At 42.5% G+C, this 288,297-nt stretch overlaps 2 protein-coding genes and 1 long non-coding RNA gene across 13 annotated transcripts in view; 1 reads left to right on the top strand and 2 right to left on the bottom strand.

Moving 5' to 3' along the window:
- The window catches only part of DMRT1 (doublesex and mab-3 related transcription factor 1), an 88,491-nt gene extending 297 nt beyond the window's left edge, over positions 1-88,194 (bottom strand). Inside the window, exons 1-6 of one of the 5 annotated variants that reach the window (XM_048851248.2) lie at positions 87,576-88,191; positions 82,034-82,220; positions 56,235-56,518; positions 43,337-43,499; positions 23,238-23,286; positions 811-891 (exon numbers count right to left, since the gene is read on the bottom strand). In XM_048851248.2, the coding sequence (XP_048707205.1) occupies positions 23,273-23,286; positions 43,337-43,499; positions 56,235-56,518; positions 82,034-82,220; positions 87,576-87,899 (972 nt within the window). In that variant the 5' untranslated portion in view covers positions 87,900-88,191 and the 3' untranslated portion in view covers positions 811-891; positions 23,238-23,272. Of the gene's footprint in view, positions 892-6,068; positions 6,676-23,237; positions 23,287-39,595; positions 40,268-41,816; positions 42,801-43,336; positions 43,500-56,234; positions 56,519-82,033; positions 82,221-87,575 lie in introns of those variants that run through there. The other 4 variants (XM_048851247.2, XM_075128753.1, XM_075128754.1 and 1 more) reach the window with 4 other exon arrangements.
- A 23,984-nt stretch (positions 88,195-112,178) lies between these two features.
- KANK1 (KN motif and ankyrin repeat domains 1) lies at positions 112,179-280,088 on the bottom strand. 7 transcript variants are annotated; one of them, XM_048850877.2, is made up of 14 exons: positions 279,936-280,088; positions 238,564-238,698; positions 218,528-218,653; positions 173,650-173,766; positions 136,105-138,753; positions 129,314-129,532; positions 128,282-128,390; positions 126,212-126,439; positions 123,442-123,529; positions 120,942-121,161; positions 118,079-118,221; positions 117,341-117,541; positions 114,120-114,218; positions 112,179-113,210 (listed from the first exon to the last, which is right to left on the bottom strand). In XM_048850877.2, the coding sequence occupies exons 4-14, from the start codon at positions 173,684-173,686 to the stop codon at positions 113,148-113,150; spliced, it is 4,056 nt and encodes a 1,351-aa protein (XP_048706834.1). In that variant the 5' UTR covers positions 173,687-173,766; positions 218,528-218,653; positions 238,564-238,698; positions 279,936-280,088; the 3' UTR covers positions 112,179-113,147. The 7 variants fall into 7 exon arrangements, with proteins under 7 accessions (XP_048706834.1, XP_048706832.1, XP_074984853.1 ...); XM_048850875.2 differs by having other exon boundaries at positions 218,547-218,653; XM_075128752.1 differs by having other exon boundaries at positions 218,547-218,653; positions 279,881-280,075.
- Positions 193,830-195,163, top strand: LOC125636950 (uncharacterized). Its single transcript, XR_007356782.2, has 3 exons — positions 193,830-193,989; positions 194,145-194,397; positions 195,035-195,163. It is a non-coding gene; the product is annotated as an uncharacterized LOC125636950 (long non-coding RNA).
- Positions 280,089-288,297: the final 8,209 nt, after the last annotated feature.

Below are 288,297 nucleotides of genomic sequence, written 5' to 3'. Positions count from 1 at the left end.
TCATAAAGATTATTTTTTAAAAATATGATTTATCAGTCATCCTCTCTTGCTACTTGTAAAAAACAAACAAACAAACAAAAACACCCAGAAAAAGTGGTAGTTCTCTTAAGAAACCGACAATCACTTCTCTTTAGGACTCTTTATTTTGAATCGGTTCTGGAATTGACAGTCCATGAAGGCAAACAGTGTTTTTTTCAGGGGGCGGAAGGGTGCTACAAAGTAAAGTTACAAAATATTTTGTATCTTAGCAAATTAATTTCTACCCAAAAAAAAAAAAAAGAAGAAGAAGAGAGCTGTGTCTATTCATCTTGTTTTCAGTCACTGGTTAGGGATTTAGCTGACCTGTTTTACATTATAGCATTCTTGTGTATGCAAACTGGAACCAAAACCCGCAAGGGTTCTAACATTTCATCTTAACTTTGATTATATTTTATTCATGCCACAATCCAGGACTTTAGTAAAGAATAGTTTACTGAGTGTGTACATTTAATAAAGAGAATTACTGCATTAACACAGAGTGCAAAATACCTAACCTGCACTGCAGTCTGTGAAGCTATAGTCCCTAAATTGTTATAGGAATGTAAGTCTTTGGTCATTATAATACGAGTCTGAAAAGAATAAACCAAACTTTTTTTCAATGGTTATTTCAGCATCAGTCAATGCAAAACAGGCAAACAAACAACATTATAACAGAATGCACTTGCTCTCCTGAATAAAGTAGAGATGTGGGGCTGAATTTTGCTTATTCGCCATCTTCTATGACAGAATTAACAGTGAAGGTGCCAGACTCAGACTCACACTCCAGTACTCCTTTGGTGCTTTCAGTGCTGATAGGAGAGCTGCTGGAAAGGGAAATTAAGCCAGAATCTTGACTGCTGGGTGGTGAAAATACTGGAGAGGAAATAGAAGAGTGGGATATTAACAGATTAATTGGAACACCTGAGAGGATGGGGCCCTAGGGAGGCACCCCTCCTTGCACACAACTACAGGCCCAACAAACAGCATTAATAGTAATTTAGACACAATGGTAGATTTGGTTTCAATAAGCAAAGCTTTGGGGTCCTGTGTACTCCCCCTGCCGTGCTGGATGGGCCCAAATAACTCTTTTCCCCCACCCTCTGTCCTGGGCTAACAAATATATTTGGCAAACAGCCAAATGAGCACCTCTGCAACCTTTTGTTACAGCTTTCTGCAGTATTGACATTTGTTGGGGATGCCAGCGTATTGACAATCATCCCTCTACAACACTGAGCCAAGAGAGAACCTACTGCTAGAGAATGGGAAAGAGATAAGGAACAAGGGTCTTGGGACATCTGCTGGTTTATGGCACTGTACCGCCTCTTCCTACTCCACCAGGGAGAAGACCCTGCCCTCCAATGGAAAGATGAGGTCCAGAGATAAGGGCTGGAGACTCCAAGAAGTCTACTTGGGATGCTGCCATGCTAATTTAGTTAGCAAGGGAGGCCCTCAGACACAACTGTATGGTGAGGGGTGCCACTAGAAACTCCTGAGCTGGAAGTAAATTTACTTTTCCCTGTCTCCTATGTTGGATTTTCCTGCATGGCGAGAACACAACCTATTGTATAGCTATGGAAGTCAAGGAGTGTGAACAGAGTCACATCTAAAACCAAGAGGCATGAGGGAAAAATAATGAGAGGGACTAATATAGTATTAAGCCATAAAATAAGAATTTAAGGAGCATGGGAATTAAAGCTGTAACTAAAACAGACATCCAGTCTCAAGAGCTAAGGCTGCAACACACTTGAATTAAATATTAAGAATTTCAGAATATAGGGCTGGATTGGAAATATTTGCAACATTACAATTCACAGTAGATACAAAAACCAAGTAAAAGGGTCTCTGACCTTCTTAACCTTAGATGAGTTGAGATCCACCCACAGTACTCCCTTCCTGCCTAGCGAGAAGGTAATTAAGGGGAAGCTGCAGTGGTAATTTCTCTCCTCATTAACTTCCTGATTGGTTTCAAGCTCAGAATTCCATCGGGCTGCAGTTTGTCACCAATTCCAAATAGCCAATCGTTAATACTAATGTTTGTGTAACTAACTGCCAGCATCTGCCACGGCTTCTTGTACAACAATAATGGTGAAAGGGTAACATTAGTGCTCCTGTGTTAATTCAGATTCTGTTAATCAATAGGGAAATCTATGATGTCATTAGCAAAATGCATTGGTAGTTGAGTGTTAAGAGTCATTTTTAGAAAACTAAAACACAGCAGAAGCTGAATGGCCCCCTGACATGTTAACCATCAATACTTATTGTGTTCTGAATTTTTAGGATTTAGGGGAGAATGTTCCCAGGCTGAGCTCTTTTAAAAAGAGAATACAGTCTACAATCATTGTTTTTTAGAAGCTATGATTAATCGAGAACAACCACACAAGAACAAGGAATGCAGTGTTAAAGTTTAAACTCCATCCTTAAACCACCCTGCTATGCCTAGGTAAGCAGTACCTGCCGGGTCGCTGAATGTTTGCAGACTTCTGAAATGTCTAGTAACTATGGAAGCTGAATTAAAGAGAATGGGCTGGATTTTGCCATCACATACAGGAATGAAAATCCAGAGAAACTCCAATGAGTTTAGTGAAGGTAATCTGAAATACACTAGCGTGATTTGGAGCAGAATGTGGTCCCCTGTCTTTAGATACCGCTGAATTTTCCAGCTTCTGTGGGTTAATAGATATCTGATCACAGGGTTTCTTTTGCAGTTCAATTTCTTGTGTTTTGTTTTTATAGGATCATAATCATTAGAGAAGAAAAATATGCTATGGGCTTGGTCCTCTTTTCCTTTACACTTGTTATACAGCAGTGTTAACGCCATTAAGCCAAACTCTATGACAGTGTAAAACTGCCACCTCCGTTGACTTCTGCCCATTTATGCCATTAGAGAATTTAACACACTGAGTTACTCCCAATTTACTCTGGTGTACGTAAGAGGCAAGTTAGACTTTAGTTCTTTTGAGTTCATTATCCTGCAAGGACAGGATATAGAATCAGATTTTCTTCACGTTTGTCTTGTCCCATTACTCAGGGTCAGCAGTTCTTATTCCAAGTGTTCCTGTCAAGTACTCCTTTCACATTCTGTTTCAGGATCTTGAACAACTTTCTTCTGGGTCCTCCTTGTGGTCTTTGTCCTGTTACTGCTAGATCTTGTACTCTCCGGCCAACATATACCACATCTCAATGTGATCCAACCATCTCAGTCAATAGTCTCTGAACAATTGCATGATGGGGTTTACCTGCATCATGATTCGTACTGACTTTAATTGCATAGCCTATTTGTCTCGTCTTACCCAGCATCCACCTGAGCATTCTCATTTCAGCAGGGTGATATAATTGTTTGTCTTCTTCCTCATTACCCAGCTTCTGACCTGTATGCCATAGCTGGCCTAATCATGGTCTTATACACTTTGCTCTTTGGTTTACTTAGCATAGTTTTATTAGAGAATTCACATCAACTTTCCCCAGCCATTCTTCATTCAATTCCTAACCTCCACAGTACCATCACAGCTGAATCTAGTTTTCTGAATTATTGCACAGATTTTAACTCTATACCATCCAGTTTTACTGGCTTCTCCTTATTCCTTTCAACAAAGTATCACATGTATTCTGTCTTTTGTTGGACATTTATGATGCAGGATATAGAACCAGATATTACACTGATCTAGTGTACAGAATAGTATGTATTATCACAGAATGAACCACATGTTAAATTAATCCTATATGTGATTAATTAGATTTTAAACTGAGACTACATTCTTTTCTTCACCTTGTGGCTGAGATCAAGCGTATTTAATATTAGTGGGAATACTAAAATAGGCAAAGGATGGCGTTGGAGGCATTTAGGCATCCTATGAATGCATATTAAAATTAGCATAGTGACATACAGATAAAAAGAATGTCTAACACTAGATCTGGTGCTGGTGACTGGTGCATCCTGATTCACAAAAATGCACTCCCCTCCTTGCTGGCCAACCTTTCACTTAGTCTGGTGCACAGATTTTCACAGTTCAGCTTTGTTTATCTGAAATGTTTTGAAGTGGGGTGTTTTTGTCACTTGGCTCGTGCCTAATACCAATTGGAGTTTGAATGAAATGAATCTTACAATACAAAATTATTTTGAAATTATTCTATTCGAATTTTCGGAAGCTATTTTATACATTCGGTCTTCTGTGTCCCCTTAAAGCGGGTGAATTCGGCAGATTGCGTTCACAGTACCAAGGCTAGCATCGAATGTTGGAGCGGTGCACTGTGGGTAGCTATCCCACAGTCCCTGCTGCCCATTGGAATCTGGGTTAAGCTCCCAGTGCATGATGGGGCTAAAACATTCTTGCAGGTGTTTCTGGGTGTGTGTCATCGGAAAGCTATGGCAGACCATCATTTCGAGCCTTTTTGGTGTGCAGACGCCATCCTGTTTTCAGCAGACGGTGCACCGCTGCACTCCTGCTACTATGAATCCACCTCTCCAACTCAACTCTGCTCAGCCATCGTGAACCGAGCAGCACAGCTTCCGCCACCAACTCTGCTCTCCTGCCATTGCCACGCTGCCGAGCTTCTCCATGTTCTCTGTCCTGGGCTCCCACCTCCGTGAAAGCCACAGAAGACAACCATTTTCCGCCGCTTTTCGGCTACCGTGAACCAAACAGCACAGCTTCTGCTGCCACTCTGCTCTCCTACGTTTCGCGCCCTTTTTCCAGGATTACCCGTGCAGGCGCCATAGCCATGGAACCCGATCAGGTCTCCGGCTGCAGTTTTGATCATTGTAAATACCTCGCGCATTATCTAGCAGTAAGTGCAGTACCTGTAAAACCAGGCAAGGAAGCGACGACAGCGCGATTACTATAGTGATGAGGACATGGACACAGACAGCATGTGGCGATTGGGAGATCATGGTGCTGCTGGGCCAGGTTCATGCTGTGGAACGCCAATTCTGGGCCCAGGAAACAAGCACAGACTGGTGGGACCACATAGTGTTGCAGGTATGGGATGATTCCCAGTGGCTGAGAAACTTTCATATGCGTAGGGCCACTTTCATGGAACTTTGTGACTTGCTGTCCCCTGCCCTGAAGTGCAGACACCAAAATGAGAGCAGCCCTCACAGTTGAGAAGCGAGTGGCCATAGCCCAGTGGAAGCTTGCAAGGCCCGACAGCTACCCGTCAGTTGGGAATCAGTTTGGAGTGGGGAAATCTACTGTGGGGGCTGCTGTGCTGCAAGTAGCCAACGCAATCATTGACCAGCTGCTATCAAGGGTAGTGACTTTGGGAAATGTGCAGACCATTGTGGATGGCTTTAATGCGCTGGGGTTCCCTAACTGCGGCGGGGCGATAGACGGAACGCATATCCCTATCTTGGCCCCAGAACACCGGGGCGGTCAGTACATAAGCCACAAGGGGTACTTTTCCATGGTGCTGCAAGCACTGGTGGATCACAAGGGCCGTTTCACCGACATCAACGTGGGATGGCCAGGAAAGGTGCATGACGTTCACAACTTCAGGAACTCTGGTCTGTTTGAACAGCTGCAGGAAGGAACTTACTTCCCAGACCAGAAAATTACTGTTGGGGATGTTGAAATGCCTACAGTTATCCTCGGGGACCAAGAACCCCCCCTTAATGCCAGGGCTCATGAAGCCGTACACAGGCACCCTGGGCAGTAGTAAAGAGCAGTTCAACTATAGGCTGAGCAAGTGCAGAATGGTGGTAGAATGTGCATTTGGATGTTTGAAAGCGCACTGGCGCAGTTTACTGACTCGGTTAGATCTCAGCACAACCAATATTCCAATTGTAATTGCTGCTTGTTGTGTGCTCCACAATATCTGTGAGAGTAAGGGGGAGACGTTTATGGTGGGGTGGGAGGTTGAGGCAACTCACTTGGCAGCCAGTTTCACACAGCCAGACAACAGGGTGATTAGAAGAGTGCAGCAGGGCGTGCTGCACATCAGAGAAGCTTTGAAAGCCAGTTTCATGACTGGCCAGGGTATGGTGTGAGAGTTGTGTTTGTTTCTCTTAAAGTTACCTGCCCCCTATATATAAATGAAAGGGCATAAAGTCACAATTGTTTAAAAACCGTTCTTTATTATTTGTTGCACAAAACATTGAGAGAAATCAGAAGTTAGACGGGGGAGGGGGAGTATTGTGTTAGGGAGGTGGCGGAGGAGGGAAGGACAAGTCCAGAAACCAAATAAAAATTTAGGATATACCAGCTTTCTGCTGCTTGTGCAATCCTCTGGGGTTGACTGTGTGGGTCCCCGTAGCCTCCCCTCCTCCCCCCCTTCCCCCGTTCTTGGGCATCTGAGTGAGGAGGCTATGGAACTTGGGGAGGAGGGAGGGCGGTTATTCAGGGGCTGCAGCGGCAGTCTAGGGTCTTGCTGCCTTTCCTGCATTAGATCCACCAAACAGCGGCGCATGTCAGTTTGCTCCCCCATGAGCTTGACCATCGCAACCTGCCTGCTCTCATCGCCTCCCTCCTCTCTTCGTATTCATGTAATGCTCTAGGCGACTCCGCAATTGTTTGCCTCCTCGCATTCAACTGGGCCCTATAAGTGCGGGAGGACTGCATGAGCTCGGCAAACATGTTGTCCCGAGTTCGTTTTTTTTGCCTTCTAATCTGGACCAGCCTCTGGGACGGAGCAGATGGGGCCGTGTTGAAACATTTGCACCTGCTGTAGGAGGAGAAAAAGGGAGGGTAGTATTTTAAAAGATACATTTTAGAGAACAAAGGGGACACTCCTTCTCAGTGAATCAGGCAATTCATAGTACACAGCACATGTTCTTTCTGTACAAGGTCGCATTGTGCCTCTTACACTGAAGTGCCTGCCACTTTGGTGTGAGTAAGCCATCACATGCAGCCAGGCAACAGAATTCAGCTTGCAGGCAGCCTGCGGGCTCTCTGGGATGATCGCTTCACACAACACCCCCCCACACACACACACTCACCCACTGCGGGGCTCCGATGAGGCTCTGAGCAGGGATAAGCTCTTTACATTAAATGCAAACAGCCCAGTATGGCTGGGTTTCCTCCCACCCCCCACCACGTGGCTCTGATCAAGGTCTCACTCACCAGAAGTGCCTTCTCCAGGGTCATGGTCCGGGAGCATGCTTTGGAAGTAGGGGGATGCTATTGGCTCCAGCTTTAAGAATAGTTCCTGGCTAGGGGGGAAAACAGATTCCCCCCTTGCCGCCTATGCACTGTCCTCCTCGTCCTCGAAAAACTCATCCTCCTCGCTCTGTGCTACTCCCCCCTTGCAGGTGTCCACAGACAGTGGTGGGGTAGTGGTGTTGTCACTCCCCATAATTGCATGCAGCTCACAGTAGAAGTGGCATGTATGGAGCTGTGACCCAGAGCGCCCGTTCGCCTCCCTGGCTTTTTGGTACGCTTGCCTGAGCTCCTTGATTTTTGTACGACACCGTTCTGTGTCCCTGGAGTAGCCTCTTTCCGTCACGGCCCTGGAGACTTTAGCGTACGTATTTGCATTCCTTTTTTTGGAACGTAGTTCTGCCATAACAGATTCATCTCCCCAACATGCAATGAGATTCAGTACCTCCCGTTCGGACCATGCTGGAGCTTGGCTGCGAATCCGGGATTGCGTGGTCTCTTGAGATGGTGGACTATGCATGGTTGCCTGTGATGGTGGACTGTGCTGATGGTCACCTGTGCTGATGGTGACCAAACAGGAAATTCAAAAGTTCCTGAGGATTTTACTGCCTACCTGGCTAGTGCATCAGAGTTCAGAGTGTTGTCCAGAGTGGTCACAAGGGAGCATTCTGGGATAGCTCCCGGAGGCCAATATCGTCAAGTTGCATCCACAATACCTGTAACCCGGAACTGCGATCTCGATTCTAGCACTACTCCACTTGCTGAGGTGGAGTATAGCAATCGTAGTAAAGAGCCCTTTAAATTGAAAAAACTGGTTTGGTCATGTGGACGGAACCAGTTTTATTTCGAGGTAACTCAGCTAATTCAGAAATAACCGCGTACTGTAGACCAGGCCTTAGCCAGCTAGCCTTCAAACATGTATGCTAGAGGAAGCAACTGGAGGAACTGGCAGAGGTTATTTCAGCTCCCTTGTTGGAGAGATTTCAGAGTAACAGCCGTGTTAGTCTGTATTCGCAAAAAGAAAAGGAGTACTTGTGGCAGCTTAGAGACTAACCAATTTATTTGTGCATAAGCTTTCGTGAGCTACAGCTCACTTTGTCGGATGCATACTGTGGAAAATACAAAAGATGTTTTTATACACACAGACCATGAAAAAATGGGTGTTTATCACTACAAAAGGTTTTGTCTCCCCCCACCCCACTCTCCTGCTGGTAATAGCTTATCTAAAGTGATCACTCTCCTTACAATGTGTATGATAATCAAGGTGGGCCATTTCCAGCACAAATCCAGGGTTTAACAAGAACATCTGAGGAACGGGGGGGCGGGGGGGAAGGAATAAACAAGGGGAAATAGGTTACTTTTTATAATGAATCAACCATTCCCAGTCTCTATTCAAGCTTAAGTTAATTGTATCCAATTTGCAAATTAATTCCAATTCAGCAATCTCTCTTTGGAGTCTGTTTCCGAAGTTTTTCTGTTGTAATATCGCAACTTTCATGTCTGTAATCGCGTGACCAGGGAGATTGAAGTGTCCTCCGACTGGTTTATGAATGTTATAATTCTTGACATCTCATTTGTGTCCAATCTCCTTGGTCATGCGATTACAGACATGAAAGTTGCGATATTACAACAGAAAAACTTCGGAAACAGACTCCAAAGAGAGATTGCTGAAGTGGAATTAATTTGCAAATTGGATACAATTAACTTAGGCTTGAATAGAGACTGGGAATGGTTGATTCATTATAAAAAGTAACCTATTTCCCCTTGTTTATTCCTTCGCCCCCCCTCCCCCCCGTTCCTCAGATGTTCTTGTTAAACCCTGGATTTGTGCTGGAAATGGCCCACCTTGATTATCATACACATTGTAAGGAGAGTGATCACTTTAGATAAGCTATTACCAGCAGGAGAGTGGGGTGGGGGGAGACAAAACCTTTTGTAGTGATAAACACCCATTTTTTCATGGTCTGTGTGTATAAAAACATCTTCTGTATTTTCCACAGTATGCATCCGATGAAGTGAGCTCTAGCTCACAAAAGCTTATGCTCAAATAAATTGGTTAGTCTCTAAGCTGCCAAAAGTACTCATTTTCTTCTTGTTGGAGAGAGTAAGCTTACTTTTAGTGACACAGGTTCACAACCTGGTTATTCTGTTGGATGCTCAGCTAGTTCTGGATGACCAGGTCCTAACAGCCATGACTGCTTTCTATCACTTATACTCATCCAGAAAGCTGAACCCTTTTCTTTAGGATGAAAAACTTGTTACAAATGATCCTTGCCTTTGTTACCTTGAAATGGTATTACTGCAATGCCCAGTAGATGGATCTACACCTGAAAACCAATGGCAACTTCAACTGGTGTGGAATGTAGCGGCTTGCTCATTTAGAGATGTTTTTTGCAAGGGGCACAACATATAATCATAGAATATTAGGGTTGGAAGAGACCTCAGGAGGTCATCTAGTCCAAGCCCCTGCTCAAAGCAGGATCAACACCAACTAAATCATCCCAGCCAGGGCTTTGTCAAGCCGGGCCTTAAAAACCTCTAAGGTTTTTTTGCACCGGTGCGCCAGGAACTACACTAGCTTCCAATTTGTAGTTGAGTGCCATATAAGGTCTCGATTTTGACCCAGGGTTTGGTAAAATCTGACTACTTGTGAAAATGCTTCTCTCCTCACAGGATACCTGGCAGATGATGTAAGTTGAGATGCTCCTCCGGTTTAAACAGGGATGATTGGCCAGGGATCAGCCCTTGATTTTAAAACTTGGTTGCCTCCCTCCTTGTTCCAGAAGAGCCCAGGACATGTTGTAAGGAACATCTATTTTCCCAGACTCTGGAGAAGCACATGAGTTATGAAGGGAGTAACTAAGTTAAGGGGGATACATTTTTGTTTATTCCTGAATAGCTGAATGGGTGAGATGTTTATTTGATAGGATTTGTAAATAGTTTTAGTGGTCATGTGCCCAGAATGATGGAGAGGCCCCATTTTTAAATACTGAAATTCATAAATTTCAATGACAAACTTTCAGAAAGTTTCCAAAAAAATCTCATCCTACCCCTGTTGTGGTAAATGTTAAAAAAACAGTAGGTATTAAAGCTCTATCTATGTTTTATTGCATATTGACCCATATTTGCAAACACCTGGAATTCTAAAGAAACTGAGACTAAAATTTTTCAGACATGGGTCCCTAAAGCTAGGCATTGAAAACCGTATCTAAACACTACATAAACGTGGTCTGATTTTGAGTGAGATCAGCGGTGCAAATGCTCAGTACTTTTCGAAATCAGGCTGTTTATGTTGATGCCTAAATGTGGTTTAGGTGTCTAACTTTAGTCATAGAGGTTTGACAGATGTTGGTCTTAGCAGCACATAGTTACTGTCCTTGGCATATGACAAAGCTTCCAGAGGCCCAGTCCTGTATTCCTTTTCTCAGGCAAATGCCCCCTGAAGTCAGTGAAGTCGATGAGATATTTTGCCCAAGCAAGGAGGGCAGGACAAGTGCACTGATGTTAATGGGAAACGCAGACAAGGTCTGTGAGCTGTACACAGCCTTAAGATTAAGAGTCAGCAAAATAGAAACCTACATTTCACTGCTGTTCTATTAAAGATCCAATAGCAGAAATGTCTAAGTCCACCGTGTTCAAAGAAGCAGACCTATGGTGTCTTCCATCAAAGCTTTAATTTTAAGATGTGGCTGATTTCACAATCCTCAAACACCTGAGTATTCCTTACTCACGACATGTGAAAGGATTACTTGTGTGACTAAGGGTTGCAGATAGGGCCCTGACTTGTTGGGTATTTTTAGAGCATTCCTATATCTAACCACCTTTATTCCTAGGAGATAACCCATATATTTTATACCAGCTAAACATGAGGATTCAGCGAAGACCACATTAAAAAAAAAAAAAGGTGTGTGTCGCGGGGGGAACCCAACCTCAAAAACAAAACCTTAGATTTTCTAACACTGTAAAGAGCACTGACTTGACTTGAGTGATCCCCTGGAACTCAATGGACTGGAAAGAATAATACACTTCCACTGATGTGAGAAACCAGAAAAACATTCATGCTTGAAAAGTAAATTTTCCCTGCGTTTACATTTTAAAAACCATTAAACTCTCAATAAGAAGCCATTTTTAAGATTTAAACTTGAGCGACACAAGCCATTTATGAACTCTTTCACCCTCTTGTTCAGGGAGGAGGCAAATCAGAAGACCAGCCTCACTTGCTATCAAGGTGCAAGAGCTTTTTTCACCGGGCAAATAAATGCACAAGGACCAGCTGCAAGGCTGGTGAGCATAGAAAGGGGAAGAGCCAGTCTGATGCTGGGTCCCTCTCAGCATCTAGGCACGAACACAGCATGCTTGGGGCTGTCTGAGGGTGCAGGTGTGGAAGCAGACTGCAGTGGCTCTATATGCCCTGTTCTTCTCTGAACCCAGCAGATTCTCTTCTTGTAAATACTATGGAAGTTAACGCTGCTTGAGGAAGCATTAAGTTCCGCTCTGTGAGCCCCACAAGAAGGATCACGAAGTGCAGATATAACCAAGAAACCAATGGCAGTACTGGTACCATACCAGCCAGGTACCTCAGGAACTGGGGAGCTGGAGCCAACTTTCTCCAGATTATTAATTATTATTATTTATTAATTATTTGTATTACCAGAGTCCTAAGAGTCCCAGTCGCGGATCAAGACCGCATTGTGCTAGGCACTGTACAAAGAACAAAAAGGCCGCAAAGAATTTATAATGAACACAATAGACAGATGGGGGAGTACAACACTGGTCAGCATGAGAAGTTGCAGTCTCCACACACAAGCAGTCTACCCACTGTCAAGTTTTTTGTAGGCATCAAATCACAGGAGAGTTTTAATGAGGATTCTGAAGGAGGAGAATGTGTTAGTTTTGCGGCTGTTCACAGGGAGCGTCTCCCAAAGGTGTGGGGCAGCGGAGGAGAAAGCACAGAGGTGCTTGTTTGAAAATGTAACTAGTGAGCAATCAAGGCTGGCATCGTGGGAAATCAGAGGTGATCATCAACAGTGTGTTAGCAAATGAGAAATGGTAGGTAAAGCAGGGATAGGCTGAGAAGGGCCTTGAAAGTGAAGCCAAGCAGCTTATGTTTGATGCAATAGAGAAGGGGGAGTCAGGGGAGGGGTGGCAGGGTCAAAGCAATGGGCCAGGACAATGTTCTTTGCAGCTGTGATGCTGGCAGACCAGGTGCCAGTCCATGCCAAGGCCCCTAGGTCTCACATGATCACTGACAAATACACAGCTGGAACCAGTCCCGCTTGCCTGCGTGTTAGTTTTGTTAAAATAGGTACTAGAATTACAAGAATGTGGTTAGTATTTAGACTTTGATGCATGCAGCAACTTACAAGTATATCATAATCTCACTTATAACATCTGTATCCCATGTTATAAGGTAAATATTTAAATGTTTCTGCTGTAACTCTAGGTCACTAGACAGGGGAAAGCACTCCCAAGTGTGAAATAATACTAGTCTCCAACAGGTGTTATCTCCTGCCCCACAAAGAAGGCCCAGCAACTCCAGATAAATTATTGTAGAACATCGGAGGACAAGACACTGTTAATTGCTAACTTCCACACACACCGTCACTCACCCAGCCAGTGAAGAGGAGACATGAAAGTGAGTGATCTCCCATCAGCTGAACAGACAGCTCAGAGAATGAGAATGGGACAAAAACCCCTAACAGGAAAAAACCTCTCTCTCTTATGTTGCTTGGACTTTCAAGGGGAAGGTTTTCTAGGCATAAGCAAACGATCCTGTGTTTAGCCTGGGTTAGCCCTAAGGGACATACAGAGCTTGCTTATTATAGACGCTTCTATTACCTTTTGAAACTTAACAGACAGCAACTCATTTGTGTGAGTTATGTTCACCTGATTTAACCTTGTAAATAACTCTTATTTCCTTTTCCTAATTAATAAATCTTTAGATAGTTTATTATAGGATTGGCTACAAGTGTTGTCTTTGGTGTGAGATCTAAGGTGCAACTGACTTGGGGTAAGTGACTGGTCCTTTGGACCTGGAAGTAATCTGAATATTATTGTGATTTTTGGTGTAAGGGATCATCTGTCACAAAGGCAAGCTTACCTGGGTGGCAAGATAGGGGGGCTGTCTATGACTCCATGTTAAGGCTGTTATAGTGCTTGAGGAGTTAACAATTGAAAATTGGTTGGGGAAATCTACGTATAGAACTCACAGCCAATTTAGGGAGTGTGCCCTGCTTCTTCAAAGTCTGCCCTGAGGTTGGTACTCACGCTCCTGAGCAGCTGTAGACAGTCACAGCAGCAGCATCCTGAATGGGTATGAGTGGGGCAAGACTGTACTTGTTAAAGCCAGGTATTGCAGTAATTGAGATGCAAGATGACAGCCTGGCTGAGAGTTTTAGCTCCGTGGATGGATCAGAAAGGCTATACCTTAGAGATTTTACGCAGACTGGACCTGCAAGACTTAGATGTAACCTGGATGTGAGGACCTAGAGAGAGGTCCAGGTCAAAGTTGACACCCGGGTTACAGGCTTGAGTGACAGGCAGAATGATGGTGTTGTCAAGAGTGACTGAGAAAGGAGGTAGTGGGGAGGGTTTGACATGGCAGAGGATTTAGAGCTTGTCCACAAAGGGAAAGTTGTTCAGGAAAATTATTCAGAATTAGGTGTGATTTTTGAAGTGGATTAGTTAAACCACATTAAAACCCCATGCGAATGCCCTCATTCGAAATTAAAATGGCCCATTTTAATTCTGAAAAACAATGTCCACGTAAGGATTTAATGCAGTTCCACTAATCTTCAAATTCACACCTTTAGTTAATTCTGAATAACTTTCCTGGATATCCCAGTGTAGACAAGCTCTTACCAATGTTCTAGCCATGTTAAGCTTGAGTCGATGGCTAGAGATTCACAAAGATGTCAGAAAGGCAGGCCAAGATTTTAGTTTGGGCAGAAGGAAACAGGTATGAAATAGAGACATAGATCTGTAAGTCATCAGCATAGAAGTGGTACCTGAAGTTGTGTTTGCAGGTAAGATTACCCAGAGATAAAGTACAGAGAGAGAAGAAGTGGAGCAAGCAAGGACAGAGCCTGTGGAAACAGTACAGGAAGTTGGAGGGCAGATGAGGAAGATCCTCAGAAGGACTGAGCAGAGAGACAGGAGGAGAACCAGGAGAGGACAGAGTCATGGAAGCTAAGGGAGGACACGATTTTGTGAGGAGGAGCACGGTTGCCTGTGACAGACCATGGCTGATGAGTCAAGGAGGATGAGGATGGCATACTGGCTCTGAGCTTTAGCTATGAAAAGGTGATTAGAGACTTTGGTGAGTGGTTTCAGTGGAGTGAAAGGGGAGGAAGCTGGATTGGAGTTAGTCTAGGATGGAATTGGAGGAAAGGAAATCCAGATAGCGATTGTACAAGGCACATTCAATGAGTTTACCTGGCTAGGTAAGACACCACAGGTAAAACCTTTAAAAGCATATTAGATGCTTATGGTCAAGTCTAAGGTCCTTGGGGAAACCGAAGGTTGATCACAACCAGCTAACCCATTTTAAAAGGTTTTACACTGTGCCTACACTTGGGGTAAGTTTTACCTACCACATTTTCAAACATGAGCTCTTTTGTCACGTAGATAGCACCTCATTTACTCCACCTGTAAAATGAAGGGCTTGCTTGCCTCCTAAGTTAGGGGTAAAGGCCTTGTTCAGTAATAATGGCTGTGAAATGCACAGACTTAATCCCAGTTTGTGGAAGAGCTGAGCGTTATGGTCTCCTCATGGCTCCCAACCCAGCACTCCTTCCCACAGGATCAAAGGAGCAGCTGCTGCTCCTGAAGTATCCTGCCTGGAGGTCAAGCTCTGTAGGGTCAGGACCATGCGTACTGTTGCAGATGGAAGGACTGTGAGCCTGGGAGCATGTTCAGTGCAGATGAAATATACTGAGGGTTGTTTTTTTTTTTTTAGAGGCTTGCTGTTAAAATCGATTGAATATATGCCTATGGTGATTTTCAGAGGCTGCTAACTCAGCCAACTCTTAACTAATTTTTATGGGAAGAGCAAAAGGCATTTTCCCCTGCTGAATTTCTCATTTCTGCTCCGAACTATGGAAATGCTAGAGATCTTCAGAAAAATGGATGGAATTAAAAAAAAAAATTAGCAAAGCTACCTATTTTTCCCAAACTTCTTTCTTAGAGCATGGAACCATTTTTGCTGAAGCTTTCAAAAATACTCATCCTGACACAGACAGGAAGTATGAACATTTTTAGTCCAACTGGCCAAAAATACTCACGACTCATTAGTAATAAGTATAAAATGTGTATGCATCTTTAGCACCTACATTTCCATCTGCCTCCTGCTGCAGGAGTGAAGCCCAGTTGCTTGAACTATAAGTAATCTGTGATCTTTAGGGAAAATGTTCATTGGTTACATATTTTCACAGCTCCCTTTGAAAGGAAAAGAACAGGAAACTTAATTTTTAAAAGAACTGAGGTTCTTCTCCTTTGTATTTCTGGCTCTCCCATATGAGAGGCTCTGAAAGTACATGCTCACTTGTTCACATTATTCCGCACTGCCTTCCCCGAACTAACCCATTAGGCTACTACACCCTCCTCCTTCAAATCTCTGCTGTTAAAGATGGCTCAAGGGGTAGACGGGGTTAGTGGGCACTTACATATATATACTGTATCCCTATCCTCCCATCCTTCACATCTCACTTGTTGTCACCTTAGACCCTAATCCTGCAATGAGTTCCACACAGCCACATTGTTGCACCAACAATGCCTCCCTGAACTCAAGAGAGTCCACTTGCAAGGAGCTCATTGCCAGGTCAGGGTCTCAGATTGTACGTTCTCCGGAGGAGTCATTTTGACTTCCTACGTGTTTGTACAACCTCTAGCACAGTGGGCCCTGAGCCGAACAGACCACTGGATGTTAATATCCTATAACTATTAAATAATGACAATAATCCAAAACTCTGATAGGGTCCTGCCACTGGAACACATTAGACTCATTCCCATTACTTACTCTTAAAACTTTTCCTGATCAGTCCACTTCAATATCTGTTTTATGTTGACTCAATACTGAAATGTTTAAAGTTAAAATAAAAATGGAGGAAGAAAAGCAAATTGTGACACTTTCCTTTTCATCTATATCTTAATACAACATAATGTAGCGTTAAAGATTTGCACAGATACACATTACAGCTGATGAAAATTTCATAAACAATACCTATGGCTCATCTCCCGTATAATGACAGGCCTCAACATTTGGAAACAAAATCATGTCCAGTGCATGACACGTAACACACATCCACTATTTCACAATAGAATCCTTTTCCGCTATCAAACTCCTGCCTTTCTCACTAACATGTAAAGTAATTAGGATTATTTTAGATGCCCAGTTTGGCAAGCTCATTGTGTACTTTCCAACAGCATTAATTCTTGGCATTCAGAACAAGGGATAAAAGGTGAAGATATGAATGGATCTTTATTCAACCTGATCTATCATGGATTATCTCATTCTTTTCTAGTTCATGCTTGTACTCTCAGTGAAATGGAAGGCGGGGCTATAACTGCGGAAATCAGAAACCAAGGGAAAGATCTTCACTTGTTAAACTCTCCACATCCCCTGACTTTCAAAGATTATTTTTAAGGGAATTTAAACAATTAAACAAGGCTTCCCTTCCTCACACTTACAGGTAGGGAAGAGAGAAGAACTTCCAGATTATGCCTTCTTTGCAAATCCCACTCAAAACAAACTCTAGATACTAATTCCCAAGCAGGAATATAGCATCTTTAAGGTGCCAGGTGATTGCTCTGCGTATTGCAGAGATGATTTAAGTGTCACTTTTAAAAACAGTGTTCTACCCTATCTGAAACAGACAAACTAAAATTTGAAGTTTAACCTGTGGCAGCTAAGCCACAGCCCAGTGCTGGAAACAGTGTGGAACTGCCCCATCCCAGTCAAAGCTCCAGGAAGCACAAGAGTGTCCTTGCTCTAAATTATCTAGGGACATAGCAAGGAACATGGGGCTGGATCCTCAGATGGTATAAACTGGCAAGCCCCACTGAAGTCAACCAATATACACCAACCGAGGATATGACCCGTAGTATGAAAAGTGGATGGCTACTCAGCCGATTGTATAAAATATTTGCCAGCCTCTGCAATTCTGCAAGGGCCAGATTCTCAGCAGGTATACAATGGCATAGTTCCATTGAAGTCCCCTGTTTTATATCAGCTGAAAATCTGGCCGCTAATGCTTTCTGCAAATAGATACACTTTGCAACTGAGTTCTCATTTCAGACAGGTTCCACCCTTTTTGCAAGTTACAAAGCAAGATTCACTCCAAACTGAAATTTGAACCTTTTGACAGAGTGGGCATTTATCTTCATCATCACCATCCATCAGACTTTGCATTTCCATAACACCTTCCCATCTGATGATCTCCAAGCAGAGACAATTCAGTGTCACAAAACTGTTATGAACTCGGTTTGGTGTTAGCATGGTTCTCAACTTTACAGAAAGGAAACAAAAGACTCAGAAAAGACTTAAGAGACTCGCTTTAGGTCACACAGAAAGAGTCTGCAGATATGGAAAGTGAATCCAGGTCTCTTGATTCCCAGGCCTATGCCTCAACCAGTTAGCGTATACACATAGTATATTGAAACTCAGAAAGTCCAGGGCTAACTCCCAAGAGGAGTAGTGTCCTGGGTCACTGATTTTCAAAAGATGAGCAGGAAACAGTGCCAGTACCAAAGAATTTGTGCACTGAATCAGTTTTTGGAATGGTTTTCTTATTTTTGGTAACTAAGGGCTACATTTAAGTAAATAAATAAGCCTAAAATATGAGTGTCTGCACACACAGGTCATTTCTTATGCAAAAAGTGTAACTATCCAGGGAGCTTTGAGCTCATAGCTAAGTACTGCTGGCTTGCCGGACTAATGTCAAGGTTGAGGCCTCACAGAGTGTTACTCGCGCCGCATCTCTGGAGTGCTGATCTGCTATCAGGCACAAGTTTCTCTGACTGAGGCGCTGGACGGATATCAGGGTTCAGACTTCTCTGACGGCACCAGCTCAGCTGCATTAGCAAGCTGGTCTGATGGTAAATCACAGGCCTGTGTCCCAGCCCCTCTGGACGGCTGTGATGATACGTGGGCAGCCATCCAGAGAAGCTACTGGCTCAACACCTCATTTTCAGGGCTTAAATCAAGCTATAAGCTTTTCTGAGAACACTGGCTAGGGGATTCTAGCCTGCTGGGATCAGGGTGACCAGATGCCCAATTTTATAGGGACAGTCCCGATATTTGAGGATTTTTCTTATATAGGTGCCTATTACCCCCACACTCTGTCGTGATTTTTCATACTTGCTATCTGGTCACCCTAGCTGGGATGGAATCACAGGACGGACCTTCATGATGTCATTGGCTCAGCAGCTCTAGTCTGGCGGTCTGGGCTGGCAGAGTAAGACTGCTGCACTCTCTGCACAGTCAGTCGGAGACCTGGTGCAGGCAGCATAGGAAACAGAGGGCTCCTTGTCTAAGGAAGCCTTTTCAGGCCCAAAATTCGTAAGAAGAGAGCCAAGGCACCATCCAGGCAGCTGCAGGCTGCCTGTTGGGCTTCTGATCCCCTGTGAGGCAGGAATGAAACTGAGAAACCTGAGCAGGAACGTCCTAGAGGGTGCAGAAATTCTACAACTTGGTTGGCTGTCGATCCTGGCTGTCTGGGCAAGGAGGGAAGAAACCAGGGCGCAGCAGCAGACTCAGTCACAGACTTGTGAATTGATGCTACCCTTTTAAATCTATAAAGCAAAAGTAAAAGAGCTTATTGTATGCAAAGAGTAATCAAACAGCTCAGCTCTTTCATGCTTAACTAAGTAGCTAATTTCAGAAAATACCAGCTCAATGCAAAGTGCCATCTTACACAGCTTATAGATTTCTGTACATGATTTGCAAGCTTTTGGAAATCATAAGGATACCTATCAACTAAATAAAATCCCAGATACAATTAAAATGATCTGTTAAGATAGAAACAATAGATTTTTACTTGCAGGAATAGATTTATTCTTTTTTAAATGTTGTTATAATATAGACTTCTATGCTGAGAAGAGACAGACCCAGGACCTGATCCCGCACTCCTGCAGGCAAAGGGAGTTTTGTGGGTCTTTGTGTGATATCACCAATGACTGTGGTCAGAATTTAAAGCTGGGGGGAAAAAAGAATAACCCTGATCAGTTATCAATTAAAACAGGAATGACTTTATAGTTTAAAATCACCAAAGACTCTAAAATGACTTAATATTACTAGAGTACTTCTATACTTTAAATATTAACTTCAATTTGGAAGCAAGTCAAGCAGCTTTGTAGTATAGCAGTTCAATAAGTATTGATCAAGCTATACAGCAAAAATGTACAGTACATTTTAAAAAGTGTTTTAAAAGGGTAAGAATGTTGCTGTTTATGAAACTCATACCCTCAGATGTTTAGGAATCCCTTCAGTGACGTCATTAAAATAAGGACAAAAACTGAACTAAAAAGATCTTTGATTTAGTCAAATAAATAACACGAAGTTTTATACAGCAATAGTCATATGACAGACCCACTGTGTTATATTTATATTTATTTCTGCTGACACAATCATAGCATTAGAGAGAGAAATGCTGATGTGCACTGAAGACTTTTTCCACTTAAAGATTAACTGCCAAGCTTTTGCTGAAGACATGCAAAAAACTCTGTTTAAAAGCTCAAATTAGTACAGAATATAGGTGATGCTTCAGGCCCAATTCTGACACCGTTACTCCCATTGAGTGGTATCCTACTACACAAGCAGTCACACCAATTTCAACAGGATTACTCCTGGAACAAAATGTTCCTCAGCCTCCTAAAGCATGGGCTTTTGACAATTTTCCTGGTTCAGACTAAGTCCCATTTTCAAAAGCAACTGAGGGCATGGCTACACTTGCAGATGTAGAGCACTATGAATTAAACCAGCCTTCGCAGAGCACAGTAGGGAAAGCACTGCAGCATGTCCACACTGACAGCTACAAGCACACTGACGCGGCCACATTTGCAGCACTTGCAGCGGCATTGGGAGCGGTGCATTATGGGCAGCTATCCCAGCATGCAAGTGACTGCAACGTGCTTTTCAAATGGGGTGGGGTGGAGTGTGACAGGGAGGGTGTTGTGTGTATGTGGGTGGAGAGAGAGTGGGTTTTTGGCAGGCTGAGAGCATGTCAGTATGCTGTCCTGTAAGTTCAGACAGCAGCAGACTCCCCTCCCTCTCCCCCGCCTCTCTCACACACACAGCATTCCACACTAATGGCTGCTTTGTCTCGGAGCAGATAAGCAGCTGGCTGTCAGAAACAGAGCTTTCAAAGGGTGTATCCGCATTCCTACAGTGATTCATAAACAATGACAAGAGTGACCACTTGACTTAAGGGGATTAGGGGTCGTTTCCGGAGGCTGATCAGAGAGCAGTAATACAACCCCTCGTCCACACTAGCGGGGGTGCAGCAAACGTTATTCCACTGGCCGAGGTAGAGTACCAGCAGCGCTGTAGCCGCGGAGTCAGAGCGCTCTACGTGCCTTGCCAGTGTGGACGGGTAGTGAGCTAGTGCGCCTGGGGCTCCTTTATTGCTCTGTAACTCGCAAGTGTAGCCAAGCCCTGAGATACCTTGTATACTTTGGCACCTAAATCCAACATTTAGATGCCAGTGAGATCCTCCAAATCTCCACTCAGCCACCACCTATGTTTAGTCACATCTAAGTTGATGCTGGTAGAGTCCTCATGATGCCTACATTTTTGCAAAACTACTAAAATCCTGATCATGCAAGCTGCTCTGTGGTAGTGGTTCTTATACCCAATGAGCCAAGCAGTTAGGAGGTAGGAGACCTAGGTTTGAATCCCTGCTCTGCATGCCCCTCTTCCTAGCCCCCCATTTTGTCACGAGAAAGGACTGATCTGTCCTGGATGCCTAACTCCAGGAGAGGGTTCACAGTTGTGAATGCTGAGTGGAGGGAGGCACCTTCATTTGGCTCTGAGAGGGGTGGGTTTTAGGCCTGCACCTTTCCTTTACATTCCTACTGGCTAGGTTAGTTGGCTCCCCAACTAGCTTGCTGACTTCTGTGAATCCCATTCTTCGGCAGCTAACTTTCTCCTTGCATTATATAGGGAGCCTGCATGCCTAATTCAGGATTCCACTGACAGAAAAGTGCCTAAAAGTTTGGTATTTTAAGCTGAGCACTGTAGTACTTAAGTCCCTTTGTGAATCTAGCCTTTAGGCTCTGATCCTCAAGTATATTTATGAACTCTTTGGATATAACAACACTGCAAACAATTAGGAACCTAAGTCACTTAAGGACCTGACTAGGAATATTAGGGGATCTAAATTTGACTCAAAATTGAACTGTTATTGAAACATGCTTTTATGCAATCAATAGTCAATAGAAATGTTATCACACTTAAACAAAATCCAGTAAAAACCGTTGTTCTGGGGGGAAAAAACACCTCTTCCTGCAGTGACTGAAAACAAAACCTCAAAGTACTGAGAAAACTTGAAGGGGAAACTGGTTTATAAACTAAAGGGAAAGGGAAACCATTTATTTTTCTCTGTCCAAGATGAGAAGAAGAAAAAGTAAAAAAGCAAAACTAGCGATGAACTGGACTGAAAATATTTTTTCCCTTTTAACAATCTAAGATGTTATTAATGCTATATTCTAGGTAAATATATGTATTTGGCTACTGCATATTGGACCTGCCTCAAGGCAGCATTACACTATAATGCCACTGGCTTTCTAGGTACTCATGATTTTATGCTGGTATGACAGCCACACCAGGCACCTGGTTTAGCTCAGTGGTTTGAGCATTGGCCTGCTAAACCCAGGGTTGTGAGTTCAATCCCTGAAAGGGCCATTTAGGGGTCTGGGCCAAAAATTGGGGCTTGATCCTGCTTTGAGCAGGGGGTTGGACTAGATGACTTCCTGAGGTCCCTTCCAACCCTGATATTCTATTATGAAAAATGTTTGGCTTTTAAGGAGAAAATAACTAAGAACTGAAATTAAAAATAACACCTGGTTTTAAAGCTAACAGTATCCCTTGGAGAGAGATATGAAGTAAATTCAAGGATGTCAATTGTTTTTGTTTTGATTTTTTTTGTGGTAAATCCCAATGTTTATCCAGATTTTTCCTCTTTTTGACGAGGATTTTCATATGAACCTACATGCCCAATTCCCAAAGCACTTTGAAAACAAAACTTCTTTTGTAATAAAAAAACATAACATTGCAAAGAACATTTTGTGATTTATTCCTTTTTTGGTTAATGATTCCCCCTCCCCCCCAAAAAACATTCTTACTGGTTTTCAAACAGCCCCAATCTCCATTTATGCTGCGTGCTTTTCGCATGACCCTTCCATATCCAGACACAAAAGGGGAGAACTAGCAACAGAGTAAGAGCCTTCACCCAGATTTTTAACCCCCTTTTCAGTTTGGTATGGAGGTTTTTGAACAATAAACTACAATTGACCTAACAGAGCTATGACGGCGTACAGTGTCGCTAGATGTCATGGAGCTGTTAGCGCGCACATCTTCACAGTGATGCCAGGTTACAGGTACGTGCACAGTGAGTGATACATACAGAATGCGCAATATGGAGCCACTGCAGCTACACTATGCAAAGTCTCATTGAAATCCATGGGTATTAGTACACATGCTGTAGCCACTATTTTAACTGAAATAACTGAGCTATGTCAAGTCCTCTCCTTTTAAATGCTCTTGATATTTTAAGTATAAAGGAAAGACGCACTTTTTGCGGATACAGACTAACACGGCTGCTTCTCTGAAACCAACAATTAGAATGGAATTACACAATTTTAATTAGAACTGAGAATGATGTCAGTGTAATACACTGTTATTACGCATATCAAGCATCAATATACTTTTGTCTGATAATCTCATTTACTTGAAGAAAACGAGTGTGCTAAAAGCAAATTGTTCTACAGCATGTAAAATTAGTTATTTGGCTTTATATCAGCCTGCTGAGTTAGTTGTAAAGGTCTGAAGTTTACAATCTTAAAGTGAAAAACTTCATTGTCTAAGTAGTAGTGTGAGCTCTTGGTATGGTAGGCAAACAAAAAATTACTTACAAGCAAAAAGCAGCTTTGACATTTGCATGTCTGATCTACTTCAACAGGTCTAGGGGAAAAGAAATATAATTTATTACAGCCCATTTAGCTCTGCAACAATTGCTCTTCAAAACCAAAAGAGAATAATATAATGGAACATATGTGTTCTGTTTATGGCAGAAACCTCAAACAGCCTGAGGCAAGAGCTAATACAGATGTAGTACAAGGCATTACATGAGTGCCGGGTGCTGTAGCTAGCAATTATCCTGGTATTTAACCAAATCTATTGCTCATCAGGAAAGCATTTAGTGCAGTAGTCGGAGCGAGACAGGCTGACATGGAGCACAGCTACTTAACTGTCCCCTCTAGCCATTACACTTTCTCAACTCGAGAGTCATGTCAAATTACACAACTACACATTGACTTTTCACTTCTCTAAACATTAAGGTGTGATTGACAACTCCTGGATGCTATAAGCCAGTCATTAGACTCAGCCAACGTATTGCTAGCTTATTTGTGATGCAGTTCTCCCTCCCCCCCCCCCTCCGATCCCCCATTCTGAGCTATTTCCTCACGTGCTGTTTTTACAATCCTCGATAGACAATTTTACCTTGCCTCTCTGGAGGGTCTTAATAAGCAAATGACACTTCACTTCTGAGGGGTGAAAGTGATGCAGAGTAAAGTGACTTCACTTGACATGCAAGTTATCATCTTTTCTTTAAAATCAAATTCAATACCTACACATTTTTAATCTAATTTTGAAATTTCCGGACAGCAACATTTCCAACAGACATTAGCACTTCAAAATGTACACCATCAACATTAGCTGTAACGTTTCATCTCTTTGGAATATTTTCCCAAATTTCAGCCATGTATGTTGGGAGCCTACACAATGCTGTGACATTTTAAATCAACTTACGGTCAGCACCAGGATGGGAACAGGCACATGTATAGATGGGAAATTAAACTGAAAGCCAGATATAGCACTGGGAATGTCTAATATGGATTTCAACTCTCCCATCAATGTTAGAACATCACTATATCAAGCCACTATTTATTGTATGCCTGAATCCTGTGGGTTAGCAAAGTTATTAGTTTGAAAGAGTGCACAAAGCAGGTCAAGAGATGAAAGACATGTTCCTTTGGTTCGATATGCAGCCACCTGAGACCCGCACACTTCAAATGACAGGCTTCACTCCCCACGCCCCTAATACAAGCCACAAGATTAATGTAAAAGATGATTTCCAGATTTGCTTCTCCTCCTCCCACAGCAAACCAAACAAACCAGAAAGATGCAATTCCTCAGTAATAATGGTCCCAAAGAAAATGAAAAAGAAACTTAATAGGGTTTCTTTAAAATTTTACAGTTTTTCTGCTAAAGAACCATGCAGCATTAACACACTATCATCTTACTGATTCTGACACAGATTCTCAGTATAAGAAAGTCTAGAAATCTATTAGCACATGTAAGGCATACATATGATTAACCCACTCCCTACCCACAAAAGTCTACACTTATATTGTGAAATGTAAATTGCATGTATGTAAGACTTTTATTGAATGAACCTATGAAATTCAATAACTACTAAACACATATTCGAGGAAAGTGCACTGATTTGGAAAAAAGTGATGTGATTGACAAAAATCACAGAGTATCTGTTTTCACTCTGGGTACTAATTTAAAATAGTTTGAGGACAAATAATGTATTATTTTTGTTCATCAATGTAGTTGTGTTGGCTATTTACAATAGTGTAAAATAAGCTACAGCTATGGTAAACGTATGAAGATGAGAGACCTAAAAGTAAAGATGATACTTTTATTTATTTTACACCTCCCCGCTGGCTGAAAAAGTTAACAGCTAAAAACTCACAAAACCCAAATATTTAAATGAAACATACTAGATATTTTATGTGGTAGTATCCAAAATGTGCTACCTACGGGCATTCTAAATACAAAGGAAAACACAGTCCCTACACTGAGGAGCATAGACTCTCAAACTACTTCCATCAACTTCAGCTTATTTGGAATGAAACAGAATCACAGAATCATAGGACTGTTTTTTCTGCGCTCATGGAAGAAATAAAACTATGATAGCTTGGTAAAGATTTTAACACAATCTCCATTGTTGCCCTTCGTTTTTCACTGGCTAGCTGCCATGACAGCATCTAGCTTCAAGACGACAGCAGGACAGTTACTGCACCTGTTGTGTATGCTGACCAAGAGTGGGTGCTGTATGGTCCACGAAGCTATCATCCCTTAGCCCCCGATATCTTTCAGACTAAAGCATCCCTGATGCAATACTGTACATCGATCTGTCAGTTCATGTAACAACCCAGTGGTATGCCTATTTTATATGGATTTCGTACATTTTTAATTGAACATAAACACCTCCTATTTTATCTTAGACGCTTACCTTCAATGAGGTCATATATAACAATATGGGTCCAATGGAAATAAACTCTCTGGTACACCAGTGATACAGTAAATTCTGTAGTTTCCATATTTTTGAAGATTTTGGATAAAGTCGAACAACCCTGCTTCTCAGAGCAGCATTTTTCAAGCTGCCAGAGACATGTATTGAAAAAAGCACTTGAACTTTGGTACCCACTGAAAAATTAACAAACAAGTAGAACTTGTAAATCTCAGAAGTGAAGAACATAGGTCAAATGTCCTGTCCCCAGCTACACTCCGCAACACCACTGGATTCAGCTAGGATCAGGAGTATAACTTAATACAGACGGTGACTGCTGCTTCTTCCACCCCCCCACCCCCCACAAAAATGACATGCAACTGACTTTAATTAGACACTGGGTTTCTTCCTTAAAATCAGTATTAAAATTATGTGTTACCATCCTACAAAACAACTTGAGCCAATTCCCCTTTGAACTTTGTAAGCAGGGATTATAATTCTGTGGACCTCGAATAACTGTATTTTCAACAGGTTTCAGAGTAACAGCCGTGTTAGTCTGTATTCGCAAAAAGAAAAGGAGGACTTGTGGCACCTTAGAGACTAACCAATTTATTTGAGCATAAGCTTTCGCGAGCTACAGCTCACTTCATTGATGAAGTGAGCTGTAGCTCACGAAAGCTTATGCTCAAATAAATTGGTTCGTCTCTAAGGTGCCACAAATACTCCTTTTCTTTTTGTATTTTCAACAGCACTTTTTTGAAAAAAATTAAAGATAAAATTTATTTATGTACTAAATAGTTAATATTAAAATATGGTGATTGACAAAAAGTGAAAATACCTTAGTCTGTATTAAGAAATGACTTACATAGACATATATTTATGCTATATAAAGATGTACATGTAGTGTATATATCTGTTTGTGTGTGTATATACCTATATAAATGTATTTATCTATAGATACACATATGTATATATTTCTATATAGATGTATGCATCCACACCCATAAGTGTATGTATGTGTAGATATATATATAATATAAAGCTAACTTTCAGGCCTCAGAAAACAAAAGCTATCCCCATATAACAGCCAAATTCCTACATAACTCAATTTGGACATCTCATCTGGTGTGAACTGCACTCATTCCTAGTGTAAACCCCAGCGAGCGCTGCAATGATATACTGTAATGTCACATCGCAATCTGGATTTACTATAAAGGGCTGCTGACGAGTTTCAGAGCAGTAAACATTGCTGCGAGGTGTATTTCACACTGAGCTGGTTTTTATGAAGAACACTTCACCGCCCAGCCACGGTACCTAGATGATGAATGGTGAAAGATGCATGACAAGCTTCATCATTGTTTGTAAATCTTAACTGTTCCTGCTCACTAACTCTGCAGGCAATTTTCAAAGACAGCGGCCGACAGAAGGACAGCACAGCTTTCCTGAAGGTTATTCAACTTGTACTTGGCCTAAGCTATGCCTGTGAGGAACCATGCATTGAAAATAAACTCACCGCTTACCCTGAACCTTAGAATTAAAAACCCTGGTTCGCTGGCATGTTAATGGGAACTAAATGAAGAAATCCCAACTACAAGCTTTGATATTCACCTTTCACCCCTTGCCCTGAATGGTGATATACATCATGTACATGCAACATACACTGGTGTTATTTATGCATGGAGTATAAATACACTTATGTATAAAGTATGCCTTTGTGAATGATGGATCCTGCTGATCCAACATTACCTCTCTCTAGTGCAGCTGCAGAGAGCGTGCCATTGTCCCCTACTACCTCACCCACTGGGCGTGACAAGTTACTCACACTCTCTTCTCTTGGAACTTTTCCTTCCTATTTTGGTGTCTTAGCAGTAAACAGCCAGGCATAATCCAACTCATTGCCACATGCAATCACTTATATACTAATATGCTAATTGCATAGGCTGGATCACCTCCTTCCAGGGAACTCCACGAGAGTGTGGGGTGTATAAGTAGGGGCATTGCCAGCAGATCGAGGGACGTGATCGTTCCCCTCTATTCAACATTAGTGAGGCCTCATCTGGAGTACTGTGTCCAGTTTTGGGCCCCACACTACAAGAATGATGTGGAGAAATTGGAGAGAGTCCAGCGGAGGGCAACAAAAATGATTAGGGGACTGGAACACATGAGTTATGAGAAGAGGCTGAGAGAACTGGGATTGTTTAGTCTACGGAAGAGAAAAATGAGGGGGGATTTGATAGCTGCTTTTAACTACCTGAAAGGTGGATCCAAAGAGGATGGATCTAGACTATTCTCAGTGATAGCCGATGACAGGACAAGGAGTAATGGTCTCAAGTTGCAGTGGGGGAGGTTTAGGTTAGATATTAGGAAAAACTTTTTCACTAGGAGGGTGGTGAAACACTGGAATGCGTTACCTAGGGAGGTGGTGGAATCCCCTTCCTTAGAAGTTTTTAAGGTAAGGCTTGACAAAGCCCTGGCTGGGATGATTTAGCTGGGAGTGGTCCTGCTCTGGGCAGGGGGTTGGACTAGATGGACTCCAGAGGTCCCTTCCAACTCTGTTATTCTATGATTCTATGATATCCTTCACCGTTTTCCTTGGATTGTTCCTTTACGGGGACAACAGTGGGGTTTGCCCTAATCCCTCACCGCACAATTACTCTCACAATTGCCCTCACAACCAGCAGATCAACAGGGAGCCATAAGTGGCCATGGTTCCAGGACTCCTCATCTTACTTCTGAATAAGACAGGTTTGTTGGAACTCTGTAGCCAAGGTCTATCTGCCATCCCTTAGCTCCTCCCTCACCCTTTTAAGGAAGGGATTCCCTGGAGCACTGCAGAAGAATTAACTCAGCCAGAAGCAGCAAGTATCTCTGTTGTTTTTTTCCAAAGGACAGGGCCGTCCCTAGCTATTTTGGTGCCCTTCGCAGCGCCCCCCATAGGGGGGCTCTGTGGGGCCCAAGGCCTCCACGGGGTGGGGTGGGGGTGCTGGCCAGGGGGGGCCAGGCTTGGGGGGAGTGGGGAACCACCCCCAGCACTTGCCCGGTGGTGTTGCTTGGAGCCAGGGGAGCGGAGCAGGCTGGAGCCAGGTCGGTCTACTTACCGGTGAGGGCAGGCCTGACCCCTGCAGCAGTCCTCAGGGGAGTGGGGATGGAGCTGGGGCAGAGCAGGGGCGGGGACTTTGGGGAAGCGGTGGAGTGGGGGCAGGGCAGGGGCGGGAAGAGGCGGGGCAGGGGTGGAGCAGGGGCAGGGGCTTTGGGGAAGGGGAGGGAAGAGGCGGGGCTGGGGCTGGAGCAGCCTGCAGCTGCGCAGGGCACCAGGAGATGTGGTGCTCCAAATTTCCTGGTGCCCTATGCAACTGTGTGCTTTGCGTATGGGTAAGGACGGCCCTGCCAAAGGACTTGTGAATTGTGTAGTGGGGTGATTCATGTACAATATCCACAGAGTCTCCAAGTCAGGCAGGCTCAAGTTGTTATGGAGGCAGCTGACTACCACCTGCATGAAGGAATGGGGAATCAGTGTAGAGGGGACCAAGTATCAGGGGGTAGCTGTGTTAGTCTGTATCCACAAGATCAACAAGGAGTCCGGTGGCACCTTAAAGACTAACAGATTTAATTGACCAAATAAATCTGTTCGTCTTTAAGGTGCCACCGGACTCCTTATTGTTTTTGTAGAGGGGACCCTTTTCCCTCTTAATATTGGCCAGACAATCAGGTCCAGATGGCAAGGTCAGGAAAAAATACATCAATGTGCCAATACACTAGCCTGTCATGGTAAGCACACTGTTATCACTACTGCTCAATAGAACTCCTCCATTCTCTCTACTGTTTTGAGTCAGACAATAAAATTGCCATTGTTCCTTGCTTGTATCAGGAAATTTTCATATTCAGAGGGTAAGACAATCAGTGGGCCAGATCCTTAACAAGGTATCTTCATTGACTTGGATTTCTATAAAAGGGTATTCTGGATCCTGTAAAGTAGGAGGAGGGCTTTGGATGGTAACTATTGAAATATTTAGCATCTTGGGTAGCACCCTCTGTCCTTGAAGAAAAGAGTGGCTAGAAAAAGGAACAAACTGGGTTCAGGGTTACATAAGGATCTAAACCAGCAACCCTCAGCTTGTGGCTCCTCTCACTCTGTGAAGTAAGGAGAAACCACCTTGTCCTCCCAGCAACCAATAGCCAGGAGAAGAAAGAAGAGATTGTAGCAGACTGAGCCACTGGAAGACACTAATAATCACACAACTGCGTATTGACATTGCCTTGCGTAAACACTGTATTGCAATGATGCAATGCCATGAGGTGAGCACTGCCACGTTCTATCATGATGACACTACTCCTCAGTGGCCTGTTGCTCTCTGCTGACCTATTCAGTGATGAAGGGGTTCCCCCAATCAGCCAGGATCATCGGTCTGAACTACTGACAGTGGCCCAACTGTGTACTTTGATTTGCCTTTTCCTCAACTAGGCAACAAAACTTTCTCATGGGACCCCCTTTTCTCTAGCAGAATGTGAATGGCAAGTGGTGCCTCCTAACAAAGCCTGCGGGCCTCAATTTAATAAATGTTTGTAACCCACATTTTTATTCACACAAAATGTTATCGCCCAGCTAAACACATGCCCTCATAAAATCCTGTCTTGTTATGCCAACCAATGCTGGGAAAACCACACAACTGATCAGACTGATACTTGCTGATTTATTTTAAAAGCACCTATGAGTGGGTGAGGGTTTACACATGTACGTGTGTCGACATGCCACAGGTGAGGTAGCTGGGGCTGCCTGCTATTTCTGTACCACTCCAGGGTGGCCGCATCAAATGGCAGCACTCACACCAAGTTAACAGGATGCCTGGCATCCTTCAAACCTCCCTGTATCTCACCTTGTCAGATTTCTTTTTGTGATATATAAAAAAAAATGGGTAAGAAAAAAATCTCATTCAGCAATGTGAGCTCTACTTTTTTAGGTTTATCAGAATTAATTTCAGGTTTCCTTTGTAAGGACTCTGCAAAACACACACCTTTCTAATTGTGCAAGGACTAGTTATTTTGTGTATGTACGATTTTCTTCCTTTATGTTTTAGAGTCTATGCAGCATACAGAATATATTAGAATAGAAAACAAACAGACTCTGAATCAGGAAAGAACTTAAGCACAATGGGACTTAAGCACATGCTTAAGTTAAGCATGTGTTTAAGTGAAGCACTGTGTGAATAACTGACTTCTGGGTTAAGTGGATGAACTGAAAAATAATAATTGGAAAAAAAAATGGTTCAGGGCAACCTGAAATGAAAATGTTTTGATTTTTCTGGCAAAATGAAATCGCTGAAAAATATTGTTTTAGCTCAAATGAAATGTTTCATTCAATCCAGAATACATTTTGTTCAGCTCAAAGCAAAACTTTTCATTTTCCATATATTTTTCTAATCTTTTTAAAATTTATTTTTTAAATAAAATGGAATTAAATTGCAAAACAAAATGTCTAAATGCTTCATTTCAGAAATGCCAAATCAAACTGTTTTGACTTTTCCAAAAAGTTTTTATTGGACTAAAACAATTTGCTGAAATCTACTTGAATTTATGAATTGTTTTAGTCAACCCAAATCCGCATTTTTCAGTAAAAAACTGAGTCACTGGATTATTTTCACCCAGTTCTATTTAATTGCTTTCCTGAATAGGGGTGCCTTCCTCTATTGGGGCTTTAAAGATTGATTCTAGATTCTTTACTAAACCAGTTTCACTCAAAATATGCACAGGTATGAAATTATTCACCAAAACAGTTATTTTAAAACACATATGAAAATAATTTGCCATGTTTTGTTATAAAATGCCCACCAAGGTCAACTGAAGTTTTGATAACTGCTGTTACAGCTAAAGAAACAATAATAATAGTAATAAATAATTATGTCACAAATCAAAGTTAATTACATGCTTACTTAAAAAGAAAAAAAAATACATTCTGGGCCAGCCAATTTTGATGCTTTCTTCTCCTTTTTCCTTTAAACATTCTGTTTAAAAAAAATCTATCTAAAAAGAAGCCCTGTTGAAATGTTCGCTAGTTTGCTAGGACTTTATCCAACTTCTATTGTAATTGATAGAAAGATTCCCATTGACTTCAAAGGGAGTTTGCCTAGGCCCCACAAAACACACCAACACAAATCCATTGTGCTTCATGCCTCTGCAATCCTGGTCATGTGTGGATATGTCACAGTGCAGCCATGCTCTCCACCTTTTAGTTAACTGGTGCGCACGTGTGTACACATCACCTGATCCTCCATTCTGCTCTAATTTTTTCTGAGCATACGCAAGGCACTGAAATTTACCAGGATTCTGCTCAAAGCAAATTCCATACCCGATGATGAGAATGTAGCAGTCAAGAAGAGTGAAAGATGGTTTGATTTGTGTGCTTGTGTACCAGCGATGCAAACCAAGCTGGAATAGGAGTTCTAATTTTAGGCCTGCTAGCTCTCCTGGCATTCTTGTAATTCACGTTTGAGGGAGGTTGTATGTGGCACATGCATCTGGGACTGACCAATAAGAACCTGTTTAAAAATAATAGTAGCCAAAAATAAATACAATTATGCAGGAACCATGTAAACGACAAAATATGCAGATGAAATGACAGCATTTTGTGAATCTGCATGCATTTTTTGTAAATCACCAAACAATGTTACCAGATCATTCCTACTAGTTTCAGTAAAGACTAACAGCTGTCTGTTTTTTAATTGAAGTTTCTTCTGAAAACATTATTTAAGAAATAGTGGAAAAGAGTCTCCACTTTCAGCTTTCATAGCAAGAGTTGGCATATTCGAAAACATAGCTGCTGGAACTCTCATTTTTAGCAGCTAGTTTTAAAAAGCAAAACATGAGGTAAGGGGGTACCCCAGCCAACACTAGCCATTGATTCCAGCTACTGGGAGAAGACAACAGGGATTGTATTCCAACATCAGGTCATTTTTATCCTTATGGATGTGGGAGCTGCAATTTGCATTGTCCTGCACCAACAGGGAACAGCTGTGCCCCTTGAGAAAAGAACCGGGTGATGGCAACATCACCACCATGTTCCCCTCAGAGGTTTTGCTTGTGTTGAACAGCTCTAAAATCCAGCCAGGTCTCTGTGGGTAGAGGCTAGCTGGGAAAGGTGCAGAAACAGCATCTCTCAGGTGCCCCAGCCCTGTCCCTTCGAGGGATAGCCAGGCCCACTTTGGGAGCTATGGCAGCTGGCTCCTCCTCCCTGGCAGAGATGGGTATGGAGCAGCTTGTGGTGTTGTGTTCCAGTGCTCAAGGAGATTTATCAGCAAAACCCAGGGAGTGAATCTGGTCCACTGGCTGTAAATAAAGTACAGCCAGATTCAGTCTCTTTCTCCATTGCTGGGCATCAGGGCCGGATTAAGAACTTTAGAGGCCCTAAGCACCGAAAAGATTATGGTGCCCCCCCATATGTAATTCAAAATAAAAACAATACTATACCGTAAAATAAAATTTTATTTTTCAAAATGACACAAAACTTACATGTATGCTGAAATTAAAATAGCTTCTTTCTAGATTTTCGGATTGCAAAATTCTGGATAAGTTCATCGAAGCTGACTCGACGAAACATGTCCACTTTCATACACAATAGGGAAAGTGAATCAAGTCTGTCTGACACATTGTTGTTCTCTGAGGATTTTTCATTATTTTCAGCTGAGAAAAAGAGCGTTCTGCGCAGCAGTTAGTAATCATCAATGTTAGAAAATACATAGTGCGAGCTCTACATTTGGAAATACACATTGCATTCCATCTTTCAATATTGTGTCATGAAGATCAATGTGACTGAATCTCATTTTTCCTGTTTCATTAAACTTTGCACGCAGATAACAGTGGAACTGCCATACTTCTCCACAGAGATTCATGTTCAAGTCAACAGGGTATGAGTCAACTAGCTTTTGGAAACCTTGTGAATATTGTTTGTCAGAGAAGTCCATATTGTTTAGAAAAGAAAATCTACTTGATACTTCTTTGTACAGTTCACCTCTCCTCTTCATATGAGCTTCAAGTGTATCAATTATAGTGTAGTAAGTAGATACGCAAAATTTGTCTCTAGGATTCAATGCTGTTTCTGTTGCACTGCTATCATTTGCTTGTTTTTTCCTGATTCGCTTGCGGGACTGGGCTTCTTTGTAGTATCAGGCAAGATATCTTTTGATATGTCTTCAAATCTTTTGAAATCATTCCGCAAAGTGTGTAAGTTATCTGCTAATGATTGACAGAGGTCTGCACATGTTTTCAAATCCAATTCTTTTTCATGGAGAGTTTGACTTGTGTGGTCAAAGTGTTGTAAAATTTCATTCCACATGGTCAACATCAATACAAACTCTAGTTCTTGCATTTTGTTTGCAATGTTTTCTGCCTCTCATATAGTTTCTCCCTTTTGTGATTGGTCTTCAGCTATAATTTCTAATGCATCCACAATCTTTGAGTAGGACTCCAGAATTGCATTTGTTGCCACTGCATGTGCCTCCCAGCGAGTATTAGAAAGGGATTTCAACACACGATCATTGCTCAAATATGTTTTAAGAACTGCCCATCGGTGTGTTGAGGCAGAGAAAAATGTATAAAGTAACTGGGCTATTGAGAAAAAACTTACTGCCACTGGACAACAATCAACAGCACTGCGGCCAACTAGAATGAGAGTGTTGGTGAGAACATGGCATATTTGTTCTGTTCTAAAAGCTTCTTCTGCATTCCTTGATAACTCCCTGACATGTTGGCAGTGTTGTCATAAGATTGACCTCTGCACTTTGAGAAATCTATTTTGCAAACTTGGCACAGATAATGCAGTACTTGATTTGCCATTTCTTCACCAGTGTGGCTTTTCAAATTAAGGAATGTTATAAATCGTTCAACTGGTTTTTCATCTGTGGGAGACACATATCTTAGTACAATACTCAATTGATCAAGATGTGAAAGATCAGATGTAGAGTCGACAGATAAACTGAAGTACCCAGCAGTACTTATTTCATCCACAATAGCTGAACGAACTTTGTCACTCATTAGAGCAATGAGTTAATCACATATTGTCTTGGATAAGTATGATGGATTACCTTTGCGAGCATTCCCATATTTTGAGATATGGCCTGCTAAAAGAAATCTCATTTATTTTGGTGCCCCCTGCTTTGCTGGTGCCCTAAGCACGTGTTTAGTCTGCCTATTGGGTAATCCAGCCCTGCTGGGCATTGCTTCTGAACTACAGTGTTAAACAGCAGCAACGTTTTCCTTTCTGCAGCAATGTTGTCGGGCAGCTTGGACAGACAATGGTGTGAAACAGCCACAAGTTCCAGAAAGTGGTCTCACAGGTCTACACGCCAATACTTTGTGACAGGCATATGTCTGATTCTGCATTCAGGCACGATCTGTGACACTAAAATATTCTTTAAATCTTGTTTGGCATCCAAGGGCATAGATTCATTTGAAAATGTTGTACTTGAGATGCATCAAAAAGATGCACAGCTTTCAAACGCTGCAGGGCAGACTGAGAAAAATGTCATAATCCAGACTCTCTTTTACATTCTTTCGGTGTGTAGTATTTCTGCTATTCCAGCCCTCCTTTCACTGAAATGATTCTGAAGGTGTTTTTTGTCATGAGACATGGGATTCTGTTTCTTACATGCCTTTGACTGTGACACCGGTGCAAGAGATCCATCCCACAGTTGCTTTTATAATGGTAGAATCCAGAGCATGTTTCAAATTCCTCATTGGGCTTCATCAATGGATCAGCATGTTTTACAATAAAGCATTAGAAAAATTATGAAGCAATGGTACTAGCTCCACAGTTAAGAGTCTGAGATAGCTTCCACTACATGCCTCATTTTGACTCCCATATAATTATCTGGAAAAAGAACCTCCTTTCCTGCTTGAAATTCCTCATGTTTATTCCTAGGCCAAAGGGGGGGGAGGGGTTGGTAGTTTTGAGGTGAATTGGACAAGCCGTTCTTAAGTAAGAAGACTGAAAACTTGGTTCATTTCCACATTTTAAATGTCAAACTTTTCTTTTCTTTTTTTGGGCTAAAGCTTAACTCAGAAAATAGCATGGACTAAACACAGTCACAGTGCGTACTAGTGCAACTGGAACAGTCTTAAAAAATTAAGGTTGAGTGGACATTTTGTAGATTATTAGATGGAAATTAGGTGTATGAGGGCATATCACAATACAGTGGCTTTGTGTGTGTGTGTGGTGTTGCACTCCAGTGGCTTGTCCAGAGAAAGGCTAGAGGAACTGATACTAGTACTAGCAAAGGAAAACCTCCTTTAGCCTAACTGGCAAGGACCATGTTTGTGGCGCTGAAGGAGAAAGTTTCTAGTGCCAGTTGCCTGGGGTATCTGTGTGTGGTACATCTAGTAACTGTGGCTGTTGTCAGCAGCACAAGGGTTTATTACAATATAACTGTCAAAAGACTATGTCTGAATATAATCTAGACTCACATAACAGGCAGAACACTAAAAATTGCTTCACTGTGCCTTTAGGTTAATTTTTTAAGCAGTGCTGCTTAATTAATTATTTACACAATACGATTTTTTTTGCATAGTACATAATTAGACTGTGGAACTCATTGCCACGGGAAGTAATTTGAGACCAAGAATGTCGCAAAATTCAAAGAGATTCAACATTTATAAGATAACAAGAATATCCAGTTATAATAGGTAATGCCAACAATAAATTTGGAAGGGGTAATAAACTGCATGCTTCAGGCCTTAAGCCAATCTAAAACTAGGTATTAACCTAATTTCTTATAATGTGGGGACACATTTACCTATATATGCCTACTGCAGGATTTCTCTTCCTCTGAAGCATCTAGCGCTAGTCACTGACAAAGACAAGGCACATAGACAGAGCTTGGTCTGATGCAGTCAGGCAATTGCTATGTCCTTATGCACTGAGCGGCAAAGTTTGTAATCACTTTAATTCTTCCACTTTACATGTAAACAATTTTGGAGTACTTTTGGGATCTGTTTATTTAACAGGAACTAACATTTCCTAACAGAAATATCTGCAGCTCCCCAATAAGTTTAAATTAAAAAGCTGTTTAAAAAAGTAGGCCTGACTCTCATTTACACTTCCAGAGAGGTTTAAAGGAGCCATAGTGTAAATGAGAATCAGACTCTCTATTCACCAGGCTTTTTATGTCCTCAGTGCGGAGTTAGCCATCTCCCATTACACAAAAGCTACCTCTGCCACTCCCATTTCCCCCTTCCTGTAACTTCAAACCACTAGATCTATAGCGTCACAGTATGAAATGAACAAAGGTCTGTTTGAATCAGATACAAACTGCTTTTAGAACACCAGAGCAAAGCTCTCCTTGAGGGCCCAGTTGCCTAAGGGTATGTGTACATGGAAGCTAAAAAGTGTAAATTTCACCTTGAAGAGACAAACCCCCACTAGCTTGATCAGAGCTAGCATGCTAAAAACAGAAGCATACCTGTGGTGGCAGGAGCAGCAGAAGTAACTAGCCATCTTGAATACGCACCTATCGTCTCGGACAGGGACAGCTAGTCCTTCTTGTGTCTCATGCCATTGCAGCTATTTTTAGCATGCTAGGTCAATCAATATGTCCACCTTCTAGCTCCACTGCAGACATACCCCATGTGTATCTTGACTGTCGTTATATTTTCTGTGTGGTGTGCCGTGTTTGGCTACTCACAGATCTTGTAGGATTTTTTTGACTTTGAATACAAGAGAAGATCTTTTAGTTTCACAGATTCAGCTGCTGCAACAATTTCACGCTGGGAAGGCAGAAAAGATGGTGGCCGGGGCAGTACCATTGGCTATCACATGCTGTTGTCATGCCTGACAATTCAGTGTCAGGCTGTGTATGACTCCAGGACTAACATTTTAAAGGGACAAGTACATGACAATATTTCTATCATTCAGCTGATTTAAAAAAGCAAACACTTTTTTGCAAACAAAATGCAAAAAACAAAAAATGTGGCAAAAGCAGAGGATGACAAACTATCGGCGGGGTTACACAACCTAAGCAATTCCATATGCACAAATGATCACCTGTGGGTAGCTAATGTTAAAGGTGACAGGCTCAGTCTGAGCGAGGAGGTGTGGTTTGCCCGCCTGTGTACACATGCTTGCTTTAGCACCCATCGAGCTAGCATGAGTATAAATAGCAGCGTAGCTGCAGTAGCCCAAGTTTCGGCGGTGCCGGCAGAGCTGGGCCATGCTGAGTACATCCCCACCGGTTTCAGGCGGGTTTGTAGTCAGCACAGCTCAGCTGTGTCTGCACTGCTGCTGCCCCGGCTCCTGAGGCTACAGTGAGACTTATATTAGCACTAGTTCAATGAGAGCTAACGCAAGTATGTGTACGCAAGCAGGGAACTAACATCCTCAGCTCATAAGGTAGACATGGCCGTAGTGTGAAATGTTTGGGTATGCTCTTTTTGTCTTCATGTATATTTTTGCAAAACAATCACATCAAATAAGAGTGCTCATTAAAGACCATACTAAGCGTTTATACATAATTTAATTAGAGCTAGTCTGGAAAATGAAATGCCCCTCCCAGGGGAAATTCCAACATTCTGAAAAGTCAAAATTTTGAGATTTAGTGCAGAACAAAAAATCCAAAGTCTTTTGTTTTGGAAACATTGAAATGGCCCTATCAAAATGTTTCGTTTTGATAATGGTAAAACATTCTAATATAATATATTTTATATATGTGTGTGTAGATAAAATTTGATTTTTGTTTACTATATGGATTTTTTAAATTTAAGTCTAAACAAAATGAGTCAAAATGAAATGAAACAGGAATATACTCAATTTCAGATCAAATCGTTTAAAAAAATTTCCACTAAAAATGCCATCAAAATCAACACGTTCCGGCAAAAACGTTTCAATTTTGATGAAATAGCATTTTCTGACGGAAAGCTGGTCTGCTGAAACTTTTTCAACCAATGCTACATTTAATATTTTCAAAGCACTTTACAAGCAGTAATTCATCGGGTTAGGAAGTGTCCTAGGATGTATGTACCCCCTGCGAGCCCAGCAACCAAAGGCACTGCAGGCCACTGCTGATTGGCAGTTTCTCGGCAGCTGGGAGGATAAAAGGGCTGGGAAGCAGAAGGGCAGGGCAGCTGCCAGAGGAGTAAGCAGGCTGGAGAAAGGAGCTCCTGCCAACAAACTACTAAAGTGCTGCCCAGAAGGGGACGAACTGACCAACAGGCTGGAGAGCCTGCAGAGATCCAGGGGAAGGTAGGAAGGAGCTCAGGACACTGTCAGAGTTGAAAGAAAAGGAGTACTTGTGGCACCTTAGAGACTAACCAATTTATTTGAGCATGAGCTTTCGTGAGCTACAGCTCACTTCATCAGATGCATACCGTGGAAACTGCAGCAGACTTTATATACAGAGTTGAAGAACCCTGATCCTACTCACCTAGCTCGAGGGCCCGGAGCTGGAACCTGCGGGAGTGAACAGGCCTGGCTTCCCCTACTAAACCCTTGACAGACTTGGGAGTGAAGAAAGTGTTTTCAGATTCTGGACACCAGGAATAGACTGATAGCCCCGCTAGGTTATGCGAGCTCAGGTGCTGCGCCATGCTTGGCCAGAAGGAGTGCTGTTGCACTGACACACCACCTCACAGGAAGAAAAGTATTATCCCCATTTTACAGATGTGAAAACTGAGACAGAGCAATCAAATAACTTGCCCAAGGCCACTACAGGAAACAGTGTCAGTGATAGGATTAGAACTCAGTTGTTCTAGGCTCCCAGTTTTGCGGTAAAAACACAGACAATGACCCCTGATAGCTCATAATTTGTATTGCCAACATTCCAGGGATTTCCACAGGAAAACAAAAAATTCAAATGTTCACAGAGCCTAGGCCTTAAATCAAGTAAAAATCAAGTAACCTCCTTAGCCATGTAACCTCAAGTAAATCAAGTATCTTAAAAATCAAGTAACCTCCTTAGCCATGGACAAAGGAATACACAAAACAAATATGAAGCAGTAGGGCCATGAAGTGGGGGCTTATTTTGTGCATTTCTTGGAACAAGATGGTCTTCATTTAAAAATTGAGGGGGAGGTATATGTGTGTGTGTGCAAGAAAGCGTAATCATTCTCTTTAATTTCCTTCTCTGTAGATGTTAACTCTTTCCTGTATGTATTACCTGTCCACACAGACCAGACTCCCAGGTTCCACTTCAGGAAAACATGCCTAGTCATGCAGGGCACTTAAGCACACGTGTAACTTTCAGTCAATGGGCTGTAAGGATATGCTTAAAATTAAGTATAAGCACTACCCTGAAAGGGATGGATTTAAGCATGTCTTTCCTGAATCGAGGTATCACTGAGGTACTTAAGCACTTGCTTAACTTTAAGCACACAGGGTTTGTTCTAAAGCCCACTGAAGACAAGAGAAAGACTACAACTGATTTCAACGAACATCGGATTGGGCCTGTAAGAATTCCCACTGAAGTTTCGGACTGACTACCTTCCTCAGGGGGACCCAGGTTAATTGATTCCTATCGTGGTGACTGTGCTATAAACATTCCTACAGTTTCTCCTCTACTTTCACCATGATCTCTCAAGCTTGATTCCAAAACAAATGTGCTTTACATGCAATGGACTTCATAGTCTCCTCTCCCATGTCTTTCTTTACCATTGCTCTTGATTCTGAAATGTAAACAAAATGGGAATTAAAAGCTAAGGGAGGGAAAAGGAAAAAGCTTTCTGAAGTAAAGCAAAGGCTACGTCTGTCCCAGGAGCGGGGCATGATTCCCAGCTCATACAGACACGTTCACACGAGCTCAGGATTGAGCTAGCTTGCTAGAAATGGTAGTGCCCTTGCACTAGCATGGGCAGTAGCAAGCAGCGGCACAGGCTAGCTGCCCCAAGTACAGATCCAGGGGGTCCAGGCAGGTTTGCACTTGGGACAGGTAGCACATGCCATCTCACTCCTGCCTATGCTACTGTGGCGATTCTGCTACTTTTAGAGAGCTAGCACAAGTGTGTCTACTCAAGCTGGGAATCAACCCCCCTCCCCCCCGGCTTCAACTGTAAACTTAGCCTAAGAGTCCAAAACCTTTCCATTCTGCCTATTTTAAGTTCATCTGAAACTTGGCAGGACTGGAGAGTCTGTGGCAAACTTTATAGCCTATTCTTTCACCATTTAGATCTAATTTACCTTATTTTTTCCCCCACTAATAAAGCTATAGTTGGAAGGGCCCCAGCCCTGCCAGCTGGAAGCAGTTGTATTTAGAACCGCTTAAAATTGCAAGGAGCTGAAGTGATGGTGTTTTGTCATTTAGAAAATGTCATCCCATTACAAAATGCAACATACTGTAACATGGCATGACCTCATGTGGGAATGTCAGAAGCTTTCTGCAAACTTCTGCTTTCTGCTCACCATTCATAAAACAAAAGTGAACATAAATCAGAGGTCAGCTTATCTGTCCTCCCTTTCAACAGCTCCAGGCTAATTGGGCAGTTAACTTAGTGGAACAAAATTAATGAAATGGTTTGACTGAAATACTAACTGTGCTAAAACCTGAACTGGCAAAGTCTGTATAAAGTTAAAGTTACAACTGAAAAGTCTGGTGTGGTTACAGACACTATGTATTATAAGACTACCTCAGGTTACTAGCCCTTTGACCAGAAATATTACCATTTAATAGCCAGTGCTGCAGGATAATAGGGCTGCTAACTCTGAAATTTTTGTTCTAACTTGTATTTCTTTTTCTGTTTAGTCCCATTGAACTTCTATCACTGCACAGTTACGTTTCTGTGAAGTTTATGGACTTCTGATACACAGATCTTCCAATAAATCTGTACAATCTTCAGATAGAAGTTATGGGCTTGATGCAGAAATTATTGCGTGAGGTTGTATGGACTGTGTTACAGAGGACGTTGGCCTAAATAATCAATGATTCCTTCTGCCTTAAAACCTATGAATACGTGTACTTGAAAGAAAAAAGCAGTTTTGTGTTTAATAATAAAAATGCTCCTGGAGCAAAATCAGGAACGGTGTGGTGTGTTTTATTAATAATCTTCCACAAGATGACTAAGGGTCCAGTGTCTTCATGGACTTTGGAACAGGTACACTTCAGCGTTATGAGGTTAGGTGAAGATATATATGATTTCAATTGGAGAAAAGGAAGAAAGGACTGAAAACAGCATATCACATGTTTCATTTAATATATGTGTATAGTCAGTAGGGAAGGAAGAGGGTTATTGTATAAGATTTAAAACAGATCCATCACCTTTACAGTAGTAGCGAACATACTAATGTCAATATAATGGAATTGTCTAAGTTACTAAAGCAGTTTCCTTGGGCTTGCTGATATATGAAGCTGCACTGATGTTATCTTTTAAGATGGGGTATCATTAACTATGGGGAGATAGGTCAGTTGCTGTATTATATACAAAATGCCCAGAGTCCAAACCAGCAAGTACTGGAAATATGAGAAAGCAGCCTGTCCTTTAAATGATCAAACACTTGTAACAGACATAGCCAGTAACTTGCAGAGTAGGCAAGTTTCAAGTATTGAACAGCATTCCATTGTTCACACCATTCTGGCTAAGTAAGTATCCACTGGGAGTGAAGTTATGAAGGAGGAGAGAAAATATTCATAGGAATAAAGAGCAGAAGGAAAATTCCATGGGACTGCAGCCCCTGGTCTAAGAGAGTGGAGATACTCATCGTTGGATGGAGAACTCCCAGCATATGTTCCCAGTGCTTAGTCCTAATTGGGGTGGGGGGAGACGAAACTCTTAAAAGACAGGTGGTGTGTCCATGTGACTTCTCCTCTCCACATCACTGAATCCATCTGATCTGCGTCTTCCCCTCTGTCCAGTCGACCCGGATTTGGCACAGTGGGACGATTCCCTGATCAGCACTTTGATTGCTTTCAGGCTCTGTTCATGCTTCACAGTCCTATTGCTCCATGTCAGAACTGCTAACCCACTACACGTAAACCCAGAGGCCCTTACAAACAAACTAGTATACAGACATTTTAAAAATAAACTTTTTAGTGTTATGGAAAAAACACCAGATGGGAAAAATATGTGTTTCTCTGGAATTCTTTTCAATCAGGCAATGTAGTCTGATGTGCTTGAAACCTAAGAATGGAGGTGGGTGAATTATTTCACACAGAGAACCCAGTCCTTCCTTACCACAGGTTTTGGACGGATGGGCCTGAAGTGTCTTCTGAAACACATGTGGAGACAACAACAGGATTGCAAAGCCATTGGGGCCTGTGAAAGTACTGGCCTGAAAAGAATATTTAGTGAACAGAACCTTTAAAAAATAAAGGGGTTGTCCCTTCTTCGAAAGACAGCTCAGAACTGTCTGGGGTAAATGTTTCCCTGGAGTATCTTATTTGATTGAATATGAATAGGGATTGAATAGGAATAGAATAGGAAATTGCATTATTTTAACCTTTAGTTGCTCTTCCTGCAATCTAGCAAAACGAATGCAGGAGCAGACAAGACCCTGAAATTTGCACCTTCCCTCCCACGCTAATTTATCAGACTTCCAAAAAGTGAACTTCATAATGTCATATGCATCCCAGCACCACACATCATCCAAAAATGGACTGCTCTTTGTAAACTCTGGTTACGATATGTACCTTCAGCACTGCTAAATTCAACCTTGTGCATAATCCTAGTTTTTTATGTCCTCTCAAGGTGAAGTAAAAAAAAAATCTGAGACCCCCATTAGATCTGGGGTGACTGTGCACCTACCGCTTGCTTTAGACTCTGAGTACGAGGGGCTGTCCTCAAAAGTGAAGATCTGCGGAACACATGCAGGTGTGCTAACACTCTGGCCCAGGTAGGAGGCAGGAGGGTAGTACGAGTGCATCCTGTACTGGGAGCTCATGGCATGTCGGCTCTCTGTGCTTTTCATCTGTTCAAAGAAAGAATTAGAACAGCAGTGTATAAAAACTGAATCAGAGGTGGGGAGTGAGATTTATTTGCATCTTGGAAATTTCTCATGGTCCTTCATTTACATATTATTGACTTAGATTTCAAGAAAAAAAACACATTCATTTCCTAGGAATTTTGTTTAGAAAATTATTTATTTCCAACACAGACAGTATCACTGTGAGCTTTCTAATCCCATTCTGTCTATGTGTTCAAACTTGATGAATAGCAGCAGAGATGAACAGCAGATAGTTCAGTCTCAGCAGCCATTCAGTCCTTGGACTCTCCAAAGAGACTAGCAACCATGGGACCAATTGGTGATGGTAGTTACTACAATGAGGACACACACATGTTCTCTAGAAACTGGACAGAGCGTACCAATCTAGAGACTTATATAGATCCCACCAACTGAGTATCTGAGCACCTCACACACATTATTGAATTTATTCTTAAAACCCAGTGAGGTAGAAAAATATCCCTCTTTTACAATGGGAAACTGAGTCAGACAGAAATTAAGTGACTGCCTCAGTCACACAGGAAATCTGTCAGAGCCAGGAATGGAATTTAAGATCTTGTGAGTCTCAGTCCAGACCATCCTTTCTCATTTCAAACAGCCCAAATTGCTTCCAGGTAGTAAAAACCTTGAACCTGGATCAAGGATGAATGAAGACTAAAACTCAGAAATGAAGGATTATCCTATTTCCAATCCCTTGGGCCAACCTAATCTGCACTCTATCCTTGATATCTGTGAAGTACCCAAACAGAATTAACTATATCTTTAAATTTTTAGTTTTACAGAAACTGGCATTATTATTTGTTATAAACTTCTATACCGTAAGGCTGATGTAACAGTTAAAGGTAAGTGAGAAACCTAGAAAGCCATAATTACTAAAAACATTAAAATCCTATGTGTGAAGGTAATACTATATTATCTAGCTTCTGCAATTTGGTTTGCCATTAAATTATTAGTAGATAAAAAGCTTTTGACAAGAGAAAAATTATCACAGTATGTATTAAACCTGTAAATCTATCCATAGGCACACCTGTACAACTATGCCATCTGAAGTTCCTTATCTAAGGTACAGTGTACTCATGTTACATACGGACAGTGGGCCAAATTCTGCCAGCAGTTATACCCAGTGTATTCTGTGGGCTTCACCAGAATTTGGCCCTGTATGTTTATCCAACAAAACATGTCACTGCAATCACACTCGGAAGAAAAACAGGAAATGTTCTACCTGGTACAACAAATGAGAGTGCAGGGGAGCAATAAGACAATGTTAAACAAACTTCAGGAACCAACTCCTTGTCAGGTAGCATTCTGAAAACTTTTTGAAGTCAGAAGGGGCTTAGGCCTTGCTTAAAAGGTCAAACCAATGGCCCTAAGGTCAGATAGTAAGGCACTCCCCAAAACACAGGGAGGCCAGGGCTAAGACGTAAAGCTCAGCACACTTCCCATCTCCAAATCCACAATGCCCTCTGTGACCTAAGAAGGCGAGAACGCAATACAGAAAGCCAGAAACTCAGTATAAGGTACGCAGGCTCCACTCTATTCCTAAGGCTTTGAATGTCAACATCAAAGGCTCCTTCTCAGTCCATGCATCTCTGAAGGCAGTCAGCGCTGAGCATGGTGGAGCAGATGGTAGAAGAACCACCTCTGCCTGCCCTCGGCAATCATGTTGTCATGTTCTGCATTATGAGACAACTGGCCTGGCAGCTCAGTTTTTAGGCCTGCTATCCTTGAAAGTAACTGTTTGTGTGTGTGTGGTGTCTGTGTGCAGGCACTAAAAATATCACCTGCTGGAGATAATATTATTTGAGCAGCAATAAAATGGAAGAACTGCTCAATGGCACTGAATGAATGTCTTGTTTCCTTCCCCTGAAGGATGTGGGCGATGAACTGTTTCCTTCAAGCCGTTTAAAGCTTTCCCCCCCATTCCTTAAAAAACAACTCACCTAAAAATCCCAGGATTCAATGAGTTATTACGACTATTAGTATTAATACGTGGTAGCTGGCGGCAAGAGACATGTTTTATAATCTTATTACCCACACCAAGTCTATGAACCACAGTCCGACCAACAGACAGGTTTGGCTCTGCAAAGAATATGCATTGAATTAACCACTCAAGAAAATCGAAAAGCTTTAGGTTTTGTTTTATTAAACTGTTTAGAATATACGCCACTGTAAATCTGAACCAGAAGGTTTCCTTTTCATAGCGCTTAGCTACCCTATTTTACAGTAACAGTAAAAAACCAACCAAACATAAACATTCTTGACCTTAGCACTGTATTAAAAATGGGGACTTACGAGATCATTACCTTGGTGGGCGGGGGAGTCACTCTGTATTAACCCCTTCAGCTTCGGCTAGGTTGGGAGTTCTTGCACCATTGGTGATAAGTCAGAAGGAAGGTGCTCATGGCATGAACGGGAGTTCAAAGGGGTGCCCAGGGGGACGAAGTGGTACCCTCATTATGGGATACTTGCCATACATATTGGGACACATTTTCTATCAGCAGGATGCTGTGAGGTAGATTGTCAAACTGGGGGGGCAGGCCGCAAAGCAGGGGTAATAGTCATCTCCTGTGCTCTGGCTTGAACACAGACCCCTTTCATTTTGAAAGCAGCATTTAAAATAAACCCATAATATAAGCCTCCCTTCTCGCCCACCCTTTCCTCCGTTGGTTTGTTTGTTACAGCCACCTATTGCAATTTACCTCACACAAAGTGTGCGAGCTCTTTAGGACAGGGAGAGGACAGTTGGGGCCTCTAGATGCTAGTGATAAGAATGTTTAACCTGCACACTTTTTGCTGGGGCATGATTAGCAGGCCTCTTTTCCAAAGAGTTATAGGATACAACCAATCACTCTTTTTTACAATGCAGGAAGGGTGACATCTATTGACCTAGCTGCCCCATCACCTGTAAATATGGTATTGCCCTTGCTCAGCGCTCTTGGGTTTCTCATCTCTAGGCATCTCCTACCAGTTGCATTTCATTATCACTCCTCTTTGCATTTGGGAATCCTTTGGGGCCCATCTCTGCCCTCAGATGCACAGCCAGGCCACAGCTCTCACTGACTTCAATGGGAGCTGCAAGTCATAAGGAGGGGGGGCGCGGGAAAGAGAATTTGGCCAATATTCACGGTTGCTGGTATACTGTGCAAATGCAGTATAGAGTCAAAGGATGTATTGTGTACCGCAGCAGGATAACTGGTGAGACAGACTTGAAAAATGATGCACGAAATAAATATGAGTGAGCCAAGAAACCACGTAAACTGTAACTTTGGAATTCTTTTGTTGCTGTTGTTTGAAAAGACGGTAGAGGACTCTGCATCAACAGGCAGTTGTAGGTTGTTCATATGTGTTTGTGTGTTAAAAACTGCTAAACGAAAGCATTTAGTCATTTAACATAATGACCAGAGCATACACACAGTCTCTAGCTCTCCACTGATGGCTGACAAAGCAACAGAACCGTTGCCTCTATGAATGTTACAGGAGCTCAAACAATAAGACATTCCACAAACTCAGATCATCCCAGGGAATCCCACCAGGGCAACCTCCCCATCACTGCAGAAGAGGTGGGTGAAGCCCAGCCCCATCTTTCCAGACTCCTTGCAGCACCTTCTCTGCCCAGCAGGTACCTTGCAGAGGGCTCTCTACAGAATCAAGAGCCACATATTAGGAACTAGGCAGACCAAACTCAAGCACTGCCAACCCCAAGTGTTCAAAGATCATGAGTCAGGTCCCCAAAATCATGGGAATTTCAACAAACAAGAAATGCATTTTTAAAAAATTAAAGATGAGATTTAAGAAAAAGACCAAATATCATGTGACCTGTGATAAAACTGCAAGTGTGGGAAACACTGAGTCAGAAAAAATATACACCCAGAGAGCGTGGACATCCTCCTTCAGGGCCTGAACCTGCTGCCATCAAAGCCAATGACAAAGACCCTACAGAGTTCAAAGGGCGCTGGGACCAGGTCCTCAGTGAGGTTCCTGGGACAATCAGAGCTAGGGGAAAGGCTTGGTGAAGTAGTTCCCTCAGAGCCACACAGCCCAGGATGGAGCAGTGTCAAGGAAGGAGGGAGTTGTGTTGAGCACCTCCGGTGCAGAGTGTCCTTGCAGATCCCAGGGAATCCATGGCTCCCCGGGGTAGGGGCAGGAGAAACCTCACACACCCGAGAATGATTTGGGGGGAACTCAGAGAAGATCCTTGCAGAATTTCCCTCCTCCATTGCCCTCTCCAGGTGATTTTGCCCTGGGAAGGGATGAGCTGGGCAATAGCTAGTTGTGAAGAAGCTGACTGCCTCTATGTTAAACCCCTTGCAAAATAAACAAAATGAGCTGACCACGTCTTTTTGTAGCTGGCCCAGCCCATTCCCCAGGAGAAAAGCTACAAGGAAGAAGTCACATATCTCTCCTGGAGTGCCTATCTATGGGGGAGACAGATGCTGCAAAGAGCACAGGTCCGGGAGTGTGATCTTGGGCAGGTCCCTTAACATACGAACTCCATGACTCCACTTCCTCAATGGCTCATACATAAACTATCCCCCGCCAAAGCTGCCTTAAAATTCTGGCAAAGTTTTTTTGGCTTCCGTGTATGTATACATAGTACTAGCTGCTAACTGTTTTAACATTAGCTCCTTTCCCTTCCCTAAAAGCTAAGCCATTTTTAGATGAGATAAAATGGCATCTAACATGTATTTATAACTCTCTTTTAAAAACAGCAGAATTCAGATCTCAGTGTTCTGGTGTGAGATGAGAAGATGGTCTTCTGCTTATGACACAGGACTAAGAATTAAGACAACTGGCTTCCGGGCTCTGCTGTGCCACCAGATGGCTGTGTGACCCTTGGGCAAGTCACTTAACAAGTCTATGTCTCAGTTTCCCCATCTCTAAAATGGTGATAATACACCTTCCCTACCTTATAGGGGTGGTGTTAACGAACTAAACCTCCCATTTATGAAGTGCTTTGAGATCCTTAGAGAAAAGTTGCTATAGACATGTTCAGTCTTATTACATTAGTACTGTTCAGAGTATTTTTGTTCACTTCTAAAACCTACTAAGCACATTCTGCAGGATAAAAAAAAAAAAGAAAAGATAATGACACCATGCCTTGAATTACTCTGATTCTAGCATGGAAAATGCAGGAGACATCTATATCTGTCCTTCCTTGATAGACAAACTTAATTAACCTTTGCTATTCTATTCCAACCTACTGTTTGAGACAAAAGCAATGACCCACAAACAATATGTTACCATCAGAATCTCAACTGCTGCGACATCAAGAGATATAGCCCTATCAGCAGTATCGGAAAATAAACCGCTTAGATTAGCTCTCTAAGAATTATGGATTATATCCATGTCACACATGAGCTGTCAGAAACATTAGGATACTTTTAGCATAAATCTGTAATGTGAAGGGTATCTTATGAATACGGTACATAATATATTGCCTACAGGGCACGCTGGGATGCTTTCGGGTTACTTGTGAAATGCATGTATACATTTAGGTACGTTTCACCCTATGGGTAAGATTCTGACTGTGTATTTTTATAAATGGGATTTATAAAAAGATTTATGAAGGAAAAATTATGCCAAAATAATAGGAGAGAGACACTACAAAAGGTGATGGGAACAACATATTTTAGAGACGGTGGCTATTCTTAGAGTTCACACTTAACTGCTTGATCACAGCTCTGCCTTTGAAACCCACAAAAAAAAATTTCTGGATGCCATGTTTTATAACTTCTTAATAAATGAGGTATTTAGGTCAACAGCCTTAATCACACATTTTAGAATTAACAGTATATTTCTTCTCGGTACAGTAAATTAATTTCTCTGTTTGACCTTGCGTGGTGGTTCTTTCAGATTTTCTGCCTACATTGCCACAGGAAGGAATGAAAATGGAGGTTTTTGGACGTGAACATGGTGATCGTACAAGTTGCATTTTAAAAATAAAGCTTCAACATTTCAGTTTTGGATCCAGAAAGTATCTGAAATCCAGAGGCTTTGTAAAAAGCTTTTTAGAGCTTTCTCCCCTCCCTAACTCTTACTGAAAGTACACTGGCCCACCCTCCCGGCATAACAGAAGCCCTCTTCAGAGAAGACCCAGCAGCACTCCCGACCAAAGAAGGAGTCTTCTGAAGGAAAGCTGATTGACTTAGCCAGACTTTTGACGAGCCTGGCAGCAGGGCGTGGAAGGATGTAAAAACCTGCGGGGGCCAGGTTTTTACACGTTCAGAAGCCAGCATTATCCTTCTGCTGTGACTGTTGGCGCAGCATTTATCATGATCCACTGCCTTCTTATAGGAGAGAATTTAAGCCTGACTAGATATAAACTGTGCCAATTTTTGTTCTTTAGGTCAAGAAGACTGAAGCCATCTCAACATTTATCGTTTACCTCCAGCTAAACAGGTGTCAGTGGCACTGGTCCCAGAGACAGCAATTCACCAACTTCCATTAAAACATTAACGTGTGCGGACTTGCAGTGCCAATGCTGTTCAGCTCATTTCACTGGTAATTGGACATAAGGCACGAATTTCTGTTACAATGACCAGAGGGAGGGCCCAGTCGCCAAGTGCAGAAATAGAACAAAATGAGATGGATAGTAACTGTTAAGCCTGTTACATTTCTTCCACCTTCCCGCTCTTGTGCACACGCGAGTACTTTTTTGTTTATTAAATAATATTTAACACTCCACATCAGGTCTTATTTGAACATCTGCCTTAAACTGGCAGGAAAACCTGGCTTTAAGGAACTAAAAACATATCAGATGACGCTGCCAGTGTTGCTCTCCTGAACACTACCATCTTCCTTGTGCTTATCATATTGTGACGGACACAGCTTCCTGAGTAATTATATACAAACAAATGAACCCTCCAGAGAAATACCACAAGTCCAAACTTCCCCCCACAGGAATCCAAGCAAGTACGTGAGCTCCTGCAAAGAACAAAGACTAATGAAATCTGACATTAATCTACATTAAAAATTCAGTGATTCAGTTTATTTGCCAAATCTCAATGATGCATTAATCTTCTTCCCATCCCACGCACACACTCATGTTCCCTCCCCAATCGCTTTTCCCTGCTCCCTAAATTCATTTTTCTAGCCCCAACAGCAAACAGCTGAGCTACTAAAGCCCTGTCTATACACAAAAGTTGTACTGCTTTAACTATCTTGGTACAGTTAAAGTAGCTCAAGCCTTTCCCCTACCCTCAGCATGGAAATAGTTATTCCGGTATATAAATGTGCTTATATCAGCATAGCTGATTCCCATGTGGGAAGAGGAATAAGTAATAGCGGTATAGGGCCTTCTGTACCCTTAAAAGATTTGCCAGTAGAGCTCTCCTGATAAATCCCCTGAGTGGAGACACAACTTGTGTCAGCAAAAAAAGCTTTTCTGCTGGTATAGCTGATGCTGGATTGCTAGTTTAACTACATCTACACTAAGGCTTTTGTCAGCATCATTCTGGCAGCAACATAAATAAATAATAAATCATCCCCCCGACCAACATAGCTATGCCCACAAACCTTTTAAATGTAGACCATGACTAACACACCTTTACACCTAGGTAACTGCGTCCACACTAGGAGTTGTACTGGTACGATTTCAACAAAAAATAAAATCACCCTCCCTCACCAAAATCATGAGACTGCAACAAAAACTGTGTGTAGACTTGATCTATGGAAGTTTCACGGGCATAGCTATGTCATTAGAAGTGTGGAAAAAATCACCCCCTAACTCAGGGGTGGCCAACCTGTGTCTCCAGAGCCACATGCGGCTCTTCAGAAGTTAATATGTGACTCCTCGCATAGGCACCAACTCCGGGGCTGGAGCTACAGACGCCAACTTTCCAATGTGCTGGGGGGTGGGGAGGTGCTCACTGCTCAACCCCTGACTCTGCCACAGGCCCTGCCCCTACTTCACTCCTTCCTGCAGGGCCCCCGCTCCTTCCTGCCTCCTTCCCTGAGCCTGCCATGCCCTCGCTACTCCTTCTCCCCCCAGAGCCTCCTGCACGCCACAGGAGGCATGGGGAAGGATGGGGAGGCGCTGATCAGCAGGGCTGCTGGCAGGCAGGGGGAGCTGATGAGGGGCGGCTGACGTATTACTGTGGCTCTTTGGCAAAGTACATTGGTAAATTCTGGCTCCTTCTTAGGCGCAGGCTGGCCACCCCTGCCCTAACTGATACAGCTCTGCTGGCAAAAGCCCTAGTGTAGATGCAGCTATACTGAACAAAGTCCTTTTGCTGGGGTGACTTATTCCATTTGCGGAACTGGTTTAAGCCACACTGACAAAAGCACTCTTCAGCTAGTATAATTTGCATCTCCACTGGGGGGTTGCCAGTATAACTCTACCAATATATTAAAACCAGCTAATCCTACTACGTGCAGATAAAAACCTTAGTCATCTCCTCTCTTCAGATCTTACTTTAAAAGACTCCTTTAACTTTTTCTTGCAATTGACACTGAAGTTTCACTCACCTTCCTCTTCACCACAATTTCCTATTCTTCCCACACTGGAACTAGTCTGCAGGGAGCTTTCCTTGAATATATGCAATACTGGCCACACATATGCTATACTCAACCACATATTGCAGTGGGAATCTAATTCCCACTTACTTTTAGTCTACTTCAGTGCAAAACACTGCTTTCCCTAATTGCCTGTATGAGAGTCACTGCCCCCCTGTGCTGTAAAGGGTTATCTATCCTATCTCTCATTATAAAGTATTTTATGGTAATTTTCACAATGGCTACTTATAACAGTACGTTTGCACTGTTGTTGCAGGTGTGTTGGTCCCAGGATATTAAAGAGACAATGTGGGCGCAGTAATATCTTTTATTGGATAAACTTCTGTTGGTGAGAGAGACACGCTTTCAAGTTACACAGATGTGAAGAAGAGGTCTTTGTAGCTTGAAAGCTTGTCTCTCTCATCAACAGAAATTGGCCCAATAAAAGTGATTACCTCACCCACCTTGTCTCTCTGTTATAACAGTATGTCAGTCACACGATTCCTAACTCTTCAAACAACACCATTCCTTCCTGCAGCTCCGCCACAGAGACAAGCAGCAGGAAAACAGCTGCAGGACCGCGGCCGTGTTCTTAGTGACGTGCTTTCCACTGTCTGGCAGAAGACCTATGTTCAATTTTGGGGCCATTCTCACTAACTTGCCCATTTGAGCCTAGGACAGCTATGCCTGCAACAGGGAGAAGTTAATGCCTCAAATCTCTTAGCAGTGACTTTTGGCCGGAACAGCACTGATGGATTCCAAAAGGATTCTCAGCCAGTCCTTGTTGGCCAGTAAGATGATGGGCCAGATCCTCAGCTGGTGTAAAGTGGTTTAGCTCCACTGTCTTGAACACAGCTGGACCTATACAGACCAGCGGAGGATTTGGCTCAATTAGTGTATTCTGAGTCTCAAGGCAGTGGTGTTAAAGTGTTAGCAAAAGGGTAATAGTCCTCTATGTATGTTACATTTAATTGTTGTTGTCCGTATCCAACTGCTGTCAATAGCAGAAAAGCGGGCATTTAAAATTTGCAGCTGGCTTAGCTCCGCTAGTAGGAGTTAAAGCTTTTCCAAGACCCAAGGAAATGAAACTGGTGAGGAAACAAAAAATCTTGAGTTTCTAAAACAAGAGCTTAACAAAAAAGATTATTCCCCCCCACAAATATTGTTAAAAACGATGCCATATATTTTAAACATCTAGGGCACCGTAACTCAGACGATAGGTAAATGAGACATGTATAAAAGATCTATAACAATACTTAATATCATAGTGAGCCAAAGCTCACCTCAAGCCACAGATACATAGAATTCATGTGTTTAAAAATAATCTAGATTCAAGTTTACACTACACGTCAGAACACAGTAGCTTAGATACTATCTCCACTATGCAGTGCATAATGTCTTCCATATAGCTCTTCATGCAGCAGCTAGTTCTCATGCAACTCTTCAGACTACACGCATATTCTATGTATTATGTCAACTCATGCACCCCTCACTTTCCATTGTTTTTCTCAGTTAGTGAGGCAATCACAGGAAGGATCACTATTTGGTTGGAGGAGTTGTGAACTGCATGATTGACAGTCCATTTTAATAACATATTGTTCATGATGCAAATATTATGACTTATTATTTTCGTGGCAGTAGCTCTAGGAGCTCCAGCCATGGACTAGGACCCCATTGTGCTAGGGGCTGTACAAACACAGCTTTACACTGAAAGGCAGAACAGATAACATTTTACAAGCTAAATCGTATTGCATCATATCATGGCAACCAAACAAGTAAAACTTGGATTGAACAAAATTAAGAGCAGTAAACCAATGATACTGCACAGTACTGTCATGAGTAAAATCCAGATCCACCTCCCTGTGTGTGACTTGTCTGAGTATTCTTGAATACAACACTAGAACAGCCTCTAACAACCACTTGGGTGAGGGGCAGCACCAGTTTTCATGTGTGTACACCTATAAGTGGAGGGAGGGAGCAAATCACTCTTGTCCGAAGGAAGCTGTCTCACCATTGAGTTCAGGCACAGGGAGGGCCAGCCAGTTCTTTTCTCAGAAAAACAGGAATGATCTCCGGGGTGAAGGACTTTAAGAGGAAAAAACAGAGCCTGTCATGAAGCCATGGCCTTGAACCTACCCCCTTCCTTCAAGAGTTGCCCTTAATCTGAGTTTCCAAAAGGGCCTTTCCATGCGGAGGAAGTGAAAAAAGGATTATGCAGCATTTGGGAAACCTCACTCAAAGAGTATTATAAGTGGGGACAGGAACTATGCTGATGTTTCTAGAACCTCTTGTACTGGAACGCAAAACATTTCTAGTGCTGCCCCATAGCTCAAATGTGAATGGATCAAACCTCTCCCTTCAGGGCGATATCTTTTTGTCCCCTTAAAGAAATGAGGATTTTCTGGCAATTTACCTTTTTTTGGGGGGGAGGGGGGAAGGGAAGGGGTGTCAGAGTGGAGCCCCTGAAGAAGGAACCTTCTCTTCTACATGTGGGAATGTCTACACTTGGAGCTGGGAGGAGGGGGTGATTCCCAGCTCACACAGACATATTCATGCTAGCTCCCATCGAGTTTGTACACTAAAAATAGTAGCGTAGCCAGAGTAATGGCCTGGGCTAGCCGTGCCAAGTATATATCCACAGTGTCCAGACTAACACGGCTAACCCATGCTACCCCAGCGACATTATTACTTTTAGAGTGTTAGCACGAGTATGTCTACGAGAGCTGGAAATCAAACCCTTGGCTGTAAGTGTTACTACTGTGTTGTGCACCCTTGTGCTTTGCAAGAGGGAGGCAAGTAACCCAGGGAAGTTGGGAGCCATAAAGGGTGTGGCGGCATGGGGAGCACTTCCAAAGGAGGGTGAAGAATATGCAGTGTGAGGTGGAGAGTGGCACTGAGTGACTGCATTTCCTACTCTTGATTTCTCTTTCTCTGACCAGACAACCGCTCACTGTCTCAGATTTTCTTCTTCTTTTTTTTTTTTTGGCCAGTCTCTGACCTCAAATAACCCTTTGGTCCTTCTCCAGACTGGGAAATGGAGCTTGAAAAAGGTAAAAAATAAAATTGCTACAGGAATAGCTCATTTGGCTTAGGGGGTTCAAAATACAATGAACCGACTGTTTGTGGGCCAACCTGGAACAGCCTCTTTTCCAACTTCACACTTGCAGTTCCGTAGCTGTGTATGTGTAAATCACGCGAAAATGGATATTCACATTGCTGACTGGAAATTTTTCAACAAAATGTTTGCGATGGAAAATGCTGATTTGCTGAAATCGAAACTTTGGTGGGAAAGGATTGGTTGTGAAGAATTTTCAATTCCAAAATTTCTTAAAAAACAGTTTTGCAACTCATTTTTTAAATGAAAAATTCCACTTTTCCTGTTTGAAATGACTTTTCATTTAGAAATGTAAGCTATTTAATTATTTTAAAAAATGTAAAAACATTAAAAAATGGTTGATTTCCCCTTAAGCCCTGCCTACCTCTTTGAACACTCAGGGGTTATATTATTTCCAGTTAAGGGGGAGAGGTTGGGTTTAATGTTGCATATAATAGTGGTACACACAGCTTAAAAGATTCCTCAGGGCTGGCCTACCAAGCACAAACTGTTACATGGAGGAGCCAAGTCCAATTCCCTTCTTCCTGGCAGAGGTAACATTCACATGAAGAACAGCTTTGTGTCATGCTCAATCAACTCTTGCCAGCCAATCAAAGAGTGGCATGGACTGTTTTAGCAGGCTGGGAGGCGGGGTCACTTCTATGTACGGTCTTTGAAGGGGAATAATAAAAGAGAAATGAAGAGAGATCCTAAAGAACACAGCCTCTCCAGAAAGCCACCCTGAGCTCTCAGGCTGGTAAATTTACTAATTATAATGGTTTTATTTGTGGAAACAAACCCTTACTAAATGAATATTTAGTTATAAAAGGAAAATAAAAAGAAATTGAGCGGAAACCCCTTTCAGTTGCATTGACAGCCTGTCACATGGCTTTCATAATGCCTTCGGATCCCAGGACATTTCTTTCTTTCTTTCTTTCTTTTTAAATACACCCTAACACACATCTAGAGTCTGGTTCCAATCTCACATGGCTGAGAACTACAGCAACTACACTGAAGCAAATGGCGTTCCATCAGGGTAAATGAGATTCGAATCAGGCTCATGGACCCCAGCAGATTTCACACAGAATGCCAACATCATTTCTGTTACACAGTACCTGCCATTGGTTTCCTGACTGGCTTGACATGTATGTGGCTGGGAGGCTTCGCAGGCTGTTTTTCACAGGGGACCCTACTAGTGTGCCCCCCATATCACTAGAGGAGGATTCACTGGCCACTGCCATCTGGTACTGGGAATAGTTGTAAAGGTTGTTGTAGTAAGGATACAGAGATGGCTGGTAAAAACTGCTGTAGTAGGTGGAGTCCACAACCAAGTCAGATGTGCTCTCCAGATGCCCTCTGCTGGTGATGGAAGGAATGTCCTGAATGAGCATCCGTCCCTCTGAAAAGAAAAAAAACCAAACCACAGCTGGTTATGAAACAGGAGGGTCCATAAAGAACGTTATCTTTCACGAAAAAGAAAAGGAGTACTTGTGGCACCTTAGAGACTAACCAATTTATTTGAGCATAAGCTTTCGTGAGCTACAGCTCACTTCATCGGGTGCATACTGTGGAAACTGCAGAAGACATTATATACACAGAGACCAGAGACATTATATACACACCCACGGATGGGAGGAGGTATTGTTTCATGGTCTCTGTGTATATAATGTCTTCTGCGGTTTCCACAGTATGCATCCGATGAAGTGAGCTGTAGCTCACGAAAGCTTATGCTCAAATAAATTGGTTAGTCTCTAAGGTGCCACAAGTACTCCTTTTCTTTTTGCGAATACAGACTAACACGGCTCTTACTCTGAAATCTTTCACTAAGCTGCTTCTCCATCTGCTGGCTCGACAGGGGGTGACAGATCGGAAAAGGTGAAAGCTGACGGGAGGCAGTGCTTGCTGTTCGTTGGAGGGTCAGCAGGCAGATATTCATTCAGAGGCAAGGCTGAGCCTGAAAGACTTCTCCCACTGACTATCTCACCTGAGGCAAAACCGACTAGAAGGTTAGAGATTGGGCCAGAACCTCAGCAGGTGTAAACTCGAATGAAATACATTTACACCATTACATTTTAGAAGCGCATCATAGCTATATGTCAAGTCTGAATTAACTTAAAAGCAGAAAGATTCTGACCTCAGGCTGACACCGGTTCCCTTCATTCACCCCTTTGGACCTGGTTATCTGCAGGTGACAGTTGGGGCACTCTATAAACATGGCTTTAGAATAGGGGGGAGGACGCGTGTACATGCCACACAAGCTGTGATACCCAGGGGACAGCAGATCGAGCCATGGCAATCCAAACTCTGATTTGTTGGGGGTGGCTAAGACTAGTTTCAGCAGGGACACTCAACCCCTTTCCTCTAGAAACACTCAAAATGCAGCCATGTTTTTCTCAGGCAATCACCCACACCCGGATCCCTTGCACCAGTTTCCATGGCAAGGCAGAAAGAGGTGCTGATTATTTTGTTGCTTCACAGGATTCCTGACTGTGCTCTCAATCTCACTCCTGACTGCTTAGATTGTGGGCTGCCAGCACCACATCCCTCCCCTACTGTCTGAAGAAAGAAGGTTCCATCCTCTTTCCTTCCCCTCCTGCTGAGAAGGGAGTCAGGCTCCAACTTCATTCTCAGCTGCTAATGCATGAATGGGTAAGTTCCCATCCCTCTATACTAGCCCAGGGCAGGTTTGGTGTCTTGTGACTCCTCTGAGGGGAGGGGGATTGTCCTTTAATACTTTGCAGTTGCTTAACACCCTTACTCTGTCTCATACACATGCATCAGGTCTGTGCAGTTCTCACACAGTCACATGCATTTAAGGCACTAATATAAGAGTACAGGAAACAACGCTGTAACTTTTCAAGGTATATTATTGATACAGTGGGGAATAGGGCTAAGTACTGAACAAGGGTGTATTTTATCAGAGGCACAAACACTTCAGAACTCCACTACTTGGTTCCGTCATTGAGTCACTGTGGCCCTCTACACTAGGGATGTTTTCCCCCCATTACCAATACCATTTCAGCTTCAGTAGCGTCTGCAACGTTACAATCCTGAATGCAGACAGCTGCTGCTGCTGTTTTTAACACGATGTAGATTAGATCTGTTCTGAGCAGGGTGACATGACAGGGTGCTAACAAGGACAGGGCTGACCTTTCTATTCTAGGCCTTCCAATATTGTAGACACTTTCAGAGCTGAACCAGTGCTAACAATGGTAAGGGAATGTTTATACAAAATCCCTAACGTAGACAGAGCCTGTGTGATCTTGGTCAAGTCACTTAATATTTCTCTGCCCCAGTAACCAACTCTGCGAACTGGACCCAACAGTATTTACCTACCTCACATGAACCCTCAGTTGTAAAGCATTATATCTGAGCTCCATTCCAGCTGCAAATGTTCAATAGTACCATTTATTACAGGTTTCAACCCAACCCTGCCTCCCTTCCTGACTTGAAATTAAGATCCCTCACAATCAACAGTTGTATCACTCCAGGTCTATAGTGCAGTTCCATCCCTGCTGTAACTCCGTTGAGTTCCCTGAGTTTATCTTTGCACATGTCAAAACAAAGCAACTTGCTAATTCAAATACTGTGTGTCTTCTCTCCGTCCTGACTCTCCCAATTCCGAGGCTCTACCTGAATGCAAATCCAGCCATTTGGGCACTTACATTCTGAACATTTCTCAAACCTACACCACAACATTTGTGCAAGTGAGGCGACTAGAGCCCTGCTTAGAGGTATCAGGTCAGGTAAGCAGAGACCTTTCCCATATAGCTCTATTATTGCACCTCCATCCCAGTTTTTGGTGCTGTTGTTATTCCATGCCTGTCTCTCTGCTCAGCAGAGTCTGCCAGTTTTATCTCCAAGTTCATCCCCTCCGGGACTTTGGCGAAATCCGAACTCAGGTGACTGGAACTGAAAAGCTAGTCAATCACACAAATCCCTGGACTACCTTGACCCCAAACTTGGCTTTTGAATAATATCCCAGCCAGGCTGTTCGGCTTCGCATACTACTTGTCAAACAGCCAAATGTAATGTCCTCCATCCTTTCCCCTGCTGGGATACAGATTTTACAGGAGATAGATGGTAAGGCAAGGCAAACTTGGCTGGCTGGGGCACTTTGTGCCTGTGGAGGGACGGAGCAAGCATACGGGGGGGGGAGGGGGGGAAGAGGGGTTACTCACATGCAGCACTTGCTGCACTTTTAGAAAGGGTGCTGTGCTCCCTATAGCCCCAGCAACAGCCTCCTGGTGCTTGCAAAGGTCTTTCATGGTGGGAAGGGCTGGAGCAGGGGTACAGCCGTGGTCATGCCCCAAATCCCTCAAACACACCCCTTCTGGGTGGTCAGTACTGCTGGCAGGCCTAGCGCTCTCCCTTCCCAGAAAAGAGGCACTGGGTGCAGCATTATGGCTGCCTCTTTCAAAGGAGCACAAAGAGAGCTAATAGCTTCATGCATGTTCTTCCCCCTCTACAGCATACCCAGGCTGGGCAGCCATAATTTGGAGTTTACTGAGTTAAGGGGTTGACTTGCCAACACCCTCTTTTTTCCTGATGTGGTTGTGCTGTTATCCCTGGTGGCTTAGTGCTTGGGCCCCATGATGAATCTATTGGTCTGGTCCCTTGTGTCTCTTCTGCCATCTCTTGCTCTCTAATAATCTGTACAATCCTATGAGCTGCTCTTTTAAGACTCATCAGTTCGCCGGTTCACTCACCCAACCACATGCATAAATCCCAAACTGTCAGATGCCTGGGATGTTTTTCTTTCATGAACATGAAATTACAGAACCCACAATTCTTATAACGGGCCTGACAAACATCCCCCATGAGCTACAGCCTCCCCTGGCTGGAGCAACTCCTAGTGACTGCAGTGGGCTTTGGAGCAGACCCAAAAAATGCTCTTGCCACATGAGATAAGGCAGAAGAGTGAGGCCTCAGTGAGGTCTCATGGCGCTACCGTGTTATATTCCAAAAGATGTAGGAAATCGCAATATCATGCAAAGAGCAGCTGAGAACTAGCACAGGCTCCAGTCAACTCCTGCACCCTGGATTTAAAACCTAAGCACTTTTCTTTGCAACCATGCATGGTGACTGGTTACTGCCTTTCCCTGGACTATTCTTGGCTAGATTCAGGGCTGCATGTCCTCAGAGATACAACACAGAAGGCATAGCTTTATGGCATCTTTGCACCACCTGGATTCTGGGCTACTGTTGCGGCCCAAAATGGCCTTTGGTGAAAGTTGGAGCAGCCTCAGGGATTACTCTGATTCACAGCACACTTGTGCTGGTGCTGGCTGCTCTGAGACCTAGGACCACAAGCATCTTCCTGCTCCTGGTATACACCAGACGCTGGGGCTGCAAGGAGACACTTGCTCCTACGATGCTGGTGTTCCCTGGGAATTCTCTCTCAGAATGGTGTGCCCCTGAATGACGCACAGGGGCAAGATTAGGGACCAGAATCAGGCCCTCTACCTTTAAAATACTTAACCACATCTTCTCCCTGTATTTTCCTTCTATTTCCCTGACTGAATTTGTAACCCCTCAAGCAAAGCCGGACACTACACTTCCAAAGGAGAGGATTTTGTGTTTGAAGGAGAGACTTTTAGGCATTTAATCTGCCTGCATCTCTACCAGCTCTTAAACTAAACAGGGTCAGGATGCGAGACTCCCTAATTGGGAGAGCCTCAAGGGAAAGCTAGGTGCTGGTGGGGGTGGTTACTCAGTCGCTGACCCATTCCATTGAGTTCCAGCATAGTGCTGGAAGTGCTGTACTGGTTAGGAACTGTGTTGTACATCAGATTGAAAACCAAGTCCTTGCCCACTCGTTGTCAGTAAAGGACCCCCAGTGCTGAATTTATTAAAGAAGAGTTGTCAGGCAGGTTGCATTCTGCTAATTACAGCCTGCCTAGATCGACTCCGTGGTTTTCATTTAATAAGCTATTTTTCATCTGTTTCCCTCAAATAAAACTCTCGGCACTTGTACAGTGCTGCTGGCAGATTGGCTGCTGCTTTCTCACGCCAGACACGACTGTCTCACGCATTTCTGCGGAGAACAAAGTGATCTCTGCACATGAGGGGTGCATCACGCCAGTGGGAGCTCAATATTAGGCACAATGCTCCAAGGAGAACAACTGATACTACATCTTTTAACCAGCTGCCTCATGTGCTCCCAACTCTGCCCTTCCCTGCACCCTTGGGAAGGTTAGTGGTTGCTGCAGGTGCTAGCCTTATACTGTCCTTGGTTGTCCCTGGTCCCCGTGCTTGGGAACCAGGAGAGGTTCCTTACACCCTCTCCCTAGTCCTGTGCATGCGTGCAGGACCAGGACCAGCCTTGCCCTAAGTCTACAAAGTATTCTGGGAGTTCAGATGAGTTCAGATAGGTATAATCTTCTACCAGCCTTGTTAAGGTACAGTAGTAATTTGTGCAACTGTAGCCAAAATGGGTTCAAGAACACTGGGTTCAACACTAAAGCAAAGCTACAACCCACCAATGCACAAGTACGAGGAGAGAGGAGTTGGAAAAATCTTCCTCAGCCTTCAGGTCACTGAGGAGGGCACACCTTACGGCCCCACACGTGTCCTCCCCGACACCGGTCAGTGATGCTGGCACACCATACAGCACCACCTGCCTCTTTCTGCCCACCAGCGCCCATGCCATGTGGCGCTGCCCACGTCTTTCCCCCGTACTGGTCACTGATGCAGGCACGCAATAGGGTGCCATCTGCCTCCTCCCCTCACTGGTCCCTGATTCATGTACACCACACATGATTCATGTACACCACATCTTCCCCCAGGCCAGTCTCTAATTCGGGCTTGCCATACAGTACCACCCCCCACACCCTCCCTCCCATCTGGCACCCTTGTCAAGATGATGTTATCACTTCCCATTCTAGTCCTCATAAGCTGTACTTGATCACTAAGCTCACTTCTACCTGTTTACTTATCCTTATACAGTATTTCTGCTACTTTTGTGCACTGAAGGATGTGGTGTGAAATATGACCCACTTTGAGATGAAGATCAATATACCTCATGATAAATACTATTATTGATCTTTCAGTGTTGTACACGGCTCTTCAGGTCTATGGCATATTAACAGTAATTAACCAGTAATTCATTTCAGAAGGGTTGAGATTTTTTTTTTTTTAAAAGAGGCAAGATCCTGGGTCAGCCACACCTAAGAGTCCTATATATCCACATCCCTATGACAGACCCAGATCCCATGCCTCTACTTAGCCACATGCTTTAAAATAGTGCACCAGATCAACAGTCAGAATATATCAGCATAGTATCATTCACTTCAACAGAGCTATGCCAACTTTTGGTTAAGAGTGATTGTTTTCATCACAGTAATGGTTCTATTTTACCACAAGCCAACTTCTATCACAGGAAAGAATCAGGCCACAACCATCTGAATAATTATTCATTCTTGAAATACTTGTCTTCAGCCCTCATAAGAGTCTAGGATCTGCACTTGAGAATTTCCCCCCTGTTCAGTTGAATGCATCCTAACTGCCCTATTAACCAGCCTGGCAATGCTGCCCCGGCTGTGTGTTAGTTCAATTCATGGCTGGCTCTGAAGTCGGACAGTAGCCTTGAAAGAGGCTGGTGTGAAATCACTCCCTAAAGTAATAATCAGAAATGCTGGAACAATATGTTTCTCCCACCAGACAGTCATGACAGAGCTATTTCAGATGTCAAACAAAGCTGGCACCATTAACTATTTTCTGCTTAGCCATCAGTGTTCTTTTGACTGGGGGGTGTTGGAACAAAATCAAACCCTCACGTTTGTTCTGCCTTTAAAAATAAACTTAGCCTCTGAAAAGAACATTTCTGTGCTATTTCCCTTGTAAATTAGGGATTTGTTTTTGTTCCAGTGCTGAACTTTTAGCTCACTATAAAGTTAATGTGCTAGACAATGTGCATTCCAGGCAAGGCTGTGGGGCTGTGTATTTTCTGCCACCCCCCAAAATAGGCCATTATCCGTAATTACCCATTACCATGCATAATTATTTCTTCGAGCCTGGTTTCCGACCCCCAGGACTTTATGCCTTTACAGCTCACTGCACTATCTTATCAGATTTGTTAAGGAAGCTTTTCTGACCTTTAGAGCACTTGTCACTGTGCATACAAAAGCGGCAGTAATTTGTTTAAGCATGTAGCATGTGATTTATTATGCATACCCTACAAAGGTATGTAACACATGGAGCAGTCTGAAACATTGCAAATCCCCCTCACCCCCCAAAAATGTTTCTGTAATATTTTTTCTCTCTGTTAATAAAGGGCGGGCAGGAGGGTGGGACAATCCTCTTTAGCCTAAGCTGGGAAGTATAGTAGCAACAAATAGGTATGCCTGAATATTAGATCCTAGAGGTGCCAGCTGGCCTATTCTTCAACTCCACCTCTCCCTGTCTCTCATCCCAGTCCCATGAGCTTGATTCTTTCTTCACTTAGGCCAGTTTTACACCAGTATAATTCTGTTGAGCCTGATTCTCATTTACACTAAGGCCCTTTATACTGTTCTGGCAGCGTAAAGAGGCCCTAATGTGGGTGTAAATTACATTTATGTCTAACTTAAGGCCCCTTTACACTGCCAGAGCAATGCAAAGGGGCCCTAGTGTAAATGAGAGTCAGGCCCAATTGGCTTCAGTGGAGTCACTCCTTATCTATACTAGTGAAAGTGACTGGAACATCAGGACTTCTGTGTTTACCGCCCTCAGACATCTAGCTAAGGGCCAGAGTCTGATACTTACCATATGGCCTGGTCTACTTTTAAAAGCTAGTATGGCACAGCTATAGTGCCAACCTAAACCCTGGTGTGGCTGCACCTAGATCGATGGAAGAATGCTTCTGTCTACCTAGCTACCGTTGCTCAAGGAGATGGAGTTCCTGTAGTGCTGGGAAATCCCCTTCTGTCACTGAAGAGAGTCTCCATTATGACTCTACAGGAGCATTGCTATGGAGCCAGAGCTGTGCCACGGCAGCACCTGCACTGTAGCTGTGGCCTGAGTACGGGTAACATCTTACCCCGTGAGTAGTCCCACTACTCCATGAGTAAGATACTAGTCACTGAGTCAGGGTGGCAGACTCTGATCCTCCATGAGAAGAAGCTGTCTCCAGAAAAAGCTATTTACCCAGAAAAATAAATGAATTAAATAACGGGGGAGGGAGGGGAGGAACTGACTCCCTAAGACATGTTTCTGATTTTTTTAAAATCATTTTACGATGACTCTACAGATATAAATTTTGGAGGCGCTTTCTTTCTAATGCCCAATTTTCAGGTGTTTATAACTTTCTGGAGAAGTTCTCAGGCTTGTTCTTAGCCCAAAGGTGAATTTAAAATAACGAGAACATTAATTTATTGTTAAAGAAATTCCAATAAAAAGCCAGTTGGCCATTTTTAAATTACAGGATGAAAGTGGAGTTTTCCCCCGTTTTAAGAAACTTCTCAGATGCTGTTCCTGCACTCCACTAGCTCAAAAAAATCCCTCACGATGGCCGTGCTTTGCACAAGCACAAATGGCTACACACGCATGGCACGGAACCATGAATCAAGCCCGACAGGTGTGCAATGGTGTAGCTTCGTCGGTGCAACCCTCCCCCCTCTCCCCCCCGCCCCGCCAAAGCCCAATGTATAAAACAAAGTATTCAAGACCCTTAAAAGGATTGCTTAAATTAGGCTCTCTGCAGACATGGAGATCTACCTCGGCCATTTTGCTCCTGCTATGAAGCGAGAGTGACAGAAGCCAATGCGCGACATCTCTGGATTTCTCCCCACGCTCAAGGAAATGACAATCCCATTAGGACTGGTTGATGCAGGTAACTCAAAGCATTCACATTTATAACTGCATGCTAAGTGGCAGAACACACGGACAAGGGACATGAATGGAGCTTGTTTAGCAGCAGAGGAGCTTGCACTTGTTCATTTCGACCTTTACACAGTAGGCCACACTTCTACCCTTGGAAGGAATTATTACTGAGGGCCAGTCACTGACATCCTAGTGCACTGAGAGAGTTAAAGGGCAATTGTACTCTGTCTCTGGGAAAATGACATTGTGGGGTTCCTGGTTCCTTGTCTTTCAATACTCCTGCTCAAATACGCAAAGCTTACAAATGAAAGGGTTTTTTTTTTCTAACTGCCAGCCTTGCAATCTCAGCCAAGCTAGGGTTTTTCCCTTCTTGCCCATCATCACCTGTAACAAAGGTTCTGCAGGCTAACCTGTGCCCTTGGCGATGCCTCTGCAGCCCCAGGGTCTTCAGATGATGCCTTCAGTGACACAGGTCCAAGCCTGTTCCCTTCAATGGATTTGCACAGATGTAACTGATTGGAACCTAATAAATAATTCTATTGTTGATGCACACGCAGGAAAATAATTCAGCTCTCTCGAAGCTGTGCAGGGCAAACAGGAGCAAAATGGAGCAAAAATGTACTATTGTCCAAAAGTTATTAGATATTGCTCTCAATACACACACAGGGAGCTGATCTGTTTGGTAAGAAGGTGCCAGTTTTACACAGCCACTTTTCAAAGTCTTTAAAAAAGGGCACAATGGAAGTATTATAGCCTTTCCAGGCCAGCTGTTATTCCACTTCAGCTCCAATATACAGGGACATACTTAACTGCTGCACCACTTCCTTATCTAACAACGTCTTTTTGAGGCGCATCCCACCTGGCAACTCCTACCTCATCCTTATCTCTTCTCACTCTGATGCTAGCCCTTAAGACAAACAACCACTGATTAAGAATGTCTTCAAGTGATTTTTTTGACAACTCTCGAAAATATCTGGCATGTCCAGCCACACAGTCAGCGAGGGTGAGAAGCAATACTGCTAATTCTGTAAAGATTATCAAAAAGGCACAAGCATCATGTGAAGGCTATCAGGAGAAAGCAGTCTGTGGGCAGGAGCTGGCTTTATCCGTAAAGACGTCAATGCCTAAACTCTTATGTTTCTCAAGGTTTATTCTACTCCCAGAAACAATACTCATTTTATACTGAAGGAATGAATATTATTTTCCCCCTCCTACAATAATGTTGGAGTCATTATCTTGAGTTTACCAGCATAAGCAAATGCTTTCTGATATACAGTTTTTTTCAAGTTTGAGCTAAAATTAAGTTTTAAACCAATGTCAAATAGACTATATTTTTCTTGGCAAGAAAGGTGCAATATAAATTAAGAAATTAATTAAAAAGCAAGACGTTAAAAAGAACACTATTAAGATTGCAAGGTAAAGCACTCAGAAGGAGAACAGGGCAACATTTTTTGGACAAATAGTTTATTTGCCAAAAAATGCAGTTTCAGGTCAACTGAAACTATTGGTGAATTTGTGTTTAGTTTGTCAAATAGTTTCTACCGAACTGAAAAAGTCAAAACAGCTTATTTTGGCCCAATTAATTTCATTCCGATTTTCAGCATTTTGACAGAAGCATAGTAAAGGATTCACAAAATGGCCAGAGGCAGTAGCTTTGGCACCTCCCTTGTACACATTAGCTCAATGGTTAGGGGACCAATGTGGGAGACCCAGATTCAATTCCCCCCTCTGTCTGATGTGGAGAAAGGATCTGAATTTGCATCTCTGCTATTGCAGGAGAGTGCCCTAAGCACTGGACTGTGGGATACTCTGGCATGTGGCTTTCTCCTCTTGAAGCTGTTCTACTATTTATGAATAATTAAATAGTCACTGGAACAGGGATTTGAACTTGGGTCTCCCATATCCTAACTAAGTGCCCTAACTACCAGACTATGCTGACAGAATGGTCCCTAACCTTGTTTTATCCTGTGCAGGTTAGAAGATCCCTGACCCTGTTCTAACCTATGCTGAAAGCTAAACTCACCCCCAGAATCAAGGTGACCCAATTTCTGGAACTTCCTTAGTGTCCCAAGAATTATTGAAAAAGAAATCAACATTAGTGGTTCAGAGAGCTCCTTGGCCATCTCTTTCAAAACTCTTGGATACAAGTTATCTGCACCCGCTAATTTAAAATGTCTAGTTTTAGTAGCTGTTGTTTAACACCCTCCTTAGTTTTTGTTAGAATGGAAAGTATTTCATCTTCATCATATAATGTGATTACATCATCTGGCATTTCCACAGGTTTAGAACAGGAACATTTATTGAAACCTCCTTCATTTTCTGCATTACTATTGACAATTCTACCATTTCCATCAAATAATGGTCCAATATTACTATTAGGATTCCTTTTGTTCTCATCATACTTTAAAAAAGTCACTGTAAGGTCTGTAGTTCACTTTAAACGACAAAAACTATTTTAAAAGGCAAAACAATTTGAGAAAATAACAAGGAGGCAGGAGGGCTGGCCAGTGGGTGGGACACTGTACGTTCGGAGGAAGCGTATGGCATAACCAGCTTCTCAGTTGTGCATATATTTACATCCAACTCCTCCTGAAGTCACTGGAAACACCCCCACTGATTTCAGTGGAAGTGGATTGGGCCCAATTTGTTCATCCTTAAGCGTGCACCTCTCAAAAAAATCTGCTGCATTTGTTCAGTATGCAACATTAAAGTATTCCTAATTTTGTTAAATTATAAAAAGCAATTTCCCCACAAATCAAATAAAGACACCAGTCCTGATAGTTGACATATTATAGTCCTTCTCCAACTTACAAGGTGAGAGAGACAAGGTGGGTGAGGTAATATTTTTTATTGGACCAACTTCTGTTGGTGAAAGAAACAAGCTTTCGAGCTATGGACCAGAAGAAGAGCTCTGTGTAGCTCGAAATCTCATCTCTCTCTGCAACAGAAATTGATCCAATAAAAGTTATTACCTCACCAGTAGTTGATCCAATAAAAATACTACCTCTCATATACTGTCTCTCTCATATACTGGGACCAACATGGCTACAACAACACTACAAACAACTTACAGAGTTGTCAGCAGTTTGTTACATTGCTGAGTAAAAAGGCGTAATTCAAAAATAACTGACATTTTGCTCAAACTTTCACACATAAAAAAATTCACCCTTGGACAGAGAGCAAGCATTCAAAATTTCTGACTAAGGCTCTGATCCTCCAAACCCATGCACACTTGTAACTTAATGCATAGGGATATTTATACTCAATGGGACTGTTCATGTGCATAAAATTACCAACATGTAGGAGTGTTTGCCTGACTGGGGCCCAAAAGGTTAGTGTTTTAGAAAATTATGAGCATGTAAAAATAAGGGGTTATAATGAAATGTAGTTTTCAACCTCACTGCACTTGCTATGAGCATGACGTGTGTGTGTGTGAGTGAGTGAGAGAAAACTACAAATATTTAAATTTACTATAATATAACATATGAGAATGAAATTTTTAATAGGAACATTGGTTAAATAACGCAAGAACTTCTTTTAAAAAAAGGAAGAAATATTATGGAAAAAGAAATTGGGAAAGAAAACTAAAAGCCCAGACAATGATAAAAAAAACATCCTGCAGATTCAGAGGAGCAAACACGAGAGGAGGAGAAACAAAATCAGTATGGATTTAAGTCATTAACAAGATCAAAGAAAACATTACTAGGGAGGCATAGCTTTACAAGTATCTGAGATAGAAGACCTTGGAGGAAATATGACTGGGATAAAATCGTTATAGCTCACACTAAAAATAACAAAGGGAGTAAGCTTATGGTCGGAATGCTAGAGACCACTTGATTAGAAGCAACATGATGACAGAAATCCAAAAGGTTTCTGAAAAACACCATCTAGTAATAATAGGAGGGGTTTTTTTCTTTTTATTATGCAGACACACTCTTGGTAGCGATATGACTAGAAATGGTATAGAACCATCTATATGTATATAGTGGCCTGCATTAGTGAGTGCAAATAACTTGCACACACAATTCTTGCACGTGATTACTAGTGTACGCAAGTGATAGAATTTATACTTGCAAAAACATGTGTCCATGAAAATGCAAACTGACCACAAACGACTTTTGTTCATGCACAATCTATCAGTTACATACAAAAGCAATAATGCACAGCAACCGAGGGCCAGATCTTTGGAGCAGCCAGATCTTTGGATCTTTGGATGTTTTGCAGCAGCTGAGGATCTGGATCTGAGTGTGTAAATGGCCTGTGTATACAGAGAAACCTGGTAGAGGCCTCTCTGAAAATTTAGCCAAAGGTATCAAGGAGAATTAGAAAGGAAGTTAGGGCAAATTTTTCAAACAGGGTGCCTAAACTGAGACACATAAAAACCATATTTAAATATCTAAATAAATCAGCTGATTCAAAGCTCTTGATACCCTGCAGCTCTCAATGGTTCAGAGTCAACAGAAATTAGGCTGTTTATTTAGGTGCATAAGTCTAGATCAGGGTGGCCAACCTGTGGCTCCAGAGCCACATACGGCTCTTCAGAAGTTAATGTGCGACTCCTTGTATAGGCACCGACTCCGGGGCTGGAGTTACAGGCGCCAACTTTCCAACGGCCCAGGGGGTGCTCACTGCTCAAACCCTGGCTCTGCCACAGGCCCTGCCCCCACTCCACCCCTTCCCCACCCCCCGAGACCTGCCGTGCCCTCACTCCTCCCGCCCCCCCCCCGAGCCTCCTGCATGCCACGAAACAGCTGATGGGGAGGAAGGGGGAGGCGCTGATTGGTGTGGCTGCCAGTGGGTGGGAGGTGCTGGGAGAAGGGAGCTGATGGGGGGGCTGCTGACATATTACTGTGGCTCTTTGGCAATGTACATTGGTAAATTCTGACTCCTTCTCAGGCTCAGGTTGGCCACCCCTGGTCTAGATTTATGGGTGCCTATAGCGAGGCACCCAAGTTTGAAAATGTTGTCCTTAATTTTATGCAGCACAGAAGGTATGATTAAATGCAAAAACCCACCTTCCTTTACAAGCTGGGCACCTAAGTAGATATGAGCCTTCAAAAATCTCCTCCTGGATGTATGGTGGAATACCATGTGTGTAGGAATTCCATGAACTGATTGATCCAGTCAAATTTGTAATTTTGACTAATAGGAGAGCAAACACAAGTGAAAACAAGGACAATACACTTCAGAGAGGAAGGACTGTATGGTACTAGGGTCTTTAAGGGTTGAGTTTCCCAGGCAGAGTCTGGGTGGGGTGCTCTTATCACTATTAACAAACAGCTGGAGTCAGACAGCAAATAAAGTAGAGCAAGCATTTTGTGATCATAGACTGAACACCACAGTTAAGACAAGTTTAGGGAAGGGGTGAATGTGAATAAGCATCAGAAAGAAAAAATCTAGAAAGAAAATGTTCAAAGCTAAGCTAGTGGTCACATAGACCATCTAGCAATAAATACACTAAATATGAAATAAGGGCCAATATGATAAATAAGTAGGCTTGGAAGAACTAGGTTTTGATCAGTAAATGTTGGTAAACATTGATTTCACAGTACACTCAAACCGACGCAGAAATATTTCCATTGATAATTCTAGAAATTCGCAGATACGCAAAGCAGGAAAAATGCTGATTGCGACCCTCTTAGAATTTCAAACTTTGTATATTTTTACATGTGATGTTGACCCCCCACAATTATATGCAGCTGTGAAAATTTAAAATCGATAAAAATTGAAAAAAATGCTTAAAAATAAACATCAGTATTATCTGTCAAAATTATAAAACAAATAAAAATCAAATTCTGCCAAGCCTTTAAATAAGTAGGGCCCTACCCAATTCACGGTCCATTCTGGTCAATTTCATGGTCATAGGATTTTAAAAATCATAAATTTCATGATTTCAGCTATTTAAAGCTGAAATTTTATGGTGTTATAATTGTAGGGGTCCTGATCCAAAAAAAAGTTGAGGGGTTGGTCGCAAGGTTATTGTAGGTGGCATGGCAGTGCTGCTACCCTTACTTCTGCCCTGCTGCTGGCGGGGCGCTGCCTTCAGAGCTGGGCACCTGGGCAACAGCCGCTGTTCTCCAGCCACCCAACTCTGAAGGCAGCGTAGAAGTAAGGGTGGCAATACCACGACCCCTGTAAAATAACCCTGTGACCCTCCCTGCAACTCCTTTTTGGATCAGGACCCCCAATTTGACAAATGCTGGTCTCCCCCGTGATATCTGTATAGTATAGGGTAAAAGTACACAAAAGACCAGATTTTTACAGAGGGAGACCAGATTTCACAGTCTGTGAATTTGGTAGGGCCCTATAAATAAGGAAGGACTGTCAAAAAGTAAACAGAAAGAACCAGGATTTGTGAAGTATAAAATATGGGGCAAAGAAACAAATGGGACACTGCCAGGATTTAATTAAGAAAGTGTGCAATAATCTTGTAGTCTCCACTTTTAATCTTGTTTTTTCTAAAAAAACCAACAAACATTAGCAAAACACCACACATTCAGATAAATAATAGGAAAAATTTCAAGGGCACGGGAAGGAACAAGAGGTTAGCCACAGAGAGATTAATAATACAGTGTCCCGGTAAAAAATCATAATGGACCAAAATTCTTTGTCTCAGTGTTTATAACATATGCCAAGAACAGGTAACCCCCCAAATTCGGATGCAAATCTACTACCAATATCAGATTATGGGGGCAATTTTCAGAGGCACAAAGCACAGACAGGCAACCAACTCCCACTGGCTTTCAACGGGAGCCAGACACCTAGGGCAGATCCTTTGCTGGTGTAAATTGTCACCATTGAAGTCAATGGAGCATTATGACAGCTTACCCCAGCTGAGGATCTCTCTCATCTGTGCCTTTGAAAATCTCACTATATGTCAGAAACGCTGATCCAAAAGGTGCTGCAGACTCAGAGAAGCCCAAGTAAAAGAGGATCCACCATAATGTTCTGAAAAAAACAAGGAAATAATTTATCAGCATTTCCCCCCTGTATTAATCAAAGAAAGCCCTAGTAAAAGGAAACTTCTGAAGTACAGCAGGACCCAGGGAAAAGAGCCTCAGCACCAACATGTGCCTTGGGTACTCCAAACACACTTATCCAGCCCCTGGCCAACGACAGCAAGATTTAGAGGCGTAGCAGCAGATGCAGCTCGCTGTTCCCACCAGTGAGAAGTATGGCCCTAGTGCATTCACACTGTGTACAAACCCACTGGCTCCTCCTCCATTTCCATATGGCAATGCAGACAGCTCTCCCCAGCATATGCATCAGGGTGACGAATCCCCTTAACAAGCTCGTCTCTGGAGTTGGCGGGAAAACAGTTTTTAGCGACCTTCCTCCCCACTATCTCCCCCACATTGTTTAACTAGTTTTTCAAAAAGTTTTGAAATTTCATCAGAAATGTTCAAGCAAGTTGAAAACTGGAAAAGAAAGTCATGAACATTTTACCCAAAGATTTCCACTTGGGCAATTTCAGTCTTGCTATAGTTCTGCTGCATTAGTATTTCCAAAATGTTGTCTGGGCCTTAAGCAAGCATATGTGATACTTCAGGATTTAGGGGAGGGAGGGAGGGAGATATATATATGTAAATCTGTATGGAGGCCCGGGTAGGGAAGGATGTGCCTCCCCAAACAGCCTGGCCCCCACTGCCTATCCGCCCCCTCCCACTTCCCACCCCCTGACTGCCCCCCTCAGAACTCCCAACCCATCCAACCCCTCCCCACTCCTTGTCCCCTGACCGCCCCCTTCCAGGGACCCTGACCGCCCCGACAGGCCCCCCTGGGACTCCCACTCCCTGACAGCCCCTCCCCCTATCCAAACCCCCGCCCCCTGACAGGCCCCCCAGGACTCCCACGCTTATCCAACCCCTGTTCCCTCTCCCCTGACTGCCCTCCGGAACCCTCTGCCCCTTATCCAACCCCCTGGCCCAGGCCCCCTTACCGTGCCGCTCAGAGCAGCACGTCTGGCAGTCGCGCCGCCAGGCCAGAGCCGGACACACTGCTGCACTGCCCTGCAGGAACACGCCGCCCAGCCGCCCAGAGCACTGTCCATGCAGCGGTGTGACTGCGGGGGAGGAGGAACAGAGGGGGAAAGGGAACAGCAGGGGTGGGGCCAGGGGTGAGCCTCCCTGGCTGGGAGCTCAAGGGCTGGGCAGGACGGGCCCACGGGCAGGATGTGGTCCGCCGGCCGTAGTTTGCCCACCTCTGTCCTAAACACCTCTTACGATCATGGGCACCAGGTTTGTATAATTTTTGGTGGTGCCCAGAATGGGTCCAAGCAGAGCCGTCCCGACCATAGGACAGACCAGGGCAACTGCCCTGGGCCCGCACTTTGTGGGGGCTGTGCTTCAGGAGGACGCAGGGTCCAGGCCGGCCTGGGAGGGTTAGTGAGGCGCCTGGAGCCGGCAGCAGCGACCGACCCAGCCCCATTCCGCCCCGCTCTGCCCCATCCCACTGGCTCCCAATGTCACTCGGGGACAAAAGCCAGAAAGAGGCAGGGCTGGGCTTTGGCGGAAGGGGTGGAATGGGGGCAAAGCAGGGTCAGGAAGAGGCGGAGCGGGGACTTGGGGGAAGGGGTGCAGTGGGGCAGAAGCGGAGCAGGGACAGAAAGAGGCGGAGCAGGGCAGGGCAGGCTGGGGCCGGGTCGCTCGTGGCTGCCAGCACCAGGCCCCCCAGGCCGCCCTGGACCCAGTGTGCCCCTGAAGCACAGGGCCCCCCAAAGCACGGGGGCCGGGGCGGTTGCCCCGGTCCATCCTATGGACAGGACGGCTCTGAAAATATAAGCCCAAACATTGGTGAAGCTGGGCCCACGTTCCTCAATATTGGTGGAGCACAGGCTATAACTCACGGCCTATGCTTACGATGCTTCACTTACCTCCTTGTCCTTAGGCAGGTCATTCTATTGCCTAACTGCACTTCCAGGTCGGAAAAAAAGTGTCTACTGTCTAATTTAATTTTTTCCTTTTTTTAGTTTCAAGCCATTGCTCCTTGTTATGCGGTCTCAAGTACTGTAAATAATCACTCCTCCTCCTTCATATTATTACTGCTCAGATATTTATAGACTGTAATATCCACCCTTAGTCTCCTTTTCGACAAGCCATACATCATTTCTGCCACCCTTCTCTTGATTCTCTCAGATTTATCTATGCCCTTTTTATAAGGAGATGCTCAGGAGTCTCTGCGGCATTCCTCAATATGGCTATACCAAAGCAACAAAGAGAGAACCAGTAGTACCTCACTTGCTCGACAAGAGGTATCCCCTGTATAGAGAACTCACAGCAAGCAGAAGACTTGCCATTGTTGCAATGGCTGTGCACTCTGAGGTCACATCCATCCCACTGTCCAATACCGCCTACAAATCCAGTACTGAATCATAGACATCAGAAATAGAAAAGAGCTATTATTGGCAGGTTCTTTAGCCCACATGCCTGACAGTGCAGGATTGTCCATTTCCATATTTTTCCATGGGTCTTTGTCCAGCCCAGTTTGAAAATCACCCAAGCAATGGGGCTTTTTCCAGTTCCCTTGGGAGACTATCTCACAATCTAATAGCTCATCAGTAATAACCATTGCCTAAATTTTCCTTTGTTTTAGAGCTAATTGTGACTGGACTGGGTACCCCATACAGGGGCATAAGAACCTTCTCCTCCATACCCCGACACACCCTCTTGTTTAAGCATGAACATAGTGAAAGACTAACAGAAAAGAAGGAAAGGAGGAAATTAAAGGGTAAAGGGGAGATTTTATCCGCATCTGTATCCACAATCCACAAAAATGGTCTGCAGATATCCACAAACACGGATGCTATAAAGAAGATATCCGCGGATCTTCAAGGCTCTACTTGTAAACACTTAAATGCTTCTTTGCCAGTGGACCAATAACCACATAACTACCTAACAATATGTAGATAAACCATGCCAGTCCGCCAACAGTCTCTTAATAAAGGGAGGTCCTACCTAGTGAAATATGAAGAAACACCTTTGTTTCCATCATTCATGATAAATGTATCAAAAGGAAAAATAACAATGAACTAAACCTTCAATTTTTTTAGTCCAGTGACATTAACAAAGTGTCGGTTCTGTATTTCATCTGGACCTTTTCTCCTATATACTGGCAAGATTACAGATTTTGTTAAACCTATGTGTTATCTGAAATGAAATTGGAGTACTTTCAAATATTTATACCCAAGTGGCACCCAGATGCCCCTAATCAGGACTGGGGACCACTGAGCTAGGTGCGCTCGACCCTGGAAATGGATTACTAAGTGCTAATAATGGTACATTTAACTTGATCAGAACCAGTGTCATTATGGAGGCAAAGAAATGATGCCCTGATTAAGGTTGTACGAGACCTAACAGAGAGAAGCAGCCCACAATGTGTAAAGCTGCCTGGTGATAAGTAGGTCGAGCTTTAGTATGCTAAGTCTTGGCGGAGTCTCAGTTGCATCACATGGGGGAGACCCAGAAAGTTGAACTATCCTACAGCATCTTCTGGTCTCCTCAATGTGTATGTCACGCCCATATCTCCCAACTTGCCAAGGCATAACGTGTGACAAAACCGCAAAATGAGGGCACAAATTATTACATTTCTTCCATGAAAATGACGTGAGATTCCTTCCTTTCATGTGAGCAGCTCTCTCTGCAACCTTCATTTCATGGCTCTGCATTTCTGATGTAAACCAAAGAAGTACAGGGATATCACATTTGTGGGGAACGTAGATGACTCTGGGACTAAAAGAAAGGCCATCTGAAAGGTACAATCACATCAGCTCAGTCTCCCCTAAGACTCATCTCCGAATTTTGCCCACTACATTTAATTAACAAAACAAAACACGAGGAACTCACTGTTGCTCTAAATGCTCCTGAATCCTGGCTTTTTACTGAGCATTACAATATCTGTGCACTACAGTTAAACCAGATGATACTTTTTCAGGAAAATTGCTCAGTAACAATGAGATCTGCTTACAGAAGTTCTGTATCTGTCCTGCCAAACTGTTTCATTTGCTCCCATGCTATTCCTGCCGACTATCCTGCAAACTCCCATGTTTCTTTTCTTTCGGATTCTGGAAGATAATAAGCACCTTTCCAACTAAACACTATCGCCAAGACTGAAACGGTACATGGGCAAGCTGCTGTGCTAGTGCCAATACGCCTCATTCTGCCTCTTTCCCAAAAACGGCGCGTCGCAAGAGGTCTGAAAAATTGTCTCTGGTTTCTCAAGGTGTCATAATATTTCCGACCTGCCAATAAAATGGATACAATGAGGAAAGTCCCTCTCTCCCTGGCACCCTATCTGATTTGTGTGACTCTTTCACACACAAACTATGTGCAGTCTGATGAAGTTCAAAAGGAAAACTACTAAGCCTTTAAAGCCAACAGCTTGCATAAGGAATAGAATTAACAACTGTCACTATGACCTCCTGTGTACTATGTACTAATGTTCGACAGAGAGAGATTTGTCCTCACAGGAGTCCTCCTGGGTGTCCACATGGTTCTCCTGCGTGGCAGTGAAAGCAGTCTGCCTCCAGCTTAGGGCATGGTTTGACTCAGTGAGCATTGACTACTACTGTAAATGGTTGTTTTCCAAAGAACTGCACCTACATACAAAAAAGGCCCTGTGAAAGGTCAGGCAGCGTGATCCAGTGGAGAGGACTGCACTCAGCAAACCTGGCTTCTAACCCTATCTCTGACACTGACCTACTGTATGATCTTTCCTTGGGCAAGTCACTTCCCCACGCTGTGTTTCTGTTGCCCCTTCCATCCTTTGTCTGTCTCATCTATATAGGGTGGCCAGGGACTAACTTTTACTATGTGTTTGTATAGAACCTAGCACAGTGGGGCACTAACAGGGCTTTTGTCCTTGGGAAGGGCTGTATGCAGTGGTGTGTTGGGCCATCTCCTCTATCTCCGCTCCCTTCTTTGACCAACCTCTCTCTTCTCCCCACACATTCCTTGGGGAAGGGTCATCCTGCAATCTCTCTCCCTAATGCCAAGGAGATGAAGGGGAGCAGTTCAGAATTCAGAGCTCAGGCTGCCTGCAGACTCAGGCATGCACCGCTCCATCAATTATATTCCATTCATATTTGGAAGGTTATCTTTTCAACTGTCAGAGCTAAGGACTTCATTTTTATTTTCAGTGAAAGTTTAGACTCTGGGGCACAACAACACCACTTCCAAAATAGGGCCCACTCACCAGGCTGCTATGAACCAGCCCTATTCAACCCCTGCAGTTCCTTTTCATGAGAGTGAGGCAGGGCCTGCTATCTTTCTTAGGGTATGTCTACACCACAGCTGGAACGGAGCTTCCCAGTGTGGGTGGACAGACATGTGCTAGCTCTCTGCAAGCTAGTGCACTAAAAATAGCACTGTGGCCGCCCAAGTACATACCAGATTCACCATAAGCCATCATTATGTTTCATTCACATGGCACGTTTGAAGGCTTTGGGTCTTTCATGATATGGTTGGTCACCGAAATCGGATTCCTAGACTCTTTATTTTTAAAAGTGGAGTTTTTCCTTACTGCCGCCGCCTTTGTTTTGCTTTTCCACACCCCCAATGTCCCCTCATTCCATTAATGCGCAATTCACTCATTTCGTCTCCAAATCAGGTGACTTATTAAACTCTCGCTTGAGAGTAACATTAAAAACTGGTTAAACACAAGTGCAGGATACCTGAAAACACCCTGGATTGCAAAGGGGAAGATTCTCTGCAGCTCTCATACTAGGGCTGGCATCATCTTAACTATATAAAGATCCCCTGCAAAGGAAGTTTAATCTATATATGTTAATATAGACACATATACCTGTGCACCTGTGTACTTGTATCTAGGGAGGAAAACGTTCACACACATAAAATAACTAAAGACCAAGTTAGGTGCATAAATCTCAATTTGGGCAGCTAAGAAACTTAATTTCCAAAGGTGCTGAACAGTGACTTCTGTAGAAGTAGCCAGGTGCATGGTGCTGAAAATCAGGCCGCTCGGGCCTCACTCCTGCAAATATTTATGTGCATCCCAGACTGCTACGCTGGGCATCACAAAATGGGGAAGAGATGGACAGCCCTCTGTGGAGATAGAGGTGGTTAGGGACTATTTAGAAAAGCTGGACATGCACAAGTCCATGGGGCCGGACGAGTTGCATCCGAGAGTGCTGAAGGAACTGGCGGCTGTGATTGCAGAGCCATTGGCCATTATCTTTGAAAACTCGTGGCGAACCGGGGAAGTCCCGGATGACTGGAAAAAGGCTAATGTAGTGCCAATCTTTAAAAAAGGGAAGAAGGAGGATCCTGGGAACTACAGGCCAGTCAGCCTCACTTCAGTCCCTGGAAAAATCATGGAGCAGGTCCTCAAAGAATCAATCCTGAAGCACTTGCATGAGAGGAAAGTGATCAGGAACAGTCAGCATGGATTCACCAAGGGAAGGTCATGTCTGACTAATCTAATCGCCTTCTATGATGAGATTACTGGTTCTGTGGATGAAGGGAAAGCAGTGGATGTATTGTTTCTTGACTTTAGCAAAGCTTTTGACACAGTCTCCCACAGTATTCTTGTCAGCAAGTTAAGGAAGTATGGGCTGGATGAATGCACTACAAGGTGGGTAGAAAGCTGGCTAGATTGTCGGGCTCAACGGGTAGTTATCAATGGCTCCATGTCTAGTTGGCAGCCGGTATCAAGTGGAGTGCCCCAAGGGTCGGTCCTGGGGCCGGTTTTGTTCAATATCTTCATAAATGATCTGGAGGATGGTGTGGATTGCACTCTCAGCAAATTTGCGGATGATACTAAACTGGGAGGAGTGGTAGATACGCTGGAGGGGAGGGATAGGATACAGAAGGACCTAGACAAATTGGAGGATTGGGCCAAAAGAAATCTGATGAGGTTCAATAAGGATAAGTGCAGGGTCCTGCACTTAGGACGGAAGAACCCAATGCACAGCTACAGACTAGGGACCGAATGGCTAGGCAGCAGTTCTGCGGAAAAGGACCTAGGGGTGACAGTGGACGAGAAGCTGGATATGAGTCAGCAGTGTGCCCTTGTTGCCAAGAAGGCCAATGGCATTTTGGGATGTATAAGTAGGGGCATAGCGAGCAGATCGAGGGACGTGATCGTTCCCCTCTATTCGACATTGGTGAGGCCTCATCTGGAGTACTGTGTCCAGTTTTGGGCCCCACACTTCAAGAAGGATGTGGATAAATTGGAGAGAGTCCAGCGAAGGGCAACAAAAATGATTAGGGGTCTGGAACACATGAGTTATGAGGAGAGGCTGAGGGAGCTGGGATTGTTTAGCCTGCAGAAGAGAAGAATGAGGGGGGATTTGATAGCTGCTTTCAACTACCTGAAAGGGGGTTCCAAAGAGGATGGCTCTAGACTGTTCTCAATGGTATCAGATGACAGAACGAGGAGTAATGGTCTCAAGCTGCAGTGGGGGAGGTTTAGATTGGATATTAGGAAAAACTTTTTCACTAAGAGGGTGGTGAAACACTGGAATGCGTTACCTAGGGAGGTGGTAGAATCTCCTTCCTTAGAGGTTTTTAAGGTCAGGCTTGACAAAGCCCTGGCTGGGATGATTTAACTGGGAATTGGTCCTGCTTTGAGCAGGGGGTTGGACTAGATGACCTTCTGGGGTCCCTTCCAACCCTTATATTCTATGATTCTATGATTCTATGATCCTTAACTTGAAGGACATGAGTAGTCACATCAAAGTCAATCGTGAAAACAGTACTTCACTGCAGTCAATGGCAGAACTCCCAATTACTTCAACTGGGCCAGGAGTTCACTAATGTGACCATGCATGTGCTTGAAGTTATGGATATGTGTCAGTGTTCAGAGGATCAGGGTCTTATTTAGGTGCTTTGAGTGGTTTGAGCATTGGCCTGCTAAACCCAGGGTTGTGAGTTCAATCCTTGAGGGGGCCATTTGGGATCTGGGGCAAAAATTGGGGATTGGTCCTGCTTTGAGCAGGGGGTTGGACTAGATGACCTCCTGAGGTCCCTTCCAACCCTGATATTCTATGACTCTATTTTTGGGGGGAGTGATAGCTCAGTGGTTTGAGCATTGGCCTGCTAAATCCAGGGTTGTGAGTTCAATCCTTGAGGGGGCCGTTTGGGATCTGGGGCAAAATTAGGGATCGGTCCTGCTTTGAGCAGGGGATTGGACTAGATGACCTCCTGAGGTCCCTTCCAACCCTGATATTCTATGACTCTATTTTTGGGGGGAGTGATAGCTCAGTGGTTTGAGCATTGGCCTGCTAAATCCAGGGTTGTGAGTTCAATCCTTGAGGGGGCCGTTTGGGATCTGGGGCAAAATTAGGGATCAGTCCTGCTTTGAGCAGGGGATTGGACTAGATGACCTCCTGAGGTCCCTTCCAACCCTGGTATTCTATGATTCTATGACATAGGCTCCTATTTTTGAAAATCTCAGCCAAACTTTTCATCCCCACATGCTGTACATGATTTCTGAATTAATTTCTGGCAAAGGAATGCTGACCCCTATTTTGTCTTTTGTTGGAAACGCATCTACTTTTCAAAGGTCTAAGCACAATATTATCAATGCTGCTGCCTACATGGTGCTATTTATTAAAATGCTAAAGAAGAACATGGAGCTATTATGTTGAAGAACGTAATTATCTGTCACACTGACAAAGACACTCCGCTTAAAAAAAGAGTGGCCTGAAAGATGTTTATAATTAATTAGTCCTTTACTGACATCTTTAAAACATTTCTAAAGATTTTTAAATTGGCAATATTTACACTTTACATTTTTCAGTCCAGCATAAAGTTTTCCGAGGATCTTTTTATGGATCTGTGTATTTTTATAATATTACCAAGGGTGCTGAATGCACATTTTTATTGCAGTAAAAACTGAATAGGTTAAATACTCCATTGTATATCCATTGAGGCTGAAGTTCCTGAGTGTTTCACTGATTGCAACGTGATCTCATTTTCTGGATTTATCTGAGTAAGTTTTCCCCCTCTTTTGTCTGAATTAACCTCAATCTCTGGAAGTGATTTCACAAGCTGTTTTAATCCTTAACCAGCCTTCCCCACCACAAACAAAACCCAGTGTTCCAAATATATTTCTTTTTATGAAAAGATCATCTTTGGTTGACCGTGAGTCCGAACAGGATTGTCTGAATGAAAACAAAATCTGACTTGTTAATTCCAACAAGCAATTTTTCTAAACACAACCCAAAACAATACCCTCTTAACACACGCAAATCATGGAAATGCTATTCTGTGTGTACAGGGATTGGACCCAGAGGGGTTGCCTGGTCAACGTGGGATATAGCAATTCCATTTGGCAGGTGCAGGAATTAAGCTCTAAATGTACTGGAGCGGGCAATGGTGCCGGCTAGCTGACACACAGAAGCACCCTGGCCAGAGGTGATTTTTAGTTAATTAGTAGGACAATGTCCATTTCGCAAACATATTTTTAACACATTGCTTTACCTGTATTACTAACATCCCCTTGGTTACTAAACCTAAACGAAAATCCAGTTTCCTTCTCACCGTGTTCGTTTGCTTTTTCATCTCTCTCAGTTGGGACAATGGAAGTCGGTGAAGCTGGTTTCACTTTTGGTTATGACCCATTGTTATTTCTAATTATGTGAGGTTTTGAAAAGACAAAGCATCAGATCATCAGCTGGTGTAAATCAGCATTGCCCCACTGACACCAAGGGAACTATGATGATTTACATCAGCTGTGGATGTGGCCCAAGGGGCTTCATTTTCAGCCACAATGGCGTTGAGAGAACTCTTTTAAATCCCGGATATGAATGGAAATGATTGCATTCAATTTGCAGACTTGTTTCATGCCTACACATATATACAGTAGAAGAGCTGGCTGATGGTTTCTGAAATTTTCCATTTTGATTTCCACATGTTTTTGAAAAAAGAAAAAATATGAAAAATTGCTTGCTGTATCCCCTCCCCCCCCCACCTTTTCTGTCAGATTTTTTTCCGCAGCAGTGTTGCTCTGTGGGAAAGAAAAGAGAAGGAAACACACAGCAGACCTGTCACTGCAGCTATAACAAGCATGGAAAACAAAAACTAGCATCTCTCTGAAACAAGCTTTCTTCATTAGAGTGACCAGAACCCCCCTTTTCTTCCCCCCACTCCCTTACCTGATGGGGTGGTGGATGCTGTAGTTGCTGTGTTTGTTGAATGTGTCGGGCTGCTGTTTTCCAACAATAAACAGGAGCTGCCACCATTGTTTTCCTTCTTAACGAAGAGCTCTGGGGCACTTGGCAGAGGGATGGGATGGCTGATCCCCAGCTCTTCTTCTTGGGCCTGCTGCCTTCTCAATGCAACCTGGAAACAAGAACAACTATTCTGTGTCTAGTCTCTCGTTAGACAATGATCACAATGAACACAAGGGAAATTACCCACTGGTCCCAAACTAAGGGGCATACCACACATTCCAACAACTCATGGCTATTAATATCAGGACATGAAAGGGGGAAATAACATTCTGAGGGGTATAAAGCAAAAAGATGCTATGAAACAACGTGGGTCAAAATTTACCTTCATTTATAGCCATGCAAACTTCAGTTAGGTTACAGGGGTAAGATGAAAGACTCTTGTAAAATGCTACCGCCATAAAAAAATATGTCTTCTGTTTTCAGCAGGGGCACAGGAATTAAATACTTAGTACTGGCTAAAATCACACCATTCTTGTCAAAGATTCTAGCCAGGGTCAGCGTGATACAGTCATGCTCAGGCAAAGCAGGAAGAAGATTTTTCAAAGATATCTGGCTGTTATTTTATTTCTACTTGCTGTGGATCTGGGCAAAGGGACAGATAATCTCCTGTGTTTGTACATAGCCTCAGCGGGGCAGGAAATTCTGAAAGCTCCCACTTGCAAAGTAGCTGTTGCAGCTTTTCATCGGGGGGGGCTCTGGCCCCACAAGAAATGGCAAGTCTGAAGATCTCAGGAGATCCATGAAGGCCAGTGCCGAGAGAAGTAGTGATCTTGGGTTGCCCTGCAGGCTGCTGCCCCAGAATCCCCCTCAGGCAAGTTTTCATAGCACACAGGAGGAAAGCAGGGCAAGAGCAGTCACCAAATCCATAAGAATATGGCTGCGATGAGGACCATGGAACAAGACACACATGCCTCCCACATAAATGAACCCCAGATCCATGGGTTCTGTGGCCTGAACTTCCCCTTCATTCTACAGCAATCCTACCAATACACACAACCAGAGGAAACTCTGAGCTAGCAAACGATACCCTTGTTTTGCTCATGTAGACAACCTGTTGCTGACAACAAATGTCACAACCAGCACCAAAAATAGCTTTTACAAGCATAGGTACAAACAAACCATGTTCCGCACCACTTCAGAAAGAGAGGTCATCCACACATCCCACTACAGCAGTGTCTCTCGACATTTCCAGACTACTGTACCCCTTTCGGGAGTCTGATTTGTCTTGCCTACCTCAAGGTTCACCTCACTTAAAAACTACTTGCTTACAAAATCAGACATAAAAATACAAAAGTGTCACAGCACACTATTCCTGAAAAATAGCTGATTGTCTCATTTTTACCACAGAATTATAAAATAAATCCATGGGAATATAAATATTGTACTTACATTTCAGTGTATAGTATCTAGAGCAGTATAAACAAGTCATTGTCTGTATGAAATTTTAGTTTGTACTGACTTTGCTACAGCTTTTTATGTAGCCTGTTGTAAAAGTAGGTAAATATCTAGACGAGGTGATGTACCCGCTGGCAGACAACCAGGGGTATGTCTATTCCTGGGGGAAAACCATTGTGCTGCAGTTCTCAGCACCATTTCTCCTTGTTTGCAGTGGTAGCTAAACAGCAGTTAGCTGCACCCACGGCTAACACCCCTTGTCACTAACGAGTCATTTGGCTAGCACAGACATGGCATCAGAGTTTATAATCCCCTATGCTGTGATTTCCCATACAGGTGGCAGTTTGGTCCATGTTTGCATTTGAATTGTGGAAATCACCCTCCAACTTACAAGAGGTGACCATGTATTTTTTGGGGCACAGTTTTTGAGATGTCACAGTATAATTTACCTAGACCCTCCCTTTTCCTCAATACTACAGTATATTGAACAGTGTTATTTTTCTTTACTTTTGTAATGATGCTGTACCCCAAAAAAGCAGCATTTTTAATAATTGTTCTTGTAACAAAAACATCTTCCAATACAAACTCTTGGAATTTCATTTGCAAAATCTAGCAGCAACCTATCAGCTGAATGGTGCTAGAAGATTCCACCTGCTGGAAATGGGTCATTCCAAAATATATTGGGAGTGGTAAGTGAAGATTTTAAGGATCTTATCTCCTATACATAAAAAAATTCAACTGAAATGATGTGTGGGAACATTCAGCACTTCCAGGAAGCTCTGGGTTTGGTAAGGACAGCAGTCCCAAATAAGGCACAATGAGGTCTAGGGTCGAGATCAACACAGGTGGTAGGAAGAAACTCAGGAGCTTAAATAACTTTGGGGATCTAGGCCTATGTGCAGAGAGGAGTTAATCATATTATGGAAGCTACCTAGCAGCATGAGAACAATCTGTACAGAATCTGATACTTTTACTGATACTTTTACAATTTCAAATGGTTCTTTTTCACAGGGTGTCACAACAGGATCTCTGTGTATTATGTCCAGTGAGGTAAAAAAGCACCTATAATTTTTCCAAAATAATCACTGTAGTATTCTAAGAAAGACCTCCTAAAACCAACAATATTTGGGGGAAATGGGAGTACATGACCTGGTCCAAGAACAGGGACTGGGATGGGACTTGACCCCAACACTGCAAGGTTTTAAAAAATATGTCAACCAGCCACACACTTCAGTCACAGAGCAAGGGAATTATAGTTAATTTGGATTCTGGAAGTTCTGAGAGACAACCACTTGCAGAATTCAGAGTAACAGCCGTGTTAGTCTGTATTCGCAAAAAGAAAAGGAGTACTTGTGGCACCTTAGAGACTAACCAATTTATTTGAGCATGAGCTTTCGTGAGCTACAGCTCACTTCATCGGATGCATAGGTTTCAGTCCTGCAACATTTACTCACATAAGTAAGCCTAATGACTGCAAATAATTTATTCTAGTAAAACTGCACAAGTACGGAATGCAAAACAGGATGTTGCATCTCAAAGCCACACAATCTTTCTCATCCAAGAAGCCCTTATACACACAGAGTTACTCACATAAGCATGGGTTTGCAGAACTGGATTCATATGGATTCAATCCTGCAAACATTTACATGTATAACTGAGATTTCAATGGGACTACTTACGTGGGTAAAGTTACTCCCATGCAGGACTGGACCAAGCTTGAACTATTAGCTACTATTAGTTTCAGTGGTGCTGGAACAATTTTTATAGTTGGGGTGCTGAGAGCTATTGAACCAAACTGTAAATCCTGTATATAATCGAAACCCCTTCAAGCCAGGGGGGGCAGAGTACCAGCACCAATTATTAGTTTCCAGTTTTAAGTTTAAAACTAGCGCAACTCAAGAGCATAAGACATTGAATGGCCAATATTTTTTAAACAGATAATTCAAGGGAAACATGTTTTTAAAACACCACTACAAATATTTTTTACTCTTAGAAATGAACCACAGTACACCTAAAAACACAGAAAACATCAGAAAAAATAAGCATGTCAAACTGGAAAACTACAACTCAATTCTGCTCCCACCATTCATTGAGTTGATCAGATCCCCAATTATTTTTAAGATAATTAACTTAAATAGTTACCTACAAAAATATGAAAATTAGCTGATCTTACATGAAGAAGGTTTTTCCAAAAAATATCCATGTAGGGTAAGTGAAGTTGTATTTGACAATAGAAAATGCATCACCAAAAATTTTCATTGGAAATCTTGCATCTTGAATGTCTTAATAGAATTTAAAGTTTATAAACATATTTTATTTTTACTCATTTTTGCAATGGAAATACATTCACAAATTATTCAAAATCTGCTATATGAGTTATCCGCTACTTACTAAAACCACTTCTGAATATTGCTGTAAGTAAAGTGTCAAAATGTCATACCAATTTATAAAGAAAAGCATTCACATTCATTTACTCAATACAGGATGCTCTTCAAGACCACATTATCTGGAGATAGCAGCAAAGTAAAGCATTTTTATTCAGATTAAAAAAAATCCAATCATTTTGTTCTTTCCTTTTGCATACTGTAATTCCAAAATTTAAAGAATTTTTTTTCTTGAGGTAAGTGTTTTCCTATTAAGAGAATCATGTGTTACTCTTTGATTCATTACATTGGTTAGAGGATTAAACAAAATATGTATGATAGTATATGTAAAAAACCCAATTAGATTTCATAAAAATACCATATTGGACCAGCTTCTGCAATCAACACAGGTTAAACTCCCAAATCTTGAATCTGTGTCTGTATCAGGAGCGAGTAAAATATGTGGTCCTTTTAGGTCCCTTTAATGCGTTCAGATGCTTCCATCCACTTAGATCAATTTTACAGTTTGAAAATAAGTAACTATTTGCTTACATAAGGTAAATTAAATATACATATCAAACTGGTGAGGAAATATGTGGTCATTTGTTAACAGGAAAAAAACAGTGTGTGACAAGAATCTGCTTTTTAAATGTTTCTGTTTCAGTTTCTTTGCCAATTCTAAAACACAAATGTTTCATGGCTCCAGCGTGACTTCGTTGGGGTGTTTTAACTCAAATAGATCCGCATGCTCTTCAGAAGATTTTTCCTTTTTCTGTTGTAGATTTAGGTTACAAGTTTAGGTTGTTGATTGCAAAAGGGAAAAACAAGCATGCGTTAAACTCTAGTTTTGTAAAACATGATTGAATTCATTTCCATTCATCTAGAAAACCTGGTATGTATCATTATCTTCACATCTGTGAAATGCAGCTATTCAGCTCCATTTACAAACTTAGCAATTCTCGGTCAAACTACAAAGGTAGACTTAAGCAAATATATGTGGGCACTTATTTAATGTCTTTGGAAGTTCATTTTCAAAACATACTCTGAGCAGTTTATAAATACCGAAACCGGTGAAACACACATGAGGACAGATCGCACATACGCTTTTATGGACACTATCCAAAACATCTGAAGGGAATGACATGTTGCCGATAATTTAGATGAATAAAAGGCTTAGCAGGCCTCTAGGTAGGTTTTAAAGGTTTTATGAAATTTATTTGTAAACAAGAATGTATTTTAGTAGTTATGGCAGATGGAAACCATATAATGGCAAATAATCAAAGGCTGGGAGGAGGTGCAGGGTGGATTGAATTCCGCAAGTCTCTGTTTTAACGGACAGTCTGGAGTAATAAGAGATGTGCCATCCGCAAAGCATCAGCCTAGTGGGTCTAGAGGGAAACATGGAGACACTGGAGGAGATTTGAGGGGAAAGAGGGCTTTGGGGAGCAGGGTGTATATTCTTGCGAGAGCTTTTCTAGTGACTGCTGTCGAGCAGAACCTGCATCCGTGGGGGAACTGTTATTGTGCACGTGAGTGACAACCTGAAATAAGAGCTTTTAAACCCCTCTCTCTGCACTGCAGGGAGCTTCGTGTGCCTGTCAAGTATCTGCGTTTCAGACAGGTGCTAGGAAAGGCACATTCCACCACCCTTGGCCCCTTTTTTGATTCAATCGAGGAGGCCTGGTCCCCGTTTATCCCCAGCTCACCTGGGCTGCCATCACCCGCTGTCGCTCTGCGATCAGGCTGCATTTTTTACACTGACAGTCCCTCCACATGCAGAACCTCTTGTGCCCTTTCAGTGGCGAGGAGTAGCCGTGGTTCCTGCACCGGGCACACTTGGGGAGACGGGGAGACTTCTTTCCCGAGGCGGCGGTGGCGGCGGCTTGAGCCAAGACCCCGGCACCCCCTCCACCTCCGGCAGGAGTAGTAGCAGCCATCAGAACGGCGGCTTTCCCGAAGCTGCTCATCTTACCCCCCTGGGCATGATGGTCCGAAGAAGCCGAGGGCTTGTTGAATGAGTCATTGGGCATCGTCCCGGACCGGTTGGTTCGCCCGCACAGTTAGGGACGGGGGAAGGAGCTAATGTTTCAGGGGCTGGGGTGTGGCTGGGAGAAGAGAGGTTCGGCTAACACGTATTAGCCAATTCCTGCTGCAACAGAAGGAGTCGCTGCGATGCGGCCCAAATAAGACAGCTGCCCCCACCTTTTGCCCAGTTGGAAGCTGCGGTTGCCGCAGCAGCAGCGGGAGTAACACTGACCACACCAGCTCCTGCCCCCTGTGTTGGCTGAGTTTTGGCGGGCGGGCTGCTGCAGGTTTGGAACATTCGCTACTTTTTTCAGAACGCTGGATACTTTTTGGAACGTTCCCCGGGAGGAGAGAGAAAGCGAAGCAAACCCCGGCCTCTCCCTCCCAGCTCCTCCCCCTTCTTCCCGCCCGGCCAGCTGCTGCTGCAGGGCCCAGGGCGCTGAGCAGACCAGGTCCATGCCGCCTTGGCTCCAGGGCTGGGAAGAAGTGAGACAATCTAAATAAGATATTACACAAAAATCCAAGAGAAGTTGATTTACAAATCTAGGGTAGCAGGTCCCTTGGGGATGGGGAGAGAGTTGCATTTTAAACTGCATTTCAGCTCTTTTTAAGAGTCCCACAATAAAAATACCATTGGGGTGCCATGTTTATTATGTCTCAGGGACTCCAGCTGGAACCTGCTCATTTGACAAGATTTTACACATACACCAGCTGCCTGACGCACTCATCCTAAAACGCATCCTAAACAAGTGCATCTCCCTGCTAAGGATCCACCTCACTGGCGTTTTGATAAGTTAAGAGGTATGTCCACGATTCACACTGAAAAATAAATAAATAAATAAAATATGCAGGCCCCGATCCAAAGGTACAGTGCACTCCATTTATAAGAATCAACTGCATAGAGTGGTCTGGGACAAAAATAATTCCTATACTAAGACTCCACTTGTAAGACTCCCATCCTCTGAGACAGATGTGATTCTTACCAAAGAAGTGCACTGATTTTAAATGTAAATTAGAAGCCTACATATCTTTATGGATCTGGGGTATAAAATACAGCCTTGCTTCTCCTGTGCTGTAAGCACCCTCCATCTCTTCCTTGAAGTCTCCCCTTAAAGCATATTTCTTTCAATCAGTCTTTCATCACTGGTTGACTGGAATTCTATCCACTTGTAACACAGCTCCTTCTTATCTTTCTGCATTCAAGCCTTCCAAATTAAAGTAAGGTCCTTGGAGTCAGGACATGGCTTAAATTCAGAGATTATTTATAAAGTGGTACCATATAGAATCTCTTGCGCAACGGTCGCGTGCATGTCATAGGGCATGGCTGCCCTGTAGCACCCCCTATTGGCCACGCTGGGTGCTCCAGGCACTCCCTGCCTCGATTTCCCCTTATGGATTTCCCTACATCCTCCCTAACTCACCCATTCCCTCCTAGTGGTCAATTAGTTTCATTGCAGTGTGGCCAATTTAGTCATTTTCCACCTAGATCTAGTTGTTTAAAAAAATTTCTAGTTAGAAAAAAAAAAGTCCATTTAGTTGTTGGTTGGAAATTTGAATTGAAATTGAACCATTAATACACACTTTAAAAGCATATATATGATAAAATACTTTTGCCTGAAAAAGCATAATAAGTTTGAAAAGTATGAACAAAGACTAGCTTCCTCATACAGCTGTGTTTGTTATGACAGTGTCAGCGTATTCATTTTGATGATGTTGACCGACCTAATAATTTCAAATTATGATGTATAAACAGCAGTAAATCATCATAAATTCAAATGATGTTTATTGCTGTTTTATGATGTTTTGGTGTTTTAAAATTTGGGGCTGAAAGTTAGCGCTTTGCCAACAAAAATGTACAAAACTTACTGACAGCAACCAGACAAAGACAGTACGCTTAACTCCTCTTTTTTAATTGAAATTTCATGAAAGTTCATGCATATATAAGAGGAATTAATATAATTTCTCATTCTTGGGACAACTAAATTAGTATGTTTCAGTGACTTTGGATGTTTGGATGTTTGGATCCAGAATGTTGGATTTGCAACTGGGAAACTTATATAAATATAAAAAGAAAGTGAGTACTTGTGGATGCATCCGATGAAGTGAGCTGTAGCTCACGAAAGCTTATGCTCAAATAAATTTGTTAGTCTCTAAAGTGCCACAAGTACTCCTTTTCTTTTTGCAAATACAGACTAACACGGCTGCTACTGTGAAACCTTATATAAATATAAGTTTCCTAGTAGGCCAAGATTTTTAAAATGCAGTATTTGCCAATGTCATTATCTCGTATTGTCACTATCTCGAGATATCGTTATCTTGGGGAGTTTCTGTACTAAACATTTTTAATAATATATTCTAATTACTTTTTCAAAAGTCAATTTAAATTAAATATATTTTAATTTTTCATTAGAAATCTAAAAGAATTATGTATTTTTCGGTTTTTAATATGGTGCCAAACAGCCCACCTTCACCCTCACAGTCTCACCCCTCAGCTCTCATTCCCCTGTAAATTCGAACACCTTCTCTAATTTCAATTCCTGGGGAAAACACTGCCTTAACCAGGTGGAATAGTTTGGGAAGACTCCCAGAGCACAAGTCCAGTGGGGCTGCGTCTACACTGCAAAGCAATAGGACTTGAACCCTGGGTCCTGGTTTGACTCAGTTTCGGACCCTCCACCCCTGTGGGGTCCTGGGACCAGGGGTTCTGGAGCAATTTGTATAATGGGGGTGCTGAGAGCCATTGAACCAATAGGGGATTAGGGGGATTAGTCTTGCTCCTGAATTTGAATGCTGGGCTTACATTGTAGTATAGACATACCCTTAAACTCACCTCTGAATCTGGCCTGTCATAAATATAAAGGGAAGGGTAAACACCTTTAAAATCCCCCCTGGCTAGAGGAAAAACCCTTTCACCTGTAAAGGGTTAAGAAGCTAGGATAACCTCACTGGCACCTGACCAAAATGACCAATGAGGAGACAAGATACTTTCAAAAGCTAGAGGGAGGGAGAAAAAAAACCTCTCTCTCTGTCTGTCTGTGGGATACATTTGCGGGGGACAGAACAGGAATGGAGTCTTAGACCTTTGTAAAAAGAAAAGGACTCACGAAAGCTCATGCTCAAATAAATTGGTTAGTCTCTAAGGTGCCACAAGTACTCCTTTTCTTTTTGCGAATACAGACTAACACGGCTGTTCCTCTGAGACCTTTGTAAGTAATCTAGTTAGATATGCGTTAGATTCTGTTTGTTTAAATGGCTGAGAAAGTAAGCTGTGCTGAATGGAATGTATATTCCTGTTTTTGTGTCTTTTTGTAACTTAAGGTTTTGCCTAGAGGGATTCTCTATGTTTTGAATCTGAGTACCCTGTAAGGTATTTACCATCCTGATTTTACAGAGGTGATTCTTTTACTTTTTCTTCTATTAAAATTCTTCTTTTAAGAACCTGATTGTTTTTTTCATTGTTCTTAAGATTCAAGAGTTTGGGTCTGTGTTCATCTATGTAAATTGGTGAGGATTTTTATCAAGCCTTCCCCAGGAAAGGGGGTGTAGGGTTTGGGGAGGATTTTGGGGGGAAAGACGTTTCCAAGCGGGCTCTTTTCCAGGTATATATCTGTTAGACGCTTGGTGGTGGCAGCAATAAAGTCCAAGGGAAAAAGGAAAATAGTTTGTACCTTGGGGAAGTTTTAACCTAAGCTGGTAAAAATAAGCTTCGGAGGTTTTTATGCAGGTCCCCACATCTGTACCCTAGAGTTCAGAGTGGGGAAGGAACCGTGACATGGCCCTATGTGAATAGAGTGCCATATACATCCAGGAGGCAATATTGCATTATTATTTGCTAAGTACATTGCAACAAATTATTTACCTCAGGATGCAGCTTCAAGATACTTGTGTGGCTTTCCCTCCAACTAGGAATTTCACATTTGAAATCACTGTTACTAAGTGATAGCTCCCGAGTCCCAAATATGTGACAATAACCCCCAAATCAGGTGCCCAACAAAGAAAAGCAGAGGAAACATAGGTTGTCTTGATACAAGAATTATATATTTGATGTGAACGAAAATTTTTTCTAACCTCACTTTAATGGTTCAACATTTTTGATGTCAATACACTTACAGTAATAGTACAGAGGAAAACAAACGTTTGTTTGGGACAGAACTAAATGTGTCTGTTAAATGGATGATGTTCATTTTAGTCAGTGTTTGAAAAAGGTTAATATGGAGTGAGCTGCTCGCTGCTTCCTATTTTGAAGTCTGATCCAACACTCATTGAAGTCAATGAAAAGATTCCAAGGAGCATTGGATCAGTCCTCTGATGTTTTAGTCCATGTACAAGTGAAGCAGCAAAGTGAAACAAACAGGTTCTAGTCTCTGACGTTCTATATGCTTTTGAGACTGGCAATTGTTGATCTCTAGGGGCTTGATACAATTCTCATTGAAGACAATGGAAAACTCCCTCTGACTCTCGGAAAGGGGGAGTTGGGTCAGATCCAAGACGCACATGAAAAAGCGTAGCAGCCAGAAAACAGGTGGGAATAGAGAGGAGGTACAAAGAAAAGAGAAGGGGAGAAAAAATAAAGGAGAAAAGATTAAAAAAAGCCATGGGAATACTGCTACACTCCATTGACATAAATGGGCCGCCACTGTTGAAATAAGTTTTGTAAATACCCCCAGGACTGTGGAAAGCCCGAAGGGAAGGACTTGATACTGGCATGGTTCTGAGCCTACTATGAAACATAGGAAGCATTTGTGGGATGGGGGGAAAGCTACATGAAAGTAGGCATTTTGGAGCTTAAGGGTGATGAACGAGATCTAAGGATGGGTTTATAGTGATTAGCATCACCATCCTGAAGTGCTGGGAAAGGATATAGGTGTTCAGGTTTCTGAGGTCGAGAATCAGTCTCCATCTTCTCCCGCTTGGGAACTAGGGATAGAAGCCTACCAGCTCTTGCCTCCTTTGATCACCTCCAAGATCCATTTGTCTGAGGTAACCTGTTCCCAGGCAGGGAGGAAGTGGAATAGTCAGTCTCCATACAGGGATGGATGGAATCGTGTAGCAGAGGAACCAAGAAAGTAGGTTGCTTACAGTCCTCGACTGAGATGTCAAAACTGTTTCTTAGAGGGAGGTGTAGATGATGTTATTGGGGGTGTGGTCCTGTTTTCTGAAGTCTAGATCTCCTCCTCGGAAAGTTTGAAGGTCTGGGAAAAGTTTGGCATGGATAGGTCCTGTTTTCTGAGGCTCTTTTTGTTGCAAGGATGTAAATTCCCAGAGACCGTAAGGTTGTCCTTGAGTCCTTCTGGGTATGGAGGGAGGAGTATGTGTCAGTACTGAAGAGCTTAGGCCCTTCCAAAGGCAGGTCTTCAATTGAGTTCTGCTTCTCTGTCGGGAGACCAGAAGACTGGAGTCAAGATGCTCTCCATGTAACCACAGCCATGGCTATGGACCTGGAAGCCACAAGTGCAGCATCTAGAGCAGCTTAAAGGGAGGTTTTAACTATCAATTGACCCTCCAAGATGAAGGCCTGAAATTGTTCTCTCTGGTCTGATGGAAGATGTTCAATACAATGTGTGAACTTGGAATACGGGTTAAAGGCATATTTTGCCAATAGAGCTTGGTAGTTTGGTCACCTGAAATTGGAGAGCCACCGAGGAATAGCTCTTTCTACCCAAGAGGTCTAAACATTTGAACTCTATCGTAAGGAGAAGGTTGGGAGCAGGTTTGTCGATTTCTTTCATTAGCCACGTCCACCACTAGGGAATTGGGAGTAGGGTGGGAAAAGAAATGCTCTATTCCTTTGGCTGGAATATGGTACTTTTTTTATCTGCCTGCTTACAGGTGGGCTGGATAGTGGCAGGGGTTTGCAAAGACTGTGCAAATAGGTGATTTTCTGAATGTCCACCACAGACTGGCGACACACTTGAACCTCTTCTAATGGGATCTGTAGGGATGCTGCTAGGAGTTTCATGGTGTCTTGGAAGGCCCAAAAGTTGTTTGTGTAACTAAGAGAGTGGTGGGGGCATTACTGGCTCATCTGGGGATGAAGAGGACTTTGCTGCTGGGTGCAAGTTTCCCCCCATCTGTGGGCCTATTTGAATCCAGCCCATGATAGCAGTGACCAAACATTGCTACTGTCTGATGGCTGTTAGATGGCCTATGTGAAATAAGTTCTTCAGAAATATGTTAATGGCTCCACTGAAATAGCAAAAAATAAAGGAGGCAAAGGATATTTTTGCTCTTGCGTAACAACAATTTCTCTGCAATTGTCCTTTAGCTTTAACATTTGCTTGAGATTTAAAGTATAAAATTTAACCTTGTATAAAAATATCCCTCACACTGTTTACTGAGTATGGAGCCTGTTGGCAGACCACTGAGTATGGCTGAATGCTTTTGCTTCATTGATTGGAGCCACTGTACTGATGGGTGGGTGTCAGTCTAGATCCAGCAGACATGTGTCAAAACATCCAGGTTTGGCACTGATTACTAGTCTTGATGACCAAGAATTAAGGACCCTGTTCTGTGAGATTTGCCCCTCCTGTGAAGTGAGGGGCTATCAGCTCCACAGAATGCAGTGAAGTGAGGTACATTCAGTCCCTTGCTGGACTGAGTCCTGAATTGAGCACTGAGACTTATCCTCTCACCCACTGAAGATGGCCCTTCATGTTGGGAGAGCAGGGGGAGGAAGGTTCCATTGCTCTTGTTTGTGCTGTAGTGGTTCTGTGGAAAAACGGACAACTTTCTACAGCACCAGTCTCTTTCCAAAGACTGTATTATTCTGAAATGTCTAATTTGTTTTGATTTATATTTGGACTCCTTATTAAGGCGGGAGGGATAGCTCAGTGATTTGAGCATTGGCCTGCTAAACCCAGGGCTGTGAGTTCAATCCTTGAGGGGACCATTTAGGCAGTGATGAGCTGCCAAAAGCTGAAGAACCGGTTCCTTCACTTGCTCTGGGTCTTCGGCGGCACTTCGGCACCAGGTCCTTGAGTCGCACCGGGTCTTCAGCGGCACTGAAGGACATGCTGCCGAAGTGCCGCCGAAGTCCGGAGGGAGTGAAGGACGCACCGCCGAAAACCCGGAGCAAGTGAAGGACGCGCCGCCAAAGTGCCGCCGGAGCGCCGCCGGGTGAGTAAAAATTTAAAAGGGATTCTCAGGGGAGCCTCCCCAGCTGAGAGCTCAGGCGGGCCAGACAGGATGGTCCTGCGGGCTGGATGTGGCCCGCAGGCCGGAGTTTGCCCACCCCTTTAACAACCGGTTCTAAACCGGCTTCAAAATTTAACAACGGTTCGCGTGAACCGGTGCAAACCGGCTCCAGCTCACCACTGCATTTAGGGATCTGGGGCAAAAACTGGGGATTGGTCCTGCTTTGAGCAAGGGTTTGGACTAGATGACCTCCTGAGGTCTCTTGCAACCCTGATATTCTATGATTAAATGAAGACTCTTGCTTGTTTCTTTGCCACAGTTAAAAAAAACAGCCTACATCTTGTACGTGTATGAATGTGATTCACTGGTTCTTATCTCCACCTGGGTCAGAGAACATAGCATCCAACATGCTTAGCTACTACACAGGCACTCGCGGTGACCCTTTACCAGCTCCCCATTGAATACAGGGGCAAACCCCAGGTGTTGGTCCCAGTCTTCATAGTGATTCCTGCCTGAGGGACCACCTCACGCTGCATGATTGTAGCTTCCTGCAACAGCTATGGTGCAGTGGGAGGATGGAACTATCAACCTGAGGGGCGAGACTCATGGGTAAAGAAGACAGGGCTTTCACAGCAACTGGGTCTTGCAATGGATGAGATCAGAATGTCCATGAACACCAGCACCTTCAGAACAAAGTGTAAAACAGGGCCCCACCATGTCAGGTTCATGTATGATGTCTAGGGGAGGGAGATGATGCTAGGACCCTCTCCCCACCTGGAACATCACTCACAGGGGATTGACTCTAGTGGGAGTCCTTGTGCTCAGGAAGCACATGGAATATGTTGGTCTGGGCGGCTGTCAATGCTAACCTCTACACAGGGGGTGGGAAGAGATGGTAAAGAAGGCAGAGCCTGCTACACCACATCCTCTTAAATGCTGGTACAAAGCCCACCGTCCCCAAGAGTGCCTGCTAGATGGCACTGCTTCCACTGCTCCAAATTGAAACAGTGATGACATACTCCAATACAGACAGCAATACCCCCACAGCACCCATTTAATTGTCATTATAGTCTATGTACAGAGGGAAACGTTTATGAGACAGACTTATCTGAGATGTTATTGTACCTTCTTATGCTAGAAATTCCAACTCCCCCGCACCCTCCCCAACTAGGATCTTTAGCTACTGCTGACAGCACTGAGCACATCATGATGTGTCAGTTTGGCAGACTCACTTCGACATGCCATCAGCCTCTGCTGCCTTGCTAGACCCAATTAGACCTCCCAGGGGCCCACCTCTGCAACTTGCTATAAGCCCTAAGTATCCTAGCTGCTGCCTGATCATCAAATTAGCAGAATAAAGAGACATATGGCTCCAATTCTATGATCACTTCAGCAAATGTGTATCTTTACTTATGTGAGTAATCTCATCAAAGTCAATGGGCCTACTCACATGAGTCACTTTACTCACACGTGCAAGTGCTTGCAAGATCAGAGTGTCTGACTATACCGCCCAAACCCACTGAAAATATACTTCAGTAAAAATCCAGTAGGTGGCATAAATAGGCCATGCATATTTTTTGCAGTTTTCTTCATCTTTTGTACTGCATCGCTCCCCTCCCCTTTTTATTCATTTGGTTTTGTCTCTGGAGCCTTTATCTGAGCTTTCTTTAATTTATAAGGAAGGTGAAGTCTAGGCAATGGGATCACATTGCATATACGCCAAAACAAAACTCCACAGAGTTGTGTTCCAACCAGAAGGGGTTTTTTGCATCTGCTGGCAGAAGTCACTGGTCCTGAATTCAGTGAACATTCTGGAAGGAGACCCAAAGTTGCCAGCTCTTCTGTACAGGTTTTGGAATATTTCTGTGTGAAATTTTTTGACTCTACAATACAACTCAAGGCCAATTACATTTAAGGTGCAATGACCCCATTATGTTCTCACCAAAGTCAAGAGAGTTGGCCTCAGTAATTCTTTCTAACATGCCCTTCCCTCCAACCTACAGCATGTCAAAGAGCTCCCTTCTTACTATTTTGAAGCGTGGTGCTTCTCTTACAGTTTATCAATTTCCACTTATAATTTATTTGTGCACCCAAGAACTAGTTTTTCCCAATTAGTGGAGAAGGATAAGTATCATGTCTGTGTTTCTGAGGCCATCTATTTATTATAGGCCAGGTTGTGACTGCTCCTTACAGCAAGGGCCAGCAGATGAGGGGCCTATGCTGGGAGTCTTCGCCTCATTCTTTTGTGCCCTATAAAAGAGCCAGTCATAACCTCAATCCCAAGTGGACAGGAGCTGTTCTCTCCATTGCACCTGGGCATGAACATCGTCCCAAAGTGCGGAGGAAAGGTCAGCATGTGGGACTGTGTTCCAACTCATAGTTCAGGCCTGAAGCAGCAAGGGGAGTATGCTGCATCCCTGAATGGACATAGAAGCGGGAAGTGTCAGCTCAAACACAAATGGAATTTGCTTTCAGCGCCATTCCCAGCACTTCAGACAGGGAGCTGAGGCATCAGTAGCTCCAGATGCGTTGCTTGTTAAAGAAACCACTAGAAATATCAGTATGAGTAGACATGTATTGGGTGGGTGGGTAGATGTGGGTTACAGAATCCCAGAAATTAAGGGATTATGTTAAAAAATGTTTTCAAAATAAATCCCAAAGTGCCTACCTGGAAACAGTCCCCTCCAAGGGTATCAACCTACCCAACAATATTAGGCTGTAGCTTTAAACAAAAATGAAATTGGAAACAAAAGTGAGTCTACCAAACTGTGCTGAGTAAAATGCAAAAAGTAAACAATTTGCAAATTTGGCAAAGCAAATTAAATTGAACCATTCATACGTGTTTCAGATGTTAAGAGATGTTAACATTTCAGATGTTAAGAGCTTTAAAAGTCTCAGATGGGATGATTATTATTATAACTAGTAACAGATGGGGGGGGGTGTGAAAAACAACACTTTTATCCCTGTGAAGAACCAAAGTCTGTTTTTTGTTTTTCTCCTTTGTTCCTGAATCATTTCATTCCAGATTTAAAGACCAGGGGAAGGGCATGAGCTATCAGGCTCTTTGGAATTTTTAGCTGTTGTTAATAATTTACTTTGATAGCTATTTCAAAGCATTATTAGGCTTGACTTATAAAATAAAGGTAGATGAGCATGCAGGAGGAAACCAGAGCAGCCTTCACATTCATTTTAGGCACACTCAAAAAATTAATTGGACCAGTGACTTAGAACATTGAGGTCGCTTGCATGACTCATTAAACTGACATTTCTAACATTTGTAATTCACTCTATCAGAATGATAGAATCCTATAAGCAATCTATATGTTTGAGCTCTTTTATCAGAGAACAGTGCTATTGCATTCAGTGCCTTCAGATTTGAATACCAACATCAATTGAGATACAAGACAACCGATGCAAGACAACGAAATTTGATAGATTTCCAGACTGTGGCAAAGTAAACTCCGATCTTTTAAAGCTACACAATTAATTGCTATGTCTTTTATTTATGATCTTTAATCTCTCACTGGATACAGCTGACTTTCCACTTCAGTGAACAAAGCCACTGCATTAGTTCGTATTTAAAGGAATTAATAGATCATTTCAAATTATAAAGCAGTTGCTTTATTATCTGCAATTTTTAAAGTTGCTCAAGTTCCAGGTATTTAAAGTTCTTCATCTGAAATAGGCAAAAACTGATGGTGTTCCAGCCACACTGCGAAAGCCATTTATTTATTGCACAGAGGTTTGTAGTGGGGGGAGGGGAGACTGAGGGCATGTACCAAGAGTTAAAGGGACTGGTTTTGCGGCTTTGATTTATTGGCTGGCAGAGTTAATTCCTTATTTGGATATGCTTATTTTTTGCTGCTGAGCAATTATTTGGGACTGGAAGTCTAATTAATTGTTTGAGCACTCACAGCTTTTTGTAGAAGTTTTTGTTGTTGTCATTTAACTGTAAATAAATAACAAATAATTCTTTAGGGCTGAACTCTGCTTTCAAACACACACACATCTGTTGATGTCAGTCTGATTGACTTTCCATTGAAGTCAGTTGGAACAGCCTGGGTCCAAGAGCAAAATTTTTCCCTGCTTTATTTATTTTATTTTTTTAATTCTGTCCCGTGAGTTCTGTGCGTCTCCCCCCGCCCCCCACCCATTTTCCCCTATTTATTTCCTCTTTCAAATCATCTATGTAGGTGAGATGGGCCAGACTCCACTTTGGATAGAGTTGGACCACCTAGAACATTTTGATGAGGGCTATATTATTGTTATTCAAGTCTTTAGTCAGTCTGCTGGTGTATAAGGTTTTATATGGACATCAAGGTATTGTTGTGTCATGTAAGAGTACTCAGTACATCGAGATAATTGTTTAGCCCTAGTAACAGTTTTCCTCTGTTGTTAGATGTGTGTTTTGCACAATATTGCAGTCCGGCAATGTAAAGGTTAGTACTCCCTAAAAATATACACATATAGGCTAAATTAAAGACCATATGAGCATCTATGTTCCTATTGGTTAGGTGGTGCTGAAGAAGATGATACTTTCTTACAAATTCTCCTAACTGGCAGACTATTGATTTTGATTAGAGGGAGTGTGACTTTTTCTAAACACAGCCGTTTTTATTTCTATCACCCCTTGGAAACCTTCCCTTGCAATTGACAAAAAAGTATTTTGGGTGCAAGTCAGCAACCCCTAGTTACATTGCAGAGCTCATGCAAATAGTCCTATTGCCCAAATAAAGACTAAATAATGAAACCTAGGAGTTTGATGTCCTAGTACATTAAAAACCAATATTCATAGATGCAGGCTCAGAAATCAACCTTTTAAATAAGCAATAACTTTGCAAGGATCCTGCTTTAACACATCATTTTGTCTTCTCTTGTTTTTATATGTAAAGTCATTGAATGCAACCAAGCTATTAGACGCTGAAAAGCAACTTCTGTGCAAGCACGTTAATGACTTCTCAGAAGAATTTTCACCAAGCGCATTGAGGTAAATAGGATACATTTTTTAAATTGTCCAAATACCTATTTACACAATAGACCATAACTCCATGCTGTAGAACTTGCTATGGTCTATCAAGTAAATGATACACATTTTAAAAACTGTCTGGATGTATATTTACCTGATAGACCATCAGACTGCAGTTGTTACGGTCCACTGGGTAAATAATACATGTTTTAAGCAATTTTAAAATAGCTATTTATTCTCATACACTTCAATAAAATTGCTTTTCTCATTTTTTTTAAAACCAAACGTTAACACACAAAGAAAATTAAATACAAAACCCACATCTGGAAAAAATGTATTAATCTCTCTGGGCTTGTGATACCAAAGTTCCCTAACACAGCTATGACTGAGCTCTCATAGAACATGAGAATGTTACCAGTACTATTTTGCAATTACTTTGTGTTTTCATAGGCAAAGAACAAATAATCGTTAGGTGTATCACAGTAGGGTTTCAGAGTTCCACTGTGCTGGGCATTGTACACATTCAGTAATGAGAAAACAGTCCCTGCCTCTGAGAGCTCCCTATCTCAGTGTATTCAATAATTGATCTGCAAAACAGCTTCACGCGAGGATGTATCATTAGCCACGTTTTGTGAGTGCAGAAATTGAGGCTTGGTTACTTACCCCAGGCCACAAGATGGAGTTAGTGTCCCAGGTGCTGTTGAGGCCTTAGCGCTGGTTGCACTTGGAACAAAGATGACTTCTTTCGGTGACCTTGAAGACATTTTCTCAGTAGAAGCTTCGCTGGCTGTTAAATAGAAACCATCAGTTTTGGTGGCATACTAAAAAAATAATTCAGGCATGGAAGGAAAATAACCAATGATGGGAGCAGGAGCAGAGCTCACCCACATGCATGCTCTACAGCATTCAGTGGTGTAAATAACGGAAGAAACAGCAGGGAGAACACATAGTTTCTTGTTTTTATTTTGAAGACTCTGTACAGTCTTGCCTGTACAGACTCTGCTGGCGGAGCTAGAAATATCCAAAACTTCGGGTACGGCATCACTAAACATGCCCGGTAGCCATTTTGAAGCTATATATGAAACTTTGTGGGCAAGCTAACTGGGAGGAGATACCAAAAGTAACCATCTGAACTGAAGACTGAGCCAGTTGAAGTCCCTGAGGAGGAGGCTATAAATAAGGGAAGTTGGAGCCAGCCTAGGAGAACTTAGTAGCTGAATCATGCAGTGATAAGAGATGACCACTGCATGGTCTATATATAAAGACTGTGCCACTCCATTTGGATCCAGACGGTGTACTCCACAACTCAGGGGGAACCAGAGAAGGTAGAGGGCTCACCCCATGAGGACACTGGAGGGAAGTGAATATATATGTGTGGTTACAAGATACATATTTCCTCAATATTTTGTAATAGCAACAAACGTGGCAATTTGGATGAGAAACACCAGAGAAGAGCTATCACATACTAGTTGTTAGCGAAAAATATTCACAACTAAGTCAAACATCGGCTGAAGTTTGTTCATACTTATTACATGTTACTTTCAAAAGAAATTGTGTCACACTCTCAGTCAGAAATGTAACTGTGTCTAATGTCAAATCTTTGTCCTGGAAGGACTGAGCTCTGCCTTGTGCTTCTGTAGAAGAATAGGCTGAAGCACAGGAAAGGGGGGGAGTGATTAAGTGGAATCTCAGCCCCCTGATGAAGTACTCTGAGACGTTCTCATGTATTCTCTTTTCCCAGTGCTGGGCACATACACTCCGAATACCTCACATTCTTGACCGAATTGACTTCACAAGAACAAAAACTACATGTTGGCCAAATTCTTTGCCGTATCAAAGCATTGACTTTTCCTAATGGGAAAATTAGAGGGAGGGGGTCTAATTCCTATTTTCGTAAGGCGCATAGGAGCCTAGGTCTCATAGAAAGTCAATGGAATTTAGGTTGCTAATTGCTTACAGATAATGGTTTCAAGAGATTTAGGAGACTACATTCCACTTTCAAAGGTGATTTAAGGCCCAGATCCTCAAAGGCTTTTGGGCTCCTAACTCCCAGTGGTAGGATTGGAGCCTTGGGCACTTAGGACCACATTTTAAAAGGTATTTAGGTGCCTAAAGATGCACATAGGCACATAGTGGTATTTTCAAAAGTGCCAAGGTAGGGAGTTAGGCACCTAGGTCCTTCTGAAAATTCCACTAGGTGCCTATCTGCATCTTTAGGCACCTAAATACCTTAACAATTCTGGCCCTTAGGAGCCTGAAAGTCAGTGGGACTTAGGCTTCCAAGTGCCTAAGTCACTTTTGAAAATGGGACTCTGGTGCTTTTGCTTTTACTGGAGTGTCTATATATAAAGAAAAATTTTCCTCTTGTGCATGGAGCTTGTGCCTCCTGAGTTGTTGTTTTTCACCCATACTCAGCCCTTCCATACCTTTTTACAGTCCTCCTGGGGTAGTTGGGTGCCCCACGGCTTCCTTCCAGCTGCTGGTCTCTGCCTTTTGCAGAGTATTACTGCACTTTCCAGTAAGATGGAGAAGCAAGGAAGGTACTGGACTCGTAACCCAAAGTGAATTAAGACACATCATCTATCCTTGGAAACGCCCAAGTTTCACATGTATGGTCCCTTAACTTTACACATTGAAAATGGTTTTTAAAACCCAGAAAATGAATGGGACAAGCTCTCAGACTAGAATACTTGTGGGTGACTTGTGAAAAATGCTGTGAATAACCACTCTGTAAAAGGCAAGAATGCATTTTCTGCAAAGCTGTAAATCTTGGTAGTATTTGGCATTTCCTGCCAACAGAGGTCTCCCTTCTCCTTAGAGAAATGTCTAATCATGCATGAAGGAGCTAAGAAAGAAGCTAAGCAGACGTCCCAAGTCTCAAGACTGTTTGTTTTTTTAAAGCTTGTGGCTAAATTTAGCATTAACAAAAGATACTAAAGGCAGGCAGGCTGCAGGCTGGGGCTCTGCAATTTTCCCTATGCAGCCCTACCAGGCATGTGGATCCTTATCTGGAAAACCCTGCTTTCTACTCCCAGTCTGATCTTGAGCAGATACAACACCATTGTGGTTTTGTCATGTGTGTCAATGGTGACACCATAAGACCATGTTCACTTATATTGTGATCCGTGTCTTTCCAAGAACTGGACTCAGTTCTCCAGAGGTAACTTGCCATGTCCCGTTAGTCACAGAGAGCCTCTTATTATTAATTGCAAATAATTACTTCATTGTTCTCTTTTAGTTTCATTTTCTACTTGATGTTTAAACCCTTCAAATATTTATAGTTCTTTCCACATTCCCCACTTTTAGCAGTTGTCTCCTTGCTTTACAGATATTTTTTCCCTTTAACCTTCCTGCATAAATTGACCCCTCCAGCATGCTGATCATTTTGTTGATTTGCCCAGAACTCCTGCCAATTTGTCATTTTCTTTCCAGTAAAAGGCTGGCCAGAAATGAACACAACCTTCCAGATGCAGTTGTATCAGAGCTACCAGTATATAGGGAGGGATGTTTACCTCCCTGCTCCATGACTCATGCATAAGCAGAAAAAATTGCAGAGGTCTTTTTCACTGCCCCAACACCTTGCAAATACCTGCCCGGTTTGCTCTCCGCCCAGCTCTCTTTCAGCATTACTGCTTTCAAGGCTTCTCCTCCCACTGATTAGCTGTGGTTCAGATTCTTTTTCCTGAGCTGTATTTTTATTTTACCAAACTGAATCTCATTTTATTCTCTGCCCATGTTTCTAATCTCTCTCAATCCCTTTGTATTATTCCTCTGCCCTCACTATTGTTTGCAGCTCCTCCCTATTTAGTATTATCTGCAGAAGTTATTAACATGTCGGTTACGCCTTCTTCCAGGGCCGAAGGGTATCGTTAATCACCACAGCAAAGGGCACTGGAGTAGATTTTGTGCCTGAGCTCATGACAAATTTGCAAGACTGGTTTATGATTGTAATTTGGTTGTAATTTCCAAACCTGAAGCCCTTAACTCAGGGCCTGATTGATCCATATGGAACGCCCTCTCTCCTATGGAAAGGAGGTTCAGCCACATCCACAGTAGCCTCTCATCCACCCATGGACTCTAAGGAAGGTGCTCTTCAGGTCTGGGGTTACATTTAGGGGGGTGGTGGCTAAAGTTGAGGAAACAGATATTGCACAGGACTCCAGACAGCCAGAGGCAACAGGAGGCTTTGGAAAGCACTTGGAGAACCTTGAAGGAAAGGCGCTGTACAAGAGCAAAGAATGCATGCAAATGAAGTGAGTAAGTCAAATTCTTCCCTTCATTTATAGAGAAGCCAATGGGGCTTTACCAGGGATGAATCTCTCATTGACTGTTCTGGATACACTCTTTGATTTTTGTGGTTAGCCTGCGCAATGTAGTAGTAACTTAGAATGAGATGCTTCTTCAACTCTGGCCATTGTAATTAAAGAAACAGCAGATAAAAATAATTAGAAGTAAACTAAGTAAACATCCCAAAGGTTTCTCTCTGCTACTTCCATTCAATGGGAGTTCCTCAGCTAAAATTCCTAGCATTGCTTTGAAAACTTACCTCTCATTGTCTATAGAATAAGACAGGGATAGAATGTATTGGCTTTTGGAAGATATGGAGAGAGATTCATGCTAGCAATAGGAAAAGTTATCTAATAATTCTCCATTTAAGAGCATAGCCATGTCTGCATCTACAAGGCATTTAGTATAGAAAGGCCTCTTGGCCACCAAAGGGTACTTTTGACTATATAACACAAAGTATTCAAAAGGCAATTTCTCATCTATGGTACCAGCTACGATGGTTTCCTGAACAGAAAATGGGCAGGGGTAGCTCCCAGTAAGAAATGACCAAGAGGAAAGGATGCCAAATCAATAGGAGTCTTTCCATTGACTTTAATGGTCTTTGGAGTAGGCCCTGAGCAGGGAAGTCTAATAGCTTTACAATTTTCAACTGAGCAAACATGAGTCTGAGGGCTCCTTCCTTGAGACCTCATTTCAGTATTTTAAGAGAGTCTCTCGCTCTCTTTTTTTTTTCTAAAAGGATTTTAAAAAAACAAAACAAACAAAAACAAAGGCAAGGTCCCAGAAGGTATTTGTTCTGTTCCTGTGTGACACCCTCAGGTTTGCTGGGAGTATGAGTGAAGCCTCTACAAAGTTGTGTTTCAGAGGAACAAAGCCTTTCCTCTGTATCAGATCCACATTAGATGTTTATATCACAGTATCACTTAGAGACCCTAATCAGGAGTAGGTTCCCTTTTTGCTGGGCACTTTACAAACACATTGGATGACACAATCCATGCCCCAATGAGCTTACAGTTTTTCCCTGTTTCTAGCAGAGTAATAATCATGGTGCTTCTGGAGCTTGTAACTCTGGGATCCTTTTAGCTCTTTTCTAAACGTGAGCTGCTTTCTTTAATATTACAGTCTCAGAGATGAGAACTCAAACTTCCTGAGATAAAGTTCCTCTCAATTTGTGCTGTGGAATCTCCAAAATGTGTACATACCCTTGTTTTCCAGGATCTCCTACAGAGATGGGCCCAAGCCTCAAAGCTTGGATCAGAATCTGAACTTTTCCCAAGACTTAGAGGGGCTTGGATTTTGGGGTTTTGGTAGGAGTCCATCTTAAATCCTGAGACTTCTCTGAGCCAGGAAATTGTTTTTAGTCAAACCTGTTAATTTGGAGAGGTCCAGGTTGCTTCTGGATGGAGTCACAAGAGTGGGAGAGGATGAAGTCTTTTTCTCACACGTATCCCCATGCCTCTGTAAAGGGTCAGACACAACTGGTTTAGGGTGTGCAAGCACTACACTACGGTGGTGCTGTCATTAGCTTTTCAAAGGCATGGGGAGAGCCATAATCCCAGTCCCCCTCCATACCAGTGAATCATATCTTTGCATGTCAGGGAAGCAACTCAGTTGGCATATGCTTACTCACACCAGGGTTGAAATGGACCCATAGCATCTAGGCTTCTCACCCAGAAGTACCATACCAGTGACAGTCCCCCACTAACTATATACATATCATATACCTTCATGATGACTGAAGTTCCTCCAGCAGAAAACTGGAAAGGGTGAAAAACTTCTGAATGCAAGTGGTTGCAGAAACAGTCTCATAATTCCTCTCTTTTGGACTAACATTTATGTTATATATATTACTATAAAACAAGTCAACAGTCTGGCTCTAAATGAGATGGAATGTGTCACTCGTCTACATTGGGGCTGCTTGAACACACCAGTGGGGTCTGCGACGCGCGGTGCGGTATTTCGCAGTTTCCCCAAGAACAATGGAACTTTTAAACTTCCCTACAGAGCAAGGGTTCAAAGGTGGTTACAATTCCAGATTTTGAGAGACTTTATTGTCTGACCTGGATTGAGAAACTAACCACTGGTGAGCTCAGCACATATCCAGTATGGAATTGGTATGTATGGTAAACCCCTTAATCCAACCATCTGTGATAAATTCCATCCAATGCTGACAGATAGAATTAAACACTACTAGCGAAGGGCATCAGTGGATGTAGGCATTACTGTGAACTCCAAAGTATTTCCTGTTTGAGGCCGTGGCTTTCAAGGTGTGAACTATTTAGGGCTTCAAGCTATTGGAGACAGAAGGGGCATCAAGAGAACGGAAGTCCAGGGGAGTAAATTACTTTTTTTTTTGGTAACTGTTTATTCTGCTCAATTAATTAAATCTGACAACAGAATTGCAGGTCAAAACAGGCTGTAGGCTTTTTGTTGCCTTTGGCAAATTGGAAAATGTACTGTTAGTGTTTGCTTGTTGTGAGAGCAAGTGCCAGCCATGGATGGCTATGTTTTTGCCACCCTTGGCAGTTCTTCTGACTGTGTGGGGGAGCAGGCCCTGCTCCCAGCATAACAAAAGCTGTCTTTTCGATGGCCTAAGAAGACAGTGCTAATTAGCTTTTGTTGAGTTGAAGATTACTGCACAGACATGGACTTGGGTCACAGAGTCTGGTTCTGAATCTGAACTTCCCCATGGTTGGAGAAGATTATAGATCTATGTGCAAATTCTGAACCATCTCTAGCACTAACCAGACCATAATCATGTAAAGACACTAGGGAAGGTTCTGACCTGTATCCAAACTCCTCCAAACTTTTGGACATTCAGATTCAGATCTAGACTTTGTGAGTTAGGCCTGCACATTCACCTCACTAGCACCATCCATGCTTTAGAGTTTGGGGCTAAAATTCCAAAATTTAGGTCCCAACTTTAGACACCCATATCCATAATTACCCCTCTGAATAAGTGGTGTGGTTTTTTTAAGGCACTGACCACCCAGAGCTCCCACTGGTTTCCTTGGGGACTGCAGATCCCCAGCTCCTTTGAGAATCAGGACACTTTATTTAGGCAGCCTAACTTGGGACACTCAAGTTTGGAAATTTTAGCCTAGGGCAACGAGAGGTTCAAAGGTATAATAGTGTCTGCAGTCCCAGAGAAACCACTAAACTGCCTGTGTGGCTTCACTTTGACAAATCCTAGCATTTTTCGTTTGAAATATATATTAAAAAAATGATTTTTGTGGCTAGCGCTGTGACATGTATTAAATGTGCAAGGAGCCTGCTACAGAGTAAGATGCACCAGAGCAGTTTGAGGGTACTTACTGTGCACATCCAGGTTCTCAAGAGCTATGGAGAGCTGGTTCAGTAACTTCACAGCTCAGTATAATCTTTAGCAAAGTGTATTTTTTATATGATCCACTGGTTTTCAAAGTGCTGCCATGATAAATAAGCAAGAGGCAAACACATGATTAGTAATTTCCTTATGGCAGGAAGCACAGCTAAATGGTTTCTGGCCACAGACCAAGGCTAAATAAGAATCATGTTCTCAGTAAAACAGAAAATAGAAAGTTGTCCCACGTCCAAATATCGTCTGGCAGTTCAGTGGCTCTCTACCATATATAGTGCACAAGTACCTGCTGTTAGGTCAAGGGAAATAGAAGACAAACCTGCAAACAACCTGATAAGACTGGCTTACAGGTGCCTCTTTACATGAAATCAGTAGGTTCCTAAACCCCAATTAAAATTTAAAAAAAAATTCCTTTAGTAAAGCAAATGTCTCAGCACTTCTTTTTAAAGCAGGGTGTTTAAAGCATCCTAGTTTTCTTCCAATTCCACCATGTTGATTAGCCTAATATGCCCTTGGCAGTCTTGGCCAGTGGTATAAATCACATAGCAGCCAGAGGGGTGGTAGGGTAGTTTAGATAGTATGTCTACACTGCAATTAAAACCCCATGGCTGGCCCATGCCAGCTGATTCAGGCTCATGGGGCTCAGGCTAAGAGGCTGTTTAACTGCGGTGTAGACGCTCAGGCTCAGGCTGCAGTCTGGGCTCAAGGACCCTGCGAGGTGGGAGGGTCCCAGAGCTCTGGCTGCAGGTGGAGCTCAGAAGTCAACACCAAAATTAAACAGCCCCTTAAGCCTGAGCCTTGAAAGCCCAAGTCAGCTGGCATGGGCTAAGCACAGGTGTCTAATTGCAGAGTGGACATAACCTAAAAGTCTATCCAGTCTCAGACTTCTTTGCCTGAATTGTTCTATTCCACACCCATCACAGTGGCATCTGAGCACCTTCCAGAGTTAAAGACTATATAAGGTGAGGCATGGCAGTAATGTTTCCGCTGTCTCCCACCCCTCCTGAAGGGAGTCAGTTTTGTGAGGATCAGGCTTTTATCCTAGTTTGTGTTTCAGAGGTGATACTGGGTTCTGAATTGCTGTGTGGGAAATCAAGGTCAAAGAAGTGGGATTTGCATTTGGATCTGAAAGTGGTGGGGCTTGTGGTCTTTAAATTTGCTGTGGGAGTGAATTCCAAAACATCGGGCTTGCTGCCAAGAAAGCCCTATCTGTTACATACACAAGCTTCACTCCTGTGGTGAACAGTTGTATTGTTCTTCAGAAGCAAAACTCTTGAGATCCAGAGGGTAAGCTGTTTCTTTAGATAACCTAGGCCCAGACCATGGAGATCCTTGAAAATAAAGACGGAGGGTGAAATCCAGACCTGATTGAAGTTGATGGCAAACTTCCACTGACTTCAGTGGGGCCAAGATTTCATGCAGAGCCTGAGTACGGAGCCAGAAGCAAGCACAGAGTGATGTGCTCCTTGTGACCTCTATTGAGGCAGTTACGATGCTGCACTTTCCAGAATGATGTCAGTTGTGCTGAGATAATCCCAATGGAAGTGAGAAGCATATGGTGCAGTCCCAGTTATCATTGCACAGGACAGAGAGCAATTTCTTCAATCGTTGTAGGGGAGAGAGTATGCTTTTTGTAGTGACTGACATCTGCTGTCTAGGAGCCCAGTGTCAGTGAAGAGCCCAAGAGGATCCTTAGAGTTCAGATTACTTTGACATACATTCTCAGATAGTGGACCTGTCATGATAGTGGCAGACTCTTCAAAGAGTTCTATTCTGCCTCCTTCTTGTTGGCTAGAACTTCAAGTATCTCTCTCCCCCTGCGGGCAGGAAAGTAATGGTGACATTAGTGTGTGTTGTGACTGATAAATAGAGGGTGCTAGTAAGAGCCAACTGTGATTGTGGTTTGTGTGGCATAGACACCTGTTCCCTGGGAACTAGAACTTAGACTAATTTCATACAGACAAAATCACCAGTCACTCAGCAGGGCTTTCAGTCACCACTAAATTGGGTTAGATCAGAGCTATTGAGCTGGAGAGGAAAACATTCTTAATCCTGTTAGAAATAATAGTTATTACCAATCACTTGAGCCACCCAGAGCCTCAGCCCAGTTGACTTTTTTTTAAAAAAATGATTGAAAGTGTTGGCACTCTCAAGTTACAAGTTTTAACTTCAGTTCCCCTTAAAACAATCACTTCTGCTGGAAGTAGATGGTGCAGAAATGTGGACCTTATACACAAGAGTCACTTAGGAATAGAAGAACATAGGAATTGCTCTACTATCTCAAATGCATGGCTCCACCTGGTCCAGTATCCTGTCTCAGATAGTGGCCAGCCCCACATACTTCAAAGGAAGATGCAAGAAATCCCACAGTATGCAGATGTAGGGAAATCTGCCCCCCTACCCCCAAGGTCTCATCCTAATTCCTAATACTGTTAGGAGTTAGAGATCATTTGAGGCCCTGAAACATAAGGTTTTACCTCCCTTCCAAGACTCTGTTAGCATTAACTCTAACTCTTAAATCATGAGGAGTACTGCAGTGATGAAGGCACTTTCAAGATTGGCTCTGCTTAATGGATTTGAATTAGTCTTTCCCACAAGAAACTGGGAGACAGACAGCTGTTCTACCTAACAGGTGGTTTGAAAAGTATGTGCAAGTAATTAGAAGAAAACCATGCAGAGTGTCATTTTTTTACTTTTCCCCTTTGAAAAGTTCCCTGCCATCCATGTCATTTGTACAAAAACGAGAAGGAGAAAAAGACAGGGTAAAAGTCATCTTGGGCTACATTTTGCACAGTTAAACCTCTATAGATCTGGAGTAACTCCACTGAAGTCAGAATCCACAGAAATACACACCCTCTGTATTTAATCAGATGGCATACCCCACGTTTTTGTTTCCTGACTTAACATCCTGTCCTACCAAAAATCACATGCAGGGGATGAAAATAACCAACCTTTCAGATGAAGTGTTAAAAGCCTGCTATTCAAAATAGTTTCACAATTAGGTACCTACAAATCAAGACACAAAGTACCATTTAAGCAGATGGAATATTTTGTCCCAATTCTCTGTCTGGCCAAGTAAAGCACAAGATGATTGTCTTCCAGAGAGCACCTTCTCTACTTTAGTTCCTGTGGTTGTGCTGAAAGACTTTAATACGTTACTTCTGTAGGTATCCTAGGGAGACAAAGAAACTCCACTTACAAATCCAATTACAACAAGTATAGGACCTCTGCAACCTTGTTCAGGGTCTGGCTTTCTGATTCACTTTCCTTGAGCAGTAGGTTAGGGGAACTGGAAAGCAAGTGGTGCGACCTTACTGGAGACTTTGTCCTTTGCTGCAGTTCAAAGGGTACTAGTTACACTGAAACATACCTACTTATTGGGATCCTGTGCTGATCTTGGTTTCGGTACCTTTCCTTCTCCAAGGCTACAACCCTGAATGGCAGTCTAGATGTTGAGCACATATCTACATTCAGAGCACAAATCTGTGAAGGGATCACGTCAGTAGTTCATTTAGTCATGCAAAGGAAAGACTATCAGCTGGTTTTCTCAGCATAGGACATATCGGTGTTCAAATGAACTCACTGGAGACCTGACCTCTCTGGAGATAAAGTCACCAGGCAAAAGAATGCAACTGACGTTTAAAAAAAAGTAAATGCTAGTCCTTGTCTAGTCCTATGCGATGAATGTGAATACGTAGGACATAAGAACACAGCTGGATTTGGAGCCCTGTTTGGGCCTGAACCTTGAGCATTTCAGTCAGAGCAGAATGAGTGAGACACAGTTTAAACTCAAATGCGGGCTGGAATGTAACTAAATGACTTACATTTCCAATAAACCTGTAGTGAGAGCAAGAACATACATCTACACAGCTCCTTAACCCGTTGGAAATTAGCTCCTCTCTGCCTCCTTCTCAGCTGGCTATCACCCAGGCACGGGCCGATTTTTGGTGGCTTCTTTTTGTTCAGTGTGTGTAGGTGGAGGGGAAAGGGGGACCCACAAGGGTGTGATGTACTAAGAAGGTCACTTCATTTCTCTCTGTGCCCCAATTTCCCTGTCCAGTAGAAAGGGATAAGAACATCTGTCCCCCTCTGTGACGTGCCTTGTGATCCTCAAATAAAAGGCACTGGCAACGTCAGTGGTAAGGATTATTAATAATGACATTCAATGGAAAGACTAGCTGTACAAAATGTGAAAATTGACCAACATCAATAACAGTTTAAAACTTGTGAAACTAGATTTTCAATTATAAGTTTCATGACAACAGCAATCTGAGACAAAATGGTTCCATGTTACACCCTCATCTCATGGAGATGGCTAGACAGGGACTTGTTTGCCTAGTGAAACTCTTAAAACCTGTAGCTACCAAGTACAACTTGATCAGGGCTATGGGAGATGAATGAGTGAAGTCAGCTGACAACGTTAACACCTCAGTAACACCTCAGAGTGTTGAACTATCCACTCATCTCAGCCTTGATCAATCCAGCATGCTTCACTACTGCACTTGTAATTCTCAGCCTTTTGGATGATGGTAGATTACAACTAAAGCAGCAGAGGAGTAAAACAGCATAATGAAATTTTATTTTGAAAATATGGCAAGAGTCTAAGGCACTTCAAACATTTAACTACATATGACTAAAGTGAATGTGACAAGGTAACAGCATTCCATAAATATGCACTGAGAACTACTTAATTCCACTATAGAGGAACATACAGCTAATGCCTCTAATTTTATTCTCTGATAAACATTATGTATGGATCCTATGGACACTGACACATAGTTAATAAAAATATGGTAACAATACATGTAATTCTTTATGTAGTTTTTAATTACTAGAGAATATAAAATGTTGAAAATACTGTGCGATTTAAATTTTATAGATACAATTATCTTTAATATAAAAGTTATACAATACATCCAACTGGTGACAACTCATTTATTTAGCTAATTTCAGACCTGACAGAGAGCCCTTCTTCTATTCCTAAACCATCAACCCACCAGCCCAAGCTCCAAAGAGCTGACGACATAAGAAATTGCAATTTTTATCATTTTAAAATTAAAAAACTCAAAACCGTATTGGAATGACATTTATGAAAATAATAATTGCCAATAGCTCCATGTAAAGTAAATATAAATATTTTAGAGAACAATTAAAAAGTGCCCTGGAGACTATGACACTTGTCCAAAGGGGGGAAAAACACTCATACCTGTGAAGATAGCTTAAAATTCCTAAACTGTACATAATTCAACAGAATAGACTCTGCAGCAAAGAGAAACAGGATTTAGGCTGTATCCTGCAACGATGGATAGATGACAAAAGAATGGTTCTGGCTATGTTCCTAGCAGACTACTATCTAACTGTATGCTTTCTTCAAGTTTATAGTCTTCTACCTTTAGCACTAGGTTCTGCTTTCAATTTGCTGGTGAGTTCAGGCACAAAACAATTACATTCAGTATCTGTCTCTGTAATACAGTAACAATTAGCAGCTTAGAGATGGCATTAAAATGTACAGATATTCGTGCATTACTAATCAAACGTGGCTCTGCGGGTAGGACCAGGAGATGTCTTTCTGCTGAGCCTAGGTGTACTCTAGAAAGGGGAAAGGAAAGAACAGTTAGTTAACTGAATTCAGCTAATTAAATAAAGAGATTAAAACAGACTGCACATGAACCACTGTCCCTTCAGTTTATGAAGGCAGCAATTAAAATTCAACCTATATAGAACAGGTAATGTGTTTTCTTTCAGTCCAGGAGCAGCTATGCTGGCTACATAGAGCCTAGTGTCTGAAGCAGCACAGTATTATGGGTAGTAAAACATTTAGGAACTGTTTATCATGAAGACAAGTGCCGACTGTGAGAGTTGGTGGATATTTGCCAGTTTGTCTAGGGTTACAACAAAACTAGAGCTGGCCTTGCTTTGATGACTTGCTCTGTAACAGGCATCACAATTACGCAAAAGAAACTTTGTACATTGGCCAGTCTACGTGGATCTCTGATTTAACACAGACGATGAATTGTCCTCACCCAGAGAGAAAGGGGTAGGAAGTGTTCTCTCGCCAGGTCCAGGCTGTCCTGGTCTGTATTGCACTATTTGCTTAAAGGTTGTCTTGTGAATAAACACAGATTGTCCTATCCTGTGCTGCCCACCCAATACCTTTCAGAAGCTAAGTATTTACCAAACAAGAAGTACCCACAAGCTATATGCACTTGTGCGTGCAGTCAGAGGGAGTATATTCACAGACAGATGACCTACATAGCGCTGTCAAAGTTCTTTGTATGCGGTGTTGTTATAGCCATGGTGGTCCCAGGATGAGAGAGAAGAGGTGGCTGAGGTCACATAAGTTGGTCCTCACCCACCTTGCCTCTCTAAAAAGTTCTTTGCTTAAAGCCTGGCCTCTCCAGACACTGACCACATCATTTTTCCCATGTTTAGTCTCAAGAACAGAGAGATACCATGTAAACTCCGTGTTCAGCGACCTGGAACATTTAACATACTAACCGGTGACTGGGGTTTGGAAAAGTTTACATGAGCATAAAGAAGAACGGCTATGTCCTTGTGTCCCGCTTCCAGGGCTATGGAAAGTGCTGTGCTGCCATCCTTAAAGAATGAAAAGGAAAAAGAAATTAATGTTCATTTGCATTACCAAGCCCCTTAAAAGCTCCTTCAGTCTACAGAGAGTAGAAGTTACTGAAATGAGGCCCTATTGCTCCAACAGCCAGCCTAATTTAGGGTCCTGTTTAATTTCCTTTATTATAATTAAGTGACAACAAGCCTTGTGCTTCTGTTTTATGAGGCAATCCAAGTGCCAGAGGCCTCATAATTTCTCTCAACAAGGGGACTGGATTATAGCTGAGAAAGAATGAGTGTGCCATTATTACAATAACGTTACAGGTAATTCTGTGTAAAACCAGTGATTTCAGGAGATTGGTTTGAATTTGCTTGAGAGAAATTGCATTGTTGGTGGGGAGGGGAAGAGAAGTGAAGGGAGGGATAAAAGTTTATCAGATACAATGAGAATTAGCTGTGTTATAACTCCCATTAAGAGTAAGAGCAGCTGCATTCCTAATTCCAAAAGCACCTGGCTGAGAGTCTACCCACAAATATTGTTCTTTACAGATATTGTTTTCTTGCGTCAGAAAATATTTTATTTATTTCAAAATCATAGGGGAACATAAGATTGTACCTTATTTGTGTGTGTGTGTTTACCTGCTTTAACCTTGTAAATAAATCTCTTATTTCTTTTTCCGAGTTAATAAACTGTTAATTAGTTTACAATAGGATTGGCTACAAGTGTCTTTAGTGAGAGATCTAGGGTGCACTGGACCTTGGTAAGTGATTGGTCCTTTGGGACTGTGACTAACCGGAATATTGTTGTGATTTTTGGTGTAAGGGGCCAGCTATCACAGAGGCAGGCTTGTCTGGGTGGCAAGATAGATTGGCATCCCCAAGGCTGCCTATTAAGGCTGATATAGTGCAGGAGCTCACAACCTGTTTGAGGTTCGTGCCCTGGCTCTTGACAGTCTGCCCTAAAAGTGGCACCCACAGTCCTGTGCCATTCCAGACAGCGGGACAGTTGACTCCTTATCTCTGACCCTCTCCTGCACAGCACACAAGTCAGTCAAGAGAAGCTCTCCCTGCCCTGACTCTCCCTCCTGTGGAGCTAGTGTTTGCTTCCCCTCCTGAGGCCAAGCTGTGATGGATGCAGGCATCACTCAGCCGTAGCACCTGCTGACCAGTGATTTTTAGCTCACAGGGCATGAGGGGATTTGCCAATAACAGCGTTCAGAACTGATATCACCAGTGCTCACTAGTGTGCTGCCAGCCTCTTCTTCCCTTGTCCACACAAGTTTCCACTACACCACCAGCATTAAAGCTGGCATCACAGTTAAATGTTTGGGAGGAGCAGACTTGTTAACTATTGCTGTGGCATTTGGTATTAGAGCAGTCAAGACCAACCTAAAGGAAGGTGCAGCCTTGATCTTTGCATGGGCCACCTTTAAGTGAAATGCTTCCTTATCAGGTGGTGAGGAGTGATTGCCATGTTTAATTCTACTGAATGGACAGGGGGTGGGGTGGTCAACTACAAGGATATTTGTGCTGAGAGAGGAACACTGGTACATTTGGGGTGTACACAGATTTGTCCTGGAAAAGCAGGAAGTGTTCAGCAAAGTTCCTGAATCATTAGCAGGATGGCACAAATCAATAGCACAGAGCTCATTTCCATAATGGCAGCTGGAAACCAAATTCTTGGTCCTAAAAGGGGACCAGTAGAAATATAATCATTCCTTAAAAATGCCAAAGTACCAAGCAAGGTACTTGCCCATATCAAAGAACTGGAGGTAATTTAATCTCAACAGATCTACAACTGAATGGCTTGTGTAAGTGACAGCACCATAGTACCTAAGTCAGGGTTGGTGCCATAGCATCACCTAAATTTTAGGCACCACCAATGTGACCGACAGAATGTTGACAGGCTGCTTAAAATTAGCACCTGTCTCCGGTGGCCCTAGACTGCTTTAAGAAGGGACCTGTTACACCAAGGTAACCTCATTCACATGTCTATCGGTACGTCTATACAGGGAAAAAAGCCTCGAGGAATGGCCATAGCTGGCCTGGGTCAGCTGACTCGGGCTCAGGCTGTGGGGCTAAAAATTGCTGTGTAGATGTTTAGACTTGGGCTCAAGCCTGAGATCTGGGACCCTCCACCCTCGCAGGGTCCCACAGCTCGGGCTCCCAGCCAGAGCCTGAACACTTACATAGTGATCTTTCGGCTTCAGAGCCCAACCCCCACGAGCCGGAGCGAGCAGACTCGGGCCAGGCATGGGTTTTTTATCTCAATGTAGACATGCCCGATGAGGCCAGCTATTGTACACCACTCACTCTGATGGCAGTAAAACCAACTGACCTTCCTGACTAAGGTTTATGTACTGAAAGTGTTATAACTGTTGTACAGGGAAGTTGAACCCCCAAATTAAAAAAAAAGCCAGACTGTGTAAGGGTTGAAAGTGAATAACTGGGTGACAGTAATAGCTAGAATCCAAACATACCCTGGAACAATACTGTCACCAAGAACACAACCATAATACTCAGTCAAGACATTCTCAAGTTTTAAAGGATATATTGATCAAATCCTCTATCTCAGGGGTTCTCAGACTTTTGTATTGGTGACCCCTTCACACAGCAAGCCTCTGAGTGTGACCACTCCTTATAAATTAAAAACACTTTTAAACGTATTTAACACCATTATAAATGCTGGAGGCAAAGCAGGGTTTGGGGGTGGATGCTGACAGCTTGTGACCCCCCATGTAATAACCTCACGACCCCTTGAGGGTTGCCAACCCCCAGTTTGAGAACCCCTGCTCTGTCTACTCACACAGGGTGCAGTGATCTTTTCTAACCCAAGAAACATACAAGCATATCATTCTCAGTTGAGCACACACATTGCCTCCCCGCCCCCCAACTTGTATGCGTGAAGTTAAGCATCTAAGTTTAGGCACCTTAATAAGGGAGCCCTGATTTTTGGAAGTGCTCAGAAAACCATGTATTTAAAAGAAAAACAATCACAGCGTGCACTAAGACTAATAAGATTCTGGCATTTCTATTTCAGCCATAAATTTCACGTAAGTAGATCTTTGAATCTCTCCATTCAGTAAAAATAAATCAACATTCCAAAAGTTATCTGGTGGAAAGGTAGAGCAGTGTCTGGAAAGGCAACTCACATTGTCCTGTAGGGTGCCATTACATCCGGCTTGAGCCAGCAAGAGCTTTACTATCTCTACATGTCCATGTTCACTAGCACACATCAGAGCAGTAGAGCCCTCATCATCCTGGATATTGACATCTGCACCACAGGCCAGCAGAGCTTTAACCATGTCTATCCGTCCATGACTTACTGCCAGCATCAGAGCAGTTTGGCCGGCCTGAAAGGAAAATCATAGCTGAAGTAACAACCAACCAAGGGGCTGGGACTGTCAGACAGCACCTGTTTGAGTCCTCTAGCTCCTACACATGCACATGCATACACTCACTCTCATCTGCAACTGCTGAAAGAAGTCAAAACTATCACAAGAGAAGATCTGCTTTAGGAGAAAAGTTGCGGTAACAATATCTCACAAAGTATAAAGAACTATGAGTTCTACAGAGTTTACAAACTTCTCCTGAAATTCAGTTTTGTTTTTCCACACAGTGCCCCAAAAAATTAAAAGGACAGTTGAGGCACTTGAAAAAGAAACATCTTATTTAAAGCTCAAATATTTTTCCATGGCTCCATTTTGTAAACAGGAACCAAAACCATACACACAGATGTCAAGAGGCAGTAACTGGCTGCGTACAGTCCGTGCAAACTCTGAACTAATGGAAAGTCACACATCTGCTCTGCGGTTGCAATAAAGGCAACTTTATAGTCAATTTACAAAGCAAAACAGCTTTGAATGGTATCTGAGTGCGACAGTACTGACCTGACTGGCTTTAGCATTCACGTCCCCACAGCCAAAGAGTTCTTCCACTATTCGCATGTCTTTCTCAGCCTCCACAGCTGCAAGAGCAGCCAGCATGATGGGGGTATAGCCAGCCTTGTTCTGATGATTTACGTTACAAACATCTGCAGAGGAATGAGATAGTTTCTTTGGAAAGCAGGAATTGTAGTAATGAACTGAATAAATTGCTCTGAGAACGGCCTATTGAATTTGCAGTAGTCGCTCACATAATGAAAGCAATTCAAAGGAAAGCTGAGGAAAAAAGGGTGCTCTTGAACCAAAGAAAAAATCATTCTGCTTCGTTACATGTATGACATACTTGCCACAGAAAGGATACAAAGCAATTAATTTGTCACTGTTGAGGTACTGTTAAACTTTAAAAAATTATGGAAATTTTACAAGAATATTACATACAATACCAGCCTTGGGTTGGAATTTGGGGCAGGCTAGCTGGGTGAGCCTTTATTTCATTTTTGGAATGAGGATTCCCTAAATATAATTAAATTAGTGATTATGGCTAATGAAATTCAAGACCAAAAGGTTTCCCCACAGCACGTTTTCCTTTAGCTACTTATATTGGTGCATTTTAAAGTTTTGAACAAGATACTCTGACTTGTTTTGGAGCTTTAGAAAAGGCTTTCCAGTTAAAAGGTTTCAAGCTCTAACAAATACTTGTCTGGGAACCAATACAGTAAGGCCGCTGAGGAAGTGTCGGGAACTAATAATCTTTTTGTTCCAACCTAATATACCAGTCTGTCTTCTATTCCTAAAATTTTTGAGTTCAGTGGGGTTAGTACTCATTTAGAATCCAATAGCTTTCGAATGTGATCATATTTTAATTATCATTTGGAGGGCAAGAGGGGATTTATATAAGGTTTCTGTAAGAGGCTTGAAGTTTCAGCTCCACTGCAGATTTACCACCAGAAAAAAAATTCACAGCAACATCTTCACGTTTCTCCCTGCTTTTCAAACAAAAATGGCATTTGCAAAAGCGATGCAGGAAGAAGAAGCAGGATGGGAAGGTGTCAGAAAATGTATGCATCCATGTCTCAGAGGAGTGGCAGTCAATTATACTGGCTATAACCAGCTACAGAGATCCAGGCTTGCTTTCCAGTGCCAACATGCTGGCCCCCCCAGTTACCACTGGGGAATTCAGCTGAAAGGATCAAAGATTTTCAAAGGGCAGAAAAATATCTGACCCCTTTTAAGTGCTGCTCTGCTGCAGGTGACAAATGCTACACCTTGTGGTGGTGCTAGCTGAAGCCATTCTTACTTGACTGATCCACCTCAGCATTTAAATGCCTCCTAGGAAGTGCGTTCTCAACTACCCTCCCCGTCTTTATAGCAGGATGGGAGGGGAGGGTCCTGAACCTTGTTTCTGTTGTAACATTGGGTGACAGATTGCAAAAGGTTGAGAGCCACTCTGCGCTATTACAACTCACCCCATCCTTGCCAGCTGGAGATTTTGCACCTATGCACAGAGCTGATTTGGGAAGTTCACTGTTTCATGTGTCTAGTGACCATTCACATACAGTAATTAAAGGAAGAGCTGTCCACACTGACACTTAGGAAGGAATTCTAAACCTTTTAACAGGATGCCTGGCACAACAGTCCTTTTCACATCACACTAGCCCATAATTGTTGGCATTTCCAATTCCAGTCACTTCATTTAATTACTAATGCAACTACACTGGCTATTGTGGACTGAAAAACAATGGCTTCCCACACAGCAGCAGCCTGCTCATGCTACTTTGAGATATTCAGGGAGGTAGGAGAGAAAATTATTTCCAACAGTCTAGAGCTTGCATCAGAACTCAGTCCTGTCACATTCTCCTTCAGTGACTCATTGCTTCCACCCGGCCTGTGTTCAAGCCAGCCTACAGCATTTGAAGTGCTTGTTTTCCTGTCAACGGAGGAGGAAGTCTTTGGTGCTGGATGTGCTGCATTGTTACATTATGTTCATTCTCTAGCTGGTGTTTCTATTTTTGCTGATGAACAATCGTTAGTATAGCACCTTTAATTTGGGAACCACAAACCAATTTACTAGCATTAATCAAGCCTCTCTACACCCTTTTGAGGTACAGCAGGTAAGTATTATAGCTATTTTACAGAGACAAATTCTGTTCTGTACCTCACTTGGGGCACAGCCCATGTGAGGTGGGGTGGGTTCTGGACTACCCTTACACTATCTACCTTTTGCCAGGGGCCAGCTCTAATTTACAGCAGCCCTAGCTGGGCTGTCCACTGCCTGAACTGCAGCCCAAAGCAGTCACTGTGCCAACTCTCCCTACGACCACTATTTCTTTCCCTCCCCCCCTTACACTGGGCTGGAAAGGGGGCAGTATAGGGCTACATGTGGCAGCCCCACTCTGCTCCTGGGCTAGGGAAACTCTCCCCTGGCTGCTGCAGCACCTTTATAGTCCCCATTTGCCATCAGGGTAGCGCATAGGTGCTGAGGTGGTGGCCAGGCTCAACCCCTAAGTCAGTGGCTAGATTAGCCATTCAGCAAGTCTCTGGCAAAATCTGGAATCTAACCTAGGAATTTAGATGCCAGTTGCCTAGTCTAACAACTAGACAACACTGCCTTCTCTTCTGCAAGTTAAGCAAAAACCATCACCCGCAAAGCAAGTCTGGAATCCTTAATTCCCAGTGCTATTTTAGTGTGAAGTTGCACTGTACTGTTCTAGAATTAAAATTCTGGAGGGATTCTGCTGGAGGAAGCCCAAACCCAGAATTCTGGAGCTGACCGGCAAGATGTTGTTACCTGTGAGGATCACACACCAAAAAAAAAAAAGAAAGAAAAAAACAACCCATCCCAAAATCCCCTCAAAAACAGCCAACCTACTTGCATCCAAAAGCAGCTTTACAATCTCAAAGTTAGAGTGTGACACACTGTAATGGAGAGCTGTGTTGCCATTCCCATCTGCCATGTTGATTATGTGTCTGAGGACAGGGGGAGAAAGCTCTTCAAAAGCAGCTATGTAGTCTCCAACCATTGCAGGAACGGCTGACTTTTGACTCGATACGCGAAACCACTCATGCTGGATGGTATTTAAACAAAATCTCTGCCAAAAACAAAACAAAAAGATTTTTAGATGCATGTACTATTTATAGTGTTTTCTGGCCCACAAGGTGGCAGTTCAGGAAACCAAGACTTCTTTAGTCCGATGTGGGCAGAAAGTATTCAACTCAAACCCAAGAAATAAAAATTGAATCTTTTCCTCCCACAAATCTCCATGTGAAACTCAGGTTGTTAATTTCTACCTATTTCACCTCATTTCCAGGAAGCTTGCCTGTCTCTCTGGTGGTCCGAAGTTTGACAAATGACTGGCACCAGAATTCATAGGTATCAAGTGTTGACTGATAGGAGCAGGGCTTGCGATGGTAACTCTCTCCTTACATAGTTAACTAAGTGTACATATTAGTCTTGTTTTAGGGAAGCGTACCAGACTGACAGCAATAAAAACTGAAGTTTTTCAAGTGCACAGCTACAGTGCAAGCTTCCCTATATTGCCTCACCACGGTGTCTCCGTCCTAACCTGGAAGGACTCAGATATTTCTCCCTTCTCTCCCTCTCCATTCTCTAGTTCTGGTCTCTCCCCAGCTCTACTCCCTTCAATACAAAGACTCACAGGCAGGGAAACCTACTCTCATCAAGAAATCCCAGGGCAATCAATGGTGTATTCACTCAGTGTGTTTCTTTAGGCCCTTATGCTGCATTAGTATTTGCTGGTGCTGTCCCTGGCACTTGTGTTAGCAGATCTTGAGACAGAACCAGGGCCAGAGATTGTAAGCTTCCTTTATGTCTTGTTTTATTACCTAAGCCATGCCATTATCCTTGATAACATACAACTTTTAGGGTGTAAACTGTTAGTATAGTCCCTTTTGTTTATGTAACACCTAGCATACTGTGGGCACTACCAAAGAGAAACAATCAAACAATGATTATTAATACAGAATGCCCTTTAGTGGTACACATAGAAATATTTTCTTATTTTAGAAAGCAGTATACACCAAAATTTCACCAATATGGTATTTTGTAAATAGCAAATATCAAACTGTGAATAAGGACCATGCTTTCTACATGTGGATGCCTACATTCAGGCACATCATCATATTTAGGCATCTCTGGGAGCTGAGAATGCTCAATACATTGATAAAAGATCATACCACTTATTTAGGTGACTAACTTTGGATGCCCAAGTTTGAACATTTTGCACAAGGTTCATTTCCAACTCATAGATAGAGGGAACTAGAGCTGATTAGACTGGAGTTCTCAATTACAGAGAACCCACTTGTGCTTGTAAACAGTTTGAGCATGAAAAATAATGCACATGTTCAAATTACCCTTGCTGGGCAAAAATAATCACCTGATTATTCCATTATGGACATTTTCGACACCCACTAAGCTTGAAAGTTTGTTCTTTTCATGAAAAACTACCAGAGCAGACAGGACTAATACAGGGATTAAAACTATATGTCACCCAAACATTAACCAACAATGTCAGGCCCAAATCAGAATTAGAAAGACATCAGGTTCGAGACCTTTGGCCTGATTATCAGAGGTGCTGAACACCTGGAAATCAGGAGCTGCAGTGCTTCCCATTACTGGCAGTCAGGCATTTGATTATTGTATTTCACACCTCCTCCAATTATAAAGCTGTAGTTGTAAGTAAAGAACACAATTTCACATTATATTTACAGCAATCTACATTAATTTATCTTCAGAAAACCCTCACAAAATGCACAAAGATGATGGAGGTAATTTCCATATTTAACAAGTGATTATTTCTTTAAGATAATATTAGCACAGCAACCTCATTCTGCTTGTTTGTACTATATTAAGAATATTTTCACAAGTGAGAAAGAAACAGCACGTACTTCTACGTTTGGAAAGAGGCAGAGCACATTCCACATCAGAACATACTCTGTACTTTTGTAATCAAAAGGAATGCTAACTCCCAATGCCATATATTTTCCCACAGGAGTGTGGTTACCAGATCCACATCCAAACTTGCCAGCCACATTAGCACAGCACTTTCTAAAATATAAGTGGAATGCACTAATGCAATGAAACTGCCCTTTAATAAGTAATACTATTTTTATGTGCTTGTCTTTTGGATGAATACATTTCTGGCATGAAGTAGTATGGATGGGTTGGTTGACAAAAGTCTTCTGATGTGGGACCAGAAATGACATTCGGAGACTGTCTAAAGACAGTCTTTATTCTGCCCAACTATTTAATTTACAGTCCTGAAAACAGGAAGTTACCCTGACTTGTGCTAAAAGAGACTGAATGAGTGAGAAACCTTCAGAGTAGTGACTTTACACTGGAGTGGGCTTACCATTTCTTTGCTGGCTAAGGCCTTGGGATCATCTATGTTGCTTTTAAGTAGATTACATGCAGACAACATCTTTTCACTTAATTCATATCTGCGGAGCAAAACCAAAATAAAAAGGCATTTGTAAATTAGTTCCTCTTGATTTAAATGGTTTCCCTTGTAACTTTTCAAAAAGCTACAAAGGAGCAAATGGTTCCATCCCTGCCACAAATGCTGAAATGTGGAATCCATTCTGGCAGCAGTTTTAAGTGCGAAAAGAAGAACAGGCTGCACCATTGCCCTTCAACAACAGAACAAAAAGTAGGTTGCCCAGATGTACCTAGCAGGATAATTAGTACTAATAAAGGTGAGCAACATCTAACTCCTGAGTTTTAGATGCACTTACCCTTTATATGAAATGCCAATTACATTCTGTACTGTCAGAGGTAACGGTTACCAGCATTAAAAGGAAATAGAACTAATGGGGGAGAAGCAATGTAAGCTCTGGCTCCTTGCCTTTTCTCATTACACCCCAGATGCCAGGAACACCCTTGCTAATCCCTGTTCAACATGTGATTTCACTCTACTCCTTCGAATCCCTGTTATTTTTCCATCACTGACCTCCTCCCCATCCCTTATTATTGACATGGTTCCCAAACTGCAATATATTTATTTTAAAATCAAAAGAAGAACTAAAAGATGTGAATGTAGCAACTGGGGTTGAATTGCCCAGGTTGCTGATCGCATGCTGGTCTGTGGAAAATGGCCTGTATTTTTGCACGGTCTGAGAGACCAGCGACAATTTCAAGCAATAGCCTTTTATGAAGCACTAGGGATAGAAGACACATCCACGGGAAAGTTAGGGGTTTTAGCTTTTCAGTGATATAAAGCAGTTTTTCCTAGCTTTGGTACCTCACGTGAAATCAGATGTTAAAAAAAAAAAAAATCACACTTTGGTTATGCCTCTGCACACCTACTGCATCCTGTGCTCGTAGGATAGCACCTGGGGCTCTGATCTAGACAGTCCAATCCGGTTAAAAAAAAAAAAAAAAGACTTATCTTATAAACTTCACCACTGTAACCTTCCTCCTTCTTCATTCACCTTTTATCATCCCTTGCTACGTATTAAATCGAAATTCAAATGCAAATGCAAGTTCCTTGCAGAATAGACCTGTTATTTTTATTTTGTCTGTAAAATGTCACACCTACCTCTGGCACTGTATAAATAAAATAGAGAAGACTTTAAAAGTCATCGTCTAAACACATGTATATTAAAAACCCTTAATTATTTATAGTAGTGGTGCATACTTGTTATTTAGCAGGAGATAAATACACATATGTTTTGCTATTAAGTTTTATCACCATTGAAATACCACAGCTGAATAACTATTATCTAACGGGCTTGTTTACATGGAACAGCAACACAGCCTACGGGATGATGTGATTTCTAAAGCGCGCTAATGTGCTGCTTACTAATGGGCCCAGGTAGCCCTGCTGGTGAGCACTAAAAGTTCCCAACTGTGCTTCAGTGTAGTGCTGTTTCAAACAGCACTATGTTACAGTGCACAAGGGTACTTTAGTGCACACCAGCAGGGTCTGCACAGACCAATTAATGCACAACACACTAGAATGCTTTAGAAATCACAGCCCCGTAGGATACATCGGGCTTGTCTACCTAGAGCAGCACAGTGGCCATTATGATGCCACTTATTTATTTTTACAAGTGCACTTTTACCATTTTACATTTTAGCAAACCTTGTGTGTTAAATGGGTATTTTATCTTGGTTCAGATGTAAGACCACTCTCTCTATTCTTACAGTACTTGTTATGTAGGAGGCAGCAACCCACAACACAGTACTGTCTGCCACGTACGGAAAGGGTAAGTATTGCTTGTCCAATGCGATCTTACCTAGTTCATCACCAGTCAACCTTATTAAAAAGAAGCTTGATAGTGGTATGCTGTATAATGCATGACGGAAGCTTTAATTTACATGGTCTGAGGCTTGATCCACTTGACACACCACACCCCGCCAGTGCATCATCCTGGCAGTTGAAATCAGCTGAGGCATTTCTGATGACAGGCTCAAGTTCAAGACTAGTATGGATGAGTGGTAAGTGTTCGGTTTGTTGACCTGCAGGGCATGGTGCAATATTCATATGTTTTCTCAGGCTTTATTCTGATGAGGTGGTTAGGAAAGTGTTATTCTTTTTTGTTTTTAAATATGAGTGCCATTGGTCATCAGGGGATGGCCTGTACTGACTATAAATAACCTGGACCTAGTTATAAACAGACTATTTTAAATTGGATATGGGGCGAGCATGTATATTATAAGAATATAGTCAATTACAAACAATGGAAGTGGCAAAAAACTATAGTCCTCTGATATGTTCTTACTATTCACAGAGAATCCTCTTACCATAACAATCCCTTTCTTCTGGTCAGTGAAGATTACCATCCCTGGCTACATTTTTAGCAAGCACATGCAGATAAATTGGGGAGAAGTTTAGTATTTACATATTGGGATCCCGCTGAATATAGTATTCAAAGAGTTGAATGGAGAACAGTGAAGAATACATGATCAGGAAGAGGCGTACTCAAAACAAGCCTAAAATTACAGTTTTTAAAAGATAGTCTCCATTGACCTAGTGACACAGGAAGTGGGTAGCATGCCAGTAAGAGTCTAGGTTTGTGCTTTCCAGAACATAGTAATTAGCAATGATGAGGATGTACTACTGAAAATAAAAAGGCCCGCTCTATGCAGTATTATATATTAAACAGGGAAATATACCACACCTCTCTCTGATTTCAACCTTCTCAGGCTCACTCTCTTGAGCCTGCACCTCCTCATCCACACCAACACACCCAATATCTTCAGCATTAAGCTCATGATGTCCTCCTTCCATCTTATGCAGGCTGTACCTCTCCTCCTGGTGAGAATACTCATCGCCTTCACCCTCATCATCTGACTCTGAGGAAGAACTCTCTTCTGAACTAGACTCGTCACTCGATGTGGTTTCATACCTAGATGGCAATCGGGAGTTGTAGAAATAGTCCATGAAAGATTTCATTCAGTGACATTTGATATTTGATCAATGCCAGATTAAACTAATACTTTGCACATGTATATTACTATCCATTGGTATCCAAAGAACTTCAAAGCCTTTTACAAGTATTAATCAAACATCAAAACAACTTTCTGAGGTAGAGACCATTCCCATTTTACATAGATGGGGGAATGCAGATGCAAAGAAATTAAGTGGCTTGACAAAAGGTTGCACAGTAAGGCCCCAATTCAGGAAAGCAATTAAGCACATGCTTAACTTTAATTATGTGCTTATGTCCCATGACACATTCTTAGTGTTTTGCTGAGAAGATATGCTCTCCTGCACTGGGGCCTTAGCTTAGGACCTGAAATAGCAATTCAGAATGACGCCAGCCAGTGATACAACTTCTGAAGATAATTCTAATCATACACAGAAAAACTGAAATAATAGAAAAATGTTAGTAAGACATCCAGTATTAGATTACTGGGTAATTCTTCATTATCTCAAGAGAATGAAGCAGCTGATTAGATTTGATCATTACATTCTTTGATAGTCAAAAGTGAGGATAAAAGTCTTCCAAAGATTTTTAGAATACGTATTTAAGAGTTAATGCCTAAATAAATCTCTGCTAAACCATATTCTCTCTCTGACACTTCGACCATTACATTCACATTGTTCCATGACTGAGACTGTGCAATGCAACTATTGGAGAAAAAAGAGAGAATCATCCCTTTTAACAGTAGAAACCTTCTTACAACCCCAAATATTACCTGAGCCACTCAAATGAAAGACAAACTACTCCTGCTTAGAGAGGAATTTATTGCCTTGGGCTTCTCCACTTCCATCCTTTCCCCCTGCCAAGCTAATATTACCTAAGACCAGAAGCAATCTCCCCCCCACACACACACACGTTTTTTTGCGGTGCTATGATGATGGGGAAACTTTTGTCTTTTTAGATTAAAAATAAATAGGGGTTAGACCATTGTGACGCTGATTCTAATGAATTACCTGATCTACTGAGTTTTTAAAGAACACATGTGATGCTCAGTGATTGTTTACACATACATTCTCACATCTACAGAAATAGGTGAAATCTCACCCCCACTGCAATAACAAAACTCTAACTACAACGGGGTCAGAATTTTGCCCAATATATACAATAGTAAGTAATTGTTTAATGTGTAGGTAAGATGTTCAGGCTTTACTTTTCAATTTCCTTTTAAAGTATTTGTTTTTTTCTTTAACAAAAAAGCATTTAAAAAGACAATGATGTGCCTATTTGAAAGTTCCTTCTTTAACTGATAAGTTGATGTAACATTCTGAAATTGATAACATTTTAAAATGGAAAGATTTTTAAACTAAAATTTGCTTTTCACTACTTATGTTTAGTCAATTTCACTTCTTGATCTTATACAGACAGCACAATACTGCAATATCTTGATTGTCCACACTTTATTAAAACTGTATGTGTTGAAAAACAATTCCATTGAAATTAGAAGTGTTCCCATGGGTCTTTGTTTGCTTGGTATTAAGTTTTTTAAAAGCTTATGTATACAAAAACTTAGCTTTGGGACCATGTGTGACATGGTAGCTTCCATAAAAACAAAAAAAAACACAGAAATGAAAGATCTCAATAAGATCATCCCAGACAAAAATTTCATTTCTCTCCCCCTCTAATTCATACCCTTCAGGATTGCTCTCAAAATTCTGAGAGAATTGCTGTACCACTATGTACACTTCCCTCGTTTTGTCCTGGGAAAAGGAAGAAAAGTGTTTTGATTGAATAGTCAGATATTTTTGAAAACAGGATTCCTCTTACCCTCCATTTATACCGACAAATTGCAGGTTCTTCTTTGCACCATTCAAATCCTTTTCCCCATCCCTTTTCTTCATGATGGACTTCAGTGTACTTTCATTATTTGCACATACTGTTGGAGAGAGTGCCAAACACATGCATCAGTACAAGTTTTGCACCATCTTTGGGTGTAACTGCTTGTTTTAGATAATCTTAAACAGCTCTTTATTTAATCTGTAGATTTAAGGTGGATTTGTCTTATTCCTTCTATATACGGAGCCACTGGCACATTAAAGTTACAAACAAACTATTGTTGTTTGTGTGCAGGAAACACAAACACAAAAAGCTATCCAGAAAATCAGGTCCAGAAGCAGAAAACTGAGAGATAAGGTTATCTAAGGGGGTGGGTTTTTTTGCTTGATGGCAACCTGGAGACAGATACATTTTTACTGTTTTGTTGCCGGTGTCAAGTTTCTAACCATTGAAACTGGTTAATTTAGTCTGTCAATAAAATCCTAATTCTTGGTGCCAAATGACAAGTACTTGAGTGCCAACACTGAAGTTGCCAATTTGTTGGAACAGAAGGTTAGATATATAACATCTATGCACAGGAAATATGTTTGACAAGTACTCATTTAACCAGGGAGGAGGTGAGGTTTATTTAGATTGGTGAATTTAACTTTAAATATTCATTGAAGTAAGTCAACTTATTAGTTTAAAGTTAAACACACTATGATTACAAAATATATATATACACCAGGCATTAAAGGGTAGCAAATGTTAAGCCACATTTATCTCTTATTAGATTTTGTCTGATAAGTCATTAACAAACTGCACTCAACCATTTTACAATACACTGTAACCTACCATTTAAAAATTAAATATTGACTGGACATGATAGCACTCACAATGTCCCTCACCTTCACTTCTGTTTCTTCTGGAAATATTCCTCCTACCTCTATAATTATACATGAGGAGCCATGTGATTTATTCCAACTGTGTTTGAATATTAAAGACAATTAGCATTAACAGAGCTATGTCTCTGCAGATAGTTACCATAGAGGCCAGACGCAAGCTGGTCATCTGTTAGATTAATCGGAGGTATTGCACTGTCTTGAGAAGACAAGGATTTCTTTCCCCATCCTCTTTCTACTGTGGCAATCATCTTCTCCTCTCGGATGGTCCCAGCCTCCTGTTCAAATTTCAGTGTCCGGGAGCTAGAAGTCAAGCATGCACTAGGAAGCTGACCATGCGGGATGTACTCCAGATCAGCATCTGTCAGCAAAGAGGGTGAACATTATTAGTACTGAGAAGTCAAACCAAAATTACTGCTTAGTACCAGTAGGGAAACTATCATGCTGCACCACTGAATAAATTGTACACTATATTGCTCAGTGATAAAAATCCATTAAAAAAAAGAAAAGAGTATGATGATTTTTACAAGTTTAAAAATTAATCAGTTCAAAGGATTTGTTTCCCTCTTTCAAAGTACACAATACAAAGACAACTACTGAGATCCAGGCAGTAAAGGGCCATCATCGAGGCAAGTGTTTCTGGGGGTATGCATGCTCGTGCCCCTTTTCCCTTCCATAAACCCTGGATTTACTCCATTCCTTACTTCCAGGATTTCTCACTCAGCCAGAGCTGCTGTCAGGTTGTAATCCCTGTCCCCCAGATCTGTGGCAATAACTACCACAGCTGCTCCTTTGCCAGAGCTCTCAGCATCATGCTCACTCTCCTACCTGCTCTGAAGTCTGCTCCTATGTGATCAGGGTCATATCTGAAAGGAATTTTTACAGGGAATGACAGTGTCCAGGAAAGCAATTCAGAAGTTAAATTTCCATATTTCTCTGGCTTCCAGTAACCCTGAGAGTTCTGTTCCTTGTCTAGTTGTCTAGGTACTACAGCCTTTTTCCACCTGCCAAATTCATTTCTGGAGAGTGCAATTATAACCACCACATTAGGCTCTGGTGAGCTGGTTCAAGTCAAATTACCACAAATGTCCAGAAGTTTAACTGGCCTAGAGAAAAGGGTATCTGACAGGACCCCATTTCTCCTCCCAGGTTAACAGGGTAGTCTGTATGTTATTTTTCTCTTTTGCAATCTGGAACCTCTCATGTACCCCTCTGCAGTCTAAACATGGAATCCACACTAGTGTGATGGGGCTGGAAAGGCTGCACCACCAAAGCATGCTCTGTCCGCAGTGGTGCTGGTTTTTTCCATATATCTCCAATTAAGTAAACTGTTCAGAAATACAAAAGAGAGGATGTGTTTTTATCTATTCTAACACTGCCATCTCTTCACCGAGAAAGCAGTGGATCCAATTCCTTCCCCATTATAAAGAATTTTTGCCTTCAGTAATTAAACAGGGTTTCAAAAATGTATCTAAAATCCACTAGTCCAAGGACTAAAGGATACCAGTCAGAGAGAAAAATACTTGTCCTTCCATACACCCAAAGTTCATTTCCCCACAAAGTTATGAAGCCTGTATTTATATAAGAGAGCTGTACTGTTTATGACACTACATTTAACAGTTGCATAGTGTCACTTGACTGTCTATTAGTCAGCTTTTAAAAATATACCTGACTACATCTTCCTTCCTTGTGTTGTCTTTCCTCCCTGGCTTCACTCCACTTTTTCTTTTTCCTATAATAGCATATGATGTTTGTACAGCCCCTAGCGTAATGGGCTCCTAGGCAGCATGACAGCAATAATAATAATAAATAATAATAATAGTGAAATATCAGTTTGTGGCCGTTTCTTCTCTTGTTTTCTGCTCACTGTCCTACCTCAGAGTCTCCTAGCTGCTCTGAAGTCTCTCTACTCTAACCTCTCAATCAGCCCCCGTTTTTGAGTCACAGAAATATCTGCAGATTAAAGAATATGGCATGGCTCCAGTTTATATATAGTTCATACTTGGAAGAATGCTTTGTTACCATAAGGACTAGAAAAGTTATATTTTATTTTCAATAAAGGCTTATATTCTGCAAAAGTTAATGGTACTCCTCTGGGTAGCTTCCTACCAAGTCTGGGTGAGTGGATTTTTCAAGCCCACATGAATACCAATGAATAACCACCATGCACATGCAAGGTGCCAGTCTAGCTGAAACAGCAATACAAGCTGAATGAAATGTTGGGAGAGGATTCAAACAATCTGATGGCCCCAGGTGCAAGGAATTAACCCTCCAGAAATGTTCTGCACACACCAACTGAAACGGTCATCCTTACAAACAAAATCAAACCTTCTGCATAAAGTCCTTTCGTATCCCAAATTTTCACTGTATGGCTTCAACAATTAACGTAACATAGGGCATTTCCTGGTGTTCAGTGACTGGGTGGGTTAACATCACTTCTCATCAGCTGGTCCTGATGACCTTAGAAGTGGCCAGCAGAGAGGTCATTACTGCTTAAAAACATCCAGTTGTTTTGCTACCAAACTCCCCTCTCCTCAAAACTAACACAAACTTTATCCAACCCCTTGGCTGAAAAAAAACCAATCCCCCTCCCCCGCTTTGGAGTAGTGAAAGTTCCAGTGCATGTGTAACAAATAGGGTTTTAGATTACTCAGGTGTTTGCGTTAATTCCTGAAGAGGTTGTTTTAGGAACCCTTTTTATTTGGACAGGCGCTCCATAGACTGACAGGGCACCACGTAAGTGGTTAGTGAGTGGTTTGTGAAATGAGTGGTTTATGAGCTCAATAGAAAGTCAGAGAAGGGTGTGCACGGCAGGGTGGGTTACAACATATAATCTCAGCAACACTGGGTCACAGACTGTCAGCTTTTCAGAAAGAATGTGTGATATATATAGCATACAGCCCCCATTTCTCCTTCTTCCAGTCCTCTCTTCTCCCAACCCCAGCTCTCTCCTCACTGCAGTGAGGGACAGGGGCTACTGGAGGGACCATGAGAGAAGAGTAGTTTTGAACAGTGTCACCTGGATGTGCTGTAGCACTTCATTTCAGTGTAGTATTCCCACCCTGCGGCATGCTGTGCTACCAGCAGGGCCAGGCCAGGCCAAATAGGGGTGTTTGTCATGGAGCAGGAGAGGAACCATGGCCCACAATCCCATACTGAACTCAGATGCTGCAGCAGGATTTGGGATCCATGTCACAGTAAGAAAATATGTGTGATTTTGGTCCCACTATGTGTGAGATTCAAAATGGCTGGTGGGGCTGTTGCAGAAAGTTTTCTGGTCCTGGTTTGAGATGGCTGGGAGCTGGGTATGGATGGCCTGGCTACTCCTCCCCCTCACAGTGCTCAACTCCAAAGGCTGGGAAGATCTGCTTCAAGGAGACTATGGAGACAGGTCCACAGCCTTTTGGCATGCCTCTTCCTCCGCCCTTGGAACGGAGGGCTGTGTGGGTAGGGATAGGGATGGAACAGCAGGAACAGGGAGGGAGAAAGGGGAAGAAAGAAAGTTGATCTTTGCCTCCACTTCCAGAATTTCTCTCCTCCCCACCCCACAAACAAAGCAAAACCACCACTGATACAACAAAACCCAAAAGGCTTCCCCCGCATTCCTCACAGGTGAGAAATACTGCCTTTTGGTCAGGATGTTATTTGGGGCATGGGTAGCTTCAAGTGAGCTAGAAGAATCCTAGTCAACCTCCAGCACTTTAAAAGGAGGAATATGAAAGCATTTGAGAGTGAAGACTAAGTTATAATGGTATATGACAGTGCTTTTGTCTAGAAAGTGCTCACAGGTGTGGGTCCTTTTTCTGGAGTTTCCAATTTAATCAGCTGGGAACTCGCTTGTGACACAGACTTGGTTTAGTTGACAAAACTGGAAAGGGAAAGCCATTGGTATTCTTGTGCAAATTTGCTCTGAAAAGTGAGACTCTACCGTTAGTAGGCTGGGTTCTGTATTTACTGGCTGGCAGTGAGTTACATGGCAAATGTGCCAAGTTTACTTTACACCTCCCCTCCAAACTACTAGCCCTTCAAACTCAACTTGGGATCTGAGAGACAAGCTGGATTCTTTCCATCTTGCACATCATATCTATGAATCTATGAATCATCACCAATAATACAGGTTCTAGCGATCAAATTATGCCTTTAGTGACACACCACAGCCTATAATGGATTTGCACAGGTGTAGTTGATTGGAACTTGATGAACAAGTCTGTTGTTGATGGGCAAGGAGGAACAGAACCCAACTCACCTCTCAGCAATGCTGATTCTGGAAGGCAATAAGAATAAGCACTAGTAACTTTAGCCCCTTTTCAGAGTAAACCTGTACTTTAAGAGGTTATTCATTGTATCACTCATGCCAGAGCATTGGAGGAACATTCATAATTTCTTTATTACCTCATGCATACATTGGAGATACAGTTTAGCATCACAAGACCGACTGTCATGTTATTTTAAAATATACTTTTAAACCATTACCCACTTCAAGATAAGAGTTTGAATCAAACCAAACAGCCACGCGTGATGGATTTATATTGTTAACATACTAGGCCAAATGCAGCCCAGGCACAAACAGATATATGGCGAGACGCATCCTTTTACAGGGTTGACTTTAGCTCAAGTTTAGACAATGATCTCCTATTTCTAATTTTGTTTTAACTCTGGTCTCTCTATTTTAAGAGGCTACTTTCCATTATTAGACCAGTTAATGAGACTGGTACATAAAAACTAGAAGAAAATGCAGGTCCCTTGAAGTGAAGATGCTGGAGCATAAAATAATGCTTCTGAAAAGCAGCCGATCAGCTTATATAAGAAAGATTTTCTTCATTAAAAAATGGGTGAAGTCAAGTTAAAGTCACTATTAAAGTTGCTGCTGAATGTCAAATCAAAGTATCATATGATGCTGTGCGTGGCAGAAAAGGTCATTCCAAAGCTCTCTTTTCTCTGGCTTAGGAGACTTGATCAGTTAGGTTAAAGCTTTACTGTAGCTAAACTGAACCTGTATTTTCTTGGAAAATGGGAATCCACCCAAATTAGATATTTATAAATGTGCCCGTTACCATGGGAGCTGAACTCAGAGTAAATTCATTGCGCTGAACATCATGCGTCATGGTGAAGTGGAGGAACTGAGGGATTTACCAAATTCACTCTAATAGACAGAGCTGCTCAGCAAGTTCAGATATTGTACACAATCTGTACACAGATTTTTGCCAGGAAAAATCATTTACAATAGAAGCAATTTTTTAAAGTTAATACACAACTAGATTTAAAGTTGATGATGACCTCCTAACCTAATTACACAACAGTTAAAATTATCAGAGACAAATTCATAGCTCAAAACCTGTGCAAAGATGTAGTATGTAATTCTGACCAGGAATGTGATTGATCACATTCATAAAGACTTTACTCTATGCTCTCAGTGCTAAAGATAATGGCATTACAAGCTCAAACAAAATTTTTCCTAAATATTTTTGGGAAGAATGTGAAATATAAAGCCTAGTAAAAATGCTTTTATTAGAAGATAATCCACCACTCTACATGTGCCTAGATAGTTTCTAGGTTCTTCAGACTAAATGTCTGACATCATATATTAAAAGTGAGGGATAGAGTGGCAGATTAACAGTTTGTTAAAATTCTGGTTGACATTTTTAAGTGCCATTTTAATGCCTGTTGGATATTCTTATTATAGTACCGTTAACTTTATGAAGTCATATGTATAATGTGTACATTATAAAGATAACAGTGTAAATAAAATATTATGTTGTATGGATATAGACAGGATATAGTATATTTTCTTTATCGCAGCGTAAATGTTGCCTACTGCTGTACTGTAGTAAATTAAAAGTTTTAATAGATGATTCCAATTAATGCATAAGAGGAAAAATATTAGATTTACGCAGCTGTCTTTACAAATCTACAAGAAGAAATTTATTTAAGATAGTAAATAAACTATAAAAGCTTCATTTAGCAGTGTGCTAGATAATCACTATTAAATAGACTTTTTATTACAGTAATTTTTCCTACTCAGTATCTAGGAGACTGATATTCACGTCTATTTGGACAAATTTCCTATCTTTCTAGTAGACTGTTTATTTTTACTATTTCACTGTGGGAAGAGTGCATTGTGCAGAAGTTATTGTTGGTTGGTGATCTCATAACAATCTCTAAGAAGCCAACTATTATGAATTCAGTAGTACGTAGCTGGCATTCACAGACATAAAGTTGTTAGAAAAATATCTAGTTACATTTTTGTAGGTGACACTATGCTTTAAAGTTGTGAGCAGAGGTACAAAAGAATTTTTAAAAAAATTCCCGAAGTTAATTATGCAAATTCTAAAATAAACAGGACACCAAGAAAAAAAAATATTTAAGCCTCTCCCGAGCACCACTAAAATCCAAGTAGTCAATATTACTTATGCCTTGTAAATGTGCTGCTGTAACTGGAGACTATTACAAACACTTACTGAAACACAGTTGTTCTTGTTACTAAATATTCCTTACTGACCCATTGGTAGTCAACGCTAACAGAGTGGGGAACAGTACCTAACAGTGGTCTAATTGGGAGACAAGAAGATGAATGGAGAATGTGGAAGCAAAACCACCGACCTTTGAGAAAGAGGCTGAAGATGCCTCATCATCAGCTAGAATATTCAACTTATAAAAGATGAATGTGACTTAGGAGAAAGTCAAACATGCCTTGCCATAGTTTTAAAAAGCTGCACTCTGCCATTAAAGAGGGACAGGGGAGCAAAAACTATGTTAATCTGAATAATCTTAAATTATAAAAATGGATAAATATTCCAAGTTAAATTCTGTCACATCACCCAATCACCGGATGTTTTATCTATCTATCTATCTATCTATCTATCATTTCTACCAAGCTCAGCACTATTCTTCTCCACCTTCTGAGAGTGACAGGAATGCATACACTCGACGTACCTGGGGTAGCACTTCTGTCCATACACTGTTTCTGGATATCTAAGTTCCGCAGCTCTTCAGTGCTGGCATATTTCATGACAGAGTTGATGGACGAAAGGGTGTTTATGAGCTGAGAATTCAGAGACTCAATCTGTGAGTGAGGCTCTCCAAAAGCTTCTGCCAGTTCACTGTAGTTTTCAGCTAGCAGCATCTGTTGTTCCTGCAGCAGCTTCTGTACTCGCTCAATGTAGTGATCCAAGCCAGTCCTCATTTCAGGTGGAGGGAGAGGACTTTCCACTAAAATGCTCACAGGTTCATACACAGGCTCATCCCCAACACCAATGCTTCTGGTACTGGCTGACACAACAGACAATGGCGGGGGACCACACGCAATATTTCTCATTTTAAGACCAACTAGATAGTTCTCATGAACGTTTATCTGCCCTACTCCACAGTCCTTGGTCTTTATCACAGAGGTCTTTTCAAAGCTAGAGTCACAAGAAAGCAAAGTTCCCACTCCAATGGAACGAGTTTTGGCAGATGTGTTTACGTCCTTTACCCGACCATCTCCCACTGCTACAGTCCGCATTTCGACATTCACAGTGTTAGTCTGTTTATCGTAAGTGCTCAAAGTGGTGTTTGTGCTGGAATCCATCAGTGAAGCTGTTTCTGTATTGGTGAACTGGTTCACCATTGCCAATACAGTACTGGTCTGCTGGGTAGCTGTCTGAGGCACGGCCATAACTGCAGATTCTACTGTGCAAACAACCTCTGTGTTTGTGCTGCGGGACACACACTCCTTTAGCGGACAAACAGTCACATTCACTGAACAGTCTCCACAACCTATCGATCGTACTTCCTTGATTTCCGCTTTTGTCTTGCAGAGACTCAAATTATCCACAGACTCCTCTGTGTTGATGCCAGTTTCACAAACACTCATTTCTGTGCCCACATTCTTGTCACACATCTCAGTAGATCTCCCAATGCATTGGTCACGCATCTCTGCTCTCTCCTTCACAAGCCACCGATTCATTAGCAGTTCTGGACCCACAGCTGTACTCTGCAAATTAGGCCTGCAGGAGATTCCAATATCTCTCATTTGTAGATGGTTCCCCACACAGGAGTCAGCAACATCCACATGATCTCCTACCATTTGGTCTCTTGTTTGTACTACAGCTTCCACCATTCTGCTGAAAACCAGAGGTTGAGCCATCAATGCTTTATCCACTTTTTTCCTAGATCCAGCTGCCTGCAGCTCTTGTTTTAATTTGGTCATTTCCCTATCATGAGTAGTTTCTTTTAACTGAACCTCCAATCTGTAGATCTTCCCCTTTAGGGCTTCAATGGTCTGTTGCTGAAGCTCTATTTCTTTGTCAGCTTCTGTGGTGATGCCAAGCATCATCTCTGTCACCCCAACTCCAGAATCTCTAGTTTCTTTCTCTGTTCCCACTGCTACCTCCATGCATGGTCGGGAAGACCTGTTATATATAACTACATCATTCATATTTTCATCAGCACCCACAGCAACCGACCTGCTTTCTTTTGTTAGATTTTCTCTGTTCATCCGAAGATTAGATGGGATTTCATAGTTGCTGTCCTGAATTTTTCTCTCCAATGCTTGCATTTCAAAAGTCAACTGCCTAAACTCCTCTGTCCTCTGTGAGTTCTGCTCCACGTCTTCCTCACAGTCTATATATAATTCACCTCCTCTTCTGACCTGAGACAGATGCCCCCATTGCTCTGCATTTCCCGCACTATAAGATCGCTTTCTGAAGCCATAAGTGTCATTTTGATTGGGTATTCTTTGGCTTTTGCGTTCTGCCATCATCTGTCTTTTCTCTTCCTGTAATACTGAAATCTTGACCTGGAGCACAGGAATAGTTTTGACTTGTTCCTCAAGCTCCTTGAGGCGTTTGAGGGCAACTGCCATTTGTTCCCTGATATGCTGCAGATGCACGGGGCTCACATTGGTCACAGGGGTCGATATTCCTGAACTCAATGGGCTATGACGGATGGAGCTGCCCAAAGAGGAAGCAAGATAGACATTATAGTCTCCATTACCCTGGTACCCATTTTGAAGCTGTTGAGACATCTGATTGTGCCCACTAGATCCTACAAAGGAAGGAAGGGAGCTTGCTGAGCCCAGGCCTCCAAAGCTGGAAATCCTGGGCCTGCGGACATCCCCTGGAGTCACCTGCATTATAACCTTCTCCTGTTCCAGTCTTCTCCGGGTTTCCATGAGAGTTTTTGTTACATGAAGATTGTGCCTAGGAAGCTGTGGTGAAGGAGGGGGAAGCTGTCTGCTCTCGGGAATGGTTAAGAAGGTAGGAGAGGCTTCAAAGGAAATTGATGGCCTTGCAGTCACAGACGATGCTACTTGATTCCTTGCTGCAAAGGAGGATTGCTTATTCTCATCACTGTTTGATGAAGAGAGAGACTCTGTTGAGGTCCACTCACTGTATTGGCCACTGGCGTTCTTGGTACCTGTAAAAGTTGGTACTAGTTTCCTCTTCTTCTGGATATTTAATTTCTTAATCGTGTTTCCCTTTTGTATATCATCCACATACTTGAGAAAATCCAAGTCTAACTGGTAGCCGTAAGGAGTTTCCACAAAATAGGGAGCTTTATGTTCTTTGTCATCGTCTCCACTCAGAACACCTTCCTCTTTTTCTGTAGGGAAAAAACCCAAAATCAATACATTTAAAATAAAATAAAACAAGCTACTTCTGGCTAAACTATACAGCGGAAAAGCAAAAGATAATTACACTCTACTCGTAGCACAGACTAAACATTACAAGTTGGAAGACATATTACTTGTCTATCTTCATTCACCTTGAAAAACGTCTCTCCCTCTCTCTCATGCACACACAGATTTAACGCTGAAATCGTAAGTAAACACATGTAAATATGCTGCTTTAATTTATGAAGGCCCCGCAAAGGTCTTTACCGATAGCGGGAAATGATACTTCGAGGAACTCCGGTACCGCTACCACATCACAACAAACGTTCACACAGGTTAGTGCTAGGTCCGGCATGAAATGATCAGGTGATTCTTTGTGCTGCAGTGAACCATCTGGAGACAGTGCTTCCTTCAGGGAGTATTAAAAGGGTTACGCAGAAATCGTTTCCTTCCTAATTTGCCAATGCAGTTAGACTTCAGGCAACGGTTTTTAAAAAGGTTAAAATAATTTCAGATCAGTTTTAAGTCGGAGCAGCAATACGAGCTCTCTCTTGCTTGGGAGCACATTGATGTGTGTCTGTGAATCTGTCTCTTTTATATTTCAATCCTGCACGAAGCCCACACACTAAAAATATGCAGCGAGACCTGTTTCCAATGCAGTCTAAAATTCCACAGCCAAAAGAGGAATCGCCAGCTCAGATGTCAGGACAGCACAGCTTCCTGCAGACACTGGACTCACATGCCACCAAAGCATTCTAAATAAAACTTTGCCACATCTGTTGTGCTTCTGCAGACAGAAAGTTTATACATGAGGTCGCTGCAGAGACTGCTCCTCCTTCCCCACAAAAACTATTCATAACTCACGAGAGGAATCAGGTACTTTTGAACTGCAGGGCAAACAATAAACGTTAGTTTTCCAGTTACCTGAATTAGCGACATGTCTCTGCTCTCAGACCATACATTTTCCATCCAACTAAAACAAGGCCTCTGATTTTTCTCCTTGCCGTCCTAGCTTCAACAAGCTCTCTGTTCACTAAAGCCCTGCCTCTCAACTTTCTCATTCTTCACCCCTTAAGGAAAAAAGTCCACATTAGTGTAAACTTAGCCAAGCAGAGCACATTTTCATAGGCTGAGCTTTCACCAATGAGTTCTGTTCTACAGCAGAACTGAAAACTACTGCCTTTTTAGCACCCATAAGGAACCTCAGCAGTCACCATGCTCTATTGTCTTAAAAATAAGAGAACTGTTAGTCTTTTAAAGGTGCAGTAATCTCCACCCATTTTCTCCTCTGTTCCCTCCCCACCCATGAATCATTGTTAATTTGTGTATACATTTCATTTTACTGTATATACTTACTGCATTTTAGTTCCTCCTTAAAAACAATTATTCACAGTCTCTGTGCATATAAAGTTGATCTGGCACTTGGGTCTACAAGCTACGATTGTATGTTTGCTAAACTGGCTACCCCTCCAATATTCCCCCAACAAAGAAACACAGGCTACTGCAGGCAGCCACAGTACCTGAAAACAACTTCTAGCTCATTTTTTGAATATGACTACATTTTAAATTGGTGTCCCTTTTAAAGGTACATACACAACTTAAAAAAACCCAAATCACCCTGAATCTACTATTGCTAGAAGTGACACCTAAGAATGCTCTAACAAAGATTAGAATAAAGAAATCTCTAGGTTTTTCAATTTACTTGGTGAATTTGACCAAAGCATACTTTTGGTACTTTGGAAAACTTTCCATAGTTCTGACTGGTCTTTCTCTGCCCTGTGCTGATTGGTTATTTGCACCAACCCTCCCTCTCCCTCACAGTCTCTTCATCTCAGAGAGTCACTCCTCTTACCCTACTCTTCCCTTCCCTGTCCTCCTCAGTCACTCTCCCTTCCTCACTAACCCAACCAACCAAAAAATAAATAAATAAAAATTGTGGAACTAACATGACTTTTGACGCCATCACATTGTTCACTTGACCTGCTCGACACTCCTTCCCGCACCTTGGATCTGTCTTGTCTATTTAAATTGTAAGCTCTTCAACACAGGGGCCATCTTTTTGTTTTGCATACGTACAGAGCCTAGCACAATAGGGTCCCGTTCCATGACTAGGGCTCCTAGGTGCAACAGTAATACAAATAAATACTAGTCAGTTTCACCGTTTTGTTGAGGACAATACTACTATCTGCCTCTTAATAGCACTTTTAATCAGCAGATTCCAAAGCACTTCACAATCTTAAATGCATTTATCCTCAGAACTCCCCTGTGAGGTCAGGAAGTGTTATTATCCCCACTTTACAGATGGGGAACTGAGGCTCAGAGACTTGCCCAAGGTCACAATAGGAAGTCTGTGGAGGAACAAGAAATTGAACCTGGATCTCCCAATTCCTAGGGTACTGTCCTAACTACTGGACCATCCTTCATCTCAGTCAATTGTGCTTCCTGACTTCTGCAGCAACTTGAGGGCACCACACTTTCCTCTACGGTCGGGGAGAACTCATACTTTAACAATGGTCCTGCAAAAGGGTGATTTGCAGTCGTAGCAGCAAAACTGAGCTTGTAGTTGGTGGGTGTGTGCACTAAAAAGGAAGGAGAGGCGCCAATCTTGCAATTGATAGCGTGGGGTTGGACTGCCAGATAAAACACTTCAGTTTCAGAATGGGGTCTTGGTGTTTTTACTCATGGACTGACCCAAAATAAATTTCTAAATATCAGCAGCAAAAATATCCATGTATGTATATATATTACACACACAAAAACTATAAAGAATATTATTAAGGTTGCAAATTCAAGCACTCAAAAGATAGGAAGTGGCAGAATTAAGGTTGCATGTGCAGCCTTAATTCAGCTCCCTTGGGTGTATGCATGATGATGCTGTTAGGCTACTGCTGGGTTAAACCTCATTGAATCTAGAGGGTATAACTGCTGCCCTTCATTTAAGATAGCTGTAAGAAGTCATTAAGCTCTTTTAGAGAAGCAGGTAGCTGAAACAATAGGGATCTCTAACCAAACACAGGAACAGGTGAGGCTGATCAGGAATTTCAACTATGTGGGTGGAGAGGAGTCATTGGGTATTGTTTTAATAGAAAGTGTGACTGTGCAAAAGGGAGAAGGTAAAGCAGTGATGAACACCAGAGAACTAAGAAACAGCAGAAAAGCTAAGGATAGAGTGGGGACAAGCACTGGGAACATGGCCCTGAGAAAAGCTATGAGGGAGATTTTGGGCTAAGTGCTGACTGGAAAGGGGGCTTGGAAATGGGAGCTAACATACTCTCTTGTTGTTTTATTCCTACTGTGTTCAGGGAAACAGGACTTTCTGTACATTCTTTGTACATAAACAGGATTGCATCAAAGAAATACCTGACTCCATCATCAATTTCTCCTCCTGACTGAACAACTTACAAGATCCCAAAATTTTCACTAGTAGCTTGGTCACAAGGGGTAACAATTCAGTCTTTAGTTACATAAGCATGTTCTATTTTTCCACATGAGATGATCAGGGTAGTGTACTGAAGGAGGCTGTTCTCTACAGGATCTCTGCCTCATTTGTTGCAGAACGTGGATGCTGTGTAGTGAAGGAGGCTGGGAAATGTGCTTGAGTGGGCACACACTTCTGCCTCCCCTCTTACCCCACTTGATCCCTTCTGCCCCATTCCTGTCCTCTCTCTTTCCCGTTCCTGTCTTCTCCTCCCAGTCCCATTCTCCTCAACCAAATAAATTCTCATTGCCAAGGAAGTTCTAGTCTCCCTTTCCAGACTCCCAGGTGCAGTCATAGTCTTCTCCTTCACCCCTCATGCTCAAGTCCCATTCCTTGCCTATCCTCCCCATTCCTGATTCCCCCCCTACCGGCTCCTCTCCCTGATCTGATTCTGACCCCTTCACTGGCCTACAGTTGCTTCCTCACCCATGATCTCCATCTCCCCCATGGGTTCCCAAGTCCTAATTTCTCTCCCCCAGGCTCCTCATCCAATCTCAGTCTCCCAACCCCTGTGGCTCCTTGTCCCAGTCTCTCTGGCCAGTGCCAGTTCTCCCCAAACTCCCTCCCTGCCTGTCAGATCTGTTCCCCTTCCTCTTCCCCCACTCCTTTCTTTCAGCCAACTGGCTTGCAGGGCAGGGATACTTTACCTTGCAGGCATAATATCCTGATCAACATGTCCCAGTCTTCTTTGCCCGCCTGGCTCTCATTCCTGATCTCCTTGCCCAGCCAGTCCCAGTCTCCTCTCCACATCCCAACTACAGTTTCAGTTTTCCTCTCAGCCTTCAGCCCCAGTTGCCTCCCACCCCACTCCAGCTCCTTGTCCCAACCTACTTCCCCCATCTCATCCTCAGATCCGGCTTTTGTCCCCCCGTGCAGTTGATGCAGGAGACTTCCGCCTCCACAATGCCTGGACCCAGCAGAAGGGTCGATAAGCGTGCAGGAGAGACACCCTTCTTGTCTCCTCTTCTATGCACGGTCCTGGCACAGAGATCTGCAGTCACAGGGAAAATCCTGTTCAGCCTCCTGCAGCCCCGAGGCATGCTCAGTGTGGGTTGAATATTTGCCATTTTTAGTTGCATAGCTCTGGGAAGTCTCTACTCAGCATGTGTAAATTATGATTTTCAAAAGGGCTTATAACATGGTCAAGTAGCAGCATTTTTTCATGAGGAAGGCAAAAGGCAAGTCCCTGAAATGTGGCAGGGATGGAATTTATTAAAGGCAGAGGACAGTAGAGCTTTTCAGAGAAAAGGCTGCCAGAATTTCACATGGGCAAAACAATGATTTTTTTTCTGGCCTTGTTCTCAAAAACTGTTGAAGACTTTTGGCTGAATATTTCCAAAAATATTCAACCTGAGACAGACTCCCAGTATGGACAATTTCAGCCCAAACAGTTAAAGTTTGGCAATGTTATAAGCAACTGAAAACAGAGATGTAAAGATAAGTATCAGGCAACCCTAAAAGTAGACATTGCTACCAGCCCCACTGCCCCCCTCCAATAATAGACCGTTATTCATGACATATTATTTAAAGGATTATCTCAGAAAATTAGCTTTTGTATTTTTAAATTTTTATTTTTAAAAAAACAAGATGGCAGTGTCAGTTTAAGTGCCAGATGTTCTTACGGACTTTCTTCTCTGTAAAACCAGTTTATAGAAAGCAGAAGCATTTGGTTTGCTACAAAGACTCAGAACTTTGGCATAAACTGTAGAAAAGATTGTATTATTTTCAAAATTAACCACTTATATTTTTCTGTCAAATTCAAAACCATAAAGGTGGAAGGTTAAAAAAAGTAGTAAGAATTTCATTAAACATTTAACCCTTCATATCATGCATTGTGCTTTTGTGGCAGGAAAGTCCCAAGACTCCAGAATTAATCTATCAGTGGAAAATTACTCAAAACCTCTGAAGACAGCTCATTTAAGTTTAAATCATAAGAGCTAAACTGTCAAATATTTCTCCCTGAAACAATTCAGGTGGAAATTACCGAAATTAAGCCTCTCCAAAATCATATCAATTCCTTGCATCTTTGCAATTAAGGCTGTGGCTAATTTGGTGGTCTCTAGCTAAACTGGCTATCTTAGTAATGTTGACATTTTGCACCTGACAGCCCATAATAAGAATTACTTACTTGTATTTTTTTTAAGAGTTGTGTGCAGTTAATCACACACAATTTTTCATTAAAATAACACTGAGTACAATTTACTAGCACAATTACACCACTGTAGGGGGATCATTGCAGCAATGGTTGTTGGTGCTACAGATAAACAACAAGAAGTTATGTAATCTGGAGGAAAGAAAAATCTATGATGCACCATGTCAGAGCTGTGCCAAGCCTTTATGCATTTTACAGGCACATCCATTTCAGACTTTGCTATGAAGTTTCAAAGTACAAAAACAAAGTGAAGTGGGCTGCTATTTTAGGGAAATGGAAAATGATTCTGCCAGTTTCAAAAATCTACTAAAAAGGAAAAGAAATAAAACCCTGTGAGAACGTTATTCTTTTCTTTCCTAGCCCTGATATACCGGACGCACCATGGATGCACTCGCTCCATTAGCATTTGGTGGGTAGTATTGTGCTGCACAAAGCAGCACTGATTAACTTTTGAGGAAGCTGAATCGATCTGCCATTCAGCCAAGAGGAAAGGTCTGCATATCTTGGGACTCTGAGTGAGCAAGAAATCCCACTGCCACTAAAAAGAGTGGCAACAGAGAACACTAAAGAGATTCCTGTTGAGCCTCTTATTTGGTCCTTGGCTAGCTGAACATGGGCACTGCAACAAATAAAAGACATTCGCAGATCTCTGCAATACTTCAGACAACTATAAATTACACCACTGCGCCACAATGAACTTCTTTTCTTTGCGTGTTGATTTGCAAAGGTTAACTTTAACACAGTCGCACAGACACACACACACACAGACTTAAGTCATCAGCTTGGGAATTTAATATGCATTGCTATTTCATCTGCTGAACACTCAACCATTAGAAGCTGGACTTTACATTGTATGTGCTCATTTTGGACAAGTGGTTGTGAAGCAAGGTATTCTGGAATTTTTTTTAATTTGTAGAGGCCTCGTTGTGTTACTGTCACCATTAATTCAGTTATCTAGAAGCGTGCACAAATTGCACTTCCGTCTCCCTGCTGAATAATAATCACAAACTGGACATAGGCATCATTTAACAAACACACTGTTCTGTTCTCTCTTCCTAAAACTGCTGTGACCAGCTCTGTCTAAACACTGTAGTCTTGCCAATTTCCATTAAATTATATCCTATCCGATGCACTGCACAAGAACTTCAGTATATTAAAGCACTGAGTCAGAGCTAGCATAGCCCACAGAAATTGCTTCTTCTCCCTGAATGGGAGATTCAAAGACTACAATGTTTAATTGATGGGTTCAAATTAGTTAAAAGCCTTGGTATCATGTAAGCGTAAGCAATAGGAGACAAAGGGAGAATTTGGACAGATGTAGTTTCAGTTCAACATGCTAATTAAGACAAAAAATCACTACTGTATAGTGTCCTGGGAGGGTCAAGAAGTAGTGAACAGAAGAGAAGAAAGGCAGCCTGAAAACATTTTAAAAGCTTATTCTAAATCTAAGATGCCTTTAAGAATATACAGCTTGCATCTAAAAGGTTCTCTCTCCATATGTTTAGGGTACGTGCGCTCAAGCATTTTACCTTTAGTCTGATAACTATTTTAAAAAAACCTTTCCACTGAAATAATGTTATGAATAATACATTCTCCAAGAATTATCACATAAAAAAAGATATAAGGAATGTTGCAAAGAAGCAGAACATTGGTATAACTGTGAAACCACATAATATTCTTATGTGCCAGACTCAGATTTAAAAGGTAACACAGAAAAGGGAGGAAAAAAAAGGGGGGTCTCTTTTTCGGTTCTTTATTGTGTTTGCAAGGAACTTAATGGGTTTTCTGATTCCCCACACCCCCGCCCGTTTGTTCTTCTATCTGAGGAATATCAAGTGAATAAGGAGAGGAAAAAAGCCTGTCAGGCCTTCCTTATGCCTTAAAGCAGCACCAAATCTCTTTTTTCCTTTCCAGATTTTTTTAAAAAGCATGGCAATAAGTTTTAGAATATTACCTTCCTCTCATCACCTACTCTAGCTAAGCAGGGAAAATGCAGGGAAGGAACCACTACCCTGGAGAGAGACAAGATTTCTCTTGTTTCCAGCCTTGCTACAACTGCTGCCAACTGGAAATGAAGAGGAGCTGATTTAGCTACAGCTGCTTCCCATAGAGAGTAAAGCTATGGACTTCCAGAACCTACTCTCCATCCCACCCTGAACTACCACAACTGCAGAAGACGATGAGAGACTCCATTACCACTCCAAAATGAAAAGGAAGGGTTTGCCCTGGCTCTCCTGTTATAGAGAAATTCCATTTACAGTAAAGGTTCCTGGAGGACCTGCCACCGAATTGCCACCATGGGACACGGACTGCCCCCTCCCCCCCCCATTCGGAATGCCGCCCCAAACACCTGCTTCGAAAGCTGGTGCCTGGAGCCGGCCCTGTGTGTGTGTATATATATATATATAAATATTCTTAAACTAAAACAAAATTTGTCTTAATCTAAACCATATATGTATTTTACATTTTGGAAAAACACTAAGAGCTTTTTGGATAGCAACTTCTTTTTGATGTTAATAAAGTGAAATAAAGATCCAACACCCAGACACCATGGTGAAGGCTACAATACAAATGTTTGTAGTGAATAGCATTTTATTCCATTTTGGATGTTGCAGAACACCCACACACTTGCATGCTGTAGATGACTGTTCTATATTTTCTCCAATATTGCTATATCTGCTGTCTTTTATAAAAGTTTCCAGAGAAAACACTGCCCTCATGATGGAAGAGGTTGGTGAAGATTTGTATATTATGTTAATTTGTTCTATGTTGGCAAAAAAGGGTAAACTCATGCAATATGTAGTCTTACATATTGTTTAGATATCCGCAGTACCTAATCCCATAGTGGTGAGTTAAGGACCCAGCCTTAGGGCTTGTCTACACTTAAAAAGCTGAAGTGGCTGTGCTGTGCTGTAGTGCTTCAGTGGAGATCCTACCTACATGGACAGGAGGGCTTCTCCCATCAGCTTAGGTAATCTACCTCCCCAAAAGGCAATAGCTATGTCGATGAAAGAAGCCCTTCTGTTGACATACCATTGTCTACACTAGGAGTTAGACTGTTTACTAGCGAAGACCAAGCCTTCGAATCAACGAGCATAAGGAAAGTGAGCTAAACAAAAGACTGTTCGTAATCACTATGTTGTGTTTGCATGTGAAGGGTCTTAGACCTGAGCATTCCATTACATTTACTGTAAACATCACAATACTTTGGCAAATGGGGTATAGTTAAGATGGATCATATGCCTTAACTCTTTACTCTTTCTATCTTAAGTGGGCCCATTAAGAAAACAAAGAATATAGGACATGATCCACAATCTGCTAAAGTCAAGAGGTGGGTCTTTCCACTGACTACACTGGGCTTTGGATTAGGCCCACAGTGAACAGGCTTTCTTCAACTGAATTAATTTTTCTCCCCCAAAAAATCACCACATCATAGGAACAGTGTCAGTGGTGGCACTTTGGTCTGGTTCTAAGTGATCAAATAAATTCATTTGTTTTTACATGTCCCATGACTATTTACTGCTCAATTTTTAGTTCCTAAAATAGTGGAACCATTTCTTTAGCTCACAGGACAGAAGCTTTGGCTTTTCATAGAATCACAGAATTGGAAGGGATCTCGAGAGGTCATCTCGTCCACTCCTCTGTAGCTCTATGCCCTGTTCTGACTACTTGTGCCTGACCACGGTACAAGTAGTAATAGTTTTATTTTTTGAGAGCATGTTCAAGTGATACCTTGGGGCCCAATCCTACACACATGTATGCATGTGCAGAACTTCATGCATGTGAGGAGCCCTACTGAAATCAGCCTGACTACGCATGTGCTTAAGTTATATATGGGCATAAATAAGTGTTTGTAGGATTGGGACCTTAGTAACATCGTTCAATTACAAAAAAAGTTTACTTTCAGAGTAATGGTCCAACACAGTTTGATGACTTTCACGACACTATGGGAGACACCTTTTCCATATCTATATTTACATTATCTTCACCACGAATGTCAACATATTTCTGGAGCTAACTGTGGTTATTTTAATTAACACAACCCATTGTGCGTGACTTCCGCAATTTACATTTCAGTTAGGTGTGCATGGATTAGATTTTTATTAGTAAGTATTGGCAAATGTAGATCTCACCCTACTCACAAAAACTGATTAAAAAACATTTTGATCAATAATCATCAAAATGTACAGCTAAGCAGCGTTTTTCTAACTTTGCCTAAGAACTTTTATGAGAGTTTGATTTAAGAATATTTACTTTACATATTTTGACATGCGAGGTTGACAATTGGTGTTTTAACTGTTATAAAACTAACTTTTTGCATATCAACATCTGCTATCATTAAAAAACTGTCTGCCCACCCCACAATTCCCCAAAGCTGTGAAAATTTAAATCAATAAAAATTATCAATATCTGTAAAATAAAAAAAAAATTGAATTCTGCCAAGTCTAATTTTAGTACTTGTAAAAAATGTGCCTAATAACTATGTCTACAAGGCACATGCTATAAGTTGCTATTTAACAAAAGACGCAAATGCAACAGACACACATAAGGGGGCAGAATTAAATTTGCTGTGGAAGCCTTATCTTGGAATTTTCCAACTTTACATTCATGCTGAAGTAACTAAGGGCAATTGAGGGGGGGCTAGGGCGGGGAGGGAGGGGGAAGAGATCTCTCAAAGGGGAAGAGGAAAGAAAGATGAAGTATAAATAGTGCATTTTAAAAGTATTTTGCCAAAAATAGTTACATGCATTTATTTGAATGTTTGATCCTTATACGTTAGAGCTGAACTTCCTTTTTCTTTAAAAAATAGAAAACCTCCGAGCTGAGAAGTTGCAGCCCAAAAGGTGGCAATTTTGTAAAGTTATATGCCACTGCAACTCTAAGGTTAGCTCTGGCTGAGGAGACATTTTGATTTTAAAATCAAGAACAGCTAATGAGTAAGAGCATTCTGGTAAGAATAAATAAAGGGTGACGAGGCTAGTCTGGAAAATGAGTGCAGGATATAAGAAGTCACCCGTGCTAATTAACACTAAATAAAGGATTATGCTTATTTATAAGGAATCGTTGCACGCACACACAAAACATTGAATTAGGATTGTCTGCATTCAAATGCAAAATGGTTCTTATCACACTCAAATCAATCTACCTTCTCTGTTAATAATCCCCTCATCTGAGGCCTAAAAATTGTAGGCTGAAGCCTACTCTCTGGTTGTACTAGTTTTCCTGATACAGCGCTAGTTTTGGTGATACTATAGCACAGACACTTTGTAAGTGTAACAAATCAACTCTTCTGGCCACTGGAAAGATGACTTCAACTACAAGGCCTAAGTTGACGTACTTAGATCTACTTACCACGGGGTCCACACTATGTGATGTCGATGCAAGATACTCTCCCGTCAACTCCCCTTGCACTTCTCGTTCAGGTGGAGTACAGGAGTTGACGGGAGAGCGATCTGCGGTCGATTTAGTGGGTCTCTTCACTAGACCCAGTAAATCAACCATCGATGCATCGATCGCTGCGCGTCGAACCCCTGGTAAGTGTAGACAAGCCCTAAGGTTGCTTTGTTCTGGTCCCTTTCCCATCTCTGTCTCAGGGCTTGTCTACACTTACTGGAGGATCGACACATGGCAATCGATGCATCGGCAGTTGATTTAGCAGGTCTAGTGAAAACCCACTAAATCGACTGCAGATCACTCTCCCATCAAGTCCTGTACTCCACCTGAACGAGAAGGGGAGTCAATGGGAGAGCGTCTCCCGTCAACATAGCGTAGTGTGGACCCCGCGGTAAGTAGATCTAAGTACGTCAACTTCAGCTACATTATTCACATACCCATAGTTACACAACTTCAGCTATGTCTACATTACCCACTGATCCGGCGGGTCGATCCAGTGGGGGGTCGATTTATCGCATCTAGTCTAGATCTGATAATCAACCCCCGAGCACTCTCCCGTTGACTCCTGTACTTCACCGCCACCAGAGGTGCAGGCAGCCTCGACGGGGGACCAGCAGCAGTCGACTCACCATAGTGAAGACACCGCGGCGAGTAGATCTAAAGTACGTTGACTTCAGCTACGTTATTCGCATAGCCGAAGTTGCGTAACTTAGATCGATCCCCCCAGTGTAGACCAGGGCTTAGATTGATCTTCCCCCTGTAGTGTAGACAAGGCCTCAGAGACATCAAGGGAAGTGGAGTAGCAGTAGGCAGGAAACACATAGCATGGATGGGAAGGAGTACAGATCCTATATCCCAAACTGTTTCCAGGGCAGGAAATATTGCTGGAGGCCTCTATTAAAGCTGCCATCGTGCATTCTCTCTCATTAGTTGTCACGAATGCCTCAGCACAATGGCTCACCCCACTAGTCCTCACTGCCCACAGAGACATCAGCTGGCATCTTCCCCCACCCAAATTCCAGAGCTCCCTGGAAAAAGGGCAATCAGAAGAAAGTGGGAAGCTCTCATAGACTGGAGGGAGTGCCACAGAAGGCAAGTTTTGGCTCATCACAGTCTCTCTGCCTTCAGAAAAGCTGCTTAAACAAATTGACTTTCTCTCTCTCTCTCTCAAATGTTGTGCTGCTCCATAAGAACTACCTGGTGAATTTGCAGGCTCCTTTTGCCTTTAGCGGTCTCCATATCCAAGCACTGACATCCCAACCCAGCCTACTTTGCTTCCAAAACGAGATGCAAACAAGGCAAGTTCAGGGCCCTGCTATTTTCAAGCATACTCTAAAATTGCAATTTTCTGCATCTCTCATGATTTATCTACTTGAGGATGCATCTCCATCATCTGATAATATTTATTTTATTCCACTCACTTTATGACATGCCTACCCACTTGTTCTAGGCACATGTGTCATAAAAACTAACGTATAAAATGTATAAGATCAATCAATGAAAAAATAAAGTCCACCTTATCTATATTAACCTGTCATGACGATCAACCCCCCCCGCCCCCCCCCCCAATTACACACCTCTCAAAAGCCTGAATGGAAAAAGGCCTTAAAGTTTGCCTTGTCAACTGACTCTGGCGCTGCTGAAGTAGAGGAAAAGCCAGTGCTGGACTGGCAGGTAGCTTCATGAGAATGCCAACTGCCCCTTCCTTTAAGTCACAGGGGACTGGACTAGTTTAAGCGCCGCAGCTGACTTCAGCAACCACAACACCTCCAGGCTGTGAGCTTTGTATACCAATGGCAGGCATGGGGCAACAATATCTTGGCACTTTTCCCAGTTGCTCCTCTAAGTCTTGTCTAAACTGAGTCAAGTAACCAGCCTGAAAGCCACAGATTGCCACTTAGCACTAGGCAAATCACTCATCCACACAGACTAGTCTGAGGGAGATGGAGATATCAAGCTGGGTGACAAGCAGCACAGAGAACAGGGGTTCTCAGCCTTTTCCTTTCAGAGTCCCCCCCCCACCTACTATAAAAACTCCGTGGCCCTGCGGCTGGGGGGTTTAGCGGGGGGAGAGCGGGGAGGGATGGCAGCACCAGGCTTCAGCTGTGGGGGCTTCTGGTTTTCGGCTGTGTGTGGTGGGGGTTACTGCTCCGTGGGGCTGAGGGGGGGTCTCAAGGTCTTGGGGCTTTAGCCACACTGGGAGGTGGGGGTGGCTTAGGGATTTAGCCTCGTGGGGTGGCTTCTGCCCTGCAGGGCGGTTTCTGCTGGGGCTTCTGTCCCATGGGGTGCTGAGGCTTAGGGCTCCGGGCTTTAACCCCCCCAAGGCAGGGGCAGGGGGGTCCACCCCAGAGGGTTCCAGGACTCAGGACTCCAAGCTTCAGCCGCTGGGGCTCTGAGCGGCCCTGCTTGGCGGACCCCCTGAAAAGGCCTGGGGACCTCCAAAGGGCCACAGACCCCTGGTTGAGAACTGCTGACAGAGGATGAAGCTGCCCATGTTTCCTTCCTAGTTACCCTATTGGGTGCATTTTTACTAGGAAAAATGTTGCATTCTTAATTCACGTTAGTTAACTCTGTAACTAACATGAGATAAAATCCTAGTGAAGATTAGGCAGACTGACTTTAACACAAGTTAAAAGACAATCTGCCTGGTCGCCACTAGGATTTCACCTCATGTTTGTTACTGTGAGTTACCTGACTTGAGTTGAGAATACAACTTTTTCTTAGCAAACACAAGCTCATACACACATTGAACAGGATGGCAACAGAAGGGAACCCTGTGAAACTCTGCCTAAGAAAGCTCTCGATGCAGAGGAGAGTAGCTAACCAATAACCCCTTGAATCTGTCAAAACGAAAGGAACACAGTCACTCATCCACTCCTACTGGGGTCCAAAGGCTGGTCACCACTTCCTTCTGGTCATCTGTATAAGCACACACACCTCCCATCTATCATCAACAGATTACCAACCAACTGCATTCATGCAGTCTTTCAACCCAGCCCAGACCTAAAGCCGAATCAGCTAAAATCATGGACAAACAGTACTTCAGATTCTGCTGGAAAGGTCTTGCCACAGCCTTCTCAATAATATTCCATAACAAAAAGAGAGAGTAATGAGACTTGGCACAATATCGGTCAAAAGGGTCTAATTAGTGCTTCCTTAAAGAGAGAACGTGTTGACAAGCAACTTCAATGGCTCCAGAATCTTCTTGCTAGCTTTTGCCAGTCAGGACGGACACAGATGAAATGCAGGTCTTAACTAGAGAGCTTCTCCCATCCCATATCTATATCCCAAACCTAACCCTCAAACCAACACTTCAATCAATTACATCAGCTGAAACTCAAGCAAAGGCAGCTGCATTTGTCTCCTACCCAGACACAGCTGTGTACTCAGAGAAACAGATTGAGTTTATAATGTCATTACCTTTCTAAGTTTATTAACCTCTGAAGAGGTGAGCAGTTGGGAACAGTTAAACAGGGTTACTATTATAGGGAAAGGGTCACCATAAGGAAAGTGTCCAATCTCTTTAGGATATATAAGCTTACTGTATGAAACTATTGCAGAGACCCCCATTTCCAGGTCACCCCTCTCTGAAGCTGTAAGGTCAACTGGAAAAAACCTGTCTTATCTGATAATGATTCCACAAATATTTTCACTTGTAAGTACTGGGACAGCTACTTTTGGTAAGTGCTCATGCCAGTAAGAAAAGTGATATACTCTACATGCACTCAGTATGCAATTTCAAAAACAGTTTAGCTTTGTTTTTCCATTTGAAAATCCAGCACAGATTCTTCACTTGGGATTAGATACGTGCTGCATTTGATACTTTAAAACAAAAGCCATTTGTATTATCTGAAAACAAAATATCTGAACCATTGTTTGAACAAGACAAAAAAAACCAAACAAACAAAACAAAAAACCCCACAAAACAAAAAACACCTTTTCTCCATACTTGGATAGGTCAAACTGCTGACCTGATTTTTTTCAATCTTTATTTTTTTTATAAAGTTAAGCATCAGCCAGAGTAAGTATATAAAATATCTGCCTAAAAGGTAGTTTTATGAGCAAATTATGAATAGCTGAAAACAGTGGTTTAGAAGTAGATCACTAGCAGCACAATCAAGCCACCCAAAGGAGATTTTGCTACTTCTGCTGTCGAGACCTTGATATAAGTATGTCTGGCGCTTCACGCACCTGAAGATAAAAAGTACCCTGATATATAAGCACATCTCTGAACAGAAAATATGCATCCTTTCAAGAAACTAACTACTCAGTGTGTAACAAACACAGGACAGCAAAAACAACAAGAACCCTGTCCAGAGTTGACGCAAACCATAAACACAAACTTTCTTCAGTGTGCAGCCTAACACAATGCCACCCTGTCCAAGAGAACAGTCGAAACTTTATGTTAAAACAAACAGACCAAACCACAGCAAGAATGTATGCAACTAATGTGCATGTACCAGGACTTGGTGGTTGGCTTTCAATTAAACCAGTTGCCGGGGGGATTTTTTTTTTTAATTCTTTTTTTTTTTTTACCAATGGCAAACAAAGCTAACATCCATTTTCCCCTCTAACTTCTCCTCTATTTGACAGCCTTACTTACCATTCCGCGAAGAGGTAATTGTTGAATGTTTCAGTGTTTCGTTTTCAGGAAATTAAGTCTGAAGCACACTTTTCCTCAGCCTTAAAGGGAATGCGTACTCCTGACACATCAGCAGGCAAGGAGCCCAGGGTTTGCTACAGAGAATTTATTTATACTCTTTTGGAATTTCCTGACAAAATTCTAGTCTGCCTGCCAGCCATAGAAGCTTAGTTCCAATGTTTTTCTTTGCATTATAGACTGTGATAATTGACACTGAGGACTACTCCTCACAATGATTTAAATTTATAAAAACAAACAAACAATGACAAACGTACTGTACTAAAACATAAGCAAAAAAGGACTAAATATTTCTGATGATGTCAAACTAGGAAAGAATGAAAAGCTGTGATGATTTCTCTTACTCATTCCCCTCTCCTCCCTGCTGTCTGTTGGTTTCTCTCTCTCTCTCTGTCACACACACACAGACACACACAGAGATAATTTGGGCAAATAATTATCTCTATTGTAGCTGCCATCATCCTAGTGCACTCTGCTTTTATTTACTCTGGTCTAATACAACTTATAATTTGAAGGATAAAAATAAAACCTTTCTATATAAATTAGACACAAGCATTTTTCTTCTTCAATGAAATGGTCAAACTACAGTTGGTGCCTTTCTCATTGAGACAAGTTGTTTTAAAATGATACATAAGCTTATTTGGTTTCATAGCGATATGATATCCCTCCAAACTCAAGTCAATGTAACTGGGAATCAGCCTAGACATTTTAATTCACAGCATCTTAGGGCTAGCCTACACTGACAACATTAAAGCGCTGCCGTGGCAGAGAGCTCTCCCAGTGCTCTAAAAAAACCCACTTCCACGAGGGGCGTAGCTCTCCGCGGTGGGAGTGCGGCTCCCAGCGCTGGTGCACTGTCTACACTGGCGCTTTACAGGGCTGAAACTTGCTGCGCTTAGGGGGGTGTTTTTTCACACCCGAGCGAAAAAGCTGCAGTGCTGTAAAGCGCCAGTGTAGACAAGCCCTTAAAGAGATTCCTGCATCTCTCAGCTAAGCCTCTTTTCAGCTCTGCCTAAAATGCAGACTGTAAACATCAACCGAACAAGATTACGCTACAACAAACCCCGGCTGACTAAACAAAGATTCCCAAGTTAGGCTCCTCCCTCCCCCAATTGTTAAGGAAGGAAAAAGAACCTTTCTATGCCTCTGTAGGATTCAGGGAGAAGACTCTGTTCTTCCCTGGAAAGGAACAGTGGATGTGGGAAGCGTGTCTAGGACAATGCCTCTATGTGCTCCACAGCTTCACTGGACTCCCTTGTGTAGTTCTCCAGGGTACATCTACCATGCTGGAAATTCCTCAACACACAGAAGAGTGTGAAAAACACCCAGTAGCCACAGGCAGCTAAGTGGTGCGACAGGGACAGGCCGTGGCCACCTGCACAGCACATGGACATCAGACACTTTACAAATGAGAGCACGAGGCAGATACTAAGTTCTGGTGTAGTAATAACATAACCAGAGTAGTATTTTTTTTAAAGTAATGGAGCAGCGAGATCTGTTTTATAAAGGGGCAGTGAGTTGGTTGAGCTTGTTTTGGGCTTGAGCTGCTTCTTTTAAAATTTGATTTTGCTCTTTTTTTTAAAAATCTAACCTGGCAATGCTGTGAGTCTGTCGGCAGGGAAAGCGGAATTGCTGAGCCTGCCCCCACACTCACGTTGCAGCAGTGGCTTGTGTGGCTCCGGTCCCACAGGGGTGGCTGCGCTTGGCTCCCTGCTTGAGTTTGGCTAAGCCACCCCTCCGTCATGATAACGGGGGTGGGGGAAGGGGTTCCGGCTGCACCAATCTGAGTGAGTGGTACTGAAACCCCATGCACAAAGGTGCAATGCCACTCACACAAATTTGACATGGCTAGCCGCCATCAAAGGGATCAGGCCAAACCTGTGGTGTGCTGTGATCCCTGAGATCACGAAACCAAGAGCATGGCCCAGCCAGCTCCATAGGACAGGAGCTGCTGCTATGGTACACATGGTGTACTTATTACATTAATGTGTATTATATATTGTGGGTAAGAAATATTTAGTAATCCAGATTTTTTTCCCACTAAAGCTTGTTTACTGGGTAGCGACAGGCAATCAAAGTGGGTCCTAAGCCCAAAAAGGTTAAGAACCTCTGCTCTAGTGGTATGATACTCTGGCTCACCAGCAATGGAACGGTATACATACCAGTAAAACACGATACCCATACCCATCCATACATTCTACTGTCAGCTGGGACTGGAACTGTGGTGAACAGCAGAGAGTAAGTTCCTCCAAATGTCCGAACGTGACAGTGTTTAACTGACCGTCCGCAGGCACAGATGCCCGCAAGTCCCAGTGGCTGTGGTTCACCGTTCCCGGCCAATGGAAGCTGCGAGAAGAGGCACGTGCCTGCGGATGGTCAATGTAAACACTGTCTTGTGGCTCGCCAGCGGATTACCCTGACTGGCTGTGTATGGCCTGCGGGGCCGCAGGTTGCCAACCACTGCTCTAGAAGAAAAGGGAAGTGGAGACCCCTCGCAGCAGCATCCCATGCAGGCTGAGCATTAAAAACTGTGTTAGAAGAATATTGTATCAGTAGTGTTTTCCCAGTTTCTGTTTGAATGCCTCTGCCCTCTATTTACTGGATCCTACTGCTGTACTTTACTCTCAAAAATGAGAGATGTCACGACAACAAGTGAGGAAAATTTTTTAGCCAAAAAACTTTTGTCAAAAAATGCAGATTCAGCTCACATGAAATATTTAGTGAATTGATGTAGAATTTGGTGAACGGTTTGGGTTAAAAAAAATATTCCTAAAACATTGACATGTTTTCTTTCAACATGCAACATTTCAATTTTTGACACAAAATTGTTTTGTTTAAAAATGTACTTGAATTTTATTTTTAAAAAGTTTTAAAAAAGCTCAAAAACCAAACAAAACACTGCATTGCAGGTTGAATTAAATGTTTTAATGCACAACGCGTTATGTTTTTTTCCTTTTCTGTTTGCTAAAGTTTTTTTGCCACCAAACCAAAACAGAGAGTTAATCTCAGCGCTCTAGTCACTACATTTGTGCCACAGAGGCAGCAGTATGTCATGTTGCACATCTCACATGCTCAGGCCTGGTCTACATGAATATTTTTTGCACTGGTGCAACCGCACTGACATGAACGTATAATGTAGACTCACGGCCCCAGTTGAAAATGGGCCTTGTACCAGTGTTGTGTGTGTACGCTGACATGAAAGTTGCTAAACACCAACATGAACGCCCCCCCCTCCCCCCAACTAGCCCGCAGGGAGACTATCTGAGCTGTATTTTAATGGACATCCTGTATTTGTTGCCTAATATCAACCTGTATTCAGTAAGGAGCAAAGTAATATTTAACGAGATGAAAAAGAATTTGTTCAAGCATTGATCATGAGTAGACTCACACCCTTGTAATATAAATCCAGGATTTTCTAACATGAAGAAAAAATGTTTTTGGGGGAGTGGTCTCTTAAAAATAAGCTTTGTCCAATTGTCTTTTATTTCCTTGAAATACAGGTGGTCACTGTATACCTACTGCAACCCAGCCCTCTCCCAGCTGTCATCCCACTGTCAGGTGAACGCAGAGCAGATCTAAAGTTGATTCAAGAAGAAAGGAGGAAGTAACAATAAGTATCTGGACAGAGTAAACAAAATTTTGCCCATAGTAATAAGCAGAAGTATGTGCCCAAATCTTGGGTGGAAACCAAACAACTAACACCTCTTGCTGATGTGTCAATGCACAATCTCCCTCACTCTTCATTGTGTACAGCTAATTGAGCAGCACGTAGGCAGCTGGGACCATGCCCACATTTGGTTTTTACAGTACTCCAGAGTATAGTCCCAGTTAGAAAGGTGGCCAAACCCTGCATCACCCATTCCATGTAGAATGCTGCTCTCAGTGTTCTTCTGTACAGGATTCTTGCCTGGGGAGAAATCAGACCTAAAATTTGTCCCTTTCAAGCAGTTACCAATTTCATTTAAGAAAAAGTAATTCACAGGAAGCCTCTGAACTACTAGTACAATCTCTAGTTTGAGCAACAGGTTCTTAAGATTGGTAAAAGAAAAATAGGACAGCCCATCTTTAGTTTTTTTCCATAGGAGTTTGTTGGATACAGGAAAAATCATAAAAATAGAATACATGCATGAAAATGAAACAGTTCCCTCCTTTCCCCCCAAACTTGAAGTTATGCTCAAAAGTATGCATCAAAAGATGTCAAAATTCTTTTGGAAAAAACTGAGTAATGAAAACACATATTAAAGGATAGCAAAGCATTTTGGAAAGGGAAAGAGAACAGCAGCTGTACCCACATGTTCCATCTGCTTATAATTATTTTGTGGTTTCAAGTGCTTGACATCTGACAGAGAACTCTCCCATCCAAGATCACACACCCATAATAGACCTTCTTCAAAGTTCTCTCAGTAATTCACCAGACCCAAGAGTTCTGCCATAAACATAAGGGAAGAAAAAAAAATCTGCAAATGTGTCAGAATTTCATCCATATGTTGATTGCACATGTTGACATCTATTTGGACTAATGAATATTAAAACCAAAGGCAGAGATTATGTGTTTATTCACTCTCTTGGCCTTCCAGATTATTATGGTGCCAAACAAAAACATTCAGCTACTGTTTACAGTGGAAGGAGAAAAAAAAAGCCAGAGAACAGCACTAATGACTGAGAACCTGATCTATCAGCAGAAAACAGAGGACCCAGTGTATAGACAGGTGTCTATTGGTGGCCATTCTGGCTTCACAGAACAACAGACTATATCGCACCCTCTTCCAAAACAAAAACCAGACAGAGCAAGAGACACAGGTCCAAGTGCAAGCTGGACAGGATTCACCTCCAACATTTGTCCAAGAGGGTCTTTATTCCACCACGGATGGAAAAATATAGATGAAGTTCTCGCTTTTTAAAATGTTGTTCAGAATACCCCATTCCCTACCTCTTTTTAAAAGGAGCATCTCACTAAAATTTGTGCCTATTTAGTGTATAAAATGTCAAACATGTATTTTTGTCTTAAATAATTGCTTTTAAAGACTTTAAACTTTAGTAGATATACCAATGATCGAAGCAGATTTATGGTCACCTTTCCAGCCAGCCCTAACTCAGCCTCTAAGCTTCCACATGCAAAAACTGCTTTTAAAGTATGCAAATAACAATTTAAGTGAACAGATTGGGTACTTAGCTACTCTAGTTGCATGTGCAAACATCAATTTGCATGTGCCCATAGAGAAGTACAGCTGAAAACATGACTCTTTATGTGATGAAATGTCCACTTAGTTTACTTACATGCCTGTATAAACTGAGCATGCACTTTTGATGGCCAAGCTGGGGAGTTAGTGTCAATAAATGATTAGAGCTATTAGCATATTGTTAATGATTCCCCTGTTCAAACTCTTGTAAACTGGAGTAATAGAAACAGGGTGAAATTTAATAGTGCAGAGTACAAGGTCATGCATTTAGGGACTAACAACAAGAATTTTTGCTATAAGCTGGGGACGTATCCGTTCGACGTGACAGAACAAAAAGACCTGGCTGTATTGGTTGTTCACAGGATGACTATGAGCCGCCAATGTGATGCGGGTGTGGAAAAGGCTAATACAAACCTAGGATGCATCAGGCGAGGTATTTCCAGTAGAGACAGTGAAGTGTTAGTACCGTTATACAAGGCACTGGTGAGACCTCATCTGGAAGACTGTGTGCAGTTCTGGTCTCCCATGTTTAAGAAAGATGAATTCAAACTGGAACAGGTACAGAGAAGGCTTGAAATTAGGTGAAGGTTTCTAATCATCAGAGGCGTTAAGTTCTGGAACAGACTTCCAATGGGAGCTGGCGGGGGGAGGGGAGAACCTAAAGACTGAACTTGATAAGTTTATGGAGGATGAGACTGCCTATGATGGCATGTAGCCCATCTGCGACTGCAAGCAGCAAATGTCACCAACAACCGGGATGGGACACTAGACGGGGAGGGCTCCCAGTTACTACAGAGAATTCCTTCCCAGGTGTCTGGCTGGTGGGTCTTGCCCACACGCTCAGGATCTAACTCATCGCCATATTTGGGATCAAGAAGGAATTTCCCCCCGGGTCAGAATGGCAGAGACCCGGGGGTGAGGTGGGGTTGGAGAGGTTTGCCTTCCTCTCAAGCATCAGACATGGGTCACTTGCAGATTTAAACTAGTGTAAATGGTGAATTCTCTGTAACTTTAAGTCTTTACACCATGATTTGAGGACTTCAGTAACTCAGCCAGAGGTTAGGGGTCTGTTACAGGAGTGGTGGGTGAGGTCCTGTGGCCTGCAATGTGCAGGAGATCAGATTAGATGATCATGATGGTCCATTCTGGCCTTAAAATTTCTGAGTGTCCTTCAAGAATGTAATTGCTCTGACACCAGACCAGTGCTGTGCACTCACGGCTCAATGTCACCTTTTAAAACAAACCTTGGCAGGAGTCTTTATTACAGAAGCCAGAATGCCAGTTTAAGTGAGAGGAGACTAATTTGAGCCATAAGACGTATGTAATGTTGTTTAGCATAAGATTGTTTAGCATAAGTAGTTAACACATATTTCAAGGGACTGTTTAAGGTGAAGTGGCCGTTATGCCATAAGATGCAGTGCAGGCCTTTTTTCGGTAAGCAGGATAGTCATGGCTCATCATATTTTGACTCAGATACCATATGATCTTTGCTCATGACACCCTCTGAGCACACCTGTGGAGAACATTGGAAATTTCTGGACTGTTTTTATGAAAAGTAAGTATAAGACTCAGTTTCCCCCATTTCCTTTTGTATTGTTACCCACTAGGAATGAAGGAGGTAATTTCTTTCTTGGGACACAGCAGAGGGAAAGCAACGAAGTGACTGGGTGTTCACCACATAGACATTGGGCTGAGGTAGGGGTGGGTATGAATGGTCTGTCAAGACCAGTTAACATTTATATGGAGTTACCTTGGAGATACAATGGAAGATGAAGGACTGGATATTAACTGCAATGTGGGCAGAACATGTGGAAACAGCATGACTGGAGCTTGAGATAAAGAACAGACATGTTAGCAGACTGTAGTAAGAATGCTGCTAACGAATGAACTAGGGGGTGGAATCCTGGAAGTTTGGGCGAGACGGGTGGACTGTGCTGGATCACCCATGTGCAGGTAAGCTTTGCTTTACCTTTCTAACTCAATGTCCCTACATACTGTATTGCAGTTGACTAATAAGTGGCATCATGTTTTGAACAGGCTGTCCTGTGTCGCTGCAACACATCTGCTGGCTGTAGAGCTCACAAGAGGGCAAGTCTTCAGCAGAGTTTTAGACCTGTGGAAGGAGCCATTGTGAGAAACGGATGTGCTGAAACCAGAGCCTCAGTCTCGGAGTTGCAGAGCCACGGGGGCTTCACCCTTGTATAAAGCAGAGCCTCAGGGCCTAGCACCGAGAAGGGTACACTTCCAGAGACTGTATAAAAGCCAGAGTCATAGCATGCTTTGTGGATCTGTGACAGCACCTTTATGTAAAAGGTTTGGAGACACTTAACACTAACATGTGTGTGTGTGTGGGAATTTTAAAAAAAAAAAATCCACAGTTGCAGTGAGGAAGGAATGAGTTATTGAACCCTGAAAAATATGCACTGGCTTTTTCCACAATGCTTTTCCAGGGAAAGATGTAAAATAATTTCACATCTATGTTCGCTGCCATGCCTGTGACAGATATGACAATTTCCTGCAATACCTTTGGAAGATCTTATTGAATTAAGTATCTTTGGAGTCCATCGTATTACATGCAAAGGCTGCATATTATTATGAGCATGGATGATCGGTGGACTATATTGAACAATGTGGCAGCCAAGTATGAACTTTTGGGACAACACATGTGAAGTGGATTTTCAAGCAAATTTCTAGGGGTAGGTAATCTATTCACTGACCATAGGAAGTTCCTGTTTATTCAAATAAGGCAGGCAAAAATTGTGAATGAAAAGGAAAGAGGAGCTCCAGAAAGTTCCATATTCAAAATATTTGTTCTCTGTAAATTACCACACACAGCATATAGGGTACAGTACAGTAGTATAATAAAATAAAATGCAATAAAAGTCACATTCATAAGAAGTCAAACGACAGGACAAATAGGGAAGGGTTATCAGCAGGGCAGTAGCAATACTGTCCACTTCGGAGGGAAAAGATGTCTAGATGTTTGTAACTGGACAGAAATGAAGCGAGATGGATGTGAAACACCAGCATTGGTCACTCTAAATCCGAATTTTGGGATCTCTAATAAACTGGTTGTGTCCAAGCTCAGACCAGGATCCATCAGAACAAGTCTCCAGGAGGAAGTCTGTAATTTAAAGTCTATCCAGCCAACTAAGAACTGTGTTATTCAGACATTCCTACTATTCTAAGCACCATGTGCTGTAATGTGTATCATATGGATAACAAGTTCAACCATTTATTTCAATAACTGTGATAGTTATAAATTTGGATGAAAGAAGAAGGAAGCATGAGTATGTTCACATACAAAGTTACATCCCATTGGGAGCAAAGTGGAATTTCATTTTAGGAGGAAAGATTACAAGATATGGGGGTAATGCTGAAGTATGCAGTGTGAGAACTAACTTACTCCCTAGCACTGTTGAGAAAGCAAAATCTGGTAGAGGCTGTTTTTATGTAATCTTTGGTCTTATGTACTACACAAAAGGGTGTGGAGTGAGTAAATTATTACAATAGCTCAAGTAAGGACATTCCTTCATTCATTTCTGTTGCAGAATTATTAACTGGAACAAGATTAAACTCAGATATCAGGCACTAAATTACAAGCTGTAAACAAACTACTTCCTTTAAGTTGATGGGTTTAAAAAGGCTAGAAAACAGTGACAATCCTACAGATAATTCCCAACCTCTTTTCCCAGGAGAAGCTCAGAGAAAAGTGTCAGGAATACTACAGAACAGTGCCAGAAAAATGTTTTTGTATCAAATGGATACAAGAAGATTTGGGACTCTTGTATCTGCACTTAACATTGTCAGGTGGTAAAAGCTCATCACTGATTTTGTTCCCCGCCCTGCAAGTCTCAGGAGAGTTTATTCTAGTGCTTCCTCTGAGACAACTGCATGCACATCTACTGCTGTCTCCTGTGTGTGCGAGATTGCTCATGGAAACAAATGAGTTAAACACATGTAACACACTTCACCACGGGGCCAGATTCTTTTTTTCAAATCAGTGCAAATCTGGAGTAACTCTGTTGACTTCAGTGGAGTTACTTTGGATTTACGCTAGTCTAAGTGAGAGTAGAATCTGAGCCATAGTGTCATACGAAAGTGAGAATCACATAAATTATCCAAAGTTTCATACCGGGCACTGTGAGCGTCCATGCCTCTATTGATCACAACCACTGTGATGGGGATAGGGGACAGGTGGTCGTTCAGATACTTTCGTTCCAAGACCATTAATGATTTTAGAATGTAAGGACCTTTATCTTTAACTGGATTCAGAATCAGAGAGGGATCCAGTTCATTCTGTTAAGAGGCAGACCACACAAGAAGGACCAGTTGCAATCTCCATGCAGCTTTCATGGTCAGGACCAGGCAGAGTACACAGCAGAAGTCTGAGAAGTGAGAAGAGGATGATGACCACAGGTAAATCCACACTAGAGAGGAAGGGGAGTAGTCTTTTGGCCAACCAAAGATAGAAGGTATTTGGAGACAGTCTAGATATTTTGGGCGTCCAGGAGAAATGAGCAATTCAACAAGATACAGACTGCACTCCACCTTGGCTGCAATGCTCCCTGATATAGACTGTTAAGTAACTGATCCTGTCAGTTCTCACAGTGCTTTGTCCCTCCTATTAGCATCAATACCATCTTATCTGGCTTTATCTTCAGCCAGCTGTTTTTCATCCAGACTTCAATTTCCTCCCAAATAAAGGGACATCTGGGAGAGTATTATCCACACATGAAAAAACAGCTGAGCTTGGTCTACACAAGCAACTTATGTCAATATAACTGCATCACTCGGGAGCAGGGCCGTCCCTAGGTATTTTGGTGCCCTAAGCAGCCCCCCCATGGGGTCCCAGGCCTCCACGGGGGAGCTGTGTGGGGCCCCGCCCCAGGCCTCCATGGGAGGGGGGGGTGAGGCTGGCCCCAGACCTCCGTGGGGGAGGAGGGGGCTGTGTGGGGCCCCGCCCCAGGCCTCTGCGGGAGTGGCCGGGCTGGCCCCCGGCCTCCATGGGGGATGGGGCCTGGCCACTTCCTGCAGGAAGTGGAGTGACCCGGCCCCAGCCTGCTCTGCTCCCCTGGCTCCCAGGCTTGGGGGGAGGGAGGAACCACCCCCCAGCACTCACCGGTGGCGCGGCTGGGAGCCAGGGGAGTGGAGCAGTCTGGGGCTGGGTTGCTCCACTTACCGGTGAGGCCCGGCTGCTTCTGGAGTCCTCAGGGGAGTGGGGGCGGGGCTGGGGCAGAGCAGGGGTTGGGGCCTGGGGAGAGCCAGAGCAGGGGCTGGAGCAGCATGCAGCTGCGCAGGGCACCAGGAAATGCCCTACGCAGCTGTGTGCTTTGTGTATTGGTAAGGATGGTCCTGCTCGGGAGTGTGAATTTTCCACACCCCAGAGCAACGATGCAGTTACACCAGTCTAGCTCCCAGTGTAGACAGTGCTCTGTCGACAGGAGGGCTTTGTTGACATAGCTACCACCTCTCAGGGAGATGGAGTACCTATGGATATGCCCATGGGAGAAGCCTTCACGTCGGCGTAGGTGGCATCTTCACTGAAGCACTACAGCTGAGCTGCTGCAGCATTTTAAGTGTGGACAAGCCCAGAGTGTCATCAGCAACTAATGACATTTGTTTGTAAAATTACTGGGGAAGCTTGAGAGAAGCAACACTCATAGGAAGTGGAGGCAGGTGAGGAGAGAGACACCAGGACTGAGTCCTGGGACCCCAGTCCTTCGGTGAGAGCTCTCAGGAAAGAGAAGCCGTTGCCCATTATGACTCTTTGTGGTCTATCAGAAATGCATGCGCAAAGTCAGGCTAATGCTATGACAATACATTGCTGGAGAGGATGCAGTCGTGTCAGCAGCACCCTTAGAGTCAAATAATTAGTGTGTAAGATACTAATATAAATCCACCCCAAATAGACAGGTAGGTAGTCAGCTATTAAAACATGTGTCCATTCAGAATTGTTTGAAATTTGCTCTTGAGGAAGATCTGGAATTGCTATGTAAGAGATGTTGGGTCTATGAAAATGTAGGTAAGTTTTGTAATGACATTGTGCTGTTGAAACTGCTTGAGGTGCATTCAACCCTCCACCCCACTAATGTCAAGGTCTCCACCCTAGTTTGTTTTAAAGTGGTGTGCATCAAGGTGAATCAGCACATCTCCATAGGTGAGGCACTGATAAGGTACTGCTGTATAAATCTTGCGGGTATTGCTGCAGTCTGCCCATCCATGGAACACAGAAATAGATGCAGCAACTCAGCACTGTTCTCTTGCTTGGAAGCAAAGGTGACAAATCAATAGTCAAAAAAAGAGGAAGCATTCAATTTATTCTCTTTCACTGTAATCATGACAGGATGCATGCCTATCGCACTCTGAATGCTGAAGGAAAGGCAAGCCATAGCTACATATTTATACTGTGAGTCACACTGTCTGACTGAACCAAACCAGCACTGGTTGGGTGACTGGGTTCAACAAAAATATGAACTCATCTGAACCTGATTAGCTCATAACAATCGCACTAAGCAAACACTATGGAGTTTGAACTAAGGGTACTCAAATTTGCAGAATCAGTAGCACTGCAACATTACTCTGGAAAAGCCTGTTCTCCAGGAAACCAACCCTGGAGCGTAGAAGAATGCTAGCAGTTGTCTATATGCCTGCCATTCCCAGCGGTCATCCATGATGTTCATATTAGTGAAAAATGGTACTGAAGTTGCAGACTTCATTACAGAAGCCAAATGTCTTGAGTTGCTAAGCTCTTGAACACTCACTTCTGCTAATCTCAATTCAGTGCTGAAATTCACAAAAAAATTATGTATTTTAACTTTAACCTAGATGACAAGAAAAACAACTGCCTTCCTAAGAGAATCATCACACAACAGATTCCATTAACACTCTAAAGTTCTATTACAACCTAGTTTCTCCTTAACTAGCATACATTACAAGGGGTCTGCAGGGTCTGCCAGAGGTTTGTGCTTAGTTGTACATGGTTCTTTATGAGGAGTTTCTGTAGGCTTAAAAAAATAACCAGGGAAGCTACTGTAATGATTTATCATAAAAATACCTTGGTAGCTCAAGCAAACTTGTAAGCAATGGAGAACATGCCTATAAATATTTTGTAAAATTTCCTAGAAATCAGTGGGAAGTTTTGCATGATAAAAAGAGTGCAAATGTTCCTTTAAAATAGCCATACTTTCTAAATGTAGCCTTAATGTAAAGGCTTAATAAATGATTAATAGACGTTTTAATCAATGGCTGATCAATTATACACTGTTATAGAGCCCAACAGATGAGATTTAAAAAGTAATGCTGGATTCTTTTGGCATTGGGTACCTTTATGGTTCAAATTTTCAAGCCTCTTTTTGCAACCATGAGGGCTTGAAACTTTATTATGATTATTTTTTTATTAAAAAAAGTAAGCAGAGATTCTCCCAACCAGATGATCCCAAGAGATGGAGCTTTTAGAAAAACTCCCAAGACTTGGAATAAAAATCACAAGAGTTGGCAACACTTTCCCAAACCTTTAGTACAGTTTATTCCTGTAGAGCTGGCTACTCTTTTCCTCATGCACTACTTGTGCCCTGCTGCCCCTTTAAATCTAGAATGTGCCAGTGTGCTCCTGCAAAATCAGGTCTCTAAAACCTAGGGCTTGAATCCATGTCCTGCTCAAGTCAATGTGAGATTTCAGTGGGTGTTGGATTAAGCCATTAGAGAACAAACACTGCCAAGTGGGCTGGTAGTTTTTACTGTTTTCCCTTTAGAGTTGGGGAACCTCGATCAGTTGTATTTGAGAGCTAGCTGACTATCAAATTTCAATATTTAAAATTAAATATAAATAAAGTCAGGGGAACCTGATAAGCTGCTGTTTGGAAGCCTGTGCTCTAGAGCTCTAAATAAAGGCTTGGTTGCTTATATGAAGTAGGTCTCCAAACCTTTTTAAGGTTACCCATCATTAACTCTCACTGGATTACACTGAACGTTCCGAGGGTATATTCCTCTACGTATGGAGGAAAGTCAGTTGGGGGATTATATTTAAAATTTCACTCAACCAAAAAAGATTCAATACAGGATCTAATCCATATTCTTAGAGCTTTCAGCTCACTTGCATGTAGAAGACAACCCTCCAATTAATTTACCACACCCAGGAGAGTGTACAACACCTGTGCTCCAGCTCCAATCCCAAGAAGACTGGAAAGTGGGCATGGAGCAGAAAAAGGAGAGGTGGAAAGGGAAAGGAGGAAGAGGAAGGATGATCCAGCGGATAGGGCTCTAGCCCAAGACATGGGAGATCTAAGTTTAATTCCCTGCTCAACCACAGGCCTCCTGTGTGACCTTGCATATATCACTTGATCTCTCTGTACCTTAGTTTTCTATCTGTAAAATGGAGATAACAGCACTTCCTTCCCTCCCAGGGGCTGTGAAGATAACTACATTAAGACTGATTTATTTATTAGGTGCTTGAATGCAGCTATTTTTTCAGCTTCTTCTTCTTTTTCTCTGGTTCACTGTTAGTGCTCAGCTCTTTTCCAAATCAGACTACAGAGCTGAGTACTAACATTAAGACTGAGGCACTCTGATTCTACAGCAATAGGGCCCTGTAAATACCTGAGACAGAAAACCCTGCACTGAAAGTAAAACAGGCAAGGGAGAAGGTCAGATAAGTTTGGAAAATCTCCACATCTTTTGGAAAGAGGTTTTTAGAGGAAAAATATTCTAAAAACAATGAAAAGTTATAGAAAAAATTTAGCCGGAAGGAAAAAATACAGAGAGACAAGGAAGGAGAAGTAATATCTTTTATTGGAAGAGCTCTGAGTGGCTCAAAAGCTTGTGTCTCTCACTAACAGAAGTTGGTCCAATAAAAGATATTACCTCGCTCACCTTGTCTCTCTAATATCATGGGACTTATCTGGGAACAACACTGCATATGACAATGGAAAAACTAAAGACATTCAACACCCCCCCCCCCAGAAAAAAAGATTAAAAGCAAAGAACAAATTGATTTGGGCTGTGGCAAAATTGCTGCCCCAACATGTCCCCTCCTGGCTGGATGTGGCACTGGGGCAGCTGTGCCTCAGTGCCCCTCCATTGTCCTGCTCCAGTCATAGGCATGTCCTGACCCTCCAGCCAGACCAGGCCCCTTCCAAGGCCACAGAGTCCTTTAAAAAGTCCAACAAATGTATACAAACCAAACTTTAAGCCCAGCTGGGCACAGCTGGCAGCCACCTCCTCAGGAATCTCTGCTGCTCTAGACTGTCCTCCTGTCTAACCACAGGCTTCTGTGCCTGGATCAAGCCCACAGCCCAGTGGCTGGGATATACCTCCCCTCACTCAGGGGTTCAGAACGGCTACAGCTTTCCAAAGCCCTTATCTCTAGTGAAGCTTCCAGCTTGAGAATCTTGTCAGTTCTTCTCTGCTTCACAGCCTTCTTTTGGGCTGCTTCCCAGAGGGAGAGAACTCTCCACCTTCACTCCTCTGGGTCTCCTCCTCGAACTGGGCTCACCCAGCTCTTTAAGGGGAAAACAAACCAGCTCTTCTTCAGCTGGGCGTTCTCTCTAGGTAGGCCTGTCCCTTTCAAACGGGTGAAAGTGTAACCCACAGACCTTCTGAGTGTGGTGCTCTGTCCCATCTAGTGGCACCGAGACCACTTAGAGAGAGAGATAAAATGAGTCTGCTCTGCAGCCTTAGCTAACAGGGGACTGGCTTTTAGCTTATGTGGTAGAAGTTCATGCACTATGCTTCAGAGACCCCAGTTTGATCCTTCCCGCTGACAACCGGGGTCTGTTGGCGTTACACAAGCAGGTGGGTTAATTGGCTTCTCAGGCCCATATTAAACCATTCACAGCATTTGTGGGGTACATACCCCATAGCCAATGCTACCATATTATTATACAGATTCCTGTGGCTTTACCTATTGCACAGCAATACAAGGATGCCTTTAAAATTTTAACAGTTCCTCTCAAATTGACTTTGGGTTGCAGGAAAGATATTTTCCTTCCTAAGCATAGGTGCATGGCATGCTTCTGCAAGCTCTACATGCAAATTTGCAGAGGTATCAGTAAGAAGAATTATGATTAGTTTCGCTCTTTGTCTTTGAGGAGAGCACAAGGTTGAATCATGATCCCCTTGATCAATTCTCTAGCAGTGTTTTCTAGCTTTGTTGCATTGTAGGGATAGTGTAATTTTTTGGGTATTCATTGCACTAGTAAATCCCCTTTCATATTATGGGATTTGTTGCTTATCAGTGTACCTGAACCAAAACTAATTTGTTTAAGTTAAAACAGATCAGAAAGCAGCTAAAAGAATCAAGACTTTTGTATTCAAAATAAAGCATTAAAGGTTTTTCTGTGAGGGGCACTGGAATTACTTCCAAGGAACCCCCCATATTGTAAGTTTCAGTCTAGGATGAGTTGTGACATTCCATTAACGGGTTTAGTGAAAACCTTGATAGACTTAACTGCAAAAGTGCCGGTGGGGCCACACAATATTGCTTCTGTGTCCATTAAGGCTGATTCATAAACCAAGTAATATTTGCTGTAAACTGAACCCAGAGGGTGGTGAAGACACTGTTACTAATCTGACAAATAATCATTTTAACTGTCCTGCCTTTCAGTTGCTTGAACTTTGTTTAGAGTCACTGGTTGGTATAGGGACACTGACTGAGGCCAAACTTCCACGTAGCTCCCCACTTAAGCATGACATTCACAACTGAGTGCCTGCTGCAGCTGCTCTGACAAGTGCATTAGGCCGCTATGCACTTCCCCAGCACCTTCATACCCACTGAGTTTAGAGACCTATTCAGTCAGCACAGAAACCCAAATCCAGTTTAGGACTGGATTCTACAAAGTGAAGAGTTGAGAGTACTCAGTGCCCCACATGAATCCTCAGTGAAACAAAACAGAAAACTTATTTCCTGTAAAGAGAAAAGAAAGTCATGTACCTCTCTCATGGTCATCTGCAGCAAATTAGGCTCCTGAACAGACTATACATTGATGTTAGTGAGACCTAAACCAAGAATTAAAAGCGAGTCCCTATTAAAAACTCATTTCCTTTAACATCAGAGGATGATTAACTAAGCTTATCGTTCATGCAAAAAACCTTTTGTAATGCAGATGAATACTGTGCAACAAAACCAAAAGAGGAATAATTAAAAACTTGACTTTAGTAATTTATCAGCAAACTGAACCACTGACAGACAGGTTTGAATTCCATTACAGTTCCAGTTATTTATTAGCCATATTTAAAGTACACCATCTTTGCTGAAATATACAAGAACTATTAAAATTTATAATCAACAACCTTTCTCACAGCTAGCTTTCATGATAAAATTATCATTTGCTTTGTAGATGGCCTCACATGCACAAACAGAAAATATTTATAACTAAATGTATTTTCATTTCAATGCATATTTTTCAAAAAAGTTCTCAGAGTACTTGTATATACATGCTAAATAGAGTGAACCTTTCCTACAAACAAACCTGAAAACTCCCTCAAGATCTTGTCTGCAGTTGCCAATCTGTAGTATACCAGACAGGCTCAAGTATGCAGAAAATTAACCAAAAGGACACAGTAGGCATACACATTTAGTAGTCTTAGTACTCACATTGGTAAATTAGCAGCTAAAGCAAAGCACTGTTCCTTAATCACCTTGTAGATGATGATGGTTGAATTTGTGCTCAAAGCAGTCAAACTATTTAAGTAGCATAAATCTAGTGCTGAAGCTCATTACACATCTATCTAGTTCTTTTCCTGGTGACAACTGATTCAGAGGGTATTGTGTGCAGAAAATCTCCACCTCTGAAGTTTCTTTTCCCTCTTAGAACACTGTGCAATTAAGAAACCTGCTTTAATATGTCCAACGCCCAGATGAGCAGGAGTTAAAGGCAATCTCCCTCACTCAGCACAGCAGAATAGCAAATCATATATGTCTGTAGTCCAGCGCTTAACCCATTGTGAAATACTCAAGGACTGGAGAAGCATGCACATACAAAACTAAGTGTTACACATTAGAACTGTGGCCTCAAGGGTTTATAAAGCAGACAAGTCCTGACAGTCCTTTATGAAGCAGTGGAACAGTATACATCCTAACTTTCTGTTTTGACCCAATTGATCATACTTGCTCTCAGTAAGGGAGCAAACCGTTTCTACTCTGCATTGAGTCCTATTTGCATACCAGTCTCAAAACTAAAGATTCTTGTACTAATATATCCCCATTTCAAACATTTAGCTTCTTATAAGTTGAAGTGTCAACAGACTATCACCATTTTCTGTTATTAGACAATTTTACAATACAAATAATTAAAAAGTCAATTAGCTATAGTCAAAAGTAAGCCTGATGCACTGAATCTATACAGAACATTCCAAACATTTTTTAGGAGTGAATAATTCTGCCTGGCCTGAATCAAGAGCATTTAAAAAAAAAAAAAAAGCCAAAACACGCGAGGGTGAGGAGCTAACCCTGTACTCTTGTGTCTAATTCAGAATGCAAGACTTTTATAAAGCTTTTTAAAAATTAACTTTGTATTTATGTTTAGAAAATTTTACCCACCCACACAATATAACTTTTTTGCTTTATATAACAAGAGAAAACACTCCCTTACCATGTGATAATCTTGAATGTGGGTCAATCTTTTCAAAATAAAATTTTTTTAAAATGAAGTAGTTTCTGCTATCACTGTGTTTTAAGGCTGAGTTTACCAGTGACAAACAATTATCAGAAATTACTGATAGCTTCACTTTTAATAAAGTTTTCCATCTATCCTACCAGTCTGTTAGGATTGGGCCATCCTTTCTCATCTCTTTGCACAACCAAAGACAACTGCACTCCTTTTTGCTCAGAGAGAAAACTTTCTAGTCCTTTGTATTGATGAATTCTATAGCAAAATTCTATAGCAAATATAACTGATGCAGCCAGTACCTTATGGATTTCATACTAGTCCTATAACAGAAGTTTCTAAAGTTGTACATTGCCAAACAACATGTGTATCAAATACAAATACTGTCCCTGTCAATATCTATTAGACTACATTTCAACAAGCACGTGTGAGTCCAGTAAATACTTTGTATGATCTTTAAAATAAGAGGAACTTGATTTTTGACTCACCAGAAAGAGAAGTTTACAGTTTCACATGAATGCCATGGGAAAAAACCGTAACACCCTTCCCACCTAACCAAACCTCAATTTACATGCCCATGCTGCAAGCATACATACATACATACATACATTAGAAAAACTTAGTGCACTGATGTTAAAGTTTCTGCCTTGTACCCGAAATTCTCCATGTAGTCCGTGCTGAAGGCCTGCCCGTAGTATGCTAAAGTCATGTTTGTGGAATGCCCCAGAGAGCAAGAAAATATTGACAGAACAGTGAGGAAAAGCGCTGTAGCACTTTTATCAACTGTCCTCTAATCTCTGACCCCTTCTGATCTATCAGCCTTATCAATAACCCATGAACATCCCTTGGACTCAAATTTTAAAGAGTACCGAGACCCAAATAAATGTGCATGGATCTTCATAGCCCAAAGAAGGGAAAGTAAAATGAATAATTAAAATTTATTCTAAATGATGGTGGAAACCAAAAGAAGTATAGTTAGACACATAAGGGATGTTTAACACCATAGGCTTCCGATGTCACACATGAGAGCTCTTCAGGCCTAAAACTCCACTACAACTATAGCATAATATCCATTTGTTTTTCTGCAGTGAAACTCTATGAGGCAGATCCACCTCTAGTGCAAACTAGTGCAGTGCAGTTACTTCCGTGCAGCTAGGCTGATTTACACCAGGTGAGGATCTGTCACTAGAACCTTAGTTCGTATGTTCAAGCTAGGAGAGCTATTTGCAAAATACCTCAAAAGAGGAAACAAAAATAACTAAGGAGAAAAAAAACAAACATTCATCTATCAGGAAAACACTTTGAAATATTTGTTTAGAGTCATTTGCACCTTGATCTTTCTCACAGATTCACAATTTTATAGAAAGAGAGTTTAAAAACACAACGCAATAGGGAAAAGCGTCCCAAAGTTAGTTACCTGAGGTACTGCCACTAATATTCGCTGGGTAGGCCATGTTTGTTCACTGACAAATCCAGAAATATGTTGTTAGGAGTCATGCAAATTTCATGCATCAAGTCCAACCAGACATGCAACCTGAAACAACAAGAAAAAGGCAGTTAAAATTTGACAGTTTTAGACAGCACTGTATGGAGTCTCCTTTTCAGTATATAGATGTATATATTTCAGTATATTTCAGTTCCAATAGCTGATCATTTTGAGTGTCCGAGGGCTTATCTTCAGTAAAAAGTTAACTTGCATGTTGCCCTTGATTGGAGTCCAGTCCACCCAAGATACCCTTATCTCAAGCACGGTGGTGTTTTAATTCAAAGTTGGCTGGCTTGTCAGGTGGGATAGGCCGAAGCCTAGGTGTTGCCAACACATGATCTACTATAAACAGGACCACTATGCAATGTGGACTCAGGGTTAAAATATAAGCATTAGGATTTCTAACTGCTTTGTCTACACAGGATTTTTAGCAATTTTCCCATGCTGGTCTAGCACCAGAGCAGCAACATCAGTGCTGACAACGGCGGGAAGGGTGTCGACCGAGCAGGTGATTTTTATCACCATTGTCTAAGCAGGGTTAGATAACCTGGTGGTAAAAACACCTAGAGCACATGAATGCTAGAGCTCCCACAGTTGCTGGCATCAGTGCAGCTGCACCTGTGCTAGACAAACTGTGGGAGAATGACTGAAATTTCTCAGTGCAGATGTAGCCTAAAAAAGGATCCTACATGTCTCAGCACAGGAGAGGTGGCCAGGAGACATGTGAGGTAGGGATACCCCTACCCACTGCTAATCACCCATGCCATATGGATGCCTTGGGAACCTGGGTAAATGTACCAAGTTAGGAAGGATTTACACCGGAGACCAGCCTAATGCACAGCAGATTCAATAAAGCGCAAAAGTGGCTTAAAGCTGACTGTCCATTCTGGGCCCCCCTCAGTTGCAAACGCCCTCCTTGGCTGCGGCAGAAGATCTGGGCCATTAATTTTAACCTGAGGGCCAGGGCTGGAATAGCATTCTGTCTCCTCTCCCATACTGCCTTCTGGTTCTATAATTTCAGCTTTTTGCGGGGTGGGGTGGGAGGGAGCGGGGGGGAGGGTAAGAAACATCTCTCTAGCTGTTATGTTTGTGAAGAAAACGTGACCAAAGTGCCAATGATATAGAGCAGTGGTTTCCAAACTTGTTCCACCACTTGTGCAGGGAAAGCCCCTGGCGAGCCAGCCGGTTTGTTTACCTGCCGCGTCCGCAGGATCAGCCGATGGTGGCTCCCACTGGCTGTGGTTCGCTGCTCCAGGCCAATGGGAGCTGCTGGAAGCGGCAGCCAGTACGTCCCTCGGCCCACGCCGCTTCCAGCAGCTCCCATTGGCCTGGAACAGCGAACCGCGGCCAGTGGGAGCCGCGATCAGCTGAACCTGCGGACGCGGCAGGTAAACAAACCGGCCGACCCACCAGGGGCTTTCCCTGCACAAGCGGTGGAACAAGTTTGGGAACCACTGATATAGAGGTAACTGAGTTTGCAGACAGCCTGAAACAACAGCTAGAGAGATAGGGCGGATGAGGTAGTATCTCTAACATCCTGAGAGCCACACGGCTACAACACCACTGCATGGAACAAATAGCTGTAAGGTGAGGTATTCCATTCACTTCAATAAGTGCCAGTGATGATAATTTAGAGGTCAACATGGTTAGCTATTTTGCTACTCATCAAGGTATATTAAAGGGGAGGAGAGGGGAGACTCTTACCAAAATCTACACAATTTACTCTGTGTGCTCGGGTTATTTTGGCCCCCTAAGTTGAGTAGGTTTAGCAAGAGTACCACCACTTATTCCCTCCCAGGCCCCAGCTAAGGAGGAGCCAAGCCAGCAGAAGTTCAGCAGGGCATCTGACTGAGTCCCACAGAGGAACCCAGCAAAGCCAATGGATGTATTAGAACTCCAGTAAGGGGGAGAAACCAAAAAGAGCACAGCATGTGTGATCACATTTTTAACATCTGCACAATCTGAGAGTGTCATCTCATTTTGTCATCTCCAATGGGTGGAGTTTGGAGTAGAATCATAGAAGATTAGGGTTGGAAGAGACCTCAGGAGGTCATCTAGTCCAACCCCCTGCTCAAAGCAGGACCAATCCTAACTAAATCATCCCAGCCAGGGCTTTGTCAAGCCGGGCCTTAAAAACCTCTAAGGATGGAGATTCCACCACCTCCCTAGGTAACCCATTCCAGTGCTTCACCACCTTCCTAGTGAAATAGTGTTTCTTAATATCCAACCTAGACCTCTCCCACTGCAACTTGAGATCATTGCTCCTTGTTCTGTCATCTGCCACCACTGAGAACAGCCTAGTTCCATCCTTTTTGGAACCCCCCTTCAGATAGTTGAAGGCTGCTATCAAATCCCCCCTTGCTCTTCTCTTCTGCAGACTAAATATAAGCCCAGTTCCCTCAGCCTCTCCTCATAAGTCATGTGCCCCAGCCCCCTAATCATTTTCATTGCCCTTTGCTGGACTCTCTCCAATTTGTCCACATCCTTTCTGTAGTGGCAGACCCAAAACTGGACACAATACTCCAGATGTGGCCTCACCTCGATCTACTGGCAATGCTCCTACTAATTCAGCCCCATAGGTCGTTAGCCTTCTTGGCAACAAGGGCACACTGTTGACTCATATCCAGCTTCTTGTCCACTGTAATCCCCAGGTCCTTTTCTGCAGAACTGCTGCTTAGGCAGTAGTTCCCCAGTCTGTAGCAGTACATGGGATTCTTCCATCCTAAGTGCAGGACTCTGCACTTGTCCTTGTTGAACCCTATCAGATTTCTTTTAGCTCAATCCTCCAATTTGTCTAGGTCACTCTGGACCCTATCCCTGCCCTCCAGAGTATTTACCTCTCCCCACAGCTTAGTGTCATCAGCGAACTTGCTGAGGGTGCAATCCATCCCATCATCCAGATCATTAATGAAGATGTTGAACAAAACTGGCCCTAGGACTAACCTCTGGGGCACCCTGCTTGATACCGGCTGCCAGCTAGACATCGAGCCGTTGATCACTACCCATTGAGCCCGACAATCTAGCCAGCTTTCTATCCACCTTATAGTCCATTCATCCAACCCATACTTCTTTAACTTGCTGGCAAGAATACTGTGGGAGACCATATCAAAAGCTTTGCTAAAGTCAAGATATAGCACGACCACCACTTTCCCCACAAATACCTTCCTTGACCCCCTACTGACTGGTCCCCTGTAAACTAGTCATATGTTTCCAGTTACATTTGTTTTAAATACTTTGCTACATGAGTAAAGTTTTAGAACACTAATCAGAATGAGCAAAAAATCAGACGATGCTTTAGAAACTCATTTGAAGCACGAAACAGGCAAATCACACTTGTTTACATTTAGTGAAAATTACAACAGTTGTGTTAGCAATTATTTGTCCCTTGTGATGTGCATGCAAGTATGTTGTTTCCCAATAGGGCTTATGTATCTTATTGTTGCATATCTAGAAAGAGAGGGATAAACGGACTTAGCCATCCATTTTCTGAGAAACAAAAAGAACCTCACTGCAACAAGTGTTTACCATTTATGATCTCCTATGTGGAAGGAACTACAGACTAGGGCAATACTGTAATAAGCAGGGAAGTGAAAAAGTTGTTATATGGGCGAAATGAACAAAGGTTATGATCACAAAATAATAATGAAAGCATCCTAGACAGCCTGCAAAGCAAACACACACAGCTTCTGAGGTCCCAGATGTGGCCTGTTGTACAGTTAAATGTCAGTCATAACAGGATATCAGATTTCTGAATCAACAAGCACAGCGGACAAAAGAAAATGCATCCAATTTGTCAAATTTGCAGTGAGAGCCAATGTTTAAAATATGAAAGCTTTTAATAAAGTATAACCATTTTCCTCCCAAAGAACAAAACCTAGAGCACTGTTCCATCTTCCAACTGCACAGCGTTCACCTCTGTATTTAGGATACCTTAGATACTGTAAGCTCCATGAAAAGTTTGTCAATAAAAAAAGACAACTTTTAGCTTGCCATGCTGCATGTTTAAGCTTAAAGTTATCAGCTTCTAATATATTCATTGCAATATCAGGCATCCTGTTCTTTGTTAACACAGACAATGTCTATTTGCAGCTTTCCATTCAGTTTGAATCTGTATCAAGGAAATCCAAAGCAAACACCTGTTGAGGAGCTCTGAGGTCTTAGAATCATAGGAGTGGAAGGGACTTTGAGAGATCTTCTAGTCCAGTTCCCTGCACTCATGGCAGGACTAACTATCATCTAGATCATCCCTGACAGGTATTTGTCTAACCTGCTCTTAAAAATCTCCAATGATGGAGATTCCACCACCTCCCTAGGCAATTTATTCCAGTGCTTACCCACCCTAACAGTTAGGAAGTTTTTCCTAATGTCCAACCTAAACCTCCCTTGCTGCAATTTAAGCCCACTGCTTCTTGTGCTATCCTCAGAGGTTAAGAACAAGTTTTCTCCCGCCTCCTCGTAACAACCTTTCATGTACTTGAAAACTTATGTCCCCTCTCAGTCTTCTCTTTTCCAAACTAAACAAAGCCAGTTTTTTCAGTGTTCCTTCATAGGTCATGTATTCTAGAATTTTAATAATTTTTGTTGCTCTTCTCTGGACTTGCTCCAATTTGTTCACATCTTTCCTGAAATGAGGTGCCCAGAACTGGACACAATACTCCAGTTGAGGCCTAATTAGCGCGGTCTTGTCTATGCACAATATAAACACACTTTTCGGTCTTTTCTACGTGGAAAAGCTTTTATGATATAGGCTCAGGCATGAAATTAGGCCAATTAGTGTTACTGAGGTATAACACTCCCTCCTCTCCCCATAGGCGATGGTCTTAATCCAGTATAAAAAAGGGCCTTTTTCAGTTTAGTTTACAGTACTTGGGAAGGGGTTTAAGATAAACCAACCCCCATGCTCTCCCCCACTTTTACATCAGAATAAAAAGTGTCGGGGGGGGGAAGAGGAAGGGGAGGAGCGGGCATGTTATACTTTATAGCTATCTGACTACACCTGTATAACTGGTAAGACAGGAAAGTTTTACCAGTTATACAGGTGTAGTCAGATAGCTATAAAGTATAACACGCCCGCTCCTCCCCTTCCCCTTATACTTAGAGCCCTGCATGGATACAAATTTATATCCGCGGAACCACAGGGCTCTCCCAGAAACCACAGCAGCGAAAGGAGCAGAACGTGGGGCCGCCGCTCCCAGGAGCCAGCGCCCTGTGCCGTCAGCTCCCCTGGAGCAGCTGTACCGCTCCCAACCCTGCTTCTGTCCCTTCCACGCAGCTGTCTGCGTCTCCTCTTTAGGGTCGGTGCAGCCACGCCAGCAGCTCCTCTGGTGCGGGGCACTGGCTTGTGGGAGCGGCGGCCCCACGTTCTGCTACTTTTGCCGCTGTGGTTCCTGGGAGAGCCCTGCAGCTAAGCAGATTCCAATTTATATCCGCATCCACAGATATAAACGTGTATCCATGCAGAGCTCTACTTATACTGGTATAACTGCATCCGCACTGGGGGTTGTACCACTTGAACTGCATTGGTGTTTAAACATACATGATTCAAGTGATACAAAAACTGTATGTTGTGCCCTAAAATCACATGTGACAGGGCCGGGCCAGATGGCTATAAGAGAGTAATAGAAAGCAGATATATTAGCCCCAGGCTAAGTAGGTCCCTTTTCCCTGGGTATGGTAACAGGAAAGGTTCCAGAACAATCAGGAACCTTCTGGAGACAATTAAGACAGGCTGATTAGAACAACTGCAACCAATCAAGAAGCTGCTAGAATCAATTAAGGCAGGCTAATCAGGGCACCTGGGTTTTTAAAAAAGGAGCTCACTTCAGTTTGTGGTGTGCGTATGAGGAGCTGGGAGCAAGAGGCACTAGGAGCTGAGAGGGAGAACGCGGACTGTTGGAGGACTGAGGAGTACAAGCATTATCAGAGACCAGGAGGAAGGTCCTATGGTGAGGATAAAGAAGGTGTTGGGAGGAGGCCATGGGGAAGTAGCCCAGGGAGTTGTAGCTGTCACACAGCTGTTCCAGGAGGCAATCTAGACAGCTGCATTCCACAGGGCCATGGGCTGGAACCCGGAGTAGAGGGCGGGTCCGGGTTCCCCCCAAATCCTCCCAACTCCTGGTCAGACACAGGAGTCGTCGACCTGGACTGTGGGTTCAGAAAAATGGCCAAGCTGAGGGCTATCGTGAAGCTCCAAGGCGAGCAAATCCGCCAATAAGCGCAAGACCCACCAAGGTAGAGCAGGAACTTTGTCACACACAGCTTCAAATGTAGCTGAACCCCACAGCATAGCTGCAGCATAAGGAGATAGAAGGGGTTTTCTGTTGTAGGAACACCACCTCCCTGAGCGACAGCAGCCACCACAATGGAAACATTCTTTCATTGACCTAACCGTGTCTACACCAGGAGTTAGGTCAGGCTAGCTATGTTGGTCAGGGGTGTGGATTTTTAAACTCACCCCCTCCCTCTCCCTTTCCCCTCTGAGTGCCACAGCTACAGTGAGCTAAATTTTAAGTGTAGACCAGGGCCTGCTCAAAGCTAAAACCTTAGGTGAACCTAGCTACATTGCTCAGAGGTGTGAAAAAGTCACACCCCAGACAGACCTAATTAAACTGACCCCAGTCCCGGTGTAGACACCACTAGGTCCATGGAAGAATTCTTCCGTCAACCTAAGTACCACTTCTTGAGGGTGCAGATTAACTACACCAGCAGGAAAACTCCTTCCGTCTCTGAAGCGTCTACACTATGGCAGTACACCAGCATAGGCCTTCGGGTAGGTCTACACTATGCTATGCTATGCTGGCATAACCCTGTAATGTAGACACAGCCTACACTGACAGAAGGTTTTTTTCCCCTGTTGCTGCACAAAAGACCACCTCCCCAAACGACAGCAGCCCTCTTCCATCTACAAAGCTGCGTCTTCTCTGGCAGTTAGGTCAGCATAGATTTTTTTCATACCCCTGCCCATCACAGCTATGTTGACCTAATGTACGTGTAGCTCATGTCCAAGCTGAGCTGCTGCAAAACCTGTATGGCCACACATGTATCAATTCCAAAGTTGCACAGGGTTTTAACTAAATCCATTTTAAAATTGCACCTTTAAACTGGTGTACTTCTGTGCATAAAATAAGAATTAGGAAGCAAGAAGAAATCACTGCAGCAATTTAGCACAGTGACTGGGAAAGAGAACCCAGACAGCTAACCACGGTACTGTGGAAAAACACTAAGGGCACGTCTTCACTGGAAACATTGAAGCGCTGCCGTCGCGGCAGAGCGCTGGCAGAGAGCTGTCCCAGGGCTCTAAAAAACCACCTCCACGACGGGAGTAGCTCCCAGTGCTCCTGCACTATCTATGCTGGCACTTTATAGTGCCGAAACTTGCTGCGCTCAGGGGGGTGTTTTTTCACACCCTTGAGCGAGAAAGTTGCAGTGCTGTATAGTGCCAGTGTAGACAAGCCCTAAGAATTGATTCTTGACTTTCTGAAATGGAATGCAACTGTCAAGTGTCTGTCCCAAGATGGAAAAAGCTGGCCTAGCTTGATATAAGCCAAATATATTCTACAAAACAATGTTTTAATATCTCTCTCTTCTCACAATACATGCTGAACTGTACTGTCTGCATAGGTGCAGATCAGCTAAATCGATGCTCAATTGTGTTTAACAGGCACAGATTCAGAACGTGTGGTGCACTAGGTTTTAACCATTCCTGGAACAGCGCTGTACATGGTTTACTTGGAGATGCAGGCCAAAATAAACCATGTTCAGCTGCACCACGGTCAGTGAGAAGCTTTCCTAACATGGACAAGGCTATGGATGACAGGAGAGTTCAAATGAAAAATGCAACTCCATAAAGAGGAAGAAAACACAACACATACCCTCTAATAGAGAGAATGTACAAAAGAGAATTAGAAAAGGAGCTTACATTTTTCATTCCCACCCTTAAGGTTTCTGCCTTTACTAGCCCCATGTTTTTACATGCTTATCCCATGCCTGCGTGTGAATACTATGAACTAAAGTCTTAAGGGTAAATGCAAAACAAGCAGAGACTAGCTATATAAAGTAATATTGCTCAATGAAGCAGTTTTTAAATTGTTTTGAATTAGATACTCAAGCTCTCCTCTGCCCCGAGATTCAATTTTGCACCTTTTTCAGAAAGCGGGTTCTTTACTAACGCACAAAGCTTTGTTAAAAATCTTTACTGGTCACAAAAGACCAAAGGGCCCAATCCTCCACTGCACCTTGCCTGGTCATTTATACCCAGACAAACCCTACCGAGTTAGAATTATCCCCTGACTTACATTGTTGGTGACATTTTGCATAGATGTAGATGTGAAATAGTTGGGGTGTTCTGTAATAGTTTCTGAATGCTATATAAACACTTCAGGAGTTAAGAGACAATGTCTGGGCTATAAACTGGGAAGATCCTACTTGCCTGGCCCCATTCAGGTTTTATAGCTTGTTTTGTCAGTACTGAGAACCAACAGATCAAAAGGCTATAAACCATTCAGGTCTCTCTCTGCCCAGAGGAGGTAGGCAGTTGTTTCAGAGCAGTTTGCAGGGAACAGACAGACACCCACGCACTTAGGGGTCTGAAGCTAGACCTTCCATCCTATGGTGATAGGGTAAGAGACATGCATATAGAGTATTTGTTGTTTGAAAAAACTTTATCTATTACTTTATGAACATAAGAACAGTCATACTGGGCCAAACCAATGGTCCATCTCGCCCAGTATCCGGTCTTCCAAAAGTGGCCAATGCCAGGTGCTCCAGAGGGAATGAACAGAACAGGGCAATTATCAAATGATCCATCCCCTGTCCTCCAGTCCCAGCTTCTGGCAGTCAGAAGCATAAGGATACCTAGAGTATGGGGTTGCATCCCTGACCATGTTGGTTAATAGCCACTGATGGGCCTATCCTCCAGAAACTTTACCTCATTCTTTTTTGAGTCCACTTATACTTTTGGCCTTCACAACATCTGATGGCAACGATGTCCGAGAGTCGTGTGAAATACTTTCTTATGTTTGTTTTAAACCTGCTGCCTATTAATTTCATTTGGTGACTTCTGGTTCCTGTGTTATGTGAAGGTGTAAAACAAACACTTATTCACTTTCTCCACACCATTCATGATTTTATAGACCTCTATGATATCATATCCCCTCTTACTCATCTCTTTTCCAAGCTAAAAAGTCCCAGTCTTATTAATCTCTCCTCATATGGAAGCTGTTTCATACCCCTAATCATTTTTTTTGCCCTTCTCTGTGCTTTTTCCATTTCTAATCTCTCTCTTTTGAGATTGGTCAACGAGAACTGCACACAGTATTCTAGGTATGGGCCACGGATTTATATAGTGGCATTATGATATTTACTGTCTTATTATCTCTCTCTTTCCTAATGGTTCCTAACATTCTGTTAGCTTTTATGACTGCCGCTGCACATTGAGCAGATGTTTTCAGAGAACTATCCACAATGACTCCAAAATCTCTTTCTTGAGTGCTAACAGCTAATTTAGACACAATCACTTTGTATATATAGTTGTGATTATGTTTTCCAGTGTGCATTACTTTGCATTTATCAAAGCTGAACTTCATCACCCAGTTTTGTGAGATCCCTTTGTAACGCTTTGCAGTCTGTTTTGGACTTAACTCTCATGGAGTAATTTTGTATCGTCTGCAAACTTTGCCACCTCATTGTTTAACCCCCTTTATCCAGATCATATATGAATATGCTTAACTGCACTCGTCTCAGTACAGATCCTTGGGGGGATCCCGCTGTGTATCACTCTCCATTCTGAAAACAGACCTTTGATTGTTACTCTTTCTGTCCTATCTTTCTACCAGTTACTGATCCTTAAGAGGATTTTCCCTCTTATCCCATGACTGCTTAGTTTGCTTAAGAGCCTTTAGTGAGGGACCTTGTCAAAGACTTTCTGAAAGTCTACGTACACAATACCTACCGGATCTCCTTTGTCCATGTTTTTGTTGACCCCTCTCAAAGAATTCCAGTAGATTGGTGAGGCATGATTTCCCTTTACAAACACTGTGCTGACTCTTCCCCAACAAATGGTGTTCATTTCTGTGTCTGATAACACTGTTCTTTACTATGCATTGTTCTTACTGTTAAGATTAAAGACACTTTGGTCTAAGAAGGCTGCCCGGTCACTCTGTTAACCACTGGTCACAAGCTTCTGAATGGAAAAACCACAGGTACCTGAACCCAGTTGGAACTGTTGAAGGTAAGCACAGGACACTGTGGGCTAGGACGTCATGTAAGAGTGGGAGAACTGCAGGATTCCATCCTAAGAAAGGTCTGACATGCTTGGAATGTGCACTCAGAGACCAGGGAATGAGTCAGAGATGTAGCTAGTCCTGTAATCATGACAGCAGATAACTACATCAGGTACATGGCAGTGAAGAATCGGGCCTAAGATACATAGAGATGTATATCCAGAGCAAGATTAATGATAGCACCATTCTTCCTAAACTCAGCGTGTTAGTGATTGACTTATTCCCTGGAGAATGAGGGTTTATATCCCTTGTAATTTCTTTTTAATCCCATCTCATGTAACCGTGAATGTTCACAGGTTCCATATAAACACCCCGTTCATTTTTTAATCCTGCTAAGCTTTTCCACATTGCAGGTGAAGAAAATGCATAAGTGAATTAATTTCCCTGCTAAAGTCTGGTTGGTTGGGGGAATTAAGTTGGTGATATTGGCTGTTCACTCAGTTGTTGCTGGCCTGGCTCATCCCACATTGCAAAAGAAACAATCCTCTGATGGCATCACTCTCCTAGCCTGTACCCATGTGCTCTGCCCCAAGGAGGCACAACATGACCCTTTATGATTTACACAGTCACCTATGAGCAGCTAACCACATCCTGTACTGCAGGTATTTGCTTTGGGACTACATTGAACATTTCAACAAAGTCATCCACCACTGTGACATCTTCCCCCCTCCCACAAGTCCCACAGAAGCATCTCGGCAGGATTTATGGGAAGAGGGGTGAAAAAGGAAGCCTTGTAGCTCCCTTGGAAATCCTTTCAGCTTTTTCAGGCAAGTAAATGCAGATCCTAATCATGTCACATTAACTTATCTGCCTTCCTCCCAGCCTCTTCTTACAGCACTGGCCTATATGGAGACCTTTACAGTATTGCCCCTGCAGGAGCTGAGCTTGGAAGCAGGGAGCCAGTGAGATGGCCCAAGGCCTGTAGGTTCTAAAAGGATTCAGCAAGATTCAGAGTGGAACACTCCCAGCTACATCAACGGTGCAGCATCTATTGCTCCTATTGGTCCTTTACCCCTCCCCACAAATAAGATGTCTATACGACAAAAAATAAAGAGACCTGTGGCAGCAAATCTCAGAGCCTGTGTCAACTGACTTGGGCTTGTGGGGCTTGCAGTATGGGGCTAAAACTAGCCTGGGCAGAATAATAAAAGGGCAAAATTATGTACAGCATAAGAGCACACAGTAAACAAACTTTCCCATAACAAGCTATGTAAAAGCATGCAATAAACACTAATAGGGGAAGTCTAGCAGGTTTTGATGTTTAGCAGAACTTTTTAAAATGGTAGAAGCCCTTGTCATTGGTTCGACCCTCCTCCCACTCCCCAAAAAAATTTGAGTGAAGAACCAAGAAAAACATGGATAGCTCAGTTGTGTCCTTTGGGGCTCCCTGTCGCAGCTGGCATTCCTCATAGCACCACTCTTCCGGCAAGGAATCCTACATCTCCCTGTGACTTTGGCTCATCAAGCCAATGCATAATGAAAGGGAGTGTTTTCCACATAATTCCCTGGGAATTTCTGGTCAAACATAGCATGCCCTACTCCGGATTGTTGTTATTCTACCTCGATGCAAATAGGAAAAGTTTCTAAAATATAACTGTGTGCAATCTGTAGAACTGTCTTTTTAAATTGATCCAACAAAAACATGCTTTGGAATGATTTTTGCCATCAATATTGCCTCAGAATTTTCCATTTGCTACAGAACTGACTGGGGAGCTGCAGGAATTGTGAGGCCCTGGTACAGTTAGGACCTGTGTGTCACCAGCATACAAATGGTCCTCATGAAGATGAGTAGGGGGTTAAGTGAAATTCCCACTCTTACACATGGTGAATGCTACTGAGTCTGCAAACACACTGAAGTAAGCAAACGGTAACACTAATTCACGTAACTAGGATATCTTCACTGCCAGGAGCTCTAGAAACCGGTTTTTTCTTTTAAATAAAAGCTTTGCTTCTGGTTACTAGAGAGAAATTTCTACACTTCAAAGACAAAGACCTTTCTACACTTCAACACTGAAGAGCATTCTCCCTGCTGATTAGTCCTGCTAGACTTAGGTTACAGGGTTATTGCTTACTCATCCTAATGTATATTAAATGACACTTTAGGGATTGTTTTTAACCTTAGCCTGTTTCGGGGGAAACTGCTTGCTTGCTGTACTGCAGATGAGTTTGGCTGACATAATTCTGGTTTGAATAATGTCTGTCAAATAAAAATAAAGCTTTAGTTTCCTTTAGAGGAGCTGGTTACTGAAGCCAGACTCAGCTGTACTTTACAAGCATTTGCTCTGTTTACATAAAGCTGTTCTTGGCAGTTGGCCTGTATTTCGTGAGATGCTGTTTATAATAAGGGTGTTTCACACAGTAAGTTAAGGGTGCGCCTACACTGGCTATATTCTGAAATTTTCCCACCACTGCTCTGGCATTAGTGCCGCTCCACCAACAGCGAAACAGCTCATGTTGAGCAGCTGCTGGCGTTTTCACCATGTCATCGGCAGCTGTTCAAAGTAAATATAGATCACTGAAGGTTAAAAATCTGGTAGCCTGTCTACTTAGCACTGCCATCATTGTTAGTGTGGGTGATAGGGCAGCTTTGAGAGAATTTCAGAAAACTGCTCATATACCTTAGTTGGTGGAAGAAGCGGGGATGCAGATTCACAGGTTCAAAGGTTAACATGCATAGTGCACAGGTTGTTTGATAGAAATGGTCAATACTGCTTCTTAATAAAGCAACTCCCTTTCTGTGTAAGTGGTCTTCAGAAGTGAAATAGAAGATTTCTACAAGATCAACAAAAGTATTCGGTACCAAAAGCCTGGTTAACTTTAACTAAAGGTTATTAACGGTTATTAATTCTTAAAGGTTATTAAAGGTTATTAATTCTTCACTTGCTAAAACAGCTGTGCCGACTTCACAGTGTGTACGCACACTTTTACTTTTTTTAAAGTTCAGAAATTCTCAGTTAAGATTGTTAATGAATATTCTCTAGCATATTTAATTTATAAATCTCCAATCTGCAAATTAGGGACAGATGCCTTAGAAGGGATTTTCCTGTGCAAAGGCAGGGAAACTCATGAGCTGGGACTCAGTTTATCTGGGACTCATAGGGTACATCTACACTACAAAAAAAGACACACAGCAGCAAGTCTCAGAGCCTGGGTCAACCCACCTGGCCTAATGCTATCGTGCTAAAAATAGCAGTGTACACATTCAGGCTGGCTCCCAGGCTCTGAGACCCCACAAAGGGAATGGGTCTCAGAATCTTGTGAAGAATTATTTAAAGGAAGGAGAGATATGTCAGTGAGAGTCAAATGAGAAGAAGAACTTAGAGAGGATAAAATATTCCATAATTCTAGATTCCGATAATTAAAATACCAAGAACACCATAGCCTATTGCTAGACTTTATGAGGCTGAACAATTGATGTTCACCTACAAGGAGCAGCCAAATACATTTATGTATAGCTGGGTGGGAGTGACCCCATTTTTTCTTTCAGTTCCTATTGCACAAGGGCCTATCATTGAAACTCGCTTTACTCCCTTTAAGATCTGTGGCAGGTGCTCTGCAGAAAGTCATCTTTTCTGTATCTACCAGATATATATTACATTTTAATTTGCAAACCGTCAGTCCTATGATTCTTGTGTGCAGTTAAGAGGACACATCAAGTAATGCTTTGGCTACACCTTAGGAACAGTGGGAGGAGAGAAAAGGGCATACACACCTGCCATAGTCTTGCCTCTTGGTAGATCATGCAGTTGGATTTTGGGTGCAGGGGCAATTATACCTCTATGGGTATACTGCCTACAGTGTGTCTGCATGGCTATGGTCGTCTAAGGCCATGCTTAACTTGAGACTGTGAATTTAGCACAGCACTGCGAAACCCTATTTCTCATCCATTAAGTATCCCCAAACCCTGAGCATCATTTTTGTCATTCATCGCCAGCTAACTTCAGTTACCAGGCTAGCTGCACCACTGTCCACTCTGAGTGCATCTGCAAAGGCAACGAGCCTCCAGCCATCACCTCCTTTGGAGTGGAATTACGTGATTCTCCCACTAAGGGCTTGTCTACACAGACAGCGCTGCAGCTGCATCACTGTAGTACTTTAGTGAAGACGCTACTGCGCCAACCGGAGAGCTTTTCCCATCGACATAGTTAATCCACCACTGCGGAAGGTGGTGGTAGCTCTGTCTCCCTTCAATATAGTGCAGTCTACACTGGGGGTGAGGTCGGCATAACTACATCACTCAGGGGGGTGGATTTTTCACACACACCCCCGAAAGCGACATAGTTATATCGATGTAAATTGGTAGTGTGGATCTGGCCTCAGACTAGGACCTGGGTTACAGACCTGTGTGTTAACTGTGATTATCTCAGCAGGCTCTAGTTACATTCAGTATCCACAGCTCAGCTGTGAGCAGTTATTAATTCTCTCACCCAGGATAAATAAAATGTAGAGGAAAGGAAATGCTCATCTCTCCCTGGTGTGAGCATTATGAAGGAACTATGAGGAAAAGGAAATATTCCCTCCATTCACATTTTCTTCCCTGCTCTTTTTTGTGTTTATAGTGAATTGCTAAAACCTGGGATAAGAAACTACCTGGGATAAGAATATTCATTGAGGTTTGTTCGAAGTGTCTACAGTAATTAGGAAACATTTCTGTGCACTACTGCCATATAATCATGTTCTCTACTCAGGTAAAAGGTCAGGGGTGGGAAGCCAAACAGCCATTACTTAGCATTTTTAAATGTCAGGAAATGCAAAGGTATTGATAATTCTCCAAAAGAATACGTTTATAAAAATGTTTTCATCCACCCGGACAAAGCTGCTAGCTGAGATGAAAATCACCCAGCACCAACACAGAGTGAAAGTCTCCCAAAGCAGGTGTTAACTGGAGAGGGGTGGGGAGGAGACAATACACAAATCACACACTAGGCCTTTTCAGGATTCTGTATGTAGGTCAGACGTTCACTGGCCTTGCCTGCAAACACTGAGAAGCCTGGAACGGCTCTCCCTGGCACAAGAAGCAATGCAAACCTCCACACATCCCCTCTCACAGCACATAACAGACTATGACAATCAGAGCTTTGCATTCCACAGGGTAGGACAAAATACAGCATATAATTAAATGTTCATTCATAACATTCACAAGTCAAGATCTTACCAATACAAAACTGTTTTTCTTCAAAAGGTTTAAGATAAGTTGGTAGCAATAAATGCAGTCAGGACAGTGTGTTAAGCTCATTAAAGCAACTCTGGCAATTGCTTACGGACGTACTGTCAAAGAATTTTAAGTCCAATCCTGGGTAAATAGAGACATTTAGCACCAACGAGCCTGGACCTTGAACTTTAGGTGAAGCTTGGTATAAAATGGCATATTGCTGAGAAGGGTTATGGGTTAGAGATGCTGCAGTTGGTGCCCCCTTTATGACAGCAGCTTCTCAAAAGAAGCCTACAGCTGTAATCCATCTGATGAGGAAGTTAGGCCACAGAAAAGGAGTCCTGAGAAGCTACTAAAAGCAGTGGCAGATGCATCCATTCTGGTAAAGAGGTGACATATTTCCTTTAAACCTAATACTGCATGACAGTCACAAAGTTAATTTAACAGAACAGCTCTTCCTGGTGACTAATCTCTGTGGGCTTGAAAATGTCCAGCAGCTTCTTGCCAAAGGATCAATCTACCTGGCCAGGTGAGAAGTACTCACTCCATCACCACTCCTAAGGTAACATCCATTAAAGCCATGTCTCTTTAGTTTACTTCTTCACTTCCTCAGCACCAAGTCATCTTTATCCTCATCCCGCAGCCCCATCAGTTCTGCTCCCCACCAGATAAAATAAATTCTGTTCGCTCTCTCCAACATACACGCCGGCACTCTCCCCATTAATACATTCTGGGATCTAATCTCTCCACCAAATCAACAAACTCTAGGTTCTCTCATGTCATGCAGCAGCGATAAAGGATATCACAAAGAGTCGCTTTCTTCCAGCACTGAATGTGGAACTATTGGAATCAGAGTGACAGCATTAACCCTAAAGCTGCTGTCTCCCTGCTTCACTGCAGAGCTCCTGCCCAGAATCTCCCCAAGCCTCACTCTGCACCTTACCCCTCGCCTGGCTTCCTGATACACATTTAAAGAAGCAGTGCACCTCCTCACACTCCACTGCCACCATTACTGAATACTGGGCTCCATTATCCCCCAAACAAATGAACATGGGCCCTCTCACCTCTTTGCAGCCTGCTCTTAGGTTACCACTCTCCTGGATACAGAGGAGACCCTCAGTGTTCCAGCACCTCTTCTCCACATGGACTTCTTTACGCACTGCTCCCCATCCTGTACAAGAAAAGCAATGCCTATGCTGCTCTCCCTCTCCTCCCTTTCCTTAAAACACTGGTGCAGCTTTTCCCCCTTCCCAAACAAGAGGAAGTGGCTCAGAGACCATGAAATTCAGGCCTTCCCCCACCCCACCAAGTAAGGAGCCAGCAGCTCCCTAGCCCCATCTACTCAGGTAAAATTTCTACTCATCCTGGACAAGTGGGTTTTTCAAGCCCTTCCCGTGGAGCAACTGTTCTAGCGTCACAGCCTCTATAACGCATGTGTAGACATTCCTGTGCGGGGGGGCTGGGGGGGGCCTCCACAAGTGCATCGAGTCTTAATTGAAGAGCCTGATTGCTCCCACACAGCACTTTCAAAACTGCCTTCAGTGAATGAGCACGTGACAAGTTACAGTACCTCACTCAGTGTTTCGACCCAGAGCTGACACAGGCTACCAGGAGACTGTCTGCAGCTCAGGACAGCTAGGAGACTGCAGCTGTATTTTCAGTACTTTACGTTTAGTGGGTCACTAAAAAGTTGGCAACTTCCTGCAAGCTGCACCGCCTCAGCCTCACATATGGGTGACGTTATCACTGTGCATGGTTACAAGGACAAACAGAACGGACCCAGATAAGGCAGGTAGGACGCAGCGTGCTATAATGCACTTGGCTTTCCATTTAGGAGAGTGCGAGGTTACTCTCTAGCAGCTGGCCACACAGAGGGTAAAGGAACTTGCTTCTAATGCCAGCTGTGGAATTTCCCACTTAGCTCAAGTGGTAAAGGCCTGTGTTTTGGAAGGCAGCGGCCACGCTCAGGTCTAGCTCAGGCTCTCCCCCTCTCTCCAAGAGGGATTTACATAGCAATTGTATCAGTTGTCTGAAGCATGCTGATCTTTCTTAGGGTTGATGCCTGCATTCTTTTCAATAGCTGTAGCGCTATTAACCCCTTGGTACTGTCTAAATTAGCAACACACCCTCCACTACTGTACACATGAGAATACACTGCATCACTGCATAATTACTTTGCCTCTGAGAAATCAGATGTTTAAATTCAGCACAGGGCTGTGGGAACCCTCTACCTTCCCACTCCCTACACACCCCAAGTGTTTAAATCCCCCTCGGGATTGTGCCTGTCCCACTGCTTTTACCTATCATACTTCTCCACTACTGTTGTCAAAAACCGAGCAGCAGTACACGGACAATGATAGCAGTGTTCTGCTTCCCGAAGAAGTTTCAGCACAGAAACAAGAGGCACAGGTGCAGTCCTTTGTTGCTGCTATTTGGAGACAGGCAGAGCAGTTTTTTATAAATTCCAATGTACCCTTTTCAATTCTAATTAGCGTCGCCAACTTTCTAATCGCACAAAACCAAACACCCTTGCCCTGCCCCCTGTGCTGCCTTGAGGCCACTCCCTCCATCGCTCGCTCCCTCCATCGCTCGCTCTCCCCTACCCTCACTCACTTGTTCATTTTCACTGGGTTGAGGCAGGGGATTGAAGTGTGGGAGGGGGTGAGGGCTCTGACTGGGGGTGTAGGCTCCAGGGTGGGGCCAGAAATGAAGGGTTCAGGGTTCGGGAGGGGACTCCAGGCTGGGGCAGGGGGCTCAGGGCTGGGGCAGAGTGTTGGGGTGCGGGAGGGGGTTCGGACGGCAACTTATCTCAGGCAACTTCTGGAAGCAGCCGGCATGTCCAGCTCCTCAGTGGAGGGGCTAGGGGGCTCAGCATGCTGCCCCCGCAGCTCCCATTGACCATGGTTCCCAGCTAATGGGAGCTGCGGAGTCGGTGCTCGGGGCAGGGGCAGTACGCGGAAGCCCCATAGCTGGCCACCCTATGTCTAGGTACTGGAGGGACATGCCTGCAGCTTCCCAGGAGCTGCGCAGAGCCAGGCAGGGAGCCTGCCAGCCCCGTGCCATCTGGACTTTTAACAGCCTGGTTAGCAGTGCTGACCAGAGCTGCCAGGGTCCCTTTTTGACTGGGTGTTCCGGTCAAAACCCGGACACCTGGCAACCCTAATTCTAATACAGAACTAAACTGACAACAACAAGCTGAGAGCAACACAGTAGGTTCATGAACTAATTTTTCATCTCTAAGCCCTAGATTAGAGCTCTGGGTTACATGACTGTTGTGAAAGAGTTTCCTAGCCCCTAGTATGGTGTGTACTGTTTCTTTATAGCTGACACAGGAAGCCAGGCAGGAAAAAGACTGGGAAAAGCTCTAGGCATTTTAAAAGAGAGTGTTTGCAATTGTTAAATTATATTATTTTTGTAGCCTGCGTTTTACAACAGTTTTGAAATGCTCCAGTTTTTCAGTGGTATTTAAAGATTCTCAGTCCCAGTCTGCCTCCTGAGGCTCAGTCACTGCTGGGAAATACAATGACACTGTACGGCATATTATTAAAGAAGCAGTCCCCACAAAGAGACCAGTCACTTTCACGGAGTGGACAGACTTAAATTGTGCTAGGCATTTATAAAAAAAAGTTATTCCTTTATTGAGAACAAAAATTAATAGTGAGCTAAATACATGCTACCTTCTACTTCAGCTGACACAGAGGTGTTTAATTGTAAGCAAGCAGTACCACTGGCATTTGCAGTACCACCGGTCTACAGCACAGCAGCTCTCTTTTTAACAAGCAGTCAGCATTCAAGTGCCAGAAAACTAGACTTTCATGCAAACTGCGTACGGGCCAAGGCTACAGCTCTATGCTGACATGAGCAAACAGACGTTATCTGGACGGCTCACTATGTATCTCACTGCGCATTCCAAGCTATCATCAGATACCTATTTTCTAACTGAAGTTTAGATCTAAAGGTCACATTCCAGTACACTGAAATACTGGACCAAACCTAATCCAGGTAACTGCTGCCAAAACCCCACACATCAGTAAAGGACCCATAATGTGACTAATTAACCATCTTTGATTTGTTTTTTCCCCATTCAATATTTAGCTACAAAAACATTAAAAGAAAATCAGCAAAATAAAGTATTTCTGTGCTAATCATAGTATGATACAAACTCCTGGTAACATATATGCTCCACTAAAGTACTGTGGAAAACCCTAGAGATATATGATAAATTAGTGGGGGGGGGGGTCTTTCAAAAGAATGCTCCCAGAGTTGTATTTGTTTACAACTGTGAAGCAATAAAATCTGCTATGTGATTTATTATTGGTTTCTCTGTATGGGCTGCCTAGTAGGCAGGCAATTTTGTATTGTGTACAATATTAAAAATAAATAGGATATTTTTAGTTATAAGGGAGGTTGGCTTCACTGACAGTCACATTGCCCACAGGACAAAATAAGCCAGTAATCTCTCTTACCAAACTATTCAGGATGCCTGAGCAGAAGAATATTTTCTTTGCTGTGTTTATTCCAGGCTAAAAAGCTAGCTCCCCGAAAAGCTAACAGCCCTTCTCACTACTCCATAGTAACAGCTTGCTACAGAGAAACCCAGTCCAAGAACGGTCCAGGACAGGAGCAGGAAGTGAACTCATAAAGGAAGCAGCAGCAGTGCTCTCTGTCCACTTACTGGAGGAACCAGGGATAAGAAAATCCCAGACTCATTAGCACCTTGCTCCCTTTCCTTCTCACCAAAGCAGTTTGGAATGAAACAGGGGAACGTCTTTGATCCACTCCAAACCCAAACAGAAACAAAGTTTGGAAAATGTTTGGATACTAAGCCACTGAACCAAGGTTGGTAACGCTGGGTAGGGTGATTTAGGAGGATTCTGTATTGCATCTGGCCCTCTGTTCCCATATAGGGGTTCAGTTTTTAGCGCCACTGACTCTTAGCTGGCTTTCTGCCTCTTAATGAGGGTTTTTATTTTGTCTGTTTGTTTTTATGTTAGAGATTCTCTGGCTTTAAAGGCTCTGCGACAGGGAGGAGCAAGTGCATTGATTGGCAGCACTCATCGCTTTCACTTCTGTTGCTATTGTCAAGGAAGCACAAGCATTACTGAGAGCTAGCTGTATTTTCCACGAGCTCCAGTCACTGAGTGTGATAGAGTCAGTGCCAAAAGCAGGTATCACAAGGGATTTGTTACACTTCTGTGAATTTTCCCTGGGAGGGGAGGAAAGGAAGAGAGGCAAAAACGTTACAAGGTAATAACACCAAGCTGGATTTAAAACTTCTGTGGCTAGCTATTTTCCTCTTAATTTAAGATTTTTCCTTAACATATTTCTTTCTTTTAATGCTTGTATAGCTTTGGAAATGTAACAAGCACTGAAAGAAAGTATTGATTTGCACCTATCTACATACTGCACTGGGATTATTCTCACTTTTCCTTCTAACAAAATGGCAAGACAAAAATAAGTTATAATGCCCTTCCTTTATAAACCAAATCAATGGTTTTAATAAAAATTTCTATTGATTCCTTTATTAATCATTTTAGCTCTATTTCTAAAATTCCTATGGCTGCACTACAGTTCAAGGCCATTCAGCATTCTTCTCAAGAGTGCAATACGAAGGAATCATTGGTATTAGTTAACAAGCAGACAAGTAAGAGTGTAAGTTTCAAAGGCAGTATGGACAAAAATCTTTTACCTTCCATTTTAAGAGAGTACAGGTGTTCTAACATCTGTAGCTACAGATGGTCTGTCCCCTATGTGAGCCAAACCTTTTCCGTCCTCTGTCTATCACTATGCATTATAAACAAGGGATTAGCTAACATGATTACAAAATATTTTAACGCTTTTCTATATTTTACCACCCCAAAAGTGATTTTATTTTATACCTCAGGAATGAAGCCATAAGCTGAGAGTTCTTCGGAATTGTTCCTACACAAGAGACGGATGAACCACAGAACGCTCTGTGTACAAAGTGCAAAGTACAAAAGCTATTCACCTCCCATGGTAGTTTACATTTGCCAGTGTTTGTTGTATTTCCTATGCCAAATACAAGAAATACGCAGTAAAATAAAATATGGAGGTGTGGAAAATGTTGATTTATTTTATTTATGTTTATTAAAGATAATGCCAAAGTCATGATTGTGGATAGTTATCTTTAACTACACATTTCTGCCACTACAATGCAGATGTTGCTGATTCAAGCCCAGGCAAAAAGAGATGTATTTATTACAGGATGAAAGTTAATTTTTCCTACAGATTGGACCACCAGGATACAAGAAAGGGAAGAGAAAATGAAAGTTGAAACTGTGTTTGTTTTGCCCAAGCTACTAGGTATAGTTTCTCTGAGAGCTTCTGTGCTATTTGTTGTACCTTGATTACAGATATACAGTTTTTAATTTAAGCTATTTTGCCTTACAAACTTTTACTGTTTTAGATCTCACTCCTGTAAAAACTGAGCACATGTAAATGGTTGCAGGAGCTGAGTTTAATTTAATATACAGACTTCTTTGCCATACAGAAAGTAACACTACAGTGCCTAAGCCAACTTTGGTTAATTTCAGGAAGAATAATGCCACTCTGGTGGTATAAAGATATGTACAAGAAGCTTTTAACATATTGTTACTACCATAACGATCCTTTTTCTTAAGTATTTTTATACTTGTTGGCTGAATGTAGCAAAAAGGAATTCCATTAGCAATATCCTTTAAATTATAAATGCTGCTTGTATTCTTGCTACATTGTTCTTCCAATTTTTGAATACAGTATGTTGGCTGCAGTACCAGATGCCTGCAGTACCTCTTTTTTTATTGTTGAATAGGTATGGAATATATACCCATCAAAATTTTTTACGGTACCACCAATGTAGGTCTGTAAATATGACAACATATTTTCCCCAAAATAACTTTAATAGTAAGAACGACATCATTTGTTTCATTTGAGATAAACAGGAAAGTAGAGAGGAGAAAAAAAATTCAAAAAGTCACTCAACAAGTCCTGCTTTGGAGAAGGAAATACGGAGCATATTTAATACTTGTGAGTACTCAGTCTACTGCCTGAATATATTTTTTATGCTTCGGATAATTAAGTAGACCATACTTCGCAGAAAGATTACAATTTAAGTCTTTACTTTTGCAGCAGACTAATGTTTTACAGCACATGAAAGATGGAGATGGGAAATGTAAAAATACTTTGTATACAAAAGATAAAAGTTCCTCAGACATGAACAGATCTCAGTTAAGTTTCTTACCTGCTGCCATCATACTGAATTTTGACATATAAAAATAGAGAATTATCAGCAAGGAGTAAAAGCTACCAGGATCACAAACCAAACTAAAGTTCTTAAAATACTGAAAGATAACCCCCGTCTAAGTTTAGCTAAAAGTCATCATATGATAGCTATACCAGACCACCTATAAAGGAGATACAGACAAGTTCGGTTTCCACAAGGAAATGAAGTAATGCATTTACCTCCTGAGAGGCCAAGTTTAGGAACAGCAGATGGCATTTAAATAACGAAACTCATTTGGAAATGCTCTTTAATTTACACTATTCCTATTCCCAACAGATAATAAGATACTTAGATGGTCAAAGTGTACAGATCGAAGCTGCTTGTCAGCCTTACAGGGGAGCACACATTTTTACAAATGAATGTGGCAATTAATTGCTTAAGAGTTCAATTTGCAACAATTGAATTGCGAATTATTGATATGAGAAGCACAATCTATACTTATTTCTAACCCAAGTACTCTACCTGCTGCGTAAAACCTGACAGATCAGCTACTCCTCCCTTTCCTTTCTACTTTTGACTGAACAAACACAAGGCAGGTCAGGAGAGCTGTAGTAAAAATAAAGCTAGTTTTTAAAAAGACATGGCAGTCACATTTTTATCTTTTTGAGCCCAAGTCACAAAACCAAATGATAAAAAAGGTGTTTTTATTTAAATAAAATACTTGTAAAAATATATTTAAAATTAAATTTGAAATTATAAGATGAGACCTAACCTTACTATAATCTATTAAAATCATTTAAATTAAAATATTCCATATATAAATAAAAATAAGCAGTACGTGTTTCCTGCCAAAGTTATAAAAGAGCCAAAGCACAGAACTGTGAGATGTCGTTGGGTAAGCACGCGCAAACAGAGACTGTAGAAATACTAAAACCAGCATTTGACAGCAGTAGCTTCTTCTACGGGGTCAGAGAAAATATTTTCTTTGTTTCACCTTATTCAACTAATTCAGTTCAATGATTAGTTCATTCAAAATTGAGAAACAAAATTGAAAAAGCAGGAAATATTGTTTTTTCTCTTTTCATCTCTGAATAAAAATGAGGTGAGAGGATGAGATCTACTAGTTTAAAAAAATCTCAAAGGACATGGTGACCAGAAACAATCGGTTCTATTCACAAACAATACTTCCTTTGTTTAACAGACCAGTTTCAAATGGAGAATATGTTTTCACAAACATATCTTTTTTTCTTATGTACCCAGCACATTTAAGGTAGATTTATTTGACTAATAAAGATCAAAAAATGAACAAACATTTTAAATTTGGATGAAAATTAGATTTCAAATACAGCTTGACAGAAGTCCCAAATAAAAAATTAGTCCTCTAGTAAATAAGAAATGCATCATGAACAATTTTGTAACAAAAAAGTAAACATTAAGAATTTGAATCAATGCATGGTAAGCTGTATCATTCTTAAATAAATGTGTGTAGATATAGTATAACCTCCTGGTTAGCTAAATGTACCACCAAATGTAGTGTAAAGGCTATATTTAGTTGCAAATCAACATGTTTTAATGTTAATGGTTACCAAAGCAATGAGAATTAAACTTTCTTTAGGAAATAGAAAACAAGATTAAAATTGATTCTTTAAATCAAGGGTTCCTGTTTGATAATTTAAATAATGATTAAAATTGGCAAATTAAATCACATTGATTTAAATCAAACCACCCTGTGGTAGTGAGCATATTTTTTTTTTAAATTCGTGCTTTAGAGTACTATTAAAAAGTAACTCATTAGTCACCACATTGTGAAATCTGAGACACCCGCATATCTCCCTATACTTCAGATCAGATTTCTACCTAAAACAGAACATAGTCCTTTGGAACAAAATCTGAAGGCTTTACAAAAATTTGCCCTGGAAAATTGCAGATCTAGATCCAAGTTCCAGCTGACTTTTCTAATGCCTTGATCTTGCAAGGTGCTTGCTCCCAGCTCACACTAAAGTCACTGGAAAAGGGCACTCAGTTCCTTGCAGTACAGAGCTCCAGGTGCACAGAGAGATAGGTGGCCATCCTGCATAACACAGCTGTACAACCCCTGTGCTTCATCACAAACTCCAAAAGGGAGCTGAGTGTGTTGAGCTATGCAAGCGCATTCTGGGAAAGGGCTTTGAGAACATGGTCTGCATATTTTGTTGCACACTCCAGTAAATCATAGTCCACTACATCCACACTCACCCTCCATTACCTCTGCTACTGGACCAGTATGTCTGTACCTGGGTCCCATGCCTAGGAAGTCTACAAACATGAAAACAACACTGCAAAGCAATGCCAATTTGCACCTGTTCAGAGGTCAAAAGAAGAGTAATTCAAGGTGCAAAAGACTGGAGGGATTCCACTTTGTTTTACTGATCAACAGCAAATAAACAATAATGCAAGGACTAGTACTGGTAGAATTAATTTAACTTTGGGCATACGGATAATTACAGAAAATTAGAACAGAATGTCTATGAATAATTTCTCATCTCCTTTACATTTGTGAACATACTGAGCATATCCTATGAGAGCTGGAGAGGTTATTATATTTATTTTACTGGAATAATAAAATATAGTACAAAATCAATTAAAAAGAAAAAGAAAATCTGAGATAATTTAAGAATTACAGTGTAACCACCCAATACATGTGAATCATTTTATCAGTTAGCATAGCAACAAATTTTGTCTTAAGAATTTCAGAAAAACATGGAAAATTATATTATTTATTCATGCCTGAGCTTGTCTAATACTTCTAAGGGGTGAATTAATTTCAAATCTTGAGTGGCTACAGACTTCAGCTACATTTAAAACAGTAAGCCTTAGAAGTTGGATTGTTATTTGAATGATCTGAAATGAAATGTTAATAAAGATGACAAAATAAAACAAACAACAGATTATACAGGCAGCACAGGAAGTTTTAGGAAGTGCCTTCACAAACGCTGTAAGTTTCATCAAACAGTCATCCAGAGAGAAATACAGTCGAAGAGCCTGGCCCATAAGACAATACCCATCTTATCTACTCAGTGAATGATTACCCCCGCAAACCCCCCCACTCACATTTATCAGTTCCTCTCTCTGGCATCTGGGAGTGCCAGCCTTATCAGTGGGGAGACAGACTTCCAGTGTCAAGAGCACCACTGTTATCCACTTCCATCTTGGATCAGGGGACATCATCACCTCTTCAAAAATTGCATAGGGTTTCCACATATAATGACCTTTAAAATTCTGGGCAATAATACTGAGTTAGTTATAAAGTTTAGTTATATTTATATTATATATTCAAAAATACCTAAACAAGACAGGTGTGTAGAAGTTGGCAATTCAGTGGAAGATTTATGTAAACTTCAGGATAGTGAAAAAACAAGAAACAACTGCAAAACTGCAGTCTAGTTAGCCTGTCTTTATGAGCAAATCAAGTTACTGTAATTATCATTTATACAGAAAACCTTGTTTCTTGATCTTGATCACATTTGCTGTGTAAATCCAAGTAGTGGCCTCATTAATAACCTCATCAGATTCCCCAGATACAGAGCTGTACACATTTTATGAATACTGATTAATGGTAATAAAATTCACCTGCATAGACGTCAAGCCGTAATATTTAAGTACTGCCTACCAGTTAACTGTTTGGTGGCCTATGTGAAGTGAGTAAGTGGTCCTAATTCAGCTTCTAGTACAGGTAGTCATGTCAACACTCAAGTGGCACTTCTTGGCTATCTCAGTAGAGGCACCAATGTCTAAAGGGCATAAAGATTGAACTCCCTACTTCTCTTGCTAATTCTAAAGGATGGTTGAGGAACATTAGCAGGATAGTGTGATGAAAACTTCCATTGCTCTTCTCACTGATGAAATATTGAAAAGTAGTAAGCTGTTTATGGTTTGGTGCAAAACATGTTATAATGTGGGTGTAAGTTTACCCTAGTTAACATGCAGGAGTAATGATTACTAGGAATGTTATAAGATCACCAATCTAATCTAACCTGTTTTTAAATTATTTCCTGTCAACATAATAAGCAAGAGTAACTCTCATTAACTCAGTTGGTTTAATTTATGTGTTTTAACTCCTCCTGTGCTAATTATCACCTGTATTCTTCCCCCAACAATTTTCTTAACTTAACTGCTGATTTTCTTGTATTAGGAAAATGAAAAAGTAATCACAACAACTGATGACTATGACATTTCTTAGCAGGCTGGCTTGTACTTGCCTTCAAGCAGAGCAGCTTCAACATTCTTCCAAGTCTATCTATGGCGTGGCAAGCCGGGGCAAAGTTGAGCGAGTGGTGTTGTGACTGGGTGCATGGGGTCGCAATGTCACTCCTTTATATTTGGCACAGTAAAACAAAACAAACCCAGTCATGTTTTGATCCTTTTGGCCTTTAAAAGAAACCCGAATAAACAGAAATTCTATCATGTGGTGCTATACAGACCCCCAGCTTGGATCATTAGCAGGGTTCAGACCTTGATATTCATAGAAGAGACCTCTACCACTTGAACTAACAGAGAAACTGGTAGCAGTAGTAGGCTGTTAACCTCTGTGTGCACCAACCACTAGAGCAGTGGTTCTCAAACTGGCGTTCGCGAACACCTGGGGGTTCGCAGAACGTTACAGGGGGTTCACCAGAAAAATTTCACCCACGGCGGCCAGAGGACCCCGGGCATTGGAGGCAGCAGGTGGGACCCAGTTGCAGGGCTGGCAGCCCGAGCCCCGGGGAGAGCGGGACAGGGCAGTTTGGGCTGGCAGCCCGAGCCCTGCCCCCATCAGCAGGGGAGCCGGCAGCCCAAACCCCAGCGCCCTGCGTGGGGCTGGCAGCCCGAGCCCCAGGGAGAGCGGGTCAGGGCAGTTTGGGCTGGCAGCCCGAGGCCTGCCCCTGTCAGCGGGGGAGCTGGCAGCCTGAACCCCAGCGCTCTGCGTGGGGCTGACAGCCCAAGGCCCAGGGAGAGTGGGGCTGGGCAGTTGGGGCCGGCAGCCCAAGCCCCGGCGGTCAGCGGGACCTGCAGCCTGAGCTCAGTTGACCGGGGCAGCAGCAGAGACCCCAGGAGCGCAGGTGGCAGCTCAGACCCCTGTCCTTGTCAGACAGGGGAAGCTGGCATCGAGGGCAGAGTGAGCAGGGGCCATGCTGTATGTGGGGGATAGTCCAAGCTAATTTGTCCCTCGCAGGCACCCTCATAGGGACAGATCTCGTGGCGGAAGAAAATCTGTTTGCGAGCCAAACCAGCTGGAAGCACGTTGCAGCCAGTGTAGCAGTGTTAAGGTGCCTCAGTAATTGTCATTCTCTCTGAAGTGCTGTTTTGCCTCAGTGAGACTTGAGTGAATCTTCTCGTTTTCTAGTTTGTTGGTTGCTAGCAGTCTCTCTGTGTTATTTTTATTAGAACTTTTGTACACAAGTTCAATGGATAAGTGGCTGAAAAAGGAAAAAGTGTAAAGACGCAAGGATCAGCTAGTGTTTCCTCAAGTCCACATTGTGGAAAATCTAAGTCTAATGATCATGATGGTCCTGGAAAGAAAGAAAAGAAAATATGATGATGATTATATAAAATATGGCTTTACATGCATTGGTGATCAAGAACGTCCAAAACCACAGAGTGTGATTTGTGGTGATGTTCTAGCAAACAGCAGCCTCAAACCTTCTCTACTTTGGCACCATTTAGAAACTAGGCATCCTGCACAACTCAACAAGCCTGTTGATTTTTTCCAGTGAAAATTAGCTGAGAGGAAAAGTGGCATTACCAGTTTTATATCCAAAGCAAGTACTGATAATGAAAATGCACTTGAAGCGTCATACCGCGTGAACTACCGAGTAGCAAAAGCATCAGAAGCCCATGCCATACCAGAGAGCTTGATTGGTCCATGTATAGAAGATGTAGTTCATTGAATGCTCAGAGAAAAGGCTGTTAAAAGGATTGACATGGTACCTTTGTCCAATAATACATATCATGAAGAATTAATGACATGTCAAATAATGCAGAGACCACAATTGTACATAGAGTGAAAAATAGTCCATACTATACTAGACAATAGGATGAATCGACTGATGTAGCTAATCTAGCTATTTTGCTACTGTTTGTACGTTATGTGAATGAAAGTATGGTTGAAGACGACTTGTTGTTTTGCCGACCATTGGAAGAACGTACAACTGGAGAAGATATCTTCAATCTGACTAATGCATATTTTCAAGAAAAGGAAATAGATTGGTCTCGTTGCCTAGACATTTGCACTGATGGGGCCACATCAATGACGAGGAAGTACACTGGATTTGTAGTTTGAACAAAAAAGGTTGCACCAAAAGTCTCTTGGACTCATTGCAGCATCCATAGACAAGCCCTCGCAACAAAACACATGCCTGAGGGACTGAAGGAAGTGCTGGACAATGCAGTGAAAATGGAGAATTTCAAAAAATCACGGCCAAAAATTCCAGAATATTTCACATACTTTGTGAAGAAATGGGTAGTATACCCAACTGTCTGTTGACCCATACTGAAGTTAGATGGCTCTCAGGGGCAAAATCCTTGTGCACCTGTTTGAGCTTAGAACGGAAATTCTAGTTGTTTTTTTTTTCCCCAACAGCCACCCTTTCCACCTTGCCAGCTGGCTCCAGAGCCTAGCTTATTTAGCATATATGTTCTCAAGAATTAATGACCTAAATTTCTCTCTTCAAGGCCTCAATATAACAGTTTTCAATGTGCAAGAGCGAGCTGAATCCATGGTAAAGAAGTTGCAGTTCTGGGAAAGTTGTTTGGAAAACAATCAAACTGAGTGTTTCTGTAATCTTCATGACTTCCTGGCAGAACATAAACTTCAGTTGGATCAACTGAAACCAATATAACTGCACACCTAAAAGGACTTTGCACAACTTTTAGGGAATACTTTCCAGCTATGTCAGGCAATAATGACTGGATTTGCAACACTTTTGATGATACCACTTTCTCAACACAAATATTGAACACTGGGGAAAAAGAAATTGATTGAGATCTCCTGTGATTACGAACTGAAAAGGAGTTTTCAGAAATCTGTCATTGATCAACTTTTGGCTGAGTTTAAGAAACGAATACCCCTTTCTGGCAGAAAAAGCTGCAGTTCTGTTACTATTTTCAACAACATACTTATGCGAGAAAGCGTTTTCTTTGTATGCACATCTGAAAACCAAATGCAGAAACAGACTTGATGCCGAACCAGACCTGAGACTTTATCTTTCTCCAGTGGTTCTGGACTTCCAAGAGCTATGCAGAGCAAAGCAAACGCATCCATCACACTGAGGAAATTTAAACTTAAATCCCTTGAAATATTCATTTTTAGGAGGGGGGTCACGAGATTTCACAATTTAGTGAAAGGGGTTCGCGGGCTGTTAAAGTTTGGGAACCACTGCACTAGAGAGAGAGAGAGAGATAAGACACCCACGCTGTCCAGAGGGTGTCTCAGCTTCTGAGTACAGCAGCAGAATGTAGAAACTCAGGACTGCTGGTTCAATTCCAGGGTGTAGAAGGGTGTGTTCTCTGGTCATTATGAACCCTTCTGCCCCTGCGCTCACAGCTTGTTCCCATTCCCCTTTGTTTCGATTAGTATTCCTCCTACATTACCATTTCCCTATCTCCTACTTCCTCTTTTCCATTTCTGCTCTGGCTCCTGCAACCCTTCTCCCTACCCCAATATCTCTCACCTCTGCATTCAACTCTGAATGCTTCCTCCTCCTGGGCACCAGCAAGGGCAGCACTGAGACCACAGGAGTGATAGCTGATGTCCTTGCAGTTCCTGCCCCTGGCACCAGGAGGAGCAACTGCAAGGAAAATCCTAGTCAGCCTCTGCAGCCCTGGGCTGCAGCACGCTCAGTACAGACAGAATCCTTAAAGAATTTCAGTGCCAGAACACTGAAGTCTCTACCGAGCAAGTGCAAACCAAGAATTTTCAGAGGCTCATAAGTGGGCCAAATTGGAATTGATTTTCACAGGAGAATATAAGGCACATCTCTGATACCAGGAGGACCCCTGTACCAAATATGAAGTCCCTGCTCCAAAACACAGAGGTACTAGAGCGTCTCAACAAATTGTGACACTTTTAAAAAACAAATATAGGCAAGTTTGTTCTGAACTATTTTACCGGAAACCTTCCAGAAAAATCTGGCTTGAAGCAGATACACAGCATGGAAAATTTGAGCCAGAATGGTTTAAGTCTGGCAGAGTTATAGGCAACTAAAAAAAACAGTGGGCAATCTCAACTACAAGTGGCGCTACCAGTCTCATCTATATTCCCGATGAACTGAACCTTAGAAACAAGCAAGCGCCAGGAGATGAAATGGACATCGCCAACTTGAAACCTAGCCAATTTCAAAACATGACTTAAAAAGCAATTGCAGATACTACACCTACCTTCAATTTCTGTGATTTCACAACTATGTTTTTCTTTTTTTCAAATGTGCCCTCTCCTAGAGCTGTGTGATAGGCACAAAAAAGGCATTAATTGCTGTCAAATGCACAGAGTACATTAACGTGTGTGTGTGTGTGTAGAAACACATTTCCTCTCTAATCTCTTTCAGTTACAGCCTTCTCAGGTGTTACAAGTAAAGAACAGTAAGTAAAGGATTCAGAGATTTTGTTTCTTCCAGTTGACAGGTGTGTCTTGCTGAAATAAAGCATCGGTTCGGCATACACCTTGTTTCGAATGCCACTGTTAAGGGCCGGCTCTTAGTGCCTGTGCAGCTATTTCTTTTACATTACGTCAGTGAATGTCAGTAATCGGGCAAAACAAAAAGCCAATTGCAAACACCCATATATTGTTATTACCAAGTTACCACTTACAGAAATGTTGTGTAGAACATTAACAATAGGTGACTACCGGATGCATGAACACCCAAGTTTCCTGCAGATTAACAGTGAAAATGTGAAAACCTGACTCATACCAGCTAACAAGCAACTGCTTCAGGAAATTCACAATAAAATCTAGTTCAGGTCAGTGCAGTTGCTGTGCATGTATTTCAGCTGGATCTGAGTACTTAGGCGAATTATTTACCTTACTTAATATGGGCCTATTTCTCGGTTTGTAGCTAATTCCTAAAATGTTTTAAATACTTAACTAATCTGTTACAAATAGTTTATCTCCTCACCTCCCTTACATTTCCTAGTAGAAAGAAAATTGTAGACAAGTGTTTTCAAAAGCATTCTGCCCTCTAAATTAATTTCCCTTCTGGACAGGGTGAAATCTTTAGATTGAATGGGAAGCTCTCTATTTTTTTTTTTTTTAAGACTATGCTCACTGAACCTAATAAACTGATTATTTAAAGTTTTCTTATTGGTGAACTTAAGATATTTCAGTTTTCATAACCATTTTATTGGTATTTCCATGAAAAGTTAAAGTTTAGCAAGATTACATTAAGAAAAATAACTTCCTAGTGCTAACCAGCATACCTGATGGACTGAGTACAGAATTAGAAACAGGGAATTATTGAGTTCTAATCCAAGCTCTGCTAATGACTCATCTTGTGGCCTTGGACACATTATCCGGGCCAGCATTTTCAAAGAATTGTCCATTAATTTTAGGTGTCCAACTGGGGACACCTAGGGTTGATTTTCAGAGGTGCCAAGCAACTCCCCACTCAAATTATAAGTGCTCAGCTCTTCTGAAAAAACAAAAACCAAAACAGTCCCTTTGTTTTCATACCTGTACCTGGGTCAGTCTTGGAAAAATAATAATTTTTAAGCAGCGTTTAAAGTGAACCAGTAGATGTTTAAAGCAGTGTAGGAACTGGCTTGTAAGGTCTGACACAAAGCTCACTTACTGGTATGAACTAAATAATTTACAAGCCACACAGGTAAAGCATCACAAGTCTCACATTCCAGCAATATGACTGCCTCATCAAGGAAACTCATATGCTCCTTTCAATTAAAAGCTTCAATTTCACATGCAATTGGTGGCTGATCCATCTTCCCACATGAATTTCTGAATGCTATACTGTAAAAAGTGAGCAGAGGTGTCTTTGAAAGGCCAAACCATTTTTCTATAGAGACTCTACTATCTGAAAAGATACTGTGAGTCAAAACTGCAGCAAATTAAGTTTATTTTTGCTTCTTGCAAGGATTTGAGTATAACTGCTGTTACTGTCCATAAACTTCCCTTCTCTTGGTCATAATAAAATACTTTGACTTAAATTAGAGAGAACAAACAGTGCAGTGGTTACACAAGTTATGTAAACTAGTTATTACTCAATTTCCTAAATAACTTATATTACAATATTTATATATTTTCATTTATCTTTGGTGTAGTACAATGTTTTCACTGAAACTTTATTATCTTTTCAGGGTCAATTGTGGCTCTAAATTTGGGTTTATAAATGTTATGATCTGAGACAAGTAGCAGTGCTTTCAATTTAAAAACAAAACATTCTAGAGAAAGTTGTTTTTCAAAGCAAACATTTCCCTTAAGTGTTTGCAACTCAGATATTGCAGACTGTGCTAGTGTATGAGAACCTGAAGGTGAAATGAAATAGAAATTGATAATAAACAAAAGGAAAACTGACTAGTATATTTTTATTGTCTGGTCTGGGAGAAATGCAGAAAGTAAACAATCCACATAAGTAGTGAAAACTGAACAGACTCTAAAGTTCTGTCAGGAAATATAAAATCCAGGGGTGTCTTTATAATATAATAAAAAGGACCTTAAGATGTGCCAGCTTAGGTTTCTATTAGTGAATTTAGTGCTTATGAACATTGTTGACTTGCCAGTCAGAAAATGAAGTCCTCTTAAATGCTTCCTTTGCTCCCTTCCTCATGCCTTTGTCCATTCCTCCCCCTAAACTTAGACTTCTCCCCCTTTCTTTGGGTACCAGGAAACTTCCCCTTCTCTACTCAGACCCCTCCCTTCTCTGAAGCCTATCAATAATAATTAATTTCAGAAGAAGTGTATACACATAAATGAATTTGCACCATCTTCAGTTTTTATCTTTATCTGGTCAGGTAGTGCCTTGTGTCTAAACCACTTACCTGTCTAATTTAGAATGTGAGATATTTGGGATAGGGATCACACCATGTTTTACTGAGTAAACACAATCACAATGCTCGGATAACAAATAATAGAGCTGTCTTTGTTTTGATTACAGCTGGTCAAGTTATACTCATGAGTAGACTATCAGACTATTGTGACAGTTTGGGGAATAAGTCAATTTATGAATTCCATTCTGTTTTATGAACAGCATTTATAATTGTAACTTTTGGTGTCGACTGGAACCTCCATTTAGGAGCAGAAAGACTGTTTGGGAAGCTGAAACTAAGTTCCTAGGGGCAGAGAGGCTGACTTTTAACAACTCTGCCCCCCGGCAACTGATGGAAAATGGAAAATCCCAGTCAGAAAAGAGTGTCAGATCCTGCTTTTAAAAGTGAGATGCTCTCTAAACAAGGGAGCTAGTCCATCATCAGAAACAGAAGCCAGAGTGGGGAGTGGGAACAGGACTCAGGAGATGCTTCACTTGTCTGTTTTAAGCGAAGTGTCTGGCTCATGTATGTGTTATTGGCCATTGAAATCATACTGTATTGTTTCTGCAACCTGATGGGGTGATAAACTTGGTAAACAAACAGAAAATAACATTTCCAATATAAATTTGTGAATGAATCATCAATTATAATAAAATTCATGTTTTTTTTTCAATGAAGAAACCAGCAGCCATCTGAATGTTCATGAACAATTAAGAACCTCACACACAAATAATAAACTTGCCAGATTTATTCCATGAAAATATGATGATTTCTGTACTATTTAACTGGCTCTAAGATAAAGATCACTGTAGTTATTTAAAGTGCATTGAGAATATTTGCTGTAAATTTGGAATTCTCTATGTACTCAACCTAATATATGCTCTGTACAGTTAAACAACTGCTACCTGGTAAAACCAGAAGCAGAAGAGTTGGACACTTGTAATTAAATCCAGCTTTATTTCTCCAAGATCACTTTTTCACCTCCACCTAATACTATAAAAGAGGGTGCGTTTAAAAATTAAAAGCTTTCATTAAATATACTGCATTGGCTGTATTATTAGCTAGCCCTTGCTTTGAAGATACTGTCTTAACAGTGTTAGAGAAGGTGAAGCTTGAAACTTAAGGTTTATTCTTTTTTGATAGTTGCCTGGCACATTTTAAGACTTAAGTCTCCTGTTTTTCTAGAAGCATATAGATGTGCAGAATAGATTCTCTCTGCAGCTGCTTTAGGTTAAAGACACCTGAATTCTAAGAACTTCATTACAGTCTGAAATAGTTAACACAGCTTTCCATAATTTATCAGTTCTGCTCTGTATTACTAATCTGACCTTTGAGTGTGTCATGTCTAATAAAAAAATTGACTACTAATTAGAAAAGCTTATGGTATATGGCCCTAGTAAGTAACTACTACAAAATGTTTAGTGAAATTAAGCTTAAAGTATTTAAGGCACATTTTATTTTGCACTTAAGAGCTTGAGTGATTTTTTTTCCACTAAAGCTACTATATGTTTGAGTAATTAGGCACAAATTTGTTACACCTGCCAGTAATTTGTTTTTTCAACTTGGAAAAAAAATGCAAGTGGTTAGATAGTTCGCTGCGCTGTGTTTTATGAAAAGGAACCTCTTATCTCTCCCTCCTTGGGTGTACAAGCGCCGATAGGCAAGAAGTCCTTAGGTTGCACCCATAAAAACACTAAAAGATGTTCTGGCATTAACAGTGTCAGAGGGCACGGACATTTGTTATCTTACTGCTTATATACATGCAGTAGATCCATCCAACTTGGAAAGGGACTTCTGACTCCCCTCTATCCCCACCCCCTGTTAAAATCCTTTCAACATAAAACACCACCACTAGTGAATTTAAACAGAAAGAATATTAGTGAGAAACTCTTAGGGTGAAATCCTGATCCCACGGAAATCAGTGACAAAACTATTAACGTCAACAGGACCAGGACTTCACCCTTAGTTTTCTGCATCCTAAAATCATCTAATCTAGGATTGGTGTGTTGTGATCTGATGTCCCTGAATGGCAGGTAGCAGCACCAATTACTAACCTAAGAATGGTTTCAGAGTAACAGCCGTGTTAGTCTGTATTCGCAAAAAGAAAAGGAGTACTTGTGGCACCTTAGAGACTAACCAATTTATTTGAGCATAAGCTTTCGTGAGCGACAGCTCACTTCATTGGATGCATACTGTGGAAGCTGCAGAAGACATTATATACACAAAGACCATGAAACAATACCTCCTCCCACCCCACTCTCCTGAGTTTGTGGGGAGGGGGAGTGGAGGGTGAGAAAACCTGGATTTGTGCTGGAAATGGCCCAACTTGATTATCATACACATTGTAAGGAGAGTGATCACTTTAGATAAGCTATTACCAAGGAGAAGGAGAATGGAGAATGGGGTGGGAGGAGGTATTGTTTCATGGTCTCTGTGTATATAATGTCTTCTGCAGTTCCCACAGTATGCATCCGATGAAGTGAGCTGTAGCTCACAAAAGCTTATGCTCAAATAAATTGGTTAGTCTCTAAGGTGCCACAAGTACTCCTTTTCTTTTAACCTAAGAATTGGTCTGTTCTCTATATATTGTCACTTTCTCTGTGTTTCAACTTCCAGGCACTTATCACAGTGATAACAGAAAACCCAAAGCACTTCACACAGGAATAAACACACTGGACCGAAACAAGTGTACTATACTTCCCACCATCCATTAACAAAGGACCAGGGAATGGATTGTACAATGTGCTGCCGCTAGAAAGGGAAGCTGGATCCAACTTTCCTACTGGAAAACTACCTGAGAGTTTAAAGTTGAAGAAACTGTAGAGGTAGTGGGAAAAGTTGGTTGGAAAGTTTTCACTGGAAATGTTGTTTCAGTGAAATCAAAACTTTTTGGGAAGTCACTGACAAAATTTCATTTTGAAAATAACTGGAAAAAAGTTTTGCAAGTGTTAAAATGTCCACGTTACATAAAACAAATTTTAAAAGTGTCAAAATCGTTTAGACTGACCTAAAATGCATTTTGTTCTGTGAATAGTTTTGATACTGTCTTTTCATCCCAATTCAGGATGAAAAAAATCTCAGTTTTTCACTGGACAGAAAATCCATTTTCTAACAAGCTCTAGTAGTGGATAGAACTGTGCAAAGGACAGAAGTTCTGTTTCATGAAGGATTTAGAGATTCAAATTTGGCTTTTTTTTTCACATCAGAAAAAAAACTTGACAATTCCAAAATGCTCCACAAAGGAAAATTGAAACATTTTCATTTTCACAAAATCAAAACATTCTATTTCAATTTCTGCTGTTTTATAATTAAACCAAAATTAAGATAAAATAAAATAAAAAGAAATTAAAAAAAAAGTAATTTCAACAAAAAATTGAAACATTTCGTTCAGAAAAATGTTGAAACAGGACACGTCAAATGTGTTGGAACTTTTTGCCAGTTTTCTTCAGATACAAAATTCCAGCAAAACTGACCAAATTTTGCTAAGTATTGTGATTTTAACTGAACTGCATATACAGATGGGATATGGTTCCATCAAAAAGTTTCAACCAGCTCTAGTCATGGACTTTATCCCACCACCATTCCTTATAACTTTCTTGAGGTTATTTCCATCTCTGTTCCTTATATGACCAAAATACAGAAGTTTGGGCCTGTTCATTTCTGACAACAGAGTCCAGGTCTCTCCAAGACTATTTCTAACATAGGCATTCATCTGGTTTCCCACCCAGGAGATACACAAAAGTCTTCACCAACACCATTTCTCAAAGGCTTTAATTTTCCTCTTGTCAGAAGCATCAGTTTCCCAGGATTCACATCCGTAAGTTCCTATTAAAAAAGTCATTACACTTTTCATCAGCCAAACCTTTGTACATTTCAAGATGCCACGGTTTTTCCCTCACTTTCATAAGGGAGGCCACAGCTAAGCAAGCCAGCCCCAGTGTTCTTCCAATTTTTTTTGGAGCGGCCTTCTCCGTTGGCTCTGTATGGATCCCAGGTAACTAAATTCAGGTACTGCCTCCACAGCTTGACTGTCCATCAGGGTGTGCACTTGCTTCCTGTTATTAATGATCATGTCAGCGTATGGACATTTTGGTTGTGCCACATTCAGGGATAGACTATATTTCTCAGTAACTGTTTTTACAGATGCCAACATTGGTTGCATTGCCTCGATATTGCAGCGAAGAGTATCAGCATATCCAAGGCCATTTAAAAAGGTCTCTACCAATGGAAATCCCAGCTCCTTCCACAGCTTGCCTAATAATACATTTGCATACATGTTGGAAAAACTTGGGAACAGAATGCACCCTTGTCTCACACCCTGCCCAGTGGGAAACCACTCGTCGCCTTTTGTGGTTTCCACCGTGGTCTGTTGTTGTCAGTAGAGCCTTGCAATGAGCTCACTGAGGTGCTTTGGAAACCCCATGGCACCAGTATTCTCCAAAGATGGTTATGTTGGATGGGATGAAATGATTTGGAGTAGGCAGTGAAAGACAATCAAGGAGGGGTTATGCTCCCAGCTCTTTTCAATGTAACGGATATTCACAATTTGATCACGTGTCTCATCCCCCTCTGAAACCACCTTCTTGTGGGGGTAACTCTGCTTCTATCCTGCGCTTCATAGAAATTCAATTGTTATTTGAAGGGATTTTTTGTAATAGGAAGGTTAAAAAATGAATCAGTAAAAATCTGAAAATGATTAAGACCTTGATCCAGCAGATTACTTTAAACACACAGTTAACTTTAAACATCTGAGCAGTCCAATTGACTTCCAAATTATGCTCATGCTTGAATTCCTTTCTAGATCGAGGACTGGAACTCTGTGGGTATAATGCTAAATGTAAGAGAAACATCTAGCTATTTGGTGAAATTTTGTTTTTTTTCCTGTAATTGGATGCTGGCATATTTTTGTGGAAGAGAGATTCAATTTACTGGACTAGTTTCTCCAAAATTTTTGAAGATTGGCAGTATCTATTTTAAGTAGAAATCCATTAGTAATTTTTTCATCGTAGTCAGTGATTTATGCACAGGTTTTTCTGAGCCCTTGACGTTTGCCAATATTCTCTCAGTAGAAGCCACAAGAACAGTACAGTGTGTTGGGGCAGTTCTGATAACAACAGATCTGCAAAGAGTGAGTATGTGCTATGTATTCCAGCACTTCGGTATCTAAAAGGCATAAAAGGGCCACACTTCAAACCCACTATTAGAGAATTTTAAAAAAAAGACACTTTAACCATTTACAATTTTGAGGCAGGGCACCCAGGCCCATTGCTTTTCAGTCTGAAGAATGTCCATTTCTCAGACTGCCACTCAGAAAAGAGGCTGTGAAAAACTGAAAATGAAGGTGGTGTAAAACGAAAGCTCTCTCCTGATATGCAGTGTTCAGCAATCACACCCTATAATCACCGCTGAAATAACTATGATGAAAGCTACGTTGTTTTGATTTTTAGAATTAAAGTAGCTTTTCATATAACTTGTCCATACTGCCATCTAGTGAACAAAGTTGCTCTTAAGAACAGAGAAGGAACTGTAGGCCTGTTTCTCTTCTTCATACCAGATAAGGAAAATAGGAAACTTGGACATTTCCCAACTGCTCTATTGATCATCCTGCATTAGCAACCCCTTCTATTGTACTCTGCAGACACAACAATGTCCTGAAATACAGCATGGATCAAAGCTAGGGATAGAGAAAGGATTAAAAGAAAAATGCTTCCCCCCTCACCTAAATTAAGACATTAGAAACTTAAATATCTTTTTTTTTTAATAAGCACCAATTAATTACACAGAAACCAAGGTGTGTCTGGGAACAGAATGAAACTCATCCAGCAAGTGTCAGCCCAAAGGGAAAATATGCAACCTCGCCCCAACAAGGCAGCAAACATTAAGACCAAACTATCATTTATATCTCACACCAATAATTATGCTCAGTCTGAAGCCAGAGCACCTCTGGCTGTGATTGTTCTCTGAGATGAACTGGATAGGAATCAGACCTAGACAGGTTTCAGAGTAACAGCCGTGTTAGTCTGTATTCGCAAAAAGAAAAGGAGTACTTGTGGCACCTTAGAGACTAACCAATTTATTTGAGCATGAGCTTTCGTGAGCTACAGCTCACTTCATCGGATGCATACCATGGAAACTGCAGCAGACTTTATATACACACAGAGAATATGAAACAATACCTCCTCCCACCCCACTGTCCTGCTGGTAATAGCTTATCTAAAGTGATAGTTATTGGATGGGTTTCAGAGGAACAGCCGTGTTAGTCTGTATTCACAAAAAGAAAAGGAGTACTTGTGGCACCTTAGAGACTAACCAATTTATTTGAGCATGAGCTTTCGTGAGCTACAGCTCACTTCATCAGATGTTGTGAGATCTGATGAAGTGAGCTGTAGCTCACGAGAGCTCATGCTCAAATAAATTGGTTAGTCTCTAAGGTGCCACAAGTACTCCTTTTCTTTTTAGTTATTGGATGGGAGATCTTTGGCAGAATCTGAAAGAAATTCATGCTTCAAGGAGCTTTGTGAGGTTTGGAGTTTCATGTACTGCAAAGCTTTCAAAAGTCACCAAAGCCTGAACACATTCTCTTTACACTGTCTTAATGTGTGATTTGCCGTACATCTGTTTTTTGTGTCACCTAACTTTGGCTGTACTTTTAAACAGAGATAAGAGGTACATCCCAGTTTGATCCCTGGGCAAATCCCTGTCTAGCGCTTGCTTTCAAGTGGAAGTAAAAAATACCTCTCTCACTTGATAAAAGCAGAGCATTCACTTTGAAGATGGATGGCATTATAAAAAGAAAGTTGAAAAGTAGCCCAGACTGTTGACACCTGTCCTTGTGACAAAGAGAGCATGCTTGTAATCATTTGAACTTACTACTGCTTTTTCTTCAGCAACAGAATTGCTCTGACTGTATAGTTGAAGGGACCCATTACTGACAATCCGACTTCTCTCTGCCCAGCACACAGTGTTGAAAAGTGGGGTGGAGGGTACAATCCCACTGACAACAAGGTTATTGAGTGTACAGTACTAGCCTCCTAATCACTACGCTTTGGGAGCTCAGATGATAATCTCTACAGTCTCTCTTGCACAGTCACAAGTACTTTACTTTTTATCTCCCAACCCCCATTCTCTTGTACTTGAGCTCAGGCTAACTGGAGCCAGCCTATGCTGGTAACCACTTGATCAGAACTCATGGAAACAGACGAGCAGTACTTACTGTTGTTCGATACAAAGGGGAGCTTTATCTGAAATTTTGTCCTGCCAAAGTTATAGTTGAAAGGTGACCTGTAAAGGAAGAGAGACATATTGGGCCTGTGCCCTTTTATGTCTCTTACAGCTGTATAAAAAAAATGACTAGATTTTTTCCACTCCTCCATCCCTCCTCCAGATTAGAAAGGCAGGTCTCTTCTTCTCTGAAAGCCACTGTGGTCATGGGAGAATTGGTGACATGATATCACAAGAGTTAGAAGACTGAGAGCTGAATAACACAAGGAAGGAAATTTTAATCAGGCTGTTTAAAACTCTAGAATGTCTCCCTCCTTATCTCCCTCCACCCCCATGCACACAAATTACCCCAATGGCTACTGAATATTTGGAAAAAGAGAAGCCTTTGTTAAGGATTAATTGAAAAGCTAGGGATATTTAAAGTGTACGAGCTCACATTCACCATTGGACAAAAAAAATTTCAAAATTGACAAAACTTCAACAAAAACTTCCATAACTTCCAAAACTACTTTGACTAGCTCCACAAAGAGGCCCCGTAGCAAACCCAGGGAAGACAGACATTATTCCTGGTGTTTAAATTTTAAAACACACACAAACTTCAATACAAACTTTAAAAAGAAATTTCTGGGCGTAAAAGCCAACACATTTCAGACTTTCTTTCTATATAAAGCTGTTAAAAATGGCACAAGCCCAAATTTTTTTAAATAATCTTCATAGGTCACCTTAAAAAAAAACCATAAATGAAAGGTTACATTGTTTGTGCACCACATTATTAGTGAAAAGTGTTTTTAAGCTGCCTGTGTTCCCTTAAGTGTGTTACTTAATCTGTATATGTTCAAATATGTGGTAAATACCTCAAACCAAAGAGGGAGAAATGCCAGACCATTAGTCTAAAGGCCAGTCAGCTTGGGAACCTCATCAGAGTTAATCCTCATTTAGTGTTGGCTAATTATTTGGCACTATATCTCAAATGATGGCAGATTCCACCTCCCTATACGCATGTGCCAAAACATATCCACAGCTGCCAACTAAATATGAAAGCGTGGGAGTACTCGATCAGCTTCCCTTCACGTTATGTGGGAGTGCCCCAGGACAGAACTTGTTTGGGGATAATGTGCTTATATACCTGAGTAAGGAATTCCTTGGCAAAGGGCCCAAATCAAACCACACATCTGCGAGAACCTGAACAAATCCAGGGAAAACAAAACTCTGAAGTAAACGTCCTTTCTGCACTCCAACAATTGGCCAGAAAATGCATCCTTTTCAAATTGGTGGGAGCAAGTCTGCTCACCTTAATTAACATTTATATATGTGCATGGCATGTAACAGAAACATTGTGTTCAGCAGGAAGGTCTCCTTTGCAACAAGAAAACATCTCTCAGGACACTCTCATGCAGATACAGAGAGATCTAGTAGACAGTTTAGTCCTAAACTAGGCTGTTTTTTGCGGGTCATGAGTTCAAGGCATGATTCCCATTTCTAATTTAGACTCGGTCACATCCTTGCTATCAACACAAAACAAAGAATATAAGGAAGCCGCAGGGACAGCTGGGTTTCAGACAACAGAAGTTACTAGCTATATGCAAACATACAAGGCCTAGCTGCAGATGTACACTTCCACTCTGCTATGTTCTGGCAGCTTCCGCTATAGAATATAGACAAGCCCACTAGAGGGCTCCCAAACTATTTAAAAGGATACTACCCAATTCCTATATACTATTAAAACTATTACAATAATTTAAACAAGTAAATTCATTCATCTGCATGTAATACAGTGTTATTGTCACAACAGAATGACTTCTGTCCAATGATACTACTGTATGTTTTTTGCTATCCAGAACAGGAGTGTTACAGCCTTGAACTAAGAGTAGTCTCTTCCATGGAGGTCAAAACTCTGCTAGTCCTGTTTTGGTTGACTCAAACTCCACAGGGATGCCACAGAAGAAAAAAAACCAATAACTTGATTCACACAGGCAACAAAAATTGTTCAGAACAGTTTGAGACTACTCAGGCTTTATGACCAGGTGACGTACCACCCAACTCAGCAGATGTCACTGGGAGGCTGTTGGATTCAGTAGGACAAGAAAATTAAGGTGTGCTGGGAAAATCTATTAATGAATCTTTGGGGGGTGGACCATTACACATAATGACCCAATTATATGTGCAAGTGAGACAACTGAAGACATGGGTGTGTACTTGACTGTCAACAAAGGATAGGGCCATAATAACCAAAACTTTACAGAAAGAAAAAAGCACACACAGACACCAATTGTGAAAAAAATATATAAGTTTGTTGCATGCACAGACAATTCTGCAGGTGGGGCAAGGAAGTGGAAGAATCCAGATGACATTACAATAAGGGAATATTGAAAATTACTATCGGTAGCTACTTTGGATATTTGAGACAAATCTTTAGACAAAATTCTGGATGCTTCAGAAAAAGAAAAAGCTAGTGAAACTGAAACTGCTTTTCTAGTAGCTGTTTTGCACCAATTTAATTTCAGAGGAGAGGTGCTAAAACTTATTCCACCAAAGAATGCTCAAAGGAATTTGGGGATGGATTGTTGGAAAGAGTTAAGAACTGGCCCACAGCGATGTGAAAGCCAGTACAGGTTAAGTAAGAATTTACCCTAACTTCCCCATACTGAAATCAAGTTTAATAAAATGTCCTCCCATTACACTTCTCATAATGAAGAGTCTTAGAGCCTGTTTCTACTAGAGCTTTTTACCTTGAGCTAAAGGGATTGCCAATTAACTCAAGACAGTCAACAGCTTGGAAAAGGCTAGCCTGCACACTCCCCAAATGTTTGTTTCAGGCTATAGTGAGTTTACCTGAGTCTGATCCCTAGGGAAATCCCAGGGGCTGTCCACTCCCTCTTCTCCCAACAAAATCTTCCTGTGATGTGGTCAACTCAAGAACCTTCCCAGTAGGGGCTTCCCTCCTGCTTCTGAACTACAATCTAGAGTGAATCACACATCTAAAATCCTGCAGTCAAGTCTCATGAGCTTTGGTATTTTTGGAAGCAAGATGTGCTTTTGGGCATAAATACCACTGGAGTGCCAAAAGAGTGTAACTGAACTGATGGGACCTAGCAGGTAAATTAAATGGAGATATGGTAGCTGGACTTGCTAAAGTGCAAAGCACCACTTATGCGCACTCTGCATGACTTAACTTGAAGCAGTGTACTTTGATCTATAAAAATGATACCAAAACACGACATATGTATACAGTATGAGATTTAATAAGATGCATCCCTTTACTCTGACAAAGTAACATGTCAGAGGCACCTGCCTGCCTTAAGAACTGAGTGTGTGTCAAGTATGAAGTTTCAAAAAGAAGCCATGAGTTTCATCCCATCCCAAGCACAATAAAAACAGCTGAAATATCTTTCATGTGTAGGTAAGAGGCAGTTACTTACCTTAGTCACTGAATGTTCTTAAAGATGTGTGGTCCCTACATGTATCCCATTATGGGAAGGCATGGGGTGCATGCATACCCACAGCAGAATAAATGTAGGGACCAGAACTCAAAGAATTAACCTTTGGGCTAATCTGCCCATGATTATAGTCAGTCAAAAGGGTTTTCATTTCTATTTTGTAATTTATATGTACTTGATAGGTGCTTATATGCATTAGAATGCATTCAAGCATAAACTAGACCATCACTAGGAAAACACTATTCAGCATGATTAAATTGTAAAATAGTTGCCAATTCCTAATTTGTGATGACTGAAGTTTGGTAGCAAAGATACTCATTTTATTCCTAGCCAAACCCACCTCTCAGGTAAAGTGGAAAATAAACGTACACTGCACAAGCTACGTTTTAGAGTCCAAACTAGTTCATCATCTTACAATACTGCATCTTACAACAGCATCTTACAACACTGCAAAACAATATATATTTATGGCTAATGCCATGGAAATTATGTGGAGAATTTCGCACACCAGATTCTGAAGAAATCACCTGGATCGATTGGTCTTCAGCTGTCATTAAGACTGCACTGATCACAACACATCCACCATTCTTCTCGCACTCTCGCCTTTCTTCTCCACGTTCGTCCGAAACGTTTTCTGCAGAAATATTTTAGAATATTTGCTTTGTTAAGCAAATTTACTTAAATAACCCACCAATAAGTTGTTCAGCAAGTGCTTTCTTGATTTAAAAAAAAAAAAAAAGACAGACTCATTCTATTTAAGCTTTTTCATCTTCACATTGTTTAGTCACCCTTCTATTTACCCATTCTCTTCCCTGACCCTAGAGATCTTTCAATCCCTCGTAAGCATCTCTTCTCCTTTTCAGAGACCTATGTTGGGACCCCTGCTCTCCCCGAAAAGACTTTTGATAAAATGGGCCCAGAGGAAGAAGTGGCAATAAGGATTTCCTAACTGAGACTTCTTCCTGACTGTGTTATTGGAAAGGAGGGGTGGGGTTGCCTACATACAGAACAACTCCCAAGCTTCACAGCATTTGCAGGACCAGCAGGAGGGCTGAGTTCAGAGGCACAGGAATTCCATGCCAATGACCAGCTCTATATCCACGGAAAGCCTCATCCTGGTCCTTTGTAGCCTTCTACTAAAGCTACGCTTTCAAGACTTCCTCAGCAGTGGGTCCTGCAGGGAACAACTTTGAAAGGAGATCTCCACTACGGAAAGTTAAAATCTAAAGGCTGTGCCATATCTCCACAGTGCCAATGAGAAGATAATGTCTGTCCCTGGCCTGCTTCCTCCCAACTTGCAGATCTCCAGACCCAAAAGGTAAGGAGAGGGGGCTGCAGAGGCAGCTGACCCATTTTTGTGCCCAATCCATCTGGCAGAGACCCCTCCTTGCAGGAATCTTGGGGTAGCCATTGGGCTCATTTCCATTTCCCAACACACACACACACACACTAGTAGAAGAGTGTGCTAAATGCCAACGCGTGCAGCCACCCAACAAACATTACAGATATTGTCACTTGAAAAAACTTCTGCTGACACATACATTAGTTGACAGAACAGTCCTCATCTTCTCACAAGTGAGTTGTTATGAGGCTCATGACCCAGGCAATCACGAATTTGATCATGACCCAATTCTCTTTGTTGAATTCCGTGGCTGCCAGGCAAGGAAAGATACAAAACACTGTGTGCTGATGTGATAGACACACAGTTTAACCAATGGAAGGCAAACCAATCATGTACAATAGAATGGTATATTTTCAAACTTATGGATGCACACCTCTAACAAATGCTTCCTATAACCCAGTGGTCCCCAAAGTTTTTTTTTTCCACAGACCACTTGAAAATTGCTGAGGGTCTCGGCGGACCACTTAATGATCTTTCCAAACGTTGTTTGTACCGTTAGCTAAGTATTGTAAAGCACTTTGGATAAAAGTGCTATATAAAAAAACTTAAATAATGATTAACATGTTTTTGTTCTACAAATAGAAGCACACAACTCAGATTTTAATATCAGTAGTCTCTCCCTCGCTGTGGCATCCACCAAGCTGGGAAGGAAGGGGGGGTGTCTCCCTCTCTCCCCGCCACGGCAGCTCCTGAGCTGGGGCTGGGAAGGAGGGGGTTCTCTTCACAGCAGCTGCAGCCCTTGAGCTGGAGCAAGTGGCCTCTTTCTCTGACTGCTGCAGCCCTGCACATCCCAAATTCCCCCCACCCCCTCTTCTCACCCCACTGCCCCCCCCACCTACCTCACCTCCTATTTCCCCCCATCTCACCCTCCCACCTATCCCTATTCCCCCTGAGGCCACCACCTCACTTACATGTGCATCTTCTCCAGGGTCCAGGCATCTAATTAGTGGAGCCATGTCTGTGCAGCTCCACTAATTAGGTGGGTGACCCTTCACCCTCTTGTGTGCGGCCGCCCAGACATGCACCTTAGAAGGAACTATCCGCGGACCACCTGAATGGAGCTCATGGACCACTGGTGGTCTGCGGACCACAGTTTGAGAACCTCTGCTATAACCAACAGAATACTGGAGCTGAGCTATAAACTCTGGACCTTTTCCCACAGGGTATGGGTATGAATCAGATTTAGTGTGGCTGATGTGATGAGGTCCTATGATGGTGTCCACTGAATAGATATCTATACATATCTTATAGATAGATATAGATATATAGACATATATAATGTTAGATAATACATATCTATTCAGGGGACATACATCATAGGACCTAATCACATCAGCCACACTATCAGAGGCTCGTTCACCTGCACATCTACCAATGTGATATATGCCATCATGTGCCAGCAATGCCCCTCTGCCATGTACATTGGCCAAACCAGACAGTCTCTACGTAAAAGAATAAATGGACACAAATCAGACGTCAAGAATGATAACATTCAAAAACCAGTCGGAGAACACTTCAGTCTCCCCAGTCACTCGATTACAGACCTAAAAGTGGCAATACTACAACAAAAACATCTTCAAAAACAGACTCCAACGAGAGACTGCGGAATTGGAATTAATTTGCAAACTGGACACCATTAAATTAGGCTTGAATAAAGACTGGGAGTGGATGGGTCATTACACAAAGTAAAACTATTTCCCCATGCTTATTTTTCCCACTACTGTTATTCACACATTCTTGTCAACTGTTGGAAATGGGCCTTTTTATCACTACAAAAGGTTTTTTTCTCCTGCTGATAATAGCTCACCGTAACTGATCACTCTCGTTATAGTGGGTATGGCAACACCCATTTTTTCATGTTCTCTCTGTGTGTCTATCTATCTATCTTCCTACTGTATTTTCCACTGCATGCATCTGATGAAGTGGGTTTTAGCCCAGAAAAGCTTATGCTCAAATAAATTTGTTCGTCTCTAAGGTGTCACAAGAACTCCTCATTCTTTTTGCCGATACAGACTAACATGGCTACCACTCTGAATCCTAAAAGAGATGCTCTTTCAAAGTTCAAATAGAAATGTATTTAGGGAAGCCCTATGGCCTGTGTTATACAGGTCAGACTAGATTATCACAATCCCTTCTGGCCTTGGAATCCATGAAGTACTTTGAAATCTGCAGGAACAAGCTGGAAGACTACTTCTTCCCCAGTCACTGAGTTCCAGGAAAAAGGACTGACCCACAGAACATGAACATTCTGTCAGTGTATTTTTTAAACTGACTACATTTACATGTTTAAACGTGAACTACTACTGCTTCTGCAAATCAAGTTACAGTATTTTTCACTTATCTGCCTTGTCTGGAACTAAGGATTCTGCTCTGTATTTTCCCTGCAACTGTACCTAAAACACAGCAAGCAGCATTCTCTTGCATTTCTGTTCTGCTTTAAGAAAAGGAGTACTTGTGGCACCTTAGAGACTAACCAATTTATTTGAGCATATAAATTGGTTAGTCTCTAAGGTGCCACAAGTACTCCTTTTCTTTTTGCGAATACAGACTAACACGGCTGCTACTCTGAAACCTGTTCTGCTTTAGGAGTTAGTGATTTCAAACAAAGTTAAATAAAAGCACAGAACTCACAAATCAGTCAGAGCAAGGTTAAAAGCTTTTCAGGTCTCCTCTAAAGTATAAAGCATACATTCAGGGAAACACATGTGCAAGGTACCAGCGACTCAAGTTCTGTTAACATTCCTTATCGGGACAGCATTTTTAGCTTTGTTTGTATCTGCAGTGTTCTGTGCTTGGCTATCTGCCAAAATCCTATGGGCTTGAATAAAAAAGCTCTTCAAAAGCAATCAGTCTTTTTACCCTGGGGGTACGCAGAGGTCTTCCAGGGGGTATATCAACTCATCTAGATGTTTGCCTAGTTTTACAACAGGCCACATAAAAAACACTAGCTAAGTCAGTACAAATTAAAATTTCATACGACTTTATATACACTATATGCTGAAATGTAAGTACAATATTTATATTCCAATTGATTTATTTTATAATTATATGGTAAAAATGAGAAAGTCAGCAATTTTTCAGTAATAGTGTGCTGTGACACTTTCGCATTTTTATGTCTGATTTTGTAAGCAAGTAGTCTTTAAATGAGGAGAAACTTGGGGGTACGCAAGACAAATCAGACTCCTGAAAGGGGTACAGTAGTCTGGAAAGGCTGAGAGTCACTGTTTTAAAGGATCTAGGTTCAGAAACTAGGAAACACCCATCACACTTGTCAAAAGCATAGATCTTTTCCATAAAGGGTATAGGAGAGTTTACCAACCTAGGATGAGGGTATTATCCGATTACATTTTGGGGTTTTTCCCTAAACCACTCTTCTCTGGACAGCAATTCCCTTTGTCAGTCAAATAGAGTTACATTATGAAACTGTGTTCAAACAAAACAAAAACAAACAAAAACACGCCATAATACCACTGTTTAACATGCTCAAGACACCAACTTTGTTACACAAAAGGTTTGGTCCTTTCTTTGTAAGTGAGACCAATCACGCTAGAACCAGACTATGAAAGCCTATTCTTTTAAGGGTCCCATCTGCATTTGGAGGACAGATTCAGTGACATTTATACCATTGTTGTCAAAGAACCTCATCAAAATGCTGATCCAACTTGTAGTGTAGAATAGACCTTAACCACGTTTCATTAAACGGGATAAAGACTTGATGTATACTTTATTTACTTGGCCAGTATTTCTACTTTCCCATTGCAATTATTGATCATACACATGTGTTAAATAATGGCTCCTATCCACTTCCTCTGACTAGTTTTCTCTTTTTGTCACTACAGAACCAAAACAAGTTGTCAAGGAAGTTGTGAATTCACAAATTTAGCATAATGACTTTACTGTAGATTAACAAGAGGAGGATATGGGGGTACAAGCTCTTGTTTTAACACAACTAGGAGCAGTAATCAGCAAACAAAGAGCTAATAACAATATAGCTGCCCCCTCTCCCCCATTCATATATATTTTTCAGTTATTTTAACTGGTCTGTCTGTGTAAAGACTTGAACGCAGGAAGCACAAATTATTGAACGTGAGAAAAAGACTGGAGTTTAAATTTAGACGTGAACACATTCCTCACTCACTCGGCAAGTCTTTCAGGAAGCGTCTGAGGAGTTAGACAAGCTCAGATCCTCCTCTCCTGGTTTTCATTAACCACCAACTGTTTTCTGGCAATCCCATTTCACTTCAGGTAACTTGTCCCATCCCCACCCTACCCACAGCTGTTAATTCTATTATTTTAAAAGGCATGCTTCTATTATAATCTAGATTTCAATTATCAAAACTGTGCACCAGCAACATTTGGTATGAACAGCTTCTCTACCTAAAAACACTAGTTTGCTAAATATTCATACAGAGAACAATATTAAAGAACCAGTTGTTCAGCAAAAAACAAACACTCATTACCATCCCAATAACCATGTTATCGGAATGGCAGCACATTCTGCTGTTAGGTATCATTATTCTTTACAGTCCAAATTCATGGAACAGTCATGAAGCAGACTGTATTTCTTTTGTATCTGCTGTGTAACATCACCAAACATTACTCATCCAAGCAAACACTGAAAAATTTAAAGTAAAGGCTGACCTTTGAGACCAGTGTTTTCCTTACTGTCTTGAAAGTACAGGAGTTTTCAGTGAAGGAAAATGTCTCAGATTAAATAATACTTGGCAAGAAAGGAAAAACACACACCACTCAAGAAACATCATTTGTCTTTTATGAAAGGTCTAAGTGGTGTCTCAAGAATCCTTTTTTTCCATTAATTTAGTGGTGTGGGATTTACTGACGCTGCTTTATGAATGACTGCCTTGCTACTTATTTGCTAATCTGTTTTGGGATCATTGCTGCAGACTGCTCGAAAAGGAAACACTGACAACTCTCCAACAAAACCACGACACAATACAGTTACTGAGTTAGAAGACCTTAACAACGTTTTTATGGTGGTGAAAATACAGATGTATTTGTGAAAAATTATTTTCCATTTTCAATCCCCTCACCCCTAAGAAAACAAAAACATATGCATCAAAACCAATGTACTGGGTGCACCCTAAAATAGATGATTTTTGTGTTCTCCCAGCAACTCTTTGCTTTCTCAAACGTATTCACATATCTCTAGGATTTATAGCATAATTGTGGAAGTTACTAAGGTTCATGGCTTTAAAAAAAAAACCCCAAACCAAAAAACCCAACCTTCAAGCTAAGTACATGTCTGGATTAGTCAAACACAAACATCTGCACCTACTTTAGATTTCTTCATAATAATGTTACTGCAAAGACTCAAAGTTTCCCCTTCTTGAGGAAAAGAAAATTGTGAAGTTTGGATTAAGATACCACTGACTAACCAACTGACTCACATGTCTTCATTCCCTCCTCCTTCTTCAATTCTAGCCCTGACCTGATCAGCAGAAAGTCATACCAATTAGATTGCTGCCAGGCATCCGAAGCAAAACCAGTGTTCACAAGATATTTGGCAAGCTACTTTATTAATTTACACTCTAAAAAGCAAGGCAGCTACATTTTTTCCTGTGATTTGTTAATATTGTTGATCCATACATAGAGAAAGTAATTCCCATTTTAAAACGAGTACTTCCAATTTAGAAAAAAGAGAGTCACATTGCTGTCCGAAATTTTTTTTTACCTTTTATTGTGTCTTATGAGATACTAACAGAAATGGAGGCAAAAGTCTCTTTCTTTTCAAATTGTGAATTGTCCATTTTCCCTGTAATCATTCAATTCACTTCCCCATTTGTTTGTGTGGATACTCCACATAGCAACAGGGGAGAGAACAGTGTTTTAAAAAAATATAAACTTTGATTGAGAAGACCATAAAAACTGGCAGGGACACAGACTTGCAGATGATTAGTGTAGTATGAGAAACTACCTATGAATCACTTTGAGAGTGAGCAGGTTTCAGGTTGACCATGTCTCTTTCAGTTTTCAAATTTACCTTTAAAACCAGGGGTTCAACCTTTTTCTTTCTGAGGTCCCCCCCCAGGCTATAAAAACTCCACGGCCCAGCTCTGCCACAACCACTGTTTTTCTGCATATAAAAGCCAAGGCTGGTGTTAGGGGGGTAGCAAGAAGGGCAATTGCCTGGAGTCCCACACCACAGGGGGCAACGCAAACTTAAGTTGCTCAGGCTTTGGCTTCAGCCCGAGGTGATGAGGCTCGGGGGCCCGGACTGCAGTCTCATGGGGTGGGACTTCGGCTTTCTGCCCTTGGCCCTAGCAAGTCTAATGCTTGGCGGACCTCCTGAAACCTGCTCGCGGCCCCTGAGGGAGCCCCAGACCCCTGGTTGAGAACCACAGATTTAAGCTTTCTACTTCAAGGCAATTAGATTAACTCTGTTCAGTTTTTCTTCAAACTAACTTCTGCTCCAGGTATCTAAAACCTTTCTTCTTTTCCAGACAAAGTATCTAACAGAAGCCTGAACACATTAGTTCCATCCCCATTATTTTCTATGCATCATCATAGATCATACACTGATTTGGAGGAACATTCACAATGGGACAATAGTTTGGCCCAACATCTTCTGAAGAAGGTCTGTTATCCCTTATCACCCCTTCAACATGTATTTTCTCTTTACATTACACCATGTACACTGGATATGTGGCTTTGGCTGTACCTTTTAAAATATATGAACTAGCTCACTTTGACAGCTCACTTTGACACAAACAAATTCTCTCTTACATATCAGAGTTATTAACAAAGGACACATCATTTCTGATACAACCATACTGAAGGAAGCAAGCTACAAAACAGCTTGCCCACACAGTTAACTCTAGACACACGTGGTGTCCCAAGTGCACAGCTAATCATGCTATCATCTCTCACCATTTTCTCCTTTTCCTGATATTCTCATCAAGGTATAGGACTACAGCCTGAAAACATTTTACACACTAGTAATGATGTATTTCCAGGATCAGCCACTTATGCCAGCATTTTCAGAAGCAGTCACTGATTCTTAATGCCTGACTTGAGATCCCTTGCACCTGATTTCCACACGCTATTTTGTAACCATGTTCCCAAACACAGCTGTACCTGCTGTGCTTAGAAACTACACTTAGAGCACTACAGAAAACTTTGCAGACATAGCACAGATGCTGTTCCAGTTCTAACTGCAGTCCTAAATTCTATCTCACTGAAGACAATGGTAGTTCTTGACATTCAGCTTCCCCACTTGAATTCACAAGGCTTGGAATTTAAACAAATAAAAAAAAAATACCCATCATTTGTAATTTGAGCAAGTATGGTATGGAAACCAGTAAGACAGACACGAAACCCTCATGATGCCATTTTCAGAGCAGAATTTCACTTTTTTAATAAGTATTGTATTATTTATTCATAGACTTAAATGAAAAAGTTAATCTTCAATTTCACAAAACAAATCTGGGGACAAGACTGGCCTGACAGCTCCATTATGTCCATGTATCACACTGACAAACACAGGATAGCTCGTTCTACGCTACACTGCCTGTCAAGCCCTTCCATTTGCTGTCACTGATGTAAAATGAGACCTCCATACAGTTCACTATGAAATTTCCAACCCATGTTTTATTTACCATGTAACTGAGCATCTAATCACATTTTTGATAACCATTGAGCCATTTGGACTTGGGAAGGAAATATTTCATAAGTTACATGAGGAAGCATAAAACTATCTTAAATACTCTAAAGACAAATGAGGCCTGGTTCTTCTTTGACTTACAACAGGTAAGTGCAGAAGTACTCCATTCACGTTAATGGAGTTAAATAGCTGTAAATGAGAGGTGAATCAGGCCCATTGTATTTTAGGTTGTTCCATGCTCACTGTGAGTTTATCCTTATATTGATTTAACTGTAAGGTAAGAGTTACATTGCAAGATAAGCTACAAGGGGATCAATTTAGGCCACAGAGGGCAATTCTTAGAGGAAAAATAAACTATAAAAAGGAGGAATGAGTCCTGTTGCCAACAAAATATTTCACCAGAATTATACTGAACATTTAATTAGTCATCTTTAGAAAAAGGAAAAGAACTGGTCTCCCAAATTATTTGAGAGATTGTTCCTCTACTATTTCTCTTGATTCCAAAGATTTGAGCATAACAAGTTAAGGATACTAAGCCCTGGTCTACACTATGAGGTTAGGTCGAATTTAGCTGCGTTAAGTCGATTTTATAAGCAATGTGTCTACACAACCAACCCCATTCCATCAACCTAAAGGGCTCTTAAAATCGACTGCTGCACTCCTCACCAGCAAGGGGAGTAATGCTAAAATCGACCTTGCTGAGTCGAATTTGGGCTAGTGCAGACGCAATTCGACGGCATTGGCCTCTAGGAGCTATCCCAGAATGCTCTAATGTGACCGCTCTGGACAGCACTTTGAACTCTGATGCACTAGCCAGGTACACAGGAAAAGTCCCAGGAAATTTTGAATTTCATTTCCTGTTTGGTCAGCGTGGCAAGCTCAGCAGCACAGGAGACCATGCAGTCCTCCCAGAATTGCAAACGAGCACCAGCATGGACCGAAAGGGAGACACTGGATCTGATTGTTGTATGGGGAGAAGAATCTGTGCAGGCCGAACTCCAATCAAAAAGAAGAAATGCTAATATATATGCCAAAATCGCACAGGGCATGCTGGAGAGAGGCTGTAACATGGAAATACAGCAGTGCCGCATGAAAGTTAAGGAGCTCAGCCAAGCCTACCCAAAAGACAAAGGAGGCAAACAGTCGCTCCGGGTCAGAGCCCCATACATGCCGCTTCTAGGATCAGCCTCATGGCATTCTAAGGGGGGACCCTACCACTACCCCACCACTGTCCGTGGACACCTGCAAGGGGGGAGTCTCACGCAACAGGGAGGGGGATTTTGTAGATGAGGAAGAGGAGGAGGAGGGGGAGAATGCACAGCAGGCAAGCAGAGAATCTGTTCTCCCCGACAGCCAGGACCTTTTCATCACCCTGGAGCCAATACCCTCCCAAGGCGGGTTCCTGGACCATGAAGCCGGACAAGTCACCTCTGGTGAGTGCATATCTGTATCTACACTACAGGGTTTAAAAGCAATTGTGTTTAATGTTTGATTTGCTCTGAAGAATCGGGATGCATTTGTGGCCAGTACAGCTACTGGAAAAGTCTGTTAACGTGTCTGGGGATGGAAGTAAGTCCCTTATTGCAGCTGCTCGAACAGCCCAGAGTTCCTAAAGATGCGAGCATCATGCACCTTTCCCAGCCACCCCATGCTGATGTCAGTGAAACGTCCCTTGTGATCCACCAGTGCTTGCAACACCACTGAGAAGTACCCCTTGTGGTTTATGTACTGGTTGGCAAGGTGGTCTGGTGCCAACATAGGGATATGCGTTCAGTCATCGCCCCACAACAGTTAGGGAACCCCATTGCAGCAAAGCCATCCACTATAACCTGCACATTTCCCAGAGTCACTACCCTTGTTAGCAGAAGGTCAGTGATTGCATTGGCTACTTGGATCACAGCAGCCCCCACAGTAGATTTGCCCAATCCAAATTGATTCCCGACTGACCGGTAGCAGTCAGGCATTGCAAGCTTCCACAGGGCTATGGCCACTCGCTTCTCAACTGTCAGGGCAGCTCTCATCTTGGTGTTCCTGTGCTTCGGCGGGGGGGGTGGGGAAAGCAACTCACAAAGTTCCAAGAAAGTGGCCTTATGTATGCGAAAGTTTCGCAGCCACCAGGAATCATCCCAGATCCGCAATACTATGCGGTCCCACCAGTCTGTGCTTGTTTGCCAGGCCCAGAATTGGCCTTCCACTGTATCAACCAGCCCCACTGCCGCCATGATGTCCCAACTGCCACATCCTGTGCTTTCAGGAATGTCTGTGTCCATATCCTCTTCCCAGTCGTCCTCGTGCTGGCGGCTCCGAGCCAAGTTCTGCACATACTGCAGGATAACGCACAAGGTGTTTACAATGCTCGCAACAGCAGCGGTGAGCTGAGTGGGCTCCATGCTTGCCATGCTATGGTGTCTGCACGGATAACCCAGGAAAAAAAATCTATAAAAATCGACCTAATTTCATAGTGTAGACATACCCTAAGACAGTTAAGATTCTTTTTGTCCTACAAAGGGGCACCAACTAGTTTCAGGTTTGCTGGAAGAAAAACCAAAACTGTTTTATAATGTATGAATAAGCCAATATTTCTGCTCTTTTGTTAGACCACATTTAAATCCCTCTGCTTCTATGAACACACAATTTTTAGTTGCCAGTAGAAAGTCTGGCTTGCATGAGGCGATATATACTGTGTGGCTGTTTACAGTTGATTATGGCACATTACATACCTTGGCAATAGATATTTAAGACTTACTGGATAAACCATGAAAAACTTCCTTCTCCTTCTCAGCCTTAGCTTTGTCTCCATTAAGTGTTGCCATTAAATTCATAATCTTGATTGTTAAAATAGTTCACTTCAACATATTGATGCTCTGTTTAAATCCACAAAGCCCCAATACCCCCTTTGAAAGAAATGATGTTAGGTTAAGGTGAAGGAGTTACAAAGTCAGTAAGAATTCATAACTTCTGCATTTTAATCATTCATAGCCACTGTACTTGATTTACCCCACAACTTCCATCAGAAAATGAAAAAGTTTTGAAGAATGAGTTATTCTCAATGTAAATCTTCTGCAGGCCTCTGTCAATCATGTTAGTCCTTTCTCTGGTTAGCTTTTCCTGCCTCCTGATTGAAACTACATGACCAATTTAATTGCTTTGTGACTTCTTATCTTAAAGGCAGAAAAATATGGAAAGCTAAAATGAAGAGTTAACACTCAGCAGTTCCTTTAAGCAATGATGGAAAGCCTTCACAAAAAAGCATAGTGTATTAAGATCTCAAATGGATTTAAATTCACCTTTCACTATCCTTATACATTTTTGACAGAAGCAGCCAACGTATGATTCCACAATTACAAAACACTATTCTGAAGTTTCCTATATTAGAATATGGAGGGGAGATTATTTTTCCAAACATGGGATTGTCTCTCTCTGTTTGTTTACCATACACTACTATTCTAACAAGATAAAGGGAATTTGAAATCAGGAAGGAAAACTATGATTTCCGGACATTTAGTGGAAAAAGAATATTTTAAGTTGGATTTCTGTTGTAAGACTGGGCACCTGCAAAGTTTTCTGTTAGCAAGTTTTTATAGTTTCCAGTCTGTTGAACAGATCCTTGAACATTTATTCAGTGATTTTCAGAAATATGTTCTGAAGGAGTTTATTTAATCATGCTCCAAACAATTTATATGATTAAAAGGAAGAATTTTAAAAATCCAGTTAATGTGTCACTCTCTGTTCCATTCACTTTTTGCACTTCTGATCAGTTTGGACAATTAAAGACAATTTCAGTACTGTTTACTGTTGAGTTTACGGTCAGGTTTAGTACTGCAATAGTTGGGGTTCAAACCCTTCAGGGAAGTGTTTGCTTAAAAAAACCCACACACACAAGCTGTTTTTAATGGTACTGTTATTTCTAATTTATATAAAATATTTTGTTTAGGTTTTATAAGAACTTGTTTTCAAAAAAGCAAAATTTAGGCCCAAAAGGTAAAGTTGACAGTGCCACTTTAAACCTTCAAATAGAAAAATACCTAAACAAATCAACCAGCTGTTGTGCTGACAACATCAAATAAAGAAATTGTGGAATTTATTCTACCCTTTATCAATAATGCATGGCTGCGCACAGACAATTTATAGCTGTTTTCCATCACTGGGTATTATGTAGTACTAAATTAAGTCTACAAAATTCAAGGACAGTCCACCCACACAGCTACTGTAAGCCAGACATGCCACTTTGAATAAACATTTTAGAAGCATTTTATGAGTTTTATTAGCGTATTGGGTCACACAACTCCTCATGGACCGAATACTCCTGCCCGCCCACCCACCCACACAAAATAAATACTCATTCGCACACATGTTCCTGAAGATGATCAGCAAAAGGAAAAAAGTTGGTCTTGTGCCTCCACTTACGCCCCTTTTATTTATTTATTGCTATATATATATATATATAAGGTCTGACTTAAAATTTGAAAATTTAAACCCATGTAGAAAATAAAATTTCTTTTCTACACAACAAACTAAAGTGTTGCCTACCTCCAAAAACTCTATGGTGAATGCTAAACTCATGAAGTTATGACACCACCAGACTCAAGAAACAAAAGGAGTTTTAGTTAGACTGTTTAATGGGTATAAACAAAAAAAATTAAGTTCAATGAGTAAAGGACATTTTTAAAACATTATTTTCAGGTCACACACTTCAGAAAGCACACACCAGGATTTCAGTAACATATAAGAATCAAATCTAATTAGGAAACTAATTACTGTACTGCAATCCCCTTATAGAGTTTATAAAGCCAACAGCAAATCAGAGGTATATCATCACTCTGCAGGCTCAACTGATGATATACTTGTACTCTAGAACAGTGGCTCTCAACCTTTCCAAACTACTGTACCCTTTCAGGAGTCTGATTTGTCTCGCATACCCCCAAGTACCCCAAGTTTTACCTCACTTAAAAAACTACCCGCTTACAAAATCAGACATAAAAATACATAAAAGTGTCACAGCACACTATGACTGAAAAATTGCTTACTTTCTCATTTTGACCATGTAATTATAAAATAAAGCAACTGGAGTATAAAATATTGTACTTACATTTCAGTGTACAGTATGTAGATCAGTATAAACAAGTCATTGTCTGTATGAAATTTTAGTTTGTACTGACTTTGCTAGTGCTTTTTATGTAGCCTGTTGTAAAACTAGGCAAAATCTAGACGAGTTGATGAACCCCCTGGAAGCAGAGTTACCAACCCTCCAGGATTGTGCTGGAGTTTCCAGGAATTAAAGATGAATCTTTAATTAAAGATTATGTCATGTGATGAAACCTCCAGGAATTTGTCCAACCAGAATTGGCAACCCTACCTGGAAGACCTCTGCATACGCCCAGGGGTACATATATTCCTGGTTGAGAACCAGTGCTCTAGAAGTAGATTAGAGTCAGTTGTATCCTTTGATATCATACTGTGTCTCAAAAAATTAAGAAACACAAAGCAAGGAGCAGTTAGTGATAACAGACACCCCTTAAGAGTGAGAACACTACAGTTCTGAGTTTTGCATGTGAATCAGTTCTATTGAGGCTCTGCCCACATTGCAGTTGAAGCTTCACTTCAGCATAGTTCTTGCTATGGTTCCAATTTCAGAGTGGACAGATTTAAGTGTTGTCATTTAGAAAGGGTTGGCGGTACCATCAAGAAGGTAGTTCTCTGCCCCACTGTAAACTCATTGCTTCTGGCATTGTATAGTCACTGCCAACCCATTGTCCCTCTACAAGAAATACCAATGACACCGATGGTTCTGTGAAAGCCTTGCTTTTAGCAATATGTTTGCCTTTCCATAAGCTGTCAGCACAGCAAACTGTCTGTTTAGCTCAGTGGTTCTCAAAAATTTTGTACTGGTGACCCCTTTCACACAGCAAGCCTCTGAGTGTGATCCCCCTTATAAATTAAAAACACTTTTTTATATATATTTAACACGATTATAAATGTTGGAGGCAAAGTGGGCTTTGGGGTGGAGGCTGACAGCTCGCAACCCCCAAAGTAATAACCTCGCGACCCCCTGAGGGGTCCCGACTGCCAGTTTGAGAACCCCTGGTGTAACTGGTCTGGCCCTCCTTCATCTCAGCCTCGTGGTCTGCCATCCAGAGAGCAATGCTATCGGTGCCTCTCTGTGTGCATGTCCAACAGTACCCTAACTCTGGTGAAGCAGTATGGGACAGCTACTCAGATTTTCCCAGAATGCATTTAGACAACACTGTTGTTTGCAGTGTTGTTGTAGCTGTGTTCATCCCAGAATATGAGAGAGACAAGGTGAGTGAGGTAATATCTTCTATTGGACTAACTTCTGCTGGAGCAAGAGACACACTTTTGAGCTATACAGAGCTCTTCTTCAGATCACTAGACAATGCTAAGCAGTACGGTGGGTGTACATACACCCCCAGGTAGATGGAGTCATTAAGTTATTTTCTGAAAAGCAGAAAACAACTATCCAGTATTCCAGAAGACATCCTCGGGTAGTTCCCCGGTCTGCTAAAAGAGCAGAAAGCAGTGGCAGGACAGAGTTTTATTCCACAATATCAAAAAGAAAGCCACAAAACCAAAGTCCCTCCTCAGACATTCTTTCCATCTCTGTCATGGGGTCAACATGTACACTTGGTACAGGATTAAGAGATTGTCTCTCCTATCTCAGAGGCAAAAGCTATTCCAGCTCAGATTCAGCTGTAATTCAACCACATCCTTTACATAAATCTAGTTCCCCCATGAATACGTAAAAGTCTCTTAGCCACTTCTCATGCAGTAAGATTTTTAAAAGTACATTTACTGAATGCTTGGATTTTGATTTGCTAAAATAAAAATGTTTTTTGAATAGATCCAAGAATTCCTGCTATAGAACATGCAGCTGCCCATTTAAGATTTGTGGAGATTGAAATATTACCCTCAATTAAATCAAAGCAGTAGGACAGAGCTCTGAAAAATGAGAATGCTCTGATTCAGTTTCCTTTGGTTGTTTAAAAAAATGGAATCAGTTTTAAGAAGCCTATTATTCATCTTGCACTGCCAAGAAGTTTGCTTTGGAATTAGAAAGGTTTTCATTTCTTCTTTCAGGAGCTGCACAAAATAACACAAAATAAAAATATACACGTAATATGCTTGAGCTCTATTCTTCAGGTAGAGAAGAACATTGCTCTGGAGTGCACACTGTGCCCTATTATGAGACATGGTCCCTTCCACTCTTATGTTCTTGCTACACAGTGATGATCACTCTTCTGCATTTAAGTTACTCTTTTAATACAGCACAGCTCATGTAAAAAAGATTTGTTATATTTTTTGTATATATACACCTAACCCTTTTAAATTAAGTGACAAAGAAATAAAGATGTATTGATCTGAACCTGTTACATATATACACAGTACTCCAAACTTATTTCATTAAAAGAAGAAAAACTCTTAAATATGTTTCTGCTAAATGAATAGTCTTGCTGTACTATATTTTAATTCTTAGTAAAACTCTCCTTAATAATACACACTGCTATTACTACTACAGTGCTTTATTCATACCAGCAATTAAGTAGCCACTTAGTTATGACATGTTTTACTTTCACCTTTCAGGTGCAAAAGGCAAGGAGTGTTTACTACACTTAGGAAGGGTGGGATAGAGAGGAAGGGGAAGACTCAGTTTAGCAACTTAACAAGGAGCAGTGGAATACAGGAATCTCAAACTTTCGCCAGCGGGGGCCACATTTAAGAGAGCATTTCACTCCTCACCTACTTGCACTCAGCTAACACCCTTGTGGCACCTGGCAACCAAAGCAATAGCGTACACCTTATATGGAATTAGCATTTGTTTGTTTCTTAGCAGTCTGGTGTGAAAAGTTTGTCTTTTGTGAAGAACAGTCAGACACAGGCTGCATTTGCTGCTCATTTAATGTCCCCCTTCTCATCAGCAACCATTCCAGTCTCCCTGCTTCTCTTCCATTCATCCCTTTCTCCTCCCTCTGTGCATGTTTCCTTGTTCTGTTCTCCCCTGCACATCCAGTCCAGGCACCAGTTCCTCTTCTGCCCTGCACAAGTCAACCAGCTGCCTTATTCTCTTCTCCCCTGGGCATTTCTCTCTCCCACTGGTGGCTGGCAGCTCCAGTCCCAACTTTGATCCCCAAGGAAAGCTCCACGTTCCTCACTTCCTCCTCTGAGTAGTAGCCTTTACTAGCAGCAAAGGAGGAGCCAGCAGTCAGCTGCTTTTCCAAGCCCCAATGCTTTTCACTGCAGAAACTGCTTGAACTCCTGTTATCACAGGGGAAAGCCAGCATTACTATGTAACCCAGACATCGTAAGAGATCTAAAGGAAGCACTCCATGGATTATCAGTAGCCCAGAGACTACACCCTATACATCCCTACAACCCGAAAATCCATCGGTTTAATATGCATACAGGCAATGCAGGCAAATGTTTCCTTTTCATCTCTGGAGGATGTCACAGTTGCTCAGCATGGATGAAGTTCACCTCTCACTGCACCAACCCTGAACTGAACTCTGTGCAATAAACTCCAAAGGGAGAGAACCAATGGAACCTGCACGCATCTCCAAACTTGCACACCAGGCCTCATGGCTACAGCACAATCTCTTCCCCCCCACCACCTCCCCGCACCCTGAGTGACTAGTTTTGGGGGCTGGTATAGTGGCTGCTGCCCCTGTGATGTTTTTGGGCCACTAGATTCAGTAGCCCCTGATTATCCCAACAGTACTCATTGCAGCTGGCAATTCAGGATAAGCACAGAAACCACAGGGCCTAAGCAGTATGGATGGCTTGTTTGGACCTCTGCATCTGGACTGATTTTACTCTATGACCAGGTGTGGCTCATTTCTTCTTAGTTACTTTAAAACGTGGTAAGCAAACTCCAATTGTCAGGGTTCGCAAGAACTCATCTTTCAGATTTAAGAGGCATGTTTAGTTTTAAGTTGTGAGCAACTCTCATCCTAACCGTTTCTTCTTCTAGGGTCTCTGGGAAGGTGGGCAAACAGTGGCCTGAGATCAGTTGCTGTTTCAGACCGTAGCCACCGTCACCATCTAGGGAGTCTATGGCATGGAGGAGAAGAGGAATGGCTCTTGTACCATGTTGCTCCCCACCACCAAAACTGTACTCCTAAAAACAAGAACACACACAGCAAGACAGATAGCTGGCGGGAAGAATCAGCAGGCCCAGCAGTCAAACCAGAAACCAGCCCAATGATGTTGCCTGCCCTCTCTCAGAGCTTGCTAACCTCCTAACTCTTTTCCTCACACGCCCTTGGCTTGGTTTGAAAAAGAGATGGGAAACTGGGCTCTCTCCCCAGGCCCAACCTTAGTCTCTCCGAGCAAAGTGTGTTGGAGCTCTAGTATGACGTTTACAGACCATCATACCATCCATGCCACTTGTCTGTTATATCCCTTTCCCCCACCCTGTGTCTTGTCTGTAAGCTCTTCGTGGCAGGGACTGTTTCTATGGGCTTGTTTTCACTGCAAAGTATTGCCCTTAAGCAGTGGTGAGCTGGAGCCGGTTCCCACCAGTTCGCTAGAACCAGTTGTTAAATTTAGCAGCCCTTTTGGAACCGGTTGTTCCGCGAGGGACAACTGGTTCTAAAAGGGCTTCTAAATTTAACTGGCCAAAAGTGGCGCCTTAGGCGCCGACTCCATGGGTGTTCCAGCCCTGCAGCACCCAAGGGGAAAATTTGGTGGGTGCAGAGCACCCACCGGCAGCTCCCCGCCCCGCGCCCGGCCCCAGCTCACCTCACCTCCGCTCTGCCCCCCACTTCCTCCCCTGAACACGCCGCCCTACTCTGCTTCTCCACCCCCACAGGCTTCCCATGAATCAGCTGCTCACGCGGGAAGCTGGGGCAGGCTGAGAAGCAGGCCGCGGCTTCCCGCTCAGGCCCAGGAAGGTGGAGGTGAGCTCGGGCGGGGGGGAGGCGCAAGGAGGGCTGCCCACACCGCAGCAGGTAACCCGTGGGGGGGCACAGGGGAACCACTCCTCTCCCCAGCTCACCTCCGCCACCCTTGGCCTGAGCAGGAAGCCACCGCCTGCTTCTCAGCCCTCCCTGGCTTCCCGCCGAACAGCTGATTCGCGGGAAGCCGGGGGGAGGGGGCAGAGAAGCAGAGCGGGCGGCGTGTTCAGGGGAGGAGGCGGAGCGGAGGTGAGGTGAGCTGGGGCCAGGCGCGGGGTGGGGAGCTGCCGGTGGGTGCTCTGCACCCACCAAATTCTCCCTGTGGGTGCTCCGGGGCTGGAGCACCCATGGAGTCGGTGCCTAAGGTGCCACTTTTGATGTGATCAGTGGGGGAGCGGCCGCTCCCCCTGCTCCCCCCCAGCTACGCTTCCCCCACCCCTAGGAGCCAGAGGGACCTGCCAGATGCTTCCTGGGAGCTGCCCCAGGTAAGCACCTCCGGGACTCCCCACCTCACCCCCCAACAGGTGCCTCTGGCTCTTAGGGCTGGGGTGGGCACCCAATACGGTGGCCCAAGAGACCCTCCTGTCCGGTTCTCTGAGCAGTAAGGGGACAGGGGAGGGGGGTGGATGGGGCTGGGGGGGGCGTCAAGGAACGCGGGGCAGATGGGGCAGGAGTCCCGGGGGGCGGGGGTGGGCAACGACCCTCTCGTGGGCTGAGGAGGGAACCCATTGTTAAGATTTTGGCAGCTCATCACTGCCCTTAAGCCAACTTCCGTCCACACACAAAAACCTCTCACTCAGGTGTAGTACATGCTTTACACCTAGGCTAGCTGGCTTGGCTGGGGCTATAGGCTAACGCCTGAGTGATGCTTTTACTCAGGCTGGTAACCTGTCTGCTTTGCAGTGAGAACAGACTAAACCAGTCGAGTGCCGACAGTCCAGTGCTTTCCCCACAATCCCCCTGCGCGCCCAGAAGCACACTCAGGTTCTCCCACAGTTCACGAGCATAGAGCAGCTCAACTTACTGCAGCACCAAGAACACATATGGCTTTGCAAAATGCAAAATACAAAATACGGCTTTGCATTTTGGATATTCACCCCCAAACCAGGTCAACCCAGGCGTCAATCACCTAAGTTAACTCTGCAGTGAAGATGTACCTTGTTTGTACAGTGCCTACCCCAACGGGCTCCACTCTCATTTGGCCTTTAGGTGGTACAGTAATACAAGTATATTATAATAATAGCAGCTCTATTCAAAGACTGGAGAACAGGGAGTCACTTTTGAGACCAGAACTGCACTTTAACCTCTATATGCCTCAGTTTCTTGTATAAACAGTGATATTATCTCCCATACTTAACATCCCAAGGGGACAGAGGCTTAAAAAAAAAAACCCACACAAACACTTTGGGATACTCTAATGGAAGGAACTATACAAGTGCTGAGCCTAGAATTAGTGATTAAGAAGCCTAGTTTTTCCACTAAAAAAATGCTAAATAAATAAAGCCTCATTAGTTCAGTGAAACTAGCCATGCTTTAACTGACATTGAAGATCTAATAAGAGTGATATGGAATGTGTTAGTCTGATACCACAGGGATGGAGGTTTAAATCTTACCTCAAAAAATCTGTACCGAACACAATCCTCTAGTTTCCTCCAGGCGTTTTTTAGAATCAGAAATAAAAGTAAAGGAGATTCAGCTAGTGCAACACTTCAGCATCTAACAATACATCCAGATCCTTGAAAGTCATTCTGTAAGGAAGGAGGCAAAAAACAAAGCATCTGTTAATGATCCACAAGAGTAGTATTGAGCACTTAATATACCATACATTTATCATCTAATTATTTCACAGTTTAGATTTATTAGACAACCCTAAAATTTTTTAAAACAATCGGTTATTTTTAAAGGCTAAAAGTCATCTGTCACCAAGTAACATGATCATGCTCACAAACAGTGAGCAAATTCAGTGAGAAGGAGCTTGTGAGGTTTTTGGTTACAGGATCTCTGCAAACAAAGATAAGAGTGTAAGGACATGGTTTCCCAGTTTAACTCACCTCAGTTAAAGCAATAGCCAATATGAATATAAACAAAACAAAAAGCAGAGCTTGTACTAAAGTTATAAGGATGCCATATGTGTCAATTATTAATCAATGCTTCCAACATTAAGAATAAAAACCTAGGGAAAACTAAAAGTATCCTTTGACCCAAATTACTGTTTTGTCAATCCAGATTATTAATTTAGAAGCATTAGGTGGAAGTGTTACACTATTAATTATGATTTCCATGGGAAGGGTAAATAGGAGAACAGCAGGGGTTTAGTAGGTAAATTCATTCAGATTATAATGTCTCAAGAGGAACAGACACACGGAGAGGTCCACATGTACTAATTCAGACTGGATTCTCCAGTGACCAATAGACATAGAAAGGATTTTTGGATAAATAGCCTTGCTTTAAACTGGCTGAGGGCCTCCTTTCCACTCCAGCAAATGGACAGGACTTCTGGTCCTAGGGAAGCCCCAATCCTCAGGGAAGGGTTGGATGGACTTTGGCCCACATAGGCCTCTCAAAACTGAGTGCTTGTTCTGAGCTGCAGCTGTGATGAATTTATGACCTCAGGGACCATTCCTGAGTGGGGTTTGAAGAACTAATTGCCAATCAGAGCTTTTGTCAGGTGTGTAGGTTCTTTTAATGTTTTTAATATGTTTGCTCCGGGATGCTTTCACTGTAAGAATACATCTGCTTGCTTAAGGCGTCTCTACATTTAAAACGCTACAACAGCACCTCTGTGCCACTGCAGCTGCACCCCTGTAGCGCTTCAGCATAGGCATTACCTACGCTAACGTAGGGCTTCCCATCGGTGTAGGTAATCCACCTCTTCGAGAGGCAGTAGCTAGGTCGATGGAAGAATTCTTCCACCGACCTAGCACTGTCTACACGGGGACTTAAGTCAGCTTAACTATGCCACTCAGGGGGTGGATTTTTCACACCCCTGACCGACGTACTAAAACAGACCTAATTTTCTACAGTAGACTAGACCTTAGAAACAGCTGTGTAGTAACATACCACAGGAACATGGGGTCATGCAACAAAATTAATAGGCAGCAGGTTTAAAACAAACAAAAAAGAAGTACTACTTTGCACTACACAGTCAGCCTGTGGAACTCATTGCCAGGGGATGTTGTGAAGGCAAAACCATAACTGGGTTCAAAAAAGAATTCGATAAGTTCATGGAGGATAGGTCCAACAAGGACTATTAGCCAAGATGGTCAGGGCTGCAACCTCATGCTCTGGGAGTCCCTAAACCTCTGACTGTCAAATGCTGGGACCAGATGACAGGGGATAGATCACTTGATAATTGCCCTGCTCTGTTCACTCCCTTTGAAGCATCTGGCATTGGCCAATGTCAGAAGACAGCATACTGTGCTAGACGGATGATAAGAATGGCCATACTAGGACAGACCAATGTTCTTAACTGTGCCAATCACAATGTGTACCCTGTCTGAGGAGAGAAGCAAAGCAGGCCTGCTTAGGCAGTCTTTTGCTGGGAATAACCAAGTGAAGGCCTGGAAATAACCCATTCAGAAAAGAGAAAGAAGCAGGTCTCCACCCAAGAGAGCAGGTAACTGGAGATGCCAGATGTCTGAGAGTGGGTGCCCTGGCTGAACCCTTAATGGGAAATACAGGAGCAGCTGCTCTGAATTGTGACACACACCATGAGTAGTTCCCATTCAAGTCAACAGAGCTACTCAGAATGTCTGAAGTTAAGCACACGCCTAAGCCTCTGCAGCATCAGAGCCCTAGTGTGTAGTACAGCTCTCTCCCTGTAAGGATTTTAAAAATAATTTGGTCACTTATGTTTAAGGCTGCAAGTCTGTCAAGGAGGTCACGGAAGTCACGGATTCCGTGACCTCCATGACTTTTGCAGCGGCTGGTGTTGGCTCAGGGGCTGCCCGAGCCAGGCAGCCTCTGGGCCAGCAGCAGCAGTTTGGGTGTGTGGAAGGGGGCTCAGGGCAAGGGGCGGGGGGCATTTACCTCGGGATATGGGGTTCCCTGGCTCCCACTGGCATGCCCCCCCTGCAGCTCCTAGGTGGCGGAGGGACCCGCGTGGGGGGTGCTGTCTCCACGCCACATGCTGCCCATGCCTGCAGGCCCCGCCCCCGCAGCTCCCACTGACTGCGGTTCCCGGCCAATGGGAGCCGCAGTAGCTGGCGCTTGTGGCAGGAGCAGCGGAACCCCTAGCCCTCCCTCCGCTGCCTAGGAGCTGCAGGGACGCGGAGCCGGGTAGGACACTCCTGCCAGTCCCACCAACCCCGCCCCCGCCAGCACCAGCAGGGGTCCCGGGCCGCAGCTTAGACCCCCCACAGTACCAGCGGGGGTCCTGGGCCACATCCCCCAAGGCACCCGTGGCACGCTTACCCGCGCAGCCCCTCACCCAAGTTTTAGTCAGGACGGGTATTTTTAGTACAAGTCATGGGCAGGTCATGGCCCATGAATTTTTGTTTAAAGTCAGTGACCTTTCCATGACTTGTACTAAAAATACCAGTGACTAAAACATAGTCTTATTTATGTTCAAATACCAGTTATTCAATTACAGATCATTTGTGGGACAAAAGGAAGTGGGGATGATCCTGGAACGATGCACTGCTACAAGTACAAAATTCAACTCCTTGAACAAATAAATCCTCCACTTAGGATTGTAAGCTTTTTTTTGTTTTAAAGTAACCTTTTCAGCCAAGGTTAAGATATCTGGTTTTATTCCGTTAATACTGAACAGGAGTGGAGTTAAAATTGATGTACAGTTTAAGAGATCCAAAATGTTCTCCTATACCTTCCCCTGAAGTTTTGAAATTGCCTGTGGTGCAGTCCTGCAAGGGAGGGTCACACAAAGACCTGTGCAGCTCTAGGCACCCACAATTCCAGTCCCCACAGCAGAGTGAAATGGACAAAGTTGTAGTCAGTTTCATTCTGGAGCTCCTACTGAGGACAGACTAAGTGAGGAGTACAGAGTGAATATCTGATACAGGTGCAGAATGAATATCTGATACAGCTTCAGGGGCACTTGGCAGGTGGTGCCGGAGGAAGAGAGAGAAGAAAAGACGAAGCAAAACGAAGCAAGAGTTTTGGGTAACATTTTGAGGGGAAGAAACATTGTTTGCATCCGGGTTTTAATTTTGAAGGCTTTATCATCATCAACTACATATTTATACTTTCATGTGGAAAGTCACAAAGCCATTGTTAGCTAATTGCTAAACCACCTGATCTAACCTTCATGGAATACATGGGAATTAGTCCAAGCAAGATTAAAAACTCTGCACAATCAATGGGCACTCAAATTAAGTCACGTCCTGATGCCCCAATTGCTGTTTTCTTGTTAATATGCACATATTGTTTTCAGCCTGGTTGCTTTAAAAAATAAATAATAAAACATTTAAAAACCTACAAAACTGTTCTTTCCTCTCAAACGTTGCTTTAAATAAATAAAAAACTATGATGACAGGCAACTTTTCATACCTTAGAATAACATTTGATTTTCCTCACATTCTAGTAAGATATAGGAGATCCAATATTTAACAAAGACCAAGAAGTAGCCCCATTATTTGTTTAAAACCAAAAAATAAACTATTTGCAAAGCTATACCCTTGTGTGACTGTAAAGCCTTTAATCAACTTCAAGACTGTTTCAAAGCTGGGAAACAAATAAAACACAGATGCGGATTCTTTCCCTCCCCCAATCCCTCAGGTTTGATAAACATTTCAAATTTGTCAGATATAATGAACTTTGTTTACATTAAACATTTACGTATTCAGGATAGCTTCTAAATGATTTCAAAATACAAAGGAAAGCAGTAGGAGTACATCTATTAGTAACAAGAGCTAACGGACACACTGGATGAAGTACTCCATTTTCAGCGTCAGAGGTTTAAAAGGCATTTCTTCTCAGCTCAGAGGTAATACAGATATTTATTTTTCTAATCATATTTAGAAAGAGAAAAAACATTTTATGGTTCTCTACACCAATGTTGGCTTATATTTGAACATGTTTTAAGTCTGTGCATTTTTATTTAAATGTACCATACACATTTTCAAGTTTGTCAAACACTTCCAATCAAGTCAAGCACATTTGAAAGGGGTTTTATTTTGGTGTTGTTACTCTTGACTATAACATCAATTCAAAACTTTATCTAAGCCATTGTATGATTTTAGGTTTATAGAACTATGGCATTTTGTAGCTCCATTAACTACTTTCCCTTACAAAAGGATTTTATGGGTGTTTTCAAAAATCCCCCTCCTCTGTCACTCTCTCTCCCTCTTAAAAAAAAAATAAAAAGTAAAAAATTCAGTAATTTAGATGAGCTAAGTGAGATGACACAAGGTGGTTATATTCTGAAAGAGGCATTATGAAGTTCTATATTTCTAGTCCTGAGATCATCCTGTCCTCTGCTCTCTATACTGGCTTTCCACAGAATATCAAGTCAATTTTCCAGGTTTTAGTTCTTATCTTCAAAGCACTCAATTGCCTGGGCAAAGTATATCTAAGAGATCACCTAAAACTCTGCAATGAGGACTATGATGCATAACTCTGCTTCTCTGGCCCAGTGGAACTTTCTAAAATAGAGGTAAAGTTTGTTGGTGTGAGAGATGGAGCTCTCTCAGGGGCTGGTCCAAGGCAAAATCCCACAGGAACTAAGGAGCATCACAAACCTCATCACAAGGGCAAGGCACACGCCTTGGACTGTGGCTTCTCTAACACACAAACAGTGCATACGTATTTAAAAAAAAAAAAACCACACCATTCTCCCCCTGGGGAGAAGATGAGGGAAAGAGAGAGAGAGAATGAATCATACCTGACAGATATTAGTCATGTCCCTTAATGTACTACTGAAAGGTGCTCAGATACTACTGTGTTATAAAAATCTACACAGAAGAGAATTCCACATCAAAGTTAATTTGTCAAAGAAATCATCTTTTTACTTCTGAACTGCCAGCTTTGTCACTCAGCCTGGCTTACTTCACTACCAGTGACAGAATCTACGATCAGACCTTTGTTAACAAGTCCACTAGTGATGTACAAACCAGAGGAGAACCTAGTTCACTCCACCATAGCATTTCAGAGCCACTGCAGCTACCTGGAATAAAGAGTTGTAGAGACAAAAACATGCTCAAAACAGTCCAGATACTATACTAGATACAGAGGAAGCATGTCTGTCGATTAATGTGCCATTTTTACACAGCCAGTTTTCCAATCTTAAGCCCATTTTGATACAAACAAAACTCGTAGACACATAAAGTAAGGCCAGAAGGGGCTATCATGATCATCTAGTCTGACCTCCCACACATCGCAGGCCACAGAACTTCACCCACCCCATCCTGTAATACACCTATACCCTCCAGCTAAGCTACCAAAGTCCTCAAATCCTGTTTTAAGTCTTCAAGTTACAGAGAATCTCCCATTTATTCTAGTTTAAACCAGCAAGTGACCCATGCCCCATGATCCAGGGGAAGGCAAAAACCCCATCAGTGTCTCTGCCAATCTGACCTGAGTGGAAAAATTCCTTCCTGACCCCAAATATGGCAATCAGTTCAACCCTGAGCAGGTCAGCAAGACCCATCAACCAGACACCTGGGAAAGAACACTCTGCAGTAACTCAGAGCTTGCCCCCTCCCTATCTAGTGCACCATCTCTAGCCATTGAGGATTTTTGCTACTTGCAGTCGCAGATGGGCCACATGCCATTTTAGGCAGTCTCGTCACACCATCCCCTCCTTAAACTGATCAAGCGCAGGTTAGGTATTTTACACTCAACAGCTCCCCGAGAAGGCTGTTCCAGAACTTCACTTCTCTGATGGTTAGAAACCTTTGTCTAATTTCAAGCCTATGCTTATTGATGGCCAGTTTCTATCCATTTGTTCTGGTCTTAACATTGGCACTTAAATACCAGGGAAGGAGAAGAGTTATTTAAATTATCCCAAAAAATCCTTCCAGGACTTTCAAATAAAAGGTGCAGTGGAGCCCCTTTTTCATAAGTGTTCAGTTATTAAGAGGCAAATTGAACTGGGGTCAAAGTAACTTGACAAGTTTCTTTTTGAAGTTTCAATGACAAAGCAAATCTTTTTTGCTTAAAGCCACGGCTACCTTATCTGCCATCACTGATGCTACCTCTTGGTACAAAGATCATCGCTCTTCACAAGATGCGAATGGACTTTCAGCTTTTTGTGACTTGATGGGATGCACAGGATCAAGAACAACATGTTTGGTTTCTGACTGACCCACCTATTAAAACAAGAATAGTTGTCGGTGGGGTGGCGTAGTACAAAGTTAGAATAATTTTATTGCATACGTATTTATTACAACCTGCAACCAGACACATGAGGTCCCATTACACAAGGTGGAAGACAACAGGGAGTTGTTTTCCCCAGTGCAGAGTGGTTATAAGAGGCTAACAAAGCAAAATGGTAATGTGACTATCTCCACACTACACCAATGTATGTGACAAGCCTGGGCCCCATGTGAACAGGCAATTTCAGATGCTGGATAGTCACTGGCTGTACGGAGATATTGTGTTAGCAATATTAGTGGCAAATATGGTTTCTTTCCACAGAAATCCTCTTATTTAAATTGACAAAACCTTTTACCTGGAAGATCTTATTACTGCATGACTTTAATTATGGTCTCTCTCAAGGCTGTGCAGCTGATGTCCTCTGCACAGCTCAGCTACATGAATTAATGCATGAGTTACTTTAGCAGCAAAGACTAATGGAGCTGGTAAAAGGGTTACACAAACTCAAGTAGGACCTTGGGTACAAGAGGCAGTTCTCAAGTTTCAGTTCATTTACTTAGAGGTTTGAGAGAGAGTGGGAAAGGACAGTTGCACCTTGCTTAGGATTAACATTGGAACATGGTTAGCAATAGTCAGCCACCTTCCTGATCCCTGTAACAATAACCGAAAAGGGCACTTCAGTTACATTTCTAGTCCAGGCAGCCACACTACTTATATATAAAGAGGCACCACCCTTATCAGGCAACATAAACGCCCCTCTTATCGACTCAATAATATCACCAGGGGAGGGCTATGAAGACCAACCACAAAATGGTTTGCCAAATACCAGTACATCTGAATGCAAATCTCTGAAGAGTGTCAAAAAGAATGTAACCATATAATTCACCAGGCATCTGCGTCCTTGGGCACTGCCGCACCAAGAAATTTAATAAATAAACGTGATTTATTGTTAAAATAGTTAGTTTGCCCGAGGTTCAGATCCACAGAGGATCAGTTCATGAAACAGGAGGAGGATTCACAAAAGCAAAAGCTTTCAATACATGACCGCTCAAGATGGGTAGGAAATTTTATCTGTATACAATTACTGAATGGAAGTTGGTGCATGAACATGTTGAGGAGAGGCAAATGGTACGGGTGTATGTGGATAGCCTTTTAAAACATAGCTCTTTTTTTGCAGTTTTGATGTCATAACTTCAACTAGCTTTATATTTATGGATTAGAAGATTTACTTAGACTATCCTTTGTTTTTCCTCTACCCCTGAAAAAAATTTCCAACTTTTGGGTCAAAACAATAAATTGTACAAAGAATAATCTGCAACTAGGGTTTTATTAATTATCAGGAGGACTAACTTGGCATTTCTATTAATACCAAAATTGAACAGACAGTCTGACAATTCACTATCCTGGAATTTGCTGCCTTAAAAAGAGGCTATAAAATACTTCACTCCTTCTATAATCTATGCATTTAAGCCTGAGATAGAGCCTTTATGGTATCTAATTGCATGCAAACATCACTTTGCTACAGCGCTACATATTAAGACAATCTCACCATTGTGCTAAGCAGAATTCTTACCTGGAAATTAAGACTGAGCTTCATAGCATACTTGCTAGTTTCTCTGGAGGTAGGACGGAACCAAAACAATCAGTCTTCCAACCAGCCACTCACGCAACACTGTCACTAAGGGTAGATTTACACTGCAATCGAAGGTGTGACTGCAGCTTGGCTAGGCATACCTGCACTAAATAACAGTGTAGACTGATCTGGTGGGATATGGGCAGGCCTGTACAGTCCACACCATCACTTCTTCACTGCTATTTCAGGGTGACAGATCGGGAGCCTTTATTTTTTTAAAATAAAACAGAGAGATCAGGTTGGGGGTGGGAGAGGAACCATAGCTCATTCTGCTCTTTCCATTTCTAGATCAGATGGCTACTCACCCGCTTATGGTGGGCAACCTTCAGGCAGACTGCTGCTCTGCTGAACATGACATGGTTGGTGAGGTAATTTTTTTTTTTAATTGGACTAACTTCTGCTGGTGAAAGAGACACGCTTCTTTTGCTCCACAGACCTAAAGAAGAGCTCTGTGGGGCTCAAAGGCATGTCTCTTTCACCAACAGAAGTTACTCCAATTAAAAAAAAAAAAATTACCTCACCTACTTTGTCTCTCTCATATCCTAAGACCAATGCAGCTAGAACACTGCAAACAGCTCTGATGAGAAGCAGTTGTTTAGTATCTGTAATACACTGGCTGCAGTCATATTGGAGCATGGAAAAAGCCTCAAGACCACAAGGCAGCAGCAATAAATAGCGAGTTCATGCACTATTATTAGCCTCATAAATTCCAGATTGTCCATTTATAACCTTGAATTTCAGTCAACTTTGTAAGTGGAGCAGTTTAGAGAGTCTCTTAAGTATTAAAAAAAAAGTGCACTAAAAATAAGCTTCTAGGCTGCTGAAGCTTAACTAAGGTGGAGCACATCTGTGGAGCGCTAACTGTGTGCTAAATTCATGTCTGGTGTAAATCAAGGGAAGTCAGTGGTGTTACATCAGGGATGTATGTGACCTAATACATTTGGTCTGGGATTTTGAGAGAAAGACATTAAGAGCTTGAAAGTCAAGGGGATTTGTGTACTTAACTCCCTCAAGTTCCTTTGAAAATCCCAGCCTTCGTTTTTGCGCTCTCCCCGTGTGTGAAATGCAAAAGGGAGCCCTACACACCATCTTCTGGACACGGCTGAACAATAAAGTGTTGCATATGCAGTTGGTTTCATTACAATACAAACAGTGCCAAGAAAAAAAATCACATCCTGGATGATTCATATCTGAAAGACCAGCCTCTCCAGATTCAGACCTGGAGCTTTGAAATTTCACTTTTCCTGCAGGGCACATGAGAGTGGAACTTGGAGAGACAGACAGACGTCACCCTTCCTTCAGGACAAATGGAATTTTAAGACTTCAGATCTGCAGGACACACACCCCATTAGAACAAACTTCCTCCCTCAAGTGGTTAGCACAGGGGAAATGGGACTCACATGATCGGAGGTCAACATCTGGTTGTGACACAGACTTGCAGGGGAGCCTTGGGCAAGTCACTCAGCCTCTGTGACTGATTTCCTATCAGTAAAATATGGATAACAATGCTTAGCTGCCTTTGTAAAACACTGAGATCTTCAACTTTAAGATGTGACGTCTGAACTTCATCTCACCTTTTCCTCTGGGGTAGTTTTGAAGAATTATGGTAAATAAGCCTCCGAAAGACACGTAAATTTGGGAGTGCTTCTCAGAAATTTATCCAATTTAGTTTCCATTCCCCCCACTCCAAACACACACCTTTCCTTTTTTCCTCCAGCCCCCACATTGCTCTAGGAAGTGCTCAAACTTGAACGTAGGCAGAAAAAGCGGGGCTGCTCATTTGTCAAATTTTAAAGCTGCACTAATTTAGTAGTTTTTGGATTCAATAAGCTCCAGGCTGCACCATTTTGCAAAATGTTTGTCTGTTTGCTCCAGAAGGCTGGTAAGAACAGTGTTTGGGAGCGAGCAAGTGGGGGCATGTATCACTGATGATGGTTATTAGTGGTGGTAATGCTGCTGCTTTGTGAAAAAAAGAACTACAATAGCTGGCTCACCAGAGGTGCTGAATCAGGGACAGTGTCTGGTTGTCAGCAGGACACCACAAATTAGGGCTGTTGGGAGGAGACCATTCTTATGCAACCCAATTTAACTCTCTCCAGGGAAACACCTTTCCTCTCCAAACTTGCACACTATTCTTCTTTAGCTTCTCCCACCACAATCAAGGAAGCAGAGGTTAGGTAGATTCTAACTACTGTATAGGCTAGGAAAGAAGAGCAGTAGACACCACCATGGTTAAAATACCAGTGGTTGCCAACACCTCGACCACATTAGGACCAACATGGTTGCTATCAACAGTTTTAGGGGAAACACAAAAATTATTAGTGAATGCGCCACCCAGGAGGCTACAATGGTATGCAGACATAATAGCCATCTGCAAGATCCAGTTCTAACATACTAAACAAAGTTAGCAGCTCTAGGTTAAGTGCTACGCCCAAAAGTGAAAGTTAGAGAACTAAAACAAACAGGAAACTTCCCATAAACTGTATGGCCCGTTAAGTAGGTTTTCCTTAATGACATCCAAGTATTCTAATAAAATACTTAAAGTTACAAAAGCCCCTTTATGTACACAGTTTATAACATATGCAGGTCACATAACAATGCAATGTAAACCAGCTCTGGCTGAAGAGCTACAGTTCCATAACAAGTGTAACCACCAGAAAAGAAGGGCACAAGAAACCCAATGTAAAGCTTTGCAATATTGCTTTATCACATCAATGGGAAGATTCAGAGTGCTTAGGGACATTCCGATGACTTACTTGTTGTCATATTACAGAGTTACTTGTGCAGAACTTTCATATTTGCTATAGCAGTTTGTACATTATTTTCCCCAAAGAAAGAAATACTGATGTAGGAAGTTCACAACTGTATTAACACCTTAGAAACCTGTAGTTAAAGAGCACTACCCTTTAAACAACATGATCTCAGTAGCTATTTTCTGTCCATTTAGCTCTTTCTAGATGTTCTTTAAATACAAAAATACTTTCCAAAATACCAATATAGCCACCAATACAAAAAGCTATAGGATTTCATTATTTCATGTAAAGTAAAACTAAATTTACATGGCTGCTAATCCAGTTCCTCTCTAGCACACAGTACATCATTAGACCATAATGCCTGGAGCAGTAACTTGACCTGCCTGGGAAGGTGGGCGGTACTACACAAGCTGAAACATCAGAAAGTTTATGCGTAATTAGGTTGGGTATTTGCCACATTCTTTGATCCATGAACAAAGTAGTCCAGTATGAATAGAAAAGTTACTTTGACACTCCAGACTCAAATTACATCCAAAACATCGGTTAAGAGGACTTTTATGTGATTCAATGTGAAAGAAAAGTTCTCATACCTTCAAAAAAAGTTTCATTGAACTTTTATACTTAAACTTTCCCCTGTGGTGTTGTCAGCTCAAACAGAGCCAGCATTGTGTTCCAGCAGGGATTTGCAGCCTTTCCTGCCATGACACAAAATTCAGTCACTTTGTTCTCCCGTGAATACACACGGAGACAGAAGCTTTTGCACCTAGTCATGCAGCACTGCCAAGGACACCTGCCAGTCCACCCTTTCCTACAGCTGCTGGGCAGTGGCGAGGGCAGCTCTCTGTGGCTCTGAGCCCTTCCACACTTTTGAGAGGGCACACATGTTCTTCAGCGCACTCATGCCCCACTTCCTGTTCTGCTCCTTAATTCAGAATTCCAACTCAGAGAGGCCAAGAACACGTGAGAAAAATACCATCTTTGGGTCTTGCTGTGCTTACAGGGAACATACTGTTGAAGCACTCATGAGACAGATTGGAGGAGACACAGCACTTGCTAACAAATTCATGAGCAACCAGTTCAGACTGAGTCTCCTTAAGTTTCTGGTTATATTTAATTAACACTTTAATTCACACTTGAATATGCAACTTCTAACACTTGTCCTTACAAGGAATGAGACCTTCTAGTCCTACTAGCAACTGAGAGAGATTGAGTAATGTGCACTAACTCAGTGGCTGAGAACTTGCAAGTGAAGTTGAAACCTATCCTGTAGGAGATACCCATGTGTGATACTCTTGGGTGCGGCTTGGGGAAGGGAAGGGAAGGAAAACTACACATCTAAAGATTTCCCACAGTAGAGGCAGACTAAATCTAGCTCCTTAGCTCCACCATTGACCTAAGGAATTGGCTGGGGGTGCGGGAAATCTTTGGGTGCAGTCTTCTTTCTCTGTAACAAGTTCTCCTGTTAGTCTAACTCAGAGTTTGCTATGTCTCGCTGGGCAGAAAATCTGCAATGTTTTACCTTGTTTATTCAACCCAAGTAAGCTGATCTTGTGATAACTAGCTAGCCTCACACCTGGGTCTGAAATTACTCAGAATCCTCTAGACTGCCCTCAGAAATGGAGGTTACTTACCTGTAACTGGAGGTTCTTCTAGATGTGTGGTCCCTACCTGTATCCCACTACCTGACCTCCAGCCCCTCTGCTGTAGATCTCTCAGATTCATGGTAAGGAAAATAACTAGAGAAGCATTGGTCCATACTGCCCTCTATATCCCTGCCCTCAATTTGGAGCATGGAGGATAACAATTGCGCAGCCACGGACCAATGGACTCTGCTGACTAAAAAAATCTTTGGACTCAGGCACATGAATTGATAGGAACAGGAGGCAGATGAGAGAATACAGATGGCATGGATGTCTGTAGTACCACCATCCCTACAGCTGTATCCGCAGTAAAAGTCTGGACCAATGCATAATGTCTCGTAAAGGTGTGTATGGAGATGGCTCACAGAGATGCTGCAGAGGTTGCTTACACTCTAGCGGAATGGGCTCTCGACCCCTCTGGATGGAGTGGGGCAAAAAAGGATATGTTAGCTAACTGGTAATAAAGACTGATGCAGCCAGAGATCCCCTGAAAAAGAGAATCTCTGTGCAGACAGGGTGATAAAAAAAAAAAAACTAGGTGTTTTTCTAACTGCTTTTGTTCTCTGTAGATAAAAGGCCAGTGCACATCTGATGTCTAGAGTGTGAAACCTTCTCTTCTAATCACAGGCATGAGGTTTTGAAAGGGGGAGGGGAGAAGTAGTAGCAGTCCAGTGCTGGAGTGCCTGATCATACAGTTGTGTTGTGTCAGCTGATACAGAAATAATCAGATGTTGACGGGCAGACAGGTTGAAATCCTCATGTGGTCTGAGAATAAGAACTGTCATGGCCAGTTGGATGTGACGAGCCCTGTTGTGATGGATCTTTTGCAGGATTCATGGTATCAGTGGTATTGGAGGAAAGGTATATCTGAGGTGGTCTGTCCAGGGTAGCATGTAAAAACAGACTGGTATTAATTAATAAGATGTTAATTGCATGATGCACCATGCATTTTCTAGGTTTTGGAAAGAGTTGATTCTTCACCAGAGACAAAAACCTTACATACCTTTTTCACATCACTTAAGTCTGTGGGGAATTTTACTTCTCATAATTATCTGCCAAAGTTCAAAAGTCACCACACTTAAACCTTGTCTAAACTTTCCATTAAAAAAAAAAAGAGCAACTTCCATATGATTTGAAGCTTTTTCATCCAATATTTTAGATGCATTTTTTTGTTTGGTTGGTTTTTTGTGTAGGAAGTGCTTGTTTTCAAACAAGAGGCTATGGAAATTATTATAGGGAGGGGAATTCATACTACCCCACCAACTCTAGTTGTAACCCTTTAATTGCAGTTATGGGGGGGGGCAGTAGGCTTATCTCTTGCATTTGTATTTCAAGTGAAGAGGTTTCTAACTACTGAGTTACTGCTGGGTTTTTAATTCTAGCATGAAAACTGCTTGGTAGGAGAATAACTTGGAGGGTTTCTAAGGAAAAGTCATAGTGCAGAACTACTTTTTGGCTTAGCTATCAAGGTTCTCTGCTTTGTTTGGAGAAGCCACGTGAGCAGCTCACCTGTGGTTAGACCTCAGGGCTTTCTACAAATATTTTGTATTCCAGTACAAGCTTAGACATGTTACATAAACATCTGCAATATCTACTAAAAATTTGAAAGGTTATCTTCAAGCCACTGTTTCAGAACCTGTTCTCTAGCAAACAGAAAGCTTTGTTAGGGGCTTCCAGCCCAATGCTGCTGCTCCCTAAACTATCTGGTGCTCTCCAGTAAACACCTATGTATTAAGGTTTGAAATATTTGATTGAACATAGTATGGATGATTCAGGATGAAGATGAGAGAGGAATGCTATCCATTTCTTTCTTGCAGATTTAACTACACAAACAATTTCCCCATCTTTGCTTATTAGTGTTTTATCCGTGGAGATGGGGAAATGCCAATGTAATTAATAAGCAAAGAAGACCAGTGGCGGGGGAGAGTTGTTTTACAGGTTGTATACCAGAGCACTGTTGCAGGCAGGGACACTGAACAGTATTTATGCTAGTCTTTAGCGGACATAGGAACTGCTCACGTTCACAAGTGCTTATGGCTGGCTGAAGCTAAAAAGCTTTAATATACCAAAAATGTATAAAGGTCACACTTCTTGAGGGGAGTAAGAATTAAAAAAACAAATATACCACAAACACATGAAGCTGTATCAACTGTTCTGGAATTCATTTTTCCAAAGTGTTAACAGCCACAGAGCAGATGTTTATTACAAAACATACTGCAAGACAGATAGCTTAATATCAAAATATTTGCTTTACAAAGATCCCAAAACAATGAAGCTCTACCAGAGCCAGCAGGCTACTTGCTATGTTAACTGAGAAAGTAGGAGCTAATGTGGGTGGTGAAGGCTTGTTTGCACACCCCACTCTACTTTTACATGTTAGTGCTTTACATGGCACTAACAACATCTTTACAGTAGACTGCAAAAAAAAGTTTGCAAGTTCTCCCTAGCAAATTCAACTATTTCATTAATTTAGGTTTAGGTTTCTAGGAGGCACCCATCACCCAGTCTCTGGTGAAATACACTGAACTAAGATACTGCATACATATTCTCCACTCTTGCCCAAGACAGAGTTCTTCACAAATCATGGAAACACTATTTGCCACCTACCGTGTTCCACAAAAGCTATTTAAAGCTTTTGGTGTTATCAAGGAAAACAGCAGCAGACAGATTTGATAGGTCATAATCCACATTTTATTCCAGCACGTAGTAATTATAAGGTTTTTAAAACAGAAGCAGGTCACACTTTAAAAACACATCACCATAAAAGTAGCAAAATAGTCTTAAAAAGTCAAATGCTTTAAAGCTCAGATTTCAAAGCTACAATATATTACTCTGTTAATCTTTTGGAAAAACCAATATAGATACTTGCTTCAGTATAATTAATATAGAAATTCAAGCCTCTGTAGGATGACTTTCCTAAAGACATCAAGACTCAAGTGTAACACTTCTATATTGGTTTACTGCATCATCCATGCTATCAAGGTACACCTGTAATGAAAGAAAATCTGATATTCTTACCCTATGGGCCTTCCTCAACTGCCACAAAAAAGATTTCTCTCTCTCTCACACACACACACACAAAAGTAAAAGTAAAAGTAAAAGGGACTTTTTCAAGGTAGTTGAAAAATTCAATCTTCTATACAGATTTGCTAAAAAATCAAGGTAGTTTATGGATCTCTTTCCCAGGCCAGGTATTTTTTTCCTGTGTTCTCAACAATAAGTTCCAGCAACTGAGTACTTGCAGGTGACCCCACAAACCAGCAAGGCTGAACTTTCAATCCCTGGTTGTCCTGCCAAGTTCAAGCACATTGGTAAGTCTGTCTGCAGCACCACTGCCTGTGTTGAACCAGCTATGAGTAGACAGGAGTCTCATCTCCAAGAATGTCAGGCCAATACCTCTTGTGCTTACTGTTTTTAGTGTATAGTTTTAGATGTGTCCAGAGAGGAGGAGTTGGCCTGTACATCAGGATTCTGCTTCACAGTGAAGTTAAAAAGGAACTGGCAAGCAAGAAATGGGTCAAGTTCTGCCTTACTAAAGCCCCCATTGATGTCAGTGGGGTTAAAAGAGGGAAAAATTTGGCCCCTCGAGACTTTAGTTCCTGAGTCCTTTCCTCGAAAAGGATTCACTGTGGAACCAAGACAAAACTGAAAGAAGAATAGGAAACACAATTGTAGGGAGGAGGAGGGTATCACTAAAAGGCAAGCCTAGAGAAAGGGTCTTGCACAGAAAAGAGGAGTGTCACTAACTGGTATGCACAGATGGTGAATAAACAGTATTTTCTCTCAGTACAGCAACTCCTAACTGATGGAATCTGACTAGTAAGAGCTAACCTGGTGTCCAAACTTCATTTCTATAGCTCCTAGCTTCTTCAGCACAAAGGACAAGTAACAACTGTTCTTATCTTTCAGTGGGAAGATGCATACAAATCATTCTGTGTGACGAGACTGCCTTTGATGCTCCCTGGCTCCTGGGTCTGTCCTCAGAACAGACTGAAGAAAGGACACTGCAGCTTCCTTTCCCTGGTGGAAATTCTTGGGGGAGAATTAGGGATTTAAGAGAACTAAACATGAAAGCTTTAAATAAATGCCACTTAGTACAATAGTTTCACGATGGCCTATATCAGGCCATGACAAATACAGAATGATCAGATGAACATTTCCTAATCACTCCTACACTTAGTAATTTGAGAAGAAAGAAAGACAACACTAGCTAGCAGGAAGGCTGCCAACTAATTCCTTCATCTTTCCTCCTCCCCCAGAGTATTGCTAAATGTCAAGCTAGCATAGTACCAATTAATCTGGGAACAAGTGTTTGATAATATTGAAACAGAGAACCAATTTGTTCTGAAAATACCATCAAAACTGTCTTTAACCTTATTTGGAAAGACTCATTTATTTTCTGTTCTTTTTTGTGGAGCAAGACCTGGTAAGAGGGAAGTAGCAGCACTCTTTGCTAAGTTTATTTGTTGTTGTGTTTTTAAAGAGAGAAAAAGAAGAAAAAGAAAAAGACCTAACTGGTTGCACAGAGTTATTATAGGTTAATTTCCAGACTGTCCAGGTCCATGTGTACATCTCATTAATCCTCTGGAGACAGAACTGTCAATGTATAAACTCCGTTTCATGCATAAATTTCTCTGAAACTTTGTTCCTAAAATGAAAAGGAGTACTTGTGGCACGTTAGAGGCTAACCAATTTATTGGAGCATAAGCTTTCGTGAGCTACAGCTCACTTCATCGGATGCATACTGTGGAAAGTGTAGAAGATCTTTTTATACACATAAAGCATGAAAAAATACCTCCTCCCACCCCACTCTCCTGCTGGTAATAGCTTATCTAAAGTGATCACTCTCTTTACAATGTGTATGATAATCAAGGTGGGCCATTTCCAGCACAAATCCAGGCCCAACTTGATTATCATACACATTGTAAGGAGAGTGATCACTTTAGATAAGCTATTACCAGCAGGAGAGTGGGGTGGGAGGAGGTATTTTTTCATGCTTTGTGTGTATAAAAAGATCTTCTACACTTTCCACAGTATGCATCCGATGAAGTGAGCTGTAGCTCACGAAAGCTTATGCTCCAATAAATTGGTTAGTCTCTAAGGTGCCACAAGTACTCCTTTTCTTTTTGCGAATACAGACTAACACGGCTGTTACTCTGAAACCTGTTCCTAAAATGAGTTACACAAAGACACACAGAATCTCGGAGACCCAAGTTCTATTCCTACCCTCTCAATTGTGCACCCCAGTGAGAAAACAAAAGTGTTTGTCAATTATTTTGCAGGTACAATCAGTTAATTAACTGCATAGTTAAGCAAACAGGACTCTAGAAGTTTAGATGCCAACATAACCCATTTTAATATTAGACATTAAGGAACATGCTCTTTAGGGCAGGGACCATATTTTTCTTACATGTTTGCACAATGGGGCTAGAGCCCGTAGGCACTACTGTAATACAAATAGAAAGCTAAGAAGATTTTAAAATATAAACCAAAAGGGCTGGGGGCAAAGTTAAGAGCCATAGCAATTGTACATATCACTAGAGCCATATTTTAACTAAACTTGGAGACAGTTGCTACAGAGGCTGACAAACCTCAGCTGTAGCCTTCCTGGTTGCTCCACAAGAGTGAACGACCTCACCAATACCACAGTTTGAGCGGCACACTGGTAAATAGGGTTGGGTTGCACAGGACCCTCTTGGCTAAACTGAAGGAGGGGCTTTCTCAGCATGTGGCTCCCTTGACAGAATCAGACTGAAGGAAGACCAGACCCACAGTAAAAATCTTCACATGCATCAAAAAAGCCCGCCCTTCTCCCTGTTGCCATGGCAACTTGCTGCTCCTTCCAAAGGAGCAATAAAATACCACAGGCCACTCAGTCTCCCTTCTTCCTGTTTGCACTATTTAGGGCTATTCCTTTCCCAGCTTGTACTTACCATTAACTCCCTCCTACTGTAATGCAGGTCTCTGTTTTGCACCACAAGTAGCAGGAGGATGATTCAGCTTATTAGTGACTAGCATCTCACCTAATGGAGGCTGGATGGAGGCTCAAATGTTCTCTTCTGTGAGCCTCCATCCACCCTTAGATCCACTTCTTCCTCTCAGCAACCAGGGCTCCTGATGCCTTTCGCCTTCACCGGTGCCACTTCAATCCGGGCTTGCCCTCAGATGTGCCAGGCCCCAGAGGCATGGCAATGTTGTGGAGGCTTATTCACCTTGCCTGAGAGAACAGTCTCACTAACTGATCAGGGCAACCTGAACGGCATCTTGTAGAAAGAGCCTTTGTCTGCCTTGAGAGATCTGGTGGGCTGTAAGGCTTGTCTACAGTTCTCCTCTACCAGGGCCTGGAGGTGAAGAAAGGAAGTCATGAGCCAAGGGGAGGCCTCTGCCTCCTATAAATGAGGGGCTCTGCCTTGATAAGACCTCTCAGGCATTGTCTGATATGTGCAAGGTGCCTATGTCAGCACTCTTCAGCTAGGCTGCGCCCCCCGATGAGAGTCAGCATCCTACGCATTTTAAGAGGTAATATTCTGGGGAGCTGGGCCATCCAGCACTCACCATCTTCCTGGCATACAGCCAGCAGGTTCAAAATGAAACTGGCTTTTATGTATTGCTGGAGGGGTTTTGGAACAGTCACATTATTCACTCTGAGTGTGCTGTGGGTGCAGTTTACTAGACCCAGAACAGCTAGGAACTGGGCCACTGCACAGAGTCCCTCCCATCCTGATGCTGCACCTGCCTCTCAAGCCGCTATCTCCAATCTCCTCTCTCAAGACCTCTGCTTCAAAATAAGTCTCCAAGGTTAGAAGGAAGGCTGCGATTTACTCACGGGTATTTTTAGTAAAAGTCATGGACCAGTCACGGGCAATATCCAAAAAGTCACGGCCTGTGACCTGTCTATGACTTTTACTAAAAATACCCCTAACTAAATCTTAGGTGCTGCTGGGGGGGAGAGGGGCGCCCCGCAGGTGTGTGGCCTGTGGCCCCACCGCTGCTCCCGGACTGCTGCTCTGAGGAAGCACCAGGGACCAGCTGCCTGGGGCCGCCCAAGCAGCAGCCAGTGCAGCTGGCCCCAGGGCCGCCCCAGCTGCTCGGGCAGCCCTGGGAATCAGCTGCACTGGCCACTGCGGACGTCATGGATTCTGTGTCTTTCCAGGACCTCCATGGAAGACTCGCAGCCTTAGTTATAAGAGTCCCCAACTCAGCTACTTTCTCTTTTGTACACCAGTAGTTGATGCATCAGCCAAAGGAGGTTAAGTGACTACCACACCCTTGCCTTTGCCTCCTGGCTCACACTTGCTTCAACTATCCCTAGCATATACACTCCTAGTTTGGCCTGAGCAGGCCCTACACAGTTCTGGAGATAATCTGCATGTGCTCAGCCACAGAGCCATGCCCACAGGTAGAGACTTGGATTGAAAAAAATTGAACTCCCACCCCTCAAACACCCTGATTTTTTAAGTTTATTTTCACATTCTGAAATTTAGAAATTTCTAACACATTCAAGAAAATGCTGACCAGTTTCACCCATAACTCAGCCCGCTTGTGCATCCCCATTGTTCAGCATGCTCTGTGCAAACTCAACAATGCCTTTCAGGGGTTCTGTGCATGCCCATCTTATACTCGCATCCTGGAATGGCGTGCTCACAAGCAGCCGTGCCCACACAAACTTTGATGGAGGATCAGGAGCTAAACTGTTTCCCCACTTGTAAAACGGGGATCACAGAACTTCCCAAGGGTGATGTAATGAAAGTTATTTACACCTGCTCTTTGAGACCCTCAAGTGCAGGGGCTTTAAGAATAAAAAGCATTGCCACCAGTAGGAAACTTGGACTGGAGTTTTAAGAGTTCACTCAAGAGACGATAAATTAAATGAGATGTCATTATCCTTCTGCCAATCTGCAGGCAACTACCGATTCATCTAGTCTTACTTCAAATTACGAGCTCTGACAGTCCACTCAGACTGCTGTATAAAATTAGTCATGTAAACCAGAGCGTAATTTGAATGAAAGCCAGAAATCACTCCCGCATCAAGAGCACTGGCAGTCCTCCTAAACATCAGACAATATTTACATTCAGGCCAAACCTGTGGTTTGGCAAAAAAGTTCATTCACCCCACCAGTGCTTTGATATTCTGACAAATCATTTCCTGATACAAAGTTTAAACATACAAGGACTATGGACACCAAGCAGCTATCACAGTTGCATTGGGAATTGGCATTAAATTCCAGACATCTTGAGAAACAGGGTGGGGGCAGGGGAAGAGTAAGAGAAAATAGCCTATTTGCACCTACAGTCTGGCAGAGTTTTACAGAACAGGAGGGTTTTACAGAACTTGCTTCTTCTCTTGGTACTGGATAGAAGTTTATTATCAGGCAGCAAAGCAGTTGCAGGGCATTTTCATCAGCAGAGAATTACAGCGGTAGCTTTTTAAAATAGTAGAAAAATTAAGACTTCCCCCCCCCCTTTGTTTTGTTCTTCAAAATTCTGAAGCTACTTGTTAAAGGCCTCAAACTTAGATACATACATAGATAATGCATTTTGAGAAAATTTGCCAGTGACAGACAAGAAGCCGACTTTTGATGTCTAGGGGGAAAGGTGAAACAAAGTTAATTCTAAAGGGTGCGGCAGAACTCATAATTTGGTCATCTTTCTGTCAATAGGATCCTGAACTTACATCTCTCTCTGTAAAATAGCAAAATGTTATATATATAAAAAACAAAGAGGTTTAAAAAAGTATGTAAAACCAGTTTTTAAATATCAGAGAATGAAGAATCTGTTGAATTCATTTGTTTAAAGGAAGGGGTGGTGGTTTTTGTTTTTAATATAAAGTGTTTGCTTCCTTATCCCCATCCCACTAAAAAAATATTATGCAAGTACACCCCTTTCAACATGCTTCAGAGGTTAGCGTCTCTAATCATTCACTCTTATGCTTAGATGCATTCATAGTTTAACGTGTTCACAGTACTAATGTCTATTAGCATAGTGTTTAACAATTCAGACAGATTTCTTCTAGGATGACTTCTAAAGCACAACCAGCTAAGAAATCCACAGTGGTTCTCCTCTGTGAAGAGCCCATAATTAAAAGACACAACAATTGATTGATTTACGGTGTTGAAAGGAATATTCCACAGAAGTCAATTGTTAAACAAGTTTCCATTCTCATTCTACCTTAAAGACTTTATGTTGACCTTTGGGCAAATTCACCCAACAAGCTCTTTGTTTCTAAGATCTTTATGAAACTAAGAGTGTTTATTCACAGGCTTCAAAATAGTAAAGCATTTGTTCTCTGGATGTCCTTGAATGTCTCTCATTGCGGCTGCACAGAGCTAAATTCCTTACACTCCCACTGGGGATGCACTTGCTATTCTGCAGTTACTTCTAATTTAAAGTGATCTTTGGTAGCCAGCTCAACAAAAAGTATTGCCAACTTCTGTCAGGGTCCAATTGAATCCATGTTTTAAAATAAGACACACAAGAAAAACCACACAGTGTAAAGTTCAGTGCGAGGTAGATTTCTTTAGCATTTCTAACATTTTCTGGAAAGCTCTCATGGGCCTGTATTGTGATGCAAATCATTTACAATTCCCAGACGCTCAAAAGCCTTTAAGCTGGAATTAAAGTTGTAAATACATAAGTAACTTAGAGAAGGGGAAAAGGAGAGACTTAATAGAACACTGAAGAAAAGGGACATGTATACACACATACACACAAAAACTAGGAAAATCAAGTTTAGGGTTACACTTCACAAATAAAACCACAAGTCAGAAATTGGGAAGTATGGAAAAGGAGAGTTCAAGCAACCTATGCAGCCTTAGCATTGTCCTCAGCTCTTGGTGCACTCTCCATACAAAGCAGACATTGCCTCAACTAACATGACAACTAAAAACTCTTTTGGAATTGCCTCCAGGCGGAAGAGAACATAGAGAAGGGACATGCAACTTTAAACTACACCTGTCTTGGTTTACATAGAGCATACTTACCCTGAGTTTAAAAGGCTGTATAATTTGCAGCAACTGGCACTGAAGAGGATCTAAAGGTCAAATGGTGTAAGTAATGCTGCAGCAAGAATACTTCATATATATGAACACCTTTCCCGTTAAGGTCTATGTCCTTCACAGAGATCTAGTGAGACTAAATTACAAGAGACATTGGGGAATATTTTCTCCATTTCACAGATAAGGAAATGGAGCCAAAGAGGCCAAAGTGACCTGCCCAAAGTCAGGCATGTCACAAGTAAGGAAACCTGGTAGCCATGTTCTCGTGTGTATCACAGATGACACCATAGACAACAATGAAGTTATACATCTCTAAGTACGAGGAGATAAATTCCAGATCTCTCATCTCCCAAGCTCTACCTTAATCACAAGGCCATCCTTCCTCTCCCCAGAGAGAGGAAATTGCTGTCTTGTCAAGGGAGGGTAAACGGGAGGCTAGTTTCCTATCAAGCTACTAGCACGTATGTAGTAGATGATTGGTACAGACACAGCGTGGCTCATAGTGCAGAAGTTGAAGCTGTATGGTGTTAAGGTATCTGGATAGTCTAACTAGGGTCGGATGGCAGACAGGGATAGGGATTCTGCTTTTTCATAATTTCTGAAATTTGGAGGGTTTTGAAAGATGACTTTAGTGAAGAAAAAAAAAAAGTTGAGCTAATGCCACTTTTGTTTATTTATGTACGAGCAAGGCCTGAAAGCTTCCTCCAACATACCACCTGAAAAATGAAATCCTGCTTGTTTTCAAATTCAGGCCCATCTATCCTGGAAAGCTAGGATATCTACACTAAGAGTTAGTGAAATGACAACCTCACAGGAATTGAGGGTTGGGGTTTTTTTGACAGACCATTTAACAAGGGTTTTAAAACCTATTTAACTTCAACAGCCAATTAACAATAGGAATAAAGGAAGTTAGTGTTAAAGATTCAGAACACCCTAGTCCCTTCAATCAAGATGGTGCTCACACTAAACACGATTGAGACCACTAAGACAGAAAGGGAGAGGTGATAGATAGGATGGTGTACTCAGAAGCTTATCAGTAAGTGGGACCAGGTGGAACTCCATTTGACCTGTGTCCTTGGCAGGTTTTTAAAAAGCTACTGCACCCATCATGGGTGGACACGAAACTGCCAGTTAATATTTCAAATTTCTGTTTTCTCAATTTCAGCAAAACCCGTCTCCCTTTAGCAAGAGCTGGGATGTTGTGCAGTTAAGTCTTCACATGTGAGCTTGCTGCCTTAAATTATTTTCAATTGAATCCAGGTTCAGATGTTGCTTTGCAAACTGAAAACTCTCCTAGTGAGTAAAAGAATTCTTAAGGCAGCAATAGGATTAGAAAGGCGGCTGGTCACATGTGAGGCTTTATTTCGATTAGACCCCAACTTTGGCTGAAAGGAGACTGAACAGATTTTGCTGAAGTTAAGGCAACAGAAGTTTTGAGTATTGGAGCATCAATCCAAATTAAATATTTTTAAACTCGAGGGGAAAGGGGGGGAAGGGAAGGGGAAATTATTCATTTTCTGAGCAAACTGACCCAAAAAAAAAAACAAACCACACTTTTTTCAGTTGAGGGCATGAAGGAAGAGTGGATTACGTTCCAGTAGGACTCATGTTTGTATGTCCAATCACACAATGCCAGAGTCTGAACTTCCACCACCCACACTCTGAGGGCTTAATATAATAGGCCCCTGTAGTTAATGGCTTGGAGGCTGTTTTTTAAATCTATTTAAGACAAAAAATAAAACAAGACTACACACCCCTCCACCCCACACACCTTCTGCCTCTAACCTGTAAGAAGTCACACTAACCAAACATTAGGCGCCTATGCCCAGACACAAGAGCCTATGGTGGGATTTTCAGAAGCATCTAAATGACTTTGGAGCACAAGTCCCACCGACTTCAAACAGCAAACCCTACTGGAATGTAGTTGGTCCAAGCACTTCAGCTTTCCTGACTTGTGGAAGTGCAACATATCAGAAGGTGATACCGATTCCAATTACACCCTGGGCTATTTGCTTATCAGTTTAGTGTTTTGGCTTGCGTTGTTCTCACAGCAAGGATGCTAATGAAGACCTGGACTTATTTTTAGTACAAGTGAGCATGCTAAGTGTAAAACTTCTTATTAGAGAAGATCTATGTAAAAATTTGAAATTCTACTAGAAACTGGGAAACAAATGAGAGAAGCAAATACAAAACATCCATTCTACCAAATTAAGGCTATAAAATAGGAAGTAAAGAACTTGAAACCTGTAAATAAAACACTGATTTCAACTTTTAAAAGTTATTTTTAATCATGGTCTTTATCCTTCTTGACACTAAGTATCTTGGATAGAGGATTATTTTAGATAATTTAAGAAGAATAGCTTAAAAGCAATTTAAGAAGTTGTGGGGTGCTTTTTACAGAGCATCTTCATAAGCACTCAATATTGTTTTGACAGGCAAGGCTATAGATGTCTAAATAATTCTCCCATACTAGAGAACTAGAATCTACCTACCACTCCCTTTAGTACTGCTTCAGTGTTAATGCTAACACAAGGAGAAATATGTCTGGTGTCCCATTAACGTGGAACATAACTATGGTGTGCCAATTGTATGAAGTCGTAGTAAATACAAAACTACTCCCCAATTATTCACTTCTTACCCGGATGGTTGCAGGGAGGTTATCATTTTTTGCAATTTGCTCAATAAACACCACTCCAGGACCATTGTAATGTAAAGTGACAGCTTGATGTAAAGAAATGAGTTGTTTGGAGGAGGGGGAAAATATCTATAGTCATTAGAAAGTTCACAATTTTTTTTTTCAACTAATAGTTGGAGGACACCAGGGCTCAGTGTAAATAATCCTGGGCCTCTTCCATTATTTCTGTTCTAACATATTGCTTTGTATTGTATTCTCTCTGACTCCCCTCCCCCAGAAGCCTCTAGCGCCTTCACTTCAAAAGCAGCAACAGCTGCCAGGCTGTCACTCTTCCTCCCCTTCAGCTCACTAGGATTTTGTAAGCTACTTCAGTCTACCACCGACTTCACATGAAGCAGAGATAAGGCAGGCGTTTAGAACTGCCTCACAGGAAGACCCACATGCACCTAACATTTGCTCCTCATAAGAAAAGGGAGCATCTTGGATTTCCCTTTCCTTGCCCATTTGTCACAGCTTAAGCACCAAGAGTTTTACTGTTCGGCTCCTGCTGTCCTTTCAGCCTCCAGCTAACAGAGAGCACTTACATTTGAAGGTGATTAAAGATATTTTTCTGTTTTCATACAAAAAAGGATTCTCTACACCAAATGGAGTCTGTGCAGTCACCAGCTTCTCAAGGGGAGGGGGGGGGACAATCCTGGAAATAAAAGGAAAAAGAGAACTGCTCTCAAATAAATTCCTCTCATTCCTAGGATGTTGTGGTCACAGGAGGCTTGATCCTGCACTATTCTAGCCAATAGGAGTCATTGAATGAGACCATAATCAAGTCCTGTGTCCACCAGCGGGTGATCACGGCTGTGTACTGCAGGACTATGGCTGTTTCTGTCATTCCCTAACCCAGACAGTCTGTGGGGCACAGATTGCTCGTGAACACTTATTTCTACAACTTCATGATAAAAATCAATCCCAGTGCGTACACACAGATTGCGTTTGGTTTTTAAGTTTCTCCACTGTTGCTAGAACGGAGAGGGCTGCAGGGAGCCACCTGGAGGGTTTGTATTGCCTTGCCAGAACATGACGGGGACAGCGGGGGAGTATCTCCACTTGGGACACGTTAGAGTGCGCTACAATTCACACCCCTGCTGGTCTGGACTGTGGTGCCATGTTAGGATAAAGTATTGTGGGGGTTTTGTGGGCATGTAAAATGACTCTCTCTAATATTTCAGTAATAATTAGCTAGGACCATTTCTGGTGGGGGGGGGGAGGGTGGACTATGGCTGGGTTTCGATGGTGGGGTGGCCAGTGGCTGATTTTTTCTGTATCTCTGAGGTGGCAACCCTAGCAGCCACAGGTGTTTCAAGCAGAGCCACCGATCCAACATGGAACTAAAAATGCCAGGGGCTGCCAGCGTCTGGGCTACACTAGCACTCCCACCATTGCTACCGCTGCGGGAAGTGAACCAATGGTGGGACACTTCAAGAGAAATAAGCTCATGGCAGACAAGAAATATTTATGAAAGACTGACACCACCAGCCTTCACCTGAAGGCTGAAAAAGTTTCCACTCCAGAACTTGGTCCATATTAGGTCCTTTTAAAAATCAGAGAAGAGAAACACTAGCCAACTGTGGTGTACTGATGACACTGTGACAACAAAAAATACAGGTTGCTGAGTTTTATAGTAATCATATTATCACTATTATAAAATACATAAGGATTTTAGCTCCTCTTATCTGACTTCAGAGACAATCCTATGGCCTCGTTAGAGGAAGTCCCAAACCTTGTCTACACGAGGAAGGTTACTAGCTGGACCCATTACCCGCTGAACATGGTTTAACTACAAGTGTAGACCAGGCTCCCACGAATCAGCCACTAGCTTAAGCTGGCACAGGACTGGCATACTTCCAAAGCAGCCTGCTACTTTGTGTTGCTCACTATAAAAACCACAAGTTCAAAAGGAAAAGTGCAGTGATTAGTTCCAGACCAGTATCTTGGAGGAATGGAAATTCAAGAAAAGGAGGTGAAGGAAGCTTTTTTTTTTAAGCCAAAGATTAGCTTGGGTGAAAGACAGTTACATTTATTTACTGAACAAATGGGAATTTTAAAAGTGCTCAGCAGTAGCCCAATTTGTCTCCCACTGAAGTCAATACACCCCGACATACAAAAATCCCACCACCATTAGAATTTTTCTATGTGTTGGACTCTTAAAAATCAGAGTCAGCAAGTTTCCAAGAATTTCTATGGAAGCTCAAAGCTATCCCAGTGCTTCCAGGGGACTTAGTTATGACCAACTGAAAAGGCCTGGAGTTAAGAATGAAAACCCCTTCTCAACCTTGCTACCTAGGAATTATAATTCCTAAACATTCGGAAGTACCCGTCTTTATTAACATCCCACGACTGAATGGTTTGGCATGCCTCAGAGATAACTGCTATTCCACTCTACTTCCCAGGAAGAAGTCCAGTTTGCAAACAGTTTCTGGAAAAATAAATGCTACTTGGCAGATGAATAAGAAGCTGGAGAATGTAAAGTTGTCTTAGAAGTTCTATTGGGGGCAGAGAGGGGGAATTTGAAAAAAAAATAAAAATTTTGTTAATAATAAATCAGTGTGAAGTGTCTAATGATTAGAGCCGGACTAATAATGAAAAACAGAAGTTAAAATGTATTCAAGATTTTGTTAATTACTCCAGCCATTTTTGTACTATTGTGGCTTCCTTTCTGCATACATTCGTGTAATTGTGTTGTGCTACCAAAAACCAAAAGCTAAGTCTGTTCAGAAGTTCATCCTCTTAAAATTATATTCACTGCCTGTGAACACTGGCACCAGAAACCCAACTACAAAGCAAGCTCATCCTAAGGGAAGCCAGAGTAGGTACACCACACACTTGTGCACACACCCTGCATGCAACTATGTGACAAGTCAAAACAAAGCAGCTCAAATTTCAGAGTTAAGATATCAAACCCGAACAAAAAACTCCTGAGGCTATAAATTTCAAAATGACCAATCTTTGTTTATTTGGGGATAATCTGAACTCAGAAAGATAACAGATTCCAGTCAATGAGTCATTATCAGTTATTCACTCTGCTCAAACAATGCACTAGGCTTTACCTCAGCACGCAATCTCTCTTCAGAGTAGAAAATAAGTTAAATTAAGCACCTTCTTTCTCAACAGATCTTCTGCTTGTGTCTACTCTGTCATATCTGTTTAGGGAAGAGCAAACCTCTATTCCAGATTGGCGCTGCAGAGCAAACACAGCTGTGTGAAGTATGAGGTGCATTGTATCCTGGTTTAGGAGTCAACTGATGTTTTCTTTCCAGGGACACTGAAGAGAATGAGATGGAACAGAATGCAGAATATCAGGACTGGTAATGAGGCATAAATGAGAAAGAACACAGTAAAAAGAAAAGGAGTACTTGTGGCACCTTAGAGACTAACCAATTTATTTGAGCATAAGCTTTCGTGAGCTACAGCTCACTTCATCGGATGCATACTGTGGAACAGTATGCATCCGATGAAGTGAGCTGTAGCTCACGAAACCTTATGCTCAAATAAATTGGTTAGTCTCTATGCATCCGATGAAGTGAGCTGTAGCTCACGAAAGCTTATGCTCAAATAAATTGGTTAGTCTCTAAGGTGCCACAAGTATTCCTTTTCTTTTTGCGAATACAGACTTACACGGCTGTTACTCTGAAAAAAGAACATAGTGTGGACTTCAGAATCCCGGTTGAGTTTTCAGAGCTGGGAGACAGCAATACAGACCTACCAAACCTCTTCTCTTCGGTTTCATTAAAAACACCCACAAAACCCACAAACCTGGAAATAATTGAGACACAAAATGGAATTTCACAATGCCATTATTTTTAACTGTAACTGAGTCCATGTTCTTATTGTCAGACCATCCAGATACACGTTTCATTGTCCTTTAATATTTTCATATTATATTTGAGAACATTTTATACAAAAAACTCCCACATAAATGAAAAAATAAATACTCTTTGTAGGTAGGGATTCCCACATATTTTCCTATGAGACTAACGCTCTTCGGAGCAGCACTGAAAGGCTCTGAAGAGAACTCCCACCTGGAAGAGCAAGGGCAGCCAAAATGCCTTCCTCCTATTTCCAAATCAGAGAGAGGAGTTTGGAGTTCCTTCTAGAGAGCCTCTGCATTATCATATGCTGACACAGAGCAGAAAAGCTAATATTTATAGATAGTTAACTATTGTCTGCTGGGGGGGTGGGGGTTGGTCACAGCTAGCCCCAAAAAGAAGTCCTCTGCCTCCATCCTTCTTTCCTATTTAAGAATTCATGAAATGAAGGCAAAGAAATTTGACAGAAGCTGTGGAGTGATACAGCCATGTTTATGCACCTACACACACATCCAACCTTTGATACCTCATAACTCCAGGGGTGGGTGGGAAGAATCCGAACCCCTAAGTTAGGTAAACAATTGCAGTTTAAAATAAATAGAACACACTGAGCAAGGAGAATTGAATTTTAACTATCCCCTCCCTTCACAACCTATCACAAGCTCCAGAGTTTGACATGAAGAAGCAGCTATGTCAAAGTTATATATATATAGAACAAAGTTGAAAGGACAGACATTTTCACAACTCTAACAACAGGACAGTGTTTTTGGTCACTGTTTCCAAATCCTGGATAACCCTGGGTTCCCACAGCTCATGGGGGTGGAGGAATTGTAGACAGCTCAATGAGCAGCTGTGGTCAAAAAGAATAAATGAGATGCATAAAGAATGGGATGAAGAATAAAATGCAAACAATTATAATGCCATCATATAAGTCAATGGTGCAGCCTTATGTGGAATTGCGTGTGCAGCATTGGCTACGCCATCTATGAAAGGATACTGTCGACCTAGAAGGGAGTTCAGAGAAAGGAAACAAGAATGATCCAGGACATAGGAAAACTTTTGTATGAAGAGATAGATTGAAAGCATTGGGATTGTTATCTTAGGAGACAAAAAGAAAGCGGACATGATAAAAGCATATGAAATAAGTAATGATATAAAAAAAGGTAGATCTCAGAACCCAAAACAAGAGACAGTCAATGAAATTAGAGGTGGGAAATTCAAAACTGATGAAGAGGAAATAGGGATTTCACACACACACACACACTGTGGAACTCATTGCCACATTAAATCATTGAGACCAAGGATTTAGCAAGATTCAACAAGGGATTAGCAATTTACATGGATAACAAGAAAACCCAGACTTAATGCTAACAAAAAGGTTGAATGGAATTAAACCTCACGTTTCAGGATTTAAGTCAATGTCTACTCATTAGAGATCAGTATGAGACCAATGGTGAGGGACAAATTATCCCACATCTGCCGACAGCAAGGTTCTTACATCTTCCTCTGAAGCATCAGGTGATGGCAATTGTCAGAGACAGGATATTGGAGACGATGTGCCACAGGTCTGAACCAGCATGACTATTCTTATGAACTGGGGAAGGGGGGCAAAAGCTGGCTTTGCCGATAAGCCATTTTTGCAGTGTCCTATTCCAGAGGCCGGTAGGCTTGTCTCTTACACAACAGAGTTGTCTCAGGGTCACCCTCTATTATGCTCAGATGACTGTGGCTCCCTAGCAGAGAGACAGATGAGCCAGAGGTTTTGGTTCTCCAGCCGTGCCCATGTTGGGGGTGGAAGTCATAGCTGAAGTGCAGAGAGCCAGCTACAACATTCTTATGCCAGCCCTGGATTTCCCTCCCCCACATGACAGAAGAATTCCTAGAAAGTTGCTTAAATCAGCTTTAAGGCTGCCTTACATCATCAGTTCAGCATAAAGCGGCCTTCCTAGGGCCAGAATTTGTCCCAGAGACAAAGGCTACAGCTCCACTACAGAGCTTACAGTGGCGCAGCTGCACCAATGCTCGTGCGAATGCAGATGCTCTAAGCTGATGGGAGAGTGCTCTCCCGTCAACTTAATTAATCCACCTCCAACAAGTGGTGGTAGCTGTGTTGGCAGGAGAAGCTCTCCCGCCGACATAGCACTGTCCACAACAGCGCTTAGGTCGGTGTAACTTACGTCATGTGGTTTATTCACACCTCTGAACATAAGTTATATCGATCTAAGTTGTAGCGTAGCCATAGCCTAAGACTTTGCATGTTTGTTTCCTTCTCACCCCCATCACACCCACAATGTTTCAATAGAGTTCTCTTGCAAATGAGAGAGTCAATTCTCTATCCAAGTGTAGTGTGATCTAGTGCTCCTACGTAGAGTTCTGACAAGACACACTCTGCCCCATTCTGGTCAGGGCAGACTCATTTAAATCAAAACAATGTAAAACACTGATTTTAGTCATGATTTAAAGCAGCAAGCAGGAAATTTTGATTTAAAAATCACTGATTTTAAATCTTGTTTTTCACTTCTACTTCTGTTATTTTCCTAAAGAAAGGCTGAATCCCATTGGTTGGTAACAATTAAAATAGATTGAGCTGCAACATTTTTAAAAAAAATATTTTTATTAGTTAAATAAATTTACCTTAGAAATGCTGATACATATGGGGAAAACAGTATGTTTATCAAAACGTATCAACATATGTGTTGCATCTAAAAGTAACGGATTTATTAACAATCAAATATCTGTAGTTAGTGAACTGGTGGATTGTTTCTGATCACCTTGGGCCAGGGTTTCAAAAGTATTTAGGTGCATACTGGGATTTTTTTCAAAGGTGCCTTTAAACACCCAACCGGCTCAGGCACTTTTGAAAAAAATCCCAAAAGGTGCCTATCTGCATCTTAAAGGCACCTTAAATGCCTTTAAAAATCCAGTCCCCTGGCCTTCAGATTTTTAGAGTTACTAGATCTCACCCTCTTCCACTTGGTTTTTATTCATAAAATTGGCTGAGGAAAACAAGCTTCCCTGCTTTTTCAACTCATGATCAGTTTCTCCATTTTCTGCATCTGGTAGCTACACTGAAATCAAACGTAACTAAGGCAAAAGATTTTCTGCACGAAAGAAACTGGAAGTACTTACATTTGGAAAAATGTAACTGCCAGCACTCACTCCATTGTAAAGAATGTAAATAATATAAATACTTAATGCATTACATTACATTGTGACATTATAAAGTTTGAGCGGCCCTAAAATGTTAATGCTATTTCCCCCTAATTTTGTATATAATTAAAAAGGCAGCATCCTTTAACTCAGTGGTGAAAAACCTGCGGCTTGTCAGGGTAATCCACTGGCGGGCTGCCAGACAGTTTGTTTACATTTGCACGGCTGCCCGCAGCTCCCAGTGGCCCGCAGTTCACTGTTCCCGGCCAATGGGAGCTGCAGGAAGTGGCGCAGGCTTTGAGGCTCAATTTTTTAAAAAATTTTAAATTAAAAAATAATTTTAATATACTCTTGAAGTTTAGGTGTTCAATTTGACATTATGACAACATGTTATTTTTAAACCGCTTTTTTTTAAAAAAGGAAAAGAGCATTTAAATAAAAAAAATCCAATTTTTTTAAATAGAAAAATAATCAATATTTTAATCCACCCTGATTCTAGTACTGGTCCCTCAGACAGAAGTGGCCATGTTTGCAGTACCTGTGATGCACACAAATGGAGAAGAAACTAAGGGCTTATCTACATGGCCCCACAGCGTGGATCACAGGGATGTGAACTGTAGCACGCACTGAAGTGCTGTGCTATAACTGCTCCTTGTTGACCCTGCTAGCATGAACTAAAAGGTACCTAGCTCACATTAATGTAGTCCTGGCGGAAAGGGGGTCTACACAGGTCCAGATCAGTTACAGCACAACACTTTAATGCATGCTGTAACTCACACCTCTGTAGCCCACGCTGCAGGGCTATCTAGACAAGCCCTAAAACTACTAAACTCGTTATGCACACGTGACAAGAATATATTCAGACCCCAGGAAAAAGAGTGCCCGAGCATACACTCCTTGAGCCACTGAGCTCACTTGAACTGATTTTGCTACAGAACAAGTAATGGATTTGCTTCTCAGTACGGTCACTCTTCTGTTCCTTCAGAGAATGTAATATCAAACCCTTCTGAGCTCAGCACATTCAGAGCTTTCCACTTTTGCTTTCTCACTACTATTTCAAGAGTGGCAACGTCTCCAGTAACCCCAGTCATCATATTCGGGACTGGGGAGAAGTAAGGGAGAAGGAAGACAGAAAAGAGCTTGTGTTTTGTTAGGACCAAGAGTTTGAAGTGCTTGTTTAATAAAAACTCGCTGAATATAGTTTTAGTCTTTATGTGATAACAGGCTACCACCAATACCTGTCATTGCCTTCAGCACCTTCCGTCCAAGGGTCTCAAAGCACTTACAAACACCGAACCCTACCGCACGTCTGTGAGGTAGGTAAATATATTCTTAATATTTAAGCTCTAGGAGACATGACAACTTTTATGGGCCTACCAGTTCAGACTAGTAGTCCATCTAGCTCAGAGAATGGCCAGTACCAAATGCTTCACAGGAAAGTCCAAGAAACCCCATGATGTACAATTATGGAATATTTGTATTGATGGGAAAGCTGTCTTCCTAAATCCCAGGCTGCTGGAGGATCTGGCTTTAGGGTCTACTTCTGTACTTCCAGTCACTGAAGTCAGGGGAAGATATTTTGTGCAAAAGTAGTGAACTCAACCAAATATCAAGAGACTGTCCCAGCTCTGAGAAGGTGCTTGTAACAGAGATTCTCACATCCCTCCGACTATTCCCTCTGTAACACTATTAACCATCTAATACACCTTTCAATAGAATAACCTCTCCCTGTGGGTAATAACCAGCCTCCATTCAGATGTTCAGCCGTTATCACCCTCATGTAAAACACTGCAAGAAGAGAGAGCAATGGTATTCGTTCAATCCCACTGTCATATATGACAGGTTTCAGAGGAACAGCCGTGTTAGTCTGTATTCGCAAAAAGAAAAGGAGTACTTGTGGCACCTTAGAGACTAACCAATTTATTTGAGCATGAGCTTTCGTGTAGTCACTTTCACAAGGATACTTTATTAAGAGAAACCTCACATCAGCATGAGAAACAATCCTACTGTAACTCTCAACAAATCACAACAGCTACTCAAAACTAACCCGGACACTAGAGAGCCTGCAGGCCATACCTGTATAATTCTCACTGAGCAGGGCATGATAGGTCAATAGGGTTAATTATCTAATCCTAATGTTGAAGGAAGTGGAAAAATATTTTAAAAAAATTAAAAAGCATGGGTTTCCAGACTAGCTCTGACTACTAAGTAGGTGAAATGAATCATTGACTCTGTACTTTACCTAGTTCTTTCCCCTCACCCCACCATCTTCACACAAGCTTACTGGCAAAGTCTCAAAAAGTGCAGGACGCCAACCTCTCTTTCCCTTCCCTCTTTACACAGCAAAGTGAGAATTCTCTTGGTACCCGTAGGAGATGTCAAAGAGCAGCCATTCTTAAAACTGTCTATTATACGGAGTAAATAATCTCCAGGGGTGGGGAGTTTGATAGCTATTCTACTTTACTATCCACACAAAAAACAGGCAAAAGACCAAAGGCTAATTTTGTCTTAATAGCTCCTACACAGCGTTAGTTCAATTTTGTCTAGTCACTTTTCATTTAGTCTGCTCATGTATGCGAGGAATTAAAAGGGACATCTGAATCCCAATTACATGACCTGTAACAGAGTGGAGAAAGACGTAACAAGAGCCAATGGTTGGAAGCTGAAGCCAGACAAATTCAAATTAAAGAATAACCACAATTTCCCTTCCTCACCACCAACGGAGGATGAGTAACCAATGGAACAACCAACCAAGGGAAGGAGTGGATTCTCCTTCTCTTGCAGTCCTCAGATCTACACTGGATGCCTTTCTGGAAGACATGCTGTAGTCAAACGCAAGTTACTGGTTTCAACGCAGAGGTCACTGGGGGAAATGTAATTGCCTGTGATATACAGGAGGTAAGACTAGATGATCCTATCATTCTGGTCTATGACTTACTAGCAAAGCTCAGAGACATTCTCTCACCTTTCATTAGGCTTGTACTGCAACACTAGAATAGTTATTTTCACTGTCTGGTTCTAATGACTACTCCAGTCCTGTTGTTCTTTCTGACATTGCAGAAGGGATTCACTTTTTTTTTTTAAATTGACTTTGTTTAAATATTCCCACCTAATGTAGAAATCTGAAATGCACGACATCTGAGTTCTGAGTTTAGCTACTTGACATTGCCTTAATCTCAATATTGTCATAAATTCAAGTAGAGCTCCCCTAAGGCAGTACATTTTTGCATGACATTAGGTGCTACAGTTTGTTAGAAACAGTTGGAAGTTAAGATACAATTCACATAGGCAATAGGAAAGGAACATTTTCGAGGTAATCTGCATAAGTATACATCAATCGCTTATAGTAATGAATTCTGTTAATTGTTCATTCTTGACATGTACTATCACCCTCCTTTTCAGGCCCTGGCTTTCTCACAGCTGACACAATATAATTTGCATGTTATCACACCTCAATATATAGCATCTCTAATGGGAGTAAGAGAGAACGGCAGAGTCCCAGTGCTGACAACTCTAAGTTGTTGCCTTGATTATTCCATGAGAAATCTAAAATGCTCTTCTACACCACTGCCAGTTACTCAGCTACAAAAAGACACTATTAAAGATACTTAAAATGAATTATGTCCCATTAGAGTCAAGTACATGGTAAGTCTGATCACAAATCTAAATGGTTATTTAAGGCAAATTTTAGTTTCAAAGGCTAAGTGAGATTTATTAAAAAAAAAAGCAATATTTGATTAGTCATATTTTCACAGGGTTTACTTACAAAATAAAAACAAGTAAAATTTTCAGCCACAAAGCCCTCCATCTATTTATACAGTATTGTAAACATTTTTATTTTAAGTAACATGGAAACATTTATTGGATGACCGAGAGGATAAACAGTCAAAGTGTCTCACAAATGTTTGTTAAATTCACCCATGGAATCACAACAACTAGTATGCTAATCATTAGGACAGGGTAAATAAATAACTTATTTAATATGTACTGGATTACTCTACCACAACCCACAAGTGTTTACAAATACATTTACAATTTACACTAATGTGTGTATTATATAGAAGTTTACCATTTATACACATGCTTCCTAGAAAACAGACAGTCCCTTGTAGATTGCCCTTGTAAATTTGTAAGGAAGCATGTGTATAAATGGTAAACTTCTTGAACATGTGCTGATGCTTGAAACTTTCACTATTACTCAATTCTACTAACTGATCAGAAGGTACCTCATCCCTGCTCCACAGTCACTGTAGGTGCTGACACCATAACAAATTTGCATCTCTGCCCACTTAACAGATTGTGCTTTTGTAACCAAAAAGCACAAGCTACTGCCTACTTTTGACAGCTTCTCCTAGGCTGCAAAGAGAGACCCCGCATCAGTTACAAAACAGATTCTTCATTAGAGAGTTTTAATTTCACTTTCCGCATCTATTATTTAGATATATAATGCACAGCAGCAATTGAGACACACATAGGTATTAGAGTTTAGAAGCCAGAAAGGGGGTAGGGGAAGGAAGTTGTGTAATGGATTGGTCTCATTTAGAGGACACTCCTGGATATGAAAAACAAAGCAGTTTCCATTTCCATCAGTGTAAATAAACAGCAACAGTGATCTGTCTAGGCCACGCTTGCTGACATGCCACCCGAGACACCTCGGTTTAATTTCCAGTCCAAGGGCCTGATTCTATTCTCAGCTACCCTAGGTTAAATCCAGAATAACTCCACGGAAGTTAACAGGAGTTACATGTGTCTAGACTAAAATGGAATTCAGCCCCAGGTCTCCTACTTTAGCTTGGAGTGCTACAGAAGCAATATGCTTAGTCTAGAGTCATCATCAAATTACTGGTGACAACTTCGACATGTTTCCCAGTTGAGTCCCAGCCATCCTCAGGCCTAAGCAGTGTAACACAGTTTACAAAGTGGAGAGGGGTTACTTGGCAAATCCTGTCCTGATGCAGGGAAGGAACTAGATCAGCGGTTCTCAAACTGTGAGTTGGGACCCCAAAGTGGGCTGGCTTAGGCTTTCTGGGGCCCAGGGCTGAAGCCCAAGCCGCACTGCCCAGGCCAAATCCCACTGCCTGAGGCTGAAGCCCTTGGGCTCAGGCTTCAGTACCCCTTCCTGAGGTCATGTAGTAATTGTTGTTGTTAGAAGGAGGCCATTGTGCAATGAAGTTTGAGAACCCCTGAATTAGATGACCTACTGGAGGCATTACAGACCCACATAAGTGGTCATCGGGTCTTTGGACCAGGGCACTGGAAGACACCCCCATCCTGGCAAGAAGTGGGATCTTCTTTGCATGTCTTTCATGCATATTAAATAATTGTAGCTTGGTCTTCTACACTTTACACTGTATCATCTTTACCTCTGTCCTTATTCCCTTCCTCACATACATACACCTCCAATCCCCTGATCTCACCCAAAGTGAGCCTGTCAGAAGAGGCTGAAATAAGAGTTACAGAGGCAAAGATAAATCTGATTTCTCAATTAGCAAATTGGCATGCCACCTTTCTCAGCTAGCTAAGACCCAAGGTGATTGACTAAGCACAAGAATTGCCAGACAAGCTATTCTCTTAATTAAAACATGTAAAGAGAGCTCTCATTTTAAATAAAAATCACAACCGTAACAGGTCTTAGCTTTACAAGAGACAAACAAAACTGTTAGCTTTTATCTAAAGTCAAACTTCTGTTAACATGGCAGTCACAGTAAAGCACTGTCTACACTAGAGCTTTAAAGCTCACCTGAAATACTTTTTAAACATATACTTGTAACACAATAGCCCCACACACTATGTTCAAAAGTATCTTGTGATTCTGGGTGCCTAACAAGGGGCCTGATTTTTAGCCTGCACCCACCCTCTGAAAGTCAGGCCCATTTAAGGTGTTTCAGGTTGGGTACCCAAAAATGGGGGCGAAGTTACTCGTCACTTTTGAAAATGTGGACCCACAAGTTTAACTGTGGCTTAAACATACCCATGCTGACAAACACCCTAGCCTGTGAAGGTGGGACCAAGCACTCCCATTTGTTCACTTGCATCACACCTTCTTCCCCCATCCCCTTACACATGGAATGCCCATTCTGAAGAGATACATAATACCATTATCCTCTCCCCCTCAAGAGCCACTGCTGTCATGAATCCTCCAAGAAACCAATTAGCATTGGTAAGTTGAGGGGCACTTGGGACTTGTTGATTTTTAAATACATAATTTTCATTTTTATGTTGTATCCTTTTTCCCCCGCTCCCTTTGAATGGTGTTTGTCTTTGCCAGCACTTCAGAACAGGGACTGTCTCTCTGAGTGGCTAGCACATTGTGAGTGTTACTGAAACAGAAATAAGTAAAATTAAGTCTGTTCTGAAGAGGAACAGTATTCTGGTCCAGGCCTACCTGGGCAAAACGTCATCTTTACACACACAACCCATCGAACAGGTCTAACTGTGTTGGAATCAAGATTTAACAACTCAGACTTCAGTTTAAGTGCAATTAAACGCCCTCTGAGGATGGTGCTTTAAGTTAATTTTCAGCAACCAAAGGCTATTGGAGACCAGCCATTTCCCCCTAAAATTTCCCACCAGTGGAGCTGCAGCAGTGGTAACAGGGCTCACTGACACATGGTCTGTCTTTAAGTTTGTACAGTGCATGGCACAACAAGCTCCTGGCCTCTATGAGCTACTGTAATAATAATAATAAATAATAATAACGTGTAGACCAAACTCCACATCACCTAACTATGCTCAATGCAGGACTAGAACAGTGGTTTTCAAACTGCGGGTTGCGACCCAGTATTGGGTCGTGGAATGTAAGCGCTGGGTCGCAACGGCTCTGGTCAGCACCGGCGACCAGGCCATTAAAAGTCCAATCGCTGGCGCTGCCTGGCTAAGGCAGGCTAGTCCCTACGTATTCTGACACTACGCTACGCCCTGGAAGCGGCCAGCAGCAGGTCCAGCTCCTAGGCAGGGGTGCCATGGGGCTCCATGCACTGCCTCCATCCCGAGCACCAGCTCCGCACTCCCATTGGCTGGGAACCGGCCAATGGGAGCTGGGGGCAGTGCCTGCAGGCGAGAACAGTACAAAGCTGCTTACGAGCCTCCCCCTAGGAGCCAGACCTGCTGCTGGCTGCTTCCAGGGCACAGCGTGATCTGTGGTACTAAGGCAGGCTTCCTGCCTGTCCTAACGCCTCTGCTGTGCCGCTGATCGGGAGCTGCCCAAGGTAAGCTCATGCCCCAACCCCACACCCCAGCCCTGAGCCCCCCCAAACCCAGAGCCCGTTCCTGCACCCCAAGCCCTTCATCCCCAACCCAGAGCCTGCCTGCCTGCCTACCCATCCCAGTGCTCTGACCCCCTCCCACACCCCAACCCTCTGCCCCAGCCCTGAGCCCCCCCAAAACCCAGAGCCCCCTCCTGCACCCCAAACCCCTCATCCCCAGCCCCTCCCAAGAGCCTGCACCCCCTGCCCAGAGCCCTGACCCCCACCCACAACCTGAACCTCTCATTCCCAGCCCCACCCTGCAGGCCTCACCTCCACACCCCAACCCTCTGTCCCATCCCTGAGCCCCTCCCACACCCCAAATCCCCAACTCCATTGGGTCACAGGCATCAACTATTTTCTTCAACTGGGTCGCCAAAAAAAAAAAAGTTTGAAAACCACTGGACTAGAGGATGGAGGACAAGCTTTTCAAGGGTGCTCAGCACCCACAAGCAGAACTAAGTTTTCGAAAGTGCTCTCAGCTATGTTCATCTGAAAATCTGGCCATAAATTTCACAATTTCTGCAGGGTGTTGAGCTCTTCTGAAAAGCTGGCTCTTATTCAGGTGACTAAATGGGAGCTAAACTCCTTTGAAAATCTGGCCCATAGTGCTGACTGCTGGCATACACCAGTGGCCTATCTCCACTGGAACGCATCATTGGTGTTGGCAATGGCAGGATTTTTGGGCTTGGGGGGGAAGTAAGAGTCTAATACAGTTGTGGCCTGAATGCCCTATCAACTCCACAACAAGGGTCACGTTGAAAAGGAGTCCCCTGCCAGTGACTTACTTCCAGGCGGACATCCAGCTCTGCTTCAAACTCAGCACCAGGGCCCACCTCCACTATACTTATTCAAGCAAGACTCCCTGCAACCAACAGCCCTTCCCAAGCTAATGTGCAAGTGATCTGGCATTTAGTTATTACATTATCAGCTACATAAATTAACGCTTGTATCACCAGGTTTCCACAGGCTCCCAACTAGTCCTTTATACCAGACCTCCCATTATAATCCCACACAGCTTCTAACTATGCCTAAAGTGCTGGTTGAGGTGTGCTAAGGAGGGGCTGAACCGGACCCAGCAGGGATCCTGCCCCCCGCAGCAGGGTGACAGACCATCACCTTGGCCTCACAGTGATGAGCTCCTCCACCCCACATACCACTGATGTTGCAGGACCCAAAGCCTCCCCCACCCGCTGGGCAGGGGAGAGCCGCCAGGAAGCGGAGGGAGAGGGAAGCCCTGGCCATTGCAATGTCAAGTGAAGGGGAACCCAAAGCAACGTGCTGTGGCCGGGGGCTGGCCATGCAGCGGCACAACTAAAGCCCCGGCCCTGCTCCACCCTCCCCCTCCCAAGGAAATGTCCCCAGGGAGATGGTTCAGACACCCCACGCCGCCCCTCCTCCCGCTCCTCCCCCTGCTCCCAAGCCAGGGCACAGGCAGGGGAAGCCAGCCGGCTGCACCACAAACCACCCCCTCACCCAGCCCCGGGGCAAGGGAAAAAGCAGCGGCCACAGAGCAGTCGCTGGGGCTGCACGATCCTGGCGCCCCCGGCCCCGAGGAAGGTAGTTTGCTTGGGGACCCCCCCCCCGAAGGGGATTAAAACTCTGTGCGCCCGGGGCGGGGAGCAGACTTGACACTGACAAGGGTCCTAACAAAGTTCCCTCCCCCTTCTCAGCGCTGCCCTGCTGAGCCTGGACCCCTCCCAGACCCACGGGCACGAGCGATCCCCAGGGAGCCGCTCCGCTCACCGCTCCGCTCGCATCCCTCGCGCCGCGGGGCAGGCGGCTCCGGCAAGGACCTTACCCAGGCGGGACGGGAGAGAGGAGGGGACGCATGAGGCACGCGGCTTCCCCGCAGCGGCGACAGCGACACCCGCCTCCCGGCAGCCTCCAAACTCCCCTCTCGTGTCTCTTTGTACCAGCGAGCAAGCACCGCAGCCGGGCGCCCGCACTGCGGCTGCGCGCTGCCCAAAATCAACAGCGCAACCCCCCTCCCCCGCTGGGGCTCCGGCGGGGCGGGGGGAGCCGCGGGGGGAGCCGGGCTCTGGGGCTGAGCGTAGACCGCACAGCCTGGCGGTGCACGGCGCGGAGGGGCAGAGAGCTGGCTGCCTAGCGGGGGCGCTGGCTTAGGGGCAGAGTCGCTCAGCGGGAGCCCTAGCTCAGACCAGGGGCATTCAATCACAAGAGTGAGAGGGCGATATGTTGATGCCAACAAAGCAGAGGACTGAACTTCTGGGTGTTGCTTGGGTAGATTTGATCGCTCAGCTCAGTTATATAGACCTGCCGCTGACTTTCTGTGTGACTTTGGTCAAATCACTCTCTCTGTGCCTTGGTGTCCCCATCTGTAACATGGGGCTAATGATACCTGCTAGGCATGTTTATTTGCTTTACTGTTTATATCTATTCAGAGCATGCCCGGTGCTCGCCCTCTTTCAAGCATCTTAAATAAAATGTTTTGCAATTTACTTTTTGCAATATTAACAAACGGACAGAATTTCCACTCAGGAGCTTCGGCGCTGCATGTACTGAGCTGCGTTATGGGGCTTAGTTTGGGAACGTGTGTCAAGTGCTTTGAGATCCTAGAAAGAAATGCTGCTATACACGTGTCAAGAGGTATTAGAACCCGTTATCATTAGTGGCACATGAAGTAGGTTTCATTTTTTTACTGATCATTCCTTTGTAGTGATCTTTTGGTCATAAGGCTCAAAAGAGACTGTTTAAAAACTATTTCCCATCTGTGCTGATGTGTTTGCCTCTGCCAGTGAAGCATTCATTTGTACAGATAATTTCTCTCTTTTTCTCTGTTTTTTAGGGTAGGTAGGAAAAAATTTTGCTGAGCCATGACTCAGCTGCAGATAAAGCATGCTGGAGTTTGTGGGGGTGCTAACTTGAGACAATTCGAACTAGACTGACCTGCCATTGTGGCTAAAATGCTGAGCACAACTCATTCTCCCCTGGCAACAACGAGGTTCTGAATCTCAGCATGTCTAATTTAGGACTCACTGCTGTATGGACTGGATGTAGAGAGATCATTTGGATATAATCATTTGGGGTGGGTGGGGAAAAGGACTGTTCAAATTGATCTTTATAATAAAACTACAGTATCCTTGAAAAATTGCCTAAAACATATTTGTAATCTAGATAAGGAAGTCTTCCCTCCATTAAAGGGCTAAAAGATGGATCCAAAGCCCATTGAAATTAATGGGAGTCTACTGACTTCAGTGGGTTTTGGATCAAGTTCCAAATCCTGACATGGCTGGCACAGCAAGAGCATGCCCTGTGCCAAGGGAGTCCTGTCAGCCAGGGCAGGATTCCTCACTGCATGCTGTGGGGGCCTCGCTGTGAAGTGCAAGGGTTTTTGCAGATCAGAAGCAAAGTGCCCCCCTGCCAGCTAGGACTAGCTGTTGACGACAGTATTTGGTATTTCCTTTTCAGCAGGGAGCAGATGGAGTATTTAGCTGAGATTTTCAAAGTAGAGCAAATGTGTGGTTATATCCCCTGCAGTGCTTTGAAAATCTCAATCTATAACACATCTTAAAACTATGGTCTTAAAATTGTTGTGCCAAAACTCTGTTGGCCAGAAAAACTGTCTTTAAATCCCTTTTCAGCTAATAAGGCCACAGTTTTAAAAGCATTCACTTATTTTGTATTCTTCAGCGTTTTGGTAGCCAACCTGAAATTTCAGTGTGGATGGATGCCATAGTTCCTTTCACTGCTCCTGTATTATGCTGTGCCTCTCAGCTCCTCAGATCAATAGCTTCAGAGTGCCTTTCTGATAGCTGAGAGACTGATTTTATAGTTCTGATTCCACAATCTCTTTGAATTAAGGAGTGGTTAACAAGTGAATTCACAAGCCTGGAACAAGTGGCACACAATAGACTCAACAAATGCCAACAGTTTGAGGACACTTGGTCTTTCCTTCCAGATTTGGACGCATAATGTTGCTCATTGATCGGCCATGGCATGTTATTTCACAACACACAAAGACACAACTGTTGCACTGCACATATAATCTCTTTGGGCTTCCTGGGCTTCTCTCTCTGCTTCAGTGTCAGTGTTTGACACCTCATGACCTTCCCTGGTTGTTTCATTCTCTCGCTCTCTATTTTATTTCTACCTTTCTTCTGAGGATTCACTGGAAATCCTTCAATTTTTCAGCTGTTTTTGCACCTGTAATACCTGAAAACTAATGCAGCCTTTGAACGGAGAGTGGTCTGGATTGTTTCAATTAGCATTCATTCCAGAATGTAGCAGAAAGGATCTGAGTAAGTCTACACACTCACTCATTTTACACTCTACTACTGTAGGCTCCAAATTTAAATTGGTTGTTGGTTTTATAAAAGGGGGGCTTTACAGACCCGAAATGAAAGTATTTCCATCTAAATCATTTTCAGTTTTGGTTTCAAACTCCCCAAACCCATTAGACTATTTTTAGACGTTAAATACCACACTGGTGTTTATTTTTAATAGGTAAAGCTGGTGTGATGTTGTACAGGCACAAGTCATCTCGCAAACCATTAAGCTTTTATTTAAAAAAAAAAAACCAAGAAAAACCCTACTTAAATACATTATACATTTTAAATCAGCAGCACCTATTTTTAGAACACTTCCAGGCTGACACTTTGTTCGGATCCTGCAGTTCTTACTTACATGAGTAATCTCTGTGCCAAGCTTCAGCCCAGGACACCTTTTTATGGATGAGTTATCAACCCCTGAAAAACTGGGGCTTAAGAAAAGAAATGCTGACATAAGTGTGATCAGCCTGCACTGCAAATCCACTGCTAACAGAAACATATATTCAGAGCAACAGCCAGCTCCTTAACATCAACTGTTCAACCCAAATAGTAGATAAACACAGGCCTGGTTCTCCAGGCCTTACTCATGTAACCCAGAAGAAGTCAATGGGCTACTCACATGAGTAAGAGTGGCAGGGTCAGGCCTTAAGTTTAATGAATGAACTGAATCTTAACGTTTTTTATTATTTGTATGATGGTAGCCCAAGTCACGGAGCAGGACCCCATTGTGTTAGGCACTGTACAAACACAGAACAAACCTACAGTCCCTGCCCCAAAGAGTTTACAATCTAATTTTATCCTTTGTTGGAGCAAGGAGCAGAGCAGGCAGATACGACACCCGCCTCCTTCTTCTGCTTTTCAATCCTTTCTTTCAGAATCAGTCAGCAGGTGACAGTTTAAATGAATGAAATTTAAGAAGAAGTCAGTTGGAGCATTGCCTTCACAAGAGCTCAGGAACAGACTCAAATAATAGACAGTGCTGTTCTTTTTCTGCATCTGAGTATAATGGACCAGATTCTGGCCCACCCCAGAGCCCCTTTGCACCACTGTGGCAGCACACAGAGCTTGTAAAGTGCATGAAACAAGAAGCTGAGGATTTCCCTGACATGGGGGAATCCTCATCTGAGGAAGCACAAGTAGAGCAGAGCCCGCTCTATTCTACTCATCCCAGCCCCTGGGCAGAGGGGATATGTGGGGGATAGCAGAGACATGAGGGGAGGTGTGGTAAGAGCACCCTACACGAATGATTCCTTACCAGCATGGAGCAGCTGTGAAGCTGATCTAATTTACACCTGGGCCTGAACTGGCCTCTGGGGCATAGGGAAGCACAGCTACTTTAGTTCCCAGACACAAGGTAGTACAGAACAAGGCTAGCCCCAAGCATTAGGGACAATATGTATTCTTAAATCATTGACGCATATCAGGGCCCGGCTGGTCATTACAGGCTAATGAGGCTAAGCCTCACCAATATCACAGCAGAGTAATGTAGTTGAGTTACCCTTGGCACTGGGAGACTCTGGGTGGGGGGAGGGGCTGGAACTACAAGTTGCAGTTCATCGAAGGGCCAGCGGGGGACTCCTGGCTCTACAACATGGGCTGCAAGCAGCCTGAAGAGGTGGGGGAGGGCTACACAAGATGAATTATCTTGCTATGAATTATTTGTCAGAGTCTCTATTGCACTTGCATTTGTTTTGTTCTGTTTGCTCATTTAACAATGTATAAACATGGTCTCGGAGCCGGGCTTGCATGTGGCATGTACATAAGGGGAGAGATGTTCCTGGACTAGGAGTGTTGGGTGAGAGAGGTTCAGAGCTGAGGAGAGTTCTCTGTTGGGGGGGCATAGGTTGGAAGAGGGAGGGTCTCAGCAGACGTATGGGGAGGAGGAGGAGATCTAAGATGACAGATGGGTTTGGATTGGGTTGGAGGGAAATGATAAGGTCTGGGCACCTTCTGAGCTAAGCCAAGGGAATATGTTGGCTTGTCAAGGGGGAGCAACCAATTGATGAAAGAGTTGGTGGGCACATTAGTTGGGGGTATGGTGACCAGATGTCCTGATTTTATAGGGACAGTCCCAATTTTTGGGTCTTTTTCTTATATAGGCTCCTATTACCCCTCCATCCCCTGTCCCAATTTTTCACATTTGCTGTCTGGTCACCCTAGTTGGGGGTGTGGAGGGGGAGTAGCTGGTAGAGGTTGGGACTTGGAGAACACAGCAAAGAGGTGATACGGATAAATACTTATTTCTTCCCTCCCCCCACCCCCCCACACTTTACTGGAAGTGTTCTACTTTTTCATACTGAAAGTGTGCAGGAGAGGGAAAAAGGAACCTTTTCTTCCCACCAATCTCCCGTATTCCCCAGGCAAACACTTTCCTACAACATATTCGCCACAGGGTCCCAGCTTTTAGTTGTAAAATATGATCCAAGGAGTTGCTACTTGCAGCCCCACTGCTTATTTTGAGAACTAACGACCACTGACAGACACTAGTCATATTCTATCTATACAAACCACTGCCCTCTCTCCAAATTACTTCTTAAAAACCTCCCTTCTCCTGGGCACCTTTCCGTGATCGCCCAAAGAAAGAAGTACTTGTTCATTTATTCTTTTTCCACCATCAGATGCCCCATGCAGGTTGCACTAAAGTGCATTTGGTCTTGTAAGGTCAAATCCTGTCATCTTTCAGCAATTACTGCTTGTATGAGCAAAACCAGCAGGCTTTGCACCTGGTGCTTATGTGTCTGCACTGTTTTGTATGGCTAATTTGGGGCTCCAGCCAAATCCCACTACAGTTAATGGGAGTGTGTCCACTGACTCCAGCAAGAGTTGGATCGGGCCTTTAGAAAGTATAAGCTCATTGGGGCCGGGACCCTATCTTCCTCTCTAATCTTTACAGGACTGAGCACACCATTGGCATGCTAGAAAAGAAGATAGATAAAATACATTTCCCCTATGGACCAGGATGCTGGTGTCACAGCTCCACATGATCAGAGCTATGCCCCCAGCATTGGAAAAGTCTCTTGGAGGAAGCCTGTGATGTGCCAGACCCCCAAGGGCAGGTCACATGGCCTCACCGCTTCTTGTGACTGAATCTCTGGGCTTCAGCACACCTGCTTCACACTATGAGCTCTGTTCAGCAAATCCAACTGAACCAGATTCCTGGTAACGGCTCGTACACTTTCCAGGGATTAGAGCACCACACCAAGCATTTACAGTGGCACTCAGCGTTTTCAAAACCAGCGGATTATTAATCAGCTGGAGCACAACTTTGGAAGCCTTAGGTTAGCATAGAGAAATGAAGGTTAAAATGTAGCCCATTCTAGTCAGCCCAGAGCCCCAGCCAAGCTGTAGTGAACCTCATCTGCAGGCGCTGTGTGTGTCTCTCAGGTATGTCTACACTTAAAATGCTGCAGCAGTACAGTAGTTCTTCAGCATAGACACCACCTGTGGCAACCGGAGGGGGTCTCCCATCAGCATAAGTAATTCACCTCCCTGAGAGGCGGTAACTAGGTCGTTGGAAGAGTTCTTCCATCAGCCTAGCATTGTCTACATAGGGGGTTAGGTCTTCTTAACGACGCCACTCAGGGTTGTGGATTTTGCCCACCACTGGGCAATGTAATTAAGATGACAATTTTCTAGAGTAGACCAGACCTTAATCTCTCTACCTTAGTTCTCAGTTGAGAGCACTCCCAGCTTCCTCCAGAAGCTAACACTTACCTGGCCCCACCTCACCCCTTCCAGTCCTTTGTTCTCAAGATGGGGTCTTTCCCTGAGGAGAGGTGGGGAAATCCATCTCCCTCTGGGTCATTGGCTGGTAGGTGTCAATATCCTGGTGACTGGATTTTCCATTGGGTCTTCTCCAATTTGCCATTGATAGAAGGTCAGCCAGTCCTTTTTAATGACCCATTCAGGGTTCAAACAGTTAGATGGCACACACGCATGCCCTATGTCTAATATGGGTAGACACTAGACAGCTGGGTAGACCAGATAATCAATAACAGTAATTGATATTCAATGCAGTTGCAGGAGTAAGTGAATCTAATGCTGAAAATAGAGACTATATAGTTCCCCATAAACTGGATCAGATCCATGTAAATATTATGTATGGTTTGGCAAAGTTTTGTGTTAGTTTTAAAGTATAAGTTACAAACAATACACATAAAAGGCTAAACACACACAATGTTTATCTTAGAAACTAGAGAGGATGTTAGATAAACCGTGTGTTTTATGATCGCTATGAAAGACTTATTTTTATTTACCTTTTGGTGTGTTGTTTTACTGAAGAAAGTGACAGAAACAGATGAGATTAGCTATAAAAAATGGGACTGCAGGAGTTAATTTCCTTTAATTTCAAAAGTGCTCTTTTGTCTTTAGCACTTTCCAGGCCTCTGTTGCTTTATGTTCTAATGTTAACTTGATTTGAATGCAATTTCTTGCTGAATAGTCCATACAGTTTACATGAAGGCATTGTTAAGTGATGCTTAAAGTGTGAGGGCCTGAGTCTTAGTCACCCTCGGGCCCTTTTATGCCACTGTGGCAACACAAAGGAGTAGAAATGGCCCGTGTGCAAAGGACCTCCTTGGCTAGCATAGAGGTGGTAGAAGGGCCCTGCTCCCAGCCAATACCAGGGGGCAGTGTTCAGAATGGCCTAAGGGTAAAGAGTAGAAGCGCGGGGTGGGGCACAGTCAGGGCAGGGGTAGAGCTAGAGCACACTGTGCTATGGCTATTCTTTGCTTTCCAAAACCCTAAGGGACTGAGAAACAATAAACAATTTACAGCAGCCTTAAGACCTCTCTAACTTACACCGAGGGGATGCCTCTCTGGCCTCCAAAGTAACAGTTGGCCTGGGCAGATCCCCAGGACGGTTGAGGAGAGTAAAGGGGAGTCTAAACCATCCTTTTTCTCCCCCAGTCCTGGCTTACTTTAAATCCACCAGCTGTAACAGTGCCGCAGAGATCACTGCAGCTGCCAGGGACCAGGTGAAGCAGATTGCAGTCCACTCCACCCCACCCTCTCCTGCCATAGCACTCCCCCTATGTGAGGGCTGGGTTGGACAGGACTAGACTACCAGCAGATGGCTTTGGTCAGGAGACTCCTCAGATGCTCCTTATGGCAGCTTTGTGGTTGCTTTGCAGTGCTAAGCCGCTGTAGCTGGGGCTGAGAGCCTGGCTTAGGGAATAAAAAGATTGCTCGAAGCCTCCTTAGCCTGTGCCACAAGCACCGGGAAGGGGTAAGTGGGAACGGGTCCCTCAGTATCGTTGGCTGACAATAAATATCTTCGCATTCACCTAGCAGGCTTGCGTAAGTATTAATATAATCGTGCGTTGCACTTCTCCACCACAAGCTGCAGTACTCGACAGCTGCGATTGCAGCCTCGGGTTGCACCTGCACCATCCCCTATTCAGGGATTTGGCCCAAGGTTTCATTTAGTCACAGATCTCCTCACCACGGTTGCCTTGTGTGTACTGCTCTACCTGTTTTGCTGCTTATTGGGCTTTCTGAGCCTGTGGAGGAGGTAGTCAGGAGGTGCAGTGTGGAAATTAGGATTCAGCTCCTCAGCTGCTGGAAATGACTGTCACTCCATTAGCACCAGGGGAAGATCTGGCATTACATCAGTATTGCCATTAATAACAGCAACTAAGCTAAGGGGCTGACTCTCCATCGCCCTGAATGAGGTGCATTCATTTGCACCTGCGCAAATGAGGTGTCTTATTTTACATTCACTTTGCACAGGTGTAAAAGACTGCACAATGTGTAGGGCAGTGGTGGAGAACCTTGACAATAGGATAGTTCCAAAGCTAAGAGCCTCTAAGCCCAGCTTTGGTCATTTTCCTATTGTGCTTGCTTGCTTTTTAAGGATACAGTTATTTCTGA

Source organism: Caretta caretta, chromosome 5 (genome assembly GCF_965140235.1).
Source record: "Caretta caretta isolate rCarCar2 chromosome 5, rCarCar1.hap1, whole genome shotgun sequence".
Lineage (NCBI taxonomy): Eukaryota > Metazoa > Chordata > Testudines > Cheloniidae > Caretta > Caretta caretta.
The sequence above is the reverse complement of the archived record's forward strand: the minus strand, read 5'-3'. Positions and strand labels throughout refer to the sequence as shown.

Coding starts and splice junctions, on each gene's coding strand:
- KANK1 (XM_048850874.2), bottom strand. CDS start 139,118: ATGCCGGACCTAGCACTAACCTGTGTGAACGTTTGTTGTGATGTGGTA. Junction 117,542..118,078: donor TGAATGCTAAAGCCAGTCAG/GTCAGTACTGTC, acceptor TTTTCCTTTCAG/GCCGGCCAAACTGCTCTGAT. Junction 113,211..114,119: donor TTTCCAAACCCCAGTCACCG/GTTAGTATGTTA, acceptor TCCCCTTTCTAG/AGTACACCTAGGCTCAGCAG.